Source organism: Panthera leo, chromosome A2 (assembly GCF_018350215.1).
Source record: "Panthera leo isolate Ple1 chromosome A2, P.leo_Ple1_pat1.1, whole genome shotgun sequence".
NCBI lineage: Eukaryota > Metazoa > Chordata > Mammalia > Carnivora > Felidae > Panthera > Panthera leo.
Window position 1 is genome coordinate 10,227,285 of NC_056680.1, and position 281,874 is coordinate 10,509,158.

Sequence of the window (281,874 nt, forward strand, 5' to 3'; positions counted from 1 at the left end):
GATGCGCTTATCGATCTAGCTGATAATAGAATATTAATAATTTAATTATTTGATCAGTACTGACTTTCAAATAACATTAAATAATAAACTAATTTATTCTTAAAACGCATAATAACTTAGCGTGTGATTACTCTTGTGCTATGAGATTATGTTCTCTTATTTTTTATCCTCGTAGGCCTATGAGGTTGGGGACTATTATTATTATTCCCATTTTTACAGATGAAGAAATAGTCTCAGAGATGTCAAATGACTTACCCAAGGCCCCCCCCCCCCCCCCCCCCCTCCCGGGTAAATGCAGAACAGAGAGAGAAACTCAGGACTCGGGTCTTAGTTGCCAGCCCCTAGGCCATGCTGGTCCCCAAATGAAAACTAGCAGGTAGAGATGTCTTTTTTTTTTTTTTCTTTCTCCTCAGTTTAAAAAATTGTGGCAAAATACACATAACATAAGATTTATCATGTAACCATTTGTAAGTGGCATTAAGTATATTTACATTACTGTGCACCCATCACCACCATCCATCTCCAGAACTCTTTTCTTTTGAATTTAAAAAACTGAAACTCTGTCCGCATTGAACACTAACTCCCTGTTCCCCATTCTGTCCAGCCCCTAGCAACCGCCATTCTACTTTTTGTCTCTATGAATTTGACTACGTTAGGTACCTCACATGTAAGTGGAAGGAGAGATTTCTTGTTTTTTTTTTTTTTTAATTAAAAAAAAAAAAACCTTTTTTTAACGTTTATTTATTATTGAGAGGCAGAGACACAGCATGAGAGGGGCAGAGACAGGGGGAGATACAGAATCTGAAGCAGGCTCCAGGATCCAGCGGTCAGCACAGAGCCCAACACGGGGCTCGAAATCACGAACCGAGAGATCATGATCTGAGCCGAAGTCAGACACTGAACTAACTGAGCCACCCAGGCGCCCCGAGATTTCTTGTTTTTATTCTCGGGTTGCATACATACCGTTACCTGTGTCTGCCCCCCTTTATTGTTATTATTATTTTGCTAATTATTTTTTTAATTTGAAACCTAGAAGTCCTCGCTCATTTTTGACACAGTACCAGGAATGAGGAGGTAGGACTCAACGATCTCTCTTGCCCCATTCAACTTTATGATTATAGAGTAAAGTTCTAATACGGTTTTCCCTCTCAAACCCTCTTACACTCCCGGAGAAAAAGCCACAGTTTGAAAGATGCGGGAAGGAAGATCCATACGGCATTTTGCAAAAATGGAGTTTTAGTTTCCTTAGTTAGCAGTCAGATAAAGTAGGCCTCTGAGGACCCTTGGGGTGAGCACATTTGTTCCGGAAACGGTGCAGGCTGAGGCCTGTGGCTTGCACTGGAGAACGTGCTCTACCTTATGGAAATGAATCTTTTTCCTGCCAGAAGGAAGGGGGAGCTTCAAACCCACTGTTCAAAGTGACCTTGGAGGGAAAAAAATTATTTTGCTGTGTTCTCTATTCTCATTTTCTGCTACCATTTGCCAAGTACCCTCCAAGGTGATAGCTACACTTTCCGTGTGGGAGGGTCCCTTGTCTCCCAGCAGGCAGAATAGTTTTACTCCCAAGTGTCTGTTGCAGAACCGTAAAAATAGCACGGATACTCCTTCCACTCCCATTTAACAAACTTTGAGTAAAGGTTTCGGTTATCTTCATCAAAGAATATATTTCTATTTGAAACTAAGCCCATCCTTCACCCCCAAGTGAGCCCCTGTCCACTGAGGGGTTCACCTCCCTCAAAGACCTTTGTGGCTCCGAGAGAGACCTCGAGATAATGGAGTTTACAAACGATAGAAGTGATGTTCAGAAAAATGTGATCTGCGTGGAGTGTCACACAGGATGCTGATGGAGGCCGAGGTCTGATGTCATGGCGGTTGGGATTCCAGCTGGAGGGGAGATTTGTTGCTGTTTCAGTAACAGTTTACCATCACTGCCGGTGTCCCCTCTGTGATCTGGGAGGAAAAAGTATCCCTTCAGTGGACTAGTCGAGATGAAGCAGATAGAACGGGTCACCTTTGGGTCCTGGCTGAAGCTGGTTTCTTGGAAGGCAAAGGAGGCCTTGGGATTGTCTTGGGGTCAGATCAGGGTTGATAAGAGAGCTGCTTATCTTACGCTACAGGATTCTTTCCTTTTCTTTTCTTTTCTTTTCTTTTCTTTTCTTTTCTTTTCTTTTCTTTTCTTCTTTTTTTTTCTTTTCTTTCCTTTTTTCTTTTCCTTCCTTCCTTCCTTCCTTCCTTCCATTTTTTTTTTTTTATTGCTGTTTTTGCCATTGCAGATGAGAGCTCAAAGTAATGATCCCAGGCGTAACTGGAAAAACAGCTGTTGTGTCTTGTAAATGAGTCTGTTAATTTCCAGGAAGATCAGCGCCTCTCAGTCTTCTGAGCCCTTCCCTGCCCATCACTGCCCGTCACTGCCCATCACTGCCCGTTTCCTCTAGATGGGTACCTGGAGACAAGGAAGCCTCATCCTCTTGGGGTCCCCACTGCCCTTATGTAGGATCTTCCACCCCCCCCAAAAAGGGTAGCTCTATTGGTGCTAATTTTGCGAATAATCCTAGACCAACACAGTACCTTGCCTCAGGCAAGTTTTGCTTCCACTAACGCCACAGGAATAAGCATGTGAAAGTTCTGGAAGGTAGAGTTCTGGTCAAGTGACAGTTGTTTAGAGCCAGAAAACTGGGCTGGAAGGCAAAAATTAAGGAGAAAGTAGACCCACGGTTAATGGTGGTGTCTTAAGTGTGTGGGCTTTGGGCAGGGGTGGGGCTGAATCCTGGTTCTGCCACTCAGTAAATAACTGTGTCACTGACCAGAGCAGCTTGATTAACTACTTTGAGCCTTTCTGTGACTGCTCATTGGGGGCAAATGCAACCTGTGAAGGCAAAGGTCAGTAAGAAAGAACATTAGGAAGTTGATGGAAATATATCATTAGAGGGTGCTACAGGTAGCCCTGGTTCATTCATTTTAACTGTTGTGCACAGTTCCATTTTACGAAAAAAAAAATCTACTTTGTTTCCCAGTCCTTTCGTAAATCTCCAGATATCCTGTTGAGTGGAAAAAAGCAAGCTGCAAAAGATTCTATGTATTTCAAAAAGTACCAAATGAGAGAGATTAATCTGTACTGCTTATGGATATGTACATAATAAGTGGATATGTTGTGATTAGAGGTTAGAAGTATGTGGGAATCACACAGTTAGAGGAACTGTTGCTTGGGGAGAGGGAGTGGGGAGAAAAGGGGTGTGGAAGGCTTTCAGCTATGTCTGTTTTATTAAAAAAAAAAAAAGGAATCTGATGTAAATAATTCTTAAATCTGGGAGGTGGGATCTTGGGTGTCTGCTGGGTTTTTTTGTACTTTTTTCTTCTGAATTCTTGTGGCCTTTTGGAATAGGTGAGGGATATTTTGGGTTTCTCTGACTGTTGAGCCCGTTTTATGTGTGGGTCTCCGACTTTCGTACCTTAAATGTGGCACCTGTTTGCAGAAAGGTGTTGGTGTTCTGAAATGGGGACTGCTTGACCTCTTTACTCTCACACCCTTCTGCATGCTGCATCGAAAGAAAAGGCCTTCCAAAAATGTCTTTGGGACTGGCTTTTCATTTGCAGACAGGCTGGGATGCTGGTTGTGATCCCCTCTTCTTGGGCCGGATAATCAATCCTGCTGGATTAATAGCAGGGACAGGTCACATTTATTGTATCTGTCCGAAAACCTGAGAGGTGGGTCCTCTTTGCTCACATTTGTGGATAAGGAACACGAGGTTCAGGTGAAGGAACTTGCCCAACTTACCCAAGGTCATGTTGTGGCAGAGAGGGGATCCAGACTCAGGTCTGTCTGATTGCCCATCCGTAGAAGAGGAATGGGGGGGGGGGGGCACCAACAAGCACAGGTGATCGGGTGGGCACGAGTATTACTTCTACTTTGCACATAAGGAAACTGAGGCTCAGAGAAGCAAATTAAGTTGTGGAAGGTCACAGAGTCAGGAAGCCGTGTAGCTGGGCTTGAGCCCTGGGTTTGCACCTTTCCAGTTTCTGTCCCTGCTGATGCTTCCAAAGGCTGCTGGTGGCCAGGCTGTGCTGTGCCGTGCCATTGTTCTGAGGACAAAGCGTCCCTGGAGGGAGAGTGGGAAGAGGCTCTGTGGGTCGGTGTGGAGTGCTGGCCGAGGGTCTCTCTTGGCCCTAAAATCGGATGGGCTGTCCCTCGGAGTTCTAGAGGGGGAGCCGGATTGGGATTGGCAGCCGGGAAAGCCTTAAAAGGTTTAAAGACCTTCCTTGTGTTGGTGTGCCTTGGGCCAAGAGCCTTGGGTCCGGTTGAGTGGGAAGGGCGGGGCTTAAGTCTGGGAGGTGGGGCCGAGGCGGGGAGGGCGGGGCCTAGGCAGCGGAGGTGGGGCCGAGGCGGGGAGGGCGGGGCCTAGGCAGCGGAGGTGGGGCCGAGGCGGGGAGGGCGGGGCCTAGGCAGCGGAGGTGGGGCCGAGGCGGGGAGGGCGGGGCCTAGGCAGCGGAGGTGGGGCCGAGGCGGGGAGGGCGGGGCCTGGGCAGCGGAGGTGGGGCCGAGGCGGGGGGGGCGGGGCCTAGGCAGCGGAGGCGGGGCGGGGCGGGGCTGAGGTTGGGAGGTGAGTGGGAGGATCGGAGTGGTGGGCAGGTGGGCCTAGGTGAGCCTGGGTGCGACCAGGGAGCTCTCTCGGAGCCTCGCAGAGCCTCTTGAATAACCTGTTCCTGAGGAGAGGTAAGTGGCGAGTGGACAGACAGCCCTGAGTGGGGACTGTGCTAGGAAGGGACTCAGCCCTTGAGTTTGGTTGGCAGTCCGTGCGCTTTCACCGACAGATTTGGCCAGACCTTGGGCTGGGTGGCCTAGTTCAGCTTAGGTCTTAGCACCCTCTTGCTGATACTGCCGGTGGCAGCAGAGGATGTTTTAATACCTGGGGACAGCCAGGGAATCCTCCTCCTCAGAACGCCTCTGCCAGCTTGGTACTCACTCTGAGCGCTTTTAGCTGATAACTCATTTAATCCTGGTAACGAACCCATGGGGTAGGGACCGTTCTTCTCTCTGACAGATGGGGAAACTGGGGCACAGAGGAGTGAAGCGACGGGCCCTTAGTCCCTCAGGGAGTGGCAATGCCAGGATTCTGGTGGGCCACGGGGGGCTTCACTGTGGGTGGGCCCCGGGCGGTTGTGCGTTGAGGGGGGATGTCTTTGCAGGCCACCGGCTCTGCCCTTGGGACAGACAGTTCTCCCTGCTTGAGCTTCGGTTTTCTCTCCCATGAATCCAGGGTAAGGACACCTGTCTCGGAGGGCCGCTGGGGAGTGTGACGTGCCCAGCACACTTCCTGGCCCGCAGTCGGGGTACAGAGCGTTAGGTGGTTCAGGACAAATCATTGGACGGATCGGGAGAGCCGCATCGGTCAGCCTCGGAAATGCTTTCTGCACGTGGCCTCTCTTGAAAGCCTTACGACTTGCCAGTGAACCGGGCCACGGAGGCCTCCTTCACGGAAGCTGCTGGAGATGGGTTCATGCTAAATGGTATGCCCAGAAGATGGAGGAAGCAGCCGGTGGTCAGTCTTGATACACTGTCACACACGGTGGAGGTCACATTTGGGGACGACCTCTTTCCCTGGGCCAAGTGGAAGCACAGTCAGGACCCACTTTTCGGACTTACTGGGACAGAGAGCCGTCCCAGGAAGTGGGTGCTTCAGGTGGGTCTGCCCATCTGATGGCCGTCGAACCTGCTCCCTCGGAAGCTGGGCAGCTTCTGGCATGTTCCGCACCCTGCAGCGGCTGCAGGGGCTTCTCCCGTGTAAATGGGAGGATCTTAGCACCTGGGCCTCAGAACCGTCTCTCGGGCTCCTCATCGTCCTCTGTCCCCTGCCTTCCTCACCCTCTACACTTCTGTCTTTTGTCTCCTCAAACATCCGCAGCCCCATTCCAGCCCTGAGCATCTGCCTGTTTCCTCAGCCAGAAGGCTCTTCCTCTGTGTTTCCCCGGCCGCTACTTACTGAGAGCTCAGCTTCCATGTCCTGCAGAGAGAGGCCTTCCTGGACCATCTTACCTGGAGGATGACCCCCGCCCCACCCCCTGGCACCCTGCTCCCGTCCATCGGGCCCACCTTGGGCCGTGGTTGCATTTTCACTTGGGTTCTTCACGGTCAGACTGTGAGCTTGGTGACGGCAGGGAGGGACTCTGTGTCTTGTCCCTGCAGCTTCCCCGGCGCCTGGCCGGCGCCTCCTTACTGACTGACGAGATGCACGAATGCGTCTTCTCCTGGTGGTCAGGCTCCCGGGACGCAGAGGGGCGAGTGTGGGGCTGCTGCAGGGACCTGGCTGAGAACTGCATCTCCCGTGTTGGGCCGAGTCAGTCCTTACTGATTGTGACCCAGGGAAGCTGGCTTCTTACGGCCTGTTGTCCGCGAGCCCCGGGTCCAGCGCTGCTGCAGCCAGCCAGCCTGTTCCGCATCATCCTCTCCTCCCCATGCTTCGGCCTCACCACGAGCTGCCAGCTCTGCGCCTGGGCCTGTCCCCGGCCGCACGGGATGCTTGCGGGTTGTCCTGGTCTGAGCGGTCTCCTGTCGTGGGCCTCCACTTATCTGTTTCCTTCTGCCATTTATTCATTCGTTCATTCGCCCCAGTGCATTTCTCTGTGCCTGTCACTCTCCAGGAAGACGGACTAACCACAGCCTCTGCCCTCCAGGTCTTTTCACTGAGCCAAGGGGAAAACCAAGGGGAAGGTTTTCAGGGAAGGGGAGGGGACAGCATGTGCAGAGGCCGGGAGGCCTGACTTTGTGGATGGCCCATGTCGAGTGATGAGGCCGAGTGGCCAGAGACTTGTGGACTTTATCCTGAGGGTGATTAAGTCCCTTCTCTGTTGATTTTGCCTAAAAGGTCAACTTTAAGAGGGTGGTTTATTTTTTAAGTCCTGGGGGGAGGGGAGGAGTCCTCGCGTTCTGCTGTTTGTTGCATAAATGGGCAGAGTAGTTGTTCCTTATTGCTGACTGGCGGGTGTGGATGGTGTTTGGGGCTCCCCCCGCTGCCCCGACCGCCACCGCCCCGCCAGTCTCGTGGTTAGTTAGAGATGGGCCACGAGCCTTTCCCAGCTCTCTGAGGGATAAAGAGCCTCTCAGTAGGTCACGGTGACTGGCAGGCTGGCACGGCCCTGGCCCTGTCCCTGCTCGAACCAGGCTCTTATGTAAGCAGAGTCCCCAGGCCATTCAGTTGGCCCCATAGACTGCAGGGTTTGTGCCATTGTCCGGGTCCTTCTGAACTCTGTTTTTCCTTTTTAAAGGGACCAGGGAGCACTGGCCGGGGCCATGCCAATTTTGTGGTGGGGCCCGTGGGAACAGTGCCTGTCCTCAGGGGGAGGGTGGGCCGGCTGAGTTTGGGGGAGGGCGGTTTCGCACTGGCACTGGGGCATCCTGGAACATCAGGAGGCAGGTCACAGACCTGGAGCCTCCACTCTTGTGGGGGGAAGCTGTTCCCCAGGACCCCTCAAGAGTCTGACTCAGGAGAAGGGTGGGTCAGTGGGAGGAGGGAGGGTTAGGGAAACATACTCTTTGCGGGGAGTGAGGGGAGTATCAGAATTCTTGGGGAGATACGTGTAGTCCGAAACAGTATGTTGTGGACTATTATTTCCACCAGAGGATAAAGTCTAACAGACTCTCCTGGCTGGGGATGGGGATCCATCCACCATCCACCATCCACCCCAGGGCTGGGTTGAGTCACGCAACCCCTGTGCTAAATACCAGTGTTTCAGGAGAGATGGCTTTGCCCTTCCTATCTGGGAATCCCGTCATTCAGGGCTCAGCATGAATGTCACCTCCTCTTGAGAGGTTCCCCCCACCCTGATCCACTCAGGCCACACTTGCCACCCGTCGCCTCTCCGGTTTTAGTTCTCTGCACAGCACTTAGCACCTTCTGATAGTTTGTGTGTTTGAGCTCCTCGCTCGCTGTAAGCCCTGGCCCCTGGCGGAACAGGTGATCGTGTGCACGTCTGTTAGAGACACTGGCTTGCAGAGCAAGGCACCGGGCACGCTCAGGCAGTTAGCCGCATCGCTGATGCCCCCCACCCCCAGAGACACTGCAATCAGATGAGGAGGAAGGACCCTCACATGGTTGTGGGGTACACGGCTGCCCCTCGGGGCTGGCGGTCCTGACCCTGAGCTCCTGCCTTTCCGTCATGAAGCTGGTCACGGCTCATCTTTCGGCACTTTGGGGTTTGGCCCTCCCCCTCCCCCCCACTTTTTGACCCAAAAGTTACCTGAACCCTGAGTTTTCATGTGCGGATGAGGTGGGGATCCCGTGGGTAGTGCTAAGCCACGATCGCCAGACCCTAAGAATGTTCCCTGCCAGGGGAGCTGCATCTTCTGCCACATTCCGGCTCCCTGGGGTGTCATGGACGCCACATGGGAGTGAACTCATTGCCAGCCTCCCCGGCTGGGCCTGGGAACGTGCATCACGGGGAGAGAAGGCACGGGGAAGCACGTGCATATAAAACTCTTGGTTCCTTTTCCCTCGCTTCGTTTTGCTGTCCACCAGAGGGGCCTGCGGGGCTCAGGGTGCTGCTCACAGGTAATGCTGCAGGTGGGAAGACAGCCAAGGGCATCTTCCTGGACCCCTCTGTCAACGGCGAGAGCCACCTCTTAATTCACCTCTCCCTTTAAAGATGCAGGGAGGCCCGTTAAACCTTCCGGAAGCCCTGCCCTCCTCTGCTGAAATCCTCTTACCTTGTTCGTGTTCTCCTTCTATCCCAGAATGCAGTTTTCACCTTAAGTTGGGCTGTGTCTTATGATTGATATATATACATGTCATGTTTATATAGAAAGTTCTCCACTCCCCGACCCCCCCCATCCCCCCCGAAATTGGCAGCTTGGTCTCAATCAGTGGTGTCTCAGGATCCAGGAACTAGAGTGTCTTTTTTACCACTTGTCACCTCTGCCCTAGTCCAAGCCCCACTGAGGTCTCTGGCCTGGGTTGTTTCTGAGACTCACTGCTGTGTCTGCTTCCATGCTGCTCCCAGCAGTGGCAGCGGGAGGGCTCTTTCTCAAAACCAAAGCAGGTGGTGGCACTCCAGCGACTTCCCAAAGTGCTGGACTGGGCCTCCGTGCACTCCAGCCTCCTCAGCTGCTCAAGTCCATTCTGTTCCCGCTGGATGTTCCAGGGCACTGCCAAACTCACTGCTGCCTCAGGGCCTTTGCACTTCCCACAGGGAGCCTCAGGCCGGTCCTTCCTTCGGCTTCTTTCTGGCTATGGCTCAGATAATACTTCCTTAGAGTGGCCTTCCCTGACCACTTCCTCTGGTGCTCTGGGTCCCCTGCCAGGCTCTCTTCACAGCACCTGGTATGTCCCAACCTCATGTTACGTGATAGGTGCTTTGCCCACGTTCCCCTTGAGTGTGAACAGGACCGGTCGAGGAGCGTGGCCTCTCTCGGCTGTGCTCACCATTCTGTCCCAGCACTGGGAACACTGCCCAGCACACTACTGTCACACATAGGTCTCTCTATTCATCAAGCCCAGCCCCTGGCAAGGGCCCAGCGCGTCGAGGGGCTCGGTAAGCACTTCCCGAGAGAATGAACGGGAACTTCTCAGTCAGCAGAACAGGCTTGTGAAGGTTCCACGTCGCCCCCGGCCCCCCCACCTTGTGTGGTCTCTCAGTGAGCTGGAGCTCTCCGTGGGGCCGTTTAATGGGCATTTCAGACTTAATAATGTCCCGACCCGAGCTCCAGACTGCCCTCAAACTGCGTGTCCCCCCTCCGGTTAACGGCACTTCCAGCCTCCTCATCACCCAGCCCCGAGGCTCTGGCTCTGCTCGTTCTCTCACGTCTCCTGTCCAGGTCAGCGAACCCTGCAGCTCAGCCTTCGCTGTACAGCTGGAAGGCGGCCGCTTGTCATCAGCCCCCCACCATCACCGGGCCCAGGCCAGGGGTCGGCAGGCTTTATCCGTGAAGGGCCAGATGGGAAATACCGTGGGCTTTGTGGGCCATATAGCTCCTGTGACATCTTCTCAACTCGACAGTTGTAAAAAAAAAACAAAGCAGCCGTAGATGATACATTAACAATCAGTGAGCCATGGCCTTGTTCCTGTGATACGGCTTTGTGGATCCTGAGGTTTGAATTTCACGTCACGTCCTTGTGCTGCGCAATAGGCTTCTGATTTTTTTCCCAACCATTTAAAAGTAGAAGGACGATTTTAGTTCGTACAGAAACAGGCGGTGGACCAGAATTGGCCTCTGGGCCGTGGTTGGCCGACCCTTTGGTCTAAGACATCTTTTATCCTGGCAGAATTATTCCCGTAGCTCCTTACTCGGCTCCCTGCTTCCACCCTTACTCCCCTGTAGTCCAGATGGACCCTTTAGGAGCTTGTCAGGTCGTGTCCCTGCTCTGCCCAGAATCCTCCAGGGCTCTCACCTCACTTGGAATAGAAGCCAGGGGCGCCTGGGTGGCTCTGTCAGTTGAGCGTCCGACTTCAGCTCAGGTCACCATGTCACGGTCAGTGTTTGAGCCCCGCGTCGGGCTCTGTGCCGACAGCTCGGAGCCTGGAGCCTGCTTCGGATTCTGTGTCTCCCTCTCTCCCTGCCCCTCCCCTGCTCACACTCTGTCTTTCTCTCGCTCAAAAATAAACGTCAAAAAAAAAGGGGGGGGGGCGAATAGAAGCCAAAGTCTTCATCTGGAGGGTGAGACCCTGCACAACCTGTTACCTCCCCCCAGCCCCCTTCTTGCTCACTCTCTCCAGCCACACAGTCCTCTGCACTGTTGCTTGAACACACCAAGAATGCTGAACCTCAGGGCCTTTGCACAGGCCATTTCTCTGCCTGGATGCTTTCCCCAGATTTCTCAACAGCTCTTTCCTCCACTGCATTCAGGGCTCGTCCCAAGGTCTCCTCAGGAGGCCTTTCTTGACCAGTTTGTATAAAACTGCACACCCCCTCTTCACCTTCTACTCCCCGTCCCCTTTCCCTGCTCTGCTTTTCCTATGGCACATGACATCTTCTAATGTTATGTGCAACTTTATTTGATGGTCTTTGTCCTCCCCCTGCTAAAATGTCAGCTGCACATGGGCAAAGATTTCTGTCTCTCTTTCCACAGCTGAATTCCCAGAGCCTTTAACAGTGCCTGACATGTAGCAGTTAGTAGATGTTCAATCAGTATTTATGTGGTGAACGAATGAGCCTCAGTTTCCTCATCTGTAAAAGGGGATTAATAGTAAAAGGTAATTTGTGTTGAGAATGTGCCTCTGTGTCTGGCACCTTGTGAGCATGTGGGAGGTGTTAGCTGTTGCTGTGTATGAAGCTGGCCATGGGGGTCCCAGAGCGGGCGATTCCGGAAGTGTCTGGGGTGAACTAACCTGCCTGCCGCACCGGGCCAGATGTGCTGGACGCAGGTGGGGGGTCATCCTGGATGGGCTCCTCCTGCTGCTCCCATCAGCCTGTGTTTGCAGGGCTCAGTGTCTCCTGCCTCTTCCAGCTTCTTGGCCTGATGGCACCTTCCTGCTCAGAGATGCAGAGACCAGACACGGTCACTACCCTTGATCTGGCCAGGGGGTGCCGGGGTGCAGATCTGGGCCGTCCCCCAAGGGTCTGGGGCCGGGGACAGCCCTGGAGGAAGAGCATGCAGTTCTAAGGAGCAAATATAGATGGGGTCTCGCCACTGGAGCTCGTACCCGGGTGCTGTTGGGCTGGTGACTTGTGTTCCTCAGCCTCAGCCTCCTTGTCTGTAAAATGGGGTAACGGTGCCAATCCAGTAGGATCAGTGTGAGCTGGTGGTGGCTGGGTACTCAGGACTCACACCCTGCAGGGGGCAGGGCGAGGAAGGGGTGGGTTGCACCTGCAGGGAATGGTTGAGGCCCCACTGGGAGGGGTTTTGGGCTTCCAGAGGCAGCCTGGGTCGAGGTGGCTGTTCCCATCTGTCACCTGGGAGCTTTCGAAGCTGTGGGCGCCGGCTCCCCCTTCAGAGACCCCGGTCCCCCGCCTAGGCTGCCCAGTCCAGGGCTCTTCGGCGGAGTCACATGAGCAGGCAGGGTTCGGGACCACGGGTGGGACTTCTGCCACGTGTGCCACGAGAACCCTGTCTGTTAGGTCTTCTTTCAAACGTTCCCATCGACCGGAGGGAGACGCCGAGGCTCAGGCTGGGAGGCTGGGCTGACTCTGGCCTCTGCTGTGGCACTGCCGTGGGGACTCCCTCCACCCCTCCCCCTGGGGCCTGACAGGAAACCATGCAGGAAGCGTGAAGACAGCCGCTGAGCCTGCCTGGACACCTCTGTGTGGTGTCAGGAGGTGACGGGTCTTTCTCCCTTGGGACCCTGAGTGTGCTGGGGCCACGGGAGCCTGAGGCCTGCGAGGAGCGGGCTCAGTCCCTGGGCTCCCTGGTAGTGACCTGTTCTGCGGAGTCTGGACCTTCCAAGACGAGTGTGCTGGAGTTGGAGCATCGGGAGGGAAGGGGGTGCCTTGCAGATGATCAGATCCCGGGGCCCCTCCCACCTTTCTTCCCCCGTTGGCATCTAACCCCGCTCTTCGGAGCGGTGGTGGTGGTGTGGCGGGGGCTGTGGGCCCAGGCGGGTGCGTTGGCGCTGGCCGCGGCACTTCCTGGCTGTGTGCCCTGGGCGAGGGCCCCCTCGTTTCTGAGCTGCATAACTGGGGTCACAGTCCTTAGCTTACGGGCCCTGGTGAGGCTAGGTTAGTTAGGCAGGCGAAGGTCTCAGCACGGCCCTTGGCACGAGGTAAGCATCCGACAGATGTTTCTTGGGGAGGCGCTTCCCAGTGGCACAGGCCCCAGGGGCAGCCCTGCTCTGGGTGGGACAGCGCCCCCTGGAGTCCCGGAAGGTGCAGCCTGTGCCCGCCCAGGGAGGTGCGGGGGCTGCCAGTGGGCAGCTGGTCAACGGGCCCGAGACCCAGAGTCCCCGCTGTGTTGGTTCGGTGTCCCCTTCAGGTTGTGCTCTGTGTGGTTGCTGCCACCAACCCGGGGTCACCTGAGCACCTAAAGAATGTTCTCCAGGACCCGCTGGGGTGTATGGGGCTCTCCAGCGTCTCCTGGCCCCCATCCCAGAGCCCAGGGACATTGGCATTCAGACCCTGACTCTTGTTGTCTGGCCAGCGGGGGCAGGAGGTGGGAACTGGCCGGTTGAGGGCCTGGGAGTGGGTGGTCAGCGTCTCCCCGCCCTTGCCAGCTTTGGTGACGTTCTGCCCCTGTGGTGGCACGTCGGGGAGGCTGGTGCAAGTGCGCTGGGCACCTCAGAGAAATGGGGTCACGAGCTGAGGCCACTGGGGAAGGAGGTATTTCTGGCGGAGCAGGTGCGGCCTGTGCTGGCCTCCTGGCAGCCGAGCCCAAGGTCTTTTCAGCCACCCTGGTGCGAGCAGTGTGACTTCGATGTTTCTGGAAAGTGGAAGGGAAAGGGAGCTGCAAGTGCTGAGTCGCCGAGTCCAGGCGAACGTGCCCGAGCCTCTGCGTCTGTGAAGCGGGTGAGCCGGCCGGGTGCTGTGCCGCTCGCGGCCGGGCCTCCCTCCTCTGGGTGCGGCAGCTCTTAATGCCCCGAGCGGGGGCCCGTGGGGGCCGCGAGGGCCTGGGCCAGCCGGCGGAAGGACCTGTCAAGGTCTTTGCATCTTTGGAGTCCCAGGTTGCCCTGAGCAGGGCTTGCACCCACAGCGGGCCTCTCGTGCCCCAGGCCCAGGAGAAGACGTCACCACCAGGGCGCACACGTCCCTCACAAGGTGGCCTAGTTGCAGGGCCCTTTCCTGGCCGGCAGACCCACGTGGGGTCTCAGAGAGCCGGCCGGAGGCTGGGCGTGCTGCTTGTGCCGTCTCTGCGCGGGGCCTCCGCAGAGCCTGCGCCGGCTGGGGGTGCGGCCCCAGAGGCCTGTGTGGGCGGGGCGGGGGGTGGGGGTGCTGGCCTTTCTCAGCACACACGAGCGCGCGCGTCTGGGCTCAGGTGTTTGCTGTGTGACCCGGGAGCGTCCCTCACCCTTTGGAACACGGCTTCCTTATCTGAGAAGTGGAGCCAAGAGCTCCTGCCCTCTCGGCTGCCGGGCAGGTGAAAGGGGAGGACGAGGAGAGGGGCCCGGGAAGCCGCCGCAGCTCCAGGCCTGCTGTTTTCCACGCGTGCCCATTGGGCGGGTCCGCCTGAGGATGCACAGAGGTTCCAGGGGCATCATCGGGAGCTGGTGAGGGTGACCTGGAATCCGGGCCGACCCTCAGGCCTGTGCCTACCCCTTGTCCCAAGGGGCCCTGGGATGTGGACTCCGCCGCGAGGCCACGGAGTCTTGTTGGCGGATGGGAGGGGCCTGGAGAGCACTGGGCCCGGCGGTGTTTATAAGGTTGGGGGGACACTGAGGCTCGAGAGGGGCCCGGGCCCCCGGCTTGCAGGCCTTGTGGGCGCTGGTGGCCGGGCCCCTGTGTGCCGCGCCCGCCTGGGTGCCGCTCCTGCAGGTGCAGCAGATGCAAGCGTGGCTCTTCACACCTGGGCTCAGGTGGCGCCTACTCCTCCTGCCGCCTTTTTTCTGGCGCTCCTTCCTCCTGGGGCTCAGGTCGGACCCCCCCGGGCCCCCCAGACCATCATCAGCAGATCCCGTGGTCCTGCCCTTCGTCTGTCCAGAATGCCACCACTTTCCACTCCTCCGTGGCCACCTCCCTGCTCTGTCCCCATCGTTGCCCTGGTCTCCCAGTTCCCAGGGGAACCTGCCCACTTCCCTCGGGGTAAGAGCCAGAGCCCTCACCTGTGCCGTCTGCCCGCTCTGTGCTGGCCACCTGGGCCTTCTCCTCAGAGCCGCTGAGCGCATCCAGCCACAGGGCCCTTGTACTCGGCCTTCCCTCTGCCTCGTGTGCACGCTTGTTGCCTGGCGTCTCACTGGCCTTTGCCCGGATGCCCCCCCCGCTCAGGGAGGCTTTCCCTGACCACTGTCCCGAAAATGGCCTTCCTCCCCACCCCGGACTCCCCTGCCCAGTTCTGTTTTTCTCCACGACGCTTGGTGACAGACGGGTCGCTGTTGTCCCCCGCCTCGCCCCCGCCCCCCTCCCCCACAGCACGCACAGGGTGGGGTGCAGTCCTGTGAAGGCTGGGATGGGTCTTGTTCACTGCAGTGCCTGAGATGGGGGAGGAGGGGAGGCGGGAGCGGGCGAGGGGCCGAAAGAGGGAACGTGGGGCAGTGGCTCCCGAGGCCTCTTGGCTGGTAAGTGGTGGAGCCCGAGCCAGTACTGGCTCTTGGTCCTGCACTGGCGTTTTCTGCCTGACAGGGGTCTTCGTCCTCCCGCAGTTGGGAGTGGAGTCCACGGCCACAAGGGGGCAGTGGAGCGCAGGGCAGCCGCCGCAGCCTGGCAGCGAACCGTAGTAGGGACTTCGCCGCAGCCCCGCCCCTCCCGCCCACACGTGTCTTGCTATTGTTAGGGTTCGGGCGCATTGTCACCGGCTGGATGGAGCGTCACCACATCACCTCCCTGACCTTGGTGTCTTCACGGCCAGGATTTGGGGAGAAAGGGCCTGGCTGTACTGCCAGTACTGTTTTGCCAGTGTTGGTCTGATGATAGTTAACTCCATGCAGGATCTCTTGTAGGCTGGGTGTGTTTATCTCCTGTTTTTGGGTGTCATTATCTCTGTAAATCTTACGGTAATTCTGCGAGATGGCAGGTGGGGGCAGCCCACATTATAGATGAGAAAATGGAGGCTCAGAGAGGTTGAGTAACTTGTCCAGGGCCACACAGCCAGGAAGTAGGTGAGTCTTCTTGACCTTAGAGCCTAGGTAATGTGCACACAGCCGAGGAGGCCCTTGAGCCCTCCTTGTGTGGGGACCACGGGGCCTGTGGTAGTGCCTCTGAGGGCCCAGGCTCCATAGAGCCGGTCAGCATGGAGCCCCTCTTCTGTGTTGGGCTTTTGCTGGTGCAGGAAGTCAACGAGCTTTCCCTGGAGTTGGGAGCTGGCTTGGTCACTGGCCCTTTCCCCCAGTGAGTGGTGCTCCCGAGCCTGGGAGGAGGGTCTGGCTGCCAGGATGCTGGGCCCCACAGGGTCACAGGAGCCTGGCGGGCATGTGTGGGGGCCTCACAGAGGCTTCCCTGGCACTAGGTCCCTGGCCCAGGGTACGGAGAACTCCAGGCAGCAGCTTCCACCCTGCCGCCACCCTGGGGTTGGGCGAGGTGGGCAGGGCCCCCTGGGGTGTGGTGAAGGGAAAGGCCTGGGCTCAGAGGCCGGTGGTGGGGCCTTAGGCAAGCCCAGCTGCCTCATGCAGGTGCTTACGGAGCACAGCTCCTTGTTGGGGAGGTCTGTGTGCTGGGAAATGGTCAACAACGGGGCAGTCCTTGTCCTTGGGAGCTGGTATCTGGGAGTTGCTATTTTAAGTCAGGAAGGACCTCACCGAGCATTTGTCTGAAGGCCCGTGGAGGTGAAGGGAGGAGCCCTGAGGGGTCTGGGGGAGAGTGGTCTAGGCAGCGGGAACAGCATGTGCAAAGGCCCTGAGCCTCTCCTACAGATGCGTAACTGCTCCGCTTTCCCACTGCTCTGGTGTTTCTCATCTACTAGGTGGGGTTCACCCCTGGAGCCTTGCTCTGGGCACCGACACTAGCTCAGAACGGTGCTCAGAAAACAGCACCCGTTTCCACTGTGACTACCTTGATCAGCAGCTTCTTTGTTTTCATGAAGACCATGAAGGCCGTGGGCCCTGCTGCTCAGCAGTGGCTCTGGGTGTTCCCCTCCAAGCTGGGGAAGGCTGCAGCCTGACCCCCGCCCCTCTTTCAGGGTGGGCTGTGGCCCCATCCTTGGTCCTGCCCCCTCCCCCAACCCTCATGCCCTGACCTCGTGGTGCCACGAGTTGCTGTTGGCCGGATCCTGGAATCTCAGGCGCCTGGGTGAGAATTCCTCCCGGGCTAGTGGAACTGTCATCGCAGAGCCGTGCTCCCGTGTCCCAGGCCAGGGTGTCCGCCCCGTCCTTGTCCTCTGTATCCATTGTGCCGGAGCCTGCTGTGCCACACCCCCTAGCTATGGTCAGCGGCTGGGACCTCCGGCCAGTGACCCCCCTCCCAGCCTTTCACCTGCCTCCAGCTCCCTTAGGAGGGCTGACCTCTCCCTTCCCCAGGCCTGTCTTCTCCCCAGGGATGGGGCCTGGGCCTGCTGCCTACCCTTCTGTGCTCAGGAACCCTGCCTAAGGGCTGTGCTTGGCAGCTGCCTACACCGTCTGACCTGGCGTAGGCCTACCCTGGGTCCCCACCCTAGGCTGGCATCAGGCCTGGGCAGGCAACACAGAGACACACAGAGAGAGAGAGAGAGAGAGAGAGAGAGAGAGAGAGAGGGAGGGAGAAGGAGAGGGCATGGGAGGTATGCTCAGCACAGAGCAGGGGCTGGGGTAGCAGCGGGGTGGGGAGGGGTGCAGTGGGTGGGTAAGCTGAGGGACTGAAGAATGGGAAGCATATGACCATGTCCCCTCTGTTTAGGCCCTCAGTGTTGGGAGGTGGATGGGGGTGGGGTACCCTTGCTGCTCCCTGCCCTGGGGCCTTTTCTTTTGATGGGTAATTGGGGCCTGCTTCTTAGCGCATCCCGCCCCCCCTTAAAAATAATTTATTGAAGTGCAGTTCGCATAAAATGAACCATTAAAAATGAATAGTGCAGCGGCATTTGGTAGAGTCACAGTGTTGTCTGTCCACTGCAGCCACCACCTCGTTTTAGTTTTAGAATGTTGCCGTCACCCCTAAAAGATACCAGGTTCCCATCAGGCAACATTCCCCATCCCCCCTCCGCAGCCCCCTGGCAACCCAGTCTTTCTGGCTCTTTGGGTTTGCTGATTCTGAACACTTTACATAATACGGTGAGTCTTTGTGTCTGGCCTCTTTTACTTAGCATAACTTTCTTTCTTTCTTTTTTTCTGCCACCTAGCATAAACTTTTATTTCACTTTTCAGTTTGCAGTAATTATAAAATCGTACGGAGAGGTCCTGGGTCCTACATTCTCCTCACTCCTCAGGGCCTCTGAGACCTCTCTCAGCATGAAAGCTGCTGGGTCCTGGGATGAGGGGGTGAGAAGTGGGAAATGACCGACCCAGCCCCAGATCCAGCCGCAGCAGCCCTGAGCTGAGGCAGCCCCCACCCCAGTGGGCTGGGCCCCAGGGTGCTGCCCGGAGGGCCAGGCTTACCTCTGTGAGGGCGCGGGCTCCCGTCCTCCAGCTTGGGACTGACCCTGGCGCGGCCGCTGGGAGTGTGCCCCTTGCCCGGCCACCCCTCCTGCCACCCGGCTTCCTCTCCGGCAGCCAGTCGGGGCCCCCGACTCTCCCCGGACCCTGGTCTGGTGCCCAGGCTGGGGGAGAGGGGTAGGATTTCAGCCCTCCCCCAGCAGCTGGCCGGCAGGGAGAGGGGCTGCTTATATTTTAAGCTATTGAGTGGCTCAGCAGGAACTTGGAGGCCTCCTCTCCCAGTGGGCCTGGTGCTGCCCTCCTGCCCCACACGGGCTCTGAAGGCATGTGGGCACCGCCCTGCTGGGACCCAGGAACTATTAATATACCTGCAGCCACAGGGCAGGCCCTATGCCTGCCCACGGCCCTGCTATTCTAGCCCTTTCTGGCACGTTCCAAGTGTGCCCCTTCCCTCTCCCACAAGTCCCCTGGGTGGGACCAGACACCCTGGGCGGTATGACCAGCTTCTTTTCTGGCCCCATCTGTTTGGCCCGTGGCTCAGAGGGGCTCGGTAGGCTGTCCCCCAAGGCCACAAGGCTGGCAGTCCCCAGCAGGCTCACTCCAGTGCAGCACCAACAGGCAGCATGGGCCAGGGCTTCTGGGTGTTGGGCCCTCTCGTGTCCCTGATGTGGGGCGGGCGTAGCATACGTGGGCAAACAGGCCTGCAGGCCGCCAGGATCTGCACCCAGGCCTGTGCCCTTCCCCACCGGGCCTCCTCACGCCCAGCCTCGTGGCCCCAGGTTTTGGGGCACTTCCTGTCAGGCCCCATGCTGTGCTCCACTCACATTGTCTCATGACCCCTTATAACCCCTTGAGGCCCACGCCTTCCTACCTGCCTCCTGGACGAGGCTCAGAGAGAAGTGAGGGGCTGGTCACGGGCGACCTCGTGGCATGGCCAGACTCAGTCCCCACATCTGCCGTGTTGTTGGGGGATGTGTGAGGGGATCCCTTTCCCTCTAGGGGGTGCTGGTTGCGGTGGACCATCTGCCGGGCTGTGGGTGGCCGGCCTTGCCCTCAGAGAGCCCTGGCTGGGGCCCTGCCCTGGGGTTTCTTGACCGGCTCCTTTCTCCACACTGCCTCTGACCGAGGTCCGCCAGGGGCGGGAAGGATTCTCAGCGCCTGCTTTGCTAGCGGCTGACCTGAGGTCAGACCTAGGCCTTCTTGCCACGACCCACGTCAGTAGCATCTGTGCCAAGCCCCCTGTGGGAGCACCTGGGCCTTTGGGGATCCACTGGCCACTGCTGGGCCTCCCTGCAGCTTCAGCGGTTCACATGCTCACGGCCCCTCCCGGCGGCGCCTTCTCTGACCTGCTTGGGATGGGTGGGCCAGACCCCCATCCCCACCCCCCGGGGGGGCTCTCTCCCTCCCAACTCTGCCCACTGCTCTGCCACTGTCTGGGGGCGGCTCTGGGAGAAGGGTGGGGTTGGGGGGTGGCCAGGCTTTGGGCTTTGTGGGCTCAGGGCCTAGGCAAGGGCACTGTGTTGGGCTGACGTGGTGGGAAGACTGCCCCAGAGGTGGCCTTGGACAGGCCCGGGTGGACCTAGTGAGAAATGAGTGGAGAAGGGAGGTCAGGGAGGCTGGGGCCGGGGCCGGGGCCTCATCCATCCAGGCTGGGGATGCTGGCTGGAAACTTCTCCGTTTCCTGACCCTTTCCACACTTAGAGAGAGGCTCTCTGCACCAATAACTTAGGAATCTGTCACCTCCCTGGGAACACAAATGCACAAGGAAAATAATCCGCAGTGTCTCTTACAGCTCAGAAGGGGAAGTGGATGATCTGTCTCTGGGATTCTCAAAATAGCTGGGATTTCTCTAAGCCCCGTGAGCCCTGCGGGCCTGAGCCGGCCGAGGCTTGGGCCGCCCTCGGCCTCTCTCGCCCTCCTCCCGAGGCCGGCCCCGCCCTGCACCGGGCCAGGCGGGAGGTGCCTCCCTGCCTGCCTCCCAGGGTCTCCCTGCCCCCAGTGCTGTCCAGGCGCTGTGTCCACTCAAAAGCCTCAGTTTTGGGGGACCCAGCCCCCAGGGGTCGCCCCCAGGAGGTCTGTGGCATGGCTCCTGGGGGGCTCGGTCTGGGGCAGTTTTATATTTAGCTGGGCCGTGGCTGTGGGGCACTCGGGTTACATCTGCACAGAAGGTGGCGGTGCCAGGGCAGGCGCGGGCTCCTCTCCAGCACCGCGGCAGAATTTGATCGCGCCCGCCCGGCCCAGAGCCGCTCCGCCTGGGGAGGTCCGAGGTGGGGGCTGACGGCCGGCAGCCGGGGCCGCTGGCCACAGCGGGCAGAGCAGGGCAGCATGGACCTGAACATGGGCATGGTGGCCCGGGAGGCCGGCCCGGGCCCAGGCCCCGGCCTCGGCCTCGGCCTCAACGGCCTCCCCCGAATCGCCCCCGCCAAGACCAAAAAACCTAAAAAGGCCGTCCTCTTTTTCGAGGTGGAGATTCTGGACGCGAAGACGCGAGAGAAGCTGTGCTTCCTGGACAAGGTACGACCGTGGCGTCGGCGGCCCTGGGCCAAGGACACGGAGTCTGGGCCCGTTACTTCCTGGGGCTCCTGGTTCTGAGGAGGCGGACTCCTTGTGTCCCCCCAACCTGTGTCCTGACACCCCACCTACTCCTCGGGCGGATGAGGGGTACTGTCCCCAGGCCTGCCCCTGCCGGCGTGGGGTGGGGTGGGGTGGGCAGCGCTGGCCCTTGGGTGTGGCCAGGATCCGGCCCCCTGGTGGGAGGAGGTGAGGCAACCTCTGTGGACCCTGCAGGGCTTTGGGGCCTGGGAAGAAGGTGGGGGTTCTGAGAGCTGCCCCCTGCAGATGCCAGGCAGGGGGGAAGGGGCTCCCGCCCCAGTGAGTTCTGGCCCTGACCGAGGGCCGTCACTCTGCCGGCAGCTGTGTGGGGGTGAGCACAGGCAGGGAAGCAGGCCCAGCTTCCCAGGCTCATACCGTCTCCACTCTGGGGGGGCCATTGCTGTGCCGTTCAGCCATGTAGGTAGGGGGGCCTGAACTCCGGCCTTCCCCCTCCCATAGCAGGGGCCCAGGCCCCCTCTCCGACCCCCCTCACCAGGAGGGGGCCCTGACCAGGCTCCCCTACCCCCGACTTCTTTGCGGCCTATGCTTCCCCCAGGTGGAGCCCCATGCCACCATTGCCGAGATCAAGAACCTCTTCACCAAGACCCGTAAGTCCAGGGCCCAGCTGTGCCACCCCTGTGACCTCTGGGCAGGGGCCTCTGGGTGGGACCCTGTCCTGTACACCTGTCCTCCCAGGTCCTGCAGAGATGCCCCCAGTGTGGCCCAGGCTTCTCTTGGCTTGCCTGGGGCAGATGTCCCTGCGTGGCCTTCAGCAGGAATGTCGTTGCCGGGCCTTCGGAAGGATAACATCCCTCTCCTGCCTGGGTTGTTCCCGGCTGGGTCCTAGCACGGGCCTCAGAGGCCTTGTTCTGGGGCTGGAGGAGGCGTGGGGTCCCTGGGCTCCACCATGCTGTGCGCTGTGATGCCCTGCTCTCCCCGCAGATCCACAGTGGTACCCTGCTCGCCAGTCCCTCCGCCTGGACCCCAGTGAGTACAGCTGTCTGCTCGGCCGCCCTAGGCTCCTGGGTGGCAGTGGGCAAAGTCCTGGGCAGCTCTGAGCCCCGGCCTGGTCTCTCTGCAGAGGGCAAGTCCCTGAAGGATGAGGACGTCCTGCAGAAGCTGCCTGTGGGCACCACGGCCACACTCTACTTCCGGGACCTGGGGGCCCAGATCAGCTGGGTGACGGTGAGCCGCAGCCCTGTCCGTGGCCTCCTTTCCCAGCAGCCACACTGGGGTGACTCACCTGCTCCCCGTACCCCCAGGTCTTCCTGACTGAGTACGCAGGGCCCCTTTTCATCTACCTGCTCTTCTACTTCCGGGTGCCCTTCATCTACGGCCACAAGTATGACTTCACGTCCAGCCGGCACACGGTGGTGCAGTGAGTGGGGCCAGGGGGAGGGGCGGTGGGGGGGGGGGGGGAGGCCTGCTGGACCTGCCCCAGCTGAGCCTGCCCCCGCCCCTCCCCCCCCCCCCCCCCCAGCCTTGCCTGCATCTGCCACTCATTCCACTACATCAAGCGTCTGCTGGAGACGCTCTTCGTGCACCGCTTCTCCCACGGCACCATGCCCCTGCGCAACATCTTCAAGGTGAGCGCCCCGGGGTGTGTCCAGCCAGACCCTGGCCGCCTCCCGGCCCCACCCACCTGGACCCCTGTGCCCAGACCCCGCCTGTCCCTGGCCCCACCCACTGCCGGCCCGACTCACCGCAGCCCCGCTCCCTTTCAGAACTGCACCTACTACTGGGGCTTCGCCGCATGGATGGCCTATTACATTAACCACCCTCTCTACACACCCCCCAGTAAGTGGCCTTGGACCCTGCCCCTCCCCACCCCCCTGGGTTCTCCCCTCACAGGCCACCCCTCTGCTTCCTCTTCAGCCTATGGAGTTCAGCAGGTGAAACTGGCCCTCGCCATCTTCGTGGTAAGCAGGCTGGGGAGGAGGGGTCTGGGGTGGGGAGTCTGGGGGCTCCCCGCTGACCCTGCTGCTCTGACAGATCTGCCAGCTTGGCAACTTTTCCATCCACATGGCCCTGCGGGACCTGCGGCCAGCTGGTGAGGGGCCTGCCCCAGGTGAGGGGGTGGGGGTCGGGCCGGGTGGGCCGGGTGAGGGGGTCTCACTTGCCCCTCCTGTCCTGCCCTGCAGGGTCCAAGACCAGGAAGATCCCATACCCCACCAAGAACCCCTTCACCTGGCTCTTCCTGCTGGTGTCCTGCCCCAACTATACGTACGAGGTGCGGCTCTGCCCCGCTCTCCTCCCCTCTCCCTCCTGGGGCTGGGGTCCCTGGCTCACCAGCTGCCTTGGCAGTTTGTAGCATCTGGAGACGGAAAAGCTGGCCTTTCTGGGAGTTGGGAGGTGTGCAAGGCCAGGCTCGCAGCCACAAGGAAACGGGGGGCGCCTTCATCAGGTCATCCTGTCTACTCGAGGCCTCTCTGGCATCGGCATTTGGATAGTAAGGGTTGGGGGGAGGTGGGCGAGGCCTCCGTGGAGCGGCCGGCACTGCCCTGTCCTGCCCACCCTGACCCCTGACCCCTCTCCCCACAGGTGGGATCCTGGATTGGCTTTGCCATCATGACACAGTGTCTCCCAGGTGAACCCGCTGCTCCTCCCTCCATGCCCCCCCCCCCCCCCCCCCGGGCTCTGCGGCCCCCCTGACGCCCCTGCTCTGCCCCACAGTGGCCCTCTTCTCCCTGGTGGGCTTCACTCAGATGACCATCTGGGCCAAGGGCAAGCACCGCAGCTACCTGAAGGAGTTCCGGGACTACCCGCCTCTGCGCATGCCCATCATCCCCTTCCTGCTCTGAGCCGCCGCGGGCTCCCAGGCTCCACCAAGCCAGGCTCTTCCTCTGTCCCAGCAGCATTCCGGGGGAGGAGGGGGGGCCACCACTGTCCGGCGCTTGGAATAAAACCTGCCTGCCCCTGCCAGACTTGGGCTCAGGCTCCGCGTGTTTCTTTCGGGGGAGGGGGGTGAGGGTGGGGTTGGGGAGCCAGCACATCACAGGAGGAGGCAGGGTTCCGGCTGAGGGGCCCGGAGGCTTTTATTTATCGACTGGTCCACAGGGTGGGGGCGGGTCCGCTACAGGGCTACCTCGGGGGCCACCTCGCCGGGCCCCTGGCCTTGGGCCAGGTCTGCCGCCCGCTGCTCCCGCCGCTTCTTCCGCTGGAGCAGCCTCCGTTCCCGCTCAAACTCCTTCATGCGCATCACATAGCTGCGAGCAGAGCACGTGAACGGGTGTCAGGGCCCCTGGCCAGGTCCTCCCAAGCCCCGGGAAGTGGAAGGGCCCGGAATGGGTGTCCCACGGCTTTCTGGGAGGCCTCTGAGTAGGAAAGACCTACCGGCGTGTGGCTGCTTTAAGTCTGGGGTCTGCCGAGCAGGTGCTGGCTGGTTGACAGCGAGCCCCGGGGTGGAAGCTGGGCCTCCCACCAGGAAGCCTGGCCTGGCCATTCCTCCAGGTGGCCTCGAGACCACCCGTCCACCCAGCAGGCCCCTTGAGAGTCCTCCTTCCACCAAGGTGAGGCCGGGCCAGGCTGGGGCGTGGGCCGGGCTGGGGTGCGGGGTTGAGGCCAGGCCGGGGGCCGGGGCCAGGGCTGGGGCGCGGGGCGGGGGCCGGGGCTCACTCGAGGTGCTCGCAGTGGTCCCAGTCGTGCTGCTCGCGCTTGCAGGCCAGGAAGTTGGGGAAGCTGTCACGCTTGCACTTGAGCAGCCGGATGAGGTAGTGGGCGCAGTAGTCTCGCTGCTGGAGCACCAGCTGCGCGTCATTCATCTGCTGCTGTGTGGCCACCATCTCTGCAAGGAGCGGGCGGGCTCGTCGGGGTCTCACTGCTAGACACCCGTCCCCACCATCACACCTGATTCCAGGCAGACCCAGCGGGCAACGTGCAGCTGGTGGCCACGGATCAGGGTCCGTCTCTTCCCGTCACCCCGGGGCACCTGGACATCTGTGCTGGATCCTCACCTCCCTTCCCTGGGTCTCCTTCCCCCTCCCCCCCCCCCCCCCCAACCCTGGGCTCACTCTCTGGACAGGCCCACCCTGCAGGGCCCACGCTCAGAAACACTTTCTCCCAGCGTGTCCCTCTGCGGGGCGCACCCCAGCGTGGGGCGTGTTGCCTGGCGGACCCGGACCCCAGCTTTGCCCTCCGGGCCGGCCTCCGCTTCCTCCGCTAAGAAATGCAGTAATGGTCCCCCGCCCCAGAGTCCACAGTGAGTGCTGCCTGAGCGAACACATGGGAAGTGCCCAGGCTCGTGACTCAGAGCTGAACACTAGCTCCAGGGTCCCGGTGGGTGAATCCTCTTTCGGGGGGCCCAGTGGGGCTGTTAGGAACTGGCCACATACCCCAGCCTGTGCCCACCGTGCCTGGTGACCTGCGTTCCTTTCTCGGCCTCCGAGATGGCTCAGGGCAGCACGGGCGCCCAGGACCCAGCCTGCCGGCACCCTCAGGGGCCACTTCCCCTCCCCTCGACATCTTTCTCGGTCCGGCTCCTTCCCATCAGCACCAAAAGGCGTCCCCGGCAATCTTGCGCTCTTCCCCTGGCTGGCTTCCCTCCCTCTGCCTGTCTCTCCGGCCCAGGCCCTCACCTCCTGCCCCTGCACCCCACTCCCTTCCAGCTTCCACACCCGACCCCAGCACTGCTCACACGTGGCTCTCACCAGGGCCTCCCAAGATGCCAGGACCCCGTGCGCGTGTGCTTCCTTCTCGAACCTCATCCCCACAGCTCCCTGGGGACCACCCCCTCTTCACGTCCCCTCCAGCTCCGCAGCTGCCCAAACATTAAATGTTGGCTTCCAGTGGTTCTTGCTAGGAGCCCTCTGCGCATTCCAGTCGGCGGCTTCGATCGCTACTCCCCGGGGATGAGCCCCAACCTGGTCCCCCCACTCCCTTCATCTGAGCCCCAGGCAGGGGTATCCACCTGCTGGCTTCCACGGCAACACGGTGCACCCGGGGCTCTGGCATCATCCCTCAGCAGCCAGGATTTACAGAGCGCCTACCATGTGCCGGGTGTTGGGGGTACAGTAGAAACCATGCCAGACAGGGACGCGTGCCCTTGAAGGCAGACACAGACCACACAGATAGAACTACAGCATTGCAGAATGTCTGGCAATGGTCTGGAGTAGGGAGAACAGTAAAGCAAGGGAGGGAGGGCCGGGTTGGGGGCTGTGTCACAGCTTTATGTGGAGGGGTCCCTCAGGACTGGCATCCGAAGGCGGGGGAGTCACACACACACCTGGGGGAAGAGCACTGCCAGCCGTGGAACATCAGGTGCAAAGGCCCTGAGGTTCAGGATGCCCCAGGGATCAGCCTGAGCATGCCGTCGGAGCTGGAGGCAGGGGCCCGCTTGGTGGGGGCGGGGAGGGTGTCACAAACTCTGTTTCGGACCTGCTGAGTGGGAGATGCCACACAGGTAGTGCGCCTGTGAGCCCGGAGTTCAGGGTCCAGGCCCGGCCGGAGATGAAAACTTGGGAGCATCACAAGGGGTGTGAAACGGGGGGTCTAGCAGACACCCCCAGGGATGGGCGGGAGTGAGTGGAGACAGAAGGCCCAAGCAGCGAGGCACCTCAACAGTCACAAGACAGGGACGTGGGCAAGAATCCTGAGGGAGCGTCAGCGAGGTGGGTGGGCGTGTGGGGGGGGGCCCGGGTGACGAGGGGTTTCCAGGAAGCGGTAGTGATCAACTTGGAGGCGACCGCGGCGGGTTGGTGAGAAGTGACAACTGACAATGGGGTCCAGTGGTACGCGCGGCGTGGGGGTGGGAGGGAAGCGGGACAGCAGCCCCTTCAGTGAGGTGGCGGGGAGACCGCTGGAGGGGATTTTGAAACGGCAGGAGCAACAGCGTGTTTGCACATTGACAGGAAAACCAATGCCGTGAGAGGGGAGAATGGCTGGGGCAGCCCTCCAATAGGTGAGGGGGCACAAAAGGGTTCCTCTGGAGCGGGGGGGGGGGGGGGGGGGGGGGGGGGGTGTGTGCTTAGCTAGAGCAGGGCAGATCGTGCAGACTAACAGGAGAGAAGGCCAAGGCCCAGGGACGCAGGGAGGCCAGGTGAGCTCTTCTGGTTGCTTCTGGCTCCTTGACGGGTGGATGTAAAGTCACCAGCCGACGGAAGTGGGAGGGAGGTGGGAGAAGGTGCCAGAGTCACAGAGAAGGTGGGGGACAGTGGTCTAGGAAGGCACAAGGGCGACCCGAGTGCCAGGGAATATGGTGGGAAAACCAGGAACATGAAGGGTCCGCCGAGGGGAGCAAAGGGGAGACCAGTCAGCGAGGTTGGGGGTTTCTCTCCCGTGATACTCAGCTGCACCTCCCGCCAGGAGGGAGAGCCGAGTTTCAGCAGGTCAGTGGAGCACAGGCCCGTGGGATTATGGGCAACGCGAGGGGCGATGGGCAGTGGACCAGGAGGTGGGGGGACTGATGGACTGCAGGTGCAGGCGGGGCTGCAGGACTCTCAGGATTTGGGGCACCGGAGGCGTCCGCCTCCTGGTTCTCTCGAACCCAGACCTCTCTGCACACCACCGGCTTCGGTCGCCCTGCCTGTGGCCCGCCCAGCGGCCAGCACAACCTTTTGACAAAGCAAATCTGGTCAGAAGCACTGACCCTCCCCTCTCCTTGTATGTCATCTGGCCGATTCCTACGTATCCCTCTCAGATCTCGCCTCCAGCCACCGACTCCTGGGAGCCTGCCTTGATATCCCCCAGGGGCGGCGCCCGAGATAATGCCTGGCTCCGCTGTCTCTCCCACGGGGCTGGGGCTCTCTTTAGTCACTGCCTGATGTGTGCGCGGTGCCCGACCCGAGACCTGGCCAGGTTGGCCCTCGATGTGCTTGGCATTACTCATTAAAAAAAAAGAAGCAGCAACGAGCGGTACAGCATGTGCGGCATGAGCCCCCTTTCGCTTTGTGTACACCCCCAAACAGCAGCGATATCTGGCTAGAGGTACGGTGGACACGCCCCTTCCGTGATAAGCCCTCCCCTGGCTCCCCAGTGATTCCGGGACTGAGCTCAGCTCCGACCGCCTCATTAGGCCCCCGACTGTCACTCTCGCCCTCGGGTTTTTCGCTCACACCGTGACTTCTGCCTGGGATGCCTCCACACTCAGGCAGGCTCACGCGTGTCCTCCGGACTCTTCCGGGCCGAGACCAGGGCTGAGCCCAGACACAGCACGAGAAGCCCGAACCCAACCCCGGGGACCCGGGGATTCGGGGGTTCGCGCCCCGAGCCCGCCGGCCGCGCCTGCGCACTGGGCCTCACCGCGCTCCTTGCGCCCCGGGAAGCCGTAGTCGGGGGGGAAGGTGGGCATCCGCTGGGGGTCGGGTTCCCCCGACGGATCGGTCACATAGCGCCGGGCGAGATGCGCCCCCATGGCTGCAGTAGCCGCAGGTTCCCGCAGCCGCCGGGGTCACCTCGCTCCTACCCGGAAGCACTGCCCCTTCGCCAGCCACGGCTTCCGGGTTGTGCAGGCCGCAGCCGGGATCAGGGAGATGAACGACTCCGGAGGACTTCCGTTTTCTCTGGCTCCACCTGGCGGTCAGGCGGAGACAGCACAGGCGCAGCGCGTCCTTTCTAGGGATCACGTGGATTCCAGAAGGGGGGCTTCCAGCTTCTGGAAACCAGCGGGGCAGGCGATGAGGGACAGTGGGGCCAGGGGCCAGGGGCCTTTCCCTCCCCTCCCCGGGCGCCTCTGGTCTCCCGGGGCTAGAGCATAAATGAAAGTTATTTTTCATAGCGTACAGTATTTCCCCCAAAACACTTTTTTCCTCTAGAACTTTTGACTTTGTCTTAAAAACAAAACGAAACAAAAACAAAACCCTGCACGGTACTGGTAATATAATTAGCAAACATCAAAAGTTTAAATACAGTTACTCACAATCAGTATTTTAATTGATTAAATTGAATTCAAATAATCAAATAAAGTTATTTATAAATAAAAGTATTTAAAGCTGACATTTTAAATAAATCCCATTGGATGCTTTTGTAAAAATAAAATAAGATGCAATTGTAGATGCATTTCTACATGCATAAAATAAGATGCCTTTCTACCCTGGTCATGATCCCAGGGCCGTGGGATAGAGCCTGGAGCCTGCCCAAGATTCTCTTTTTCCCTCCCTCCTTCTCCCCCCACACTTTCTCTCTCTCTCTCTCTCAAATAATAATAATAAAAAAAATCTAGGGGCGTCTGGGTGACTCAGCTGGTTAAGCGTCTCACTCTTGATTTCGGGTCAGGTCATGATCTCACAGTTTGTGGGCTGGAGCCCCACCTCGGCCTCTGTGCTGTGCCCAAGGGCCTGCCTGGGATTCTCTCTCTCCTTCCCTCTCTCTCTGCCCCTCCCTTGCTTGTTTGCTTTCTCTCTCAGAATACGTAAATATTTTATTTAAATAAATATTTTAAATATTTCTCTCTCAGAATAAATAAATACTTTAACTAAGTAATAGCTTTATAAAGAAAAAAGATGCAATTCTACTAGTCCTCGAATGGCCACTCTAAGGAATGGGTATTACACTTCACGCTTGTTACATTAGGGCTTGCGTGTATGAAAATTTAAGAGTACAGAACACAGTTTAATGCCGCCGGATACACTTCTTGGCCTCAGCGTTCAACTGTACCAAATGCTGTGCATATTTGTTACTGTCCGGAAACCCGCACAGGCTCACAAAGAGGAGTCGTTCAATGGGCGCTTGGCAGTGTCTCGTGCACCTGGCAGAAAGGAAGTTAGATCATGTCATTACGGGCACCAGTGACAGTCACAACAAAGTTTATTACAATGAGAGGCAAAGGCCGACCGATCGGGACCAACACTCTTGATAAGAGTGCGCCCCGAACAGCCGGGGTACAGAGTTTTTATAACCCATCACATCGTTTAATCATCACCTGGGAACAGAACAAAGAAACAGTTTCCAGATGAGTTAGAAACAGTTGTCTAATGAGGTGTTTACTTTAGACTTTCTGCCTCTAAGTTGCAACCGGGTGGATCTCCTTGACCCTGCCTCTGATGCTCTTTTCTTTGAACTTTTGTTTCCTTAATTGGTGAAGCCTAATTTACAAGGGTATGAGGCAGTAGTTTACTAGAGCAAAGCAAGGCTGTTATCTCTTAACCTTCAGTGTCAACACAAAGCTGTTATTTTTCAAGCTAAGCATTAGCCCTACACTACAATTTAACCCTTACAATTCCTCCGCTGCAACCCTCTCCTGGTCCCTCATTTCATACGGAGTAAAAGCTGGACCCAGCCCCAAAGGGTCGGACTCAGGAGGTATGGGGTGGGTTGCCAGAATCTGCATTTCTAACAAGTTTCCGGGTGTTGGCGATGTTGCTGGTCTGAAAACCACCCTTGGGGGAATTGCTGAGCTGACTTCCACGTGCTGACACGGAGAAGTGGCCGCAATACGTTATTAGGTGGAGAAAACAGGCTCTCGAGGATGGACCCACGGTGTCTGAGACTTCCTTTCCAGGGCTACTTGGTACCTGACCCGGGAGCATGACATAGAGTTGTGATTCTTGAGCTCTTTCGGACTCCAGGGGGCAGCATTCACATTGCAGTCTTTCTGAACGGCGCTCCTGGAATTGTGCAGTGCACCATCTGCACAGCTGTACCAGGCAGCCCAACCTTGTTCTGGATGTCTCTCCTCCCCCTCCCTTTCTCTGGGCTTCAGCTGCCTACCCAGAGGTGACGGGCTGCGTAAGCGTCTATGCGGTCAGCAGATGAATAACCGGAGAGCGTGGTTTGGAGGAGTCAGTTAGGTGGTCGCGCGAAAAGCGCTCACTGCCTGGTATACAGTAGGCGCCCAGTACTTGCTTGCCACTATTACTCGTGTCCGGGCTGCACCCTGACGGGAAGGCAGGAGGCGGGGAAAAGGAAGCCGCGTTGCAAATGGAGCGGCGCGGCCAGGAGGGGGCGCTCTCGCGCCCTACCGCCCTCCTCCATAGCAGACCCTGCGGGAGAAGAGGTACCTTGCTGAGCTTTGCTCCCTCCGCAGGGAGGGTGAAAGAGTTCCTCCTTGGAGCCGATGGCCCAGCGGGTGAGACAAGGTCACGACTCAGCCAGTGAGAAGCCAGCACACTTGCAACTCCAGATTTGTTCCAGCGGACTTTTTGTATATAAGAGGCCCTCCGACCCCCTCTTGCCTTTATAGAAGAGCGGGCCTCCCCTTGGTTCTCTGGACTCGCCTGTGGTTTGGCCGCACCTTGCTCACCCCGGGGTGCGATTCTCTGCTTTTCCCAAACACACTCATTTTGCTGGTCAAATAATTGGCTGTTTTATTATTATTATTTTTTTTTTTCCGGGTTACCAAAGGGCAACCAGAGAGAAAGCTCCTGGAGCAGTCATTTCACTGGAGGCTGAAGGGTGGGGGGAAGGGGCCCATTTTTGTCCCGAGGGCCGTGGACTCGAATATCTCAGTGTGGCCTGTGCATACTCAGAGTTGGGACCTGGGGGAGATGGTGTCAGGGGGACGGTGGTATGACGCAGCCTGTGGCGGGGTGAGGAAGGGGCCGGGCCTTGGCCAACGGTGCCACGCAATCTTCCTGTTTTTCTCTTCTAACCATTTGACAAAGAGACTTTCCGGTGTCCCCTGCCCCCCCCCCCCCCCCATTACGCTGGTTCACTGCTCACAGCCCCCCACCCCTCCTTCCTGCTTCCCTTGCCACCCTCTCCTGCCTCCTGTGGCCTGCCCCAGGCAGGTGCTGTGTTAACATTTCGTGAGCAGAACAGTCTCAGAGGCCCAAGTGGGGCGGAGAAGGAAATTGTATGCCTTGCCACGGTCTGCTGGATGGGAGATAGGAAGCTTTGGGTAATTCGGTTCAGGGGGAGGAGGAAAAACAAGGTCAGTGAGGCCTAGAAAGCCCCTGGGGCAGGCCTTAATCTGCCCACGGGGCAGAAAAGATGGCATCTGTAATCTGGCCCTGGAGCCGCCCTGGGATTGCGGCTGCCTGCGGGGAGGTTGGCTGGTTGGCGTTGGAGGGATGAGTGAGGGGCTTGGCCTCTTGGGTGGCCTTCATCAGGGCTGGGCAGGTAGGCCAGTCACTCATTCATTCAACAAACACCCATTGGACACCTACTGTGTGCCGTGTAGCAGAGCTGAGCTGTTAATGGGGGGCAGACAGGCAAAGGACAAGAGAAAGAACTGAGGGATATGGAATGTCAGATGGTGATAACGATCACGGAGAATTATAAAGAATGGAGGGTTTGGAGAAGGGCCGGTTGTTAAAGAGACGCTCACGGAGAAGGGGGACATTTCCTGTTTTTTTGAACACACCTCAGGGCCTTTGCACAGCCTGGATTCCTCTTCCACCAGATAGCCAGCCATTATCCGTGGCCTTCCTCCACGTCCTCCAGTCTATTCCAGTTGTCAGGCTTTTCCCCGATCACCTTTTTATTTTATTTATTTTATTTTATTTATTTTTAACATTTTTTTTGAAGTTTACTTCTGACAGAGCGAGCGAGCATGAGCAAGGGAGGAGCAGAGAGAGGGAGACACAGAATCCGAAGCAGGCTCCAGGTTCTGAGCTGTCAGCACAGAGCCCGACGTGGGGCTCGAACCCACGAGCTGTGAGATCGTGACCTGAGCTGAAGTCGGACGCTCAGGCACCCCACCTTTTTCTTCTTTTTAAAAATTGAGATATAAATGACACATGACATCGTATTAGTGTCAGATGCGCAACAAAATGCTTCTACGTATGTGTATATGGCAAAGTGATTGCCACAATAAGTCTAGTTCGCATCCACTCAGAGTTACAATTTTTTTCTTGTGATGAGAACTTTATGTATTTATTTGAGAGCGAGCGAGCGAGCGAGAGAATTCCAAGCAGACTCCACACTCCGTGCAGAGCCCAACATGGGGCTCAGTCTCGTGAACCCCGAGGCCATGCCCTGAGCCAGTATCAAGAGTTGGATGCTTAACCGATGAGTCACCCAGGCGCCCCGAGAAAGACGGCTCTTTATGAGTGTTCCCTATTTGGCTTCTTGTGAACAGTGTTAGTGAATGGATGGGTAGGCAACCCTGTAAAGAATGTAGAGAATTGCCTAGAAAGATGTTTCCAAGAGTGTTACTTGGGGGAAAAAAAAAACGACCCAAAAAAAAAAAAAAAAAAAAAAGGACTCAGCAACTTTTTTTTTTTTTTCAACGTTTTTTATTTATTTTTGGGACAGAGAGAGACAGAGCATGAACGGGGGAGGGGCAGAGAGAGAGGGAGACATGGAATCGGAAACAGGCTCCAGGCTCCGAGCCATCAGCCCAGAGCCCGACGCGGGGCTCGAACTCACGGATCGCGAGATCGTGACCTGGCTGAAGTCGGACGCTTAACCGACTCTGCCACCCAGGCGCCCCCAGCAACTTTCAAATATACCCCATCCCCTGCTTCAACATAAGCATCCGTGCCCTGTGTCGCCCCCTTAGCCCTGCTTTCGCTGCACCCCCTGCAGTTTGATATGGCATCCTTTCACTTTTCGTCAGTTAAAAATATTTTTAATTTTCAACTTCCTCTTTGACCTGTGGGCGTGATTTAATTTCCAAACACTTGCGGGTTTTCCAGATACCGTTCTGCGAGTTCTAGTTTAATTTGCGTCCGGTCTGAGAACGTGCTCTGTGAGATTTCCATTCCGTGATCTTCCTTTGTGTTGTGTTGTTGTTGAACAAGGTATCCCAGTACCCTGGAATGTAGCGTAACACATAGGGAGTTGTGGGATGAAATGAACAACTGAATCCCCGATCCCCATTGGGCCTATCAGAAGACCTTTGCTCAGAGATGTTGTTCTACTCCCCTGGGGTCACGCAGCAAGACTGGGGCAGAGCTGGGGTCAGCCTGGGCCCGTGGCCTTATGTATGCCCAGTTGATGGGACTGGATTCCTCTACTAGGTCCTGAGCACCCACTGTGTGGCCGGCCCTGAAGGATGGCCTTGGCCGTGTGGCCATTACCAGCTCCCAGCGAGACCATCTGGCCTTCGCCGCCCTGATCTTGCCCCAGATCTGCTCACCTCAAGGGGGGCCCTGGGTGGGGCAGAGATGCTGTCAGTCCTCTTGGCTGGTGCAACCCCACCTTCGTCCCCTCCCTTCCCTCTGACCTCACACATCCTTCTGGAGCCTTGTGGTCCAGGGTGTGCTCAGCAGACAGGCTCCTTTTCTCAGATGAGTCTCTATTTCCCCATCTGTAGAATGGGAACGGCTGTACCTACGCCTCAGGCAGGTTGGGGAAGTTTTGCACGTTACTTCTTGCAGTGTAATGGGGAAAGCCCAGCCCTTGGGGTGAGCTTTCCCTGGAGAGGGAGGCTGGTCTGCTGCAGCACCGCCCCCCCCCCCCCCCCCCCCCCCCCCGCCCCAACTTCAGCCAGGGCTGGGCACACGCCTTCCCCATGTGCTGGCGAAGATTTTCCGCTTGTGGAGACTGTGGGTTGCTTATATTGATCTGGGAGGCAAGCAATTCTATTTTAAGTTGATGTTGTTCTGAATGTCTGTTACAGCAACCCAACCTAATATCCTACCCTGTGCACATGCCGGGTGTGATTTCCTTGTTGCTTAAGCCTTAAGCCAGTTTGCGTTTCAATGCCTTTTACTTTTAGCAGAAAGCCCTTATGAGGGGGGGAATTGGGGTCTTGCCCCTTGCGGTACGGCGTGGTTTCCTATGGTTACCATGGCAAATCCCCCCAAATTTAGTGGCTTCGCACAACAGGAACGGGCTCTTTTACAGTTCTCGAGGTCTGAAGTTCAAATTGTTCGATGGGGGCTGAACCCAGGTGTCAGCAGAGGATCCCGTGGGAGAATCTGTTTGTTTGGTTTTTTAAAATATTTTTATTTCATTTATTTTTTTAAATGTTTATTTATTTTTGAGAGAGACAGGGGAGGGGCAGAGAGAGAGGGAGACGCAGAATCCGAAGCAGGCTCCAGGCTCCGAGCTGTCAGCCCAGAGCGTGACGCAGGGCTCGAACTCACGGACCGTGAGATCATGACCTGAGCCGAAGTCAGATGCTTAAGCGACTGGGCCACCCAGGCGCCCCCCCCTTTTTTTTTTTTTTTTTGCCTTTTCAAGCTTCTAGACCTGCATTCCTTGGCTCATGGCCCCTTCCTGCGTCTTCAAAGCCACCAGCATGATGTAAAGCTTCAGAGGAAGGAGAGAGACACTTGAGGCACAGACACACAGGGAGAGGCCGGGTGACCACGGAGGCAGACACTGGGGGGACGCGGCCGCAGCCAGGGAGCACCAGGAGCCCCAGATGCTGGAAGAGGCAAGAGAGGATCCCCTCCTAGAGCTTCTGGAAAGAGCATGGCTGTACCAAAACCTTGAGTTCAGACTTCTTTCCCGCCAACGCCGAGATAAAATAGATGTTTCGTGTATATTCAGGGTGTGCAAACTGATGATCTGATGTACGTGTACATTGTGAAATAGTTACCATAACATATCCATCACCTTCCAGACCCATTCTACGAAGCCAGCGTTACCTTGGTTCCCAAACCAGACAAAGACCCCACTCAAAAGGAGAATTACGGGCCAATATCCCCGATGAATCCGGATGCAAAAGTTCTCGACAAGATACTAGCAAACTGAATTCAACAGTACATTAACAGAATTTTTCAGCCTGATCAAGTGGGAGTCATTCCTGGGCTTCAGGGCTGCTTCGAGATCTGTGAATCAATCAGTGTGATACACCACATTGATAAAAGAGAGGACAAGAACCAGATGATCCTCTCACTAGATGCAGAAAAAGCATCTGACAAACCACGGCATCCTTTCTTGAGAAAAATCCCCGGGAAAGTAGGGATAGAGGGGTGTCACCACTCTCACCACTGGTGTTCAACACAGCGTTGGAAGTCCCAGCCTCAGCAATCAGACAACACAAAGAAATAAAAGGCATCCAGATTGCCGAGGAAGGAGTCGAACTTTCACTCTTCGCAGATAACACGATACTCTAGGTGGAAAACCTGACAGGCTCCACCAAAAACTGCTAGAGCTGTTACCTTACAGTTACTAGTTCCCTTTCTTTCTTCCTTTCTTTCTTTCTTCTTTCTTTCTTTCTTTCCTCCTTCCTTTATTTTTTTCTCTTTCTTTCTTTCTCTTTCCTTTTTTTCTTTCCTCCTTCCTTCCTTTATTTTTTTCTTTTTCTTTCTTCCTTCCTTCCTTCCTTTCTCTTTCTTTCTTTCTTTCTTTCCTTCTTTCTTTCTTTCCTCCTTCCTTCCTTTCTTTTTTTCTTTTCCTTCCTTCCTTCCTTCCTTTCTCTTTCTTTCTTTCTTTCTTTCTTTCTTTCCTTCTTTCTTTCCTCCTTCCTTCCTTTCTTTTTTTCTTTTCCTTCCTTCCTTCCTTCCTTCCTTCCTTCCTTCCTTTCTTTTTCTTTCTTTCTTCCTTCCTTTCTTTTTTCTCTTTCTTTCTTTCTTTCTTTTTCTTTCTTTCTTTCTCTTTCTTTCCTTATTTCCTCCTTTCTTCTTTCTTCTTTCCTCCTTTCTTTCTTTCTTTCTTTCTTTCCTCCTTCCTTCCTTTATTTTTTTCTTTTTCTTTCTTTCTTTCTTCCTTCCTTCCTTTCTTTTTTTCTCTTTCTTTCTTTCTTTCCTCCTTCCTTTATTTTTTTCTCTTTCTTTCTTTCTTTCCTCCTTCCTTTATTTTTTTCTCTTTCTTTCTTTCTTTCTTTCTCTTTCCTTTTTTTCTTTCCTCCTTCCTTCCTTCCTTTTTTTCTTTTTCTTCCTTCCTTCCTTCCTTTCTCTTTCTTTCTTTCTTTCCTTCTTTCTTTCTTTCCTCCTTCCTTCCTTTCTTTTTTTCTTTTTTTCTTTTCCTTCCTTCCTTCCTTCCTTCCTTCCTTCCTTCCTTTTTCTTTCTTCCTTCCTTTCTTTGTTCTCTTTCTTTCTTTCTTTCTTTTTCTTTCTTTCTTTTTCTTTCTTTCTTCTTTCTTTCTTTCTTTCTTTCTCTTTCTTTCCTTATTTCCTCCTTTCTTCTTTCTTCTTTCCTCCATTCTTTCTTTCTTTCTTTCCTCCTTCCTTCCTTTATTTTTTCTTTTTCTTTCTTTCTTTCTTCCTTCCTTCCTTTCTTTTTTTCTCTTTCTTTCTTTCTTCCTTTTTTCTTTCTTTCTTTCTTTCTTCCTTCCTTCCTTCCTTCCTTTCTTTTTTTCTCTTTCTTCCTTCCTTTCTTTCTTTTTCTTTCTTTCTTTCCTCCTTCCTTCCTTCCTTTCTTTCTTTTTTACTCTTTCTTTCTTTCTTTCTTTCTTTCTTTCTTTCTTTTTCCTTCCTTCCTTCCTTCCTTCCTTCCTTCCTTCCTTCCTAGAAGATCCAAGATCTACCCTTATAGCAAATTTCAACTACACGGTACAACATCATCAATTATAGTCACATCATTGTACACTGATTCCCCAGAACTCATTTATCTTACATAACTGAAACTCTGTTCCCCTTAAGCAACACCTACCCAATTTTTGCCTCCTCCAGCCCCTGGCAACCACCTGTCTGCTTCTATGAGTTCCACTCTATGGAGGGCAAGGGCAGAAGGCAGGCAGACCAGAAGGAGGCTGTTACTGTAATCCAAGCAGACGGCTTAGACTGGGAGGTCAGACCGGCTCAGAAGCTGGTCATATTGTGAAGGTACAGCCACCCAGGATTACTAACAGATTTGCCAGATTTCCAATATCTAGGGTATCTAAAAAACCAGCCCAAACTTAGTGGCTAAGAGTCACTTCAGTGACAGTCACAGATTCTAGGGGACAGGGCATGGTAGGGACAGCTGGTTTCTGTTCCACAGTGTCCGGGGCCTCAGATAGGAAGATTCAATGGGCTGGAGGTTGAATCTACTCTACAGTGACTCTACTGTCCTGGGGGCTGGAAACATCAGGAGGTGTCTTCACTTGCATGTCTGGCACCTGGACTGGGACAGCCTGAAGTCTGGCCTCAGCTGGGACTGTTGAGCGAACACCTCCATACGGCTTGGGTTTCCTCGCAACATGGCCGCAGGGAGCACGTGTTCTGACACAGCCAGGTGGAGGCTGCATGGCAGCTGTCAGCCACACCACATTCTGTGGTCAGAAGAGAGTCACTGCCACTGTCCCAGATTCAAGGGGAGTGTTGGACTCCTTGGCGGAGTGGCGAGGTCACGTTGCATGAGCACATGTAGGACAGACAGATACTGTTGCAGCCATCTTTTGAAAATTCAACTTGCCAGAGCCATGAAATGAGAGAAGAGAGGAGTCATGGGTGATTCTCAGGCCGTTGGCCCCAAAGGCTGATTGCAGGCCTTTGGAGAAACACAAGGCAGGCTGCCCACTTGGGCAGAATGCTCCAAATGGCTCCAGCCTGGTTACCCCACTGTCTTCACTTGGCTCTCAGGGAACTCCCACATCTGTGCTGAACCAAAAGATGTGGCCACCCTTCCTGCAGCCCCTTCCCACAGGTCCCTGGTTTGGGATCGGAGTCAAAACCTCATCCCTTGCTTTACCAATGAGGTGGACAGACTTCTCTCTTCAACTCTCACTTTTTAAATAACTTCCAGTCCATGTCAAGCTCAGGGTGAAAAACCTTCCTTTGCAAGTTCTGTGCATGTGATGGTGGTGACCAGCCTTCAGGATGGCCCCCGATGATCCTCACGTCTTGGTGTTCACGCTCTCATGGCGTCTCCTCCCGCGACGACTCGGAACCGGTCGGGGTGAAAAAAGATAGCAGCGGTCACAGCTTGTGACTTGTGCGGCCAAAGCATCCAAGGTGGCATGGCTTCCACCCTGGCCTGTGCCACATTGGGAGGACGCTCCATTGGCCCTTTGGAGAGAGCGCCCCATCTTGGAAGCAGATCTCCCAGCTTCAGCACAGAGACCTTGGCCCCAGGGAGCCTCTTGACGGGATATGCGAGATCCCGGGGAAGAACCAGTCACCCAGCCAAGCTGCTCTTGAACTCAGCGCCACGGAAACTGCGAGCTAATAAATGCTTGTTGTCGTTTACGAAGCTTTGGGGTAATTTGTGATGCAGCCAGAGATAACTGAGCCAGGAACGTGGAACATGGAACGTTCGCTGTGGAACGTGGGAGTACTTAGCACCTATCACTTTAGCATTTTGTCGCAAATGTCACTTCCAGGAGGCCTTCCCTCTTTATCTCTCTACACTAGCCTCTATCCTATCCCTCACTCTATTTTATTGTATTTTATTGTCATTAAAAAAAAAAAGTTTATTTAAGTGATCTCTGCTCCCGACGTGGGGCTCGAACTCATGACCCTGAGATCAAAAGCTTCATGCTCTTCTGACTGAGCCAGCCAGGTGCCCCTGTTTTATGTCACTTTTTAAATGTTTGTACATTTTTGAGAAAGAGAGCATGAGCGGGGGGCGGGGGCAGAGAGAGAGGGAGACACAGAATCTGAAGCAGGCTGCAGGCTCTGAGCTGTCAGCACAGAGCCCAACGTGGGGCTCAAACTCACGAGCCGTGACCTGAGCTGAAGTCGGATGTTTAACCAACTGAGCCACCCGGGCGCCCCAGGAGAGAGAGTCCTAAGTAGGCTCCACGCTCAGCACAGAGCCCGATGCGGGGCTCGAACCCACGAGCTGTGAGATCATGACCTGAGCCGAAGCCGGACGCTCGACCGACGGAGCCACCCAGGCACCCCTACGTGATTTTATTTTAATAATACTTGGTGACTATTGGAAATAAAATAAAAAACCGAACCACTTATTTCTATATTGATTTACTAGCTCAGTGTCTGTTGTGTCTTGATGGCAAGTTCCACGAAGGAAGGAGCTTATCCGTTTTTTCCACCCAGGGCTTGGTGCTCAGATGCAGGCGTTGCCACTTCTGTGCGTGAATCCAAACTGGGGCGAAGGATGTGTGCGTCTGTGTGTGTGTGTGTGTGCGCGCGCACGTGTGTGTGTGGGGGTTTGGGTGGTTCCCCCGAAGGTGGATTTGCATGTACTTGAATTTTAATGAAAAAGGGAACTGAGAGAAACCTCAGGCACCTGAGCAGGAGGCGTCAGGGGCAGATGCCATCCGGTCCTCTCTTCTCAGGCTCTCGTGTTAGCTGTGGCCATGCACATGTATACCAACTCTGGATGCCAGGACCTGCCAGGTATGGCCCTGGCCGGGCTGGAGCTGGGGGCCAGCCAGGGATGGTCGGGACCCAGATTACGGCATCCCCACCCCGCGGCTAGAAACCGGGGCCCGAGGGACAGAGGAGGGGATGGGCTGGGCTCTCACTCGCCTCTCGTCTGGAAGGGACCAGAGAGGAGGAGGAGGATGGCGATGATTACGAGAACATGGCACCCCCCTACAAGGATCTCCCTCCCAAGCCAGGTAAGAGGACTCCTCAGAGGCCGGGTGCAGAAAATGTGTGGCCTGTGGCCCGAGGGAAGCAGCGGCCAGGGGGCATTAGCTGGGCGTTGTAGACGCACGGTCAGCCTCCTGTGTGCCCAGCCAGACGCGGCGATGACAGGTGTCTCTGTGCCTGTGCCCGGCCCCGGAAGGCCTCCCTGTCCACTGGGAGGGGCGGTTCTGGGCACAGCCCCCGGTGAGCAGGTCCACGAAGGGATGGCCCGAGAGAATGGGGGAAATCTCCAGGGGGAATTGAGGGCTCCGCTTGTAGTGGTGGGGAGACTGGGGTCGGGGGGGGGGTATTGGGATGGGGCTTAACGGATGAGCTGGAGTTTGTTAGGCAGAGGAGCCTGGTAGAGAACTGGTGGGTGCATAGGTCCTGAGACACGAAAGCTGGTGCTTCATAAGCAGTGAGTGGACCCTCGACTCCCAGCCTCCTCACATCCACACTCTAGGAACCAGATTTGCCTTTAGGCTCCGTGCCTGGCCCGGGTCTCGAGAAGAGTCTGCTAAGTGGGTATAAAAGGGAAGGCTTCGAGGCTCCCCTGAGGGTCGACTGCTCTGTGCTGGTGTCCTGGGACCGTGGCCGGTCCCTGTAGGGCAGGGCGCTGCACCCACCGCTTCTTAGTCCAGTGAGAGGCCGACCCGGGAGGTGCCCGGGGTTCCGAATGAGGCAGGGGGGGCCCTGGGCTCTGCGGCCTGTCGGCTCCCAGCTCCCACTTGGTGTCGACACAGTCCTCAAGCCCACCTCCAACATGGTCCCCACCCATTCGATCTTCAGTGCTACCCCTTCCCCGAAGTCGGCCCCTTCCCCATGTCCGATTTCCAGCTTTATTTCCAAAGCCACAGCCGTCCCCCTTTCTTCCACAGAACCACGACCTAAACGGCGTTTCCTCCCCATCCCCTGGTGCAGGGATAGTCCCACCCTTCGTCCGGACCACATCCCGCACCGCAACCCTGCTCCCGTGTCCGTCACCGTCCCCCCACCCCATCCTCAACCCAGCCACACCCGTGACTCCATCCTTAGCCCAGACTCAGCCGTGTCTTTAACTTACGGCGAACAACTGCCCCAGTTTTTCCCAGGGCTGAGTGATTTCCTGGAACGTGGGGCTTTGAGGTTGAAAACCGGGCAAGTCCCGGGCGATCCAGGACGGCTGGTCGCTCTAGCTCAACCCCGGTTCCATTCTCATGCTCAACCCTGTCCCTCACCCTCCACTTGAGCCTGGGCCCTGGCTCCATCACTGCCTCTGATCTTTTTCCGGGCCTCACACCGGCTCTAACTCTGAACTTCTCTTCTACAGACTCGATGGCCCCACCGAGGCCTCCGAGGGCAGGTGAGTTGGGGCTGGGGGTACAGGAAACTCAGTGCTGCCTTTGTGCTGCCCTGGGCCTAACCATTCCTTTCCCTCCCTCCCCTCCCACCCCCCCAGGAAAGAAAACAGAGAACCCCCCACTGCCTTGCAAGTCCCCAAAGATCAAAGGTGAGAATCTGGGGCTGGGACCTTTCAGTTTACCTGGCTGAAGTCCTTGTCTGCGTAACCACTGTCTTTCTGGCCCCTTCCAGGTCTGGACCTCACCCCAGTCATCTGCACATCTCCTCCACTGGGTGAGCGGTGGGGAGAGCCTTTCAGAAGCCTGCGAGGGGACACCGGGAAGCCCTCCAGTTCCCTAGGGAACAAATCGGATGATATGGGGGAGGTGTTGATCTTGGGATGTAGAGTCTTGCAGCAACTTGCGAATAAACGCTTCTCTCCCTTTCTCCCAGGTGTCAATCCAGAATGCCCTCCGTTCCAGCCGTCCCTAGCCGGTAAGTCCACATGCCCCCCAGGTGTGCCCCTCTCTTCCTTCTCATGGTAGCAAGTATCCTTGAGTCAGACCTATAGGTCCAGAGGGAGACCCTGGGGCAGAGAAGTGTCTCCTTTCAGAAGGTCCTCCTCCCTGAGTCTAAACCAGACTCGAGGGACCCAGGGTCTCTGCTTGATTCTCCTCAGGCCCCACCTCCTACTTGCATAAAGCATGGGAAACATTCTCTGCCCCTGATGCAAAGGTCCATAAGCTTCCTAGAAGGGGGAAGCAGCTTGGGCAGGGGCTGCTGGAGAGTATAGGGCAATGCATCGCAAACGTTAGGAGCTGCGCTGGGTCCAACTCATGCACGACCTCGCCAAGCCCTCCGTTTACTTATTTGCAAACCGAGAATAATAGTGACATCTACGTGATAAGGGTGAGGATCCAGTAATAAGGGTGTGACAGGATGCTTTGGCACACGGCACGTTCTCTCCCGTGTTCTGGGTTATGTTGTAGTCGTGTTAGGTTGCGGCGATGGGGTTGGATTTGAAAATGGAGATGGGATGGGGGTGGGGCTTCATTTGGAGATGGGGAGGGGGCTCCGTTTGGGGAAGCGATGGCCCTGAGGCACAGCATGTGCTCTTCTGGGCCCCTTCAGGGTTCTCTTCCCCTGACCCTCTCTCGCCGACGCCCTCTGGTGATCCAGTCATGACCACGGATCTCTGTCTCCCCGCTCTTGGAGAGAGGCTCGAGTGTCTCTTCCTCACTCTATGAAGCATCAGCACTGGTCTCTGTGTCCCCACTCTCTTCCCCCAGCCACCCCGGGGTCCCAGCTCAGTCAGAAGTCCAGATGTCCTGGGTGCTACCAGGAGGAGAGACTGGTGGTGTTCCTGTGCCTGCTGGTGGTGGTGTCACTGCTCCTGGGCTGCACTGGTCTGGCTGTGACCCTTATCAAGTGTGAGTAGGAAGGGGATGGGGCCTGGGGAGACGCTGAGCATGGGGCGTGGGGGGGCCTGGGCTCAAGATGGACTCTTCCTCATAGACCAGGAGGTGGTGGGAGAGCTGAGAATGTTGACCTTTCAGCAGACGGCATGGCAAGCAAGTGGTGAGTGCTTTGTTCCCTTCATGTTATGCATATCGAACGCCCAACGTGACCCCTCAAATGCGACCCCAAGGCCACTTCCGATCCTGCCTTTGCCGGGAATTGTGTAGGTATCGGGGGACGGGTGGGGTAGGGAGCACATCAGGCACCGTTCCTGTCCTTGCACAGCGTGTGCGTGAGCGTGTGTTTACGTGCATGTGTGCGTCTAGATCGCCACTGTCCAATATGGCGGCCATGAGCCACTGTGGCTATGGGACAAGTAGGCTATTGGACACTGTGGCTATGGGACACTTGCAGTGTGGTCATTCTGAACGGAGATGGGCTGTGAGTGTAAAACACACACCAATGTCAAAGACTTGCTCCAAAAAAAAAAAAAAAAACAACAATGTAAAATATCTCAACAATATCAAGAATAATAATCTTTAATACTGGTTACCCATTAAACTATTTTGACTATATTGGCCTAAGTAAAAAAAAAATAACACTCAAATTATTTTTGCTCGCTTTCTTCTGACTTTTAAAAAATGGGGCCATTAGGGACGCCTGGGTGGCTCAGTCGGTTAAGTGCCTGACCTCGGCTCAGGTCATGCTCTCGCGGTTCGTGGGTGCAAGCCCTGCGTCCCCCTGAAGCCTGCTTCGGATTCTGTGTCTCCCTCTCTCTCTGCCTCTCCTCAGCTAGTGCTCTGTCTCTTTCTCTCTCAAAAATGAATAAACATTAAAAAATTTTTTTTTAAATGGGGCCATTCGAAAATTCAAAATTATGTATGTGGTTTATATTCTACTTCTGTTGGACAGCACAGGTAGTAAGAAGCGTTTACCAAATTATCACCCAAATGAGTATAAAATCCCAAATTTCAGCGAATTGCCCAAAGGATGCTGATTCTATGAAAAAAAATATAATAAGGGATCTTTGACCTTATCTTTGGGAAGGTCATATAGGGCTTTCCTAGGGAAAGAGTGCTGTAGCTGAGTGAGGGAAGGGAAAGAATTAACCACGTGAGGGGCAGAGGGCTTCAGGTGTGTGCAAAGGCCCTGTGGCAGGAGGCAATGTCGTAAGTACAAGGGAGGAGTATGGGGCAGTTGGATGGGTGAGAGGTGATGGTGGCTTGGACGAGGGTGGAGAGAGGTGGGTGGAGTAGAAAAGCTTTAGTGGGTAGAGAGACGGAAGGGTGTCCGGCTAGAAGTGGGCAAGTCTGGTGTGGGAGCAGTGGGAATACTTAGTTGTAGAAGAATCTCCTGGGCTAGCACAGCCTTCGCCATGTTTGCCGAAGCCCGACAACTGTCGCATGTTGCATTCAAGCCACGCTTCTGCTCGAAACCCACTGGTGGTGTCTCACTGCCCAAAGTCTAAGGCGAAACTCCAGGCTTAACACTCGAGGACCTGGACATTGGCCCTCACCCTACTTTGAGCTCTGGCTCCTGTGAGGTTCACCTTGACCTCTACCGCTGCGGCCTGCCCCAACATGTCTGCTTCTGTAAAGGTGGCCCCGGCCTGCTGAGCCTCCCTCCCTCTCTCTCGCGGATGCTGAGTCACTATCTTCCTGCAAAACCCACCTCCTCCAGGAAGTCCACCATCCCCACTCTTCCCCAAGCCCCAGAGCTCAGTCCCTCCTCTGAGCCACTCTGGGACTCTCTCTGGGCACTGAGCACGTCAGTCTCGAGTTCTAGCACCACCCGCTAGAAAGAGGGTGCAGTGAGGAGCGTGGGTCTCGCCTCTTTCTGGTGTTTGCAGTCAGCGGTGGGTGGATGGGTAGATGGGGGTTTGCGTTACTAACCTTCCAGCCCATCCTTGCTGACAGTGACTGGCACGGCAGGGCTGGCTGGCCTGAAGAAGGATATTGACCACATAAGAACTAACACCAACCAGTCCCTGGTAGAACTTCGGGGCTTATTAGGTGAGTGGGACTTGGGGAACTGCCCTGAGATGCGGGACGTGACCGTGCTGGCACGTTGCACAAATCCCCAGGGGGGTGATACTCAGTGCAGTTAACTCGAACGGTGTCCCCTGGAGATGAGCAGTGCGCAACCCGCACAACTGTGTATGGCACACCGTGTACATGACCCCGGCTCTGGGGCCATGCTGAGAGCATACTATTCTGTCCCTAGACTGTACCAGGATCACCTGCCCTGAGGACTGGCTCCCCTTTGAGGGCAAGTGTTACTACTTCTCCCCAAGGACCAAGTCATGGGATGAAGCCCGGAAGTTCTGCCAGGAGAATTACTCTCACTTGGTCATCATCAATACCATCAACGAACAGGTGAGCTATCCCCTCCAAGCCCTCAAGAGCCAGCAGGTTTCACATATCCTTCCTGGATGGAGAGAAATTGGAAGTGCTTTTGAGCCACGAAGACTTTTTCTTTTTTAAAATGTTTATTTATTTATTTTGAGAGAGAGAGAGAGAGAGAGAGCAGGGGAGGGGCAGAGAGAATCTCAAGCAATGTCAGAACAGAGCCTGACGTGGGGCTTGATCCCACGAACCATGAGACCATGACCTGAGCCAAATTCAAGAGTTAGATGCTTAGTTGACTGAGTCGCCTAGATGCTCTTAGCCACTAAAACTTTTTTTTTTAATTGTTTATTACTTTTGAGAGAGAGAGAGAGAGAGAGAGAGAACAAGCAGGGAAGGGGCAGAGAGAGAGGGAGACACAGAACCGGAAGCAAGCTCCAGGCTCTGAGCTGTCAGCACAGAGCCCCACGCGGGGCTCGAACCCTCGGACCTCGAGATCGTGACCTGAGCTGTAGTCGGCTGCCCAACCGACTGAGCCACCCAGGCGCCCCCGCCGCTAAGCCTTTTAATAACAAGGTTAAGAGGACAGGCTCTCGTTGGGTTCAAATCCCAAGTCTAGGCATTCTCTCTAACCCGGAGATATCGTCACGGCTATTATATTCCTTCCGTTCTCCAGGCTGTGTTCCAAACACCTTGCGTCTTACATTAACGTCCTCACAACAACCTTGTGAATTAGCGTGCGAGTCAGGAGGGGTCACGTGATGCCAAGTAACCGTCCCCGTAGCTCGATGAGGGACGCGTGGGTCCTGCTGCGCTTTGAGGTGGTAGGAAAGCAGTTTCACCGGCGAAGGAAAACTGGCGTTTCGTAAGCACCTGCGATGATTTGGTGCTACGACGGTGAGAGGGCCAAGCCATTTGCACACGGTAGACATTGCTTGTACTTCGCAGATGGGGAAACCGAGGCACCGGACGTTTAAGAGACTTGCCCGTGGCCATGGACAGCTAGCAAGTGTCAGAGCTGGGATTTGAGCCCGGGGGTCTGCATGGTCTTTTCCCATCCTTTACCTGTGTCATTATTTTCAAGCAGATTTCTTGTAGACAACATACAGTTGGGTCTTTTTTTTTTAACTGTTCTTTATTTTTGAGAGAGAGTGTGCGAGCGAGGGAGGGGCAGAGAGAGAGAGAGAGAGAGAGAGAGGGACAGAGGATCTGAAGCAGGCTCTGGGCTGACAGCAGTGAGCCCAATGCGGGGCTCGAACTCACAAATTGTGAGATCATGTCCTGAGCTGAAGGTGGACGCTCCACCGACTGAGCCGCCCGGCCGCCCCGGATCTTCTTTTTTAAATTCAGTCTGACAATTTCTGGCTCTTAATGGGTGTTTTTAGACCATTTACATTTGATGTAATTAAGCTGATGGCTGAATGGAGTTTGTACTTGCAGAAGTTTGTGGCCAAGGCTCATGGCTCTCCACGGATCTACTGGCTGGGGCTGAGTGACAGGGACTATGAAGGGGACTGGAAGTGGCTGGATGGGTCACCTGTCACTCTGAGGCAAGTATTGAGGGCCCTTGGGGTCTCTGCCCGCCATGGTCTTTGTGCAGTCCAAGCCAGAAGATTCTTTAGAACCCCAGACCAGGCTGGATAAAGGAGGCCCAAGGGTGCTTTTTTGCTCACAGGGAATCTGGTCCCTGTACCTCTAAAATTTTTCTCCATTGCGGGGAGCCTGGGTGGCTCAGGTCATGATCTCACGCTCCGTGAGTTCGAGCCCCGTGTCGGGCTCTGTGCTGACGGCTCAGAGCCTGGAGCCTGCTTCTGATTCTGTGTCTCCCTCTCTCTCTGCCCCTCCCCCGTTCATGCTCTGTCTCTCTCTGTCTCAAAAATAAATAAACGTTAAAAAAAAAATTAAAAAAAAAAAGTTCATCAAACTTTTGTAATTTTGTTGGTTTAATTGTAGATGAAATGGAATCCCAATTTAGTATTAATTTGCATTCTCTTATAATGACTGGAGTTGGATATGTTATTTTTTTATTATTTGTATGTTTTTTAAAGTTTATTTTGAGAGAGAGCGCAAGCAGGGGAGCAGGGGCGGGGCAGAGAGAGGGAGAGAGAGAGAATCCCAAGTAGGCTCGTGCTGCCAGTACAGAGCTCGATGTGGGGCTCGGACCCACAAGCCATGAGATCATGACCTGAGCTAAAATCGAGTTGGACGCTTCACCGACTGGGCCCCCCAGGTGCTCCTGGGTATCTTCTCATATGTTTAATAGACACAGGTATTAACTTTTCTGTGAAGTGTTTATTATATCATTGGTATATTTTTACACTGGGATTTTAGTTTTTTTCTTCTTTCTTTCTTTCCTTCTTCCTTTCTTTCTCTTTCTTTCTTTCTTTCTTTCTTTCTTTCTTTCTTCCTTTAAATGTTTATTTATTTTTGAGAGAGCATGAGCAGGGGAGGGACAGAGAGAGAGGGAGACATAGAATTTAAAGCAGGCTCCCGGCTCCAAGTTGTCAGCAGAGAGCCCACAGAGTCCGATGCAGGGCTCGAACCCACGAACTGTGAGATCATGACCTGAGCCAAAGTCAGAAGCCTAACCGACTGAGCCACCCAGGCACCCTTCTTCTTTATTTCTAAGAGCTCTTTATATATTAGAAATATTAGTGTCCTGACAGGGGTTCTCATTTTTTGTTAAAGATTCCTGGAGGAGGGCACCGCTCTATAAATAGCAAAGACATGGCATAGTGGGGTGCTGTGAGGGCCCAGCTGAGACCCCCTCATGGGGCTGGTGCAGCCCTCCCCCGGCAGAGGGAACTGACTGCTGAAGGCTCACGGATGTGCTTTCCCTAGAGAGTTGCCCTCAGCTGAATGGAGGCCAGCTCCCTTAGGAGGTTACTTCAGCCCACAGCCAACGAGTGGCTAAGAGAAGCCGGGACCCTTTGTCACAAGTCGAGAGAACTCTGTGGTGCTGTTCACACTCCAGAGCTCCTTCTTGGATCAGGCTGAGGCAAGACCAGGCTGAACCCACATCCGGGCTCAAGGTCTCCCCCGCACCATCCTGCTTCTCGCACTCCTCTCCTGAGGGCATCCCTTAGTAAATCCCATGCACCCGAATTGCCAAATCAGGCTCTGACTTAATGGAAGAGACTTGAGATACTCCAATACCTGGGAGGTTGGAAGGATTCCAAGAAGCGTTCTTTGTAAGAGGCAGAAACTGACCAGATGTAGGAAACGGACTCAGGAGCAGGAGACCGTCCTGGTGAACCGGGAGGCGGGGCTGAATTAAGACAGACAAGGTGGGGGTGAAGGGGACAAAGTGGCGGCTTCAGGTAATTCTAGAAAGCTGAAGAAATGGCTAGGATGCAAGAAAGAGCCTTGAACCGTGAGGGCCCTTCCTCCCCCCTCCCCCTGACTCCCTGATATTCTTTCTTTAATTAATAGACTTTCTTTTTTGCCAAACAATTGAGCAGAAGGTACACAGTTTCCTCTGTCGTTACCATCTTGCATTTTGGGGGTGGCACGTTTGTTACAGACGATGAACCAATATGGATACATTCTGATGAGCTGAAGTCCTCGGTTCACATTAGGCTTCGCTCCAAGTGTTGTGCATTCTGTGGGTTTTGACGCGTGTATGTTGTCACGTATCCACCGTCGCAGTATCGCATAGAGTGCCCTGAAAAAAATCCCCTGTGCCCCACCTGTCCATCCCTCCCCAATGCCTGCTTTTCCTCTCTGCAGCTTTTGGGACCCAGAGGAGCCCAACAACATCAACGATGAGGACTGTGCCAGCATGAACAAGGGTGGCACCTGGAATGACCTCTCTTGTGACAAAACGACCTACTGGATTTGTGAGCGGAAATGTTCCTGTTGAACCCCACGGCTGAGGGTGGGGGGGGGGAGTCCCTACTCGAGTGCCCCTTGGCTCTTGGGGATGAGAACCTCCCGCCCTTCCACGGAAGACTCTGCCAGTCTGTGAACCAACATGGATGGACCTACGATGGAACCGGCAGCTTGGATGGAGCCAGTCCCATCCTTGGGTGCAAGCGAGAGCATTTCTAGGGCGACTAGAGGGCTTGTGCGATCGGATGATGTCCTAGTCTATTCAGGCCGCTGTACCAGAATACTGGAAACTGGATGGCTTACAGGCAATAAGAGATTTACTTGTTGAATTTCTGGAAGCCGGGAGGTCCAAGGTGAAAGTGCAGTGCTTGGTGAGGGCCCACTTTCTGATTTGCAGAGGGCCATCTTGCTGTGTTCTCTTATGCTGCAAGGGGGGAGAACTCTCTGGGGTTCCCGTTATAAGGAACAAAGAGTTCCACCCTTATGACCTGATCGCCTCCATCGCCTTGAACCATCACATTGAGGGTTAGGGTTTAAGATACGAATTGGGCGGGGGACACACAATTCAGTCTGTAGCAGGTGGCGAGCTGGCGGGAGACCAGGTCTTAGACATTGTCTCCCAGCTCTGGGGGCTGGAGGAAACTCACCAAGTCCTTGCTCCCGGCTCCGCGGAAGCAATCCTGGCCGCGGGGGGCTCCGGGTCTGATAATGACTGAGCTGGAGCGGAAAACTCCCTGGCTCTTCTGAACCCTGGGGTGCTGGCCCAGGGCTCCCTTACTGCCTACCTGATGTGGAACAGCTTCTGGGAAAGCAGGTGGGGAAAAATTGTTCTTGACAAAGCAACTTTCTCAATGTCCCAGGTGAGGTTTGCCTGACCTAGGGGGGCAGAATCAGGCCTCTGCCAAGACTTGGCCTGTGAAGCTTCCAGAAAGGCAGACCACCTGAGAGGCAAGCCCGCCCCCTCCCCCAATGTGTGGTCAGATTCCCAGGACAGTGGCGGTGGCTACCTATGCCTGCACCTGCCTTTAGGCTGTTGGTGGTTTGTAAAGATCTTCGATGAATGATTCACTTTTACTTGCCGTGGACCTTCCTGGACTATTAGCTCTTGCCGTGTGAGAGCTTCTCAAAATGTCAGTTCGATGTGTGGCCCTTGCCCAAGGTGACGGTCCGCTGTGGAGGAGGGCGTGTTCCACAATAAAGCACCGTAGACTGGCTTAAATGCGAGAAGTTTACTGTCTCCTCGTTCTGGAGGCTGAAGTCTAAGACTGGCGGGTCGAAGTCTTTGGTTTCTGGGGAGGTGTCTCTCCTTGAGTTGTATCTGGCCCTCGGCTCCCCGTGTCTCCACATGGACTTGTCCTTGTGCGTATCTGTGTCCGAATCTCTTCTTCTTATAGAGACACAGGTCATATTGGATCAGGGCCCCTTGCAATGACTTCGTTTTCATGAATCACCTCTTCAAATACAGTCACATGCCGATGTCCTGGGGGTTGGCACTTGAACACGTGAATTCTGGGGGAGAGCAGGACAGCCTGCAATACCCTCTAATGGACCGGTGCTCTGCCCAGTGATCCTGACCATCAGAAACACCCTCGAGGGGAGGCTGGTACTACCCACAGCTGAACACAACGCAGCAGGGCAGACCCTTTGGACAATCCCCCAATCGTATCCAAAGGGACGTGGGCATTCTCCAAACTGATCAATTGCTTGATCAACAACTACCCTTGGTGAGTAGCTGAATCCTCGTGTTGACTGAGAGCAGGGGATCGAGGCAAGGAGGCTCTGGGCAGAGGGGCAGTGGGGGCGGTTAGCGTTCACTTCCCTTCCAGCCCCCCTCTCTCCTTGTCTCCTCCCCCGTCTACACCTGTCCCTAACTCACCAGGACTGAAACCAGCCTCCCCGACAGCCCATAGACTATAGCGTGGGTGGGTATCCAACCCCAGGGGGCCGTTGGTCCAAGGGACTGTTTATCTGGGGTCAGGGGAAGTTCCTGCATCTCAGAAGAGGAAATGTGAGCCTCCTGCAATGTGTTGAAAAATGGAGAAGCAGGGGCTGTGGTCACATCTTTGGGTCATGCTGGGGTGTTCCACAGTGGGGCTAGCTCAAACCTATCTCCCTCCCACATCTCTCATGATTGTCTAGTTTTAGGTTGACAGATAAGTGTGAAGGAGGTCCCCTTTACCACTTTGGGCGTAAGGGAGCAAAGGCTGGGCATTTTTGGTGCATAAAAATAACAAAAGTCACCGTTTATCAAGCATGTACTGTGTGCTAGACAGACACACGACTCTGTGAAGTTGGAACAACTACCAGCCCCATTTTATAGCTGGGGAAACTGAGGCTTGTCCATTGTCATCCAGTGGCGCAGCTCATATTGGGACTCAGTCTGCGCCTCCAATGGTTGATCTCTTTCTGCAGCACCTGCCACCTTTCAAGGGACTGTCTGTAAACTCGAATTATCCCTGAGACCCCAACCTTGTAGCTCTTGTCTCAGCTGGCAGTCATGGGAAGGGAACAGTGTGGTGTGATGGAACCACACCACTGTTGATAATAACCTGTGCGGTTCTCCTGGGGCTATGATGAAAATGCGGATGAGAGGAAGGGTAGGAAGAAAATTAATCTATTCTGAAGAGAAAACTAATAGGATTTGCTGCTGGAGTGAATGTGGGGTGTGAAAGAGAAGAGTAAAGAATTACTCCAAAATTTTCAACTAAAGGAACAGGAAAGATGGAGTTATTATTACCTAGAGCTGAGGAAGAAAATAATGCTTGTGGACACATTTATTTTTGTTTTAATTAAAAAAACTTTAAGTTTATTTACGGAGACTCGATAACACATCTTTGAACACAGCTTGGACTGGCTGCCTTTCTTTCTCTGACTCCCGTCTTCACATTCCTGCTGGTGTTTCCTGGGATCACCTCCAAAATAAAGTACTTATGCTCGAATCCTTGTCTCAGAGTTTGCTCTTGGGGGAATCCAAATCGAGACACTCTGGGACAGGAGAAGACAAGCCTGTGGTGTTGGTTCTGGCTTGCCTGGGCTGGAGGGGTTTCTGGGATGTGGGATGCTCAGTGCTAAAGCAGGGAAAGTACTGGGCAAACTGGGATGAGTTGACCACTCTTATAGGACGATCGTGCCAGAGAAGCCAAGAAGACAGAGCTTAAGAAGCAAAGGGGACAATGCATATGTAGATCAAACCATCATGGAAAATTTGCGTAGATCAAACCATCATGGACACTTTACGTAGGTCAAACCATCATGGACAATTTACGTAGGTCAAACATCATGGACACTTTACGTAGATCAAACCATCATCGACACTTTACGTAGATCAAACCATCATGGACAATTTTTATGTGTTAATTATACCTCAATAAAGCTGGACGAAATTGAGATACTTGATTATGAAAAAGAAAAAGAAAAGAAGACCCGTGCAATTAAGGGTGACCCGAAGGTCAAGTTAGAAAAGACTGGGAAGTCTCCATCCTTAGCAAAGAGGAAGCATTTGGGACATTGAGCCGTTCCTGGGTGTGTTGGAGGCAGAAATCAGACTGCAGTGGTTGAGCAGTGAGGGGGCGGCAGGAAGTGGGGATAACAGAGCGTAAACAACTTTTCTAGAATGTTGGGTGGAGAGAGAGAAAGGGAGAGAGAGAGAAGTTAATGCAGCAGAGAGGATTTTTTTTTTAATTACATCGAATGGACCTGAATGCCTCCCCCCTACTCTTCCAAAACCCCCTATCATTCCCATGTCAGATCTCCTGGGCATCTCAGGCTAATTCTTCTCCTTCGCAATTTTCATCAATTGACATTTTGATCTGTGCTTTGAGATATTTCTTCCATGTGTTCTTCTAAGCCCCTAATTTGGCTCTTGACAGTGACCGTACTCTTCTCTTGTTGATCCAGAAAAGTCTCTTGTTTATCCCATTTTTATTAAAATTTTTTTTTAACGTTTATTTATTTTTGAGACAGAGAGAGACAGAGCATGAATGGGGGAGGGTCAGAGAGAGGGAGACACAGAATCTGAAACAGGCTTCAGGCTCTGAGCTGTCAGCACAGAGCCCGACGCGGGGCTCGAACTCACAGACCGCGAGATCACGACCTGAGCCGAAGTCGGCCGCTTAACCGATTGAGCCACCCAGGCACCCCTATCCCATTTTTATTTAGTTCCAAAGAGCATTTTGGTTCTGTACTCGAATCTCCATACATTCTTATTTGATTGTGTTCAGTTCTTATTGGAATTATTCTCGTGTTAAGTTGTTTGTCTACACCAGCAGGTCTGTTGGGTGGGCGTCAGTTACACCGGACCATCCTCTTTGCAGCTGCCGGGACCTCTCAGTGTTGTCATTTCTTCTTGGGGCTCAGCCCTGGGGGGTTGAGAACTCTAAGCAGGGGCCGTTTCCCAAGCGATGGGAGGAGGCTGATTCTTCGCCCCAAGAGGTGCATGTGCAGGCAGGTAAGCAGAGACACCTCCTTGCTCCCCGGTCTCTGCTTCCTCCTAGATTCAGGAGCAGGGCTCCTCTTGGAGTTCTTGGGGGCCAGAGGGATCTCACACACACACACACACACACACACACACACACACACACACGGGAGTGATGCGGGCCTATCCCAGGAGGTCCATGGACCCCTGTGGGCCAGACTCTTCCTGGGATGGACGGTGTCTGATCTTCAGCCTGGAGTGTTCTTCAGCTTATCTTGGGACTCTCCACCTGGTGCATGGGGGAGACATGTCACCCCCAGATTTCCCTTTGGGGATTCCCCTAGAGACAACACCCTCATCTCTACCCAGATGCCACTGGCCCCAGCAGACTCTGGGTTTAAAGAAGCAGATATATTAGTGTAGGGGACGGAGAGGAGTTGAGAAATGTACAAGTGGCCATTTGCCTAGAATCCACCATTTCTCTTCCTTTAACACAAGGGCCAGCAAATTATAGCTTGGTGGGGGGGGGGGGGCTGTCAAATCCTGAGTGCAGCCTGTTTTTGTATGGTCAGTGAGTTAGAAATGGTTTTTATATTTCTAATAAACACACACACACACATCCTGAAAAGTCTAAAATATTTGCTATTTGGCCATTGGCAGAAAAAGTTTGCTGACATCTTTTTAGTTTCTCTCTTTATTAAAGCTTATTTATTTATTTTGAGAAAGAGAGAGTGGGGGGGGGGTGCAGAGAGAAAGAGGGAGAGAGAGAGAATCCCAAGCAGATTCCACACCGTCAGCACAGAGACCGATGTGGGGCGCAAACTCCTCAACTGCGCAATCATGACCTGAGCTGAAACCAACAGTTGGATGCTTTAACCGACTGAACCACCCAGCGGCCCCTTCAGTATATTTAGATACCGCTGGGGGAAGAACCAGGAGACAGGAGGTCGGAGAGGTGGGAGACTCAAGACAGAGAGAGGAGATATCAGTGGAGAAAAGTCCCCAGAGAGGCCGGAGGGGATAAGCAAAGCACAGAGGGAGGGGTTAGCCTTGAACCAGAGGAGGGATCCCTTTGCTGTTGTGGAAGAATGGAAGAGGGGACGAAGGGCACCAGTGAGGGAAGGAAGCAAGGGTAGGCATGGATGTGGATGTATTTGTAAAGGACGTCAGGAAGTCGGGGTAGTTTCTGTCAGCTGGTGTTTGTTATCTCTGAAGGAGTCGACAAGGTCTCCTGCCTCATGTAAGGGGAAAGGTGATGGGGACAGAGGAAGGAAGTGAAAAGCTACAACTTTTCTTGGGGGGGACGCTGACTACGGACAGGAAGAACAAATTTCGGGTAGCATGGAGAGTCTGGTGTATATCAGAAAGCACGTATTTGTAATGACTCCAAACCGAGTGATTCTGGGATCTCACTGCCCTGATGGAGAAGTCGTTTGTTCACAAGGAAGGATGCTTTGGACTCCAAATAACATTATCCGACCCAAAGTGGCTTAGCAATAGGGTCGTATAGCAGCCCAAACCAGGACGTCATGGGAAGGCTGCCCTTGAATTTGTCTTTGTTTCTATCAAGGAGAAGAGGTATTTTCCAGTAGGTGTTTCTTATATCTCATTGCCCAGAACTGGTCCAGATGCACCCATCCTAAACCAGTCTCTAGCAGATGGGAACACAATCGCTACGGCTAGTTTAGGCTGGGGTTTCTTGACCTCAGCGCTACTGACATTTAGGGACTGATAACCCTTGGTTGTGTGGGTGTGGGGGCTGTCTTGTTCATTATGGGACGTTTAGCAGCATCCCTGCCCTTTGCCACATACACGCCAGTAGCATTCCCCTGCCTTTCCCCAGTCGTGACAACAAAAAATGGCCTCCAGACTTTGCCAACTGTCCTATGGGGGTGGGGAATCACCTCTGGTTGAGAATAACTGGGCTCAGACCAGTCTCGGCTGGCCCCCTGCGTCCAGGCACACTGCTGTCCCACACCTGCAAATAACCAAGGTTGTGTTGATAAGGAGCATATGATACGGTGAGGGCTGCTGAGTTAGCAATCTGTAGTGACTGCCATTGTTGGACTGGTCCTGGATCAAGGTGTTCCCAGGAATCAGAATGGAATCAGAATGAGGGAGTAAGGTGTCACGATTAGGGGAGAAAATCTTTCGACATGGTTGACCATGAGCTTTAGCCTGGATAAGAAAGGAGGTACAGCTGACAGTTTGGGAGAAGCTGAGGGTCTGAAGGACTGGATGAGTTTCAAGAGCAAGGTTAGGACGAATGCGTGTAAGAATTTGAGGAAAGGCCTTTAAAGGGGCCTGCCTTGTTTACAAAATGTCCAGGGACTATTTGCAATGGCCATGATTGGGGTCCCCAGCGACAAGCACTGGCTGAGCCCATGACAGCGAAGAGAAACCCAATGCAACGCCCATTTACTGGGGGCCCGTTGTGCAGAACAAACACTTCAGGAAGTAAAGGCTGAACATTTCCTCTCCAAGGAGGTCAAAGGTAATGGTCCCCCTGGTCTCCAGCTCTGTTCTTCACGATGCCAACCAAATCCGTGGCTGTGACTTTCCATGTGGGGTCGAATGTTCTAGTTCGAATATTTTCTCTTCAGTTGCTCTGGGAAAACACCCCCCCCCTCCCCCGACAAGCAAAAGACGTTTAGATTAAAGGTAGAAGTAAGGATGAAACAGAACAAAGCAACCCCCACCCCCACCCCCACCAATAAAACAGAAAGAAAGTGCAGAAGTGGGTTAAAGGCAGTGTTACTTAAGTGGTAGGTCCTTTGCCTCCTCAATATACCATTTGTCGAATGGCCAAACACCAAAACAGTATTTGATGGTAAGCTGGTAATTTATTCAATGGCCAGAGAACAGAGACGGGGAGCTTGTGTTCTTTTTTACAAATTTATTTTTAAAATTAATCTTTTTTTAAAAAAATTTTTGCGAGGGGAGAGGCAGAGAGAGAGAGAGAGAGAGAGAGAGAGGTGGGGGGGGGAACCTCAAGCAGACTCCACGCTCAGGACAGAGCCTGAAATGGGGCTCAATCCCATGACGTCATGACCTGAGCCGAAATCAAGATTCGGGCGCTCAACTGACTGGGCCACCCAGGCACCCCAGGGAGCTCATGTTCTAAAGGCACCTTCTCCCTGGTTAGGTCTCATGGTCAGGGTTTTATGGGGTTAGGCTAATTAAGGGGCTGATAAGCAAAGCTGACGTGGGGGTTTTTCAGGCAAGGGGGAGGGGGCTTCTAGGAATCAAAGTGCCACCTCTTTTCTTCCCCCACGTGGACACAGTTGGATCTGTCATGGTGCCGGTAGGTGTGTGTGTTTTTTAAAAAATTCTTTTAACATTTAATTCATTTTTGAGAGAGACAGAGCATGAGCAGGGAAGTACAGAGAGAGAGGGAGACACAGAGTCGGAAGCAGGCTCCAGGCTCTGGGCTGTCAGCACAGAGCCCAACGGGAGACTCGAACCCACAAACTGTGAGATCACGACCTGAGCTGAAGTCGGATGCCCAACCAACTGAGCCACCCAGACGCCCCTAGGTGTGCTTTTTTTTTTTTAAAAATCACAGTTGGATGGAAATGATATTGAGGTCATCTGGATGGTTAGCCTGGTGTCTGAACTGGATCAAACTGGTCAAAAACTGGGTTATTGTGGCTTTTTCAGAGCCTGTTAGCAAGTCCTTGGCGACAAGAGCTCCATCCAGCAGGAAAGAATGACATGATCGCCTAGCATTTTGGAATCTTAGGACAGGTGTGGCCTTCTTCAGCTTAAATGGGAGGACTTCTTGGGGCGCCTGGGTGGCTCAGTCGGTTGAGCATCTGACTTTGGCTCAGGTCATGATCTCACAGTCCATGAGTTCGATCCCCGCGTCGGGCTCTGTGCTGACAGCTTGGAGCCTGGAGCCTGCTTCGGATTCTGTGTCTCCCTCTCTCTCTGCTCCTCCCCTGCTTATGCTCTCTCTCTCTCTTTCTCTCAAAAATAAACAAACATTAAAAAAAATTTAAGAAGTGGGAGAATTTAAAAATCCCAAATGAAGAAATCGTTTTTTTTTTTTTTAGTTAAAAAAATGTTTATTTACTTATTTTGAGGGGGGGGGAGAGGCTGAGAGAGAGAGAGAGAGACAGAGACAGAGAATCTCAAGCAGGCTCTGCCCTGTCAGCACAGAGCCCAACAGGGGGCTCGATCTCATGAATCTGGGATCACGACCTGAGCTGAAATCAAGAGTCAGATGCTTTGACATGAGCTGAAGTCGGACACTCAACCGACTGACCACCCAGGCGCCCGACGTCTTGTTCCTTTTGTATGTCTCCTGCCCACTGCAGCACCTTGACACGTTGCAGAACTCAACAAATATCACGTTTACCACCTACAAGTTACAACCTGGTTTAAAAGCTGCACGAGAAAAGCGATGCCTCCTGTAGCAGCCCGTGAGGACAGGGGTTCCTGGCCTTGTTCTATGAGTCATTGTATGCAGGAAGTCCAAAGCTATCATTTCCCTCCTGTTATTTACGGTTCATTCACAGAACTCTCTGTCTAGTCAGATGTGACTTTTTCCACAAACAATATTGCCTGGTTGCAGAACTGACCTTCCAACGTTAGCAAGTTTCTAGAGAGCACAGCTTGGAATTTAACCCAAGGGCAAATTTGTCCATGGAGAAAGAGGAAGGATTTAAAAAAGTTTTTTTAGAGAGAGAGTGCATGAGCAGGGGAAAGGGGCAGAGAGAGAGAGAGAGAGAGAGAGAGAGAGAGAACCTTAAGCAGGCTCCACACTTAGCACAGGGCTCAAACCCACAACCCAGGGATCATGACCAGAGCCGAAATCAAGAGTCAGACACTCAACTGACTGAGCCACTCAGGTGCCCTGGATTTTTGTTTCTTAGCTTTTTAATCATACTCTGTGCCTAGAAAAGTAAAAGCTTCAGAGATTCTTTTAATTAAAGTGAATGTATTTCCTACAGGGAGCTTATATATATATATATATATATATATTCCCCTTTCAAAGATACACTGATCTTACTCAATTTCCACAATGTTACAGAACAATAGTAAAAAAAAAAATTCCTTATTTATTGTGGGAAACCAGTTACTGGAGTGCTGGAAGCTTTGAAAATCATTCTGGATTATCAAGGAAGTCTTGTAATGGTCACAGCCAGCAGTCAGTCCCTTTGACAATTTTACTCTCATTGGGAATGATTTAAACCTGATACTCACAGTTTCGTTTTGTTTTGTTTTGTTTTCTGATCACTTGACTTGCCCTAGGATTTTTTTTTTTTTTTTTGGTCTTGTTTTCCTTTTAGCCCTTTTGGAGAGATTTTGAATGAATTCGCCTCCAGTTAGGGATAGATGCTTCTTTACTGACTCAATATTTCCGGTGCTGAGAGTATCACATATTAGCTCAAATAATGTGGAAAACTATGTGTCTCAATTCTGTTTATTCTAAAAACAACACACTCGAAGGCTCCTTGGCTAGCAGATGTGGTGGGTGTATGGGAGCATACAAATGAGACTGGGAAAAATTTTTTGGATTATGAGTTTTGGAGCCCTTCTTGCCTATCTAGGGGCATGCCTTCTTGGAGAAGTATGTTCTCTCATTTCTCCAAAGAGGCAAATAAGGGACAGCTACAGAGAGGTCCAAGGTAGTGCTGGAAACTCATTCCTTGGTGCATCGAGTCTGAGTTAAGTCAATGGAGGAACAGTTGAATACCAGCTATCAAGTTCCACGGAGGTCCTCTTTCTAACAAGACCATTTCCTCTCCCTGGAAGGTCCCATTATTCCATATGCTCCTCTCCTATAATTATGTAGAGCAGCTGGGGTGGGGTGCCTCTCCTGGAGCCCTTTCTGCCAACACCACTGGGCTTACGTCCACCTCTCCAAGGGATAGCGGGATTTCAGAGGATGATGACCACTGCTCTATGTCTGTGATTCTAAGCCTCCCCCCAAGGATTCTACGTTAGATGGCAGTTATGCTGGTGACACGTTTGACCCTTACTCATTTGTATGACGAGAATATATACACAAGCCAGCTTAAGCACTGTCAGTGATCAGGGAAGGGTCAACTGAGGAACGATACGGTAAGAATGAGAAATGCAAACCAGGTCATCAGGAAAAGAGCTCTCCGTCATACCCCCCAGGGAAGGGACCTCATACGAAGACGCGGAGAGGGGGCTTTGGGTGTCAAGGGAGGAAACATTAGAATAAATCACAAATCCTCTTACCTCACTGGGTCTTGAGTTTGCACCAAACCTGGTGGAAAGTGTGTAAGTCTCAGACTCAGGTTTAGATTTCATGATCTCTCGGAACCATTTTCGGACCTGGAATATCAAAGACAAGACTGGAATGGTTTCTGTTAACATTGGTGGGTGAAGAGAGAAACCAGTGAGTCAGGAATAGAACAAGTTTTAAAAAACTTCAACAACACGTGGCATATGTGGACAATGAAATATTATTCACTGAGCCTTAAAAAGGAATGGTATTCTGGTACAGGCTGCAACGTGGATGGACCTTGAAGGCATTACGCTCGGTGAAATAAGCCTGGAACAAAGGACAAATATCGTCTGGTTCCACATACCTGAGATCCTTATAATAGTCTAAGTAATTGAGCCACAAAGTAGAATAGGGGTTACCAGGGACTTAGTGGTGGAGAATGGGTAAAAGAATGGATATGTGGACAGACAATGTGGCAAAACAAATATAGCACAAAGATAATTGAAGTGATTGGTATATATGTGTCCATTGCATAATTGTTTTAACCTTTTTGTGTGTTTGAAAATGTTCATAATAACATGTTGGAAAGATTAACTTATTATTTAATGCCGTCATAGAACTATTAAAACGTATTAGTATGGAAACTATCCCATCACATGGAAATGTGATTAAGAATTCATGTGTTTAAGTGGTGTGGTGGATTGCATTAGTGATTTCAATTATTCACTCCTCTGTCACAGTATTACACCCTGTCTTAGCCTCCTGGTGGCTAGAGGGTTCTTTTCCCTTGACTTTGGGCTTGGACATATGACTTTCTTTGGCCAAGGCAATATCAGTGGAAGTGATTCAAGCAGGACCACAAGGCTTGAAATGGCCCCTTTCCAACAGGACTTGTCTTCTTGTGATTTTGCCATTGTCATCAGAAGAACAGATCCTAGGGAGCTTCTCGGTTTCCGCTAAGCCTCAGGAGGAGTCTCAAGGAGAAGACCTGAACGTGATCTACATTCTAGAACCAAGCCAAGCTGAGCCCAGACAAGATCGGCTGAACCTCAATCAGACTTGAGAATGAGAAAAGCAAATGTTTGTGTTTCGGCTCCGGAGATTTTTGAGGTCGTTTGTTACACAGCAATAGCTGACTATTACAAATGGGAAAACTGAAGAAAAACATATTTCCTTGATGTAGCAACTATTTACTTTCTGAAAGCTGTTAATAAATTCATGTATCTTATAATCAAGAATATCTTGAAGTAGAGAGAACATAGTGTTTACATATGGCTCACAGCTTATATGAAAATTCAGAGAACATAGATTGAAACGATTCAAGGGTTCATTACACTATGTCCTAACTTTATGACAATAAAAAAAGGGGTTGGTGTTTACCTGCTGGCTGAGGAGGCAGTACACCAGGAAGATGAACACTCCCTGCAAGCTGTTGATGATGGTGAAGAGGTAAGCCATGACGCGGGCAGCTGGCCCCACCTGCAGGACGCCCAGACACCACGTGCAGCCCAGGATGAGGAGCTGAGCCGTCGCTTTGAATGTCAGCATCCTGGGTAGGAGGAGAGAGGAGGCTCGTGATGCACCGGGAGCAACAGCCCCCTCCCCACCCCACCTGTTTTCAAGTCCACTCCACGGATGCTTCCTACTGAGTAGCGATCAACTTGGATCTTTATCGTCAATGATTCCACAAAAAGAAATGGTGTTTGGGTCAGGGACGGCAGTTTGACTAGGACTAGGGATGGTAGTGACACTCCAGAATGTGAGTTTCAAAAAGGTCACGATGTTTCAGGAAGACCCCTAATTTTGTTCAGCTGACATTGTCGAGAACATTCTGTGCCCCTGGCCCTAGGCTGGGGCTTGGGCATTCAGAACAACCAAGACAAGACTTCTGTTTCCACAGCCCTTAGAGTCTGGTGGCAAGACAAAAACAAATGATGACTTGTAACATTTGCAAAGTGAGGTACTTCTGCCCAGATCCCATCCAGGGCTGTTCCTGTCCCCACCTTCTCCATGACCTGACCCAGAATGTGCTTTGCCCAGAATAGAGGCCACTGATTCTGTGCAAAGTTGAGGAAAGGAAAGGACATTCCCAAACTCCTAGGTGATGTGACATGTGGTTGATGAACCTGCGTTCACGTGGGGCAAGAGAAGGGGAAGGCAGGGGGCCTAAAACGCATGAAGGCATGACCATGAAAGGGTGCGCTGGTTTCTGGGAACTGTTATGTGATGTTTTGAGTGTGTTGTCAGGATAGAAATGTTCTCAGGACCTGCTATGTAAGGCATGGAAGCAATCCCTGTGTATCAGGGCAAAGTCCATTCTCTCTGGACATCAGATCCTTGGAGCTCTGAGGATAATGCTCTGGATGGGGGACATTCCTCTGACTCCTCCTCACCTGGTGTTCTGGAGGGTGGACACGTCTCTGTTGAGGGAGGAGAGCTTGTTTTTCACAATCCAGAAGGTCATCAGAAAGAAGGCCAGATTAATCTGCAGAAAGCCCACAGGTGTATTAAATTCACTCCACATCTGGTAAGCATCCTCCTAGCTCATCCAACACCTAACCCGGCAGGTAAGAAGCTTTTGCCTTTTGTAGAAGTCCTAGAAGACTAGACCAACCACCCTGTAACTCAGGCATGTGTTTGTCCTGTAACTTTGGCGAGCACTTCGATGCAGTTCGCATGGAAACTCCAAATTTTAGCACTGAAAGTCCCAGGTCTCAGGAAACATGTTAGTCCTGTTGTTGCAATGGAAATTCCTGCATCCTGGGGTGGGGGGTCTCTCATCAGTCCTGGGCCAACTGGAATGATTGCTCCCGCTGCCTGTAACCCTCCTGGTACACCTGGTCTTTGAATGACCGTCACTTTGGCAGGCAGGATGCTCTGATGTCATGTGTTACTCACGGAGAAGATGGTGCAGACGGGGCCCAGGAAGGTCCATACAAATCCTTTGTCTGTGTGGAGCCAGCATCTAAGAGAGAGATGAGAAGTGAGTCAAGAGAACATTGGCCTTTGTGGATAAAGAATCACTAGAATGTATAATATATAATGATTAAATACTTCATAATGAACATTTAAAATAATTAAATCTTAAGGACTTAAAAACAGTTCAAGGAACACAAAATTCCATCAGAGAGATGTCTTCGGAGTGGGCACTGACCTTTCCTCTGCCTATCATGTTCGGGGGAAATTAAATCGCTATTGGTTCTATGATGGCCACAGTTGTGCTGGAGAAGATAGGGGCAGTGGGAATTTGCACTTACCTGGTGGGTGTTCCATAAAGGGAAGGTCTGGAGGCAGCAGAAATGGCCACGATTAGAGCCGGGACTCCATAGCCCACAGGGAACATGAGTCTCTTCATGAACCTGCTCACACTGGTGTAGTTGACCACCGTCAGGTTGCGTGCCGTGAGGAAGAGGTGTAGACCGTCCAAGAGCATCCAAGTGAAGGAGGCCAGGTAGAGATAGTGTAAGGCCCCCGCGATGATGGCGCACAGCAGCTGGGGGAGGAGGAAGGAGTCACCAGGAGGGACTGTCAGGGAGGAGGGTGGCCCCAGGACCCCTCCCATCCTTGCCAGCGGGGAGAACTCGTATATATATATATATAGGGTCGAGTTGTTGAGAGAGGATTGTCTTCTGCTTCATCAGTCAACGTGAAATAGGCTATTTACCCCTCCAGCCTCCCTGTCACCCAACGATATTGTGTTAAGGTATCAGTGCAGCAGGGCTCCACGAACTGAGCATCCCGTGGCTCAGGGCAGGGGGTCCTCTGTGACAGTGTCAGTACCTTGATCTTGGTCTGGTCGATGGCCGTGAGGAAGAGCAGGTGGGCCAGGAAGAGGCAGATGGAGAGCTGCAGGTGGAGCGAGGTGCTGGTGTTCTGGATGGCTTTGCACAGGAGGAAGGTGAGGGCTGCCAGGAGGAGGCACAGCAGAGAGAGGCCCAGCCCCACGTAGGTGATGACAACCAGCACAGGATCCTCCTCCTGGGACCCACCGAGGAGGACATCACAGTCAGCCTCCAGGATTAATTTCCCCCCCTTTGGAATGCGGCATCCCAAACATAGGCATGAAGCCAGTTGATAAGAGTTTAAGAAGCGTCTGTCAGACTAAGTCGTCTTCTTCCCGGCTTTACTGAGGTATATGTAACATACAAAATATTGCACACGTTGAATGCACACATTTTGATGAGTTTGGGCATAGGCACAGACCTATGATGCCATCACCACAGTCAAGGTAATAAACTATCCATCACCTCCACGATCCTGTGTCCCCCTTGCTTTTTTCTTTCTGTGGTAAGAAACAACACGAGATCGACGCTCTTGACAAGTTTTTAAGTGCACAATACTGTGTTAACCATAGGCTCTATGTTGTACAGCAGATTTCACGTGGAAATGAAAGAATGTGCTAGGCTAAGTCTTGCACTCAAGAGATAAAGGAAGCCCTGTGTCGCAGAGGCCCCTCACGCTCTCTGCTACCTGTCCTTTGGCCGTTTTCTGTGAAATCCAGTGACCCTGCCGTAGACTATTTCTCCTGCCACAGGAGCATGCCTGGACATGCCAGAGGGGTCACAAGTACCAGGATGTTAATACCCCTAGAAGCTTCCCTCAAACAATACAAGTATGGCATTGGTGTAAATATCCCAGCTCCCTCACCTTTATGTGGGAAGGCTCTGAAATGCATGTTCTAGGATATCTCCCAGGAGTACCCAATGGGATTGAGTCCCAGTTGTCTACGTTGGTAACTTTCTCTCTCCCCCTCCCTCTCCCCGCCTCTCTCTTTTAGAGGGAAGGGAAGGGACACAGGGAGAGGGAGAGAGAGAATCCTAAGTAGGCTGTCTTCCTGGTGGGGAGTGCGATGTGGGACTCGATCTCATGACCCTGAGATCATGACCTGAGCAGAAATCAAACTGACTGAGCCACCCAGGTGCCCCAGTAACTTCCTCTTTGACACACCGCTTACTGGCTGCCTTCTCTTCTCTGTCTCACCTCCCTACTGTCCTACTGATGTGTCTTGGGGTCGCCTCCCAGAGAAACTACTTGCCCTCAAATTTTTTGTCTCAGGATCTGCTTACAGGAGATCCCAAACTAAGGCATCTGTCTAATTCAGCTCTTGGGGCTCATCTCCTTAAAGACAGGAGCCACAAGTCTGATGAGCCACGCAGACTCAAGCGAGACTCACCGGTGGGAAATGACAGTTGCCGTCTCTTATAATCACATGGGGATTTTCACTTATTTCAATGTCACTTTATAGAATTTCTTAATCCTTTGTGTTTTTTTTAACCTTAAAAATTGTGAAATATAATGCACATATAGAAAAGAGCACACACACACATGTATCACATGATCCATAATTACTAAATGGTTGGTAAGATCATTAGTCTGTAGACATTATCCCAGAAGCTCTTTCCAATTGCAAACCACCTTCTCCCCCAGAGGTAACCGTGATCCTTTTAGGATAAGCAATTCTTGATTATCTTCATAGTTTTACCACCTAAGTATGCAACCCCTGAGAACATGGTTTAGTCGTGTCTGTTTTTAGATTTTTTAAAGTTTATTTATTTTGAGAGAGAGAGAGTGCAGGCAGGGGAGGAGCAGAGAGAGAGGGAGAGAGACTCCCAAGCACTGCCAGCACAGAGCCCGATGTGGGGCTCGAACCCACCAACCTTGAGATCGTGACCTGAGCCGAAGTCGGACGCTCAACCGACTGAGCCACCCAGGCACCCCTCCCATTTTTTTTAAAGAGTATTTATCATCCCCCCAGAGGGGCTGACACAGGGCTGGCTGGAGGAATTAAATGTACATGTTGTACCTGGTTGGTTAGGGCCACGAGGACAGCAAAACTGGACAGGTGGGTGGAGTTGCATATGGTGTGACTTTTGTTCGCTTGTATCAGGAAACAGCCGTCGCTGGACCACTGGCCGCCCTCGTTCATGCTTTTCCAGTAGACGCAGATGGCCTTTTCACTGCTGGGCTTCATCTGAAAGTAGAAGGGCTCGTCACGTTCTTCCTTGGGACGGACAACTCTCAGCGTGTGGGTCTACACTGGGGTGGCAAGTGAACAGACACGTGGCCTCTTAGAAGTGACTCAGGCGATTTTTATTCTAACTGAAGAGGACGCCTGCCAGGACGCCTGTTCCCACAGTCGCAGTGCTGTTGGGGTTCCATGTAACATGAAACAAAATCAAGGCTCTCTGGGGGGCCAGAATTTTACAGGACGTCATTGGTTTCAGGACTTTATCTGCCACCAGGAAGTCAAACAAACAAACAAACAAAAGTAAATAAAAGAGGGGCGCCTGGATGGCTCCGTTGGTTAAGCGTTTGACTCTTGATCCCGGCTCAGGTCTTGATCTCACGGTTGGTGAGTTTGAGCCCACGTCGGGCTCTGTGTTGACATCAGAGCCGGCTTGGGATTCTCTCTGTCCCTCTCTCTCTCTCTCTCAAAATAAATACATAAACTTTAAAATAAAATAAAATCAAGTATCTATGGCTCATAGAGTTTTCTCCTAAACACTCCCGAAGGCAAATTTCCATGATGTCTTCATACCAGTTCTGTCCCTGACCCCTTATATTTTTTTTTTTTTTTTTTTTTCAACGTTTTTTATTTATTTTTGGGACAGAGAGAGACAGAGCATGAACGGGGGAGGGGCAGAGAGAGAGGGAGACACAGAATCGGAAACAGGCTCCAGGCTCCGAGCCATCAGCCCAGAGCCTGACGCGGGGCTCGAACCCACGGACCGCGAGATCGTGACCTGGCTGAAGTCGGACGCTTAACCGACTGCGCCACCCAGGCGCCCCTCCCTGACCCCTTATAAAACAACTGCTCATGCAATGAGACGGGAAAGTTTAGGAAAGAAATGTCGCCAGGAGAGAGAGAACAGAATCAGCCTTCCACCTCTTCTTTTTCTCCCAGGGGTTTCCAGAGCATCACTTCATGGGGCCAAGGAGACGAGGAAAATGTTCTCCTGTTGGGAGGCTGTATCTCCTTTGATAATTCGCTAGACCATCTCTAGATGCCATATATCAAAAATTCCATACTTAGATTTTAGGCCTCGGGTAGGCAAAACCGACATGTCCCCACTTTCTCCCCCTGAATTCTTATTTTCTTTAAAATTAAAAAATAAGTTTATATATCTTTGCCAGCTTTCTTGAGATATAATTGACATATAAATTACATAAGTGTAAGGTATTCAACATAATTATTTGATCTATGCATACGCTGCACAACAAAGTTAATTAACATCCATCACGACCTGAGCCGAAGTCGGACGCTTAACTGACTGTGCCACCCAGGTGCCCCATAAGAGACTCTTAAATACAAAGAATCAACTGAGGGTGGCTGGAGGGGTTGTGGGTGGGGGGTGGGCTAAATGGGTAAGGGGCATTAGGGAAGACACTTGTTGGGATGAGCACTGGGTGTTATACATGGGGGGTGAATCACTAGAATCTACTAAAATCATTACAGCACTCTATGCTAACTAACCTGCATGTAAATTCAAAAATAAAATAAAATTCCAAGTCCTATGCTTAACCAACCGAGCCACCCAGGCACCCCCAAATTATTATTATTATTTTTTCAGATTAAAAAAACAGTAGGGGTGCCTGGGTGGCTCAGCCGGTTAAGTGTCTGACTTCGGCTCAGGTCATGATCTCACGGTTCATGGGTTCGAGCCCCGCATCGGGCTCTGTGCTGAACGCTTGCTCAGAGCCTGGAGCCTGTTTCGGATTCTGTGTCTCCTTCTCTCTCTGCCCCTCCTCCATTCTCACTCTGTCTCTCAAAAATAAATAAATGTAAAAAAAAAAGTAATCTCTACCCTGAACGTGGGGTTCAGACCCACAACCCCGAGATCAAGAGGCGTAGGCTACACCGACTGAGCCAGCCAGCAGCCCCCGAAAAATTATTAATGAGCTGCTTTGCATGGTGGTTTTCTTAGGACGGGTTCAAACTCTGGGAAGACTGAGTCTAAATCCAGAAATACTACATCTTCTGAATCTCAATTCAGACCCACCACGTTTCAAGAGGCTCCTGGCTACGGTATTCGACAGCACAGTCCAGAAGCCCAGACTGGGGACGGAGTGCACATTGTTTGGTCCACCTCCAAGACCCCCTAAGCACGCTCAAAGAGCAGCTCTGACCCACCTTCACGTGCTGAAAAGTCAGAATCACAGACTTGGGGAGAGATGTATTCCTTTCGGGTCCAATAGCGGCACTCACTACCTGAGAGTTCAGGTAAACTCGGTCTTTGCCATTTGCCTCTTCAAAGAACGTTGCGTTTATGATGTTTCCAAGAGAAGAGTATGAAATAAAGGCAATTGCGGTGGGACCTGAGGAATCGGAGAAATGAGAGTCTGAAAAAAAATGCCACCGTTCCTTCCCCACGCCTATGATACATGCACACACACACACATGTGCATATACACAGGTATACGTGTGCACACATAGTCACATACCTGAGCGTGAGTGCAATAGAGATTCTCACTGTCTCTCCCTTTTCCACCTCTGACACAGACTTCATGTTTTTGGCCCTGAACTCTTTTTCTGGACTGAATAGGGGAAAACTTGGGGGAAGAACTGGATGGACCGAGAGAGGTTAAGCTGATTTGTGTAAGAGAGGACACTGCTGGCCTTAGGAGAAAATGATATCAAAGTTGGGGGGAGGGCCAAGAAGAGGCTGATGGGATTTTGAGGGAGGAGGAGAGGAGAGAGGTGGGTCAGCCTCGAAGAGGAGGAAACTCAGCAAGTTGGGTAGGTCTTATGTGGTGTCATTCCACTTCCTCTGCTGCCTTCTGGAGACTTCCAGAAAGACTGGCTTATTTCTCAAGACCTGGAGCATTTGCTTTGCATTCCTTTTGGATGAAGAATAATGTTGAGACTGGACTTAAGGAAACCCGTTAATAGTTGGGTTACACGTATGTCTATCTCTTTGTATGTATGAATGTAATCATCTCCTTCTGTATATTATATATGTAAACCAGATCTAGAAATAGTGTATATAGAAATCATAATATGGGGATCCTGGGAGGCTCAGTCAGTTGAGTGTCTGACATCGGCTCAGGTCATGATCTTGTGGTTCGTGGGCTCGAGCCCCACGTCGGGCTCTGTGCTGACAGCTCAGAGCCTGGAGCCTCCTTCGGATTCTGTGTCTCCCTCTCTCTCTGCTCCTCCCCTGCTTGTCTCTGTCTTTGTCTCTCTCTCAAAAATAAATAAATATTGAAAAGAAAAGAGATCATAATATACCTATACCTCTACCTATTCACATATTCAGTTTTCTTTGATGGAATGCCTACTATGTTCCAGACACTATTCTGGAGATACAGTGGGGGACAGGATAAACCACTTCTTAGGGATCTTACTTTCTGGTCCAGGAGAGAAGCAAACAAACATAAACAAACCAATAAAAGCCTATGTCACAGGATGATCAGTCCTACGGAGAAAATTAAGTGAGGTGAGGGGACAGGCAGATTTGGCGGATGCTATTTCAGACAGTTTTCAGACAGCAGAGTGATGGCAGGGAGGGCCAGGTGGGCATCGACAGAAGAGAACGTGCCCCGCTGGTTCAGGGAACAGGGAGGAGGTCAGTGTGGCTGAAGAGGGGTGTGTAGGGTGGAGAGCGTGTGGGGGGGAAGGGGGAGGGCGGGGTGATGGGGGCAGATCCTGCAGGGCCTTATAAGCCTTGAGGAGGGCTTTTGCTTTTATTTTAAGACAGTGGTTGGGGCGGCTGGGTGGAGAAGGAAGTGGCTGACTCTTGATTTCAGCTCAGGTCATGATCTCAGGGTTCATGGGATCGAGCCCTGTGTGGGGCTCTGCACTGGCAGTGTGGAGCCTGCTTGGGATTTTATCTCTGCCCTTCCCCCCCACCCCCAAAAGAAAAAAAAGATCTTTTATTTTAAGCTAGTGGAAAGGCACTAAAGGATGTTAAGCAAAAGAATGCCATAATTTAACATACTTTAATAGGCTAAAAATAAAAATGCACATGATACATTTATACCATGTATTTATAACTATGATACAGTGGAAGGACATGCATATGGCATATATCAATAGGATGGGCCAAATTGTGTCCCCCCTACCCCCCAAATTCATTAAGTTCAAGTCCTTCAGAATGTGACTGTTTGAAGACAGGGCCTTTATAAAGATGGGGCCAGAGGAGGGAGGACCTGACTTTGGTGCCGTGATAGAAATAGGCAATCCTGGGAGGCATCACGGAGGGGGTGAGAGCTGAGCCGCATTGAAGAGTAAAGAAGAACTCTGGACACGCAAAGAGAGACCAGAGACGTGCACTCACAGGGAAAAGACCGTGTGAAGACAGAGAAGGTGGCCATCTGCCAAGGAGAGAGGCCTCAGAAGAAACCCACCCTGCCTGCGCCTTGATCTCAGACTTGTAGCCTCCAGAACTGTGAGAAAATAAGTTTCTCTTGTTTATATAAAAGGAGAAAACAAATGCATTTGTAGTTAGCTTGAATATAATGGATTACGGGCTATAGTATGGGTTATACAGAGTTACAGGATGCTATGACCATATTCCCATGTCCATAAGTTTTCTTTTTTCTTTGTAGCCGCAGAGAAGTCCATGCCGCAGAGGCCATCTATGTGGATGAGTGAGGATTGTAGGGACCGGAAACAGGTTAACAGGTTTCTGGATAAAAGTCCCTTACTAGCTCTGCAGTAAAATAAATTCCTGTTCGAATAAATTCTTCACACGCTTCTCTACTGAGGCTTCTCTGGTCTTGCCTGAGGGAACAGAAGCGATTCATTTCTGTTTCTCTGAGTTCATGACAGTTTTCCATTTGTCAGAGTGAAACAGCGGTAGGTGGACGGAAAAGACGGGCAGGTGATCTGTCCACCTGCTCTTAGGCTTAGAAACAGCTTAGTTTTGAGCAGAGGTATTCTGGTTACGAGCAAAATCACAAGCAGAAAAGAGAAGGGTGGCTGTACTTTTCCAAGGTCAGCCTCTGTGGCCTGGGTTTGTTCTCTGAGATGTTTTACAGGGGACGTGGTGTCATGTGACTGTCTGTCTCGAATTACCTGGGACAGTCCCAGCTCACCTCCGGTGGGTGTCTTCGGGGCGAGTTGGTAACACCTCCCTTCGATCTTAAAGTTGTTGCTCTTTGAAGGTCATTTATAAGGTCGCTCTAGATGAGCATTTCTCAGTTGGCGGGGGCAGGGGGGGGAGTGGCAATTCTGCCCCCTCTTGGGACATTGGGCAATGTCTGGAGGCATTTTTGGTTGTCGCACTGGGTGACGGCTACTGACGTCTAGTGAATCAAGGTGGGGGAGAGGCTGCTGCTCAACATCCCTACTGGATGCAGGATGGCTGCCATGACAAAGAATAGACACAGCCTGAGGGACAGACAAATGTCCCTCTCTGAGCTTGTCACACATCTGTCAATGGGTTCTTTTCTCTCATTGGGAATGTTGAGGCATCGCCCTAAATGTGGATTTAATTCAGCGAACATTTGTCCCTGTCCTCCAGGTGATGTGCCCCTCGTGGTGACTATAGAAAGAAATCATTCATGATTTTGGTCCTTATGGGGATTCCAGCACAGTGGGGGAGACAAAGACGTGTCAATCAAGACACAGCACAACACGTTAGATGCCAGGATGGGGTAGGTTCGAGATGCTGGGGGAACGTAGAGGAGGGAGGGTCAGGTTTTGGTGCCGTGATGGAAGTGCGCAGTCCTGGGAGGCCTCATGGAGGAGGTGCGGGCTAGGCTGTGTTGAAGAGTAACAGTTCACCCAGTGGAGTGGTGGTTGGCATTCCTGGCAGAGGAACAGATAATGCAAATGTCCAGAGATGAGACTATGGGGCATCACTGGGGGAGGGTGAATAGTCCCATACTGGGCACCTCTAGGCCAGGGGCTCCTTGAGGCACATGCAATCACATTACGATGTCTGTAATTTACTTAAACAGTTCAGCATAGGCAGCTGTTGTGGGCTGAGCTGTGTCGTCTCTGAATTCCTATGTGAAATCCTGACCCCCCACGACCCCAGGATGCGATTAAAGAGCAAGCGGGGCCACAGATGTGTTTTTGTCTGGCTTGCACTGGGCAGTCGTGCACACTCTCCACAAATCGTGAGTTTCCGAAGAACCTGGGGACAATGCCGGTGTGAATCACATGGCTGGAGGTTGGCTTCTATCCTCCGCCTGGCCCGTTCTCGAACGGGGCAGATTCACGCGCTTATCTTTTTGGGGGAGGAGAGGAAGTAACAGGAACTAATTGCCTCACTTCCTCAGCTCAGCATGTGGTTAGTTGTCCACGTTTCGTTGTCTTTCCTTTGGGACTTTTGCTGACATTACAGACCAGCTGTACCCACATTTACAGGATGGGATTTTAAGACCTCATTTATCACGTTACACCAGTTATAACGCCATGGCAGCTATCGTAAGACCAAATTTGAAAACCGAAGGTATTCGCGGCACCTGGGTGGCTCAGTTGGTTAAGCATCTCACTTGGGCTCAGGTCACGATCTCGCGGTTTGTGAGTTCGAGCCCTGTGTCGGGTTCTGTGCTGACGGCTCAGAGCCCGGAGCCTGCTTCGGATTCTGGGTCTCTCTCTCTCTCTCTGCCTCTCCCCTGCTCATGCTGTCTCTCTCTCTGTCTCAAAAATAAATAAACATTAAAAAAAAATTGAAGGTATTCATGCAACCCACCTGATTTTTGGTTTCTCTTGAAACACCAGAAAGTCTGGCAGCACTGGGACAGTTAATAGTTTAACATTCCATTCCTTTGTACACAGGATTAGCAGGTGCTGTAGGTGCCTTGACTATTCCCGGGGCCCTCTTGGGTTTGACAGAGAGAGAGCGAGCGCACACGAGCAGGGGAGAGGGCAGAGAGAGGGAAGGAGAGATTCCCAAGCAGGCTCCATACTCAGCAGAGGGCCTGATACAGGGCTTGATCCCATGACCCAGGGATCGTGACCTGAGCCGAATCAAGAGTCAGATGCTTAACTGACTGAGCCCCCCGGCGCCCCGGGTTTCTTATCTGCTGATAGATTCTATTGCGAACAATTGTAACTCTCTGCCTGGGGGCATTCCCTGTAGGGAGTGTGTTTGATTTGTACACAGGGCAGAATGGGAGAGCTCGGTAGGGCGGGTCACAGTTACCACCTGCAGCAAATCTGCTCACTGACATACTGACACCTGTAGTGGCCGTCCCCTCTTCTCTGTCTCATTTCCTCTCTCCCCTACTGGGATGGTTAATTTTGTGTCAATGTGGCTAGGCCATGCTACCCAGCTGTTGGGTCAAATGTGAGTCCGGGTGTTGCCGTAAAGGTATTTTTCAGATGAGGGTAACATTTCCATCAGGAGACTTTGAATAAAGTAGATTACCCTCCATCACCCAATCAGTTGCAGGCCTTAAGGAAAAAGACTGACTTCTCCCAAACAAGAGGGTATTCTGTCTCTCGGCTGTCTTTGGTCTGCAGCTACGACATTAACTCTTCCCTGGGTCTCCGGCCTGCTGGCTAGAGTTTAGACTTGCTACTTTCCATAATCACATGAGCTAATTTCTTAAGATCTCTGTTTCTCTTTCTGCCCACACACATATCCTATCGATTCTGTTTCTCTGGAGAACGGTGACTAATCCGCCTACCGATGCCTCCTGGAATCACATCCCAAATACACTCCTTATGCTTCTCTCAGGGACTGCATTTGGGTGAACCCCGTTGGAGACCTGGACAGAAAAGCCTCCAAATTGCAAAGAAGTGTCTTCCACACTGAAGAATAGAAAGCCTCCACTTTGGGGAGTTGTTTTTTGTTTTTTTTTTTTTTAAGGAAAAGACTCAAATGACACAGTCTTCGGGTAACAAACCAATTAGGAAAGATCTTATTGGCGACTCTCTCAATGACTCACATAATGATGCTGATCTGTGTGTCTTAGAGGTTCTGAATGCAGCCACTACATGTACCTTTCACGTTTTCCTGCACGATGTCATCGCAACGGATGTCCACTGAATTCATGTAGGTGTTCAAGCTGAAGACCTTTCCTTCTTCAGAGCAATTGTCTGTAACAACTAGAGTTTCAATAGCTGGTGAGAAAAACAACAGGCAAGTTTATCATTATTACAAGCTTTAAAAATGTGAATAGCAACATGAACAGGTCACATTTACTGAATGTCTAGAATGTTCCAGGCACTGTACATTGTCATATAACCCCATGAGGGACCATTATCCGAATGAGGAAACTGAAGTTAAGAAGTTAACTCCTTAACTCCTGAAAAACAAGTTCTTTTTTTTTTTTATGTTTATTTCTGAGAGAGAGAGAGAGAGAGAGAGAAAGAGAGAGAGAGAGAGAGAACATGAGTGGGGGAAGGGGAAGGGCAGAAAAAGAGGGAGACACAGAATTCGAAGCAGGCTCCTAGCACAGAGACTGGGGGCTTGAACTCACAAACTGTGAGATCATGACCTGAGCTGAAGTCGGACGCTTAACTGAGCCACCGAGGCCCCCCCTGAAATACAAGTCTGTAACTAACGTTCTCTAGCGATCATCTTTGAAGCAACAATTCTGTTCCTAGGAATTTTATTCTCAGAAAACGACATGGACGGGAGGGAAGATTTAGTTATGAGAAAGTTCATAGCAGCATAGGTGATAGTGTGGAAAACAGGAAGTGATCTAAATGTTCAACAAAGAGAAACTGAGTCAATAATTGATGGCTTATCTCTATAATGGGGAACCATGCTTCCGATGAAAATGAGGTCACAGGAGAATTGCCATCAAGAAAAAAGCTCATGGAAATATTTAACTTAAACATTAGCAGATGGTTAAGGCTGGCTGTGGGTTAGAAATCGTTGAAGCTGGGTGATGGATACAGTTGGGTTCTTCCTGTATCTCCCCATTCATGGTATTATCCCCATTCACAGATGAGGGAAATGAAACCCATTGAGGTCAGGGCACCAGTTTCCCATCAGTTAGGACCTGGCCAGGTCAGGAAAGGTGAGAGCTACTTGTAATCTGAAAAATGGTTTAATTTTGAATGAAATGAGTGAGTGAATGAATGAACAAACAAATTAATAAATGAATCCTGATTCCAGTTTCCCAAGAAGGTGAGGCATTGGATTTTATTTTCTATTAAAAATTATTATTATTATTTTTATAGAGCATAAACTATCTCATCATGCAAATTGGTAAAACAGAATGTTTAGGTAGGCATACACAAATCCTTTGATATCCCTGAGCTGAATAAAAACACAGCAAACAGCATTTCTGGAGGCCAATGTGGTGATATGCATCAAACTCTATAAAATGTTTCTTTTCTCCTTGACCTAATGATTCTTCATCTATGAATTTATCCCAAGAAAATATCAAACAAATGTACACAGATAAATTTTCAATGGTCTTTTTCACGGGGTTCTTTGGCAACAACCCACAATTCCCAGAATAGGGAAATAAATATAGTACAAATAAATTATATACAGTGCAATTTGATAAACCGTTGAAGATAATAATGTAGGTAATGATGACGTATACCATTTACACGGAAATATGTTAGTGATGTAATGCGTGAAAACTGCATGCACAAAATCACACACACAGGAAATATGTTTCTTCATCAGATGTGTACCTATGTGGCTATAGGATGGGAAGACCGGGCTGTGGGCAGATTTGGCTGGCCTAAATTTAGTTTGTTTGTGTGTGTTTTTTTTTTCTATTTTTTTAAAAATCTAATACTGGGTTTTGCTATGGTATTTTATAAAATAGTGAAATGATTGCTAAAGTCAAGCTATTTAACAATATCATCTCCTCACCTGGTTATAGCATACATATATATGACAAGGGTGATAAAAGTGTTTTTATATGCAGTGAGATGTTCCTTCTGGGATGCTTGACATACTGTCACTGTGACATGTGCCAGTAACTATTGGGCAAAAAAGCGCTACTTTTTGGGGTGCCTGGCTGGCTCCGTTGGTGGATGAAGCATGTGTCTCGTGATCTCAGAGTCGTGAGTCAGAGTCCCACACTGGGTATGGAGAATACTTAAAAATAAAATCTTAGGGGCGCCTGGGTGGCTCAGTAGGTTAAGCGTCTGACTTGGTTCCAGCTCAGGTCATGATCTCACAGGTTCGCGAGTTCGAGCTTCCGTTGGGCTCCACACTGTTAGTGGGGAGCCTGCTTGGGATCCTTTCTCTCCCCCTTTATCTCTTCCCCGCCCCTGCTCATGCCTGTGCGTGCTCTCTCAAAATAAAGAAACACACTTAAAAAAACAACAACCAAACTACTTTTAAGCCAAAATCCTAGACTCAGGATTGGAAACCATTGACCATCTTTTCTTTTCTTTTCTTTTTTCTTTTCCTTTCCTTTCCTTTCTTTTTTTCTTTTCCCTTCCCTTCCTTTCCTTTCTTTTCTTTTCCTTTCCTTTCCTTTCTTTTTTCTCTCTTTTCTCTTTTCTTTCTCCCTTCCCTTCCCTTCCCTTCCCTTTCCTTTCCTTTCTTTTCCCCTTCCCTTTCCCCTTCCCTTCCCTTCCCTTTCCTTTCTTTTCTTTTCTTTCTTCCCTTCCTTTTCTTTTCTTTTCTCTCTTTTCTCTTTTCTTTCTTCCCTTCCCTTCTCTTTCCTTTCCTTTCCTTTCCTTTCCTTTCCTTTCCTTTCCCCTTTCCCCTTCCCTTCCCTTCCCTTTCTTTTCTTTTCTTTCTTCCCTTCCTTTTCTTTTCTCTCTTTTCTTTCTTCCCTTCCCTTTCCTTTCCTTTCTTTTTTCTTTTCCCTTCCCTTCCTTTCCTTTCTTTTCTTTTCCTTTCCTTTCTTTTTTCTCTCTTTTCTCTTTTCCTTCCTCCCTTCCCTTCCCTTCCTTTTCCTTTCCTTTCCTTTCTTTTCCCCTTCCCTTTCCCCTTCCCTTCCCTTCCCTCTCTTTTCTTTTCTTTCTTCCCTTCCTTTTCTTTTCTCTTTTCTCTTTTCTTTCTTCCCTTTCCTTTCCTTTCCTTTCCCCTTCCCTTTCCCCTTCCCTTCCCTTTCTTTTCTTTTCTTTCTTCCCTTCCTTTTCTTTTCTTTTCTCTCTTTTCTCTTTTCTTCCCTTCCCTTCCCTTCCCTTCCCTTCCCTTCCCTTTCTTTTCCCCTTCCCTTTCCCCTTCCCTTCCCTTCCCTTTCCTTTCTTTTCTTTCTTCCCTTCTTTTTCTTTTCTTTTCTTTTCTTTTCTTTTCTTTTCTTTTCTTTTCTTTTCTTTTCTCTGTTTTCTCTTTTCTTTCCTCCCTTCCCTTCCCTTTCCCTTCGTTTCCTAACAGCTCTATGGAGGTGTGATTAATGTGCAACAAATTGCATATAAAACAGTGTACAATTTGATGAGTTTCATAGAGTGTGTATACGGTATGCACCTGTGATACTAACACCACAATCAAGGTACTGAACGTGTCTCTCATTCCCAACAGTCTCCTTAAATTGTCTCATGCTCTTTTACTCCTCTCTCCCCCTTCTCCTGTCACTATAGATTAGACTGTACTTTCTAGAATTCTATATAAATGGACTCAGGCAGCGTGTTTATTTACTTTTCTAACTGTGTAACCCAGACTCCAGCTTGTAATAGCCCCCGTGTGTATCAGGCCAGCTCCTCTTCTTACCCACAGTACTGTTGTGAATTTTCTGGATTTTTTGCTCTGGGGATTTCAAGGCAGTTTCTAGAGCGCTCGATTCTACAGTCTGGAGAAGAGTTGTGGCCCGAGATGCGACTTCTCTCTTCTCTCCCATTGCCCATGGAGTGTCATTAGTGAGAAGTGACTCGAATTTCTCAACAACACGTTGCAGCTTTGGAGACACAAAGAATAAGAAAAAAAAAATCCAATCTGATAGATCCCACACCCTGAGGGAAAGTAGAAAGCACGAGAAAGCAGGTTCTGGAGCCAGAGGACCCGGCTTGAATCTTGTCTCTGCCACTGACCAGCTGCATAAACTTGGAAAAATAACTCGATTGCTCTGTGCCTTGGTCTCCTCTTATAAGGATGGGGACAGTAAAAGGACGCCCTAGAGTTTTGGGGAAGATTAAATGAATAAGAGATGCCATCTTCGAAGAACAGTGTCTGTGTCCAGATGCGGATAGTTATTATGAACGTCTTTTACCATCAGGGGAGTGGTAAGCTTGCGAGGAATAAAACAGTGGTGCTCCAGTAGGGCGATTTTGGCCTCCCAGCGACATTTGGTGATGTCTAGAGACATCTGGATTGTCACCACCGAGGGATGCTCAGTGGGTGGGGGCCAGAGAAGCCGCTGAACACCCTAGAAGGCACAGGACAGCCCTCCCCCACACCGTGGTAAAGAATGACTCAGGCCCAGATGTCAGTGGTGCCAAAGCTGAGGAAAAGTGAAGTTGTTATAGCTCAAAAGTCGTCCTAGGGGCACTTGAGTTCCCAGTTGGTTAAACTTCCCACTTCTGCTCAGGTCGTGATCTCAAGGTTTGTGGGTTCAAGCCCCCGCATCAGGCTCTGCACTGGCAGTGAGGAGCCTGCTTGGGATTCTCTCTCTCGGCTCCTTCCCCCCACCCTCTCAAAATAAATAAATAAATAAGCTTTAAAAAAAAAAAGCCCTATGGGAATATGTCTTCTAGCAGTTTCTTTCCTTGTGCAAAAACGAACAAACAAGGGGCGCCTGGGTGGCTCAGTCGGTTAAGCGTCCGACTTCGGCTCAGGGCATGATCTCACGGTCCGTGAGTTTGAGCCCCGCGTCAGGCTCTGTGCTGACGGCTCAGAGCCTGGAGCCTGTTTCAGCTTCTGTGTCTCCCTCTCTCTGACCCTCCCCTGTTCATGCTCTGTCTCTGTCTCAAAAATAAATAAAATGTTAAAAAAAAATTAAAAAAAAATGAACAAACAAAACAAAACAAAAACCAAAAAACAAAAAGAGAGGAAAAGAAAAGACATTCATTCTAACTGGCCTTTTTAAATCAAGAAATTCATCTACGAAGTGAAGCAAAGACATGAGACAGAGGGTGAAAAGAATGAAGGGCTGCGGTGGAATTTTATAAATATAGGTGTAACAAAATCGTAATATAGGCGGACTTGAAAGGCTATTTTTATGCGAATCCCCACATCCTTGTACTTAAAGCGTGGTCCTTGGACCAGCGGCATCAGCATCACCTGGCAGCCTGTTTGGAATGCAGACTCTTGGGGCATGAGTCCAAATCTGCATTTCACCCAGTTTCCCAGGGGATTTGTGGGTACCGACGCACCTCAGAGATTGCAGGTTTGGTTCCAGACCCTGGTAGTAAAGTGAATAGCACGGTAAAGCTATTCAAATGAACTTTTTGGTTTCCCAGTACCTATAAAAGTTTTGCTTACACTATACTGTAGTCTATGAAGTGTGCAATAGCAGCATGTCTAAAAAATGTACAAGCCTCACGTCACCCAGTGCTCACCGCAAGTGCACTCCTTAATCTCCATCACCTATTTAACCCATGACCACCGGCTGATGTGTGCAATTGTCGAATCACTATCGTGTCCACCTAAAACTAATATAACACTGTATGTTAACTAACTGGCATTAAAATAAAAACTTTAAGGGCGCCCGGGTGGCTCAGTCGGTTAAGCATCTGACTTCAGCTCAGGTCATGATCTCGCGGTCCGTGGGTTCGAGCCCCGCGTTGGGCTCTGTGCTGACAGCTCAGAGCCTGGAGCCTGCTTCAGGTTCTGTGTCTCCTTCTCTCTCTGTCCCTCCCCTGCTCACACTCTGACTCTCTCTCTCTCTCAAAAATAAATAAACATTAAAAAAAAAAGCCAACCAATCAATCAACATAAAAAGTGTGCAAACCTTGGGGCGCCTGAGTGGCTCAGTCAGTTGAGCGTCCGACTTCAGCTCAGGTCATGATCTCACGGTCTGTGAGTTCGAGCCCTGCGTCGGGCTCTGTGCTGATGGCTCAGAGCCTGGAGCCTGCTTCTGATTCTGTGTCTCCCTCTCTCTCTGCCCCTTCCCTGCTCATGCTCTGTCTTTCTCTGTCTCCAAAATAAATAAAAACATTAAGAAAAAAAAATTAAAAAAAAAAGTGTGCAAACCTTAAGTAAAAAATACTTTATTGCTAAAAAATGCTAATCGTCCCCTGAGCTTTCAGCAGCTCATGATCACTGATCACAGATCAACATAACAGATGTAATAACAATGAAAAAGTTTGACATACTGTGAAAATGATCAAAATGTGACACAAAGACACGAAGTGAGCAAATGCTGTCGGAAAAATGACGCCAACAGGCTTGTTCCGTAGCTGGGGGGGGGGGACTCCCCAAACTTTCAATTTGTTAAAAACACGATACCTGCGAAGTGCAGTAAAATGAATCCCAACAACACGAGGTAGGCTTGCGTGTTCAGTTACTAGGCAGTAAAACCCATCAGGACAGGGACTTTGTCTTCTTCACGAAACAGCATCTAGAACAGTCCCTGGCGGATGTAGGTGCTCAGAGTTCATGGGCGGCGTGGATGCTCTTAGGAGGAAAATGCAACTGCACCGAAGAGTTATAAGCAGAGTGATATACAAAAAAGGGCTGCAGGAACATTCAGAACCAGGGTTTGAGTAAATCTTTTTAAGGTTTGGGTCCTTTGGTCTGAGCTTTGTGGAAATCCTGAGCTGAGTTTGCTAGTTTACAAGCAGCCTCCATAGAAAACATACCTCTGTCCACTAAATGACAGCTGAGATGTTCGTGGTTGAAACTCATTCGTACAGGGTAGGCACCAGAGCATCTGCCCTTCAGAATTGCTATTGTAGTGTCTGATCCAGCGAGAGGACTTTGCACCTTTTTCTGGCAGCGCATTTTGTTAACTGGGATGTACTTTGGACAACACGAAATGCGAAATGCACCCTCTTAAAGTATACGGTGCGGGGCAACTTAGAATATGCACGAGGTGGTGCAACCACCACCTCTGTGTAGTTCCAAAACATTTCCAGCATCCCAAAATAAAACCCATGAAGCGATCACTCCCCATGCCCCCTCCCCCCAGCCTCTGGACACTGCTAATCTGCTTTAGTGGATTTGCCTGTCCCGGACGTTTCATAGAAATGGAACCTTACACTACGTGACCTTTTGTGTCTGGCTTCCTTCACCCAGCATGATGGTTTCAAGGTCTACCCATGTTGTAACGTGAATCAGAGCTTTACTCCTTTTTATGACTCAATAAGTTTCTACCTTGGGGATCTACTTTTTAAAAATCCATTCATCTATTGATGGACACTTGGGCTGTTTCTTCCTTTTGACTACTGTGAATAGTGTGGCTATGAACATAGGCGTGCAAGTGTCTGAGTCTCTGCCTTCAGTTCCCTTGGGTATATTCCTAGGAGTGGAATTGCTGGGTCATATGGTAATTCTATGTTTACCTTTTTTTAAAGTTTTATTTTAGAGAGAAAGAGAGAGAGAGAGAGCAAGCAGGGGAGAGAGGGAGAGGGAGACAGAGAATCTCAATCAGGGTGGAGCCCCCCACATGGGGTTCAGTCCCACAACCCCGCGATCATGACCTGAGCTGAAATCAAGAGTTGGATATTCAACTGATTGAGCCATCTAGGTGCCCCGCTATGTTTCACTGTTTGAGGAAATGGGCAATGAAACTTCATAACGAAATGTTCCTGTTACATGATAATTACACGATTATTTGTTCACTACTTCAGTGAACACTTGTTGCACTCCCAGTGCGGGCTTGGGCTGATTCCTGCCCTCAAGAAGCTCACTGTGTAGGTGGTGACAACACATGACTGTGACGGTTGTGGGCCCACCAGAGAGAACAATGGAGAACCTGGACGGAAGAAGGTATACTATGGACCAGGCACCCTGCTAAGTACTCCACATGTATTATTTCATTTAACCTTTCCATCCTTCCAAGGAGGTAGAGGCCATTATTACCCCATCTTACAGATGACTAAATCAGTCTTGGAGAGTGTGATGGTTAATTTTATGTGTCAACTTGGCTGGGTCAGAGAGTACCCAGCTATATTTGGCCAAGCATGACCCTTGGTGTGTCTGTGAGAGTGTTTCTGGATGAAATGAACATTTGGATGGGTAGATGGACTGATTGCCCTCCCCAACGTGAGTGGGCCTCGTCCAATTGGTTGAGGGCCTGAATAGAACAAGATGTCTGAGCAAGAGGGAACTTTCTTCTGCCTGACTGCCTGCTTGACTGCCTTGAGCTGGGACAGAGGTTTTGTTTCCTTCATGGTTGCCTGAAACGTCAGCTCTTCTGGGTCTCAGGCCTCTGGGTTTGAAGTGGAACAACACCATTGGATGTCCTGAATCTCTGGCTTGTTTACTGCGTATCTTGGGACATGTGGGGCTCCATAATCGCATGAGCCAGTTCCTTATAACATATCTCTTTCTTCTGGGTCCCCTGTTGGTTCTGTTTCTCTGGAGATCCCTGGCTAATACAGAAAGGTTGTGTCATTTTGCCCATGTCACTTGCCACTGAAGTGCTGAGATTTGAACCTCTGGCTGTACTTCTGACCTCCGCATCCCTCCAGCAGAAGAACCTGGGGAAGGGGGTATTAACTCATATGGGAGGGCTTACGGAGGTCATCCAGGGGGATGTGATGCTTGAATTGAGTCTTGAGCAGAGAAGAGAGGAAGGAAGCCAGCCAGGTGAGGTACTGGGACCAGAGTTTCAGGTAGAGACAGCGGCATGTACCTGGAGGCCTGGAGCTTGGAGGTCAAGGTGTGAGCAGTCCCTCTGGAGTAGAGCAGGGTGAGGGTGGGGAGTGGGGAGAGGAAGGGACCAGCCCATTCTGCTAGACTATAGATTCTCAGAGACATGGGTCCTTCCTTTGTTAACATTCAGAGTCCATTTACAGATGCTAAGTGATTGCTACCTAAAAGGCACTTTCTTGGTCTGTCTCTTGTAATTGCCTACAGTATCCATTCCCCTCCCCCTTCCTTTTATTTAAAAAAAAAAATTAAGTTTATTTATTTATATTGAGATTGAAAGAGAGAGAGAGAGAGAGAGAATGAGCAGGGGAGAGGCAGAGAGAGAGAGAGAGAGAATCCCAAGCAGACTCCGCACTGTCATCACAGAGCCCTATGTGGACTGGAACTCACGAGGCGTGAGATCGTGACCTGAGCTGAAACCAAGAGCCGGATACTTAACTGACTGAGCCACCCCGGCGCCCCTCCCCCTTCTTTTTCATCATTGAATGGGTTCCTCAGATTTTATATGGACCATGTTCTCCGTCTGAAGGACACGTTGTCCCAGCCTCCCTTGCAGCTAGTTTTTGGCCGGGCTACCTTCCGCTTCTGGATTGTTGCTTTCAGACAGCTCTCCAAGGAAACGATCACAACTTCATTAGCATATTATAGAGTGAGTAGATGTATCCCTTTTCCCAACTCTTCCCTCTTCATCCTGTGCTCCAGACAAATTGCCCTGGACTCTATCTCCCCACCACCCACCAATACAAATGCAGCTTTGGAGCAACCTGTTTTAGGTCATATCATTGAGGACAAGGTGCTGGGGGATGGAGGAGCAGCAGTATGGGAAGAACGTGGGTACCCTGAAAGGCCTCACCGGCCTGGACTTAGTTAAGTCAGAAAGTAATAAAGCCCGGGGCGCCCGGGGGGCTCAGTCAGTCAAGCGTCCGACTTCGGCTCAGGTCATGATTTCGCGGTGCGTGGGTTCGAGCCCTGCATCGGGCTCTGTGCTGAGAGCTCAGAGCCCAGAGCCTGTTTCAGATTCTGTGTCTCCCTCTCTCTCTGCCCCTCCCCCACTCACCTCTGTGTCTCTCTCTCAAAAATAAATAAAAATGTTTAAATAAAGAAAGTAATAAAGCCCCATCTTTTTATTTTTTATTTTTATTTTTTAACGTTTATTTATTTTTGAGACAGAGAGAGACAGAGCATGAACGGGGGAGGAGCAGAGAGAGAGGGAGACACAGAATCGGAAGCAGGCTCCAGGCTCTGGGCCATCAGCCCAGAGCCTGACGAGGGGCTCGAACTCACGGACCGTGAGATCGTGACCTGAGCCGAAGTCGGACACTCAACCGACTGGGCCACCCAGGCGCCCCAAGCCCCATCTTTTTAAAGCTATTGGCTATTTGGGTCTGTGTACAGTTTCATTTAGTCCACCTTTCTCGGCCTGGGATAGATCCTATCTTTCGGGGGCAGCATACACACACAGACACACACACATCCATATGGACATACACACTCTATCTAACTCTGCCATGAGATACATAGGAATGTACGTATAGTGATAAACATGGCAACCCGTATGCATATTTCAGTTATACATAATATAAATTACATATAATATCGTACTATTATATCATAATTATTTTCTATTATAATTAAAAACTATATTAAAATATATTATATACCTTAACATGTAATATGAAATATATATGACACATATATGTATGATATACAATGTCTAGCACACATATAGTATACGGTATCCACACCCACATGCTAATTTTGGGCTTTGTGGATACTTGTTATCTGGGTTCCAGGACTCAACTTCTACTCACCTCTTCCGTGTCTCTGGTCGTCTTTGAGGAAGTGGTTTCTGCAAAAGATATAAAGGGAAGTTACTGCTGGAACTGAGAGTGAAAGGGCAGAGAGATGGACAGGCAGGGTGAATAACTTCGCACTTAGAAGGTCTAAACCCATGCTGTTTATTTTTTTTTATTTAAAAACATTTTTTTTTGTTTATTTATTTTTCAGAGAGACAGAGCGCCAGTAGAGGAGGGGCAGAGAGGGAGGGAGACACAGAATCCGAAGCAGGCTCCAGGCTCTGAGCCATCAGCACAGAACCCGATGCAGGGCTCAAACTCACAAACTGTGAGATCATGACCTCAGCCGAAGTCGGACGCTTAACCGACTGAGCCACCCAGGCGGCCCTTCTTTATTTTTAAAAAATTTTTATTATTACCTGTTAAATTCCAGTATTGTTAACATATAGCATTACATTAGTTTCAGGTGTGCAGTATACCAACTTAACAATTCTGTACATTACTCAGTGCTCATTAGGATAAGCGTACTTTTCATCCCCATCACTTATTTTACTCATCCCCCCACCCACCTCCCCTCTGGCAACCCCTGGTTTGTTCTCTATAGTTAAGAGTCTGGTTTTTGTTCTTTTTTTTTTCTTTTGAACTCATTTTTTTTATGTTCACGGACAAGGTTGTGCTCTTTTGAGAGATCAGAGTCAAGTTCCTTATCCTGGTGGAAAGCAGTGTTTTTTGATGGGGGTAGGGTGGGGTGGGTGTGATTTTGCCCCCAGGGGATGTTGGCGATGGCTGGAGACATTTTGGCCGTCACAACTTGCGATGGGGAACGCTACTGGCACCTAGCGGTGGAGGCTTGGGGGTGCTGCTTCACAGGCTACGATGCACACGGTGGCTCCCAACCACAGAGAATGATTGGACCCCAAATACCAATATTGCTGGGGTAGAGATACTCTGGCATTGAGGAAGCAGGAAAACGTAAACTCTAGATTCTTTAATTCAGTCTTGGCTGGACAAAAATAACCGTAATGGCCGAGGGGACAGGAAATTACATACTTCTGGTTTTAAAATTCAGGCTGGCTGCGAATGACAACTGAGACAAGAGTATCAGTTTTTGGTTATCAGCCCTTAATGAGACCTTGGTGCGTAGCTTCTTGGACTTTGTGAGGACCCCCATCTCTATTTGAGGAAAATGAGGAAAGGCCAACACATGCTGACATCCCAGTTAACCATTAGACTGAGGTTAAGTCTGCCTAGTAGGATCAGAGAGTTTATATATATATTATATATATATATATAAAATTTTATTATAAAATTTTATTATATAAAAATATATTATATATTTATTATATAATTATATTATATATTATATAATTATATTTACATACAATTATATGTTATATTATATATATATATATATATATATATATATATATATATATATATTATATTAGAACCAGATGAAATGTGAAACACATTAGCAAACCTTTGTAGGCAGTGTCCTGAGTGCTCTGTACGGTAGTATTTCACTTAAACCTTACTTAATCCTTGCAACACCCTGTGAAATCTATACCCTGTGAGGTGTATCTACTGATTCCTATGAATTAGTGAATTTCTTTTTTTCTCGATGAGCCTGCCTACAGGTTTATCACATGTTTATCTTTTCAAAGAACCCTCTCTTAGTTTCACTGATTTTTTCTATTGTTTTTTTGAAGTCTTTATTTAATTTATTTCTGCTCTGATTGTTTTTTTTTGGTAGAATATAATTTTATTTATTTTTTTAAATTAAATTTATTTGTTTAAATTCAAATTAGTCAACATATAGTGTAATATTGGTTTCAGGAGTAGAATTTAGCGATTCATCACTTACGTACAACACCCAGTGCTCATCCCAACAAGTGCCCTCCTTAACGGCCTCACCCGTTTCACCCACCCCCCACCTCCCCTCCAGCAACCCTCAGTTTGTTGTCTGTATCTAAGGGTCTCTTATGGTTTGCCTCCCTCTCTGTTTTTATCTTATTTTTCCTCCCCTTCTCCTGTGTTCATCTGCTGTGTTTCTTAAATTCTACACATGAGTGAAAGCATATATTTGTCTTTCTCTGATTGACTTATTTCGCTTAGCATAATACACTCTAGTTCCATCTACGGTTGTCACAAATGGCAAGGTTTCATTCTTTTTCATCGCTAAATAGTATTCCATTGTATATATACACCACATCTTCTTTATCCACTCATCAGTTGATAAACATTTGGGCGCTTTCCACAATTTGGCTATTGCTGATAGTGCTGCTACAAACATTGGGGTGCAGGTGCCTCTTTGAATCCGCATTTTTGTATCCTTTGGATAAATACCTGTTAGTACATCTGCTCTGATCTTTATTATTTTCGTCCTTCTACTAACTTTGAGCTCTTTTCTTTTTTTCCCTAATTCCTTTAGGTATAAGGTTTAGTGTTTGAGATCTTTTCTCTTTTTTTTTTTTTTTTTTTGTCTCTTGGGGTAGACCTGTATTACTATAAACTTCCTTCTTAGAACTGCTTTTGCTGTGTCCCTAAGATTTTGGGTCAGGGGCGCCTGGCTGGCTCGGTGGGTGGAGCATGTGACTCTTGATCTTGATCTTGATCTTGATCTTGAAATCTGGAAGATTTCAATCTTCTTAAATGCACTGAGAACTTGCGTTGTGACCTCTAACATAGAACTATCTGGAGACTGCTCTGTGTGCACTTGGAAAGAATGTGTATTCTGATGTTTTGGGAAGAAATGTTCTGAATATATCTGTTAAGTCCACCGGGTCTCACGTGTCATTCAAAGCCACTGTTCCATTACTGATTTTTGGTCTGGATGATCTATCCAACGATGTAAGTGGGGGTGTTAAAGCCCCCTACTATCGAGTATTACTGCCAATTTTCCCCTTTATGTCTGTTAACATTTGCTTCATATATTTAGGTGCTTCTATGTTGGGTGCATACGTATTTGCCATTGTTATATCCTCTTATTGGATTGATCCCTTCATCATTATATAATGGCAGTCCTTATTTTAAAGTTTATCTAGTCTAAGTATCACTACCTCAGCTTTTGGTTTGCTGGTTTATTTACGTTTGCTTGAATATCTTTGTCCATCCCTTCATGTTCAATCTGCACGTGTCTTCATATTTTATTTTATTTTATTCCATTCTATTTTATTTTATTTTATTTTGGGGAGGGAAGAGAGAAGGGGACAGAAGATCTGAAGTGGGCTGCATGCTGACAAGTTGATAGCAGCCAGCCTGATGTGGGGCTTGAACTCACGAACCACAAGATCATGACTTGAGCCGAAGTCAGTCACTCAACCGACTGAGCCACCCAGATGCCCCCGATCTGCATGTGTCTTTAGGTCTGAAGTGAGTCTCTTACAGGGAGCAGATAGATGCGTCTTGGTTTTTAAATCCATTCAGTCACCCTATGTCTTTTGATTGGAGCATTTACGTTTAAAGGAATTATTGATAGATATGCCCTATTGATTTTCAAAGCCAGACATTCTGGGGGCTTGCCTTCCTGGCGCAGGTCCCCAGATGGGTGTTGCATGATGTGGAGCCTGAACGCCCTGCTGCTCAGGGAGAACCTTTGTACTTGTGACATCCCTCCAGCCTGTGGGTCACCGCAATGGGGGTTTTGGTTCCTGACCTGACCGTGTTTTGCTGCTGTTACCCTCCTTGATGTGGCTTTATTTCCGTGTCTTTACCTGTGGAAGAGCTGTTCGGCTAGTCTTCGGGTCGCTCTCAGAGAGAGTTGCTCTAATGTAGTTGCAGCTTTGGTGTCTTCATGGGGGGAGGTAAGTTCAGGATGTTCCTACCCTACCATCTACCCCTCGCTTCTTCTAGCTATCATCTCCCATATTTCTTGTGCAAAGGTTTCCCTGTCTATGTGGTTTCCGTGAGAGTGCTCATGCTTATACAAGATGGTGCCTCTTCTGGACAGAGATCCAAAGGTGGGCATATGACTCAAACTGGACTAATTGGTACATTTCCAAACAATCTGCAGTTAGATCCAAAAGAGAGTCAACTGATTGATCTTTGGGTGCTTGGATCATTAACCACGGTAAGATTTGGACTTGGCGGCCATATTTCCTGTCCTGCGGACTAAGAAGGCAGAGAAAGCCAGTTTGTGGTGAAAAAGAAGAAAGGGGCAGACCCAAAGAGTATCAGAGACTGAGGTGCCCTGATCGTGTGCACTAGAGTCCCTGTTTCAGTTCATTCCTGAAGCCCAGCTGTATTTTTGTCCTCGAGTTGCAAGACACATCCAATAATTGTGTATCCAATATCATATCCAATTGTGTAATCCAATATCATAAATTCATCTTTTCTGCTTAAGTTAGCCTGAGTGAGTTCCTCTTTGCAATTCAAAGAATCCTGTCTTAGCACCTCATTACCCCCATTTCCAAAGGCCACTTGTCTTATTAACCCCATTATTTCTCTATACTTCCTTCTTTCCTTTTTTTCCTCCTCTTTCCATCATTGATTTACCTCCAGAAAATGGAAACATGTCCTAGCCTCACCACACACACACACACACACACACACACACTTTCTGGCATTAGATTCAATGAAAAACAAAGAAGGGAGACAGGAAGACAAGACGTTTCTTACTTTGACAAGTGTTCTCATTGGAATTCTCGAATTGTGTGTCCCCAGAGAGGAGTTTGTACCCAGGATTACAGTGGCAGTGGAAACTTCCTTCGACATTCTGGCATGCAGCGTTAAGTCCACAATATACGCTAATGGGTGGTTTACATTCATCAATGTCTGGAACACAAAAGAGGAATTTAGACATTCATTTGACAAAGATTTATGGAGCATCTAATACGTGCCAGAGGCTATACCCGTCCCACCAGGGTCTGTCCTGGCTTTCCAGGACAACTCAGTCAAGGTAATGGGTTGTCTTTGTTCTTCCCTTTCCTCGTTGACTTTGGTTGGGTTCTCTGAGAAGCAGGCATTGAGAGAAGAATTCATGGGCAAGTACTTCATGTGGGAGGTGATCTCAGAAAACACTGGAAGGGAGGTGGTGAAATGAGACAGGGAAAGGAAGGCAGAAAATAAAGAGCTAAGTTTCCATTGTGGGCGATAGGGACTCAATTCCCCTGGGAACCTCTGGGAGGTGGTGTAGAGCGCACACTTCAGAGGCACTTTCCAAGGGGTGGGGGGCTGGGATATTTATCGGCGAAATCTTTTTCTCTTTTAAGTTTTAATTTAAATTGTAGTTAGTTAACATATAGCGTAATATTGGTTTCAGGAGTAGAGTTTGGTGATTTGTCACTTCCACACATCACCCAGTGCTCATCGCAACACGTTACTCGGTGCACATCCCTCCTTAATGCCCATCACCCATCTAGCTTACCCCCTCCCACCTCCCTCCATCAACCTTCGGTTTATTCTCTATAGCTAAGAATCTCTTATGGTTTGCCTCCCTCTCTCTCTCTTTTCCCCTTCCCCTATGCTCATCTGTTTTGCTTCTTAAATTCCACATATGAACAAAATCATGGTATCTATCTCCCCCTGACTTATTTTGTTTAGCACAATACATGCCAGTTTCATCCACATCATTGCAAGTGGCAAGATTTCCTTCTTTTTTATGGCAGAGTAACAGTCCACTGTATAGATATACCACATCTTCTTTATTCCCTCATCAAGTGATGGACGCTTGGGCTCTTTCCATGCTCTGGCTACGGTTGGTAATGCTTTTGTCTGCCCAATCTTACCATTTATTGGGAAAGCAGTGCTTGCAGGGATAGCTTACTCTCTGATACTCCCATCTGTCCTGAGCATGAGCTGAGTGGTCTCCGGTAGCCAGAGAGAGCCTTAGACTTGGCAAAAGAGTGGCCAAGGCTGAGGGCATCTAAAGTGGAATACTGACCATGACTGCTGTTATGAATGTTTGTAGGTCTCCTCAATTCAATATGTTGAAACCCTAACTCCCGGTGTGGCTGTGTTTGGAAATGGGGTCTCTAAGGATGGAACAGGCTAAATGCGATCATGAGAATGGGGCCCCGATCTGATAGGATTAGTGTCTGTAGAAGAAGAGACAAGAGGGCTTCCTTCCCTGCCCGACCACTGTGTGTGTGCAGTGAGGAAAGGCCATGTGAAGAGACAGCAAGGAGACAGACACCTTCAAGCCAGGAAGAGAGGTTTTCCCCAGAAAAGAGAACTGCCAGAACCTTGACCGTGGGCTTCCCAGCCTCCAGGATGGCGAGAAAATAAACTTCTGTTGTTTAAGCTGCCCGGTCCGTGGTGTTTTGTTACAGCAACCCGGGCAGAGTAATACACCTGCTAGATTAACCGACTGAGGGAGAATGTCTTGATTAAGTCAACATGTCTCCAGTCCTGAGGGTCCCCGTAGCCCCTTTCCAAATGTCACGCGGGTGGTGAGGACGTCCCCATCCGATCTGGCAAACACGAAATGGGGAATTTTCAGACTGTGACATAGCGTCGCAGATGAGCTTTGCTGCCTGCTCCATAGCCATTCTCTTTTGAGGAAGCCAGACGTGACAGTCTCGTTCCCATCTCGCAGGCACTCTGTCCCCCAGCCTCCCCGTGTCAGCTTTCAGGTCGCACCCCTAAGCCAATGGAAAGTAAGGATGTTCTCCCTGGGGAGCCGGCGAGGAACCTCAGTGAGCGTGAGACAGAAGTGGCCACAGAGGAATGAGCCTCCGGTGGTGCTGCGTTCCCTCTGCAGCCCCGCAAGCTTGAAGACAGTTCTGTGATCCGTGGGAGGGTCGCTGATGGATCACGCGGATAAGAGGACGGAACACTCCCCACCTGGGCAGGATAGAACCTTCTGGCGAAAGTGAACAGCGGAGAGAGCGCCCGGCGCGAAGCAAGCACAGGACAAAGTGCCCCAAATAAAGGACAGATGGCAAGCGTGCAACCAGGAAGAAGAGAAACCTCAGCCTGTGGGCAAAGGCAGGGCAGGGGAAGCAGGGGCGAGCAGGGAACACTGAGAAAATGTGAACTTCACGGGGATGTGGCCGGGGAGCTAAGGAGGGGGGTGAGACAACAGCGTTCTCTGGATCTCACTTCTTTCCTGGGGGAGGGGAAGCAAGGGTGAAATGAAGCAGCTTTTTTTTTTTTTTTAAATTTCTGTATCGTTAACACACAGTGTTGTATTAGTTTCAGGTGTATAGTGCGTGACCCTACGCTTGTTGCGTGCCCATCACGGTGGGTTCGTGCCCACCGTGGGCCTACTCGGTGCCCATCACGGTGAGTTCGCTCTTCATTCCTTTACCTGAAACGAAGCGTCTTGCTGGGGAAAACAGTGCATCTCGGCGGGGGGAGTAACTGCTGAGTTTGGAAGATGATGGCACAGACACTCGTGTGTGATTATGAAATTAAGAGAAGAGGAGGTCGCCGTGAAGGGGATGGAAAAGTCTATCAGAACCTCCAAATAAATGAAAGAAGATGCTGATTTCGTGAATTTCTTTTCTTTTCTTTCTTTCTTTCTTTTCCTCTTTTTCTTTATTTCTTCCCTTTCTCCCTTCCCTCTCTCTTTTTCTTTCTTTCCTCCCTCCCTTCCTTCCTCCCTTCCCTCTTTTTCTCTTTCCTCCCTTTCTTTCTTTCCTCCCTTCCCTCTTTCTTTTTCTTTCTCTCTTTCCTCCCTCCCTTCATTCCTCCCTTCCCTCTCTCTTTCTTTCTTTCCTCCCTCCCTTCCTCTCTCTTTCTCTTTCCTCCCTCCCTTCCTTTCTCCATTCCCTTTTTCTTTCTTTTTCTCTTTCCTCCCTCCCTTTCTTTCCTTTCTTTCTTCCTTTCTCTTTCCTCCCTCCCTTCCTTCCCTCTTTTTCTTTCTTTTCTTTTCTTTCTTTCTTTCCTTTTTCTCTCTTTCGTCCCTCCCTTCCTCCCTTCCCTTTTCTTTCTTTCTTTCTTTCCTTCTTTCTTTCCTTCCTTCCTTCCTTCCTTCCTTTCTTTTTTTCTCTTTCCTCCCTCCCTCCCTTCCCTCTTTCTCTTTCTCTCTTTCCTCTCTCCCTTCCTTCCTCCCTTCTCTCTTTCTTTTTCTTTCCTCCCTCCCTTCCTTCCTCCCTTTCCTCTTTCTTTCTCTCTTTCCTCCCTCCTTTCCTTCTTCCCTTTTCTTTCTTTTTCTTTCTTTTTCTCTTTCCTCCCTCCCTTTTTGTCTTTTCTTTGTTTGTTTCTTTCTTCCCTTTCCTCCCTCCCTTCCTCCCCTCTTTGTTTCTTTCCCTCTCTTTCTCTTCTTTCCCTTTCTTTCTTTTCTTTCTTTCTTTCTTTCTTTCTTTCTTTCTTTCTTTCCTTTTTCTCTCTTTCATCCCTCCCTTCCTCCCTTCCTCTTTTTCTTTCTTTCTTTCTTTTTCTTTCTTTCTTTTCTTTCTCCTTCCTCCTTTCTTTTCTCCCTCCTTTCCCCCCTTCTTAAAGACGTTACTTTTAAGTTTATTTAATTTTTGAGAGAGAGAGAGAGAGAGAGAGAGAGAGAGGAAAGAAAACACCCACGCCTGTGGGGGGATGGGCAGAGAGAGAGGGAGACAGAGGATCCCAAGCAGGTTCTGTGCTGACAGCAGAGAGCCCAATGCGGGGCTCAAACTCAGGAACCATGAAATCATGACCTGAGCCCAAGTCAGACACTTAACTGACTGAGCCATCGAGGTGCCCCGGAAGCATTTCTTTCTTGATGAGTCTTGAGCCAATAGATTTTTCCGCGTGGCAGTCTCCACCCACAGCAGTCCCCATGCTACCTCCCTTCCACTCCCGCCACCGGGTGGTTTGAAAATTACCCCTTTACCATTGCATGTCTCAAGGGGGAATGTGAAGAATTTCTTCCCAGAGTCGGAAGCGTATCCAGAGTCGCAGGTACAGTAAGTGCCGTGGACACAGAAAGCGTGTTGGGGGCACTGTGGACAGGTAGCTGCTGCAGGGAAAAGAGGGGGCAGGTCAGATGTCACCGGGGTTGAGAGATGTCTGTTACCATTAGGCTTTGCCTCTCTGACTGGGGCCTCTCCAGGATGAGGAAGGCTACACCCTTTTCCTCCTTTGAGATCTTAAGTACATTACAAAACGAGAGCTACGAGACCCAAGTTACAGAACAAAGTGAGGATTCGTTTGCATGACAGAGGTCTGGAGCTGGCGTTAATTTTCACACAAAAATTTCATTGCAATATAATGGTGCTATTCTCAAGATCGGCACAGGATTTTTATTTTTACTTATTTAGTTATTTAAGTTTTTATTTACTTATCTTGAGAGAGAGGGAGGGAGGGGCAGAGAGAGAGAGAGAGAGAGAGAGAGAGAGAATCCCAAGCAGGTTCCGCACTGTCAGTGCAGAGCCCTCTGCAGGGCTCGGTCTCACCGACGGTGAGATCATGATGTGAGCCGAAATCAGGAGTTGCACGCTTAACCCACTGAGCCACCCAGGCACCCCCATTGCAGAATCTTTAAAAGGGGGGAATGGATTGCTTAAGACCCTGGGGTCGATCCTGGCTCCACAACTTATCAGCCGTGTGTCTTTGCATCTCTCTGTGCCTTGTACCCTCATCTGTAAAATGGATTATTGTGAAGAGTAAGTGAATTAATACATGTAAAGTGTGTTGGGCAGTGCCTGGCACACAAGACGTATCAGCTAAGATTATAAAAACTTGAAAGTGTAGGGACCCACAGGAGGTATATTTGGATACGGGTTCATATTATCTTTGCAAGTCTATGTATGACTCCAAATAGACAGAGATACGCTAATGATCTTAAGGTGGGCCCTCTTGGGAATGATTGGAGCCGAGGAAGTATCTCGAACACTCCCTATGCGGTGTTCACAGGGAGAGGGGACTGGGAACCTGGTGGGGGCCACAATGCAGTCTGGCTACTCAGAATGCATCCCCCAGCAGTTGGTTAGAAATGCAGAAGCTCAGGCCCCACCCTTACACCTGCTGAATCAGAATCTAGTGAGATCTCTAGGCGATTAAAGTTAGCCTTAAGTCATCTTGTTTATTTTTTTTGTTTTTGTTTTGGTGCCTCGCTTATTATCAGAATAAAATGATTACCGTCCTGCTCTGTCTCTCCCCTCTGGAGTGCTCACTTCACTTCCTTTGTGTGTTTTAGCCTCTGTTCTATTTCGACACTGGGCACATTGTGGTGACTGAAAACAAATGAACAAAGGACACTAAAGTAAAAAGATACATTAAGGGGTGCCTGGCCGACTCCGTTGGAAGAGCGTGTGGGGTCATGAGTTCGAGCTTAATCCTAATCTTAATCTTAATCCTGGGGTCGTGAGTTCCAGCTCCACATTGGGTGTAGAGATTACATAAATAAATAAAACCTGGGGTGCCTGGGTGGCTCTGTCGGTTAAAGGGTCTGACTTCGGCTCAGGTCATGATCTCACGGTCCGTGGGTTCGAGCCCCGCGTCGGAGCAAGCATCCCCAAGTTCTACTCCCAGAACAAGCCTCTTTGCTCTAGCCCATTGGAGGATGTGAGTGGTCCCAGATGTACCCTTGGTCTCCACCTTTCCTGGTTCTCGGACTGTGGAGAAGTCAGGCGTTGAGCACTTACCTTTGGTCATCCGAGCCATGACTTCTGACAAACTCAGCAGGAAACAGAGTCCTGGAACAGGGAAGCAGAAGGGAGACATGTGACATGGCCGTGGAAAGATTCCAGGAAATTCCCCAAGGGCTGTGTACCCGCTATCCACTGCTACGTAAAAACTGTCACAAAATGTAGTGGCTTAAAACAGCAAGGTCCATTTATCATCTCTCATGATTTCTGTGCTTTGGGAAGGGCTCAGCTGGGTGATTCTGGCTTGGGGTTTCTTACACGGTTGCAGTTAGGCAGTGGCTGGGGCTGGAGCAGCTGGGAACGGACTGTGCATTGTCACGCCTTTATGTAGCCTTAGACTTGGGGAGTTTGGCCTTCCTCCCAACATGGCAACCTTGGACAGGCAGCTTCCATGGCAGTTCAGAACTCTAAGAAGGAGTTTCCCTGCCAACGGGCTATGTGTCCTGTTAAGATCCAGCCCTGGAAGCCATGAAACTCCACTCCTATCACATTCTCCTGGTTACAAGCAAGTCGCCAATCCACTCAGATTTACGTGGATAAGAATCAGTCTTCCTCTTGAGGGAAGATGGGCAAGGTTCTAGAAACGCTTCTTAGAAGGGAAGTATTGTTTTTGCCTTCTTGGGAAATGTGGGCTGCCTCTACTGTGGCTGATCAAGTGCTCCTTCCTCTTCCCCAAACCTTCCCAGCGTCTGGTGGTATCATCAGCATGTTCCTGCTCGGGTAAAGACCTGAAGACAATGGATAGATGGGTGGCCTTCTCTTTCCCTTTCCTGAGAAATCCGACACCACTCTGATAGCTAGTTCTCCCCTCGCCTTCTTTTCATTCTTATTACATACCAATATCTAGAATTATTTTCCATTTGCAAGGATAGTACTAACAGCTGGTATGGTGCAGGAATCGGCCAATCAGAATGGACTCTGGGCCCCCTTCTCTACTCCAGCAGACGTTAATGTAGATGCCCAATTATGGGGAGGTGGGTTGGGTCCCAGGGCAGGATTTGGGCGGGCAGGAGTGTCGTGGGAGCTGGTCCTGGGCAATGATTGGTGTGGGCACAAATGGTGTGGGAATCTTTCAATATGAACAACCAACCAATGGCTCCTATAGTGCCCACTTGTTGAAGTTTAGCTCTGGTGACTAGTCACTTTATTTGCAACTTTGGTTACCCCTTGAGAAAGTGGCTTCTGCAGATGAATGGATACAGAAAATGTGATATATATAATGGAATATTAGTTGGCCTTAAAAAATAAGAAAGTCCTGTCACTTGTGGCAACATGGATAAACTACAGGGCATTATTCTGAGTGAAATAAGTCAAACACAGAAGGGCAAATACTGTATGATTTCACTTAACGTGAAATATCTAAAGGAGTCACACTCATGGTAGCAGAGAACAGATTGGTGGTTAGCAGGGGCTAGGGGGAGAAGGAAATGGGAAATTGCTTTTCAATGGATATAAAGTTTTTGTTATATAAGGTTAGTTCTGGAGACCTGCTGTAAAACCTAGTACCTGTAGTGACCAATAGAGTGTTGTGCAGTCCAAGATGCATTAAAAGAATGGATCTCATTTTATGTGTTCTTACCAAACACACACACACACACACACACACACACACACAAACAGGGAAATTTTTGTAGGTGAAATGTTTGGTATCTTCATTGTGGTGATGGTATTATGGGTGTAAGGTGTATACATACGTACAAACTTATCAAGATGTATATACTAAATGTGTGCAACTTTTTGGTCTATCGATTATACCTCAATAAAGCTAAAATTAAAAAAGAAAGTGGGTCCTGGCAACGAAAGGGTCTCTGTTAACCAAGTTGGGCGACGGGTGTAGGTCAGGGTGGGCCAGTTAGGTAGAGCTGGGGTGAACTTCAATTCCTGTACATAGAGGACTGAGATCAGGGGATTGAGAGAGTCTGAGGCCGACAGTCTGGAGAAGATGGGGGTGTGTGGCTTCCCTGGGGAGGTCCAGAACATGTATCAGCTGGTGGCTGTGAAACAACACTTACAGGGAATTTTTGGAGTAAAAGGCAGCATGCCCTGGGATGCAACCACTCCCTCCATCCTGCCTGTAAACACGCCAGTGAAACCCCCTTGGAGAGAGATACCATGTCTTGGAGGGAGGATTTCTTTGGTGAGGGTGGGACAAAATTCTAAGGCCAGCCTCTACAACATCTAAGGGGAATTGAGTTCTCATTACATGCCAGGCATTGTTCTAAGCACCCTAGGCACATGCCCTTAATCTACCTTTGCAATGACTTCAGGAAGTGAGTGCTGGTGGCATGATCCCAGTTGTGCAGATGAAGAAACAGAGACACAGAGGGGCGCCTGGGTGGCTCAGTTGGCTAAGCATCTGACTTCGGCTCAGGTCATGATCTCGTGGTTTGTGGGTTCGAGCTCCGCATCAGGCTCTGTGCTGACAGCTCAGAGCCTGGAGCCTGCTTCCGATTCTGTGTCTCCCTCTCTCCCTGCCCCTCCCCTGCTCACACTCTCTCTATGTCTCTCAAAAATGAATATATACAAAAAAAAAAAAAAAAAAGAGAGAGAGGCACAGAGAGGCTAAGTAACTCGCTCCACTTCCCAGAGCTAGGCAGGGGCAGAGCTGAGATTCAACTCAGGCTCTGGGCTCCTGCTGATAACCTATCAACCCACATGACCTCTCTTTCAGAAATCCCACACGTGCTGCATGCATGGAGGTGCCATTGACAGCGACAGGTTTACAGTGACAACGACTGGAGGAAAGGGTACCTTTTCTTCCAGTAGATGCTGCTCCCCAGATATGACAGTCCAGTAGAAGGGGTGATATGTTACTTGGTCATTTGGGGGGCAATCTAGACCGACTGCAGGATTTGGGAGACAAAGCCCTATGGGCTAGCGGCAACCCTTTACGAATGGGAGGGAGGGCAATGCTACCTCTTTTTGGGTTTCCCTTTATGAGTTTCTGGTGGTTGTGAAATTACCACGAATTTAGTGGCTTAAAAACAGAAATGTATTCTCATATGGTTCCGTAGGCCAGACGTCCAAAGTTAGCCTCACTGGGCTAATATTAAGGTTATCAGTGGGGCTGCTTCCTTTTGGAAGTTCTAGGGGAGAATCCATGCCCTTCCACTTCCGGCTGTCAGAGGTGACCCACATTCCGCGGCTGACGGTCTACCCTCAAAACGAGCAGTCGAGTATCTTCCTTCCCTTCTGGTCTCCTGCCACCCTCTTAAAAGGACGCCCATGGTTAGAAGAGGCTCGCTTGTATAATCCAGGATAATCTCCCCATCTCAAGATCCTTAGCATAATCCGTATCTGTAAAGTCCCTTTGAGCATGTGACGTTGCTTGGGACATGACACCTCAAAACATGCCGCTGTGGCATGTTGCTTATTTTATAGAGTGGAAGGCACTTGAGAAACAGCACTTGCAGGAAGGGCTTTCTGACCTACCTTTTCCTGCTTAGAATCAGGCCGTAACATTTCCCCCATGAGAGAGGTGCCCTCCCTGTGCCAGGAAGCGAGGGATGTCCTTACCACCAGACTGGGAATGCACGCTGAAATGGATCTGTATAAACCCACTCATTGGAACGGCCCTTGGCTTCCCCCAGTTATCCCTCCAACAGACTTCCTAGTCACTTTCGCACCATTCACCATCCCTAGCCCCAACCCCTCCGTCTTGTCCCTTGACAAAGTCGTCATTTCTTTGTCGAAAAGGCACAAAAGCTTTGTGCTCTGGTGTCACTTTCCTGGATCTTTGTTCTCTTGCGAAGTCTCCCGTGTACATGTTGCAGGGTAATGAAACTTGTCTGCTTCTCTCCTGTTAATGTCTTATGTCAGCTTAATTCTTATTCTCGGCCAGAGACCCTAAGAGGGTAGAGGTGAAGTTTTTCCTCCCCTACGCTCATATGGTAACATATTCACAGGCTGCAGGGGATTAGGACGTTGACATCTTTGGGGGGCTGTCGTTCGTCCTTCCGTGCTGCCTGCATTAAAGAGGGTGCTAGTTGTGATCAGTTACTTACACAACCGCATTCATGGACCATTTTGAATAGTTTTGTTTGTCCAATGAATATATTCTCAGCTGGGCTGTGGACTGCTTAGCGGCAGTGTCCTGGCATATTTCCTAATACATTTAAATTTCCCTTCCCCCAACTTTGGTATAATAATTACTTTGCAGAAGTGGCCTAACACTACACCTGCCCAAATGATGAATGTAACTCACAGAGCCAAGTAGTAAAACATATAGGTTGAAAAGCGTTTCCTAGTTCCTGAGGCTCAGGCAGCCGGGGCACCACCACATTTTCTTTTCTTTTCTTTTTTTTCTAAATCTTTTTAACATTTATTTATTATTGAGAGACAGAGAGACACAGAGCATGAGCAGGGGAGGGGCAGACAGGGAGGGAGACACAGAATCCGAAGCAGGCTCCAGGCTCTGAGCTGTCAGCACAGAGTTCAACCCAGGGTTCGAACCCACGAACTGCGAGGCCATGACCTGAGCCAAAGTCGGATGCTCAACTGACTGAGCCACCAAGGTGCCCCGAGAGCTTATATTGTTTTGATAGACTTTATGATCTACCACCTGCCTCTGCAACTAAACAGCTGTGAGACTTGAACCAAGTCCCATAACCTCTCTGTGATGGTATTTTGTATCATTCACGTGAAGAATTTGGTACAATAATGCAGGTAAAACCATTTTAGCTTGATGTGAGGCTAGAGTAAATGTAAGCTTTGGTTGATATTATGGCTATTGGTATGATTGATATGATGGCTATTGGTATTGCTATTTGATCTGGAGCTGGAAGGCTGGACGGGACTTCAGAGTTGGGAAACCGTCTACACAGAGGTGGCGACTGAAGCCACAGGATCAAGAGATTCCGGGAGCGGGAGCAGAAAGACGAGTCCTTGAGCAGAATCCTGTGGGAGGAGCATAATGGCAAAGAACTGGAGCCAGGCGGCTTGGGTTGGAGTCCTGACTGCCATTTACAAGCTGTGTGACCTTGGGCAGGTAACACAATCTCTCTGTGCTCGTTATTCTCATCCCTAAGATGAGGAAAATACCGGTACCCACCTCATCGGCCCATTGTGAGGACTGAATGGGTTAATACATACAAGGTGCATAGTGAGTGCTCGAAAATGTTGCTTGTTATTCATATTCTTGGCACAGGACAAAGAAAATGGAGGGGGGGCAGAGAGAAGGGCAAGAGAGGTAGAGAAAAAGTCGGATCAGTGCCAGGTCACATAATTATCAAGGAGGAGAGGGTGTCAAACAGAAAACCTGTGAAGATGAATATGAACAAGTCCTTGGATTGGACCATCAGGAACATTTTAGGGATATTTGACAATGCAGTCTGAACAGGGTGGTGAGGAAAGAAACCATAAGCCAAGGGGAAGAAGAGAATTTTTTTTTTTAATGTTTATTTATTTTTGAGAGAGACAGAGACAGAATGCGAGCGGGTTGGGGCAGAGAGAGAGGGAGACACAGAATCTGAAGCAGGCTCCGGGCTCCGAGCTGTCAGCACAGAGCCTGACGCGGGGCTTGAATTCATGAGCTGTGAGATCATGACCTGAGCCAAAGTTGGACGCTCAACCAACCGAGCCACCCAGGCGCCCCAGAAGAGAATGTTTAAAGCAGAGCAGAAGAAAGAGAAGGAAAAGACAGCTGATTGTTGAACCGACTAGCTCGGTTCAATCCCAAGGTCACAGTCAATCCCAAGGTCACACATACCTGGAAGGAGAGATGGCCCTTGCATTCCTGCATGTAGGTAACCTTTGCCAGCCAGCTCTTGAAGCTCCTCACTGTGCTTTTAAGCTGACCACCTCTCTGACTGCAAGGAAGTATTAGGAGACTTGATACACATACCTTAGGTTAGCTGACTAAGGAAATTTCTATAAAAGGGAACTTGTTTTTATCTTTCACCACCAGACCCATGGTTCTGCTTTTTTGTTTATTTTCTGTACGTTTTCTGCACTCATTTTCATATGCTCCTTTGGTGGTAGGTTTTCATAGCTATTGTTGATTGCCCTTGGGGTGACAGAACCAACTGACCCTAGGAGAGGAATGCCTTTTAGTTACAGAGCATTATCTGAGGAGTGGGAAGTGACTTTGGCGTCAAAACCAAGCTTAAATAACGCTGTGGTTTTGAGTTGGGTAAGCCAGAATTTAGGGTATCTCTGTTGGTATCTCAAGTTACGGAAGCAGTCATTTTCACAAATGTTGGTATTTTTACCTCCTTAGCAGATGGCACTCCACAGATCTGGCTGGAGTCTCAAAAATCCAGTCCAGGGTGATAACTTATTTGGTTATCTGGAACAATCCAAACCAATTGCAGGATTTGGGAGAAAACCTTAAGTCCTTCCCTCCTCCGGCAAATATTTATCGAGACAAATATCACTAAGTGACAGGATCTGTGCTACTTTCTAGGGATACAGCAGTGAACAAAATTAACACAATCTTTTCTGTTAAGAACTACAGAGGAAGGGAACTTGGAGGAAAAGCAGGTTTTTGGGGGGAGAGACAGGGTTAAGTTTTGGATAAGTTGATTTTGAGGTACTGTGATTTCAACATTCATTATACATACAGTCAATCTGGTTCACGCACAAAAGAGAGGGCTCTCCTCCCTGCTATCTATCAGACTGCTGTCTTTACTACTGTTGACTTCGTGACAGTTTGTTCATTTTCTTATGCTGATTCCTACCCCTGACACTCGATTCGGGTTGGAAAGGTTCTCTTTGCTTCCTCCTGGTCCATCTCAGCCTAGCTGTGATGTTTAATAAAGCTCTACTGAGGTCAAGAGTAATGTGATCCTATTAAATCTAAGTCAGATCCTGCTCCTCCTCTCCTGAGAGCCTTCGGGAGTCCCAGTTCACTTAGAATAAAAGCCAGGGTCCTCACCATGGCCCATAAGTCCCTGCACGATCTGTCTCAGTCATCTCCTCGCCCTCGTCTCCTCCCAATCTCCCCCACCCTGCACTCTGCTTTCTCTGCCTCAGCCACCCTGGCTCCTTGCCTTTCCTTGGACATGCCAGGCACACTCCTGCCTCTGGGCTTTTGTACTTCTTGTTTTCTAAACGCTTTCTGCCTAATGCTGTTCTACCTAAATGCTTTCGCCCAGATTCCTGCATGCGACCACTTGGCTCGCTGGCTCGCTTCAAGTCATTGCTTATGTGTCCCCTCTTTAGTGAGGTCTCCCCTGATCTCCCTGTCTAAATCTTTCTCTGTCTCTTCTTCCCTTCTTCTGTCTCTGTCTCTCTCTCTCACACACACCCTCCATCCACTTTCCCCACTTGTTTCTATCCAGTGCGCTCACCACCTTCTTTTTTTAAAATTATTTATTTATTTTGAGAGTGAGAGACATAGAGACAGAGCATGAGAAGGGGAGGGGCAGACAGAAGAGACACAGAAGCAGGCTCCAGACTCTGAGGGGTCACCACAGAGCCTGATGCAGGGCTCGAACTCATGAACTGTGAGATCATGACCTGAACTGAAGTTGGCTGCTTAACTGACTGAGCCACCCGGGCACCCCATCACCACCTCCTACTATACAAAACAATTTATTTCCTTTATTCTGTTTACTATCTCTCTGCCCTACTAGAATGCCAGCTCTATAGGGCAAGTAATTTTGTTTGGTTTATTCATCGCTGTATTTCCTGCACCTCACACATGGGTCTGGGGCATAATAGGTGCTCAATCAATACTGATTTAATGACACAGGGATCTGGCTGGAGGGCAGTTATCAGTTGCTCTCAGAAGTGGCTGCCCTTGGTGACTTCAAGTTCCTGACTATCCTGACTAGCCCTTGAGAGGTCTCTTGGTGGTGGCGGGGCTGGTAGCTTGGCTCTCAACAATGGGGAAGTCCAGGTGTCTACAGATCTCAGAGTCCAGGTTTGACCTCCACCCTAACCCCAGATTGCACCGCTCTATTCTAGACACAGGGGATAAAACAGTGAACAAAACAAAAATCCCCATTCTCATAAAGTCTTTTTTCTTTGCACATGCTGTTCCCTCTACTTGGAATTCATTCCTCTCTAATGCTAGGTGCACTTCCTCAAGACCCAGAAGCATTTCCTCCCCCCAAAACTTTCACAATTATCCCAAAGCTAGCCCATACTAACTGATAGAAAATTCCTCATAGTGTGGCTACCTCGGGCCAGTTGCCTGTAAGAACCCGAGGTAGGAATTGGGATCAACATGATGTGTTGGGGGACAGTAGGGGCTGGGGTGCCCATGAGTTGTTGGAGGAGAACTCTCTCGGGAGAAGGATATTAAGGAAGCATGATAGGCAGGGGAAGGAGCTAAATGAGGTGGTCTCAGTAGGAGTCTTAGCCTCGGTTTCATTCCCTGGGGGAGCTCTGGAGCGTGCACCATGGCTTTGATCCATCGGGAGGCAAGGCCTTTTATCCCCTGGGTCCATCAGTCACTGGCTGTGGGCTGCCCCTTGGGGTGGCGTGGGGGACAGAACCTGACAGGCACAGTGATGGATGGGACCCGGGCAGAGTGCCAGAAGCAACCACCCACAGCACCCAAACCTTTCTCTGTGTATACCCATTGTCTCAAATGTTGCTACTCTGCCGTAGCCTGCTTTCCTTATTCTCTCTCCTGAGCGCAGTCCCCAGTAAATCACAAGCCTAGGGAGCCTGACCTAGTAGAATCCCTCCCTTATTTGGTTGTCACTAAAAGAAAGTAGGAAAAAATAATTCAAGGTTCCTAACTCTTTATGATTTTACCTGAAACAAGATTTAGAAATAATATTATGCCAAGGCACAAATAAGATCCCTCAGCAATCTAATTTTATTGACGACGACGACGGTTAAATCCTATTTGGACCTAGATACAGAGTACTTAGTCCTTACACCATACTGCCACCTTCTGGGAAAACCAAGGAATAAGAAATTCAAAGTAGCTTCAAACGTTTGGTTTGTTAAGCAGGACTGAGGATGAAGATTGAAACCTTTAGAGTGTAAGGAGCCGAGGCCAATCCTACAGAGTATTAACCAGTCCTTTTTATGTTATCTTAAATATACTATTATATTCTTATTGCATTTGGAAATTGAGGTCCACAGATATTATTGAATTAATAAGCTAAATTTAGTAATAGGCATAGGAAATGGGGGTTAGGAACCTGGTCTTCATATTTATTCATCTATCCACCCTTCCATCCATCCATCCATCCTTCATTCATCATCCATCCATCCATCTATCCATCTTCCTTCTTTCCTTCCTTCTGTCCATCCATCATCCATCTTCCTTCCCTCCTCCTGTCCATCCATCCACCCATCATCCATCATCCATCCATCCACCTATCCATCTTCTCTTTCCTTCCTTCCTCCTGTCCATCCATCCATCATCCATTCATCATCCATACATCCATCCACCTATCCAACTTCCTTCCTCCCTTCTTTCTTTCCTTCCTTCCCTCCTTCTGTCCATCCATCCATCATCATCCATCCATCCTTTCTTCCATCCATCCACCCATCCATCTTCCTTCCTCCCTTCTTTCATTCCTTCCTTCCTTTTCTCCATCCATCCACCCATCCATCTTCCTTCTTTCCGTCCTCCTGTCCATCCATCCATCATCCATTCATCATCCATACATCCATCCACCTATCCAACTTCCTTCCTCCCTTTCTTTCCTTCCTTCCCTCCTTCTGTCCATCCATCCATCCATCCATCCATCATCTATCATCCATCCATCCTTTCTTCCATCCATCCACCCATCCATCTTCCTTCCTTCCTTCTCTCCTTCTGTCCGTCCATCCATCCATCCATCCATCCATCCATCTATCCCTCCATCCATCCCACAAATGTTTAGGATATGCCTTCTCTGTGTTTGGTGATTTCATGTCAGATTGATAAATTTTACTCAATCTTAACTTTCTCACATTTAAAATCCTGCCAATCCATTTACTCTTCAGGAGAAAAAATACATCCATGGCATTAATAAAATTTGATTTTCTTCCCTTGGTTTTTAAAAAAGGTTTATTTATTTATTTGAAGAGAGACAGAGATAGCATGAGTGGGGGAAGGGCAGAGGGAGAGACATGGGAGGGGTGGAAAGAGAGGAAGAGAGAGAATCCCAAGCAGGCTCCATGCTGCCAGCGCAGAGCCTGACTCAGGGCTTGAACTCACCACACCATGAGATCATGACCTGAGCCGGAACCAAGAGCAGGACACTCAACCAACTGAGCCACCCAGGCACCCCATTATTCCCTTTAATTGCTAAAAAAACATTCTTTTTTTTTTAAAAAAAGTTTATTTAGTATTTATTTTGAGAGAGACAGAGACAGCATGAGTGGGGGAGAGGCAGAGAGTGAGGGAGACAGAGAATCCCAAGCAGGTTCCGCCCCGTCAGCTTGGAGCCCGATTCGGGGCTTGAACTCACGAAACCATGAGATCATGACTGAAATCAAGAGTTGGACGCCCAACTGACTGAGCCACCCAGAGCCACCCAGGAGCCCTCCAAATACATTCTTATGTAAGTAGTTCTAGGGAATAAAAACAGAGTTGGTGCGGGGCAAGTTTGGGAATAGGTAAATGCCACGGGAGACAAATAAGGATGTTGCTGTGTAATTAACTCCTAATGCCGATGTATTTTGAGTAGTTGTTGTAAGATACACTGTGAAATTACTTCTCCATCATTCAGTACTGTTTTACCACTGCACTTTTAATGACTTCACCATACACGGAATTACTCAGTCCTTTACAGATGCATGGGTAGGCTGATTCTAGTTACCTCGTAACCCAAAACGCTGCAATGAACAGCCTTATGTTTTTAACACAGATCCTGGGTCAATGTTTCTTTTTTCTTTAACTTTTAAAAAATTTATTGAAGTGCTCTTTATACCCAATGCGGGGCTTGAACTCACAACCCCAAGATCGAGAGTCGCGTGCTCTTCTGACAGAGCTGGCTGGGCGCCCGGATCCTGCGTGAATATTTCTATGGGAAAACTCACTGGAACTGGGTCAAAGGGTAAACACGCCGGAAATTCTGATTATTTTGTCCCAGTGGTGCTTTAAAAAGATTTGTGATTTACATTCCCTCCTGCTTTGATGGACTCTTCTTCACCTCTTTGGTGAGGGAGGGATTCCTGCCTGACAGTTGTGGGCATGACCTCCGACGCCAGACAGAGGAGAGTCACCGTAGTTTATGAGTCACGTATACTCATAGTTCAGGGGAGGAGGAAGCCACACGCCACACAGGGCCCCAGAGGGCTGCACTCAGGAACACTGTGCACGGCTCCTAGGCAGGCTTTGTAGTAACAAGAGGGAGAGGGGTCTCCTGGTGCTGCTCCCCTCCCCTGACGGGAGGATGTGATGGGCTCGTCTGAATCATTCTGCAGGCTGGCAGGGCGCTGAAGCCTGCTACTCAGGACCCAACAGCAACTGCGCCTGGTCCCCAAGATAAGGAGGATGGTTTCCACAGGGGATCTTTTCTGTGGGAGCAGACTGGGGAGGCAAACTTATGGTTGGGTCAATCCAGGCTATCCCAGTTTCCCCAGACACCAGGGCAGCACGTGATACCGTACCTTGGGGCACCTGGGTGGCTCCTGGGTCGAACATCCGAATTCGGCTCAGGTCGTGATCTCACAGGTCACGGATTCTAGCCCCGCGTTGGGCTCTCTGCTGTCAGCACAGAGCCTGCTTTGGATCCTCTGTCCCCCCTTCTCTCTCTGCCCCTCCCCCGCGCATCCTCTTCCAAAATAAGTAAATAAAAACCTTGAGAAAAAAAATACTAGACTTTACTTTTAGGCCTTATACCAAACGTCCCAAATGCGTTCGTCTACCCTCACCTGTGGCTTTGGGTTTCACGGCCTCAGTTGCCCATGGTCCAGATGTGGTTACCAGCCTAGCGCTACGTCACTACGCCTACGCCATTCAACTCACTTCATCTTTGCCCACGGGGAGGGCCTCACAGAGGCATTTTGTCATCTCACGTCATCACAAGGAGAAAAGGGGTGCGTGCGGGGCAATCAGACATTTCGAGAGAGAGACTCTGATTCCGGGATACTGTTACAACTGCTCTACTGTATTGTTGGTTGTTGTTGTGCAAGTAGACGGGTCACGCCGCATCTGGGGGCACGGGACCTTCGCACGCCTGGTCTCCTTCCCTCTGCCACGTCGGCGTTCCCTGCCACTGATGTGACTGTGAGGTTGGAGCTGAGGTTTGGGCAAGCGGCCCCCAGACCGGAGGACCAAGGACATATTCTTGCCCTGTTGGAGAGATGCGGGGGACGGTATACCTCGCCACAACCGTTAGCTTGCCAAGCAGCCTGCTCAACGGTCATGGCGTCTTTTGGGCACAAGACACGTCGGCCCAGACTGGTGCCGCTGACGGGTGGCTGAATGACGACCTCACGAACACTGAATGCTTCATACGCTTTGTATATATATGCAACAAATCAGAGCATCTCTCTCTCAACCTTCCCTTCTTTCTATGTTCAACACACACACACACACACGATCTACTTCCTTTTACATAACACGTCTTCTGAATTTTACCTACGTCTTGAACTTGTTTACTAGAAACCTATCTATACTTAACACATCTGATGAGTTTCATGTCGTCCATTTGTATTCTTGTTTTCTACGGCAGAGATTGTCTCAATCTCTGGGACATTCCCGATTTTGACAATGTTAGCGTTAGGGAGATACCATAGTGTCCTAACATAATTCTGGGAACAAAGAGACCTCTTTAAAAAAAATTTTCATATGTATTTTTTATTTTGAGAGAGAGAAAGAGAGAGAGAGAGAGAGAATATGAATGGGGTAGAGGGATAGAGGGAGGGGAGAGAGAGAGAGAAAGAGAATGAATGGGGTAGACAGAGGTAGGGAGGGAGAGAATCCAAAACAGTCTCCATGCTCAGTGTGGAGCCCAACATGGGGCTCGATCCCACAGCCCTGGGATCATGACCTGAGCCAAAATCCAGAGTCTGACCCTCAACCCACTGGGCCACCCAGGTGCCCCTCATCAGTTCTTTTTTTTAATTCTTCAGACATGAGCACATGCTCTGCACAATGTGTTGAGTTAGTTTTACTGGAATGGACCAACCTCATCTCTCTCCACGTCTCCCCTCCAATTCTCCACTGGAACGCCCCTGCAGGAAGGCGCTTTGTAACCCTAGCACTTAGCATGTAGCAATCAACCGAAGCTGTCTCAGTATTTATTGAAAGGAAGAATACCCCTATGTGCCTGATATATAAAGAACATCAGGGAACTGGTTACAGTGGTTATTTCTGGAAAATTTTAGAGAGGGATTGAGACCCCCATTTGAACTTTCCCTGTGTGTGTATCATCTATACTATATAACACATCAGTAAAAAAACAAAAAGAAGAGTCCGATCTTTTATTGTCTTGAACATTTTTTCACATGTTATTTTCAGTGAGAAAGGTAAGCTGGAGGAGAAACAAAATATATAATCCTCATCTTAGAAGAAATTAGACTGAGAAAGAAATCCTACCTAGGGGTATGTTTTTGTAGGGGTGTGCGTTGACCCAAAGGATCAGAGCAGAGGTGGGAGAAGTTAAACAGAGCGTCCCAACTAGCCGGCGAGATCCCTCCCGTTTCCCCGCCCACCAAGCCCGGGACCCGCCCAATCCCCGCCCATCAGCCGAAGCCACGCCCCCAGCCCTGTCCGTCCGGCAAAGGCCCCACCTCTGCGTCCCCTCTCCAGGTCCAGTCCGACCCCATCCCACAGCTTAACCTTCACCCCGCGGGGAAGGAAACGAGGACTTCTCCTCCGAGGCTGGATGAAAAAGGAGTCAACACGTCTCTCACTGCCTGAAGCACCTCCGGCCCCGAGAGCCGCAGCGCCGGCCACTTCCGCTCCTGGCGTCCGGAAGCGGAAGTGCGCGGCCGCGGCCGACTGCGGCGGGTGTGCTGGGCCGCGCGGCGCGCCGCGGTGGGAGTGTCTCCGGCCGGTCTGCAGGTGCGGCCCGGCCCCTCGGGGAGGCGGGGAGGGCCCTGCGGGCGCGGGGAGGGGCCGAAGGGCCCAGGACAGCAGCCCCGGCCGCAGTGCCTGCCCCCAGCGGTCGCCCCGGGGGCCCGGATGGGGTCCCGCACAGCTCGGCCTCGCAGCCGTCGTCCCCGACCCCCCGGCTCGGGCCCCTTGCCCCGTGTCCCCGCGGGCGGGACTGTCGCCCCATCCATCGAAAGGGAAATCGCGGAGTACCGTCCAGGTCCCGCAGCTCAGGAAGGTGGTGCCACCAGGCGGCCCAGCCTTCTTCACCCGCCCTCCGGGATCTGTAGGGCCCTGCGGGATCTCCCCGGAGGCCAGGGAGCTGTTTATTAGTAATTCACGTTTCATTTCCTATGACGTTTCACGTCGTCTAGCTCTGCGACTGGAAAGTTAGGTCGGAGTCTGCACGTGCAGATTGGTGAGCGACTTGTCAAGCGAATGGAAAAGATGGATGATCCCTCTCTCAAGGGATGAATTAGATGACGGATTTTTGGTTTTGGTGATTGACGATTTGCAGTTCCTTAGCTAGGGCTTGTTAGCTTTCCTTTCCTTTTTCCTTTCCTTTTCCTTTCCCTTTCCCTTCCCTTCCCCTTCCTCCCTTCCTCTCCCTCCCTTCCTTCCTTCGTAACTTCCTTCCTCCCTTCCTTTGAAAAGAGCTTTTAATTTGCCCGTGAGCATTCACTGCGAGGTGAGGGTATCTTAAGAAAAGCTATTTCCCAGTTATGTCGCAAGTCTTATTACCATCAAGGAAAAGTAAGATTACTCACTTCTTTTCACGGCACCTCCACCCCGAGTTACCCCAAGCCTATGAATGAATAACCACAAGGCTCAAAGACGCGGGATTCTTGGAAAGAGATGAGGTAGCTTTGTTAGTACTGAGGATTGAAATTAAGTTGGCCATAAATGGGGTGTCTTTTTGAAATTTTAGGGTTAAAACTAACGTTCGAGACGTGAGGAAAAAAATTAATTCTGGAAGAAAATTGGGACATCGGATTTCAATTTTACAGGAGAGGTGTTTGTTTTCAAAAAGAGCACAGGTCCTGCCTTGCCTTTCTGGAAAGACTTAACATTGTTTCTCAAAGACATCTGAAAACTAGTGTTGGTGTATGTTATGTGAACAGGCATCTGAAGTCATTTTTGTGTTGGATTTTGTGGTGTTCTGTCGTTGTTCTGTGTGTCCGTGCAGGTGCGTGCCTTCTTAGGCTAGCCATGCCGCATTGTTCTTGGGGAGTGTGGATTGTTTGGCACCTTGCCATTGGGGTGCCCTCTGTGAACCGGGAGAAACAAAGTGACTGAAGTAGATACACAAGTTTCTACTGTAATTATCTGCTTTATTCTCCTTTAAATTAATCATGAGCTGGGTGCTGTGGAAACGTGGAATGGGAGAAATTGGGGAGGAGGTCAGGAAAAATATCTTACAAGGCACAAATGTTTGAATCCCCCCCCCCCCCGGCCCCCATGAGCTAGCTGCGTGTAGCTAGACAAGGGGTCGGCTGTGGGGTAGGAGTGGGGAGGAGATTTGAGAGAACATTCCAGATACGCAGTTCCTCAGGCAGGACTCGGCCTGGTGTGTTCCAGGAGCTGAGAAAAGACAGGGACAGCCGAAGTAGAGGAAACAAAGTGTGGGATGGTGGAGCCCGGTCAGAGAGGAGAGCAGGCCCTGAAGGCCATGGTCAAATCTGACCCAGTGCTGGTTTCCATAAAAAACGTTTTATTGGAACACATTTGTTGATGTGTGGTCTATGGCTGCTCTTGTGCTATGACCATAGTCCAGTAGCTGCTTTAGAGGCCATTTGGCCCACAGCTGCCTAGATATTTACTGCCTGGACTTTTTATTTAAAAAAAAAAAATTTTTTTTTTAACGTTTATTTATTTTTGAGACAGAGAGAGACAGAGCATGAACGGGGGAGGGTCAGAGAGAGGGAGACACAGAATCCGAAACAGGCTCCAGGCTCTGAGCGGTCAGCGCAGAGCCCGACGCGGGGCTCGAACCCACAGAACCGTGAGATCGTGACCTGAGCTGAAGTCGGCCGCTCAACCGACTGAGCCACCCAGGCGCCCCACTGCCTGGACTTTTTAAGAAAACGCTTGCCAGCCCCTAATACATAAATTACTTAGTATGCATCAAGTGCTGTGGTGGTGGCAGGGGTTGGAGTCCCGAAAAAAAGTGGACCCAGGTTCGTACTTTGGGAATGTATGTGGTAGCTGGAGAGGGAGAGGCAGAGTCACCTAAACAAGTAAATTAAAAATCACAACTTGATCACAGCCGTGGAAGAAAAGTAGAGTCTGTTGGAGGTGTTTTGAGGGAATGTAACGAGAGGGGAAATAATCCTTTTTTAAAAAATGTTTACTTATTTATCTTGAGAGAGACAGAGAATGAGCACAAGCAGGGGAGGAGCAGAGAGAGAGAGAGAGAGAGAGAGGGAGAGGGAGAGGGAGAGGGAGAGGGAGAGAATCCCAAGCAGGCTCCACACTGTCAGTGAAGAGCACTGGACGTGGGGCTCGATCTCGCCCTGAGATCATGACCTGAGCCGAAGTCAAGGGTTGGATGTTTAACCGACTGAGCCACCGAGGTGCCCCTAATCCTTTTATTAATTTTTTTTTAATGTTTATTCATTTTTGAAAGAGAGAGACAGAGCACAAGCAGGGGTGGGGTGGAGAGAGAGGGGGAGACAGAATCTGAAGCAGGCTCCAGGCTCAGAGCTGTCAACACAGAGCCCGATGCGGGGCTCAAACTCACGAACTGCGAGATCACAACCCGAGCCGAAGTCAGACACTCAACCGACTGAGCCACCCAGGCGCCCCTTTAATCCTTTTATTAGATGAGAGGAACCACCAGAAATGATCAGGGGCTGTGGTCTGGAAGGTGGGTCTGGGCCCAGTATGTTGCTTATTGGGGAAGATTCCGTGTAAGGGTTTTGCTGGGCCTCCCTGCTGGAGACCCACGGAAGTGGGAGCACCTGGGCCAAACCCCTGTTCACTGCCCTCCTTCCACCGTGACCCCTTTCTCTTACCCTGGTTTCTTTTATTGCAGGGAGGACACTTAATGAGACCTTAAATCCTGGCACTGGTGTCATGGTGAGGGGGCTGGGAGAGTTGGAATTGTTGAGGGGGGGATAATTCTGTCCTCTGGGCCCTGTCCCCTCTCTCCCCACCCCAAAATGAGGAAGAAACGGGAGGGGTAGTGTGGAGCACCTTCTGCCTTGCCCCCGGGGACCTGGTGGCCTCTTTTGGTGCCTGGCCTCTGGAGGGATCTGGCTCGGGAGGAGGGTCCCCACAGTGACCCCGGGGGCTCTGAGCTGAACTCCAGAGTCGGACTGCAGAATGAGGTTCATTTAAATTTTTAAAAAATGTTTATTCATTTTTTTTTTGAGAGACAGAGCATGAGCAGGGGAGGGGCAGAGAGAGAGGGAGACACGGAATCCAAAGCAGGCTCCAGGCTCTGAGCCGTCAGCACGGAGCCCGATGCGGGGCTCGAACTCACGAACCGCGAGATCACGACCTGAGCCGAAGCCAGATGCCTAACCGACTGAGCCACCCAGGCGCCCCTGAATGAGGCTCATTTAGAGTCGGTAGCAGCAGAGCTCCACCGGGGCCATCCCTTGTGAGGCCTCCCCAAACCACGCGTGTCTGTATACATTTAAATTAATTGAAACTCAGTAAATCAAAGGTCAGTTTCTCAGGGGCCTGAGTCACATTTCTCAAGTGCTCAGTAGCTACGCATGCTGGGGGCTGCTCTTTTGGAAAGCACAGACAGAGAACATTCCCACCATCGCAGAGAGCTCGACCAGACCATGCTGAGCTAGAGGATTCTGAAATTAAAAGGCCGTTAGGTTTCTCAGGTGCAATGGAAGTCCTGTTTTAGCAACTCGTAAAAGGATTACAAAGTGCTTATGTGAGTCTTGGGAGGGGCTCTAGGGATTTCACGAAAATTATGTGATGGGCCCCAAACTTTTGATGCCTTAAATAAGAAATGTAGGAAGAACTCTCCCTAGAGCCCAGAGATCGTCTCTGCAGCCACTGGCGGCTGAAGTGGCGAAGAGAGCCAAAGCCCGCACTCTGGCATTTCTCCAAACGTTAGAAGCGAGGAAATGTCTGCTAGGGTGGCCATGTGATCCCTGTCCCGGTCACAGCAACGACTCACCGTTGTGGGTACGGCACAAAATGAGCCGTGGAGATGGCCAAACAGATGGGGCATGGCGGCGTGCCAGTGAAACTTGAAAAGACAGGAGGCGGGTCGGGTTTGTGGAGCCCTGCTGTGGAGACAGTGTCCCGAACGTTCTCCCTTCCCCGGTGATAACCAGTTGTCCTGCAGGTGGGTTTTGCTGAGCCAGGATACGTGTGTTGTTGTAGGAGTCAGTCACCTTTGAGGATGTGGCGGTGGGGCTCCTCCGGGAGTGGGCATTACTGGACGGTGCGCGGACGAACCTGTGCCGATACGTGATACTGGACAAGTGCAGGACTCTGGCCCCCAAGGGTAAGGCTGGCATCGGGCTGGTCCTTTTTCTTCTTCTTCTTCTTCTTGTCAAGTTTATTTTTTATTTATTTTGAGAGAGAGAGAGAGCAAGCAGGGGAAGGGCAGAGAGAGCGGGAGAAAGAATCCTAAGCAGGCTCTGAGCTGTCAGCACAGAGCCCGATGCAGGGCTCGAGCCCACAAACGGCGATACCATGACCCAAGCCAAAGGCAAGAGTCAGATGCTCAGCCGACTGAGCCATCCAGGTGTCCCGTGGCTGGTCCTTATACGCAGGTGCCTAATGCTTCTTACGGGTCGGCTACGCGACCAAGGAAGGTTTGTGGGTTTCTGCAGGATAACAGCCTCATCCATGGCAATGCATCCATTCTCCCCATAGTCAGAACCGCGTGGGTCTCACTGAGCTTGGACTTGGGCTTCAGGGCTTCATCCCCATGGCGCAGAGAGGAGGGTATTTGCGGTTTGGGCCCTTGTGAAAGAACTTCTCTGAGTTCATTGGAAATGGGGCGTGATCACTTTGCTACCCGTGGTGGTCGCTCACCGCCAGGAGCTGAAGCCCACTGCCAACCCTCGCTCCCTCTCTGAGCACGGGTATCTTTGTCCAGGAGTGGGGACTCCACCACGTAAACCCAGTCTGGGCTCCCAGCTGGGGTCAGGGGCAGAGCTGAGGGCCCCGTGGGTGTGGGTGAGTGTGTGTGCGGTGCCCGCTGGGTTGGGGGGGCGGCGTGCTGGGAAGTGTCAGCCTGAGAGCGTTTCAGAGACCCAAGGGGAACGAGGCTCTTTGGGGTGACGTTTCTCTAGTGAGCTCCTTCAGTGTTCCTTCTCTTCTGCTGGCTTTCCTCTCCTACCTGTCTTTGGTCTCAGAAAAAGATCTGTTTGAATCTCTCTCTTTTAGTTTTTTAAGTGGAAATACTCACAAACCATAAAATTCACCCTTTTAAAGTGTATGCAGTTCAGTGGTTTTTAGTATATTCACAACGTGCAGCCATCACCAGTATCCGCCCCCCCCTCCCCTCCCTGCCACCTCCATCTGCTTTCTGTCTCTGGATTTGCCTGTTCTGGACGTTTTGTACAAATAGGATCACGTAAATGTGGCCTTTGGTCTCTGTCTTCTTTCCCTAGTGTGATGTTTTCCATGTTCGTCCACATGTAGCATGTGTCACAGCCTTGTTCCTTTTTACTGCTGAGTCCTGTTCCGTTGTACGGGTAGACCATGTTTTGTTTGTCCAGTCATCTGCTGATGGGCATTTGGTTTGTTTTCACTTTTTTGGCTCTTGTGAGTAGTGTTGTGAACATTCACGTACCAGATTTTATGTTTCCAGCTCTGTTTGGTTGATACTTAGGAGTGGAGTGGCCGGGTCATTGACTTAACTTTTTTTTTTTTTTAATCTTTTTAAAATGTTTACTTATTTTTGAGAGAGGGAGAGAAAGAGCACAAGCTGGGGAAGGACAGAGAGAGGGAGACACAGGATCCGAAGCAGGCTCCAGGCTCCGAGCCGTCAGCACAGAGCCCGACGCGGGGCTCGAACTCACAGACCGTGAGATCGTGACCTGAGCGGAAGTTGGACGCCTAACCGACTGAGCCACCCAAGCGCCCCGTATACTTAACTTTTTGAGGAACACCTAACTGCTCCCTCGGACAGGTGCACGCACCATTTTACATTCCCACCAGTGGTGGTGGACAGTTCTGACTTCTCCACGTTATACCCACACTTACTGTCCAATCCCTCTTTTTTTTTTTGTTATTGTTTATTTATTTTGAGAGAGAGGGAGAGAGCATGAGCAGGGGAGGGGCAGAGAGAGGGAGAGAATCCCAAGCAGGCTCCACACTGCCCGTGCAGAGCCAGATGCGGGGCTCGATCCCACGACTGTGAGATCACGATCTGAGCCCAAATCAAGAGGCGGACGCTTAACCGACTGAACCACCCAGGCGCCCCTCCGGTTCCTCTTTAAATTGAACATTTCTGGTGTGTTCTTTGTCTAATTGCTTGCTACTTATTTCTGTGATAATGCTGTCTTACTGGCGACATCTGTCTCCGTCTCCATGGGAAACAGCCTCTCATCCCGGCCCCCCGCCCTGGTCGCTGCCAAGTTCGTCACACGCCCATAGTCCTCAAGAGCCTCCCTTTGCTCACTGATGGCTTCTTCCCTTTCAGTATTGTCCCCAGTTGAGAGTCAATACTTCAAAAACAGTATTTTAAAATTTTTTTTTTTTCAACGTTTTTTATTTATTTTTGGGACAGAGAGAGACAGAGCATGAACGGGGGAGGGGCAGAGAGAGAGGGAGACACAGAATCGGAAACAGGCTCCAGGCTCTGAGCCATCAGCCCAGAGCCTGACGCGGGGCTCGAACTCACGGACCGCGAGATTGTGACCTGGCTGAAGTCGGACGCTTAACCGACTGCGCCATCCAGGCGCCCCAAAAACAGTATTTTAAAACAGCGAATAAATAAATAAGTACACAAGTGTATATTTTGGTCAGTTTCATACCCCTATTTGTTTCTGAAAGAACCTAACTTTTTTTCCCCCCCAATTCATTTTAGACTGGGACTCTCGACTCAAATCCCAAGCGTCTCCTCCCGTGCAGGATATTTTGGAGGGAAATTCATCCCCGGGTTTGCACATGGTAAGATTCCCGGGGGCTCGTCCTTGTTCCCCCTCTCGGGAGAAGGTGAGGAGTATGTGGATTGCAGGGCCAGGGGGCCGTGGGGGGGCACTTCCTCAAGGACATTCCCGCGTGGTGTGAAACGGGTGCCCATGGCTCGTGAATTTGGACAAGCCCTGCCTGACCCTCGAGACCCTTTCTTCCTGGAAGGTTCCCCTGAGTCAACACGTCCGTTAGCGGGAGTCAGACATCGGTCGTGTGCAGTGCGCTTTGCTCCTCAACAGTCACGGGAAACTCCTGCCTGCTGGAGAAGCCCCAAGGAAGTCGGGAACGGGAGAGAGCCCGCACTGCCCTGGAGCCTGCAGCCCGCCTGAGCGAGGCGCACGTCTGAGCACGCTGCAAATGTGCCTCGGCGGGGAGGGGAGCAGCCCTGGGCGCTTCAAGGGTGTCAGCAAGGTTGCCCTCATCGCTCACCCGCTGCCAGGAGCAGACTCTGCCCGGAGAGCGGATTCGGCCACAGCCTGAGCGCCTTCAGGAGGAACTCTAACCTGGACCTGACTGAGACAGCCCGGGGGGACAGCCACCCTGACTTATGTAAAGGATGTGAGAGCGCTCTCGTGGATCGCTCCCCACTTAGGGGACACGTCGAGATCCCACGCTGGAAATCAGCCCTTGTCAAAGCGTGGAAAAGCCTTCAGAGCCGGCTGGCGCGCCCCAGTGCACCAGGGAACACACATCGGGCCCCCTGACCCCCCCACTTTGGCCCTGACTTCCTGCCTCCCCGAACTACAGGAATTTCCAAGGTTTGAGTCCCCAGACTTTTGGGGATTTCAAAGGTTAGGGTTCAGGTTTGGATAGAGGGACATGCAGAGCCCAGTCCCCCCCACCCCCACCCCCACCCCCACCCAAGCCTGGGCCCGTTTGTGCCAGAGTCAGTGAGATCTCTGGACTCCCTCAGTCTGAGCCCCTCCACCTCTGTCATGGCTGGTGTCAGTCTCACAGCGTCAGAGACGCTGGCTCAGTGGAGGGGGTGGCGTGGCCTGGGTGGTAGAGACCTGTTTCATTCCTTTGCTCTGAGCGTGCAGAGCCTCGACCCTGCACAGCCTGGTGTGGGCTGCAGGGCAGTGGAAACCCTCAGCCCTGCACGGCTCGCATCAGACCCCAGAGCAGCTGAGACCACCCCCCCTTCCCTGCCCAGGTCCTCCTCACCGTTGGTTCACGTTTTTGTTTAGGTGGAGAATGTCCTCCAGTAGCTGCTTGGGAAAGGGCGTGTTGCTTTTGAGGCCCTGAAAATATGTGAAAATATCTTACTGGAGCTGCCAGCTTGCAGGGGCCTCATCTGGCAGGATCGTTGTGGTAACCCCATGCAGAACATTCTGTGCATCGTTGCAGAGCCCTGGACTAATGCTTGTGCAGTGAAGGAATGAACACGGGTACCCCAGGCTTTCACTGCCCCCCCGCCCCGCCGAGCAGATGGACCCTGTGAGGGAGGGAGCGAGGATGGCCCACATCTGTCCTCTCCAGTTTCTGTGGGCTCTTTCCTCTTAGTACGGGGTTCCAGCACCTTCCGCAGAGCTCCACCTTCAGCTCAGAAGCGAGCACCGAGTGTGGGAGAGGAGGGGCTTCCGCTGCATCGAGCCCCAGGAAGCAGGCGGTCGCAGAACGTTCTGAGCGGGGAGAGGAGGGCCACTCGGACACGCACGTGCAGAAGTTGAGTGGTTCGTCATGAAGACACGTAGCCCGTAAGTGGTACGGCCACGTTTGGAGCTGGGAGTCCAATCCAGGCCTGCTGCAGAGGTGCAGAGGTAGCCACCGGGACCTGCTGCCCGGGGTCACACATCCTGCCACGCGGCTGAAGGCGCTGACTGTTGGGCTCGTCCTTCCGGGCTTCAGTGGGCCTTGTCCCGACGACTGAGGCCCCCATGGCGGCCCTGAGGCCTCCCCGTCATGGCTAGATAGGCCAGGGGAGGGCACAAGAGAGCTGGGGACTGCTCGCAGAAGAGTCCCGAGAGGAGGCTGCGGAAGGGGTGTCTCCGGGCTCAGTCCTTCTACCGTCCCAGCCGCCCTCCCCCGTGCCGTGTCTCCTCCATGCTGTTTCAGGGCACGGGGATGTTAGCTTGTGCGAGCGCTGGAGAAGGGCAGCGTTCAGAGGACGGGCTCTGGATGGCAGGGCAGATGTAACCCAACTGTGGCCCGTAGGTAGGCCCCGCGATTGATGGATGTCAAATAGACAAACACAGGCTAAGAAAACACCGAACAACGTTCCTATTCAGAGCTAAGGGCTCCCAGCCTTCCTTGAGTGAAGCACGTTGCAGTGTCTCTGGGGGCCCGTGGCCTGACCTGCAGTCGGGCCCCCCACCCCAGAACCAGAAAGGGTCGGGTCCACCTCGGCGTCTGTGGCATGATTGTTCCTTGAGACCCTTGGTGGCTGGTGCTCACCGTGGAATAGGGGGAGTCACCGGATCTGAAGCTGCCAGACCTGCACGCCTGACTTCTCACAGCCCTAACCCTAACTGCCACCAAACTGAGGGTCCCTCGGGCCCAGAACACACTCAGTGCCGCCTCTGTCCTGCTCCGTCCCCTCCTTGCCTTCTCCTAGGGGCTGGGGCCAGTCCTGAGGATGCACATCAGGCCCACAATTGGAGACAGAGAGACACCTTCGATTCCAGAGGACCAGCTATCTCTCTGGCTGTCACCTTGGTCTTCTGGATATGTAGTAAGCCTGGGAGGAGGTTTGCTGCGAGGGCCCAGCCCCAGCCAGAAAGGCCTGGGCCTTGAGACTTCTGCAGATGGGGTCGCAGGGGGAGAGGGAGGAATCTAGGACCAACTCTTGGAAACTGGGGACAGGCTGGGGGCCCAGGCTCAGCTCCCCGGTAGGAATTACCGAATGGGTCCTGGCGTTCCTGTGTCCCCAGGGTGGTGGTGGCCCAGAGCAGGCCTCCAGGAGGAGCAAGCACCCAGGGCCTTGGCCCTGCCTCCCCTGGCCCAGCCTTTCTTCCTCCACTCCTTCCACTTTCACTCCCACCCTGTCCATGACCGTGAAGCCTATAGGAATGAGTGATCGTGTGATCCCAGGGCTGGGTGGAGAGCCCAGGCTGGTGACCGAGCTCTTGGCCCAGGGTCCTGTGTTTCCAGCCTAAGGTGGAGAGAGGATCAGAGAAGGACACTTTAAGGCGTGCTTTGATTCTTCCCCCCGGGGAGAAGGGCTGCCCCCACCTGCCCAGGCCCCTCGCCTGTCCTGAGACACGTGCCACATTTTCTTTCCATCCACCACTAAGTCCTGGGAGTCCCCTCCCCGCCAAACGTAACTTATCTCTAACTGCTCCTGCTGTCCCCACTGCCACCACCCTGCCCAGAGCCACTGTTAGTTCTCGGGGGCCCCTGGAACTGCTCCCTACAGGCCCCTGTTCCCACTGGGCCCCACCTTGGGCACAGAGTCTAGAGACATCCCTTAGACATACAAGTCAGATGAGACACCTTTCCTGGGGAAGCAGCCACCAGTGGAGGAGAGTTCAGATCCTTTCTCTCACAACAGGGCTGCCTTCCGAGAATAACTTACTAACTATTCCTCGCGTGTCCAGGCCCACCTCCACATCACCCCCCCCCCGCCCCCACCCCAGCCCGCTGGTCATCTACGCCCTTCTTTGCTCCAGCGTTTCCCCTGCTGCTGGAGGCAACTCCCCCAAGGCGGCCCCCCCTCCATCCCATTTTGAAGTTGCAATTCTACCACAGGGTTGAGTGTTGTACCCATGAATTGGATTGGTCTGGACAGGCTAAATTGGGCATTGTCCCAATTTTACCATCGTGTGGCTCCGAGCAGGGTCAGTCTTGCAAATTCAGTCAGGGCGAGTGGCTGTGAGCAGATTCCATCGACCGTGTGACCCTAATCTGTCCCTGTCACTGTGTCTAGGGGCGGAAGGCGGCCGCGCAGATTCAGAGGGTGGCTGTGCCGGTGCCTGCGCTGAGTCTCCCTGAGCTGAGGATGGCTGGGGCTTCTGGTGAGTGAGCACTGGCTGGAAATGGCAGCCCGAGGGCCTCCCATGTGCTGTGCTGTGTCTGGGAACTTGGATCTCCCGCCTTCATTTCCTGGGACAGCAGGCATTTCCTTGCCCCTTAGGGAGGATCCATAAAATCATGTCACCATTCTTTACGTATTCAAGGGGAAAGGCACTTTCTCAGGATCGTGAGCTGGGATTCTTTCTGTGTGTTGTTGTTTTTTTTTTTTTTGGTCTTTGGTCTTTTTGTTCAGAAAGAGTAGACTCCATTCACCTGTGGCTAAGTCCAGACCTCTTTCTGGGCAAGGTTGAATTCTTCACTCCACAATTATGTTGGTGCTGAATTGACAGTCAAATTTACTCTAAATTGAATATGTTTTAACTGAGCTTATAAAAAAATGAGGTTGAAACAGGCCGCATGTCCTGAGGAGTGGGGGGGAGGGGGGGTGGAATTAATTCCGGAGGACAAATGATATCTTAGCTTTAATTTCAAGGGATTTGCTTCCTTCCATCGTGCCTTCTTTAAAAAAAATTTTTTTTATACATTTATTTAATTTTGAGAGAGAGAGACAGAGCACTAGTCGGGGAGGGATAGAGAGAGAGGGAGACACAGAATCTGAAGCAGGCTCCAAGCTCCGAGCTGTCAGCACAGAGCCCGATGTGGGGCTTGAACTCACAAACTGTGAGATTGTGACCTGAGCTGAAGTCGGACGCTTAACCGACTGAGCCACCCAGGCGCCCCTGCCTTGAAGTACTCTTAAGATACTTAGAGTACCTCATGCCTTTGAAGTACTCTTAAAATTTTTTTTTAATGTTTATTTTTGAGAGAGAGACAGAGACAGAGACAAGAGTGCGAGCAGGGGGCGGGCAGAGAGAGAGGGAGACCCAGAATCCGAAGCAGGCTCCAGGCTCCGAGCTGTCGGCACAGAGCCCGACGCGGGGCTTGAACTCACAAGCTGTGAGATCATGATCAGAGCCGAAGTCAGACGCTTAACTGACTGAGCCACCCAGGCGCCCCCTTGAAGTACTCTTAAAGTGCTTAGATCACCCTGTACTTGAAGGACTCTTGAAACACTTGGAATACTCCATGCTCTTGAAGGACTCTTGAAGTGCTCTAGTTGGCCACCCTGTGGTGAGATGGGCCCTGCGAGAGAATCTCAAACAAGACATTGACCCCTCCCCTGTGGAGCTCACAGTCTGCCTGGGCAGTCAGATGTTTCAGTGAAGACCAGAATATGATGGAAGCATGTAACGCAAGGACTTTATCCCGAAGGCGGAGAGGAGTTTCGGGAAATTTGAAGTCAGACCATGGGTTCTCACCTGCGGCACTGGCGACACGGGACCAGATCATTCTCCTTGGGGGGCGGGGGGCGCTTTCTGTGTGTTGCGGGGCCTCCACCCGCTAGATGCCAGTAGCATGTCCTGCGTTAGCCAGCCAGGGCCGCCATAACACAAAGGGCCACAGACTGAGCAGCTCAAAGAAGAGACATTTGTTTTTCTCACGGCTCTGGGGGCCAGAAGTCCGAGATCTAAGGGCTGTGATCTGTTCTGGGCATCTCTCCTTGGCTTGTAGATGGTTGTCTTGAGTTTTCTCTTTGTATGTGTCTGTGTTCAAGTTTTGTTCTTACAAGGACACCAGTCAGTGTGGATTAGGGCCCACCCAACTGGCCTCATTTTAGTTTGATTAGACCTCATGTCCGGATACGGTTATATTCTGAGGTGCTGGGTAGCTGAAGTTTTGGAGGGGCACAAGGCCATAACAGGTCCTAGTCGTGACAGCCGAAAATGTCTCCAGAAGCTGTGACTGGTCCCTGCCTCTGCCCCCCAAGATCATACGCTGAGGTCCTAACCTCCCATCTGACAGCGTTGGAGACTGGGCCTTTAAGGAGGTGGCTAAGATTAGTTGAGGTCATAAGGGTTAAGCTCCAATCCCATAGAACTGGTGTCCTTATAGGAAGAGGGAGAGACACCACATTCTCTGCTGTGTGAGGACACAGTGAGAAGGCAGTTGTGTATAAGCCAGAAAGACAGCTCTCACCAGAACCCGACCATGCTGGCACCCAGCCTCCAGAACTGGGAGGAAGTATTTTTTTTAAAAATTTTTTAAATGTTTTTATTTATTTTTGAGAGAGAGAGAGAGAGAGAGAGAGAGACAGAGCACGAGCGGGGGAGGGGCAGAGAGAGAGAGGGAGACACAGAATCCCAAGCAGGCTCCAGGCTCTGAGCTGTCAGCACAGAGCCCGACGCGGGCTCAAACCCGTGAACTACAAGATCATGACCTGAGCTGAAGTCGGGCATTCAACCGACTGAGCCGCCCAGGCGCCCCAGTAATTTTTTTTAAAGTTTATTTATTTTGAGAGAGTGCATGGGAGGGGCAGGAGAGAGAGAAAGAGACAGAGAGAGGGAATCCCAAGCACTGTCATTGTAGAGTCCAATGCAGGGCTCAAACTCACGAACTTCAAGACCATGACCTAAGCCAAAATCAAGAGTCAGACATGTAAATGACTGAGCCACCGAGGTGCCCCGGAAATAAATTTCTACTGTTTCAGCCCCCCTGTCTGTGGTATCTTGTTATGTAGCAGATCTGACCAAGATACCAGACTGCCATGTGTCCCCTGGGCGACGAGTATTGGCTTAGACTGTGATGCACGATTACTGTATCATTTAGGTTGGCAAGATGTTGGGCTGTTTGGAGAAGGTTTGGGGGGGGAGGATTTCAGGCCTAGAAATGGCATCTGGAAAATTCCTTGGGGGGCAGAGAGGCCGGGGTGCCCAGGGGCCCACGGAAGGCTGTGCAAAGGGAGCAGAGGGAAGGGGAGCGTGGAGTGAGCTGACTAGAGAGGGTTGGGCTCTGGAACATTCAGGCCTGGAAGCATGAATCCTGGCCTGTGTCCTTAGGCTGCTGGGAGCCAGGGATGTGTTTGGGTGAGCAGTGCTGTGCATCTGTGGTTTTAGCAGAACCCTTCAGCACCTGGGGGTTGGCAGGGCCTCAGGGAGGGGGGGGGGGTGCATGGAGGCAGTGAGGAACAGAGTGGTCGTGGCCTAGGCCCCAGGTGAGTGCGGAGTGGGTGTGGCGGGGTCCCTGAGACCTTACCGGGTCGTGGCCATTCGCTAGGAAACCCAGGCCCCGGCCTGCAGTCGTGCTCAAGGTGGTGATTTATCACAGCGAAGGGACACAGAGCTGAGTCCTGTGGCGCATGAGGTGAAGTCTGGAGGAGTCCAGGCCCGAGCTTCCGGAATCCTCTCCCAGTGGAGTCACACAGGACGTGCTTAATACCCCCTGCAGCCAGCCGTGACAACACACGTGAGGTGATGTCTACCAGGGGAGCTCAGTAGAGGCTCAGAGCGCAGGTTTTCACTCGGGGCTGGTCACACAGGCACCCTTGACTCTGCCTTGAAGTACTCTTAAGCCAGGCGTGCACCTGACTCTGGTCAGCATGTCCCAGCCTCCCGGAAGGAAAACAGGCGTTCGGCACAAACCCCAGTGTTCGTAGAAGGAATTTAAGCAGGGTGAGCCCCTCTTACCAGTTAAGGTGCTGGGAACCCTCTCAAGATCCGTGTTCCCAAGGGCCGCCAGTCAGGCCTTGTGGGGTTAACTCTGGTCTACATGGTAGGGAATCGCGGAGTGATTTAAGGCCTGTGCGGGAGGTTGAGTTGAGATAATTTGCTGAGTCCCGTATACTTTCACTTACCAGACAATCTGGAGCATTCCTGTACCAAGTGGGGCGGGGGGCGGTGAAAGGAGAGGGGCCCAGGCTTGTTTTCGCGATGCTTCCAATCTCACGAAGGTGGCGGAAAATACACACCTAAGGCAGCAGATAACCACGTGGTACAAATAGGTGAGGGCTGTGAGGAAAGGGGGACGGTCCTTCTAGAGAAAGGAAGGACACTGGGGAGGGGGAGGTGCTCTGAGGGAGTGACCTTTCAGTGGACTCAGAAAGGAAAGGCCTGATGTGACATTAGCCACAGTGAGGACAGGGGTAGGAGGAAGGGGAGTGCCGGGGGGTGCTCCCTGTAGAGATGGCGGCACAATTTTCTTTTTTTGGGTGACTTGTTGGGGTCTGGAGAGCGTCAGGGAGGGGTGAGAGGCGTGGATATCACTTCCTGAGATCAGGGGCACTGGAAAGAGAACAGGCTTTGAGAATCAGGCGATGAGCACATATTTTGGGGAGGGAGGGCACGAGACAACAGAAATTCACGTCTCACGGTTCTGGACGCCAGAAGTCTGAGATCAGGGTGCTGGTGGGGCTGTGCTGCCTGCGAGGCCTGGAGGGAGGCTGCTTCCTGGCATCCAGTGGTGGCTGGCAGTCCCTTGGCCTGAAGTTACATGGCTCCGGTCTCGGCCTGCATCGTCACGTGGCCTTCTCCCCTCGTGTGTCCCTGCTTCTGTCTTTCCTCCTCTTAGGACACCAGTCATCTTGGGTTTGGGGCCCCCCCGACTCCACTGTGACTTCGTCTTAGCTAATCACACCTGCCAAGACCCTCTTCCCAAGTAAGGTCACGTTTTTTTTTATTTATTTATTTATTTATTTATTTATTTATTTTTTATTTATTTATTTTTTATTTTATTTATTTTTTTATTTTTTAATATATGAAATTTACTGTCAAATTGGTTTCCATACAACACCCAGTGCTCATCCCAAAAGGTGCCCTCCTCAATACCCATCACCCACCCTGCCCTCCCTCCCACCCCCCATCAACCCTCAGTTTGTTCTCAGTTTTTAACAGTCTCTTATGCTTTGGCTCTCTCCCACTCTAACCTCTTTTTTTTTTTTTTTTTTTCCTTCCCCTCCCCCATGGGTTTCTGTTATGTTTCTCAGGATCCACATAAGAGTGAAACCATATGGTATCTGTCTTTCTCTGTATGGCTTATTTCACTTAGCATCACACTCTCCAGTTCCATCCATGTTGCTACAAAAGGCCATATTTCATTTTTTCTCATTGCCACGTAGTACTCCATTGTGTATATAAACCACAATTTCTTTATCCATTCATCAGTTGATGGACATTTAGGCTCTTTCCATAATTTGGCTATTGTTGAGAGTGCCGCTATAAACATTGGGGTACAGGTGCCCCTATGCATCAGTACTCCTGTATCCCTTGGATAAATTCCTAGCAGTGCTATTGCTGGGTCATAGGGTAGGTCTATTTTTAATTTTCTGAGGAACCTCCACACTGCTTTCCAGAGCGGCTGCACCAATTTGCATTCCCACCAACAGTGCAAGAGGGTTCCTGTTTCTCCACATCCTCTCCAGCATCTATAGTCTAGTAAGGTCACGTTTTGACAGGAGGTTACGACAACATAGCTCTGGGTGGGGGGTGGGGGCGCAATTCAACCCATGACGGTCTGCCCTCTGTACCCCCCCAACCAAATTCATGTCCTCCCCAGATACCAAGTACACTCAGATGATCTTGACACCCACTTCAGCATCGACTCCCAAGTCCCAAATCTCATCAGCTCAGAAGAGTCCTTGTGTCTCGTATGAATCATCCAAATCAGGCATGGGTGAGATTCAGGGTGTGGTCCGTCCCAGGGGCAAAATTCTTCATCTGTGAACCTGTGAACCGAGGAAACAAGTCCTCTGCTCCCATAATGCAGTGGTGGGACAGGTACCGGGCGCTTGTTCCCTCTCCCAAAGGGAGAGAAAGAAGAGATCATGGGTCCCAAGCAAGCTCCAAACCCAGAAGGGCAAGTTCAAGGCTTGATGGCAATCCTCTGCTTGTGGTGGGGGAGAGGGGGGGGAAGAGGGGGACAGTAGTCCCACCCCCCAGCTCACTGAGTCCCCAGGACAGATGAGTGGGGACACGAGCTGATGGTGTGGAGGTGGGTCTGGAGTTGAGGGGGGAGAGTCAGCCCGGGGTCTGGGCCTGGTCAGGCCGTGAGGCTGCCTGCTGAGGCAGAGGCTAAGGGGAGTGAGGACAGGGGTCACAGTCGCGTGAGGGACGGAGGAGGGTCTTGTACGGAGGAGGCTGGGGGCGTGGTCACTGAAGCCCCCGGGGTGGTGGGCTTCGGTGTGGAAGGATGGAGGGCCGAACACACGACTGGATCCCCACCGCAGATGGGGGTTGCTGGTGGTCCGAGTGCGGTGCCCGTCCTTGTGATCATGAGTGAGCGGAAGGTGAGGAAAGGGACACAGAGGATTGGTTGCCCACGGCGGGGAAGCAAAAACATTATGCATTATGTAGAGGGAAAAGCAGAGTGTTGTGGCTTAAATTGCGGTGCCCCCCCCAAAAGATCCACTGAAGTCCTTACCGCCGGTACCCGTGACCGGGACTGGGACCTTACTTGGAAATAGGGTCTGTGCAGCTGCAGGTTAAGATGAGGTCGTGATGCGGGGGCCCAGAGTGACTGGTGTCCTTTTAAGGAGAAAACACCAGGTGCAGACGGGGACACTCAGGAGAGGACAGCCATGTGATGACAGGTGCATAGATCGGAGGGACGCAGCTGCAGGCCAAGGAGCACCCAGGATTCTGGACAGTCGCCGCCAGAAGCCAGGAGGAGGCGAGGGGGGATTCTGTCCAGAGTCTCAGAGGGAGTGAAGCCCTGCCGACACTTTGGTCTTGGACTTGTGGCCTCCGGAGCTGAGACAGAAGATGTATCTGGGGTTTTGAGCCTCTCAGTTGGCAGTGCTTGGTTACAGCAGCCCCAGGAAAGGCATACATGGGGTCAGAGATTAGACGTGGGTCAGGGTTCTTTGTTTTTGTTTTTTTTAATAATTAGATGCAATTAATTTTCTTTATTTGCATGATATGCTTTATTTTTCAGTTCAGGGTTAGTTCCCAGGGGGAAAGGTCCCGTGGCAGGGGGAGGTGAGCATGTAGGGAGACAAGGGATGGTGGGGGAGGTCACTCGCTCACCTGTCACGGGCCCCGGGCGGATGGAGGGGTGTGGTGGATTTGAAGGCAGGAAGGGGAGATCCTTCCTTCTCGCAGGCAGACCCCTGGGGTGGTGGCCGCTTCTCTGGCCCCTGCTTGTGCTAAGTCCTGGGCTGCCCCTGGCCCTGCAGAGTGGGGCAGAGGAAGGAGCTGAGCAGCTTGGGAGGGAATGCTGACCCAGGGCCGAATCAAGGGGCAGTGGGGGTGCCCCAGAAACCCCAGGGTCTGTCGACTTGGGACTGTATAACTCCAGAGATTTGGAACGGAAGCAACATGTGCATATATGTGCGTGTTTGCACGTGTGTCCGTGTGTCTGTCTGTTTCTGTGCGTGTGTACTCGTCCGTGTGTGTCTGTGCGTCCCTGTCTCCGTGCATGCGTGTGTAAATGCATGCACGTGTGTGTCCTCGTGTGTGTGCACGTGTGCCTAAGCACGCAAGTGTGTGTGTGTGTGTGTGTGTGTGTGTCGTACGTGCGTGTGCATACGTGTGTGCACCTGTGGTCACTTCACCGTTTTGGGGCGGGCAGCCCGGGGGTCCTGTGGGTGTGCTCACTGGGCCTCCTGGCTGCCCTCTCCTGTAGCTCTGCTTGCCCAGGACCCCGCCTGGCTCCGGAAGGAGAACACAGAGGGGGAGTCTGTGGCTCCTGGGATGCTGCTCAGCTGTCCGCAGGTGAGTAGGAAACCCCTGTTGCTCAGGCCCTGATTCTCCTCCCTTGGCCTGGAGCTTCTCGCCCCCACAGGGCTGATGTCCAGGCTCCTAGGCCCTGGGCCTCTTAAAGTGGCAGAATGGGGGCGGGGAGGGATGTGGGGGCAGCCCAGGTGGCGATCCCGCCCCTTCGTTCAGACCTTCCCTAGCCGAGGAGTGCCTGGTTCTACTGGGCACCAGGAGGGAAAACAGCAAGGTTGTGAGCTGTCCTTGTTCGCTAGTCCTCACGGTTTCCCGGGACAGATGGCGGTCATTTACCGCGTGTTTCTCTCTTGTCTGCCACGTGCTCGGGCCTGTGGGACCCTGGAGCCGGAGGGGAATAAAACTGCCGTGGCTTCCCAGCTGGTAGCTAAGTCCTTCGATGCCACACCTCTGGATGCTGTCCCTCGGGGACAGATGTGCAGGTGGAGGAGAGTTGTAGTTCTGGGGCCTGAGCCAAGGGCAGCCTTCGAGAGACCTCAGGGCCCCGTGTGACAATCCTCTGCGTGGTCTTCCTTCCCCAGGCCGGCCCCTCACCAGCCTCTTGGGTACTGGTGGGGGTGCCCCCTGGCTGAGCCGGGACGGGTGTGTGTTTCAGGAACCAGTCACCTTCGAGGATGTGGCTGTGTTGTTCACTCCGGAAGAATGGATGTTTCTAGACTCTGCCCAGAGAAGCCTGTACAGAGATGTGATGCTGGAGAACTATAGGAACCTGGCCTCTGTGGGTAAGGCCAGCCCCGTGGCTTCACCCACATATCCATGCAGCCCCTACGGGTTCCCGGAATTGTGCCGGTTTGGGAAATCGAGAGGTGAAAAAAGAGAAATCCTGCCCTCACGGTGCTTACGGTCTAGCAGCTTCCCTGTGGCAATGGAGGTCTCTCTGCTGCTTTCTGTTTCTCCACGGTTAAAAGTGTCTGGGCTTTTCTAGTGCCTCTCTGAGTCAGGCCCTGGGTTTTGGGGACTGGAGAATCCCATTATCCTTTGGGACCCAGTGAGGGAGCTTGTACTTTGGCCCCTTAGTGGAAGGGCCCGACTGTGCCCATCGGAATTTAGGGGTGCTCGTTTTGTTCTTCCCATCTCCGGTGCCCCCTAAAGACGTCAGGATACGGGCCCCGGTTTAATGGCAGGCGCAGCTCACGCCCTGCGTATTTCCCCACGAGCAGGAGATCAGCTCGGCAAATTCAGTTCGTTTTCCCATTTGGAGCAAGGAGAAGAGTGGTGGCCGACGGAGAGAAGAGTCTTTCCGGGAAGCTGTCCAGGTGACGCTTTCAGTGACCTTGACGAAGCCGCTCTACTGGGTGCCACCGCCTTTCCTTTTTATCCCGAATACTTTACTCTGGTTTCACAGGATGATTTGTCCCACCTCCTCGTCACCTTGGTCACCTCCATGTGTCTGTTTTATCCTGTGTGTGTTTTCCGTGGACGTAACGTGTGCATGTGCCCCCCGTGTGTTCTTGCTAACACTTTCTCTCAATTTCGGCCTCAACCTTCACAGGCTCCTTTCTCAGTAACTTATCTACCATTTCTAATCCTTGTTGCTGTGGTTACATAGCTCCTTACAGAGCCAGATGCCTTAACATTTCCTGGACACTCTGATATATCCCTCCCCTTCCCAGTTTCTTCCCGTAGTTAGAATCAGTATTAAAAAAAAAACAAAACCCCACATGCCCTGCTTATTCTTTTGGTTGCCCCGTTTGTACAGTTTTCTCTGTGCACTTACTTTTTCCTTCCTTGTCCATTTCAGAACCTTCGCTTCCACCCCAAGGTTCAATTCCTAACCAAGATATTTTTGCAGAGATTTCCGTTGACATGGAAAGGGTAAGGCACCCAAGGAGCATTCTCGGTTCTGTTGTAGCACGAGTCTGGGGTTGCTGCAGGTTAGAAAAGCAGGGCTGCCTGGCTGCTCATTTGGAGGAGCCTCCGACTCTTGACCTCGGGGCGGTGAGTTTGAGCCCCATGTTGGGTGTAGAGATTTCTTAAATAAATCAATCTTTTTAAAAAAAAAATTTTTTTTAAAAATGTTTATTTATTATTGAGAGACAGAGCACGAGCAGGGAAGGGACAGAGAGAGAGGGAGACACAGAATCTGAAGCAGGCTCCAGGCTCTGAGCTGTCAGCACAGAGCCTGATGCGGGGCTCGAACTCCCAAACTGGGAGATCATGACCGGAGCCGAAGTCGGATGCTTAACTGACTGAACCCCCTGGGCACCCCAAATACATCAATCTTAAGAAAGAAAGAAAGAAAGAAAGAAAGAAAAGAAAGAAAGAAAGAAACAGCACGAGGCCAGAGAGAGAGAGACAGAGAGATTGATTCAAGGTGAGTGGTGCTCACCCAGGAGAACACGGTGTCCTGGGAGAGAGTCTGTGAAAGTCATGAATTGGGGAAAACTCTACGTGTAGATTAAGGCACGTGTCTTCGCAGAGTTCCCACAGGCAACCGCTTGCACCAGTGAACAGGTGCCAAGTGTTTAAGGCTCCGTGTGGCTTTAACTCGGCAAAACTCTGCATCTGAGAGGCCTCCTGAAAGTAAAGACAGTGACAGTGCTTTGTGGGCAGCATCCCCTTGAAGGGACTCGGGGCGGAAATGGTCCAGACTCACTAAGACAGTAGATACTGAAAGGCATCTACGCCTCGGCTGTCGATACCTTTCCCCTACGCCCAGTTGCCCCCCGGGGGAGAATGTCTGTGAACGTAATAAAGCCTCAGGTCTTCGTATTTTCCTCCATTGACAGGGGCGGCCTCAGACGGGAGAAAACCTCTACGAACGTAGTGCACTCGGAAAACCCTCGCCCGGCGTCCGACCGCTTTTCCAGTACCAGAGCATTCGTGCTGGAGGCGACCCCTGCGAATGCCCAGAGAGCAGAGGATCCTTCTTCCGGCCCGCTCGGCTCCTGGCGCCTGAGGAGATCCGCCGTGGGGACAGAACCTTCGCGTGTCGCCAGTGTGGGAAGTCCTTCAGATACAGCTCCGACCTGATCAGGCACGAGAAGACCCACACCGCGGAGAAGTGCTTTGAGTGTCAGGAGTGTCGGCAGACCTTCAAGTACTCCTCGAATCTGCGGCGTCACCTGAGGACTCACACCGGAGAGAAGCCCTTCGAATGTGCCCAGTGTGGGAAGACCTTCACCAGGAACTTCAACCTGATCTTGCACCAGAGAAACCACACGGGCGAGAAGCCCTACGCGTGCAAGGACTGTGGGAAGGCCTTCAACCAGCCATCCTCCCTGCGGAGCCACGTGAGGACTCACACCGGCGAGAAGCCCTTTGGGTGCAGTCAGTGTGGGAAAGCCTTCAGGGAGCACTCGTCGCTGAAGACGCACCTGCGAACGCACACCCGGGAGAAGCCGTACGAATGCAGCCAGTGCGGGAAGCCCTTCCGGACGAGCACGCACCTGAACGTGCACAAGAGGATACACACCGGGGAGAAGCTGTACGAGTGCGTTACGTGCGGCCAGGTGCTGAGTCGCCTGTCGACCCTCAAGAGTCACATGCGAACCCACACCGGAGAGAAGCCCTACACGTGCCCGGAGTGCGGGCGCGCCTTCGGCGAACCTTCGTCCCTCCGGAAACACGCGAGGACCCACACGGGCAAGAAGCCCTACGCGTGCCAGGAGTGCGGGCGCGCCTTTGGTCAATCTTCACACCTCATCGTGCACGTGAGGACCCACACCGCAGGGAGGCCCTACGCGTGCAGTCAGTGTGAGAAGGCCTTCAGGCACAGCTCTTCGCTCGCCGTGCATAAAAGGGTTCATGCCGGGAGAGAAAGCGCTCAGAGCGCTGGCCTGCCTCTATCAGTGTCCCAGCCGTATGTCGGGCCCCTTGCTGATTAATGTTCGACTTTTATTTTTTTTAATTTAATTTTTAAATTATCAGAGAGAGAGAGAGAATGCACGTGTGTGGGGGACGAGCAGAGAGAGAGAATCTTTTTTTTTTTTTTTTTTAGTATTTATTTATTTTTGAGAGAGAGAGAGAGAGGGAGGGATTGCGAGCGGAGGAGGGGCAGAGAGAGAGGGAGACCCAGAATCCGAAGCAGGCTCCAGGCTCCGAGCCGTCAGCACAGAGCCCGACACGGGGCTCGAACCCACGAGACGTGAGATCACCACCTGAGCCGAAATCGGTCGCTTAACCGACTGAGCCACCCAGGCGCTCTGGGAGAGAGAGAATCTCACGCGGGTGTGGAGCCCGATGCGGGACTCGATCCCACAACCCTGGGATCATGACCTGAGCCGAAACCAAGAGTCGGACGCTCATCCGACTGAGCCACCCAGGCACCCTCCAAGTTTTCTAAAAGTACAAACGTTCCAGGCTGTCATCCTCTCTCGTGGCACTCGTTTGGCCACATTCCATGTTTTGATGTGTAATATTTTCATTTTGGTTGAAATCTAAGTATTGTCTTAGTTTCTGTTATCACTTATTCTTTGGCCCGTGAGTGATCTGTAATTAGATTTTAAAACCATGGAATGTGGATATATTTTTCCAGAGGTATAATTACTCCTAGCGAAATGCATAAACCTTAATTGTACAGCTGGAGGAGTCTGACAGGTTCGTACATATGTTCATGTCACCAACCCGCCATTCAAGGTATACAACATTTCTATCATTCCAGAAAGTTCCTGCATGTGTATGGGTGTTTTTTTTTGTTTTTTTAGTTGCCTTTTTGTTGTTGGTTTTTAATTTAATTACATTGTGAGCAGAAAATGTGGTCTTTATGTTATCGAATATTGGGTATCTGTTTTGTTTTTAACGTGGCATATCCTGCTAGTTGCCTATCAAAATTGCCCCTTGTTCCTTAAAAAACCACTTAGGTTTTTCTTGTTCGGGTTGGTACGATGCGCTCTTGAAAAACCCCGTACCTCCCAGCCTCCTCCTTGCAGCTAGGGGACGCCACGGCCCCCCCCCAGTCCCGGCCATTCTAAGTATGAGAAGTCATTGGGTGTGATTCCGGGGAAGGATGTTGCAAAGGAACATTTAGCCAGGTCCCTCCACTTCTTGCCCTTTGTACAAACAGACATGATGCCCAGTGCTCGAGAAGCCATCCCACGGCCATGAGGGTAAAGGCTGCAGCTGAAGAGAGTGTAGCCAGACCTCACGACCATCCTGGCTCCCCAGCTGGTATCTTTGTGTGGCTGCCCCGGACTGTTTGTTTCTGGATATCTTGTTACATGGAAAAGGTGCGCTTCTTACTGGCACAGGACGTTGCCGTTTTGGGGAGGGGGCCGGGGAGGGTAGGGGTGGGTTTATTACGGCCAAGTGCTGTATCCTGCTGGTGCACTTCGTGTGTGGTCGGTTGTCATAAATGCTTCCTGTGTCGTTGAAGCCAATGTATTGTATTCTGCATATAGAATACAATCCACTAGATCATATTATTTGTGTTTCAAAATCTTCTCCACATTTATAGGTATTGGTATAGGTCTCTATCTTAGTCTGTTCGGGCCGCATAACAAAAATACCATAGACTGGATGGCTTATAAACAGCAGAACTTTCTTCTCAGAGTTCTGGAGGCTGGAGTCTGAGATCAGGATGCTGGCAGGTTTGATGTCTGGTGAGGCCTGCTTCATGGTTCGTAGATGGCTGTCTTCTTGCCTGTGTCCTCACATGGCAGAAAGAGAGCAAGGGAGCTCGTGGGGGTGTCCTTTATAAAGGCACCAGTCCCATTCCTGAGGGCTGCACCCTTTTGATCTCATCACCTCCCTCCTTATACCATTGCAGGGTGGGAATCAGGCTTCAGAATGTGAATGAAGGGTGGGGCACAGACATGAATCATTCAGTCCGTATCCACATCCGTATCCGTCTTTGATCTGTTTACCAGAAGAGCTATGTTAAACTCTCCCACCATGGTTGCTGAATAAATCTTGTAATGCTGTCAGTTTTGAAATTTATATATTTTGAAGCAGTCAAATTAAATGAGAAGGTTTTTATATTTTATGTGTCGGCAAATTGTTCCTGTTATTCTTACAGTGACCATCCTTCTCCCTAGTGATGAATATTCAACTCTTCATTTTCATATTAGCAAGTCATTATTTGGAGCTTACTGGTAATAGATAGTAGATACTACCCTAAACTTTGAATCTTATTTAAAAAAAATTTTTTTTTTTTAATGCTTATTTATTTTTGAGAGAGACAGAGACAGAATGCGAGTGGGTTAGGGGCAGAGAGAGGGGGAGACACAGAATCAGAAACGGGCTCCAGGCTCTGAGCTGTCAGCTCAGAGCCCAGTGAGGGGCTCGAACTCACGAGCTGTGAGATCATGACCTGAGCCGAAGTCGGACGCTCAACCGACTGAGCCCCCCAGGCGCCCCTGAATCTTATTTTAAGTTAACGTGTCACAAGGACACTTTGAGGTAGATGCTATTATCATCCCCAATTTACAGGGCCAGTGGAGGTGAGTTAACCGAGAGGAGACACGTGGTAAGCAGTGGAGTCCGGCTCCAAAATCCATGGGCTGTCCACAGTACTTTACCCCAGCGGACTTTTAAAAGATTTTTTGCCTGTTCTTACAGGGATATGTTTTTGTATTTTAAAATTCTTTTTTTCCAAGTTTTTAAACATTTATTTTTAAGGTAATCTCTACACCCAACATGGGGCTTGGACTCACGACCCTGAGATAAAGAGCCACACGCTCTTCTGACTGAGCCAGCCAGGTGCCCCTTGTGGTTTAAAATCCTGAGGTATAACTTAGGTAAAAGTTCATAAATCTCGGCGCACACCTTGATGAAATCTATGTATGTCTATACCACCATAACAGCATGTGAACTATTTTATCTCCCCAGGAGGTACCCTTGGGCCCTACTCCAGTCCTAGTCAATAAGCCCCATCCAGAGGTAACAAGTATTTTGACTTACCACCATAGATTTGTTTTTCTGTTCATAGAAACAGAACCACACAGAGGTGCCTGGGTGGCTCAGTCAGTTGAGTGGCTGACTTTGGCTCAGGTCGTGATCTCACAGCTCGAGGGCTTGTGAGTTCGAGCCCTGTGTCGAGCTCTGTGCTAACAGCTTAGAGCCTGGAGCCTGCTTCCAATTCTGTGTCTCCCTCTCTCTCTGCTCCTCCCCTGCTCGCTCGCGTTCTGTCTCTCTCTTTCTCTCAAAAATAAATAAACATTAAAAAAAAAAAAAACTAAAAAAAAAAAAAAAGATAGAACCACACACTATTGCCCCCTTGTGGCTGGTGTTTCCCTTAATAGAGCGCCTGCGAAATTTATGTTTAACCATTGCTGTGTAGTATTCTGTTGTCTGAATATCCCACAGCCCCGACATTCCATTCTGTTTATGGACATTTGGGTCCTTTCCAGGTTTTGCTGTCGGGAATAAAGCTTCTGTGGATGTTCTTGTGCAAGTCTTACGGTGAACCAGTGTTCTAACTTCTCTTGGGTGCAAGCCTGGAGTGGAATCGCTGGGTCATCACGTAGGCAGACCTTGAGCTTTGGCGGATGCCGCCAAGAGGTTTCCAAAGTCGCCGAAACAGTTTATGCCTCCGTCATCAGGAAAGTTTCGTTCGCTTCACGTCCTGATAATGCATGCTCCTGTCAGTTTGATTTTAGCTACGTCAGTGGATGTGTAAGTGGTTTCTTGTGTTTTACTTTGCACTGGGTGTGCGCGTGCGTGTGCGTAGATAACGATGTAGTAGATGGTGGCCACGATAATTCCTCCTATGTCTCAGCGTGCATTTCTTTTCAGGGTGGGTTTTGTTGTTCCCTCGCATCAAGAGGTGGAGTTTATTTCTCTAGCCCTTGAAGATGCGCTTGATCGCACGACTTTCTTTGGCCGATGGAACGTTATCAAACATGGCAGGAGCAGACGCTTGAAAAACACACGCCGGGGTTTGCCCACTTGTCATTATGGTTCGAGTCGTAAGAGCAAAGTGTGAAGACACCTGGGCCAACCTCTCCCCTAGGACGCGAGCGTCCTTGCTGACAGCTGGCACCACCCACAGGCAGGCGAGTGAGGCCATCTTGGACCATCCAGCCCCAGGCAAGCCATCAGGTGACCTCAGTTGCACGAGTGACCCTAGGTGAGACCATCAGAAGAACTAACTGCCCAGCTGAGTTCAGCTCAGATTGCTGACTCACAGAATTAGGACAGAATTATGAGCACATAAGGTAACGGACACAGGAGTGAGCGATGGGGACAGGGCGCTGCTGTAGCAAACATTTAAAATGTGGCATTGACTTTGCAACCTGGCAGTAAGGCAGCAGCTGTAAAGGGGTGAAGAAATTTCAGCCGGAAACGTGAGGAAACTGCCAGACGTTAGGAAAAGGCTATGTGGTTATGTGGTATGAGAACCACTGGCAAAAGTGTTGTTGTGGTAACTTGGGGAAGATAGGCCGTGAACTTGTGGGTCTGGTTGAGGAGTGTGGTGGGGGGAGCTTCCCCCCATCTCTGGCCCTCCCCCCAGCCTTCCTCATGACCTCCTGAGGCCACGTTGGACGCCTAACCGACTGAGCCACCCAGGCGCCCTATCGAGGTTTATATTTTTATAACGGTATTACACGAGCGGCCGTGAAACTGGAGGCAGACTGTACGACCAGGGGAGCTAAGCAGGGTAGGATTAAGTCACCTCCCAGGATTAGGAGGATTATTTTATTTTATTTTATTTTATTTTATTTTATTTTATTTTATTTTTTTTTATTTTTTCAATATATGAAGTTTATTGTCCAATTGGTTTCCATACAACACTCAGTGCTTATCCCAAACGGTGCCCTCCTCAATACCCATCACCCACCCTCCCCTAGGAGGATAATTTTAATGAGAGTTCTGAATCCCCTGAAAGTTGAAAACCATCCTCCGGATAACTCCCTCCGGGGTTTTAACCGTTCCAGGTCTGGATGGGGACAGGAGCAATCCTTGTCATTTGATTTGTGATCTCTTGCATGATTTTTTTTTTTTTCTCATTATCTATTTGTAGGCAGCAGTTCCTAAGGTTAAATCTTCCACAAACACCTCTCTCAGAAGCAAGCAGGTAATCTAAGGCCATGTGATTTTGATAATGGCGTTGTGCATTTTGGTTTGTTGCTTAGCTAGTAAGTTAAGAGCTCTGGCAGCTTCACTGGTTATAACTTTTATAACTGCTTGTAGTCTGATTATGCGGTTTAGCATGTAGATGGGAGCACGATGGCCCCAGGACCCGTCCTCTGTCCAGGTGGCAGGGCCATCATATTGGATTTATGCTCGGGGGGCCATTCATCATCTTTTTAGTTGCCAATTTGTAAGGCACACCGCTTTCTTTGAGTCTCCCTGTCCCCATACACTTGAACTCCCAAATGTTTCCTTCTGGCAAGTGGGAGCAGGAAGAAAGATGGACGAAGAGTTCCCACCGTGTATGACCCTGACCAGACTGAGGGAAGTACTATATATATAGGCTTTCCTTCCACATATCCAGGCTAGTCCACCTGGGACCCGCCATTTGATGGCTGTATGGACCTTGTCCCAGGCCTCTTGGAGATGAGAGAAGTTAGACAAGGGGTGGGGATCTGGCTCAAGGTGATCTGGGGTCCCCCACCATTGGGTTTTCCGGACAGTTGAGTTATAAAATCTTTGGCTTACGCATGTAAAGTTTTATTTATTTATTTTTTTAATTTTGTTTTTTAACGTTTATTCATTTAAAAAAAAAATTTTTTTTTAACATTTATTTATTTTTGAAACAGAGAGAGAGCATGAACAGGGGAGGGTCAGAGAAAGAGGGAGACACAGAATCCGAAACAGGCTCCAGGCTCTGAGCTGTCAGCACAGAGCCCGACGCGGGGCTCGAACCCACAGACGGCGAGATCATGACCTGAGCCGAAGTCAGACGCCCAACCGACTGAGCCACCCAGGCGCCCCAACATTTATTCATTTTTGAGAGACAGAGAGAAACAGAGCATGAGCGGGGAAGGGGCAGAGAGAGAGGGAGACACAGAATCTGAAGCAGGCTCTAGGCTTTGAGCTGTCAGCACAGAGCCCGACGCGGGGCTCGAACTCACAAACCGCGAGATCATGACCTGAGCCGAAGTCAGATGCTCAACTGACTGAGCCACCCAGGCACCCCTTGCATGTTAAGTTTTCAACAGAGACGACAATGAACTTTTTCCCCACCAGGCAAGACAGTTTTTCTCAATAACTGAACTTTTGACAAACCAAACCCTGGTAATAGGACTGGGGTATTTTTTTTTACTATAAGGTTTGTGGGGATCCAATTTTCTAGTCTCTATGGCCATTGTTTCCCCGTGTTGGTAGCAACGAAGTATCCGATCCACAAAGGGAAGGTGAGTGTTCACAGAAACCTCTCACACCACGTTTCCAGACGGCCGGGGTGGCCTTGGCCAATCCTATGGCAAAGAGCAGAGCAAGAATCATGATAATAGTGAGAAACGAGGCATGACAGTGCATCACAACAAGGAAACATACAGAAAATAACGACGGTCTTTTGTTTCTCCAGACTGCCGATTCCTCAAGCTTCTGCCGTGTGTAGATCAGCTTCTGGAGTGACTAAAGCAGGGCTGCAGTCTCCTGGAGCCTCTGGAGTTGCAGAATCTTCCGTATGGTCAGTTTGCACAGCATTGATGGGTCAGGAATGCACTCCCAGTTTTGAGATGCCGGCTTCACTCTGCTGTAGCGAATCCAGGGACCCACGTTGGCCACCTTTCCAGCGGTAGGGGTGGACAAAATGACAGTGAACGGGCCCCTCCCGAGGGGTTTTAGCGGTTGGACATTTCACTCCTTTATCCTTATTGCATCTCCTGGTTTAAAGGGATGAGCGTCTGTGGTCAGATTCAGATAATCGCTCCCTGACCCAGGGGTGTAAGGTGGTTAGGGTAGAGCCAAGGGCTCGCATCTGTTGTCTCAGGGTTAGATGGTCTATCTCATTTAGATCCCTCCCCCTATGCCCTTGATAATGGGGGAGGGGCGCCCATAAAGGATTTCATAAGGGGAGAACCCCATCGGCTTCTTCAGCCTCCCACCTGCAGCTGCCGTCTGCCTCCCTGAAGGTCCCTTCTCTCTCCCTGCCTAATGTCAACCCTTTCCCTATTTATTTCTCTGCTGGAACAGGGCCTGGAACCGCTGTTAGGGAACAGGGGCAACGACTGTTCTGGCTTCTTCAGGCTGATAAGGGATGGTGTGGGGGTACAGCAGTTGGAGTCTACCCAAGGGGTCGGTCGAGTGGCCCATAGTATGGTTCTGCAGGAAGGCTGGCAGGCATTAGCAGACACAGAGAAAAACACAAAGGAAAAATTATACTGACCAACAAGATGGCAACTTAAGATCATGTCTATGGTTTCCAAACCTGTCAAACAACCTTTGTAAACAACACATGTCAGGGAATCTCTCATGATCCAGGTGATGGAGAAGCAGGAGCGGTAAGTAATCAACGGTGGCTCTATTTCCAAGAGTTTGGCCTTAACTGAATCACGAAAAATTTTTAAAGCATCTATTGCTTGTGAAGTGTTATCTAGAGTTTTGCTGAGTATAAGCAGACAGTCTCCTTTATTTTGAGGTGTAAAACTTTTCCATGAGCCAGGATTGCTACCAGAGAAAGAGTCAAGGCAGCCATTGACCATTATTAATTTGAAAAATTTTTAGGTAAGCCGAACCTGGTATTATTATTATTATTTTTTTTTTTTCATCTTTTATTCGAACCTGGTATTATTTGATAAAGCAGAACTTTCATTACTTTCTGTGCCTTTTTTGTCTTGCAGGAGAAGGCCTTTACTCAATTAGTAAAAGTATCACCCCATACCAACAGATGCTAGAATTCCTTCGACCTTAGTATACGAGTGAACCTAATTGTCAGTCTTTTCTGGACAGCCTCCAGTTTTTGATTGCCTGGGAGAGCAAGTTTGTGGCTGAAAGGATTGTTTCTAAGACATACTTCACAGGCTGATCCTGCTGGCAGAACTGTCCTTGACAAATTTTTTTTCCAGTAAACATCCTTTGGGCCATTTGAGAAGTTTTGTCCCTCCCCAAATGAAAGGACTGATGCTGTGTTTTAATGCTCTCTTACCTCTGAGAGCTTGGTAAGAGTCATTGCCCTGCTCTGTTTGTAACCATTCCAAGGGCTGGAGACAATGTCTAGGTGTCAGAGCCCAGTTTATTAACTTTTTGGGGGAGAGTAGGTCAGCTTGAGTCTCCTTTAATAATTGATATAGCAGCAAACTATTTTCCTGAACCCTGGTATCTACAGCCTACAATATCCAGTAATTTTCCAAAACTCATACAATTGTTTACCTGCCCTGGAGTTGGTAGCACCATAATCTCTAATTTAGTTATAATGTCCCTTTCTAGGAAGGGAGTAAGGCTCTCTGGCATTATCAGGAAAGAACGAGAAAAAATTAGGTTTCCCCATAGACATCCCAGGGGCCGAGGGAAACATTTAGTTAGAAGTTTTCCAGAGATGGCCCTAATTGTCCTGCTGCATTTGGATAGTTGGCCTGGAGTGGAAAGGAGGACAGAGAAGGTCGCTCTGGTGTCGAGAAGGAAATCAACCAGTTTTGCTTCCCTTCTGTATTTAGGGTTACTCAAGGTTCTGGGTTTCTGATAGACAGTTGGGTTAGGGGGGGCCACTGTGAAGAGCCCCAGGCCCCGGTTAATCCCTTCCAGGGACATTGTTATCTGAGCCCTCACAGATAGAGGTCCCCGTAGGGCATTCAGATCTCCAGTGATTGGCTCCACATAAGGGGCATGGCTTATGGGGTTTTCATTTTGGTTGTCCCCTCTGAAGACATTCTCATTTTAGTGCTCTCAGTGGCCATATAAATGGCACTTGGTGCCAGGACCTCGGGAAGCCCGATCTCACATAGTACCTAAGGCCACAACTAAGGCCTCAGATTTTTTTAAGCCTCCTTTTCTGTTTTTTTATTTTTTTATTTTTTTATTCTTCTTTTGATCTTGCTTGTAATATACCCAATTGGCAGCTCATAAGAGCTCCTCCAGGGTCCCTTCAAGGCCAACAGCCAATTTTTGTGTTTTCTCTGAATATGTAGGGCTGAGTGAGTGACAAATTTGTCCTTTAAATCATCTCAGCCTTAGGGTGTCAGGGGAGATAGCCATATATTTAATGAGAGCCTCCCTCAACCTCTCCAGGAAGGCCACTGGGTTCCCATTTTGTGTTTGTAAAATAGTGGTTAATTTAGCATAATTTAAAGGCCAAATCTAGATTTCCTTAGGTTTTTTTTTTTTTTTTTTTATAAAGCATCTGTCTCACTAAGAGTCTGGTTTAACAAAAGCATTGTGTCTTTCCAGGTCAAGTCAAGAACATACGTAATATTCTGAAAAGGCTTTATATACTTATTCAATCAGAAAATGTACCTAGATCTCCTTTTATCTGTCTTAAACCTTGTAATGTAAAGGTTTTTTTCTTCTGGCATTCTAGCTTCTTGTAAGGGAAACATGCCTGTTACATTATGGGGAGGGCCTGGATAAGGTGGGTAGCAGGGAGCAGAATTGCATTATTATTATTATATGTAGATTAAAGACCTGTGGAGGAGGAAGAGGAGGGGGAGGAGGAGGAGGAGGGGGAGGAAGAGGAGGAGGGGGAGGAGGAGGAGGAGGAGGAGGAGGAGGAGGAGGAGGAGGAGGAGGAGGAGGAGGGAGTCTTCCCTTCCTCCTTCTCTAGGTCTGTTTTTGTTACAGGTGAGGGGCCCTTAACTGTGTCCCCTCCTGATTGCTGGGCTCTAGAAAGGGTTGCCATTAAATGACAATCCACCTTACGTTGCTTACATATATCTCGATTTTTTCCTTAAGGCCCAGGAACAATGAACATAGGGGAATTCTCCCCATTTCCCTTCACATTTGCAAAACATGTCCAATTGTAGGATAGTATTGTCATTGATATTTCTCTCTGGCGTTGACTGAGGCCAGGTTCCCTCTTCCAATTTGTATTGGGGCCAAACCTTTGTGCAAAAGAAAATGAACCATAATGCATTCCAAAGGGGTAATGGCCTCGGTTGGGGAATTAGCCATCTATAGGAAAAAGGAGGAAAGTTGTCCCTTGTCTCAATTTCCTATAGCTGGCCAGGAGAAACCTCATCTCCTGGCCCCGCGTTTTGGCTGGCCCTGTACCTGGCAGCCCAAAGCCCTGTTAGTCTTGCAAGGTGCTGGGAGTCGTCATTCTTACCCAGGCTTGACTCTACCTCCAAGAGCTGGCCTGGTCTTTCCTGTTCTTTCTCACCCTTTCGTTTCCTGCCTGTAGGACCTTTGGGTGTGGACTGTGACCAAGCAAGACTTTCCTGGTTGTCGTAGGACGCACTAATTTCATTTTGGCCCAATAGTAACTTACATATTGATCACTGGCTGTTGAGGGCGGGGGTTAAAGGGCCAAAGTCAAGGTCTATTCCCCTGCCCTTTCTCAACAAAGCCCACATAAATAGGTTTCAGCTGTGTGGACATCCATTTTTGGCATACCATGGGCTAAGTTTGGTAAAACGGCTCCCGTGTATCTTAGTAGAAGCCCTTTATATATCACCCATCCCTCATATGGCAGAGGCATCCAGTCCTCTGCTGAACAGGAACAGCACAAATGTGGAGCATTTGGAGGCTGGCACCAAGGGTATTGCTATCATTTTCTCGGCCTTTGGGTCAAAAGAGGAGGAAGTTTAATCTTAACCCTGAGTACTTTCAAAATCCATTATTCGAACCTTAGTCAGTCCTGACCACACATAAAATTTCTTTTTAAAGACTTTCCTTCGCGAACCTTCTACAACTTTTCTTTGCATTTAGGTTTTGTTCCAAGCCATTTTTCTCCAAATAACCAGTCTCATTTAGGACAAAATTACTTTTTTTTTTTTTATTACCTTCAACAAAAATGTATTTCCATTTCTTGTATCTTTCTTTCGTATCTCCTGCTTATCTATATACAGAGTTGCTTTTGTTATTTTTATTAGTTTTAATTACAGCTGGCAGAAGTTTAACTCTTAGAAACTTTAGCCTCCAGTGAAAACTAAGTGGTAACCAATTGTGAACTGTTACATTCGAATTTTTTCCAGATGGCAAACTTATGAATCAATTAAGCACAAAGCATGTTTTTCAACAGATCCAAATATCCTTGGTTTTTCTCTGACACGTCAAAAAGCACAGACCTACATCTAGTCATCAGTGCTTTAGCCTCTTACCTTGTTAGATATCCAATGAATTTAATCCCGATTTATTATGCAAGCAAAATCTTTCACGTTTTAGTTTACCAAAGACTTTCAAAGCTGTCTTAACAATTACCCATGAAAACTATGAGACAGACAAAGTTAACCATTACTTTAAATCACCCTTTTGTTAACAAATTGGAACAGAGATAGCATGAGTTTATTTGACCTTCAGCAAATCTAGGTAGAATAAAAGTGGGTTGTTTTTGTTTTTGTTTTTGTTTTTTTTAATGCTGATAAACATTGTCTCTCTCAAACCAACAAATTCGCTTAAACACTGAATACATTTTACTTGCGTCCTCGTAAGACAATTTGTTCCCCATGGTGAATTTTTACCTAGGACATTGGTGGGGAAATCTGACTTCGGTGGTCTTTGCTCCTTGACATGGGGGCGGGGGGAGTAGAGGCTGATTGTGCCTGAGGCATTGAGGAGCCAGTTATGCGGGCTGCCCCCCTCCCCACCCTGGGGGTGCAGAAAAGGACGGGGGGGGGGGGGGGGGGGGGGGGGGGGGGGGGGAAGGGAAGGCAGAAGAGGAGAGGTGCCAGCAGAAGGCAGAGAAAGAGAATTCCCAGTTTTAAATCTTGTCGGCTCAGACGGAGGGGCAGACTCCAGATTTCTTTTGTTTTGTTTTGTTCTCCACCAGTGGAATTAGGCAGTTCATGTCAGTCCAGAGAGGACAGGGAATTTCCCCCAAACAAAAGGGAGACTAACCAGACTCCAACCTGCCGCCCAGCGCCTTAGAGTTGCAGCTTCGTTCCCTGTCCCTTGTGGAACTTCTAGGGCAACTCTGGGAGGTGATCGGGCTCCCCTTCTGCTTCTTAGGGGCAGGTGGTGTGCCCAAACGAACCCAGGTTCTTACCAGTCTGTCGGGCCGTGCTCCCTGAGTTGGCTCCTGGGCCCCATGGGTTCCGTTGGTGCACCGAGGGCTAGTCTCCTGCGGATCAAGTGGTCTGCTGGTACCAGGCAAGGCCCCTCTCCCGGCGCCCTGAGGCTCGAGGTTCGTATCCCCGGTGGAAAAGAGGGTGGAAATGCACTGTCTCCTGGAGGACCCCCCCCCCCCCCCCACCCCAGGTAATGTAGTGGGAATCTCGCACAGAGAGTCGTGACACTGAGGCTTTTCTTTCCAGGAAGCGACTTCATTCCTGCCGGCACTGCTCTGTTGCATTCGTACCCAAAGAACTAAGCCCCGAACGCCATGTGGCATAGTTTTAAATGTATTTTTTACTTCCTTGTCTCCCATATATGGTAACATACATAAACATGTAGTCTGATTAGGTAGTCTCAGTTTACAAGGTCATGAGGAATGTTGTCACGCAGGTGCATAGCCAGGTACCTTGAAGTTTCGTTTTTTCTTTTCTCTCCCTTTTTTTTTTTTTCCTCTCCTTAGGGAGAGGATCCTACCACAGTGCTGCTGCTGTTGCCTTTGAGGGCGCAGCCCTGAACCCTGGAGGTGCACCTGCACAGCTAGCCCCATCAGTGATGGAGTGCATGCCAGCCCCCGGGGGACTGGGTTCCTTCACTGACAAGGGGGGGCCGGGGAGACGGGGCTTATTCTGTGAATGAGCCTCAGAAACGGACTTCCTCTGGACATAAGAGAAACTGTTTCCTCCTCCTCAACTGCCTAGAATCTGCCTCCTCCAACAGCAGCCAACCCTCCCCTCCTCTACTCTCTGGTCCCCAGCTGGCAGCAGGCGTCGTCCATTCCCTGGGGCTTCTGACCACCGTCTCCGCCCCCACGGTGTCGTGGCCGGAGGTGCCCTTCGTCCTCCAGATCTTTCAGTGGCTCCCCTTGTTGCCGTTATCCTGACTCCTAGTTCCATCAGGGGAGGCCTTCGGCAATCCCACGATGGGTTGTTAAGGTCCAGAGGCCTGAAGACAGTGGAGGGGCACATCCAAGACTGTGGGGCATCTGGAGCTCTCAGATCTGAGAGCAGCACAGAAGCCCTTTGTGAAGGGCATACAGGCTGAAAGAAAAGTGAAGGGGAGCAAGGCAGGGCTGGCATCGTGGCCAAGAGACGCAGAGAGAGAAGTGTTCTGGCTTTGGAACTAGAAGGCACCAGGGATCTCTCTCCCTCCCCTCCCCTCTCTATCTCCACACACAAAGAAAGGTCCTATGTGGACACAGGGGGCAGGTGGCCGTTTACAAGCCAAGAGAGAGCTCTCACTAGAAACCAACCCTCCCGGCACCTTCAGCTTGGAATCCAGCCTCCAGAACTGAGAAAATAGATTTCTGTGGTTTAAACCGCCCAGCTGATACTATGTTATTACGGCAGGGCTAGCAGACTAATAATATGCATGGCCAGGTAGAAAACAAAGGAAATGCAACATTTGGGGACGTTTTTCTCATCTTTTAAAACCTATCAGGAATATTTTCCTTCATCAATACATAGGAGTCTAAGGCTGCGTTGAGTGTTGCCGAAGAATAAAAACACCTTAGTTCTAGACCAGCCAGGGATTAGGGATGTTGGGGTCATATGAGGGTGATGGGATATTTATGTATCTTTATTGTAGTGATAGTTACAGGAACCTGTCTACGTAACACGGTGTCACAGAACTATACATGCACATTGTACTGATGCAATTTCTTGGTTTAGATATTTGATGATTGTTAAACACATAAAAATACTTAAATACATAAAAATGTATCTTTGGCAGGAAACCGGGTGAAGGACCTCTCTATATTAATTTTGAAACTTCCCGTCAATCTCCATTTGTTTCAGAATAAGAACTTAAAAATAAAGAAGTACACAAGTAGATAATAAATAGATTACAAAGTCTGTTCACTCTCAACCACAGTCCTCAGAGGGGCCAAAAAAGCCAGGAGAATGATTCTTCATAATTGGGAGGTCTTCCTAGATCAAAAAGATATAAAAACCGTCAAAGAGGCTTTCAGCACAAATACTGGAAATGCTAAGCAAATACTTAAAAATGGAAGTGTGAGTTTCAGAGATGGTCATCACAGGGAAATATGAGGGGCGGGGTGTGGGAAACAGCAGACTGCTGTTTCATCTAAGTTCATCCAATGATGAGCTTTCTATCTGAAGTCAGACTTAAAACAGGAAGTCTTTTTAGCGTACACACACACACACACACACACACACACACACACACACACACACCAAGACTGGGCAGCATCCTCCGTGGTTGGGCTTGCTGATATCTTCACCATGAGAAACGAGCATCTAAGTTTGCTGCCGGGTAGGTAGAATTATAACAGTGGGGATAGGCCACGAAAGCTATCAGAGAACTCTATCCAGGCCGAGAATTTTCTCTGTTCCTTGCTTTATTCCTGGGTTTTGCTCTGTTTCTGATTTTTGCACTATCTTTGTAGGGGAGAGCGGGCAAGAAATTTTAAGAATGGTACTAGCTCAATTATATTAATGTCTCAAAGAAGAAATTTGGTGAAACTTATTTCTAGGCCAGACTGGGGGACTTATCAGAGCTTTCTCATTTTACAGCCTGTATTACACCAGGTTCTCTAGATAGGGGTGCCTGGGTGGCTCAGTCGGTTGAGTGTCCGACTTTGGCTCAGGTCATGACCTCACAGTATGTGAGTTCGAGCCCCGCGTTGGGCTCTGGGCTGACAGCTCAGAGCCTGGAGCCTGCTTCGGATTCTGTGTCTCCCTCTCTCTCTGCCCCTCCCCCGTTCATGCTCTGTCTCTCTCTGTCTCAAAAATATATAAACGTTAAAAAATAATTAAAAAATAAAAGAAATTAGTTTATGAGATTTTTGAGGTTGGAAAGTCCAAAATCTGTAGGGCAGGTGGGAAACCTAGGGATGTTTCCAGAGATGTTGATGTTATATCTCAACTCCAAAGTCAGTCTGGAAAAAGAATTCGCTCTTCCTGGTGGGGGGTGGTCAGCCTTTTTTTCTCGTAAGGTCTTCAACCGATGAGGCCCACCAAGATTATGAAGAGTAATCTGCTTTATTTTTATTTTATTTTATTTTTAAATATAATTTATTGTCAAGTTAGCTAACATACAGGGTATACAGTGTGCTCTTGGCTTCAGGAGTAGATTCCTATGATTCATCGCTTACATACAACACCCAGTGCTCATCCCAAGTGCCCTCCTCGATGCCCATCACCCATTTTCCTTCCCTCCCACCCCCCATCAACCCTCAGTTTGTTCTCTGTATTTAAGAGTCTCTTATGTTTGCCTCCCTCTCTGTTTGTAACTATTTTTCCCCTTCCCTTCTCCCTCTTAAGTTTCTCAAGATCCACATGAGTGAAAACATATGATATCTGTCTTTCTCTGACTGATTTCATTCAGCATAATACCCTCCAGTTCCATCCACATTGCTGCAAATGGCCAGATTTCACTCTTTCTCATTGCCAAATAGGATTCCATCGTAGATATAAACCACAACTTCTTTATCCATTCACCAGTTGGTGGACATTTAGGCTCTTGCCATAGTTTGGCTATTGTTGAAAGTGCTGCTATAAACATTGGGTACATGTGCTCCTATGAATCAGCACTCCTGTGTCCTTTGGGTAAATTCTAGTAGTGCTATTGCTGGGTTGTAGGGTGATTCTATTTTTAATTTTTTGAGGAACCTCCAGAATGGCTGCACCAGTTTGCATTCCCACCAACAGTGCAAGAGGGTTCCCGTTTCTCCACATCCTCACCAACACCTGTTGTTGCCTGAGTTGTTAATTTTAGCCACTGCAACCCATGTGAGGTGGTATCTCAGTGTGGTTTTGATTTGTATTTCCCTGATGAGGGGTGACGTTGAGCATTTTTTTGTGTGTCAATTGGCCATCTGGATGTCTTCTTTGGAAGAGTGTCTTTTTATGTCTTCTGCCTATTTCTTCACTGGGTTATTTGCTTTTAGGGTGTTGAACTTGGTAAGTTCTTTATAGATTTTGGATACTAACCCTTTATCCAATATGTCATTTGCAAATATCTTCTCCCATTTTGTTGGTTGCCTTTTAGTTTTGCTGATTGTTTCTTCATTGTGGTGAAGCTTTTTTTTTTTTTTTTTTTTTTTTTTTTTTTTTTTTTATCTTGATGAGGTCCCAATAGTTCATTTTTCTTTTATTTCCCTTTCCTTCTGAGACGTGTTGAGTAAGAAGTTGCTGTGGCTGAGGTCCAAGAGGTTGTTGCCTGTTTTCTCCTCTAGGGTTTTGATGGTTTTCAGTCTCACATTTAGGTCTTTCATCCATTTTGAGTTTATTTTTGTGTCTGGTGTGAGAAAGTGGTCCAGGTTCGTTTTTCAGCATGTCGCTGTCCGGTTTTCCCAGCACCACTTGCTGAAAAGACTGTCTTTTTTCCATTGGATACTCTTTCCTGTGTCGTCAAAGATTAGTTGGCCATACATTTGTGGGTTCAGTTCTGGGTTCTCTATTCAATTCCATTGGTCTATGTGTCTGTTTTTGTGCCAGGACCATACTGTCTTGATGATTACAGCTTTGTAGTACAGGCTAAAGTCCTGGATTGTGATGCCTCCAGCTTTGGTTTTCTTTTTTCAACATTACTTTGGCTCTTTGGGGTCTTTTGTGGTCCCATACAAATTTTAGGATTGTTTGTTCTAGCTCTGAGAAGAATGCTGGTGCAATTTTGATTGGGATTGCATTGAATGTGTAGATTGTTTTGGGTAATATTGACATTTTAACAATATTTGTTCTTCCAACCCATGAGCATGGAATGTTTTTCCATTTCTTTGTGTCTTCAATTTCTTTCATAAGTATCCAGCATACAGATCTTTTACCTTTTTGGCTAGGTTTATTCCTAGGTATTTTATGGTTCTTGGTGCAATTGTAAATGGGATTGATTCCTTGATTTCCCTTTCTGTTGCTTCATTATTGGTGTATAGGAATGCAACCGATTTCCATACATTGATTTTACGTCCCTCGACTTTGTGGAATTCCTGTATCAGCTCTAGCAGGTTTTTTTTGGTGGAATCTTTCGAGTTTTCCATGTAGAGTATCATGTCATCTGCGAAAAGTGAGAGTTTGACTTCTTCTTTGCCAAGAGAGTAATCTGCTTTAATCAGAGTCTACTGATTTCACTGTTAATCTCATTAAAAACAAAACAAGGGGCGCCTGGGTGGCGCAGTCGGTTAAGCGTCCGACTTCAGCCAGGTCACGATCTCGCAGTCCGTGAGTTCGAGCCCCGCATCAGGCTCTGGGCTGATGGCTCGGAGCCTGGAGCCTGTTTCCGATTCTGTGTCTCCCTCTCTCTCTGCCCCTCCCCCGTTCATGCTCTGTCTCTCTCTGTCCCAAAAATAAAATAAAAAACGTTGAAAAGAAAAAAAAAAAAAGAAAAAAAACAAAACAAAACAAAACACCATCATAGCAGCATCATGCCTCCCGTGAATGGAAGGACAGACTCTAACAGGTGACCCAGTGATTGCCTATAGGGTAGATTCCTTCGCACCTGCAGCCGTTTTCATTCCACAAAGCCTGTCCAGTGACCCATCGCTCCTGGTACTGCACCTGGAGAGGCCTCTTAACCAGGAGATGGTGGCTCTACCTGACGGTGCCCTTAGTTGTCACTCCTCACCTGTCATCAGCTCCCCCCCTCTCTTGACTCCAGGGCTCCCTGCCCTGCTGATACTGCTGTGAGCTAGGGCTCAGACTTGGGGCTGTCTGACGCCCAAACCCACGTTCTTCTCGTGTGCCCCAAAACATGTATGTCAAAGAGGGGACAGTGACCCTGGGAGAGAAATCCTCAGGGTAGATTTCTGCCATTGCCAGAGAACTAAGAACTTGGCCAATGTGAGGACTTTGTGCTTCAAGATTCACTCCCTCCACCGGGAAAGGTTGGAATTTCTACCTTGTGTCCCTGACGTCACCTGTGTATATTCTGTCCCCTTACCTATAGCACTGAGGCTCCACAAGGTCTATGTCTGTTAGTGATGGACTCCTTGGGGAGTCCAGGGAGACGGAAGGAAAGGGACTGGTCCTCAAAACTTCGTAAGTTACAAGAGCCTTGGGAGAGCCATGGACTGTAGCATCAGAACCACCTCCCGGGAACAATGACCATGTGGACAAGGGTTGAAACTGCATCTCTGTTTTTTCTGCCCCAGGTCTCTTGACACAGCTGCTGTTGCCATTGGGAGCAGCTGCCCAGAAGACTAGTGGTGAGTCTGCCCAGCCAGCCCCATGGGTAACATACACGGGGGAGTGCATGCTGGGGTCTGGGTCCCCTCACCGACAAGCGGGCAAAGGGGGCATATTCTTCAAGTGAGGCTCTGGTCTTCTGGAGATAAGAGAAACCGTTTCTACCTCCACAAATGTCCAGAGTTTTCTGTGTTTTCTTCTTCCAAGCCTCTCTTCCTCTGCTCCTCACCCCCAGCTGGCGGCTGGCTCCCTCCATTCCTTGAAGCTTCTGACTGTGGTCTCTGTCCTCTCACCCTTTGCACCCACAGACTGTGCACGGTGGTGCCCTCTGAACTCCAGATGTGTCAACGCCACGGCCTGTCGCTGCTCTCCGGGGTTCACATCTTTATCCGGGGACATCTTCACCAACCGCTTGGAGAACTGTGATGGTACAGGGGCCTTGGGGGGTGGTGGTGGTGGGCGCATGGAGATGTTGGGGGAAGTGGTAGGGGGAAGATGTTCTCCTCTCTATGCCTCAGTTTGCTTGTCTGTAAATTGGGGATCATCGTTGTACCCACCCCACACGGATGGAGTGAGATTTAAAATCTGCCCGTGTGAAGAACCGATAAAGACAAGTATGGAGCGGACGGTCCAACACAAGCTCTTATCATGGCTACTGCCGTTATTACTATGATCGTGCTCGTTGCACAAGGAAAGGGGAGAAAGAATGGAAGCAACGGGAGGAAAGAAACACAGGACTTGAAAGCCCAGGCTCTCCTCCTGGCGTGAGCTCACCGGGAACTCCCGACCCCTCAAGGTCATGGTTTCCCGCCTCACTGTTCACAGCAGACCCATGAGGAAGCAGAGCTACTTGGTTTTTCAAATGATCAAATTTGGGGGGTGCTTGGTTAGCTTAGTCGGTTAAGCACCTGACTCTTGATCTCAGCTCCAGTCATGATCTCAGTTTTTGAGGTTGAGCCCCTCGTCAGGCACTGCACAGACAGCACAGAGTCCGTTTGGAATTCTCTCTTTCTCCCTCTTTCTCTGCCCCTCCCTCCCTCATGTGCCTGCCCGCTCTCTCTCTCTCAAAAATATGTAAACTTTAAATGATCAAATTTGGGCTTAGGGAGATTGAGAAACTTGTCCCAAAGTCCCACAATTAGTAATATTATGTGAATGTTACGATAAAAATGAAGAGAAAGGAAATTATCCCCATTTTACACCGAGAGATACTCTTCATGTACCGAAATAGACTTAGATGCGTATTTTTTAAAAACGAAGGAAAATATTCCTAGCATGTTTGAAAAGGTAAAAGAAAAAAAAAAAAAAACTCTAATATTTCCCAGCAGTCCGTGTAGTACCCTTATGGGCGATTCTCTTGGTTTTCGTTGTTTGACATTTTCTTTGTCTTCCAAACGTCCGTGTGTCATTTAATATTTGGGGGAAAGTGAATTTCATCACGGAAAAAAAAAGGTGGTATGACTCCTGCCCAGCCGCCCTCTCCCGATGCCCTGAGAGGCGCCCCTCGCGGACCCCCTGCACGTCTGTGCGCGCGTCTCACGGAGACTCCGGCCCGGGGGAGCGCGGCCAGGGGCCTGCGGCTGGTGCGGCTGGACCCCCGCTCCCTTCTGGGAGCACGTTTGCCCGTTGAGAGTTTCTCCTCGTCGTGTCTTCCCCTCCCGCGCGCCTCATTACCACCCGCTGGACCCCACCCCATCCCACGACCCCGGAGATGGGTATCCAGCCATCGCCCCCATCTGAGAAGACAGGAGGGCGGTCCCATGGCCCAGACGGGGCGTGCCTCTTCCCGCCTGCTGTCCCGTCCTGGGGCTGACGCCCACAGCCTGGGCCCGGGGCCTCGGAAGGAAGTCCTCGAGTTCGGGTAGGAGACTCTGCTCTGGGGGAGACCAGCTGCCAGACCCCCACTCAGCACGAGGTCATGAGCCCTTGCAGGCTCTGAAAGTCTCTGGTCCCCCGATGGGAGCGTCCGGGAACCAACATTCTGCCCCTGCCCTTTGATTCACCTGATCAAGTTGTTGAGGTTGTCGATAGCTGGCGGTGTCCAGCCTTGCTCTGTGGGTCCCCGAGCTACTCCGAGGGGCCAGGGTCGTGGCCATCTTTCCCCTCTCGTTTAGAGAACAGGAAGAGCTAGGAGGCCAGGAACCCACCTTGCAATAACTCAGCTGTGAGCAACTTCTTGGTGCTTCCTCATTTCGTATCTGCGATAGGCTCTGATAAGGGTCACTTCCTCCAGGGTTGGGGGTAGTAAGACTCTTCCAGAGACACCCTGGGGCATCTTGAAAACTCCTGACACCAGAGATGGGGGAGTGGGGGATGGGCCCTGTGAGGTGTACTTGGGCCACTGTGAGTAATGGGAGGTGAAAGCTGTCAACGGCAGGGGCCTTTAGCCTCAGGTGTGAGTGGCGAGTGTCACCCAGCCACGACTCCCCCCACTGTCAGCATTGAGAGTGGCCTCCAGTGCCACTGTCCCTCTGACCGGAGCCCACCCCCAGCCTCCCGATGGTGCAAACGGTCTCAGAGGGGAGGGTCTGGAGCCCAAGTCAGGGCCTCCATCTGGCCCACGAGGCCCGCAGAGGGGGATGCAGACCTCCTTCTAGCCCCCGTCACGACACAGCAGAGTGTATGGATCTAGGTGCCGACAGGCCCGGCCGGAGAGCAGAGGTGAGCAGATCAGTCTGCAGGCTTTCTGGAGCGGCTGGCTCCAGCTCGGTCCGACGAACTGTGAGCTGAGTTCTCTCTGGGCCCCCACGGCAGAGGAGGGCTGGCGGCCAGGGCCTCTGCCCTGTGGGAACTCACTCTTTTGGCTGGTGACCCTTTGTCCTCTTGTGTTCCAGACATCGATGAGTGTAGGCCACCCGTGGCAGTGTCCTGTGGAAAATTTGCAGACTGCCAGAACACAGAGGGGAGCTTCTACTGCGAATGCAGCCCCGGATACCAGCTTGCTTCTGGGGTGAAAGCGTTCAGGAATGAGAGTGAGAACACGTGTCAAGGCAAGAACCACCCCGCACCTTCCGTCTCCCCGTCTACGAGGTTTGGGGTCACTAGTCTCACTTTCTCCACAGAACGTCCTACCTGGTCTCCTATGCCTTTCCAAACTCCAGGGCTCAAGGTACATCACACGCTCACAGCATGTGTGTTCCATCACAATATCCTCCTTCTTCACCGTCATCAAAGGCTGCCGGGAAGAGTCCTTCCCCCCCTGGAGCCCACATGCGCTTGGCCACACTGGGAGCCCTCCCAGACCCCCGGGTCATGAGAAACATGGGGGAGGGAGGCTTGAGGAGGGAGGAGCCCATCTTCCCCGGCTGGCCCTGGCCCTGGCCAGCAGCCCTGCCTGGAGAAGACACCTCCTGGCTTCCTGGCTTGGGTTTTTGTCCGCTCAGCCTCCATCTGTTTTCCCGTGCAAGGCTCTGCCTGATTCTCCCCAAGAATTTCAACGTATGGACAAACATCTGGGCCACCATGCTTTGCCCAGAGGATGCCTCAGAAGGCCCACCACAGAGCAGGGAGGTATCAGGGCCTTCCGGGCCTCGGGTTCCCTTGCGGAGCCCCTGGCCTCTGTGAGCATCCCCTGGTCTCGCCCCTTCTTCACCTGCCTCTTGGGAGCAGGGGGAGGGTGTCGCTTCCAGTTCCTGGAAAGGGAGCCTGGGCCAGAGCTGGGGAGGGAGTAGCTGAGAGTCCTTGGAAAGAAAGTCCGGTCCCCATGACTCAGTTTCCCCCCTGGTTTCACAGCCTGTAAACCGGGGACCATGGTCCCTGCCTCGCCCATCTTGCAGGGAGGCCATCATAAGGTGCACTGAGATTGAGGTTGAAGGTCACCAGGGGGCAGCACGTGCAATAACAGCAGGGTCCCTGATGCCGGGCAGTGAGAGGTGGGTGCCGCCAGTGGAGGGGACCCTGACCCTCTGGCTTTGTCCTCAGATGTGAATGAATGTACCTCGGGGCAAAACCCGTGCCACAACACCACCCACTGCCTCAACAACATTGGGAGCTATGAGTGCCGCTGCCGGCCTGGCTGGAAGCCCATTCCTGGGTCCCCCGATGGCCCAAACAACACCGTCTGTGAAGGTCCAGAGCTCAGATGCCACATCTTAGAGACCCACACTCAGAACAGCTGATTGCACGCGTATTCAGTGGCACCCACACCACCCAAGCAGAATGAATGCTGGCGGTGCCCTGCTGTGCCAAGCGTTAATTCTCTTGAGGCTCGATGGGAAAAGATCTGGGGGGGGGGGGCGGGGATCCTGGGGAAGGAGCCGGGGTACTGAGGAGCAGGCTCCTTGGAGACCCCAGGCGACAGCTAATTACCAACTGGGACAAAGGTGTTTCAATAGTTCACAACCTGCACATCTGTACAGGGCTCACGTGCTATGTGTCAGGCCTCCCCACACTTCCCATAACTCCTGCATCACCAGGATGTGGGGTCGGCAGGGGACGTCACCTCCAGCCAAGGTGGGAGTTACTAATATGGGGAAAGGGGGCGGGACACAGAAGGAGAAGGGCCTGAGTCCCACCTTTGTGTCCCCAGATGTGGACGAGTGCAGCTCCTGGCCGCCTGTGTGCCACAACTCCACCGTCTGCATCAACACCGTGGGCTCATACAGGTGCCGCTGCCGCCGTGGCTGGGAGCTCAAACCCGGATTCCAGAATAAGCAAACGGACACCACTTGTCAAGGTACCTGGTCTGACCTGACCCCAGCCGCCATCCCAACACACACACAGACACTCTCACACCTAATAAATGGCTGTTTTATCGCCTGCAGAGATGTCCTTCCCTGCCTGGACCGAACCCCCTGGAATCAAGAGCCAGGTGGGTGGCCCCAGCAGGGACCAGGAGGCAGGAATCCCCCTGTGCCGCCCGCCTAATTCCCCCAATTTCCCCAAGCTCCCCCCACCCCCCACCCCAACACACATACGCGAGGCTCTCTGACCCGCCCCTTCTCCTCTCTTCCCAGGGACTCTCCCACTTCTTTAAAACAGTCCAAGTTCTGCGCAGAGACTTCAAGCCGGCCTTGGCTCAGGACACCATCGAGGTAAGAGCACAACTCAGGAGAAGAAAGAGAACCTGGGCATCCCATAGAGGCCTGGGAGGAGGCCGCCCCATCACCATGACAGCTTCTCTGAGACCCCACGGAGGGTGGGAGAGCAGACACGCCAGTATTCACACTGCTGGGCACCCACCTGCACCCACAAATGACTTTTCTTCTTGCTGTTTCTGGACATTGGGCTTTATGTCATTCTTGGCATTTGTGAACAGGGTTGACCATGAGCGCTGGATTCCAGGGGCAAAGACCCAGGGAATCAGCCCCAGTACCACATTTATGTACCAATCAGTTTGTAGGGGCTGTTCTCCGGGGCTGAGTGGGCAGGGTCTTCGTGGCTCACTGGCTCCATTCACTCATCCCCCCCACCCCCAGGAACTCATACGGGGGGTGGATGAGTTGTTGCAGACCCCGGAAGACTTGGAGGCACTGCCCCGCTCAGAGCAGCACCGTGTGGCCACGAACCTGCTCGCTGGCCTGGAGGACGTCCTGAGAAACATAAGCCAGGCCCTGCCCAGTGGGACATTGACCTTCAGTGCATTTGCAGGCACAGGCAAGTACTGGGATCCGCCCCCGGCTCCCGCCCTGCCCTGCCCCACCTCGTTTATCCCCCAACCTCACTGGAGCCAGTGACCATGCTTGTATCTCAGTGTTACCCTCCCTAAACCAATTAAAAGGTTGAAAAGAAACGAATAAAACTGTAAATCGTATACATTTTCATTGTAATATACATTATCAGCAGAGGAAATCATTCTAATGAAGAATTTAAGATACAAAATGGAAACATCTTCAAAAGAAGACAATTTATTAAATTTTTCAGAATGTAAATTTTGTATTATTTGATATTTAGGTTCATCACCATTTTATTACTTAATTTTAGTTTTTAAGGTTTATTTACTTTTGGGAGCGAGAGAGACAGAGCTGGAGCGGGGGAGGGGCAGAGAGAGAGGGAGACACAGAATCTGAAGCAGGCTCCAGGCTCTGAGCTGTCAGCACAGAGCCTGACATGGGGCTCGAACTCACTGACCACCTTTTGTGTAGCCATTCATTCCCTGTTGGACATTTGGGTTGACACCTTTTGACTATTTTGAATAGCGTTACTATGAATATTTCTGGATGAGTTTTTGCTTGAATAACTGTTTTCGGCTCAATGTATATAGACGTAGGGGTGGAATTTCTCAGCAATATGGTAACTCTGTGTTCCATTTTTTTGAGGAATGACCAAACTAGTCTTCCAAAATGGCGGTGCCATTTTACATCCCCATTGGTAACACACAATGGTTCCAATATCCATATTCTCAGCCACACTTGGTGCTTACATTTTGTTTTCTAATAGCAACTTCAGTGTATGTCAGGGAATATCTCATTGTGGGTTTGATTTGCATTTCCCAAATGACTAATGATATTTAATACCTTTTCACATGATTGTTGAATATTTGTATATAATATATATATATATGAACTTATATACTTTTTTTTTGGAGACATCTATGCGAGTCCTTTGCCTATTTTTAAATCAGGTTGTTTGGCTTTTGGTTGTTGAGTTGGGAGAGTTCTTTATGTGCTCTAATGGTAGACTCTATGAGACATGTGATTTGCTAATTTTTTCTCCCATTCCACAGATTGTCTTTTTACTTTTTTTTTTTACCTTTTTTTTTTAACATTTATTTATTTTTGAGAGAGAGACAGAGCATGAACAGGGGAGGGGCAGAGAGAGAGGGAGACACAGAATCTGAAACAGGCTCCAGGCTCTGAGCTGTCAGCACAGAGCCCGACGCGAGGCTCGAACTCACGACTGCGAGATCGTGACCTGAGCCGAAGTCGGACGCTTAACCGACTGAGCCACCCAGGAGCCCCAATTGTCTTTTTACTTTAATGAACAGATGCTTCTGTTGGATGAAATCCATTTTCTCTACTTTCTCTTTTTTTGCGTGTGTACTGGTGTCTTATCTGAGACTCCATTGCCAAATCCAAGGTTGTGAAGATTTACACCTGTGTTTCCTTCTGACGGTTCTAGTTTTAGCTCACAAATGTAGGTCTTTGTCCCATTTTGAGCTAATTTTTGTGTGTTGTGTGAGGTAGGGTCCCTTCTAACTGCGAGTGGAGATCCAGATGTGCAAGCACCATTTGCTGAAGAGACTTTACTTTTTCCATTGACTAGTCTTGGCATCCCTTGTTGAAGCAAATCAGTTGACCACAGATGTATGGGTTTATTTCTGGACTTTCAATTTTATTTTATAGGTCTGTATATCTATCTTTGTGCTAGTACCCTACTGTTCTGATTACTATAGATTAGTAGTAAGTTTTGAAATCAGGAGGTGTAAGTACTCCAATTTTTTTTTTCATTTTCAAGATTATTTTGGGTATTAGGGCTCCTTACAATGTCCTATAAATGTTAGGATGCACTGTTCCATTTCTGAAAAAAAAAAAGGTGGAATTTTGGTATGGGTTGCATTGAATCTATAGCTCTCTTGGGAAATATTGCCATCTTAACAATATTATGCCTTTTATTTTTTTATTATTTTAAAAGATATTTATTTATTTTGAGAGAGAGAGAATGAGAGAAAGAAAGAGATGATGAGACAGAGAGAGACAGAGAGAGAGGGAGAGAGAGAAAGGGAGAGAAAGAGAGAGAATCACAAGCAGGCTCCACAACTCAGCACAGAGCCCAATGTGGATTTCAACCTCACAAACTGTGAGATCACCATCTGAGCTAATATCAAGATGTTCAACTGACTGAGCCACTAAGGTGCCCCAATATTAAGCCTTTTAATCCACTAACATAGAATGTTTTCCTAGTTATTCAGGGTCTTTCATTTACTTCAAAAAATATTTTTGTACTTTTCTCTGATAAAAGTCTTGAACCTCCTTGGGTAAATTTATTCCTAATATTTTGTTGAAGATTCTTTTACATCCATGTTCATAAGAAATATTGGTCTATTGTTTTCTTTAATGGCTTTATCTGTTTGTTTGTTTTTAAATCAGAGTGATGTTGGCTTCATAACATTATTTAAGTAGTATTCCTTCCTCTTCCATTTTTGGATGAGTTCATAAAGGATTTTTGTTAATTCTTACTTAAATGGTTGGCAGAATTCACCGGTAACGCCATCTGGTCGAGGCTTTTCATTTTGGGGAATTTTTGATTAGTGATTTGTTCTTTTTGCCTGTTATAGGTCTGTTTGGACTTTAGTTATTTTTCAGTTACTTTTGTAGTTTGTGTGTCTCTAGGAATTTGTTAATTTCATCGAGGTTATCCAATTTGTTCGTGTGTAGTTGCTCATAGAATTTTCTTACAATCCTTTATAAATTCAGTGTGTGTGTGTGTGTGTATGTATGTATGTATGTAAACACATATAAATGATAGTATTATTGTAACCACTACAGCCACAAATACTATCCTAACTCCCTTAATAACTCTGACATCTCATAGACCTGTCCCTGAAGGTGCAAGAACAAGGAGACAGAAATGTCACCTTGAGTCTGAACCAGGCAAAGATGCTGCTGAGCTTGGATGAGGTGCATGGATCTAGTGACTCAGGTAACGGCCGAGATGGGAGGTCACAAGACGCCCAAGGACGTGACAAACGGGGACCTGAAGCTTACGGGGTGGTAGGGGGCAGAGTGGGGCCACAAAGGGTCCATCTGAGGAAGAAGGGGCCCTGGTGGGCACCCCGAGATATCCACATTGGCCTTGTCCTGCAGGTCCTTCTGTGGTGGGCCTCGTCTCCACTCCAGGGTTGGGCAAGTTACTGGCCAAGGCGCCCCTGGTCCTGGACCCTAAGCAGCAGGCACTTCTGCGTGAACACAAGGAATGGCTGGGAGAGGTCTCCCCTGTCCTGCTCTCAGATGTCGTCTCTGCCTTTGTGAGCAACAAGGACACCCAGAACCTCAGCTCCCCCGTCAACTTCATCTTCTCCCACCACGTGAGTCCTGGTGGAATGGGGCTGTGGCCGGGCAAGGAACTGGTCTGGGTCCGGGGCTCAGCCTCACTGTCGAGAACACCCTTTGTGTCCTGGGGGCCTCCTCCGTGGGCGCCTCCTTCCCCCAGGAAAGCCCTTTGCAAACCAGCTTTGGATAAGAGTCTCCAGCTCCCACCGACGCTCTCTTCCTACAGTCGGTGACGCCCGGGCCAACGCAGAAGGCGTTCTGTGTCTTCTGGGAGCACAGTCAGGATGGAGGCGGTCATTGGTCCACCACGGGCTGCGAGATGCTGGACACCAGAGACACCAGCACCACCTGCCAGTGCTCCCACCTCAGCAGCTTTGCCGTCCTCATGGCCCACAGCCACGTGCAGGTGAGATCCCTGAGAGAGGCTGCTTTCCACGTCTATCGCTCTCGAACATGTTTCCCCACATGTAGGAGCTTAAAGAAACATAAATTTATGTCTCGTGGTTTCTGTGGGACGAGAATCGGGCGTAGCGTAGCTGAGTTGCCTGCTCTGGGTCTTACAAGGTTGAGACCATTGAGTCAGCCAAAGCTGCATTCTTGTCGGAGGCCTGGGGTCCTCCTGTGAGCTCCCTGGTTGCTGGCAGAATTCCGTTCCTTGCAGTTGTAGGACTGGGGTTCCACTTTCTTTCCAGCTGCGAGCAGGGGACCCTGCTCAGCTCCTAGGGGCTACCTGCATTCCTTCTCTCTAGGCCCCACACAGTGTATCAGCATTTCTGTCCAGAGGCCAGCAGGAGAAGCTCCCTCACCTCAAACGCCCTCAAACTTTGAATCCTTTTCTCTAGGAAGAGCCTAGAGCTTTGAGAGCTCACTGATTAGACCAGGCCTACCCAGGGTGATGAAATTCCTCTTAAAGTCAACTGATATAGGACCTGTGACTGTGATGTCCTTTTTGCTGGGTCCCAGAAGGAGGATCCCGTGCTGGTTGTCATCACCTATGTGGGGCTGGGCCTCTCTCTGCTGTGCCTCCTCCTGGCAGCCCTCACCTTCCTCCTGTGCAAAGCCATCCAGAACACCAGCACCTCGCTCCACCTGCAGCTCTCCATCTGCCTCTTCCTGGCCCACCTGCTCTTCCTCACGGCCATCAACCAGACCAAGATCAAGGTACTGACACTGTCACAGAGGACCCCCTGCCCTGAGCCACGGGATGCTCAGTTCGTGGAGCCCTGCTGCACTGATACCTTAACACAATATCGTTGGGTGACAGGGAGGCTGGAGGGGTAAATCGCCTATTTCATGTTGACTGATGAAACAGAAGACAATCCTCTCTCAACAACTCGACCCTATATATATATGAGTTCTCCCCGCTGGAAGGTATGGGAGGGGTCCTGGGGCCACCCTCCTCCCTGACAGTCCCTCCTGGTGACTCCTTCCTCCTCCCCCAGCTGCTGTGCGCCATCATCGCGGGGGCCTTACACTATCTCTACCTGGCCTCCTTCACCTGGATGCTGTTGGAGGGTCTACACCTCTTCCTCACGGCACGCAACCTGATGGTGGTTAACTACTCCAGTGTGAGCAGGTTCATGAAGAGACTCATGTTCCCTGTGGGCTATGGAGTCCCGGCTCTAATCGTGGCCATTTCTGCTGCCTCCAGACCTTCCCTTTATGGAACACTCACCAGGTAAGTGCAAATTCCCACTACCCCTATATTCTCCAGCAGGATCATGGCCACCACCAGAACGAGAGGAGTATTTTTTATTATGCCCAAGCAGAACACAGAGAAGACATGCTAAGTAATCATCCTTAGGACATCTTTCTGGTGGGAAGTTATAAGTTAAGCAGAATGTCTTTAAATTTCTATCCTTTGAATAGCAAGACTGAAATCAAGAGACGCGCTTAGGGCATCATTAAAAAAATAGAATCTACTTCTCTCTCCAAATCCTTTAAGATGTTCCAGTTTTTTAAAAATTTGGAGTTATAGAGCTGATTTATGTAATCAAGTAATAGATTTTTATATCACGGTTAAGATATACAAGGTACTTACTTTATGCCATGAATTTTTCTAGCCATTTTTGTATGCATTAACTCGGTGAATACTCACACTAAAACTATGAAGTAGGCAGAGCCATTTGCCCCGTATTACAGGTGAGTAAACCGAGCCACACGTAATCTCATTAAATGCCCCAAGGGGAATGGCTAATCAGTGGCAGAACTAGGATTCAAATCCAGCGAGTCGAGCTTTAGAGTTTGTACTCTGACATTTCCACCGTTAATGCTTGGTTTCAGGTTTTTACATTTTTCTGGAAGTATATTTCACATACCCTAAAATTGACTCTTGGAAAGTGTACAGATTAGTGTTTTTTAGAATGATCATAGAGTTATGTATGCGTCACCAGGACATGCGGACATGACTGGAACACCTTCAACCCCCTAGAAGAAACCTCACACACAATAACATTCCCTCCTCAGTCCTGTTACCCTCTTCTACCCCAGCCCCCTGGGCCACCACTAATCTACCTTCTGTCTCTAGGGATCTGCCTTTTCTGGAAATTTGACTTAAGTGAAATCATACCTGTGGTCTCTTGCGACTGGATTCTTTCACTTCGTAGGATGCTTTCAAGGCTCATCCATGTTGTAGCAAGTATCATGACTTCATTCCTTGTGGTTCCTTGCTGCTGCTGGTGGTGTTTTGTAAATAATATTCCATTATACAGATATACTGCATTTTTTCAATCTATCATTTGAGAGGCTCTTGGATTGTTTCCATTTTTTTTTTTTAAAAGGAGGCTTCATGCCCAGAGCAGGGCTTGAACTCACGACCCTGAAATCAAGACCTGAGCTGAGGTCAAGAGTCGGACGCTTAGCCAACTGAGCCACTCAGGCGCCCCAGGTTGTTTCCATTTTTGCCATTATGAGTGATGCTGCTATAAATATACATGTGTAAGTTTTGGTGTCAACATATGTTTTCTTTTGTTTTGGATATATATCCATTAGTGGAACTGCAGGATCACCTTGCAGATCTATGTTTAGCACTTTGACAAACTGTCATCTGTTTCTCCAAGTGTCTGCCCCAGTTTCTGTTCACACAAGCCACATGTGAGGGTTCTAACTGCTCTGCATTGTCATTGGCCCTGGGTCTGGAGTTCTCACTCGTCCAGCAAGAGAGTGGATGCAGGATTAAAATGTGAGAGAGGCTAATGTCCGGGAGGAGACAAGAGCCCCAGGCAAGGGTCCTTGCTCTGTTTTTATTAGGATCAGAAGGCTTACAGGCATGATGGACGTGCACAAAGAAATGAAACTGTGAACATTACCTCATGGGCGTGAGGAAAAGGGGGTTTTGAAGATATGCGGTGGTAGGGGTTCGGTCAATACAACACAAAGTCCTGGAGCCAAGCAGGTGGTTGTTTACAGCAGACATGAAACGCCACATCTGTTTACCTAAACTTGCCTAGGGCACAAGAAAGAAAGAACATGCTACCTCAGGGTCAACGAGGCATGTTTCTTTTGCTAATTAGCTCCATTCTGGGCAACTTCGCCTTACTGAGGTCTATAGCCCTGTTTACCTGTTTACCTATTTGGGTCCTTCCTTTCTTGGAAAGCAGCTTTCTGCTATTGTACTAAGTTGGGAGGCATTTCCACCCTGAATACCTAATCTTGTTTACCTAATCTTGGATGCATTCATCCTCTGGCTTTCTATTTCCTTATGCCTTGTTAACCCATCGGTGCAAGCTCAGGGATTCTTAAGCTTATTCCCCACACTCTGCCTCATCAACACTTATTTTCTGCATTTTTAATATTAGCCTTCTGCATGAGTTTTAAGTGTTCTTTCATTGTGGTTCAGACTTGCAATTCCCCAATAACTAGTGATGCTGAGTGGCTTTTCACGTGTTTATTGACCATTTGCATATCTTCTTTGGAGGAACACCTTTTCAAACCTTTTGTCCATTTAAAAAAAACATTTTTTTAAAGCTTATTTTTATTTTTGAGACAGAGAAAGACAGAGCATGAATGGGGGAGGGTCAGAGAGAGGGAGACACAGAATCTGAAGCAGGCTCCAGGCTCTGAGCTGTCAACACAGAGCCCGACGCGGGGCTCGAACTCACGGACTGTGAGATCATGACCTGAGCCGAAGTCGGATGCTTAACCGACAGAGCCACCCAGGTGCCCCACCTTTTGTCCATTTTTAAATTCGGTTATTTGTCATCTTGCTGAGTTTTTGAGTTCTTAGTATATTCCGGATGGTAGTGCCTCATCAATTTGTGATTTGCAGATATTTTCTACCTCTCCATGTCTTTTCACTTTCTTGCAAAGTGAAAAGTTTAAAGCAGAGAAGTTTTTTAATTTTGATGAAGTCCACTTAGTTTTTCTTTTGTTGTGCTTAGGATTTTTGTGCTTTTTGTGCTTAGGATTTTGTATCTAAAAAACCATTGTGCAACCTAATATCCCTACCTTCCTTTCCTCCTCCTTTTTATTATTGCTGTCATAAAAATTATATCTTTGTACCTTACAAGCCCATTGACACAGTTTTAAAAGTATTGCTTTGCGTGGTTATCTTTTAACACAGGAGAAGAAAAGGATTACAAACAAAAATATACTTCAGTGTCTTTCGTAATACCCACATAGTTACTTTTATTGGTGCTCTTTATTTCTTTGTTTGGATTGAAGTTACTCTCTAGTCTCCTTTCATATCAGCCTGACTTATTTAGGGTTTCTTGTGACCAATTAGCAAACAAGAATGATCTTATTTTTATCTTGAAATGCCTTCATTTCTTCATTTCTCAAGGAGAATTTAGCTGGATACAGAAGTCTTGGTTGACCATCATTTTTTTTTTTTTTTTGATACCTTGAAGATGATATTCCACTGCCTTCTCCATGATCTCAGGCAAGAAGTCACTTGTTAATCTTATTGAGGGTCCCTTGTACATGAAAAATCAACTTTCTCCTGCCACTTTAAAGATTTTGTCTTTGCCTTTTTTCAATAGGTCTATGATGCGTTTCAGTGCGGATCTCTTTGAATTTATTCCACTTGTAGTTCCTTGAGCTTCACCTTTGGGAAGTTTTTAGCCATTCATTCTTTAAGTATTTTTCTGCCCTTTTTGCTTTGTCTTCTGGGATTCCAACTGTGTATGTGTTGGAGCACTTGTCCTATGCCATAAATCTCTTGAGGTTCTGTTCATTTTTCTTCATCCTATTTTCTTTCTGTTCCTCAGACTGCGTAGTTTCTGTTGATGTATATTCAAATTTATTTATTTTTTTTCTTTTACCAGCTCAAATCTGTTGTTGAGCCCTTCTGGTGAATTTCTCACTTCAGTTTTTGTATTTCTCAACTCTAGAGTTTCTATTTGGTTCCATACAGAATATCTATTGCTTTATTCATATCCCTTATTTGGTGAAACATTGTTGTCCTACTTTTCTTTCATTTTTCAGAAATGGTTTTGTGTTTTTAATATATTTGTAATAACTGATGTAAAGACTTTATCTACAAGATTCGAAGTCTGTGCCTTCTCAGAGATGCTTTCTTTTGACTGATTTTTTTCCTCTGTGTATGTTGCACATTTTCCTGTTTCTTTGGGTATATTATACTTTTTTGTGAAAACTCAATATTTTAGATAATATATTGTAATCCTGCTGTTTCAGTTTCCTCCACCCTTCAAGATATGTTGTTATTTCTGGTTTGTTGGTGTCTTTGTTTGTTTGTTTAGTGACTTTCCTGGATTAATTCTGTAGATTGGCCATTCCTTGCAGTGTGTGTTCCCTGAGTTCTCTGCTAGCTTTTTTAAAGTTCTTATTTTTGTTTTTAATCATGGGTTCCTAGGGTGTTGGTCGCACCTGGGTCAGTTTATTTAGTGGCCACCAACTGTTTGTTCCGGAAGATTTCCTTAAATGCTTTGCCTATATACTTTGCATTCTTCTAAAAAGGTATCTGTGTGAGAAGACCGCACCTTCAAACTTCAGGAAGTTTACATAACAGTCTTAGCTTTCACTTTCTGATTGCACAAAGCCTCAAGGTCAGACAGAGGTCAGAGACTAGTGCTTTCTTTTCTCCCCATGCCTTTTTTGAGTGGAGCCATACCCTTATGCATCCTCAGATTTGCAGGAATATTTCAGAGATTTTCAAAAATTTTCATCGTCCTTGAGTGGTCCAGTATTTCCTTTTAAATTCCCGGACAAGTTCTTTTTTTTTTTTTTTTTTTTTTTAAATGTTTATTTATTTTTGAGACAGAGAGAGACAGAGCATGAACTGGGGAGGGTCAGAGAGAGAGGGAGACACAGAATCCGAAACAGGCTCCAGGCTCCAAGCGGTCAGCACAGAGCCTGACGCGGGGCTCGAACTCACGGACCGCGAGATCATGACCTGAGCTGAAGTCGACCGCTTAACCGACTGAGCCACCCAGGCGCCCCCCGGACAAGTTCTTTTGATCCCACCTGAAATCACAGACTTAGGCAGCTGGGAATGGGGCCATAATTTGTTATTGTATTGATAATGCCCCAGAGTCAGCTCTCCTCTCCCCCATGATTTCTCAGTCGAATCAAATAGGCACCAAATTTAGAGAATAAAGAGTTAGGAAACTACAGAGTTAGAAAAAAACTTGGTTGTGTTCTGGGGGTGATGATGATGTGTTTTACGGAGCTTCCAAAATAGTCAGATCTCTCTGCTGTCTTCAACGTTGTCAACTTCTGGCTGCTGCACCACTAAGCTGGGGAGAGACAGAACTGAGATAGCTCTGAGTTAAAACATCCCAGACTCCTTTCTCCCCACAATCTTATTGAGGTTCAGTAGTGTCTCTTGGTTAGACTATTTTTCAACTTGTTCTGTGGTGCTGGGTAATTGCCACAGTTCCGAAGTGGTTGGTTTTAGTTGTTTTGCTTGTATCTTTGCTGTTTTAGAAGGAGAGCAAGTTCATCAAGGTCCTTACTCCTCCACTCAGGAGGTCAGTTCCCAGAACATGCACTATTAACCACAACGTGCTGCTAAAACGTATGCTCACCTGATTCACCTGAGCTGTCTCCAGGTGTCTTTCTTGGACACTGTAGTTCTTTCTTGCTTACATTCTTTTTCGTCTATACTTCAGTTGTCCTGAAATGGCCTAGCAAACTGTCCATTGCTCTTTTCATTTAAAAAATTTTTTTTCATGCTTTTTAAAGTTTATTTTTGAGACAGAGAGGGACAGAGCACGAGTGGGGAAGGGACAGAGAAAGAGGGAGACGTGGAATCCGAAGCAGGCTCCGGGCTCTGAGCTGTCAGCACAGAGCCCAATGTGGGGCTCGAACTCATGGACCATGAGATCAAGACCTGAGCCGGAGTTGGTTGCTTACCCAACTGAGCCACCCAGGTGCACCTGTCCACTGTTCTGAAATGCCCTGCTCACTCTCTACTTTACCCTAATGTAGGATCAAAAGTGAATTCTGTCACTATCAGTAAAATCTTCAGCAATAGGCCTAAGCTCTCTATGCATTAATTACCAATGTGTGGTCATAAGAGAATATCTGTTTTGTGCTGGGGTTAAAATTAAATCAAATAACTCACCAACAAAAGACAAATAGCTCAAGTTAAAAATGGACAAAATAGGGGCCCTTGGCTGGCTCCGTTGGAAAAGCATGCGACTCTTGATCTTGAGGTCATGAATTCAAGCCCCCATGGGGGGCTATAGAGATTATTTGAATAAACAAATGAACTCAAAAGTGGACAAAATATTTTAATAGACATTTCTCCAAAGATAGGTAAATGGCCAATAAGTACACGAAAAGATGCTCACTAGCCTTAGTCATCAGGAAAATGCAAGTCAGAAACTGTAAATGAGATATTACTTTATACCTATTAGTTGAAATGGTTAAAAAAAAGACAATAAACACTACTTGCAAGGATGTGGAAAATTCGGAACACTCCTACATTGCTGGTTGGAATGTAAATGGTGCGGTCACTTTGGAACACAGTTTGACAGTTTCTCACAGGGTTAAATATAGAGCTACCACGACCAACCAACACCACTCCTGGGTACATACCCCAAACAAATGAAAACATAGGTTCACACACGGGGCGTCTCAGTGGCTCATTTGGTTAAGCAGGTCAGGTCGTCATCTCCCGCTTTGTGAGGTTGAGCCTTGTGTTGGGCTCTGTGCTGACAGCAGAGGGCCTGCTTGGGATTCTTTCTCTCTCTCTCTCTCTCTCAAAAGAAATAAACTTAAAAAAATCAACCTTGTACGAGACGCCTGGGTGGCTCAGTCGGTTAAGCCTCCGACTTCAGCTCAGGTCATGATCTCACAGCTCGTGAGTTCAAGCCCCGCGTCGGGCTCTGTGCTGACGGCTCAGAGCCCGGAGCCTGCTTCCGATTCTGTGTCTCCCTCTCTCTCTCTGCCCCTCCCCTGCTCGTGCTCTGTCTCTCTCTGTCTCTCAAAAGCAAATAAATGTAAAAAACTCCACCAAACCCTTGTACACGAATGCTCATAACAGCAGTATTCAAAATCGGAGACAACTGAAAACAACCGAATGCCCCTCAACTGACGAATGGATAGGCCACGTATGATCTGACCACACACAGAATATCATTTAGCCGTGAGAAAAAGAATGAGACATATTGTTTTCAGCCATAAATATGTGCTGTGATGTGAACGGACTTTGAAAACATGGCGCTGAATGAAAGAATTCAGTCACGAAAGGCCACATATCGCATGATACTATTTATGTAAAGTGTTCACAGTAGGCAAATCCATTAGGTGAGAAGGCAGATTAACAGTGCCCTGGGGCTCCGGTGGGAGTGGAGTACGAACACAGTGACTGCTTCTGTGCATGAAATGTCTTTTTTTTAAACGATTTTGGCTGAAGTCCTCACGCTTTATTTTTTACTTATTTTAAAAAAAAATGTGTATTTATTTTTGACAGAGAGAGAGAGAGAGCAAAAGCAGGGCGGAGGGCGGAGAGAGAGGGGGACAGAGGATCTGAAGCCGGGGCTCAGCCTCACAAGCCTGGAGGTCACGACCTGAGCCGAAGTCAGACGCTCAGCCCATTGAGCCACCCAGGCGCCCCGGGAACGAAATTTCTCTTAAGGAGTCGCAAATGTCCTCGAGTCAGATTTTGGTGCTGGTCGCACAACTCTGCGAGTATTCTAAGGATCACTGAACTGTGTGGTTTAAATGGGTGAATTTTATGGTATGTAAAAGATATCTCCATAAAGCCATGAAAAACAAAATTAAAATAAGTTGATGGGTTTTGCAGTTTGATGAAAAAAAATTAGATTGAACAGTGCAGGAAAGGCCCCTAAAACCATGTTAGGGATGGCTCACACGACTCTCCCGAACTGTTAACATGTTTGTGGGCCTCTCCCTTGCTCCAACACTGTTTATCTCAGTAACATCATTCACCATTAATATCTCAGCTAAGGGGTGCCTCGATGGCTCGGTTGAGTGTCTGACTCCTGGTTTCGTCTTAGGTCATGACCCTGGGGTGGTGGGATTGAGCCCCAAATCGGGCTCTGTGCTGAGCGCAGAACCTGCTTAAGATTCTCTCTCTCTCTCTCTCTCTCTCTCTCTCTCTCTCTCTCTCTCCTTCCACACCTCTCTCTTGCTTGCGCTCTATCTAAAACAAAACAAAACAAAACAAAACAAAACAACAGAAAAAAAAAAAAAACAACTCAACTAAACATATAATTTCCTTAGGGAATCTTCCTTCACCATCCAAATCCCTCAGATTCCAAACTAAGCATGACATCCAATGATACATTCTTATAGCTGCACATTTTTATTGTTACAGTGTGTTTAATTATGTGTCTCCTACTCCACGTGAGATTTGTGGGTCTTAAGACTGTTTACTTTCTTTGCCAATGACAGAGCCTGTCACGGAAGAGTCAGTATTTGTTGATGAATGAATGAATGAATGAACGAATTTATATAATTGTTCTACATTCCTCAGGATGAATGCATTTTTTACTTTCTCTCTCTTGCTCAGCTGCTGGCTCCATCCAGCAAAGATGTTTATATGGAGCTTCCTGGGACCAGTCTGTGTCATTATCTCTGTGAGTGATGATGTCAGAGCATCCTTAATGCTCAGCTGAGGGTCATTAGAAGAGCAGAATTATAAGGGGGGGGGGCGGTGACAGGGGCAGGAATGTCCCTGGATTGTCATTTTTTTTGGGGGGGTTTGGTTTTCTAAGACTGCTCCTAAAACTATGAGCTCTAACACGGTTACTTAATATGAAAACGACTTAAATGTGGGATTGATGTGGGGCAGGCTGGGAGACAGATAACCGACTGAAATTGTACTCAATAAACCTTCTGTGGTTTCCCGAAGGTCAATTTAGTGTTGTTTTTCATGACCCTCTGGATTTTGCAAAGCAAGCTGTCTTCCCTCAACAGCGACGTATCCACCCTCCAGAACACAAGGTAAGGTGGAGGAGAGAGTGACAACCCCACAGGCATAGGTGGTCCAAAGGGCAAAGCCGTGTGCCTCGGTGGTCCTTAGTGTTTCTTCTGAGGGGACCCAGAGTAAAGAGGTGTAGTTGACCTTCTCAGTCAGAAGAGCTGGCACTCTGGCCGAAATGTTCTGTCCATTTCTAGCCCCAGCTTGTTGCTTCCCTCAGCAACAGGAAGAATTGACCTTGGTCACTAAACATTCTTTGGACTTTTGCCAGGGAATCCTAGGACGAAGGTGCAGGGAACATTTATGTTCCCACGAAGCACTTAGAAAAACCTGTGGCTGTTTCCACAGCCCAGCCTCCACTTGCTGCCCCGCTCAGTGCAGGCTCCTTCTCATCCCTATTCCCGTCCTTTCTCCGGAGAAAATCCTAGCCAGTGTCGAATCTTCTGGGAGGCGAGGGCAATCCTTTGTTCCAGCGACCTTTGTGCAGATTTAATGCTATTTCTTCCACGTTCCTACCGTTATCCTTTCCAAATGAAAAGAGAAATCTTGCCTTTTTTTTTTCTTTTAATTTTTTTTTTAACGTTTTATTTATTTTAAAAATTTTTTTTTTTCAACGTTTTTTATTTTTTTTTTATTTTTGGGACAGAGAGAGACAGCATGAACGGGGGAGGAGCAGAGAGAGAGGGAGACACAGAATCGGAAACAGGCTCCAGGCTCCGAGCCATCAGCCCAGAGCCTGACGCGGGGCTCGAACTCACGGACCGCGAGATCGTGACCTGGCTGAAGTCGGACGCTTAACCGACTGCGCCACCCAGGCGCCCCCGTTTTATTTATTTTTGAGACAGGGAGAGACAGAGCATGAACAGGGGAGGGTCAGAGAGAGGGAGACACAGAATCGGAAACAGGCTCCAGGCTCCGAGCTGTCAGCACAGAGCCTGACGCGGGGCTCGAACTCACGGACCGCGAGATCATGACCTGAGCCGAAGTCGGCCGCTTAACCGACTGAGTCACCCAGGCGCCCCTGTTGTTTTTTTTCAAGTTTATTTATTTATTTTGAGAGAGAGAGAGAGAGAAAGAATCCCAAGCAGGCTCCACACTCACAGTGTGGGGCTCGAACTCACAAACCACGAGATCACGACCTGAGCTTAAGTCAGCCACTCAATGGGGTCACCCAGGTGCCCTTTGCCTTTGTTATTTTTAATGCTCAGGTCCCAGCACAGAGCCTCCTCGGTGGTGTTGGTTGAATGAATTTCAGGATCTCCAGGGAGCACCGTAAAACTTTTGAAACTTACATTGTGAGGTATCCCTATCCTCCTCAATGCAAATCAAGACACTCTCCTGGTCCCAAGTGGTATTTTGGCTGTGGGGAATCACTGACAGTAAAGATCAGAGCCGATCACAAGTCAGTCTGAGAACTCGTCACCGACAGAGGGTGACGCAGCCTCCGTGGGGCGGGGAGGAGAATGGCTTGCGTTGCTCCCGGTGCATCACGAGCCTCGTCTCTCCTCCTACCCAGGATGCTGACATTCAAAACGACGGCTCAGCTCCTCATCCTGGGCTGCACGTGGTGTCTGGGCGTCCTGCAGGTGGGGCCAGCTGCCCGCGTCATGGCTTACCTCTTCACCATCATCAACAGCCTGCAGGGAGCGTTCATCTTCCTGGTGTACTGCCTCCTCAGCCAGCAGGTACCACGGTCCGGCCCCCGTCCGGGACTCTTCCTGTCCCCGCCCCGCCCAGTGAGCTGACCCAGAGCGTGCTTCGCCCCTGCAGGTCCGGGAGCAGTACGGGAAATGGTTTAGAAGGGTCAGGAAAGCCAAAGCCGAGCCTGAGAATTACACACTGTCCAGCAGGGCCGTGTCTGATGCCTCCACCCCCAACACGGTAGGATCGCCTTCTGCTCCCACAGCCCTTCCCTAACTGATCCGCTTGAGTGCTGTGTCCTTGTCCAAGTACAGCGCTTGTCACACTGAACAACTTTACACGCAGCGGATAGATGACGCTCTAGGGTGGTTCCCCCTTGGTTTGCGTTTGACTCATGGACTATTACCCACGGTCTCGTTGGAAAGGTTTGTTTAAGACTATATGTTGTTCTCAGTCCTCAGGGAACCGTGTTCCTCTTAACTCTTACACACCAACACTCTTATTACACACCTGCCGTGTGGCAGGCATGGCTACCCAAGCAAACAAGAATCAATGATCTGAAGGGGTGATGCGCGTTCTCGTCAGAGCTACATTATCCTTATCCTTTTTCTCTACACCCACCCGTATCGCACAGTCACTGAGCAGAAAAGGCAAAGGCCCAGAAAGGCAACCATGGGGAAGGTTGGTGTGCGTATTTATGAATTAAACAGAAAGAAGTGTTGGCTGGCATTTTGGACTTTCTCACCAGACCGCCTGGTATTTTCCGCACCCTCTACCCACTGCGGAGCCAGGAAGGAACAACAGCAATGGCGTAGGATAACTCGTGGCGATGGCTACCAAGAGCCAACACCTACTGGTTTAGACTTAACCAAGTTCTTTTAAAAAAGTTTTTAAGTGCTTATTTACTTTTGAGAGAGAGACAGAGACAGAGCGTGAGCAGGGCAGGGACAGAGAGGGAGACGCAGGATCCGAAGCAGGCTCCAGGCTCCGAGCTGTCAGCACAGAGCCCGACGCGGGGCTCGAACTCGCGAACCGTGAGATCATGACCTCAGCCGAAGTCGGACGCCCAACCCCTTAACCAAGTTCTTTTCCTACGTTTTCTCACCTCTTCCACTTTCTGTGAAATCCCTTGGGTCTTCCTTCCCATCTAAAGGAGCCCCCTATGCTGCCAGGAAGTCCTTCTGTGTTTCTCTCTTTACCTTGTTCACCCAACCTCCACTACCACTGGTTCTGCCCCTGAATCTTCTGTCTCTTCCCTCTTTTGCAGGAAATGTTCTCACCACCTGTTTCACAGGGAAAATCAGAGCCCTCACGATGACACCTTGTGAACTCCATGCCGTTGGCTATTCCAACCAAACATCCTCGTGCATCCTTTTCACATCCCCGTATCATGGATGCGGTCTCTCTCCTGCTCAGTAGAGACTGCTTCCACTTGCTCTTTGGATCCCATCGTCATGCCTTATCAGTTATCTTTAAGTTACTGTTCACACGTTCTCCCTCTCTCCTTCCCCTTCCCTCTGTTACCATCTGGGAATATTCCTCCCATAGTCAAGCAAACATGTTTGGTTCTCTTCTATCTTAAAAAACAGGTACCACTGGGGTGCCTGGGTGGCACAGTCGGTTGAGCGTCCGACTTCAGCTCAGGCCATGATCTCACAGTTTGTGGGTTCGAGCCCCGTGTCGGGTTCTGTGCTGACAGCTCGGAGCCCGGAGCCTGCCTCGGATTCTGTGTCTCCCTCGCTCTCTGTCCCTCCCCCGCTCGTGCCCTGCCTCTCTCTGTCTCTCAAAAATAAATAAAAATATTAAAAAAAATTAAAAGCATGTACTACTTACCTTTTTTTAGCCACAGATTAAGAGCTGACTTTTCTCTCTGTCTCCATTTCCTTGCCTTAAACTCACTCCCTCAACCTAGCAAATATGGTTTCTTTTCCCCGTCATGCCCTGAAACAAACATCTTTTAGACCCACAATGATCTCCATGGCCCTACGTTTTCTCAGAAACTTGTGACACTGATTCTCAGTCCTTTCTCATGAAACACTCCATCCTTATCCCCTCTAGATTCTACTCACATGCCCTTCTCTCTCTATGAGAGAGAGACAGAGCGTGAGCAGAGGAGGGACAGAGAGACAGGGAGACACAGAATTGGAAACAGGCTCCAGGCTCTGAAACATCAGCACAGAGCCTGATGCGGGGCTCGAACTTGTGAACCGTGAGATCATGACCTGAGCTGAAGTCATTCGCCTAACCAACTGAGCCACCCAGGCGCCCCTTCACTGTGCCTCTTTGGAACAAAGGCTTTGCATATATTTCCTCTCCTTGAAACACTCTTTTGTTTTCCTTGACACAAAACTATGGAAGCCCTGAGATCTTAGCTCATGTGTCTATTCCTCTGAGAAGCCTTCTCTTCTCACTCAGATTAGGTCAGATTTTCTTGTTTTCCACTCTCATAGCCCCTAGGCTTTTCCTGCCGAGCATTTGTCAGAGTCATTTTACTCTTGGTGTTTGCTCTTTGATTAGTGTCTGTCCTCCCTCTAGATTTCAGCCCCAGCAGGCACCGTGTTGGTTTTCTCCCTAATGTATCCCCAACATTTCACACAGCGTCAGGCATACAGAAATGCTCCGCACATAATTGCTGTGTGGCTGATTAAATTAAATTAAATGAACACACCACAGCTGCAGAAGGGGCAGGAACTTGCTTGTTCGTCAATCTCTTCCCAACTTTCCAAGTGCTCAATAATTATCCAATGAGCAAACAAATGAATGAATAAATGAATGAATGAACTGCCTGACCAGGAGGGGAGTAAAATATTAGAACAAACTACTGATTAGTTTATGACGCCTCTTTCTTTCGGGAATTTCAAGACAATTCTCTGCCCTGTTTTTTTTTTTTTTTTTTTAACGTTTATTGATTTTTGAGACAGAGAGAGAGCATGAACAGGGGAGGGTCAGAGAGAGAGAGAGGGAGACACAGAATCCGAAACAGGCTCCAGGCTCTGAGCTGTCAGCACAGAGCCTGATGTGGGGCTCGAACCCACGAACCGCGAGATTATGACCTGAGCTGAAGTCAGATGCTTAACCAACTGAGCCACCCAGGCGCCCCTCTGCCCTGTTGTTTTATTATTGACCATCATGTCTCCTTATTGACACCCAAGTATTTCCTTATGACCCAAGAGCATCGTGTAGATCTTAGTTCTCCAACTGAAACAGGTCTGGAATGAAATACCAGCTCTATCAAGGGCTTGCTATGTGAACTTGGTCAAATCGGTAAACATCTAAAATCTTTCACTGCCTCCTTCCTCTCTTCCATACACATGAGACAGTTTTCTTGGGTTCACTCAACTGGAACGAATTACTTGCTTCCACTTGCAGGCTTTCAGGTGCCTCATGCTTTGGTGGAAGGGGGCTGAACATCCCCCCCCCCCCCCCAACACACACACACACACTGTGAACGCTTTTTCAGCCAAGGATGTGGAGTGTAACTAGGCAGGACCAATGCAGCCTCCCTCAGTGCAGATGTCATCTGTACAAGGGAAGGGTCCCAAAGATCTGAGATGCTCCATTCTGGCCGTATCACAGCCCTGTCCCACTCGGGGCTTGAGCTTACTCAGGAAGAATGTGACACTCAGCCCACACCTTTCTGTTTAGGGCATGCTAACAGTACTTAACCCTTCATGTTCTTGAATTAGCTCAGCGTCAGCAAGGCCATGTTCCCATCCCTGGGAGCTAGCTCCTAGGATCCCCTGACTAGGACCTGAGCTTCCCTTGCTCCAGAGCCCCAGAAGATGGATATTTCCACTCCTATACTTTGATTGTATTAGTTTCTTACCGCTGTCGTAAACAAGCTATCACAGACGTACTGCTAAAAACCACACAAAAATTTATCTTACAGATTTAGAAGTTCAAAGTTTTAAATGGGTCTTAGGGGACTAAAATCAAGGTGTCAGCCGAGCTGAATTCCTTCTGGAGACTATGGGGGAGTTTTGTTTTCTCATCTTTTCCAGCATCTAGAGGCTGCTGGTATTCTTTAGCTAATGGCCCATTGTTCCATTCACTTTTCTGTCTTTCTTTTTCTTTCTTTCTTTCTTTCTTTCTTTCTTTCTTTCTTTCTTTCTTTCTTCTTTCTCTTACTTTCTTTTTGAAAGAGAGAGAGAGAGAGAGAGAGAGAGAGAGAGAGAGAGAGAGAAACAGAGCACAAGCAGGGGAGGGGCAGAGAGAGAGGGAGGCACAGAATCTGAAGCAGGCTCCAGGCTCTGAGCTGTCAGCACCAGGGCCCGACGTGGGGCTCGAACTCATGAACTGTGACATCATGACCTGAGCCGAAGTCGGATGCTTAACAGACTGAGCCACCCAGGCACCCCACCTATTGTATGTAGGTGAGGTTTGCCTATGGTAGAACCTCCAAAAATCTGCCTTATATTATAGTTTTTGAGTAAATATCTACCCCCTACCCTGAGATGATATGCCCAGAAAAGGAAAGAAACATACTTTCTGTGAGAAAACTAGCATCAGATAGCCAATGAAGGTGTCTAAAATGTAAGTAATCTGATCAGCTGTTTCTACTATCTGTGGGCAAAGAACCAAGCAAATCCATTGCTTAATGTGACTTTATCTTCGGCTGTCTCCTAAAACTTGGTGCCTCTGGTGTTTGAAGATACAAGAGGGCCTCATCCTGACATCTCTTCTGTGGCTTCCTGAAGCCTCGTTCAAGAAAAACAAAATATTTGCTCTTGTGTTCAGTTCTGAATAATTTCATGAAGCACAATTTTTATCAACTTATTGTATAGAGATTAGCATGGGAGCCTGCCCAACTCAAACACCAGAAATTACAGTGATCTTCCTGTAGACCCGGGAAGAAGTAACTTATATTGGGAATGGAAAGGATAAGGGGGAACAAGACGAAATCCATGTTTTTTACTTTACATCTTAGGTGATTGACGACACACAGTATTCCAGACTTGCATTAATTTCCCTCCCCACTCTCCTTTATTTCTCCATGTGTAAAGCAACATTTTACAAACTCAGAAGCAGAGAGACCAGGACATATATCTTGAAACAGATCATTTTTTTTTTCTGTAGCGCATTTCATTGTTCTTGTCTTCTATACCTTGGGGGTTAGGAAATGCAGGGAGATGGGACTTTTGAGGAAGACCAGTGTTTCTCAAAGTACATTGTGATATGGCCTTTATGATGTTCCTCTGACATAACCATCTGGCAAGAAAATTTGATGATTGAAACTCACAAAAAAATTGAAGGCTTCTTAAATTTCTTATTTGTTTTTTCAATGGAAACTTTAAAATTATCTTTCTGTGGTCTTAGACATAATTTGTAAAATATTATTTTTTTCTAGGTTAATTAAAACAACCTTTTGAATTATATATTCTTAAATCCGTGGAAAACTGGAACTGTTATTCTCTGAGCCCCTGCCAGAGGACAAGTAAGACTTTGTTGTGTGTGTTTCAAGAAATTCATCGTGTCGGCAATGTGAAAGACGTCAACCATGCTTGACATTCAGTTCCTGCAAAATCTGGAATTTTTATGTGCCTTTAAGTGTGCTTAGAAAACTTCCAACATAGAAAGGGCCAGCTGTGGCTCAATTTCTTGGTCACTCTGGGTTAAGCCCTTCACCGAAGCCTCTCCTTCCTACAAAGATGCGTCCGGATGTTGACAATCTATGAGCCAGAAAACTCACCTCAACGGATTTTCCTACGTACAACATTCATGGGGGGGGGGGGGGGGGGCGGCTAGGGAATTTACATATGAATTGGGTAGGAGGGCACAAACATTCAGTCCACAACAATCTGTAAGATGGAAAACCAGAAGAAAGGGGTACTGTGGTCTAGGGGATCCTGTGCCTGTGGGGACATGGTAGGCATGGGACAAACCCTCGTTGGGGAGGGCAGGTGGGAGAGAGCTCGAGGGTTATCTGATAGCAGCATCCCTAGATGGTTACGGTTTGGGAGGCAGATCTCAGCATTTGTCCCTTTATCTTCACTTTTAAAGCCTATCAAATCTTGTCTCCTTATTTATAATGGGAATAACAATGTTAATTTCCTGATGGGTCATTTTTGAATGTTAAGTGAGAAAATAAAGACTAAGTTCTGGTAGGAAACCCAAAGACAAGAGTTAACCAGGGCAAGTGGGCATGGCTGTTTTCTAGCTCATTTCCCCAGAATTCTGTCCTCAAGTTAGACACTGCCATGAGGCAAGTCTCTGAAGTGAGATTCCACTTCTCACACTAGAGCTCCAGTACAAGACCCATCCATCAAAGGTGGCAGCGAGGGACGAAGAGACAAGGTTGAAGAGGTCTTTCCCTTCAGCTCTCTGCTTTGGGGGGCGGCTGTGAGCAGCTTACATCACCACTTGCCCCCATTCCTTGATCTGATGGCTATTGTGTGGACGAGGAAGCAGGGACTCAATCAGGATTTAACACCTTGGTAGAGAACGTAGAATCTGGACACCAGAAGTATGTTACAAGAAGTTTTCAGAAGCTGAAAGTTAAGGAGCCCATGTGTCATGGAACCAGGAAGTTTAAAAGTCAGGGACCACAAAACCACAAACAGCAGAACATGCAGACTTAGAGTTGTCAAGTCCCAGGGACGACTTTGATATCCAGAGGTTGGGCACTTGGGTCCTAGCCATGTAAGGTTGCAAGAGAGAGCATCTGGGATATGGAAGTTCCCAGGGATTCAGAGGGGGGCTTTACAAAATGTTTATTTATTTATTTTTGAGAGAGAGAGAGAGAGAGAGAGAAAGAAAGAGAGAGAGAGAGAACAAGCAGGGAAGGGGCAAAGAGAGAGGCATCCTCCAGGCTCTGAGCTGTAGCACAGAGCCTGATGTGGGGCTTGAACCCATGAACCACGAGATCATGACCTGAGCTGATGTAGGCTGCTTAACCGACTGAGCCACCCAGGTGCCCCAGAAAGGTGGGCTTAAGAAGTGAAATAGAAGCCAGGGCCTTGGGGGAAGGAGTAGTAAAATAGAATGCATGGAGGGGACCGACCACTGGGGAATGCTAGGGGCTGAGCTAGATCAGTCATCCTTCCTTTGGGGCATTCTGGGCTAGGAGTTCCAAAGACTGATAGGTAGGGATAGGGGCCTGGGAAGAACTAAGTGAGATATTTTGTGAGTGAAGATGGGAAGATCAGGGATGGTGAGGGGGCTTGATAGGAATTGGGTTGTTTTGAGAGAAGCTGGTGTTAGGGGAACTGGGGAGACACTAGGTGGTGTGTAGGGGCTGGGGGGAAGTGGGAGCAACAGGGATTTGGAGAGAGACTGCATCAGGGGGGAGTATGGCCATAGACAGGGGGTAGGGGACGGATGGGAGAGACTAGGAGGGACAGGGGATAGATAGAGGGAGACATGGAGGAATGGTGGCTGGAGGGTGCAGGAAGGTGCAGGAGTGGGGCCCCTTAGAGGGCTTGCGGGGATTCAGGACGGTGGGCTGAATAGGTCTGAGGTGGTATAACAACTGGGGGAACAGGAAGGGAGGGGGTGGGAAAATGGGGGAGGTTTGTGGACCAGAGGAAAAATGAGGTGAGCTGGTGGGACTGGAGCACCCAGGACACTCTGGGGATTATTGATCTGGCGATCTGGGATGGACAGAAGTCCAGTGGTTCTCAGGTGGCTGGAACCATTGAGTACAAGCAGGGTGGATGGAGGGGAGAACAAGGGGAAACAAGAATGTGTGGTTGTAAAAGAAGGCAGTGAAGTACAGGAGCCCTGGAAGCATGGGAAGGAGTGAGAACTTGGGGAGAAATTATAATAAATTTAATATGGGGCCAAGTATTTGGTAGAGACAGAGGAAGGCTAGAGGTGTTTGCATCCCTGGTAGGGCTCAGGGTGCCAGGTGAGGGGCTGAAAGGCTGCTTTTGAAATAGGGATATAGGAAAAGTGTGAGAAGAATGGGAAGGGTTGGGCAGATATATGAGACCAGGGAAGGAAATAGGTGATGGGTGTTTGAATGGAATCAGAATGTTCTTGGTGTTCTTTGCCATTGGGCGCAGGGTGACTCTGGACTTGGTGGAGGTTACTGGACTAGGGAGATTGGAATGGGAGAGAAAATGGGATGATGAAGGGGTGGGCAATGGTTTGTAGAAGGTGGGGGCAGGGTTTGCAGACTGAGGGGAGACTAGGTGGATAGAGGTAGGGGAATATAGTGATGCCGGCAGACCAAGATGGGAAGGGAGGTGGAGAAATGGACTAGAAGTAGTGAGGAAAGGGGAGAGCCTGGGGGAGCCTGGTGAAGAGACCTGTCTGAGGAGTTTCTTCAAGAGAAGAAAAAGGAGCAGCTGTGCCCACACCTCTCTTCTCTGCCCCTTCATCCATGGGCAGGTGTGCCATACAATGTCCTCGAGCAATTATAGCTCAGACTTTGAGTCCGGCGTTCTCGTCCAGCAAGAGAGCAGATGCAGAAATGAAAACGAGAGAGGCTAATGTCTGGGAGGAGACAAGGGCCCCGAATAGGGGTTGTGTCTCCATAGGTATTGAGCTCTCAAGATTCTACATACGCGCGAACATGCAGAAGAAAACAATCAGATAGTAGCCATTAACTTGTGTGCGTAAGAAGCAAAGGGTTTGGGGGGGCAGGTGGCATTTGGAGTTGTGATCAAAGCACAATGATACACTGGCGCCAGATGGAAAGTGTTTTCCTGTAGGCGATATAAAGTTAGAGAATTCTTAAACTTATTTCCCACACAACTATTGTTAAGGTTATGAGTACAGCACTGACTTCCTATTCAGAGAGAAAATTACATGGTTTTCTGATTTCCAAAGGAATGCGAGAAAAATGCAGAACATTTGGCAAGTTTTGAAAAGCATGATGGAAAACTAAATGTTAGGGACCCCACGCTGAGAAAAAGTTCATGGTTGACCTGATGGGCACTTTTCTCTCTGTGTCCATCTCTCATTCTTTGACCTTCTGTCATCCACACTCAGGTGGGTGATCCATTCCTTTGGGGCACACTTGACTGTTTTGTTTTGTTTTGTTTTCACCTCCCCCATGTGGGTCTAAAGCCAAAGACCATGACTTGGGGCTGGTCCAGGGGGCTCCCACTCATGACAACCACCATTCGGAACTAACCACTGGGAACGGGGAACCCTTTAGACCAGTGTCCCCCCACTTCAGACACTCCTCTGACACCACCGTGATTTTTGCTGTATGTGGTGTCCACTGTCACGTTTATCTTTGCCTTGACTCTAGTTTTTCAGCATCCTAACTAATCATAAGTTTTTCTCCCATTATGCCTTCAAATAAGCCAAACTTATAAAGACTTGGAAAAAACATTCATTGTTTTTTCAATCAACAATTGATCAGTCAACATCTCAAGAGTTATATTTTGGAAAGAAGTTTCAGGGTGCTCGTTTTATTCATAGCATTTGCCTTAATTTGCGCGGAGGTCCGTTCATTTGTGCACTTGCCTGTTAGATATCCAGCGCTAAGCACATAGCGTATTGCCAGACACACAAGAGAAAACATGTTATTAGTTAAGTGACCAAATAGATTATTTCATACATCTTTTTTTATACCCATTCTAGGGATGAAGAAATTAAGACTTATGGACACGAACTAATTGGTCCATGGTCACACGGTTAGCAAGCAGCTGAGCTAGGACATGTTCCCAGTTGGAGATAAACTTAAAAAATCAATGTTCGGGGCGCCTGGGTGGCTCAGTCGGTTAAGCGTCCGACTTCGGCTCAGGTCACCATCTCACGGTCCGTGGGTTCGAGCCCCGCGTCGGGCTCTGGGCTGATGGCTCAGAGCCTGGAGCCTGCTTCCGATTCTGTGTTTCCCTCTCTCTCTGCCCCTCCCCTGTTCATGCTGTGTCTCTGTCTGAAAAATAAATTAAAAAAAAAAAAATCAATGTTCGCACATGGGACTATCTTGACACAGTGCCTGAAAGGGGTCGGTAAGAGGTGGACTTGGAAAGTCTCTTTGAAGTGGTATTTGGAAGGAATCTGCATTTTGGGAAGAGAATGAGAGGAGAAGGAATTATGCCATGTGCCTTGTAAAGCAATTGGAAGCTTTCAGACAAGCAAGTGACTTCTCTCCCTTCCAAAAATGTTTATGCGTTTGGAATATTGTTGTATTTGTGAAGAGAGAGATTTGAGTAAAATAGAGTCTGGAAAATATGAAAATATTTTTCTATTCCCCAAATCCAGAGATGAAGCCATTTTGTAGGGGTGAGAATCGTGAAAGTCAGGTGTGAATCTCATAATCTGCTTACCTGGGTTTTTCTTTTCTTTTATCTTTTTGTAATAAATTAAGATTTTAATGGTTCTACTTTTCTTTTTTTTCTGATGTAAACAAGGATTTATTTCATACTGAAACATTAAGAAACGTCTATTAATTACGTAGGAATTGGTAGTTCAGTTTACTCTAGCAATATTCATCTTCAAAATTCTTTGGGGGAATTAATATTCTATTTCTTGTGATTAATGCAGGGTCATTCTCTTCTTGAATACACAATATGTTATATTATTTACATTACTGTACCTCATAACTTATTACCACTTTTAGACACGTTAGCAATGGAGTTTAGAAACATCTATGAAGACTCGTTTTCTGGATCTCTTCAGCTGTTTCAATTTTAACAGAATTGTTTGGTAATGTCTGGGGCTGCAAATAGAAACTTTATGAATAATTATGTCTGAGACTGTGGTGATAGCTTACAAAGTACTATTTACATACCAACTTTTCTTCTCCATCACCTAATAGTCTAAATTCCTCTGTCCGCAGACCAAACCCATCCATATCTTATATCTATATGGATATAACCATAGCCTTCCACAATTGAAGCTTTCTCTCTAGTATAATACATGTGCTACTTTTCACTCCCATCAGCCTCCAGTTTTTTTCCTTCCATTTTATATTATGTAAGATGGATTGCTTTTCCTCAACTCCTCTTTTTTTCTCAGGTCAAAGTCCCATGGATCTTTTAAGATAAGACTTAGTTTCTAGATTCATCTCTCCTCTGTGGCATTTTGTAAGACTTCCCCAAAGAGTAAATTTCTCACTTAAACACCAGTTTTCAGAAGGGTTAATGTACATATTTTTTATTCACAAAGAAATTGTCAATACCCTTACAGAAGTAAAAGAAAGTAGCAAAAATATGTCCGAAAGACCATAAAAACTCCTGTAATCCTACCTACCTAGAAATAATTTCCTTTCTTATGCATCCTCACATATGTACATAATGGTTCTGCTTTTCATTGCACAAGAAATCTATATTTTTTCTTGTTGTAATTCCTTTAAATGCTGTAGGAATCTACACATTGAAAGTTTCCCCTTACATCCCATTTACACCCCCTTACATCACAGACACATGCCCACAATCATTCTTTCTATAGGTATCTACTGTATATAGTTTTGTTAAAAATTTTTTCCCTTCCAACTAAAACTTTTATTTTATTTTATTGATATAATTTATTGTCAAATTGGCTAACACAGAGTGTGTAAAGTGTGCTAATTTTTCTTAAATTTTATTTATTTTTGAGAGAGAGACAGAGGGAGTGAGCAGGGGAGGGGCAGAGAGAGAAGGAGAGAGAGAATGTCAAGCAGGTTCTGTGCTGTCAGCATGGAGCCTGATGTGGAGCTCAACTCACAAGCCATGAGGTCATGACCTGAGCTGAAACTAAGAGTCAGATGCTTAACCGACTGAGCCACCCGGGTGCCCCTACTGTGTATAGTTTTATATTCATCTTTCTTATCATTATTTCTATGCATGTACATATATATTTATATATCTCCATGCATGTTATAGAAATGGGTTCATATTACGTGTACCATCGTGGAATTCATTTTTCACATATAGCTTTTACACAGTTGTAGAGTATTCCCTAGTATGGCTGTATCATGTTTAACTACTTCTTGTGAGTGAACATTTGGGTTACCTCCTAGCAGTGAAATACTTTCTACTTTGTGAGCTATGTGGGCTCAGTCACAACGACACAAACCTTCTGTAAAGGCTCAGACAGGAAATATTTCGGCTTTGTGAGCCATATGGTCTCTGTTACGATGACCCAACTCCATGGTTGTCCCCGCCAAACTCAGGCACAGACAAAACATCAACAAACGGGCACGACTGTGCCAATAAAACTTCATTTACAAACACAAGCAGCCAGCCCACGAGCTGTAGTTTGCCAAACCAGATTATGAGCAGACGTAAGTCTTGGGGTCAAAGTCAGAATTCAGGGACCTGCATGTCTGAGAGGACAGAGGAGAAATTGAATGGGATAAGGACAGAATGCTCATATGTAAGTGGCCCTCCTTGCAGCCCTGTCTACATCAGCACAACCCTACCCCTGAAGCAGGGCCGGCTGGATATGATGGCACACCTGATCCAGTGAGTCCCTGTGTTCCAACTGCTACTGCCATTCATTCATTCATTCATGTAATTTTTAAGTAGGCTTCACACCCAGTGTGGAGCCCAACGCAAGACTTGAACTCACGACCCAGAGACCAAGACCTGAGCTGAGATCCAAGAGTCGGGTGCTTAACCGACTGAGCCACCCAGGCATCCCTGCTTCGGCCCCTTAACATTACACTGTCCTCTGCCTGCAGGTGTTCCTTTTTTTTTTTTTTTTTAAATGTTTATTTATTTTTGAGAGAGAGACACAGTGTGAGTTGGGGAAGGGCAGAGAGAGAGAGGGAGACACAGAATCCAAGGCAGGCTCCAGGCTCTGAGTTCTCAGCACAGAGCCTGATGCGGGGCTTGAACTCAAGAGCTGTGAGATCATGACCTGAGCGGAAGTCAGACGCTTAACCCCCGGAGCCTCCTAGGCGCCCCAGCCTGCAGTTGTTTCTGATACGAAATCAAGGGAAATTTATGTTGCTGTTTCCCTTTTATGTAAGGTGTCATTTCTCTTTGGCTGCATTTAGGATTGTCTTTTTATCTTTGGTTTTTAGCAGTTTGATTACGATATGCCTAGGTGTGCTTTTCTTTGTATTTGTTCTACTTAGAATTTGCAGAACTACTTGAATCAAGAAATTACGTCTTTCAACAAATTTGGGGAGTTTTTGGCCATTATTTAAATATCTTCCTGCTCCAGGAGTGCCTGGGTGGCTCAGTGAGTTAAGCATCTGACTTTTGATTTCGGCTCAGGTTGTGATCTCAGTTTGTGAGACTGAGCCCCGCATCGGGCTCTGCACTGGCAGCATGGGACCTACTTGGAATTCTCTTTCCCTCTCTCTCTCTCTGCCTCTCCCTTGCTTGCATCTGTCCTCTCTCAAAATGAATCAATAAACATAAAAAATATTTTCCGGCTCCATTTCTCTCCTATCCTTCTTGAATTCCAGATACTGAGAGTCCTCAGAAAATTCTAAAAAACAAAGCAGGTTTCACACCCAGTGCAGAGCCCGATTTGGGGCTTGATCTTACCACCATGAGGTCATGACCTGAGCTGAAATTAAGAGTTGGACGCTTAACCGACTGAGCCGCCCAGGTGCCCTGAAATTGCTCTGCTTATTTTCTTAAAAGATGTTTTTTTGAAGTTTATTTATTTTGAGATGGAGCTTTCATGCACATGTGCCTGTGTGAGCAGGGGAGGGGCAGAGAGAGGGAGAGAGAATCCCAAGCAGGCTCAGCATGTCAGTGCAGAGCCCAATGAGGGGCTCAAACTCACCAACCGTGAGATCATGACCTGAGCGAAAATCAAGAGTCAGACGCTTAACTGGCTGAACCACCCCAGTGCCCTTGCTCTATGTTTTTAAAGACCAAATTTTTTAGGGGCGCCTGGGTGGCTCAGTCGGTTAAGCAACTTTGGCTTAGGTCACGATCTCGCAGTCTGTGAGTTCAAGCCCCGCGTCGAGCTCTGCGATGACAGCTCAGAGCCTGGAGCCTGTTTCAGATTCTGTGTCTCCCTGTCTCTGACCCTCCCCCGTTCATGCTCTGTGTCTCTCTGTCTCAAAAATAAACATTAAAAAAAAGAGACTAATTTTTAAAAGAGCAATTATAGGTACATGGCAACATTAACAGGAAAGAGCAGTGATTTCCCCATATAGCCCTAGTCCAAACACGCATACCCCACGTGTACCCCAGCAGGGACATCGACATCACTCACCAGAAGGTACATTTGTTACAATTGATGTATCTACACTGACACATCATCATCGTGCAAAGTCCATAGTTCAAGTTAGGGTTCACTCTTGGTGTTGTGCATTCTGTTGCTGGCACATTTTTCTTTGTTTAAAATTTTTTTTTTTCAACGTTTTTTATTTATTTTTGGGACAGAGAGAGACAGAGCATGAACGGGGGAGGGGCACAGAGAGAGGGAGACACAGAATCGGAAACAGGCTCCAGGCTCCGAGCCATCAGCCCAGAGCCTGACGCGGGGCTCGAACTCAGGGACTGCGAGATCGTGACCTGGCTGAAGTTGGACGCTTAACCGACTGCGCCACCCAGGCACCCCATCTGGCACATTTTTCAATATTTCATTCTTGCAAATGTAATCCAAACAACCTTCTTGTAAATATTGTCCTATGAATATGGTAGTGTTTTTCTGAGAAACACTGGAAAGATGTGGGATTGCTGGGGCCTAGGGGTATGTTCAATTTTCATAGCTATTAACACATTGCTGAATGAAGTGTTTATATCAGTTTATGCTAATGCCATATGGGAATGTCTCTTTCACTCTGGTCTAACCGATATTGAATACTGTCCAACTTTGAGGATTTTTTTTCAATCTAATGCTTGACAGTATTAGCTCCTTGTTGTATTAACTTCAATATCCTTGATTACTATGCGTTTTTTTCCTCTTTAAGTATTTTATTGACAAAATGCAGACTCATATCGTGCATTTCTTCTTTTACTTTGCTATTTGTTCAGATAGTGCACACAGTTAGGTTAGAATTTTTTTTCTTTTTTTTTTTTTCAGGTAAAAGTAATTTAACTTTATTTTTTATTTTTTTAAAATTTACATCCAAATTAGTTAGTATATAGTGAAGCAATGATTTCAGGAGTAGATTCCTTAGTGCCCCTGACCCATTTAGCCCATCCCTCCTCCCACCACCCCTCCAGCAGCCTTCTGTTTGTTCTCCATATTTATGAGTCTCTTCTGTTTTTCCCCCTCCCTGTTTTTATATCCTTTTTGTTTCCCTTCCCTTATGTTCATCTGTTTTGTCTCTTAAATTCCTCATATGAGTGAAGTCATATGATTTTTGTCTTTTTCTGACTGACTAATTTCATTCAGCATAATACCCTCCAGTTCCATCCATGTAGTTGCTAATGGCAAGATTTCATTCTTTTTGATTGCCGAGTAAGACTCCATTGTGTATATATACCACATTTTCTTTATCCATTCATCCATCAATGGACATTTGGGCTCTTTCCATACTTTGGCTATTGCTGATAGTACTCCTATAAACATGGGGGTGCATATGTCCCTTCAAAACAGCACACCTGTATCCCTAGAAGATAAATGCCTAGTAGTGAAATTCCTGGGTCATAGGGTAGTTCTATTTTTAGTTTTTTGAGAAACCTCCATACTGTTTTCCAGAGTGGCTGCACCAGTTTGCATTCCCACCAACAGTGCAAAAGAGATCCTCTTTCTCTGCATCCTCGCCAACATCTGTTGTTGCCTGAGTTGTTAATGTTAGCCATTCGGACAGGTGTGAGGTGGTATCTCATTGTGGTTTTGATTTGTATTTCCTTGACGAATGATGTTGAGCCTTTTTTCATGTGTCGGTTGGCCATCTGGATGTCTTCTTTGGAGAAGTGTCTATTCATGTCTTTTGCCCATTTCTTCACTGGATTATTTGTTTTTTGGGTGTTGAGTTTAATAAGTTCTTTGTAGATTTTGGATACTAACCCTTTATCTGATATGTCATTTGCAAATATCTTCTCCCATTCTGTTGGTTGCCTTTTAGTTTTGCTGATTGTTTCCTTCGCTGTGCAGAAGGTTTTCATTTTGATGAGGTCCTAGTAGCTCATTTTTGCTTTTGTTTCCCTTGCCTCTGGAGACATGTTGAGTAAGAAGTTGCTGAGGGCAAGATCAAAGACATTTTTGCCTGCTTTCTCCTCGAGGATTTTGATGGTTTCCTGTCTTACATTGAGGTCTTTCATCCACTTTGAATTTATTTTTGTGTATGGTGTAAGAAAGTGGTCCAGGTTCATTCTTCTGCATGTCGCTGTCCAGTTTTCCCAGCACCACTTGCTGGAGAGACTGTCTTTGTTCCATTGGATATTCTTTCCTGCTTTGTCAAAGATTAGTTGGCCATACATTTGTGGATCCATTTCTGGGGTCTCTATTCTGTTCCATTGATCTGAGTGTCTGTTCTTGTGCCAGTACCATACTGTCTTGATGATTACAGCTTTGTAGTATAGCTTGAAGTCTGGGATTGTGATGCCTCCTGCTTTGGTTTTCTTTTTCAAGACTGCTTTGGCTATTCAGGGTCTTTTCTGGTTCCATACAAATTTTAGGATTATTTGTTCTAGCTCTGTGAAGAATGCTGGCGTTACTTTGATAAGGATTGCATTGAATATGTACATTGCTTTGGGTAGTATCAACATTTTAACAATATTTGTTCTTCCTATCCAGGAGCATAGAATCTTTTCCCATTTTTTTGGTGTCTTCTTCAATTTCTTTCATAAGCTTTCTATACATTTCAGTGTACAGATTTTTCACCTCTTTGGTTAGATTTATTCCTAGGTATTTTATGGTTTTTTGTGCAGCTGTAAATGGGATCAATTCCTTGATTTCTCTTTCTGTTGCTTCATTGTTGGTGTATAGGAATGCAACCAATTTCTGTGCATTGATTTTATATCCTGCAACTTTGCTGAATTCATGAATCAGTTCTAGCAGTTTTTGGTGGAATCTTTTGGGTTTTTCATATAGAGTATCATGTCATCTGCGAAGAGTGAAATCTTGACTTCCTCCTGGCCGATTTGGATGACTTTTATTTATTTGTGTTGTCTGATTGCAGAGGCTAAGACTTCCCATACTATGTTGAATAGCAGTGGCGAGAGTGGACATCCCTGTCTTGTTCCTGACCTTAGGGGGAAAGCTCTCAGTTTTTCCCCATTGAGGATGATATTAGTGTTGGGCTGTTCATATGTGGCTTTTATGATCTAGAGGTATGCTCCTTCTATCCCTACTTTCTTGAGGGTTTTTATCAAGAAAGGATGCTGTATTTTGTCAAATGCTTTCTCTGCATCTATTGAGAGGATCATATGGTTCTTGTCCTTTCTTTTATTGATGTGATGAATCATGTTAATTGTTTTGTAGATATTGAACCAGCCCTGCATCCCAGGTACAAACCCCACTTGGTCGTGGTGAATAATTTTTTTAAATGTATTGTTGGATCCAGCTGGCTAATATCTTGTTGAGGATTTTGCATGTATGTTCATCAGGGAAATTTGTGTATAGTTCTCCTTTTTAGTGGGGTCTCTGTCTGCTTTTGGAATCAAGGTAATGCTGGCTTCATAGAAAGAGTTCGGAAGTTTTCCTTCCATTTCTATTTTTTGGAACAGTTTCAAGAAAATAGGTGTTAACTCTTCCTTAAATGTTTGGTAGAATTCCCCTGGAAAGCTATCTGGCCCTGGCTCTTGTTTTTTGGCAGATTTTTTATTACTAAGTCTATTTCCCTACTGGTTATGGGTCTGTTTAAATTTTCTATTTCTTCCTGTTTCATTTTTGGTAGTGTATATGTTTCTAGGAATTTGTCCATTTCTCCCAGATTGCCCATTTTATTGGCATTGCTCATAATATTCTCTTATTATTGTTTTTATTTTTGGTGTGTTCGTTGTGATCTCTCCTCTTTCATTCTTGATTTTACTTTTTTGGGTTCTTTCTTTTTTCTTCTTGATCAAACTGGCTAGGGGTTTATCAGTTTTGTTAATTATTTCACAGAACCAGCTTCTGGTTTCATTGATCTGTTCTACTGTTTTTTTGGTTTTGATAGCATTAATTTCTGTTGTAATCTTTATTATTTCCTGTCTTCTGCTGGCTTTGGGTTTTATTTGCTGTTCTTTTTCCAGCTCTTTAAGGCGTAAGGTTAGGTTGCGTATCTGAGGTCTTTCTTCCTTCTTTAGGAAGGCCTGGATTGCTATATACTTTCCTCTTATGACTGCCTTTGCCGCGTCCCAGAGGTTTTGAGCTGTGATGCTATCATTTTCATTGACTTCCATATACTTTTTAATTTCTTCTTTAACTGCTTGGTTAGCCCATTCATTCTTTAGTAGGATGTTCTTCAGTCTCCAAGTATTTGTTTACTCTCCAAATTTTTTCTTGTGGTTGATTTCGAGTTTCATAGCATTGTGGTCTGAGAATATGCACGGTATGATCTTGATCTTTTTGTACTTACTCAGGGCTGATTTGTGTCTCAGTATATGGTCTATTCTGGAGAACGTTCCATGTGCATTGGAGAAGAATGTATATTCTGCTGCTTTAGGATGAAATGTTCTGAATATATCTGTGAAGTCCATCTGGTCCAATGTGTCATTCAAAGCCATTGTTTCCTTGTTGATATTTTGGTTAGATGATCTGTCCATTGTTGTGAGTGGGGTGTTGAAGTCTCCTACTACTGTGGTATTACTATCGATGAGTTTCTTTATATTTGTGATTAATTGATTTATATATTTGGGTACTTTCACATTTGGTGCATAAATGTTTACAATTGTTAGGTCTTCTTGGTGGATAGACCCCTTGATTATGATATAATGCCCTTCTGCATCTCTTGATACAGTCTTTATTTTAAAGTCTAGATTGTCTGATATAAGTATGACTACTCCGGCTTTCTTTTGTTGACCATTAACATGATAGATGGTTCTCCATCCCCTTATTTTCAATCTGAAGGTGTCTTTAGGTCTAAAGTGGGTCTCTTGTAAACAGCATATAGATGGATCTTGTTTTCTTATCCATTCTGTTATCCTATGTCTTTTGATTGGAACATTGAGTCCACTGATGTTTAGAGTGAGTACTGAAAGATATGAATTTATTACCATTATGATGCTTGTAGAGTTGGAGTTTCTGGTGGTGTTCTCTGGTCCTTTCTAATCTTTTGTTGCTTTTGGTATGTATATATATATATATATACATATATACACACATATATATGTATATGTATATGTATATATATACACACATATGTATGTATGTATGTATATATATATATATATATATACATATGTATACATATACACACGTGTGTGTGTGTGTGTATATATATATATATATATATATATTTGTTTTTTTTTTTTTTTTTTTTCATCTTTTCTCCCCTCAGAGAGTCCCCCTTAAAATTTCTTGCAGGGCTGGTTTAGTGGTCACAAACTCCTTTAACTTTTGTTTGTCTGGGAAACTTTTTATCTCTCCTTCTATTTTGAATGACCTTGCTGGATAAAGAATTCTTGGCTGCATATTTTTCTGATTCAGCACACTGAATATATCCTGCCACTCCTTTCTGGCCTGCCAAGGTTCTGTGGATAGTTCTGCTGCAAACCTGACCTGTCTTTTCTTGTAGGTTGGGACTTATTTTCCCTTGCTGCTTTCATGATTCTCTCCTTGTCTGAGTATTTTGTGAATTTGAGTATGATATGCCTTGTTGATGGTCGGTTTTTGTTGAATCTAATGGGAGTCCTCTGTGCTTCCTGGATTTTGATGTCTGTGTCTTTCCAGGTTAGGAAAGTTTTCTGCTAAGATTTGCTCACATAACCCTTCTACCCCTATTTCTCTCTCTTCCTCCTCTGGGACCCTATGATTCTGATGTTGTTCCTTTTGAATGAGTCACTGATTTCTGTAAGTCTTAAACCATGCTCTTTTGCCTTAATATCCCTCTTTTTTTCTGCTTCGTTATTCTCTATAAGTTTGTCCTCTATATTGCTGATTCTCTGTTCTGCCTCGTCCATCCTTGCTGTCGCTGCATCCATCCATGATTGCAGCTCAGTTATAGCATTTTTAATTTCATTCTGGCTATTTTTTACTTCCTTTATCTCTGCAGAAAGGGATTCTAATCTATTTTCGACTCCAGCTAGTATTCTTATTATCATGATTCTAAATTCTGGTTCAGACATCTTGCTTGTGTCTGTGTTGGTTAAATCCCTGGCTGTCTTCTTTGTGCTCTTTCTTTTGGGGTGAATTCCTTTGTTTTGTCATTTTGAAGGGAGAAAAGGAATTAATGAGGTAGAAGAATTGAAATTAAAAAAATTAAAATTAAAAAAATAATTAAAATTAAAAATTAAAAACACACCTACACAAAAATATAATAGATGATGCTAGATCCTACGTGTGTTTTGGTCTGGGTGTAGAAAGTGGTTTGATAGATTAGAGAAACAAACAAACAAAAAAAAGGGGGGAGAGAGAAAAAAAAGAAATCATTTGAGAATTTGAAAAAATGAATACACTAAAGTAGATAAAATACACAAATGTAGAGAATATAGTAGGAAAAAATTATAGAAAAATATTTTTAATAAAAATTAAAAAGAAATATGAATTTTTCACTTTCTGTATTTAAAAAAAAAGAAAAGAAATGAAAGAGAAAAAAGATAAAAAAAGAAAAAAGAAGAAAAAAAAAGAAATCGTTTGAAAATTTGAAAAAGTGAATACTCTGTAGTATACTAAAATAAAATGATGGGAGTGAGATAGAATTTGAAAAAATTTACACAAAAGCAAAAAATATAGTAATAAAAATTAAATGAAAATATTTTTAAGAGAAACTGAAAATAAAAATGAAGTTTTTCTCTTTCTGCATTCAAGAAAAAGAATAGAAATGAAAAAGAGAAAAAAAGAAGAAAGAAAAAAAGGCAATTGTTTGAAAATTTGAAAAGGCGAGTACACTGAAGTAGACTAAAATAAAATGATGGGAGTAAAGTAGAAGTTGAAAAAATTTACACCAAAGTAAAAAATATAGTAATAAAAATTAAAGACAGATATTTTTAAGAAAAATTGAAAATAAAAATAGTTGTTTCTCTTTCTGTATTCAAGAAAAAGAAAAGAATTGTAAAAGAGAAAAAGGAAAAAAAAAAAGAGAGAGAGAAAAAATTGAATAGATGAACCTAACAGATTGAAGTAGGACTGAAATTGCTTCGTTTTCCCCTAGAATCAGTCCATGTAGCTCTTTATAGTCCAGAAATGAAGCCGGCGGTGAGGTTTGTGTTCTTGAAGAGCGAAGTTGGCCCAGTTGGGCAGGGCTCGTTGTAATGGCTCCGCTCACCACTAGATGGCGCTGCTAGCCTCCTGGGGTGGATTGTTGCAGGGCTTGTCGGTGCGCAGGCGCATGCGCAGGAGCGGTGAAAAATGGCGCCACCCAGCCACCCAGGCTGTTCTCCCGGATCGGCAATCGCGCACCGGTTCTCCGTTTTCAGCTCTCGTCCACTCCCCGCTTTTCCACTCTCCGTGACCAGGCCCCAGGCAGTACCTCTCTCCCAAGTTTTGTCTCAGATGCGGCTGTTTTCCCCGGCCCCTTACTTCCTAAGGACTGCGGCTTTGATCCGCTCCGCCCCTCTTGGGGAGGGTCTCACTGAGCAGTGCCCGAATGAGCAATGGCCGAATGGCGGCTGCACCCAGGAACGCTTGCCGGACCCTGCTGGTGCCGGTGCCCCGAGACTACAGCCAGGTGTCAGCCCGCCCCCCAAAAAGATCGCGAGACAGTGTAGCCTCAGCGTTTCAGGGACCGTGGAAAATCACAATACACATCTGGCACCAGGCTTCACCCTCAACGACCTCGTCCCAGCACCAGCGAATGTGGCCGCCTTCCGGGGTCTGCTGGGACCAGGTGGCGTCAACAGTCTCTACCGAATGTCCTTCCGGCAGTGGAACCGCTTTTCCCCGTGTGGCCCGAGGACCTCCCGGACCCCACTCTGTTCCTGGGGATTCACCCTTCCCACCAGAGCACCGCCAGGTAGGGAGCTGCGGAGTTGCAGCCTTTGCGCTCCCCTTGTTTACAGTCTGAATGGAATTTAAACCCTCTCCTTTCTCCTTTCTCCCTTTGTAGTTTCGTCCCTGTGGCTGTTTCCAATTTTCCACTTTCTCTCCAGCTGCTTTTGAGGAGCGGTGCTTTTCCCGTATGCTCCCTCCGTCCCCAGTCTCCGTCCTCTCTCCGCCTGCAAAAGGGGTTCTCTACCTTCGGGGCTTCTTGCTCCCCAAGTTCAGCTCTCCGTGCCGTGTACCTGCTGAATTCGGTGGTTCAGGTTGTGCAGATTGTTGTGTTAATCTTCCAATCGGTTTTCTAGGTGTGTAGGATGGTTTAGTGTGGGTCTGGCTGTACTTCATGGACGTGAGACACACAAAAAGCTTCCAGGCTGTTCCACCATCTTGGCTCCTCCCCGATTAACTATGCGTTTGTTAGCAATTTGCTTTCCTTTTTCTGTTAATTACCTATCAATTTCTTTTTCTAATATTTCATTAACCTTTTTATTATTGAATTTTACAAGTTCTTTGCACATATTTTTGCCACTCCTTCAGAGTTTCTACACTCTCATGACTGCCCATACTTGGCCCTGAGCAACTCATTCAGAAATGTAGGTTCTTTTTTAAGCATTTCTATGGCACGCGGATCTCTTCCTTTTGTGCTTCCCATAGGTCTGCCTATGTGTGGATAATCCTGTCTTTCCTTAGACTTTAGGCCACTTTGTTGTCCTTACCTACCTTCTGTTATAGGTAAGAGAGTTTGAGAAACCGAATGATTTTGTAGTTTATGTGGATTTTTCCTATTGTTATGTTGAAAACAATACTCGTTTCCGTTTTTTATTTTGTAGGCAGAAGTGGAGATCCCCCCTATTTTCTCATAATATTTTAATGATTTTGTTTTATTTAAAATTTTTGATTTCAAACCCATCACCATAAGCTGTGCATAGTTTTAGAAAAGATCCATTCACAGAATTAGTTTTGTGTGGAGGAAAAGACATTTTTATTGGACGTCTAGAAATCTATGATGGTATATAATTTTTAATGAATTAATAACTAGTATATGTATTTACTTTTCTGACACCTTTTTATTATTTTTTCTGACAGCTTTGACCATTTTTAAATTTAGAATTTGGAAGAATGATACAATGAATGAACGCTCACATACTCCTCATCTAGAGTCAACAATTGTTAACATAGTGCCACACTGAAAGATCTTTCTCAATTCATTTCCACACATGGATACATTTTGTTAAAACATGTGATAGTCAGTGGCAGACATTATGACACTTCATTCTTCAACAAATATTTCGGAACTCAAGGAATATTCTCTGCATAACCACAATACTATTATTATGCCCAAGAAAATGAACAATATCATAATAACTTTTAATGTCTGATACATATTCAAATTATCCTCATTGTCTCCAAAATGTCATCTAGAGCTGTATATCTGAACCAGAGTCTCCCTAAGATTGATGCCGAATTTGTGATGTCACTTTTGTCTCTTTTAATTTACAGCAGCTTCTAGCCACTTTTAAAAATGATACTGATTTCTCAACTCTGACATTGTAGCCTGAAAGCAGCCATAGACAATACGTCAATGTTCCAATAAAACTTTATTAACAAAAACAGGCAGTTCCCTGGATTTGGCCTGCATGCTATAGTTTGGTTACCCTCTCTCTAAAGGCTGGGTTAGATTTCAATTTTTTATGTACTAAAAATGGGATGTTGTAACTTCAACAATGGGATGTATGTATCTCCTGATATTCCTAATGTCAGTTTGCCCACCATCGATGATATTAAGTATGGGCATTAATTCAGATGGTGGCTGTCAGATCTCCACGTTGCAAATGTGCACTTTGGCCCTTGTAATTAATCGGTGATCCAAGAGGTGATTCTTTGGTGCTCTGGTCCCAGCCTGTTCTCCAACACCCTTTCACTCAATGCTTTTAGTGACTATTTATGGGATATTGAAAGAATCATGCTCTTCTAATTCTATCGTATTTTCTGCATCTATTAACTGAGCCTCTAAGTATCACTATGGACTCACGAATATGTTTATCTAAAATATTATACTCATGTACAGTCATTTATGTTCAAATTGTTACAAAATTGGTCAGTGGGAGCCTCCAGGGAATGTCTTGGAGGGGGAACCACTCTGGGTTTAGATCTTGCCTAGATGCATGGTAAGGATGAAATATTATGTTACGTATAAATGTGCTGTAGCAATATACACCTTTCCCCACAGCTCAGCTTATAAAATGTAAAGATGCAGAGACTTGAGTCTCATAGTTCTGATTTTACTCCATCGGATGAAACTTTTTTTTCCCCACATTTAAACTCTGTGAACTCGGGAACTGGATCTCCTTGATCCAGCGCACATTTTTGGAAGGAATTAATCAGTAGGGCTTCAGGAATGGAGAGTGAGTAAGTTGAGGCATGTATGTATGAACGGAGACCAACTGGTCTACTTTGCCTGTAACCAAAATGTTTCCTGGGGAGAAATACTGTCAGCTCTAAAATCAGGAAAGTCTTGGGCAACTGGCATTAGTTGTTTTACTCTACAGGCAGGTATTTGAATATTACTTTCCTCTCCTGTGTTATTTTAGGGAAGTCCTTTGAGGCTGGTTTTCCTTGTTATGTATCATCAACCTGAGGAAGAATCTTTTTGGAAAAAGAGGTTTCTACTGGGGTATTGGGTTAGAGCTCCTGATTATACTGGGAAGGAGATGATGAGAATGCTTGTATGTACCAGAAAACCCAAATTTGCCAGCAGCTGAATGACAAACGTTTCCCGCATACTTTTCTCCCACAGTGGTGCCAAGGAGAGTTATTTTTAATACTCTTTGCCCCAAAGAGGACAGTTCAGTGTTTTCTTCACTTTCTAAGAGACAAGTTCACCAGGGTTAGCTGTTCATTATAATTCTCCTAAAAAAGAAGGTGTAAAAACGATTCTGTGTTAGAAAGTGCAAGGTTTGTGTATAGAAAACTATAAAATATTGTCAAAAGAAGTCTAAGAAGATAAAAGTTTTGTGGACCCGAACGTACAAATGCTTGGGACAATTCACATTGCCAGAATCTCTCCCCTTGCCCTCTGTGATTCTCTAATGAGGTTTTACAGTATCTGTATCTTTGGAAATACTAGGAATGATTGCAGACTTTTATGGGAGGTTTCAATGCAACTTAATCCTTATTTCACTTTTATGACTATATACATACCAGGTGTTTATTGTTCATTATATACAGGGACAGCATGGAATGATTTGGGATACAGGATATGCAGTGACCCTGTACAGCTGGGGCATCTCTGCTCCAGATTATTACTTCCCAATTACTTAGCTGACCACAGCATCTTTCTCTGCTTCTGAGTGTTTTCTATCTTGTTGATTTTAAGTATAGTTAAAAAGTGGTTGCACCATATCATGCAAAGAGGACAGTCATGTGCAAGAGGGCACAGAAGCTCAGCGAGTGAAAGTATAGTGAAGAGCTCGTTTCAAGACAGGGAAGTGCCTTCAAGGTAGTCCAGGCATGAGCCTTCCTAGGGCATCCCCTGCTATCTGCCCAGGTTGTCCAGTGAGGCAGGCAGGAGACGCCCAAGTGGATCGGCCAGGGAAGTGCTCTGGGAACACTGCATAATCTTACCGCACTGTGCTTGGAGGCATCAGACACGGTCCCGCTTGAGAGCGTGTAATTCTCAGGCTCGGCTTTGGCTTTCCTGACCCCTCTGAACCATTTCCCGTACTGCTCCCGGACCTGCAGGGGCGAAGCACGCTCTGGGTCAGCTCACTGGGCGGGGCGGGGACAGGAAGAGTCCCGGATGGGGGCCGGACCGTGGTACCTGCTGGCTGAGGAGGCAGTACACCAGGAAGATGAACGCTCCCTGCAGGCTGTTGATGATGGTGAAGAGGTAAGCCATGACGCGGGCAGCTGGCCCCACCTGCAGGACGCCCAGACACCACGTGCAGCCCAGGATGAGGAGCTGAGCCATCGCTTTGAATGTCAGCATCCTGGGTAGGAGGAGAGAGGAGGCTCGTGGTGCACCGGGAGCAACAGCCCCCTCCCCTCCCCACCTGTTTTCAAGTCCACTCCACGGATGCTTCCTACTGAGTAGCGATCAACTTGGATCTTTATCGTCAATGATTCCATAAAAAGAAATGGTGTTTGGGTCAGGGATGGCAGTTTGACTAGGACTAGGGATGGTAGTGACACTCCAGAATGTGAGTTTCAAAAAGGTCACGATGTTTCAGGAAGACCCCTCATTTTGTTCAGCTGACATTGTCGAGAACATTCTGTGCCCCTGGCCCTAGGCTGGGGCTTGGGCATTCAGAACAACCAAGACAAGACTTCTGTTTCCACAGCCCTTAGAGTCTGGTGGCAAGACAAAAACAAATGATGACTTGTAACATTTGCAAAGTGAGGTACTTCTGCCCAGATCCCATCCAGGGCTGTTCCTGTCCCCACCTTCTCCATGACCTGACCCAGAATGTGCTTTGCCCAGAATAGAGGCCACTGATTCTGTGCAAAGTTGAGGAAAGGAAAGGGCATCCCCAAACTCCTAGGTGATGTGACATGTGGTTGATGAACCTGCGTTCACGTGGGGCAAGAGAAGGGGAAGGCAGGGGGCCTAAAACGCATGAAGGCATGACCATGAAAGGGTGCGCTGGGTTCTGGGAACTGTTATGTGATGTTTTGAGTGTGTTGTCAGGATAGAAATGTTCTCAGGACCTGCTATGTAAGGCATGGAAGCAATCCCTGTGTATCCGGGCAAAGTCCATTCTCTCTGGACATCAGATCCTTGGAGCTCTGAGGATAATGCTCTGGATGGGGGACATTCCTCTGACTCCTCCTCACCTGGTGTTCTGGAGGGTGGACACGTCTCTGTTGAGGGAGGAGAGCTTGTTTTTCACAATCCAGAAGGTCATCAGAAAGAAGGCCAGATTAATCTGCAGAAAGCCCACAGGTGTATTAAATTCACTCCACATCTGGTAAGCATCCTCCTAGCTCATCCAACACCTAACCCGGCAGGTAAGAAGCTTTTGCCTTTTGTAGAAGTCCTAGAAGACTAGACCAACCACCCTGTAACTCAGGCATGTGTTTGTCCTGTAACTTTGGCGAGCACTTCGATGCAGTTCGCATGGAAACTCCAAATTTTAGCACTGAAAGTCCCAGGTCTCAGGAAACATGTTAGTCCTGTTGTTGCAATGGAAATTCCTGCATCCCGGGGTGGGGGGTCTCTCATCAGTCCTGGGCCAACTGGAATGATTGCTCCCACTGCCTGTAACCCTCCTGGTACACCTGGTCTTTGAATGACCGTCACTTTGGCAGGCAGGATGCTCTGATGTCATGTGTTACTCACGGAGAAGATGGTGCAGACGGGGCCCAGGAAGGTCCATACAAATCCTTTGTCTGTGTGGAGCCAGCATCTAAGAGAGAGATGAGAAGTGAGTCAAGAGAACATTGGCCTTTGTGGATAAAGAATCACTAGAATGTATAATATATAATGATTAAATACTTCATAATGAACATTTAAAATAATTAAATCTTAAGGACTTAAAAACAGTTCAATGAACACAAAATTCCATCAGAGAGATGTCTTCGGAGTGGGCACTGACCTTTCCTCTGCCTATCATGTTCGGGGGAAATTAAATCGCTATTGGTTCTATGATGGCCACAGTTGTGCTGGAGAAGATAGGGGCAGTGGGAATTTGCACTTACCTGGTGGGTGTTCCATAAAGGGAAGGTCTGGAGGCAGCAGAAATGGCCACGATTAGAGCCGGGACTCCATAGCCCACAGGGAGCATGAGTCTCTTCATGAACCTGCTCATACTGGAGTAGTTGACCACCGTCAGGTTGCGTGCCGTGAGGAAGAGGTGTAGACCCTCCAACAGCATCCAGGTGAAGGAGGCCAGGTAGAGATAGTGTAAGGCCCCCGCGATGATGGCGCACAGCAGCTGGGGGAGGAGGAAGGAGTCACCAGGAGGGACTGTCAGGGAGGAGGGTGGCCCCAGGACCCCTCCCATACCTTCCAGCGGGGAGAACTCATATATATATAGGGTCGAGTTGTTGAGAGAGGATTGTCTTCTGTTTCATCAGTCAACATGAAATAGGCGATTTACCCCTCCAGCCTCCCTGTCACCCAACGATATTGTGTTAAGGTATCAGTGCAGCAGGGCTCCACGAACTGAGCATCCCGTGGCTCAGGGCAGGGGGTCCTCTGTGACAGTGTCAGTACCTTGATCTTGGTCTGGTCGATGGCCGTGAGGAAGAGCAGGTGGGCCAGGAAGAGGCAGATGGAGAGCTGCAGGTGGAGCGAGGTGCTGGTGTTCTGGATGGCTTTGCACAGGAGGAAGGTGAGGGCTGCCAGGAGGAGGCACAGCAGAGAGAGGCCCAGCCCCACGTAGGTGATGACAACCAGCACGGGATCCTCCTTCTGCGACCCAGCAAAAAGGACATCACAGTCACAGGTCCTATATCAGTTGACTTTAAGAGGAATTTCATCACCCTGGGTAGGCCTGGTCTAATCAGTGAGCTCTCAAAGCTCTAGGCTCTTCCTAGAGAAAAGGATTCAAAGTTTGAGGGCGTTTGAGGTGAGGGAGCTTCTCCTGCTGGCCTCTGGACAGAAATGCTGATACACTGTGTGGGGCCTAGAGAGAAGGAATGCAGGTAGCCCCTAGGAGCTGAGCAGGGTCCCCTGCTCGCAGCTGGAAAGAAAGTGGAACCCCAGTCCTACAACTGCAAGGAACGGAATTCTGCCAGCAACCAGGGAGCTCACAGGAGGACCCCAGGCCTCCGACAAGAATGCAGCTTTGGCTGACTCAATGGTCTCAACCTTGTAAGACCCAGAGCAGGCAACTCAGCTACGCTACGCCCGATTCTCGTCCCACAGAAACCATGAGACATAAATTTATGTTTCTTTAAGCTCCTACATGTGGGGAAACATGTTCGAGAGCGATAGACGTGGAAAGCAGCCTCTCTCAGGGATCTCACCTGCACGTGGCTGTGGGCCATGAGGACGGCAAAGCTGCTGAGGTGGGAGCACTGGCAGGTGGTGCTGGTGTCTCTGGTGTCCAGCATCTCGCAGCCCGTGGTGGACCAATGACCGCCTCCATCCTGACTGTGCTCCCAGAAGACACAGAACGCCTTCTGCGTTGGCCCGGGCGTCACTGACTGTAGGAAGAGAGCGTCGGTGGGAGCTGGAGACTCTTATCCAAAGCTGGTTTGCAAAGGGCTTTCCTGGGGGAAGGAGGCGCCCACGGAGGAGGCCCCCAGGACACAAAGGGTGATCTCGACAGTGAGGCTGAGCCCCGGACCCAGACCAGTTCCTTGCCCGGCCACAGCCCCATTCCACCAGGACTCACGTGGTGGGCGAAGATGAAGGTGACGGGGGAGCTGAGGTTCTGGGTGTCCTTGTTGCTCACAAAGGCAGAGACGACATCTGAGAGCAGGACAGGGGAGACCTCTCCCAGCCATTCCTTGCGTTCACGCAGAAGTGCCTGCTGCTTAGGGTCCAGGACCAGGGGCGCCTTGGCCAGTAACTTGCCCAACCCTGGAGTGGAGACGAGGCCCACCACAGAAGGACCTGCAGGACAAGGCCAATGTGGATACCTCGGGGTGCCCACCAGGGCCCCTTCTTCCTCAGATGGACCCTTTGTGGCCCCACTCTGCCCCCTACCACCCCGTAAGCTTCAGGTCCCCGTTTGTCACGTCCTTGGGCGTCTTGTGACCTCCCATCTCGGCCGTTACCTGAGTCACTAGATCCATGCACCTCATCCAAGCTCAGCAGCATCTTTGCCTGGTTCAGACTCAAGGTGACATTTCTGTCTCCTTGTTCTTGCACCTTCAGGGACAGGTCTATGAGATGTCAGAGTTATTAAGGGAGTTAGGATAGTATTTGTGGCTGTAGTGGTTACAATAATACTATCCTTTATATGTGTGTTTACATACATCTGGCTATCCACACACGAAAGAAGAACAGGAACTCTACTTCATACAACACACAAAAATTAACTCAAAGTGGCATGCCAAATTTAAGGCATGCCTTGGTGGCTCAGTTGGTTGAGCATCTGACTTTTGATTTCAGCTCAGGTAATGACCCCAAGGGTGTGGGATCAAAGCCTGTGTTGGGCTCCATGCTAAGCTTGGAGCCCGTTTGGATTCTCTCTCTCTCTCTCTCTCTCTCTCTCTCTCTCTCTGTCTCTCAGTCTGCCCCTCCCCATCTCTCTCTTTCTCTCTCAAACAGACAAAGAAACAAACAAACAATCCTAAACTTAAGGGCTAAAAGTACAACAGTTGGAAGAAAACACAGATGTAAATCTTCACAGCCTTGGATTTGACAATGGATTCTTAGATATAGCACCAAATGCACATGCAACTAAAGAAAAAAAGAGAAAATGAATTTCAAAACAGAAGCACCTGTTCATTAAAGCAAAAAAAATATTCACTCTTATATGGATCCTGAGAAACTTAACAGAAACCCATGGGGGAGGGGAAGGAAAAAAAAAAAAAGGAGGTTAGAGTGGGAGAGAGCCAAAGCATAAGAGACTGTTAAAAACTGAGAACAAACTGAGGGTTGATGGGGGGTGGGAGGGAGGGGAGGGTGGGTGATGGGTATTGAGGAGGTCACCTTTTGGGATGAGCACTGGGTGTCGTATGGAAACCAATTTGACAATAAACTTCATATATTGAAAAAAATAAAAAAATAAAAAGTAAAAAAAAATAATCTATGGAATGGGAGAAAAAAATTAGCAAGTCACATGTCTCACAGAGTGTACTATTAAAACATATAAAGAATTCTTCCAGGTCAACAACCAAAAGCCAAACAATGAAATAAAGGGCAAAGGGACTTGCATAGACATTTCTCCAAAAAAGATACACACATGTTCAATAATTACACAAAAAGATGTGAGCCATCACTAGTCATCAGGGAAACGTAAATCAAAACCACAATGAGATATCACCAGACACATACTGAAAAGACTCTAATAAAAATAAAACAGGGGCGCCAGGGTGGCTTAGTTGGTTGAGTGTCCAACTTCGACTCAAGTCATGATCTCATGGTTCGTGGGTTCGAGCCCCACATCAGGTTCCGTGCTGACAGCTTAGAGCCTGCTTGGGATCCTCTCTCTCTACCTCTCTGTGCCCCTCCCTGGCTTGTGCTCTCTCTTTCAAAATAAATAAATAAATACACTTAAAAAAACAACAACAACAACAAAGTGAAAGTGCCAAGTGTTGCTGAGGGGGTAGAAATTGGGGTCCATTGCCGGTGAGAATACGAGATGGAAAAATAGCCTCTTTGGAAAATAGTTTGGTGGTTCTCAAAAAGTTGACCATAGAATCGCTGTATAACTCAGAAATTCCAGTCCTAAGTAAGTACCCCAAAGAACCGAGAACAGTTATTCAAACAAAAATGTGTGAACCGATATTCTCAGTAGCACCATGTGAAGAGTCAGAGGGTGGCAACACCCTAAATGTGCATCAGTGGATGAACGGGGACACAAGAAGTGCTGTATCCATCTACAATTAAATGTGACTCAGCCGCAAAAGGGAATGAAACACTGAGAGATGCTACAACGTGGATGAACCTTGAAAACATCCTGCTAGGTGAAAGAAACCACATAGTGTATGACTCTCTAGGTATGAGAAGTCCAGAATAGGCCCATCCATAGAGACAGAAAACAGACTAGTGGTGGCCAGGGGCTGGGGGAGCGGAGGAATAGGGAGTGACTTCTGGGGGAGGGGTGATGTACAGTATTTACTTCGAGGGCGATGAAAACCGTTTAGAAATAGAGGCAATGATCACAACTCCGTGAATGTACTAAATGCCACTGAATTGTATACTTTGTTTAAAATGGTGGATTTTGGGGCGCCTGGGTGGCTCAGTCGGTTAAGTGTCTGACTTCGGCTCAGGTCATGATTTCACGGTCCGTGAGTTCGAGCCCCGCGTTGGGCTCTGTGCTGACAGCTCAGAGCCTGGAGACTGTTTCAGATTCTGTGTCTCCCTCTCCCTCTGACCCTCCCCGTTCATGCTCTGTCTCTCTCTCTCAAAAATAAATAAACGTTAAAAAAAAAATTAAAAAAAAAATAAAATGGTGGATTTTATGTTACGTGAATTCTACCTCAAATGAAACAAATAAAATACTTAACCGTGAGAGAACATTAACTGCATATGATTCCAAATTAAGTAAATTGTTTTCTTGGGAAGCCATTTCTATTGTATTTTATGTTCTTCATTACCATTAACTCAACTGCTCATAATTTAGTTTCTATTAAGATGTATATTATTTATGGCTTTATTCATTTCTTTTTTTAATTGAAGTATAACGAACATAGAACATGATATTAGTTTCAGGTGTACATGGTGATGATTTGTTATTTGTATGTGTTGCAAAATGATCACCACAGTGAGTGTAGTAAACACTTGTCCCCACATAGAGTTACATTTTTTTTCCTGTGATAAGAACTTTCAAGGTTTAGTCTTGTAGCAACTTGGAAACATGTAATATAGTGTTATCCTCGTGCTGTACATTACATCCCATGACTTAGTTATTTTATATCTTTTGACCCCCTTCACCCATTCAGCCCACTGCCCCACCCCCACACACCTCACCCCTACCTCTGACACTCACTAATCTGTGTCTATAAGCTTGTGGCCCCCCCCCCTTTTTTTTTTTTTTTTAGAATTCCACATATAAGTGAGACCACATGGTATTTGGCCATCTCTGACTTAGCATAATATATTCATTTCTTTTTAACCACTTTTAATTGGTTTAGGGAGTGTAACACTGAGATACAAGCGTGGTCACTGGCTCCAGTGAGGCTGGGGGATAAACGAGGTGGGGAAGGGCAGGGCAGGAGCCCGGGGCAGACCCCAGTACTTGCCTGTGCCTGCAGATGCACTGAAGGTCAATGTCCCATTGGGCAGGGCCTGGCTTATGTTTCTCAGGACGTCCTCCAGGCCAGCGAGCAGGTTCGTGGCCACACGGTGCTGCTCTGAGCGGGGCAGTGCCTCCAGGTCTTCCGGGGTCTGCAACAACTCATCCACCCCCTCTATGAGGCCCTGGGGGAAAGCAGACCCAGAAGTCGTGAGCCGTGGGCCAGACTGCATGAAGAGGCTGTCCATTGAGCCTCAGAATAAAGATCCTGGAGAATAAAGTCTATTTACCTGGATGCTGTCCTGGGCAAAGGCCGGTATGAACTTTCTGGCCAGATCTTCGACTTTTTCAAAGAAGCGGGAGAGTCTCTGGGAAGAGGGCAAATGAGGAGGTCAGAGAGCCTCACGTGCGAGTGGGGAAGCTTGGGGAAAATGGTGGCCAGGGAGGGCGGGCAGCCCGTGCTTCAAGGAAGGATTTCCTGTCTCCTGGTCCCTGCTGGGGCCAACTCACCCGGCTCTTGATTCCACGGGGTGGGGTCCAGCTGGGGAAAAAGTTGCCTGCAAGAGACAAGAGTGCTTCATGAGGTGTGACAGCATCTATCTTTGTACGTGTTCGGGGGTAGGGGTCTGGGGTCAGGTCAGGCCAGGTACTTTCCCAGGCGGTCATTTGGTTATTCAGGGAGCCTGGTTTGGGCATAGAAGCATCGGGAAGGCCCTACTGTCTCCTCCCTGGTGAGTGAGTGCCTTTTCTTATTCACACAGAGGTGTGCTATGGGTGAATGTGGTGGCCTAGATGCTCTGCTGGCCAGATATGGATGGAATTGGCCTGGGTCCTCCCTGTCTCCCAGCCCTGGCTGGGTGCCCTCGGCTTCCCCGGGCAGCTTTCAGCCAGGGTGAGACATCGTGGGCATCTGTGTCCCAGCCTGAGCATTTGGACAAAGGCCAGTGTGGGTCTTCTAGGGAACCAAGTGCAGGGAAAATGGTGCATTACCCAACAAGGATCCTGTTGGATCTGGCTCCCATTGACGGCCTTTGTTTTAATTCCCTCAGGGCAGCTGCTCACCTGCTGGTCCCCAATGATGCCGTCTGTTGCTATCTTGTCTCGACGGGAGCCCCTTCTGATCATGTAATTTTCTATGTGTGTATGGGGGTGGATCTGTGTAATTCTGCTTAGACTCCACACAGCATTCTTCTGGCTTCTGGTCATCTGGTTTGCTCTCAGGAATGTGAACTGAAATTACTGGGGAGAGTCAGGGTAAGCCTTGTGCAGGGAAGGAGACAAGGGACTGAGCACCTGAGAAGGAGGGGGTATCAGGATGCCAAAACTGTTGGCCAGGGAGACCACTGGCTCAGAAAAGCTCAGCTCTCGAATCTTCCCACTCCAGTGTTTCGGGGTGGGGTCCCTGAGTCCAATGTGGCCCAAGAGGTCTGAGAGTTTTCCTGGTATGGCAGAGCCCAGGTGGGCTTTGGTGGGGAAAGGTCTCATCCTGGCAGTCACTGATGATGGTAAAGAGGAGGGATCTTGCGCTGGAAGCAATATGCCGTGAGCTCCTTAAATATCTTGAGTGCCATCCTTCTCTCTTGTTTTACAAAAACAAGATGCCGGGGCGGGGGGGGGGGGGGGCGGGTGGGCAAGGGATACTCTGAACTTTCAGAAGTGACCCTCTGCAGAAGGTTCTGAGCCTTGGGGTTCAAAGAGGAGTGCGTGACCGGGTAGGTGCCGAGGACAGCTCTCTGATGCTTAGAGAAAGTGGAGCAAATGCCTTCCCACCGCATGGTTGGGGAGATGGAAGGCGTGGGGTGGTTCTTACCTTGACATGTGTTCTCACTTTCATTCCTGAATGTTTTTGCCCCAGAAGCAAGCTCGTATCCTGGGCTGCACGTGCAGTGGTAGCTCCCCTCTGTGTTAAGGCAGTGTGCAAATTTTCCACAGGACACTCCGGGGGGTGGTCCACACTCGTTGATGTCTGAAAGCCAACAGGACAAAAGGTTACCTCCCAAAGGTGTGGGTTCCCATGGGCAGAGGCCCTGGCCTCCAGCCAGACTCTACCAACGGAACGGGAGAGAACTCAGCTTGCAGGTGGCATTTCAGGGGCTGGTCTGAGTGGGAGTCAGGTTGCTCCAGAAAGCTGCTGAAGGCTCCGCTCATCTCTGCTCTCTGGCTGGGCCTGAGGGGCACCTAGATTCAGATGCTTCTGTTCCATGATGGGGGCTGGAAGGAGGTCTGCCTCCCCTTCTGCAGACCTCATGGGGTGGACAGAGGCACTGAGTCTGTCTGCGTGATTGGGAACCTGGGGGTGGGCTGCAGTCAGGGCGACAGTGCTATTGAAGGCCACTCTCCATAATGAGTCAGTGAAGGGAGTCACGGCTGGAGTCTGTTCAGGGTCACACTTATTCGCACATGAAGATAAAGCCAGGTGGTCAGGCCTCTGCTCATTGACAGCTTTCACTTCCATTATTCACAGTGGCCCAAGGACACCCACAGTCCTCATCATCCACTCCCCCAAGCTCCTAATGTCAGGCATTTCTTTTTAATGTTTATTTTATTTGAGAGAGAGAGAGAGAGAGAGAGACACGCAGAGAGAGAAGGGGACAGAGGGTCCGAAGTGGGCCCTGTACTGACAGCAGAGAGCCTGAGTTAGGGCTCAAACTCATGAACCATGAGATCATGACCTGAGCTGGAGTTGGATGCTCAACTGACTGAGCCACGCAGGTGCCCCAGTCAGACATTTTAAAGATGCCCCAAGATGCCTCGGTGGGAGTCTCAATATCTCCACTCCTGAGGGAAGTCCCCTCTTGTCAGAGACACTGGGGACGTGACATGGAGAAGCTGCACAAAGTGTCTCACAGCCGAGTCACTGGGGATGTTTTCGGGCATCCTACATCTCCCTGTTCTTTAAACATGACAGGAAAGCTGTCCATCAGCCAGGTTCTCTTTGAGTAGCTCGGGGACCCACAGAGCAAGGCTGGACACCATCAGCTATCGACGACCTCAACAACTTGATCAGGTGAATCAAAGGGCAGGGGCAGAACGTTGGGTCCCAGACACTCCCATGGGGGGACCAGAGACTTTCAGAGCCTGCAAGGGCTCATGACCTCGTGCTGAGTGGGGGTCTGGCAGCTGGTCTCCCCCAGAGCAGAGTCTCCTACCCGAACTCGAGGACTTCCTTCTAAGGCCCCGGGCCCAGGCTGTGGGCGTCAGCCCCAGGACGGGACAGCAGGCGGGAAGAGGCACGGCCCCGTCTGGGCCATGGGACCGCCCTCCTGTCTTCTCAGATGGGGGCGATGGCTGGACACCTGTCTCTAGGGTTGTGGGATGGGGTGGACTCAAGTGGGGGACGGTTGAGAATGAGATCCAAGGTGTGGAAGGCATGAGGCCTCCTCAACCAGACAGATGTGCTTCCAGAAAGGAGCCGGGGTCCAGTTACATTAGCGGTAGGATCTCCTCGTCATGCTCACCCAGCCATGAATCTTCATGAGACCCGTATGCAAATGCACAAAGGCCGGGCAATGGTCACAACAGCACCTTTTTTTTCTCTGATAAAATATTTTCCTCAAGCACTAAATGACACATGGGTACTTAGAAAACAAAGAAAATGTAAAAAATGAGAACAAAGAAAATCAACTAAGTCTACTATATGAGCTACTGGAAGATTTTTTTTTTAATTTTTTTTTTAACGTTTATTTATTTTTGAGACAGAGAGAGACAGAGCATGAACGGGGGAGGGTCAGAGAGAGAGGGAGACACAGAATCTGAAACAGGCTCCAGGCTCTGAGCTGTCAGCACAGAGCCCGACGCGGGGCTCAAACTCACGGACGGTGAGATCATGACCTGAGCCGAAGTCGGATGCTCAACTGACTGAGCCACCCAGGCGCCCCTAAAAAATTTTTTTTTATTAAATTTTTTTTTTTAACGTTTATTTATTTTTGAGACAGAGAGAGACAGAGCATGAACAGGGGAGGGGCAGAGAGAGGGAGACACAGAATCTGAAACAGGCTCCAGGCTCTGAGCTGTCAGCACAGAGCCCGACGCGGGGCTGGAACTCACGGATGGCGAGATCATGACCTGAGCCGAAGTCGGAGGCTTAACCCACTGAGCCACCCAGGCGCCCCATGAACTACTGGAAGATTTAAGATAGTTTTCCCCTCAGCTTTTCAAACATATTAGGAATATTTTCCTTTATTATCAATAAATTTGCATCTAAGATGATTTTGAGTAGATGAAGAATATTTCTTGGTGTGAGAGCTGCTCATGTCCTCCTTTCCCCATTATTTTTTTATTGTGGTAGAATGCCCTTAACATAAAATTTACCATGTTAACCATATTTAAGTAATATAATTTTCTTTTATGATTTTGCATTGTTGAAGAATAAAAACTCTTCAGTTTTGTTATTTTTTATCTTTTTTTAAAACACTTTAGTTTTAGATCTTCATCTAGGTTCTACCTCCTTATTAATGGTGACTCTGGCTAATTCAATCTCTTTGAGCCCAATTATTATCATTTAAAAAAACGAAGCCATAAAATTTATAGAAAAAACATGGGGAATAAGCTCTTGAAATTGGTCTTGGCACAGATTTTTTTGGATTTGACTCCAAAAAACAAAGATAAGTTAGTGGGAACATATCAAACTAAAAAACTTCTGCACAGCAAAAGAAACCATCAAAAAATGAAAAAGCAACCTACAGTTTAGTAGAAAATATTTGCAAATCATAAAGCTGAGAAGTGGCTAACATCCAAAATACAGAACTCATTCAACACAATAGAAAAAAGAAAAATAAACAATCCAACTTAAAAAATGGGCTGCAGATCTGAAAAGACATTTTCCAAAGAAGACATCCAAATGGCCAACAGGTACATGAAAAGGTACCCAACATCACTCATCGTCAGAGAGGTGCAAAGCCAAACTGTGATGAGATACCATCTCACACCTGTTGGAATGGCTATTATAAAAAAGATAAGAAATAACAAGTGTTGGTGAGGATGTGGGAAAAAGGGAACCTTGCGCACCGTGGGTGGGAATGCAAACTGGTGCAGCCACTGTGGGAAATTCGAAACATTAAAAATGGAAGTACCACATCATCCGGCAGTTCTACTTCTGGGTATTTATTTGAAGGAAACAAAAACACTAACTTGAAAGTCGACATCCTCGTGTTCGTTGCAGCTTTATTTGTAACAGGCAAGGTAGGGAAACAACCTTAGTTTTTATCGATGCCTGAGTGGATAATGAAAAAGTGTTGTATGTGTATGGGGGAGTATCACTTAACCATACAAGGGAAGACAGTCCTGCCATTTGCAACACCATGGATGGACCTTGAGGGCATTACACTAAGTGAGTTAAGTTGCACAGAGAAAGACAAATACCGTACGATTTCAATGTATGTGGAATCTAAAAACAAACCCACAAACAAGACAGAAGTCATACAGGCAACAGATGCGTGGGTGCCAGAGGTGGGGAGGGATTGGTAGGGGTGCAAGGAGGCAGGGAGGAAAACTGGTGCTAGATTTGCTTCCTCATGGGTCTGCTGTGAACAGTGAGGCGGGAAACCATGACCTTGAGGGGTCGGGAGTTCCCGGTGAGCTCACGCCAGGAGGAGAGCCTGGGCTTTCAAGTCCTGTGTTTCTTTCCTCCCGTTGCTTCCATTCTTTCTCCCCTTTCCTTGTGCAATGAGCACGATCATAGTATTAACGGCAGTAGCCATGATAAGAGCTTGTGTTGGACCGTCCGCTCCATACTCGTCTTTATCGGTTCTCCACACGGGCAGATTTTAAATCTCACTCCATCCGTGTGGGGTGGATACAACGATGATCCCCAATTTACAGACAAGCAAACTGAGGCATAGAGAGGAGAACATCTTCCCCCTACCACTTCCCCCAACATCTCCATGCGCCCACCACCACCACCCCCCAGGCCCCTGTACCATCACAATTCTCCAAGCGGTTGGTGAAGATGTCCCCGGATAAAGAAGTGAACCCTGGAGAGCAGCGACAGGCTGTGGCGTTGACACATGAGGACTTTGGAGGGCACCACTGAGCACAGTCTGTGGGGGCAGAAGCTGTGGGGACCAAGACCACAGTCAGAAGTCTCAAGAAATGGAGGGAGCCAGCTGCCCGCTGGAGGTCCAGGAGTAGAGCGGGGGAGGAAAGAGAAGGATGGCTGCCATTGGAAGAGCTCAGAAAACTCTGCACATTTAGGGAGGAAGAAACAGCTTCTTTTATACCCAGAAGACCATCTGTGAGCCTCATTTGTGCAATAAGCTCCCTTCCCGTACCTCCTTATCGGTGAGAGAACCCAGACCCCAGCATGCACTCCCCAGCTTATGTCACCAATGGGGCTGGCTGGGCAGACTTACCACTCAGTTTCTGTACAGGCCCCAGTGTCAACAGCAGCAGCACCAAGAGCCCTGGGGCAGAAAAACAGAGAGATGACAGAGGAGAGTCAAGGTCCCATTTCAACCCCTGTCTGCCTGGTCATTGCCCCCTGGAGGGAGGCTCTTGTACCTTACACAGAACCAAAACACGGCCTGTCTGTCCCTCTCCCTGGACTTCCCCAGGAGTCAGTCAAGGACAACCACAGCCTTCGCGGAGCCTCGGGTGCTCTAGGTGAGGGGACAGAGTACACACAGGCAGCTGACGTCAGGGATACAACATAGAAACCCCAACCTCTCCCAGTGGAGGGGAGTAAACCTTGAAGTAGAAAATCTTCAAATCCAGTGCCTTCCCCATAGGCAGGTTCTTTGTTCTCTGGCGATGGCAGAAATCTGCTTGGAGAAGGCCCTGCTCTCTCCTCTCTGGTGAGTGGGTGCCTTTTCTATTTCACATGGGGCACCCTATGGGAGGATGGTGTGGCCGGATGCTCTGTTCCCCACGTGTGGATGGCAGTGGCCCAAACCCTCTCTGTCTGTCAGCTTTGGTGCCCTCAGCTTTCCTGGGTGGCTCCCAGATGGAGCAGGGACATCACGGCCACCTGAGTCCCAGCTTGAGGACTTGGACAAGTCCAGGGTGGGCCTTCCTGGGAGCTGAGTGCAGGGGAAATGCTGCGTTCCTGACCAGGACCTGTCATGGCATCCAGCGATGGCCTTTGTCCTGACTTCCCCAGGGTGGATCTCACTGCCTGCATAACCTTTAGAATCCTGGTGACCCTCGCAGGACATCATGCTCCCATCCACGCTCACTCTGAGACTCTAGCTCTATGGACAGGGACAAGTCCCACACTTGAGCCAGGACCTTCCAGCCAGGCTTGAGGGAAAGGGTCAGGAGAATGAAGGTCCTGCTGGAGAGGCGGGGTCACCAGGATGGTGAGGACCAGGCTGAAGTGGACGGTGGGGCTGACATCCGGCCAGGCAGCTTTGGGGCTGTGAAGTTGCCTTTTCTGATCCCCAAGAAGGAATTCTCCAGACTAAAAGAAAGTGGTGAGATATCTGAGCAGGGCCAGTGGTGGGTGATGGCTGGGTGGCTGGAGAGGGGGCAGGCGCCCATGGGTGAGGGATGGCAGATGATTCTGTCTTCTCTGCCCTTGGCCTCCCACCAGGGGGGCAGACCTGTGTGCCCTACCAAGTGGGACTCAGCCTCCACCTTCTGTCTGAGTGTCTGGGTCAACGTGGGGCTTCGGGTTGACCTCTTTGGAAGAAGGTCACGCCTCTGGCAATGATCCCCTCTGTTTTCATCCAGCCCAGACGGCAGCCTCTTTCATTCGCCTGAATCTTAGAGCGTGTGTGGAGTGGCCCATTTCGCTCTTCCCACCTTCTCCCAACATCCTCCACATCCCAGTCACCTGAGTTGCCCACTGGCCTGTGAACTAAAATTACAGACAAGGTTCAGGGCAGAGCCCGGGATGGGCAATTAGAGCCTGGAGGCCAAGAGGCCGGTTAGAGTGCTAGGAGGCGTCTTTTCCAGGCCGGGTTGTGAGTCAGGGAAGGTAGGCCCACCCTGGGATCGCCCCCCTCCCACATTTATGGGCAGGGCTCCTGGGTCCATCATGATGCTGGGGGGCTGACAGGGGTCCTGGTGTGGCTGAGCCCGTGTAGATCTCGGGGGAGCAGGGGGAAAGTCTCATCTTGGCTGCCACTGATGAAGAAGAAGAGGGTGGATACTGCTCCGGAACATAACACGCCGTGAGCTTGTGAAGTATGTTGGATGCCATCCCTCTGGTTTTCTGAAAGTGAAATGCTGGGCGGCAAGGGAGATGCTCCAGAATTGAGTTAAGTGGCACTCTGCAGAGGGATCTGAGTCTGGGGCTTTGGGGAGGCTGGGACACAGGTATAGGTGCCCAGAACGGCTCTCTGGGGCCTGGACAGAGTGGGGTCAGTGACCTCAAACCTCGAGGATGAGGAGACAGAAGGTGCAAAGCCCTTCTTACCTTGACACATGTTTTCACTCTCATTCCTGAATGTCATCTCGGGAATCAGCTCCTGCCCTGGGCCGCACACGCAGTATCTCCCATCCACGCCCTGGCAGTCAACGTATGGTACACAGGGCGTCCTCCAGGGTCGCTCACACACGTCGATGTCTGGAACACAACAACGTAAGCTTATTCCTTCCACTTTCAAAGGAGTAAGTTCCCACAGGCAGAGAGCCCGGTCACCAGCCTGACCCGACAATGAAGGCTGGACAGACACAGCTCCCGGGTAGCACTCCCCAGGCTGGACTGAGCAGGGCCGGCTGCTCCAGAAAGCCTGCTGACAGCCGTCTCTGCTCTCTGGCTGGGCCTGAGGGCCACCTAGATTCAGATGCTACTGTTCCAGGATGGGGGCTGGAAGGAGGTCTGCATCCCCTTCTGTAGACCTTGTGGGATAAACAGAGGCACTGAGTCAGGGTCCAGACCCTTCCCTGTGGTGTTATTTGTACCGCTGGAGACCTGGGGTGGGCTCTCAGGGTGCCAGTAGCATGGAAGGCCACCCTCGATGCTGAGAGGTGGAGCCGGTCATGGCCTGGGGGCTGTCTAGGGTGACACATGACACTCAGCCTTCACACCTGAGGATAGAAGCAGACGGCCAGGTCCCTGAGCGTTGATGGTTTCTACCCACTTTACTCACAGTGGCCTAAGTACACCTCATAATTCTCATCAGGCACTCCCCCAAATCCCAATGTCAGGCCTTTTCTAGATGCCCCAGGATGTCTCTGGGGGAATTCTCTTTAATCAGAGTCCGTCATAGATGTGAAATGGAGAAGCACCAAGAAGTTGCTCACAGCTGAGTTATTGCAAGGTGGGTTCCTGGCCTCCTAGCTCTTCCTGTTCTCTAAACGTGAGAGGAAAGATGGCCACGACCCTGGCCCCTCGGAGTAGCTCGGGGACCCACAGAGCAAGGCTGGACACCGTCAGCTATCCACGACCTCAACAACTTGATCAGGTGAATCAAAGGGCAGGGGCAGAACGTTGGTTCCCGGACGCTCCCATCGGGGGACCAGAGACTTTCAGAGCCTGCAAGGGCTCATGACCTCGTGCTGAGTGGGGGTCTGGCAGCTGGTCTCCCCCAGAGCAGAGTCTCCTACCCGAACTCGAGGACTTCCTTCCGAGGCCCCGGGCCCAGGCTGTGGGCGTCAGCCCCAGGACGGGACAGCAGGCGGGAAGAGGCACGGCCCCGTCTGGGCCATGGGACCGCCCTCCTGTCTTCTCAGATGGGGGCGATGGCTGGACACCCGTCTCCGGGGTCGTGGGATGGGGTGGGGTCCAGCGGGTGGTAATGAGGCGCGCGGGAGGGGAAGACACGACGAGGAGAAACTCTCAACCGGCAAACGTGCTCCCAGAAGGGAGCGGGGGTCCAGCCGCACCAGCCGCAGGCCCCCTGGCCGCGCTCCCCCGGGCCGGAGTCTCCGTGAGACGCGCGCACAGACGTGCAAGGGGTCCGCGAGGGGCGCCTCTCAGGGCATCGGGAGAGGGCGGCTGGGCAGGAGTCATACCACCTTTTTTTTCCGTGATGAAATTCACTTTCCCCCAAATATTAAATGACACACGGACGTTTGGAAGACAAAGAAAATGTCAAACAACGAAAACCAAGAGAATCGCCCATAAGTTCACTACACATGTTGGGAATATTTTCTATTATTATAAATATATATGCATCTAAGACTTTTGAGTACATGAAAAGTATTTCTTGGAGTAAAAACTGTATAATTTCCCTCTTTCCCCTATTTTCTTATTGTGGTAAAAGGCACACAAAAGTTTTTTTTTTTTTTTTTTTTTTTTTCGGTCTTAACCATTTTTAAGTATTATAATTTCCTTTCATGATCTTATTTTGTTGAATAAAAACCTCTCAGTGTCATTAAACATTTTTTTTAAAGCAAACGTTAGTTCTAACTTCCTTTATTCAAATTGTATTTATTTTCACCTTAAAGTAAAATCAATTTGCATGTTTCTTTTCTTTAAAAAAGGTTTTTAAAAATGTTTACTTATTTTTGATAGAGAGGGAGGAGGGAGAGGGAGAGAGGGAGGGGCAGAGAGAGGAGAGGGAGACACAGAATCTGAAGCAGGCTCCAGGCTTCGAGCTGTCAGCACAGAGCCCAACATGGGGCTTGAACCCACAAATTGCCAGATTGTGACCTGAGTCGAAATTGGACGCTTAACTGACTGAGCCACCCAGATGCCCCTGAATTTTTGTGTTTCTGATTTAATAAAAATAGTTGATGTTTTTTATGAGATTGAAATTTCTTTATCTTTCTTTTCTTTTCTTTCTTTCTTTCTTTCTTTCTTTCTTTCTTTTTTTTCTTTCTTTTTCTCTCTTTCTAGGTTAAAATTATGTTGTATTTGTTTAATTTTTTTGAAAATATATTCATATACAACAGGATTTTATTTATTTATTAAAAAAATTTAAGTTATTTATTTTAAGAGAGAGAGAGCAGGGGAGGGGCAGAGAGAGAGGGAGAGAGAATCCCGAGCAGGCTCTGCACTGTCAGCTCGGAACCCAGTGCAGAGCTCCAACCCACTAAGGGCAGGATCAAGACCTGAGCCAAAACCAAGAGTTGGATGCTTAACTGATGGAGCCACTCAGGATCCCCTACAACAGGATTTTTTAAAAGGATACACTTCTAATTTTGTATCATTTCTTAAACAGATATGTAGTGTAATTTAATTCTTGGATTTTGAAAGCTTGTTTTTGCATACTGAAAAAATTGTTTCGTGGGGAAAGAACTGATTTAACTGGTACTAAACAATCCTATCTTATTTGTGCATAGTACTCCTTAACTTATAAAACACTTTTTTTTTTGGTTTATCGCAGCATTATTGACAATAGCCCAGATATGGAAGCAACCTGGGTGTCCATCAGCAGATGAATGGATAAGGGGCATGTGGTATATACACGATAGGATATTATGCAGCCATAAAAAGGATGACTTTGTGCCATTTTCGACAATATGGATGGACCTATAGGGTATTATGCTAAGTGAAACAAGACTGAGAAAGGTAAATACCATGTGATACCACTCAGAAGTAGAATCTAAAAAAAAAAAAAAACCAAACCCAAATGAATGAAACAAACAAAAAGCAGAATCAGATCTACAAATACAGAGAACAAAAGATGGTTGCCAGAGACAAGTGGGGCTGGCAGTTGGGTGAAGGGGGAGAGAGAGATCTAGATGCTCAAGTATTGAGTGAGTAAGTCAGGGGAATAAAAGGCATAGCGTAAGGAACACAGTCAATGCTATTGTAATAGCAGCGTATTGCTTCATGGGGACAGATAGCAGCTACACTTAGGGTAAACATAGCACAATGTATAAATTTGTCAAATCATTATGTTGTACATCTGCAACTAATGTAACACTATGTATCAACTATACTCAAAATAAGAAAAGACTATAGAAATGTCTCCTCCCTCCTCCCTTCCTCCCTCCCTTCCTTCCTTCCTTCCTTCCTTCCTTCCTTCCTTCCTTCCTTCCTTCCTTCCTTTTTGAGAGAGAGTGAGAATGAGAGTATGTGAATGGGGGAGAGGGGCAGTGGAAGACAAAGAATCTTAAAGAGGCTTCAAGCCCAATGTGGCTGATGAGGGGCTCCATCCCACGACTGTGAGACCATGACCTGAGCTGCAATCAAGAATTGGATGCTTAGGAATGACATATCAGACAAAGGGCTAGTATCCAAAATCTATAAAGAGCTCACCAAACTCCACACCCGAAAGACAAATAATCCAGTGAAGAAATGGGCAGAAAACATGAATAGACACTTCTCTAAAGAAGACATCCGCATGGCCAACAGGCACGTGAAAAGATGCTCAATGTCACTCCTCATCAGGGAAATACAAATCAAAACCACACTCAGATATCACCTCATGCCAGTCAGAGTGGCCAAAATGAACAAATCAGGAGACTATAGATGCTGGAGAGGATGTGGAGAAACAGGAACCCTCTTGCACTGTTGGTGGGAATGCAAATTGGTGTAGCCACTCTGGAAAACAGTGTGGAGGTTCCTCAAAAAATTAAAAATAGACCTACCCTATGACCCAGCAGTAGCACTGCTAGGAATATCCCTTGGAATTTACCCAAGGGATACGGGAGTGCTGATGCATAGGGGCACTTGTACCCCAATGTTTGTAGCAGCACTTTCAACAATAGCCAAATTATGGAAAGAGCCTAAATGTCCATCAACTGATGAGTGGATAAAGAAATTGTGGTTTATATACACAATGGAATACTACGTGGCAATGAGAAAAAATGAAATATGGCCTTTTGTAGCAACATGGATGGAACTGGAGAGTGTGATGCTAAGTGAAATAAGCCATACAGAGAAAGACAGATACCATATGGTTTCACTCTTATGTGGATCCTGAGAAACGTAACAGAAACCCATGGGGGAGGGGAAGAAAAAAAAAAGAGGTTAGAGTGGAAGAGAGCCAAAGCATAAGAGACTCTTAAAAACTGAGAACAAACTGAGGGTTGAGGGAGGGTGGGAGGGGGGGGGGGGTGATGGGCATTGAGGAAGGCACCTGTTGGGATGAGCACTGGGTGTTGTATGGCAACCAATTTGACAATAAATTTCAAAAAAAAAAAAAAAAAAAAAGAATTGGATGCTTAGGGGCGCCTGGGTGGCTCAGTCGGTTAAGCCTCCGACTTCAGCTCAGGTCATGATCTCATGGTTCGTGAGTTCAAGCCCCGCGTTGGGCTCTGTGCTGACAGCTCAGAGCCTGGAGTCTGCTTCGGATTCTGTGTCTCCCTCTCTCTCTCTGACCCTCCCCCATTCATGCTCTGTCTCTCTCTGTCTCAAAAATAAATAAACATTAAAAAAATAATAAAAAAAAGAATTGGATGCTTAACTGACTGAGCCACTCAGGCACTCCTGTATTCTTTATTTTTTATTTTTATTTTATTTTATTTTATTTTATTTTATTTTATTTTATTTTATTTTATTTTATTTTATTTTTTTGCGTTCAACGTTTTTTTAATTGCTTATGTTCAATACAAACCACAGTGTCTAAATTCACAATACAAGTTTCATTAGTCTTGGGTATTTTTATATTATTTGTAAGGACTATCAATTTTATTAACACACTGTTCTTAGCATACAGGTGCAAATTATTTTCTAGCTATTGTTAATACTAAGGTAGGGTATTCTGTGGAAGTGCTAAGTTATCATTCAGTGAGTTATTTGCTGTTGTTCCTTTTCTGCCATTTCTTGTTGGCGAATCGTATCCTGGGCTGCTTGCTGCATTTTCTCCAATTTTTCCAGAGTCAGAGATTTTAAGGGTAAAAGTTTGGGTTTACACAGCACCATTGTGGTTATATCTTCCACAGACAGCTGCCCTTGTTTTGGAAGAACTTCCCGGAACATTGACTTCACTTCCACCATATCTGAATTGTTGGATACAGCTAAGTTTTTTCCTGGGATGACTGGTCACCTTTGGTCCTTTTTCGGGCCTACTTACAGACTCCTCTCTCTTCTTTCTTTTTTAAAATATATTTTCATTGAAGTATAATTAACATACAGTGTTACATTAATTTCAGGTGCACAACATAATGATCTAACAATTCTAAACATTACTCAGGGCTCACCATGATAAGTGTAGCTACTGTCTGTCACCATACACGATTATTACATATTATTGTCTATATTCCCTATGCTGTACTTTTCATCTCTGTGACCTAGTTATTTGATAGCTGGAGCTTGGTACCTTCTAATCCCCTTAATCTATTTTGCCCATCCCCCTGTTACCACCCTTCTGGCAACCACCAGTTTGCTCTCTGTATTGAGGAGTCCGGTGTTGGGGGTGCCTGGGTGACTCCGTTGGTTAAGTGTCCGACTTCAGCTCAGGTCATGATCTCATGGTTCATGAGTTCAAACCCGTGTGGGACTCTGTGCTCACAAGCATGGAGCCTGCTTGGGATTCTCTTCCTCTCCCTCTCTATGCCCCTCCCCCACTCACACACATGCTGTCTCTCTCTCTCTCTCCTTCTCTCTCTGTCAAAAATAAATAAACACTAAAAAAAGAGTCTGGTTTTGTTTGTTTTATATTTTAGATTCCACATATATATGAAATCTTTCGGGATTTGTCTTTCTCAGTCTGACGCATTTCACTTGGCATCATGCCTTCTAGGGCCATCTGTGTTGCAGATGGCAAGATCTCATTCTTTTTTATGGGTGGGTAATATCATTGCTGACAGATACACATCTTCTTTACCCATTCATCTATGGATGGACCCTTGGGTTGCTTCCTTATCTTGGCTATTGTAAATAATGTTGTAGTAAATGTAGGAGAGGCATATCTCTTTTTGATGAGTGTTTTGATTTTCTTTAGGTAAATGCTCAGTAGTGGAATTGCTGGGTCATATGGCATTTCTATTTTTAATTTTTTTTTTTGGGGGAACCTCTATAATGTCTTCCACAGTGACTGCACCAGTTTGCATTCCCACCAACAATGCCCAAGGGTTCCTTTTTCTCCACATCCTCATTAACACTTAAAAACTCCTTAGTTTTAGACCTGGGTGTGCTTTTACCAGTTTATTAGTTGTATGACTTTGAATAAGTCACTTGATCTCTTTGAGCCCAAATTTGATAATTTGAAAAATGATGTTATCCTGAAATCATAAAATTCGTAGAAGAAAACATAGGGGGTAAGCTTTTTGACATTGGTGTGGGCAACAATTATTTGGACTTGACATCAAAAGCAAAGGCAACAAAAGCAAAAACAGACAAGTGGGACCACATCAAACTGTACAGCAAGGGAAACCGTCAACCAAATGAAAAAGACAATCTACAATTTGGGAGAAAGTAAATGCAAATCTTATACAGTATCCGATAAGGATTAGCATCCAAACTATATAAAGAATTCATACACCTTCAATAGCAAAGAGAAACAAGCAAACAACAAAAACCCCAAAGAGCATTATTAGTCAATTCAAAGATGGGTAGAGCCTCTGAATATACATTTTTCCAAAGAAGACATCCAGGTGGTCAAGAGGTGCATGAAAATGTACTCAACACCACTAATCATCGGGGGAACGCAAATCAAAACCACACTGAGATATCACCTCACATCTGTCAGCGTGGCCACTATAAAAAAAGAAATAGCAAGTGTTGGTGCGGAGGTGGGAAAAGAGAACCCTGCACACTGTGGGAGGGAACATAAATTGGTGCGGCCACTATGGGAAAGAGTATGGAGATTTCTCACAAAAATAAAAATAGAACTACTGTATGATCCAGTAATCCCACTTCTGGGTACTGACCTGAAGAAAATGAAATCACTTTCTGAAAGAGATATCTGCACCCCCATGTTCCGTCCCACGTTATTTACAACAGGACATGGAAACAACCTAAACGTCCACCGATGGATGAATGGATAATGACGAAATGGTATGCGGATACAGCGGAATATTACTTGGCCATAAGAGAGAAGAGACCCTGTCATTTGTGACGGCAGGGATGGGCCTTAAGGGCATTATGCTAAGTGAAATAGACAGAAAGAGAAAAATATTGTATGATCTCACTTTTTGCTGGAATAAAAAAAAAAAACCCTGAACTCAGAGATACAGAGAACAGATCAGTGATTGCCAAGGTGGGGGGGGGGGTGGGGTGGGCAAAATGGGTGAAGGTGTGAAAAAGCCCCCACCTTCAACTCCGCTTGCCTCGTAGGTCGGCTGTGAACACTGAGGAAGGAGACCATGACCGTGAGGGGCCGAGAGTTCCCGGTGAGCTCACTCCAGAAAGACAGCCTGAGCTTCCACTATTTCTCCCCTTTCTTTCTTCTTTGAAAATAATAATGGCAACAGCAACAGTGATAATAACTGACATTTGTTGACAATTTGCTCCGTACTCGTCTTTAGCTGTTCTTTACGCAGGTGAATTTTAAATCTCACTCTAACCATGTGGGGTAGGTACAACGATGATCCCCAATTTACAGACAAGCACCCTGAGGCATAGAGAGGGGAAATAATTTCTTGCGTGTCAGGTGTAGTCAGGGTGAATTAGACTTTGAAGCCGGGTAGCCCAGCTCTGCTGTGTGAGCTCTCAACACTCTACCCATCGATCACGAAAACCTGATGGTCCACTTCCCTCATACTCCCCCTGCCCTGTCACCTCTCTTTTCCTGGATGAAGGGCTGGGTGCTATTCTTAGGGCCGAGGGCTCGGGACATCTCACCACCTCCCCCCATATCTCCAAGCCCCTCTGCCACCCAAGTCCCTGTACCATCACAACTCTGCAAGGGGCTGGTGAAGCTCTCCCCAGACGAGTACCCGAATCACGGAGGCATCGACCGGTGGAGAGTTCGGAGGGCACCAGTGAGCACAGGTGTGGGGGCCCTAGCAACGAGGACAACAGTCGGAAGGCTCAAGGAATGGTTGAAGCCAGCAGCTGCCAGCTAAGAGTCCCTGAGTCGAGCAGGGGAGGGTTGTGGAGGGATGGCTGCCTTTGGAAGAGGAAAAGACAGACGGCTGGACATTAAGGGAGGAAGAAACAGCTTCTCTTATCCCCAGAAGGCCATCTTGGAGCCTCGCTTGGAGAATAAACCTCCTTTCCCCTTTGTCGGTGACAGGATCCAGACCCCAGCATGTGCATACTTAGCTTATGTCACTAAATCTGGGCGGACTCACCTCTAGTGTTCTGGGAAGCAGCTCTGAATATTAACAGCAGCAGCAGCAGCAGCAGCAGCAAGAGTCCTGAAGCAGAAAAAAACCAGTGAGAAGACAAAAAGAGGAGTGTGGAGCTCTGGTGTTAGTTCCTGGTGGCATGGTCATTGCCTCCTGGGGAGGTGGGTCTGGTCCTGCGGCCCACAGCTTTCCAGCAGCAGCCACAGGGCTCTCGGACCTTTCATGGAACTGAGGACTCAGTTTTTGCCCTTCACATCCCTTGACTCCCAGAGGAGTCAGTCACTAACAGACACATCCTCACGGAGCCTCAGTGCTATAGGTGAGGGGACAGAATATACACAGGTGATGTCAGGGACACAAGGTAGAAATTCCAACCTTTCCCAGTGGAGGGAGTGAATCTTGAAGCACAAAATCCTCACAGTGGCCAGGTTCTTAGTTCTCTGGCAATGGCAGAAATCTACCCTGAGGATTTCTCTCCCAGGGTCACTGTCCCCTCTTTGACATACATGTTTTGGGGCACACGAGAAGAACGTGGGTTTGGGCGTCAGACAGCCCCAAGTCTGAGCCCTAGCTCACAGCAGTATCAGCAGGGCAGGGAGCCCTGGAGTCAAGAGAGTGGGGGAGCTGATGACAGGTGAGGAGTGACAACTAAGGGCATTGTCAGGTAGAGCCACCGTCTCCTGGTTAAGTGGCCTATCCAGGTGCAGCACCCATGACTTCTGTGGTTCTTGCATGCGAGCTCCTGGCCCTCCTGTGGCGCACTGAGGGCACAGCCTTTCCCTTTATCCCCCAGTCTCGTCCTGAGCGATGGGTCACTGGACAGGCTCTGTGGTATACACACCACTGCAGACTCGAAGGAATCTATTCTACAGGCAATCACTGGGCCACCTGTTAGAGTCTCTCCTTCCATTTGTGGGAGGCAATGAACCCTATGAAAATCTTTTCATATCTGTGTGCCTTTATAGGATTTTCCTAGAATGTGCCCAGCATTAAAATCCTGTTCCACAAATCAGATGATAAGAAATGCGGCTATTTTCAAAATTTTTAAAGTTTACTCATTTTTGAGAGAGAGAGAGATAGAGAGAGACAGAGTGTGAGCAGGGGAGGGGTAGAGAGAAAGAGAGGGAGACACAGAATCCGAAGCAGGCTCTAGGCTCTGAGCTGTCAGCACAGAGCCTGACACGGGGCTTGTACCCATGAACCACAAGATCATGTCCTGAGCTGAAGTCGGACGCTCAACTGAGCCACCCAGACACCTCGAGATGTGGCTATTTTCATGACAACCAGGAAACAAAATTACAAGCAATAAAGACAATACGTAAGGAACGCTTAACTTACTATGTAACAGGTATCATACTAAACATTGAGGGAAAGAAAGACTAATCAGAATTAAGTTGATTTTGCTATTATGCACTGTTATTGTCCTTTAAACCATGCTGTGACCCACACAAAGCCTATGGGCTAAAGGATATTTTTCTTAGCTCATTAGAGTTTTTAGAGAATTTGCTATATAGTCTTGTAAAAAAAATAGTATAGGTAACATGATGGTTAATTTCATGTAACAAATTTGGGTGGGCCACAGCACCCAGATATATGGTCAAACATTAGTCTAGATATCTCTGGGCAGGTGTTTTTTTTCAGATGAGAGAAACAGTTAAATCAGTAGACTCTGAGTAAAACAGATTATCTTCCATAATCTGGGTGGGCCTCATCCAATCAGTTGAAGTCCTTAGGAAAAACAAAAGAAGTCTGACCTCTTTTGAGGAAGAGGGAATTCTGCCTCCAGACTGACTTTGGACTTGAGATAGAACATCAAATCTCCCCTGGGTTTCCAGCCTGCTGGCCTGCCCTGCAGAATTTCAGCTTCCCAACCTCCACAATCTCATGAACCAACTCCTTAAAATGAATGAATCTCTCCCTCTTTCTCTCTCTCTCTCTTTCTCACTCTGTCTCTCTCTTTCACACACACACACACACACACACACACACACACACACACACACACACATTGTATTGGCTCTGTTTTTCTGGAGAAACTGGACTGATATAGGTAGTAAAAGGAGAAATCTTTGTTGGATTGGCCCTGGGAATAAGTTTCACTGATTATCTCCTTTGAGACTTAATACAAGTGAGTTTATATCCTTCTCAACATCTCCCCTTCGTCTTTGGTAGAGAAAGTGGGAAAAAAACCAGAGTCTCAGGAACACAGAATATTCTCTAACTGGTTAGAGAGTTCCCAGATAGCTTTAGTTATCTGTCACTATTGTTACAATTCTACCTACCTGGCAGCAGTCGATATCTGTTCCTCATGGTGCGGACCTCTGCTCTTGGTCTGTGCGTGTTACAAAGGCTTCCTATTTTAAGTCTGACTTGGCCCACAGGAGCTGACTTAGGAAACTGCTTGTCTGGATCCTTTCTTTCCCCCTAGTCTGTCCTGTGATTAACTTCCCAGAAACTCCACTTCTATTTTTTAAATATTTGCATAGCATTACTGGTATTTGTACTGAAAGCTTCCATGAAAGTGGTTTTTAAATGTTTGTGATACAGGAAGATGTGGTCCTGTGTAATCCATGTCTGGTCTAGAACTAAGGTGTTTTTATTCTTCAGCAATACTCAACGCAGCCTTAGACTCATATGTACTGGCGAAGGAAAATACTCCTGATAGGTTTCAAAAGATGAGAAAAACGTCCCCAAATGTTCCACTCGTCTGTGTGGTGGAACTATAGTGAGATTCTTTGTTTGCATTGTTTAAATCTCCTTTGTTTTCTACCTGGCCACGTGTATGATTAGTCTGCTCGCCCTGCAGTAATAACAGAGTATCAACTGGGTGGCTCAAACCACAGAAATTTATCTTCTCAGTTCTGGAGGCTGGATTCCAAGATGAAGGTGCCGGGAGGGTTGGCTCCTGGTGAGAGCTCTCTCTTGGCTTGTGGATGGCCACCTACTCCTTGTGTCTGCATGTGAGCTTTCCTTGTATGTGGAGAGGGAGAGGGAGAGGGTGAGAGAGAGAGAGACAGAGACAGAGACAGAGAAAAAGAGAGAGGGAGAGGGAGAAGGAGAGGGAGAGAGAGATCACGGGTGTTTCTTGCTTTTCTTACAAGGACACTTTTAGAGCCCCACCCTTATAACCACATTTAACCTTAATTACTCCTAAAAAGTCCTGTCCGTAAATACAGTCTCACGTGTGTGTGTGTGTGGGGGTGTGGGGGGGGGGGTGGGTGGGTGGCGGTGTTTAGGGCTTCAACCTGTGAATTTTGGGGGGATATGATTCAATCCACAAAACTGTGTGTTATTTAATATCTAGGAAAAAATAAATTTTCATGAAGAAAAGATATCCTGGTTTCTCCCTAACTTCTGAAGGATTTTTTTTTTTTTTTTTTTATGGATATAAGATTCTGGACTGACTCTAATCTTTTCTCTCGATACCTGAAAGATGTTGTACTACGTTCCATTGGCACCCATGATTTCTGATAAGAAATGAGCAGATATCTGAAATGTTTGTTCCCTTAGGGATGAAGTATCATTATCTCTCATTGCTTTCAAGGATTTTTTTCTTTGCCTTTAGGTATCAAAAATTTGATTGTGATGTATCTTGTCCCTAATTTGTTTGAGTTGATACTGTTTGGAGTTTCCTCAGCTTCTTCTTTTTTTAAGTTTATTTCTTTATTTTGAGAGACAGAGCAAAAACAGGGGAGGGGCAGAGAGAGGGAGAGACAGAATGGCAAGCAGGCTCCGCACCTCAGCACAGAGGCCCGATGCGGGGCTCGAACTCACAAACTGTGAGATCATGACCTGAGCAGAGATTGAGAGTCGGACGCCTAACTGATTGAGCCACCAGACACCCCATGGAGTTTCCTCAGCTTCTTGAATTTATATGTTCTTGTCTTTTCGAAATTTGAGAAATTTTAGCCATTTTTTTCCCCTCTGAATAATTTTTCAGTTCTGTATTCTCTATCTCCCTCTGGAATTTAGTGACAGATATCTTAAACTTTTTTTTTTTTTTTTTTTTTTTTTAGTCCCATAGGTCCCTGAGACCCTGCTAATTGTTTTGTAGTTTATTTTGTCTGTTTTGTTCAGATTGGGTAAATCATATTGTTTTGTCTTCAGTTCACTGATTTTTTTCCCCCCTTTCTTCTGTCTCTATCCTGCTAGTAAGCCCATCCAGTAGAGTTTTTATTTCAGGTTTTGTATTTTTCAGGCCTCAAGTTTCTGTTATCCTTATATCATGTTTCTTTTTTTCCCCCGTTTGATGGATAGTGCTGTCATTTCATTTTTTAAAAATTTAAATTCAAGTTAGTGAACATGCAGTGTAGTTTTGGCTTCAGGAGTAGAACCCAGGGATTCATCTCTTACGTATGGACACCCAGTGCTCACCCCAACAAGTGCCTTCCTTAATGCCCATCACCTCCCACCCAACACCTCTCCAGAAACCCTTAGTTTGTGCTCTGTAGTATTCCATTGTACACACACACACACACACACACACATATGTCCACATCGATGGCCATTTGGGCTCCTTCCATACCTTGGCTATTGTCGATAGTGCTGCTATAAACATGGGGGTGCATGTGCCCCTTTGAAATAGCACACCCGTATCCCTTGGATAAATACCTAGTAGTGTAATTGCTGAGCCATAGGGTAGTTCTATTTTTAACTTTTTGAGGAACCTCCACACTGTTTTCCAGAGTGGCTGCACCAGCTTGCATTCCCACCAACAATGCAAAAGAGATCCTCTTTCTCTGCATCCTCGCCAACATCTGGTGTTTCCTGAGATGTTAATTTTAGCCATTCGGACAGATGTGGGGTATATATCATCTGTTTCTTCATCAAAGTTCTCTGTTTCTGCTAAGACTTTCTAGTTTTTCATTTGTTGCAGAAAAGTTTGTAATTGCTCATTAGAGCATTTTTTATGACGGTTGCTTTAAAATATTTGTCAGATAATTCTAACCTCTGTGTCATCTCGAGTTGAGGTGTTCCTGGTTCTTGGGAGGACAGTGATTTTTAAAATGGTATCCTTGATATTTGTGGTATGTTTTGAAACTGGATTTTATTAAAATCTTCTGTTTGGGCAGACTTCTCTGATATCATGCGAGGAGTCAAGGGAAGATTTGCTGGCAAGTGAGGGTGGAAATCCAAGTTGCCAGAGCAGAGCCTGACGTGGGGCTCGAACCCAAGAGCAGTGAGATCGTGACCTGAGCTGAAGTTGGATGCTTAACCACCTGAGCCACCCGGCCACCCCAACTGTGTTTTGTTTTAACATAAAGTTTTTCCTACCATGTACTTTGCTCTCAATGTATTCTTCAGTCAGTGATGTTTTGGGAGAGTTTTTGGATGTCACTGAATAAAGATCCACGCCTTTCTTTTTGGCCACTGTTCCAAATATACAGATTACAAAATACATTATATTTTGCCTTTCTCCTTTTTTAATGCACATGTAGATGGCCTCTCCTTTCCCATTGCTACAATAATGCTGCCGTGAGTGTCTCAAAAATCCCTGAAGGAGAACTTTTATAAATTTCTTTAGCAGAGCTATTGGGTGGTTTACACACTGGGTTGCCAGAGCATATCTATTTTACATTGTAATAAATTTTACAAGTCTTCTATTCAATGAGACTGTATCAAATTACCCAGGTGCTATAGGAGAGGATCAACTTTCCACATGCAATCAAACCTACCCCTGTCATATCTTTTTTTTTTTAATTTTTCATTTTTAACATGAAAAATTTGCTGATTGGTGGCTTACATGACCTCTCTGCTCATTTAGAAGGAAATTAACAGAAGAAAGTCACAGGAACTTAAAATCATGTCCATTATACACTTGTGGATAGGGGAAAAGTCAAAGACATCAAGAATATAAGCCAGTCTCTCTGAAGGATACACAGTTTCTTTCATTGATAGAAGGACATGGCCAGTCTGGGCGATCTGTAAAGGACACTTCAATTTTACAATTCTGTTTCTACTTAACCATTAGGAGGCTTAGGGTTTACAGATGTTCTGGAATCTTTAAAAAATTTTTATTTAAATTTTAATTGGCCAACATACAGTGCAGTGGTTTCAGGAGTAGAGTTCAGTGATTCATCACTTACATATAACACTCAGTACTCATCACAACAAGTGCCCTCCTTAGTACCTGTCAACCATTTAGCTTACTCCTCACTCACCCCCATCCATCAGCCCTCAGTTTGTGCTTTATCATTAAGAATCTTTTGTGGTTTGTTTCCCTCTCTTCTCCCCCTCCATATATTCATCTATTTTGTTTCTTTTAAAAAGTTTTTAAAAAATGTTTATTTGAGAGACAGACAGAGCGTGAGCAGGGGAGGGGCAGAGAGACAGGGAGGCACAGAATCTGAAGCAGGGTCCGGGCTCTGGGCTGTCAGCACAGAGCCCGACGTGGGGCTCGAACTCACAAGCTGTGAGATCATGACCTGAGTCAAAGTTGGCTGCCCAACCGACTGAGCCACACAGGCGCCCCTGTTTTATTTCTTAAATTCCACATATAAATGAAATCATATGGTGTTTATCTTTCTCTATTTGACTTATCTTGCTTAGCATAACACATTCTAGCTCCATCCATGTCATTGCAAATGACAAGATTTCAGTTTTTCTGATGGCCGAGTAATATTCCATTGTGTGTGTGTGTGTGTGTGTGTGTGTGTGTGTGTGTGTGTATGCCACATCTTTATTTGTTCATTGGTAGGAATCCTGAAAATATACATTATCAAATGTTTTCATCCCCCTGCTTTGTTGGGTAAACAGTTTATCTTAATGTCATATGAATTTGTATCTTCATTAACAGTGTTTTTACAGTTTTAACATCTTTGTATTTTCATGGTGCTTTCTGTGAATTATATACTCCTATCTTTTGCACACTCTATTTTAGTTATTGTATTTTTCTTATTGACTTTAAGGCATTAAGAATATATTGTGTGTATGTTTGTATGTACTCCATCTAGATATCTTTTGTAAAATAATGCAAACGTTTTTATTATGTAAAATGAGTTCAGACTCTGAATATGGTGACTTATCAACATAACCTTTTTCCCCCCTGAAAACCTTGTCACCTGCTTTATTTCTGGAGAAGGGTAAAGGAAGAAGAGAAAATATTCACTTGAATTTGAGGGGCAGTTAAATTGGAAGCAAAACTACCAACAATTTTAGACTTTTAAGGTTTTTCTTGTCAATAAAGGGAATACTGAAGCTTCCTAGTTTGAAAACTCAAGATATAAATATTTTCTCAAAGCAAGATCATCCATTTTCACAGGGATACAAGAATAAAGAACAACAAACCCAATAGCATTGGATGGGGTTTTAACACAGAAAATAAGGCCAAGTTTCTCCTTTCAAATGCAGATTGTTTAGAACAAACTGAGGGTTGATGGAACAAGGTGTGTGGGAGATGAGCTAGATGGGTGATAGGTATTAAGGAGGTCACTTGTGATGAGCCCTGGGTGTTGTAAGTGATGAATCACTGAATTCTACTCCTGAACAACATTGCACTAACATTCACTAAAATTTAAATAAATTTAAAAAAGAAAAAAAGCAAATGCGTGTATATATATATATATATATATATATTTTTTTTTTTTTTTTTTTTTTTTTTTTTTTTTTTTCTTTTAAGTAGGCTTTAAGTCCAGCACAGAGCCCAGTGCAGGGTTTGATATGCCCACAGTCATGAGATCAAGACCTGAACTGAAATCAAGAGTTGGACACTTAAGCGACTGAGCTGCCCACGTGCCCCTCAAATGCAGATTTTATTTTATTTTATTTTTATTTTTTTTAATTTATTTTTTATTTATTTATTTTTTTTATTTTTTAATATATGAAATTTACTGTCAAATTGGTTTCCATACAACACCCAGTGCTCATCCCAAAAGGTGCCCTCCTCAATACCCATCACCCACCCTGCCCTCCCTCCCACCCCCCATTCAACCCTCAGTTTGTTCTCAGTTTTTAACAGTCTCTTATGCTTTGGCTCTCTCCCACTCTAACCTCTTTTTTTTTTTTTTTTTCCTTCCCCTCCCCCATGGGTTTCTGTTATGTTTCTCAGGATCCACATAAGAGTGAAAACGTATGGTATCTGTCTTTCTCTGTAGGGCTTATTTCACTTAGCATCACACTCTCCAGTTCCATCCATGTTGCTACAAAAGGCCATATTTCATTTTTTCTCATTGCCACGTAGTATTCCATTGTGTATATAAACCACAATTTCTTTATCCATTCATCAGTTGGTGGACATTTAGGCTCTTTCCATAATTTGGCTATTGTTGAGAGTGCCGCTATAAACATTGGGGTACAGGTGCCCCTATGCATCAGTACTCCTGTATCCCTTGGATAAATTCCTAGCAGTGCTATTGCTGGGTCATAGGGTAGGTCTATTTTTAATTTTCTGAGGAACCTCCACACTGCTTTCCAGAGCGGCTGCACCAATTTGCATTCCCACCAACAGTGCAAGAGGGTTCCCGTTTCTCCACATCCTCTCCAGCATCTATAGTCTCCTGATTTCTTCATTTTGGCCACTCTGACTGGCGTGAGGTGGTATCTGAGTGTGGTTTTGATTTGTATTTCCCTGATAAGGAGCGACGTTGAGCATCTTTTCATGTGCCTGTTGGCCATCCGGATGTCTTCTTTAGAGAAGTGTCTATTCATGTTTTCTGCCCATTTCTTCACTGGGTTATTTGTTTTTCGGGTGTGGAGTTTGATGAGCTCTTTATAGATTTTGGATACTAGCCCTTTGTCTGATGTGTCATTTGCAAATATCTTTTCCCATTCCGTTGGTTGCCTTTTAGTTTTGTTGGTTGTTTCCTTTGCTGTGCAGAAGCTTTTTATCTTCATAAGGTCCCAGTAATTCACTTTTGCTTTTAATTCCCTTGCCTTTGGGGATGTGCCGAGTAAGAGATTGCTACGGCTGAGGTCAGAGAGGTCTTTTCCTGCTTTCTCCTCTAAGGTTTTGATGGTTTCCTGTCTCACATTCAGGTCCTTTATCCATTTTGAGTTTATTTTTGTGAATGGTGTGAGAAAGTGGTCTAGTTTCAACCTTCTGCATGTTGCTGTCCATTTCTCCCAGCACCATTTGTTAAAGAGACTGTCTTTTTTCCATTGGATGTTCTTTCCTGCTTTGTCAAAGATGAGTTGGCCATACGTTTGTGGGTCTAGTTCTGGGGTTTCTATTCTATTCCATTGGTCTATGTGTCTGTTTTTATGCCAATACCATGCTGTCTTGATGATGACAGCTTTGTAGTAGAGGCTAAAGTCTGGGATTGTGATGCCTCCTGCTTTGGTCTTCTTCTTCAAAATGACTTTGGCTATTCGGGGCCTTTTGTGGTTCCATATGAATTTTAGGATTGCTTGTTCTAGTTTCGAGAAGAATGCTGGTGCAATTTTGATTGGGATTGCATTGAATGTGTAGATAGCTTTGGGTAGTATTGACATTTTGACAATATTTATTCTTCCAATCCATGAGCAGGGAATGTCTTTCCATTTCTTTATATCTTCTTCAATTACCTGCATAAGCTTTCTATAGTTTTCAGCATACAGATCTTTTACATCTTTGGTTAGATTTATTCCTAGGTATTTTATGCTTCTTGGGGCAATTGTGAATGGGATCAGTTTCTTCATTTGTCTTTCTGTTGCTTCATTGTTAGTGTATAAGAATGCAACTGATTTCTGCACATTGATTTTGTATCCTGCAACTTTGCTGAATTCATGTATCAGTTCTAGCAGACTTTTGGTGGAGTCTATCGGATTTTCCATGTATAATATCATGTCATCTGCAAAAAGCGAAAGCTTGACTTCATCTTTGCCAATTTTGATGCCTTTGATTTCCTTTTGTTGTCTGATTGCTGATGCTAGAACTTCCAGCACTATATTAAACAACAGCGGTGACAGTGGGCTTCCCTGTCGTGTTCCTGATCTCAGGGAAAAAGCTCTCAGTTTTTCCCCGTTGAGGATGATGTTAGCTGTGGGCTTTTCATAAATGGCCTTTATGATCTTTAAGTATGTTCCTTCTATCCCGACTTTCTCCAGGGTTTTTATTAAGAAAGGGTGCTGGATTTTGTCAAAGGCCTTTTCTGCATCGATTGACAGGATCATATGGTTTTTCTCTTTTTTTTTGTTAATGTGATGTATCACGTTGATCGATTTGCGAATGTTGAACCAGCCCTGCATCCCAGGAATGAATCCCACTTGATCATGGTGAATAATTCTTTTTATATGCTGTTGAATTCGATTTGCTAGTATCTTATTGAGAATTTTTGCATCCATATTCATCAGGGATATTGGCCTGTAGTTCTCTTTTTTTACTGGGTCTCTGTCTGGTTTAGGAATCAAAGTAATACTGGCTTCATAGAATGAGTCTGGAAGTTTTCCTTCCCTTTCTATTTCTTGGAATAGCTTGAGAAGGATAGGTATTATCTCTGCTTTAAACGTCTGGTAGAACTCCCCTGGGAAGCCATCTGGTCCTGGACTCTTATTTGTTGGGAGATTTTTGATAACCGATTCAATTTCTTCACTGGTTATGGGTCTGTTCAAGCTTTCTATTTCCTCCTGATTGAGTTTTGGAAGAGTGTGGGTGTTTAGGAACTTGTCCATTTCTTCCAGGTTGTCCAATTTGCTGGCATATAATTTTTCATAGTATTCCCTGATAATTGTTTGTATCTCTGAGGGATTGGTTGTAATCATTCCATTTTCATTCATGATTTTATCTATTTGGGTCATCTCCCTTTTCTTTTTGAGAAGCCTGGCTAGAGGTTTGTCAATTTTGTTTATTTTTTCAAAAAACCAACTCTTGGTTTCGTTGATCTGCTCTACAGTTTTTTTAGATTCTATATTGTTTATTTCTGCTCTGATCTTTATTATTTCTCTTCTTCTGCTGGGTTTAGGCTGCCTTTGTTGTTCTGCTTCTATTTCCTTTAGGTGTGCTGTTAGATTTTGTATTTGGGATTTTTCTTGTTTCTTGAGATAGGCCTGGATTGCAATGTATTTTCCTCTCAGGACTGCCTTCGCTGCATCCCAAAGCGTTTGGATTGTTGTATTTTCATTTTCGTTTGTTTCCATATATATTTTAATTTCTTCTCTAATTGCCTGGTTGACCCACTCATTCGTTAGTAGGGTGTTCTTTAACCTCCATGCTTTTGGAGGTTTTCCAGACTTTTTCCTGTGGTTGATTTCAAGCTTCATAGCATTGTGGTCTGAAAGTGTGCATGGTATAATTTCAATTCTTGTAAACTTATGAAGGGCTGTTTTGTGACCCAGTATATGATCTATCTTGGAGAATGTTCCATGTGCACTCGAGAAGAAAGTATATTCTGTTGCTTTGGGATGCAGAGTTCTAAATATATCTGTCAAGTCCATCTGATCCAATGTATCATTCAGGGCCCTTGTTTCTTTATTGACTGTGTGTCTAGATGATCTATCCATTTCTGTAAGTGGGGTGTTAAAGTCCCCTGCAATGACCACATTCTTATCAATAAGGTTGCTTATGTTTATGAGTAATTGTTTTATATATCTGGGGGCTTGGGTATTTGGCGCATAGACATTTATAATAGTTAGCTCTTCCTGGTGGATAGACCCTGTGATTATTATATAATGCCCTTCTTCATCTCTTGTTACAGCCTTTAATTTAAAGTCTAGTTTGTCTGATATAAGTATGGCTACTCCAGCTTTCTTTTGGCTTCCAGGAGCATGATAAATAGTTCTTCATCCCCTCACTCTCAATCTAAAGGTGTCCTCAGATCTAAAATGAGTCTCTTGTAGACAGCAAATAGATGGGTCTTGTTTTTTTATCCATTCTGATACCCTATGTCTTTTAGTTGGCGCATTTAATCCATTTACATTCAGTGTTATTATAGAAAGATATGGGTTTAGAGTCATTGTGATGTCTGTATGTTTTATGCTTGTAGTGATGTCTCTGGTACTTTGTCTCACAGGATCCCCCTTAGGATCTCTTGTAGGGCTGGTTTCGTGGTGACAAATTCCTTCAGTTTTTGTTTGTTTGGGAAGACCTTTATCTCTCCTTCTATTCTAAATGACAGACTTGCTGGATAAAGGATTCTCGGCTGCATATTTTTTCTGTTTAGCACACTGTAGATATCGTGCCAAGCCTTTCTGACCTGCCAAGTTTCAAAGGAGAGATCAGTCACGAGTCTTATAGGTCTCCCTTTATATGTGAGGGCACGTTTATCCCTTGCTGCTTTCAGAATTTTCTCTTTATCCTTGTATTTTGCCAGTTTCACTATGATATGTCATGCAGAAGATCGATTCAAGTTACGTCTGAAGGGAGTTCTCTGTGCCTCTTGGATTTCAATGCCTTTTTCCTTCCCCAGTTCAGGGAAGTTCTCAGCTATAATTTGTTCAAGTACCCCTTCAGCACCTTTCCCTCTCTCTTCCTCCTCTGGGATACCAATTATGCGTATATTATTTTTTTTTAGTGTATCACTTAGTTCTCTAATTTTCCCCTCATACTCCTGGATTTTTTTATCTCTCTTTCTTTCAGCTTCCTCTTTCTCCATAACTTTATCTTCTAGTTCACCTATTCTCTCCTCTGCCTCTTCAAGCCGAGCCATCGTGGTTTCCATTTTGTTTTGCATTTCGTTTAAAGCGTTTTTCAGCTCCTCGTGACTGTTCCTTAGTCCCTCGATCTTTGTGGCAAGAGATTCTCTGCTGTCCTGTATACTGTTTTCAAGCCCAGCGATTAATTTTATGACTATTATTCTAAATTCACTTTCTGTTATATTATTTAAATCCTTTTTGATCAGTTCATTAGCTGTTGTTATTTCCTGGAGATTCTTCTGAGGGGAATTCTTCCGTTTGGTCATTTTGGAGAGTCCCTGGCGTGGTGAGGACCTGCAGGGCACTTCCCCTGTGCTGTGGTGTATAACTGGAGTTAGTGGGCGGGGCCGCAGTCCGACCCGATGTCTGCCCCCAGCCCACTGCTGGGGCCACAGTCAGACCGGTGTGTGCCTTCTCTTCCCCTCTCCTAGGGGCGGGATTCACTGTGGGGTGGCGTGTCCCATCTGGGCTACTCGCACACTGCCAGGCTTGTGTTGCTGGGGATCTGGCGTATTAGCTGGGGTGGGTAGGCAAGGTGCACGGGGGCTGGAGGGGCAGGCTTAGCTCGCTTCTCCTTAGGTGATCCACTTCAGGAGGAGCCCCTCTTCCGTGGGCCTCTAGTCTGCGCTTGACTCCGGAGACTCCCTTCTGCTAATCCTCTGGCGGTTTTCTGGGTTCTTTAGGCAGGTGTAGGTGGAATCTAAGTGATCGGCAGGACGCGCTGTGAGCCCCGCGTCCTCCTACGCCGCCATCTTCCGGAACCCCCTCAAATGCAGATTTTAATTAACATATGCTTATCAATCACAGTTGTATTCCTTCTTTTTTTAAAAATTATTTTTTTTAAGTGATCTCTACATCTAAAGTGGGGCTTGGCCTCACCACCCCAAGATCAAGAGTCATGTACTTCACAGACTGAGCTAGTCAGGTGTCCCTGGAAGTAGTCTCTGTTAATTCAACCCTTCTCTCATCCTTAACAGGAACCCCAGGAACCTGAAGAGCATGTGTGTTATTAACCAGATACAATCCGGCAGCTCCTTCCAAACTGGAATCTGACTACTAATAGACTGGCATAGCTCAGGACTGCTCCCAGAAATGGGAATCTGTAGCTAAGTTGGCAGATGGGACAGATACTGAGGGTGCCACCAGGCAAACAGTTGACCACTGTGTAATGGGTCCAGGAAGATGTGCACTCTGTTTGCCGTATGGTTTCGGGCCACCATGGACGGGGGTACCCTGGAACACCAGCATCACTTGATGATTCTGTGTGTCCACATTCACACTAATAACAAACAGTGTAAATGCCAATCCTATTACAATTGCAATAAAGAAGAAATTGAGAGTGGTGTCACCATAAACTTATAATTTCGTTTTGGTCCAGGTTTTCAATTATTTACTGTACGAGTTTTGCTTTAATCTTGCCTGGGATGTTGTCCTTCATTTTCCAATATTTTAATAATCTTGGTAGATTTTGATGTGCCTGGAATTTGTTCATTCCTAAGTGGATAGCCTGTCGTCCTGACACCATTTATTGACAGAATTTGTGACTTCCCTGACTTCACATTCAGTGTTTCAAACGTTGAATTGAAATGCTATTTCTATGGAACGTCACATTGTTGTAGATGATGTATTCTTTACGTTTTTTTTCATTGACTCATTTTCTATTCCTAGAACAATACCACATGTTAAAAACTGCCATGGTTTTGTTTTTATAGATGTTATGACACAAATCCCTGTGTTTTCTTTCAAATAACTTTAAATCTGGGCTTGAATAAGGAGAGACTTTACTTAGAAGGACTATTGTTGTAGGGAGAAGATTCTCAGAAATCCATGAGTATCTCAAAATCATATGGAAAAATATTTTTATTTTATAGGGTAAAGGAAGAAGCAGGTAGAGATAAGCAGAGTCTTTGGAGGGGAAGCTGGACAAATAAGAGGAAATTATCAGTGTGTTGTGGCAAAAAGAGGGTCTTGCTGTGGTCAGCCAATTCCCAGGAGAGGCTGATGGCAAGGGTATGTTCCACTTTTTGGGTACTTGCTCAGGCTTGAGGGTAAGCAGAATTCAGGGGCCTGTAGGAAAGAGAGAAGCCTGATTAAAGTTCAGTCAAGAAAAAGCAAAGAGCAAGAAATGGCCCATTGTGAGCACCTAATTGCTTATTCTTCTTTGTAAGTGGCCTATCTTTTCTGTCACATTTTTTCTTCTAAATACACTTTATAGCCAGTTTACTAAAGTCCATGAAAATGTCTTGGGATTTTGACTGCTGTTGCATTGACTGTGTAGATGAACTTGGAGGTAGTAACTTTTTTACAGTATTAAGACTTTTCCATCACTACTAACACAACTCTCTCTCTTTGTGTAGGTTATGATTTCTTCCAGTTACACCTTACAGTTTTCTCCTTGAGAACTTCATGCATTTCTTATGGGATTGTTCTTAGGTGCTGTTGAGGTTTTATTTTATTTTTTTAATTTTAAGTTTATTTATTCATTTTGAGAGAGACAGAGAGAGCAAGGTGGGGAGGGGCAGAGACAGAAGGAGAGAGAGAGATTGAGAGAGAGAGAGAGAAAGAGAGAGAGAGAGAGAGAGAGAGAGAGAATCCCAAGCAGGCTCTGCACTGTCAGCACAGAGCCCGATGTGGGGTTTGAACTCATGAAATGCGAGACCATGACCTGAGCCAAAATCAAGAGTCAGACGCTTAACCGACTAAGCCACCCGGGAGCTCCTGTTGAGGTTTTGTTTTTAAATTTTATTTATTTATTTATTTATTTATTTATTTATTTATTTAGATGTTTGTTTATTTTGAGAGAGAGACAGACAGAGAGACAGAGAGACAGAGAGAGTGCGAGCAGGGGGAGGGGCAGAGAGAGGGAGACACAGAATCTGAAATAGGTTCCAGGCTCCGAGCTGTCAGCACAGAGCCTATCACGGGGCTTGAACCCATGAACCATGAGATCATGACCTGAGCTGAAGTTGGACGCTCAACCGACTGAGCCACTCAGGCGCCCATTATTTTTAAATTTAAACAGCTCTTTGTATTTTTATTTTATTTTTTTATTAAAATTTTTTCTTAATGTTTATTTTTGAGAGAGAGAGAGAGAGAGAGAGAGAGAGAGAGAGAGAGAGAGAGAGACAGCATGAGCAGGGGAGGGGCAGAGAGAGAGGGAGACAGAATCTGAAGCAGGCTCCAGGCGCCGAGCTCTCCACCCTGAGCGGGGTTCAAATTCACAAACTGCGAGATCATGAGCTGAGCCGAAGTCGGACCCTTAACTGACTGAGCCGCCAAGCGCCCCTCAGCTCTTTGTATTTTAAAATTTATTTTTCCTTTGGTAGAAAAACCATTGCATTTTGAATGTTGCCCTTGCTTTCAGCATGTTAGTGAACTCAGTATTTTCCAGTGAATTTTCTGAAGCTTTCTTGGCAGACAATTATACACTCTTTCTTTCCGCTCCGTTGGGTTGAACTTGGAGATAGCATAAAGAATTGTGAGCCGGTTCAGCTATTGAGTTTCAAAGTAGTTTGAAACGGGGGCACCTGGCTGGCTCGGTAGAACATGCAACTCTTGATCTCAGGGTCATGAGTTCAAACCCCACATTGGGTGTGAAGCCTCTTAAAAAAAAGGTAAAGCATATCATTTTGGAATCAGTAGTTAACATGGGGACCGTGTGATTGATCCATAAGTCCTGCTTCCTAAGCAAAGGAGAAAGTCCAACGATTCCTCAATCAGAATCTGCAGTTTAACAAAAGATACCAGACGTTCTGTAGACAAAAGGAATTTCAAGCATTGTGGGCAAAACACTAGTTAAGAATTAGGGTTGGGATATGTCATGCCTTATGCTTTGCTTTTTAGCAACTGTATTCTTGCCTTTACCTGGAGTGGGCACCTCATTTAAAACATTAAAAAATTTACTTTTGATAACAAGTAAGAACATGAATACTGTTTTGTTGTAAAAATACGACACCACAAAGCACAAGAGAGATCTGACTGATCCTCACCTGACCTAACCTCCCTTAAATAGGTTTTCTCTACTATTACTGAATTATAATTTGTTCTGCCAAACATAGAATCTATGACTTAATTATGAGAGTTAAACAAGACTCTACCCATGTAAACATTCAAATGTTAGTACACTTAAGCTTTTAAAGTTATATAGCATTGTACTACAGACACCCAACAACTTGACTCACTTTTTATCGTATGTGGAGATTTTTCTGTGTCAACATAGGTACCAGTGATTTGGTCTTTGTGTCTGTGGACTGGCATTCCTTAAAACTGAAATAATTTTTCATCTTGCCATGTATTTTATTTTGTTTTATTTTATTTTATTTTCAGAGAGGGAGGGAGGGAGAGAGAGCAGGGGAGAGGGGCAGAGGGAGAGAGAATATCTTTAGTAGGCTCTGCACTGACCCTGGGATCATGACCTGAGCCCAAATCAAGAGTTGGAGGCTCAACCAACTGAGCCACCCGGTGCCCCAGCATCTTGCCTCTTCTTATTGATGGTTTATTTGAGTGGTTTGTGTTTTCCCGTCTTCCAATGCCACAGTGAACACGCTGAGGCCATCTTTTCCCTTGAGGTCCCTACTTCAGAGACTTTAAGAACAGAGAAGACTGTGGTCCACTGGATGAAGAGGACCTTAGCTGGACTCAGCTCTTTGTGGCCGATTCCTGGAAGTTGGAATCCGCAGAATCTGGAAACAGGAAGTTTGTGCCTAGAGGAGCCTGGACACCAGAAACTCTTGTCTCCTCAATCCGAGACTTTGAATCTGCAGTAAATGGACTTGAAGTCAGTGTTGGGGGGCCAGCAATCCAGAAACATGATCAGGAACTCAAGGCTTGGGCACTGGGGATTCTGTGAAGCCGGGAAGTAGGCGTTCCGAATGTGGGGGATGCGAGGAGTTGGAAGAATGGAGAGCCTGAAAAGGAATTGGGGACAGTCAGACAATGGGAGAGACTGTGGTGGGCCAAAGGGATCGCCCATAGCGGCAGTCTCTGGTGCAGGGGTCCTGATGGGGGAATGTGAACCCGATGGAGGGGTTGGCGGGGGGGGGGGGTAGGAGTTGGGGTGGAGTGGGAGGGGTGGGCTTCTGGAGGAGCCGGATGGGGAAAATCTGGAGCAGTGCCAGAAAGAGTCAGGGAGGATAGTGAGAGGGTTTTGAAATGAGGAAGCTAAGATGTATGCTATAAAACAGTTGTCTAAAGTGAAAAAACCAGCAAATAGCTGAGCCAGCATTTAAACTCAGGTCGGTACAAACTGAATTTCCTAGCTGTAAACACCCTAAGAGTGTGGGAGAAGGTCAATCTGGGATTTCTGCTTGGGACTTTGTTTTGTAGGGTTTTTTTGTTTTTGTTTTTGTTTTGAGAGAGAGAGAGCATGACAGCACGAGTGGGGGAGGGGCAAAGAGAGAATCCCAAGCAAGCTCCAGCGAAGAAAGAGCCCATCTCAGGGTTCGATCCCACGACCCTGGGTTCGTGTCCTGAGCTGAAATCAAGAGTCAAACACTCAACTGACCACCCGGAGGGAGAGAGAGAATCCCAAGCAGACATCACTTTCAGTGTGGAGCCTTCGGTGGGGTTTGATCCCGCGACTGTGAGATCGTAACCTGAGCTGAAATCAAGAGTTGGGTGCTCAACAAACTGAGCCACCCAGGAACCCCTAGATGTGAGCACTTTAAAGTGAGAATGAGAGAGTTATATACATCATGTGAATGTCTTTCTTTATGCTTTATGGCAACTTTGAATTTTCTTTTTCTTTTTCAAATCACAAGTATGTGGATATTCTCTTTTTTAAAATAATGTTATCAACGTATATATACAGCAACGTAGGGAAAACCTCCCCTACCTCCCATGGCTGCCTCCTCCAATCCCTAGGCACATGTGGATGTGCGTTTCCCCTCCTTTACAAAGCCACTCATGATCTACACTTTGAAATGCACCCAATAACTTTGCTAAATGCTAATATATATACATTTATGTATAAATGTCTTAAAATCGTGTGCCAAACTATGAGAACAGCAGTGTTCTTAGGACCCAGCCCGGTAGAGTGGTTGAAATACAAAGGAGATGGAGCAAGCTCATGCAGAAAGATAGCGATATTCCAGGGAGTGTGGACACGCGGAAGCCAGAGACCGAGAGGAGTATTGTGACATAGAGGAAGCCATCACAGCATCCAGCACACCAAGGGTTCCAAATGCTGCTAAGACCACTAAGAGGACCAAAAGATATTCGTAAGTAGAGACCGTTGGTGGCCTAAGACAGAGGTCTTTTGGTGGAATGATGGAGGCAAAATCCAGGTTCGAACGTCGACAGGAAGAAGAAGAAGGAAGCATAAATAAAACATTAGTACTTCTTGGGGCGGCTTGGTGGCTCAGCTGGTTGAGCATCCGACTCTTGATTTCTGAATCAGGTCATGATCCCACGGTCATGGGATTGAGCCCTGAGTCGGGCTCCACACTGAGCGTGGAGTCTGCTTAAGATTCTCTCCCTCTGCCCCTCTCCCCCACTCACACACACACACACACACACACACACACTCTCTCTCTCTCTCTCTCTCTCTCTCTCTCTCTCTATATATATATATATATATATATATATATATATATAAAATAAAAAAAAATTAAAATAGATCAGAGTAAGTGAGACATGTAATGTGTTACAATGCAGCTGTTGAGAACACGAGAACCAATATACCAGAGATAAAATGTGTGAACCATAATGTTAAGTCACTGGGAAGTCGAGAGGGTCAGGAACCAAAGTACAGGTGGAGGGATTAGCCTTAAAAACTAGGAGGCATATTTTGTCTATGTGCGGTCACAAGAGGGAATGAGAACACAGTGAACTAGATGCCAAATGGCTGGTGTTTTTGAGAGTGCAAAAGTAACCTTGTTTCTTCCTGCTGACTTGTGTTTTCTCTGTGAAGAAGTCAGCACGCACATCTGCTGGGAGGAGGAAAGAGTTTGAAGGATGAGATTTTGATGAGTAGACCATTTGGGAAGGAACAGTTTTAGAGGGAGGACAGGCAAGTTGGAGAGAGATGTGTAGACGACTTGCCAGGCAGGGTGAGGATGGGGGGTGGGGAATGAAGTTGGGAGAAAGTAGAGGAGGCTGAAGACCTTGCATAATTTATATAAAGCCCGTGAGTCTCTCTGGAATGACCTGGGAGAAAAGATGTGCATGGCTCTGTGCACTTTGAGCATTAACGATCTGCTCCACACCATTCATTTCTGATTAGTTAGCTGACCAAGCTTCCTTCTCTGCTTATAAGTATCTACATTTGTATCTTCTCACCAAGCACGATTAGAAACCCTATGCAACATTTTGCACAAAGTGGGTGCTCCACAAATGTGGGGAAAGAGGACAGTCGTGTGCAAGGGTCGCTGTGAACACAGAAGCTCAGCGAGTGAAAGTATAGGAAGAGCTCGTTTCAAGACAGGGAAGTGCCTTCAAGGGAGTCCAGGCATGAGCCTTCCTAGGGCATCCCCTGCTATCTGCCCAGGTTGTCCAGTGAGGCAGGCAGGAGACGCCCAAGTGGATCGGCTAGGGAAGTGCTCTGGGAACACTGCATAATCTTACCGCACTGTGCTTGGAGGCATCAGACACGGTCCCGCTTGAGAGCGTGTAATTCTCAGGCTCGGCTTTGGCTTTCCTGACCCCTCTGAACCATTTCCCGTACTGCTCCCGGACCTGCAGGGGCGAAGCACGCTCTGGGTCAGCTCACTGGGCGGGGCGGGGACAGGAAGAGTCCTGGATGGGGGCCGGACCGTGGTACCTGCTGGCTGAGGAGGCAGTACACCAGGAAGATGAACGTTCCCTGCAGGCTGTTGATGATGGTGAAGAGGTAAGCCATGACGCGGGCAGCTGGCCCCACCTGCAGGACGCCCAGACACCACGTGCAGCCCAGGATGAGGAGCTGAGCCATCGCTTTAAATGTCAGCATCCTGGGTAGGAGGAGAGAGGAGGCTCGTGACGCACCAGGAGCAACAGCCCCCTCCCCACCCCACCTGTTTTCAAGTCCACTCCACGGATGCTTCCTACTGAGTAGCGATCAACTTGGATCTTTATCGTCAATGATTCCATAAAAAGAAATGGTGTTTGGGTCAGGGACGGCAGTTTGACTAGGACTAGGGATGGTAGTGACACTCCAGAATGTGAGTTTCAAAAAGGTCACGATGTTTCAGGAAGACCCCTCATTTTGTTCAGCTGACATTGTCGAGAACATTCTGTGCCCCTGGCCCTAGGCTGGGGCTTGGGCATTCAGAACAACCAAGACAAGACTTCTGTTTCCACAGCCCTTAGAGCCTGGTGGCAAGACAGAAACAAATGATCACTTATAACATTTGCAAAGTGAGGTACTTCTGCCCAGATCCCATCCAGGGCTGTTCCTGTCCCCACCTTCTCCATGACCTGACCCAGAATGTGCTTTGCCCAGAATAGAGGCCACTGATTCTGTGCAAAGTTGAGGAAAGGAAAGGACATTCCCAAACTCTTAGATGAAGTGACATGTGGTTGATGAACCTGCGTTCACGTGGGGCAAGAGAAGGGGAAGGCAGGGGGCCTAAAACGCATGAAGGCATGACCATGAAAGGGTGCGCTGGGTTCTGGGAACTGTTATGTGATGTTTTGAGTGTGTTGTAAGGATAGAAATGTTCTCAGGACCTGCTATGTAAGGCATGGAAGCAATCCCTGTGTATCAGGGCAAAGTCCATTCTCTTTGGACATCAGATCCTTGGAGCTCTGAGGATAATGCTCTGGATGGGGGACATTCCTCTGACTCCTCCTCACCTGGTGTTCTGGAGGGTGGACACGTCTCTGTTGAGGGAGGAGAGCTTGTTTTTCACTATCCAGAAGGTCATCAGAAAGAAGGCCAGATTAATCTGCAGAAAGCCCACAGGTGTATTAAATTCACTCCACATCTGGTAAGCATCCTCCTAGCTCATCCAACACCTAACCCGGCAGGTAAGAAGCTTTTGCCTTTTGTAGAAGTCCTAGAAGACTAGACCAACCACCCTGTAACTCAGGCATGTGTTTGTCCTGTAACTTTGGCGAGCACTTCGATGCAGTTCGCATGGAAACTCCAAATTTTAGCACTGAAAGTCCCAGGTCTCAGGAAACATGTTAGTCCTGTTGTTGCAATGGAAATTCCTGCATCCTGGGGTGGGGGGTCTCTCATCAGTCCTGGGCCAACTGGAATGATTGCTCCCGCTGCCTGTAACCCTCCTGGTACACCTGGTCTTTGAATGACCGTCACTTTGGCAGGCAGGATGCTCTGATGTCATGTGTTACTCACGGAGAAGATGGTGCAGACGGGGCCCAGGAAGGTCCATACAAATCCTTTGTCTGTGTGGAGCCAGCATCTAAGAGAGAGATGAGAAGTGAGTCAAGAGAACATTGGCCTTTGTGGATAAAGAATCACTAGAATGTATAATATATAATGATTAAATACTTCATAATGAACATTTAAAATAATTAAATCTTAAGGACTTAAAAACAGTTCAATGAACACAAAATTCCATCAGAGAGATGTCTTCGGAGTGGGCACTGACCTTTCCTCTGCCTATCATGTTCGGGGGAAATTAAATCGCTATTGGTTCTATGATGGCCACAGTTGTGCTGGAGAAGATAGGGGCAGTGGGAATTTGCACTTACCTGGTGGGTGTTCCATAAAGGGAAGGTCTGGAGGCAGCAGAAATGGCCACGATTAGAGCCGGGACTCCATAGCCCACAGGGAACATGAGTCTCTTCATGAACCTGCTCACACTGGTGTAGTTGACCACCGTCAGGTTGCGTGCCGTGAGGAAGAGGTGTAGACCGTCCAAGAGCATCCAAGTGAAGGAGGCCAGGTAGAGATAGTGTAAGGCCCCCGCGATGATGGCGCACAGCAGCTGGGGGAGGAGGAAGGAGTCACCAGGAGGGACTGTCAGGGAGGAGGGTGGCCCCAGGACCCCTCCCATCCTTGCCAGCGGGGAGAACTCGTATATATATATATATAGGGTCGAGTTGTTGAGAGAGGATTGTCTTCTGCTTCATCAGTCAACGTGAAATAGGCTATTTACCCCTCCAGCCTCCCTGTCACCCAACGATATTGTGTTAAGGTATCAGTGCAGCAGGGCTCCACGAACTGAGCATCCCGTGGCTCAGGGCAGGGGGTCCTCTGTGACAGTGTCAGTACCTTGATCTTGGTCTGGTCGATGGCCGTGAGGAAGAGCAGGTGGGCCAGGAAGAGGCAGATCGAGAGCTGCAGGTGGAGCGAGGTGCTGGTGTTCTGGATGGCTTTGCACAGGAGGAAGGTGAGGGCTGCCAGGAGGAGGCACAGCAGAGAGAGGCCCAGCCCCACGTAGGTGATCACAGCCAGCATGGGATCCTCCTGCTCAGACCCGTGAATGAGATCACAGTCACCTCTCTAAAAGCATAGACTAGAATGGTAAAACTTAAACACACTGATAGTAATGTTGCAAAATGGAACTTTTGGAACTCTCATACACTCCTGTGTGAGAATGTAAAAGGTAACAACTACTTTGGAATGGAGTTTGGGAGTTTTTTATAAAGTTGAACATACATTAATGTTAAACACACACTTACCATAGGACTCAGCAACTCCATTTCTGGGTATTTACCAAGAGAAATGAAAAGGAATGTCCATAAGACCAATGTTTATGCATTTTCATAACAGCTCTATTCATAATAGCCCAAACTGGAAGAAATGCAAATGCCCAATAATTGGAGAACAGTTTGTGGTATAAAACAATCTGTGGTAGAGTAATATGTTGGGATGCTATATAGCAATAAAAAGGAATGAATTATGTTTACACTCAGTAATATGAGAGAGTCTCATAGAATGTTGAGCCGAAGAGCCAGGAACAAAAGAGAACAATTCCATTCTACTGAATGGCTCTAGGACAGTCAAAATAAACTGTAGCAACAAAATGAGTTCTGTGGTTTCCTGGGGTTCGGGATGGGAGCACTGAAAGACTCCTGAGGGGCTTTCTGAGGTTACGGAAAAGTCCTACCAGCTCAGTGACCTTTAGAGCATGGGTTTTTTACAACTGTTAAAACTTACAAAGTGTATGCTTATAATCGGATTTCTATTGCAAATATATTGTATTCCAATAACATCAGTTAAAAAAATGAGTTACTTGAGTGTGTGATTCTAGAAATAAAGCTTGTATAAACGCAGCTGTACCTATGTGATAGGATAACCCTCCTTCAAGACATCAAGCCTTTGAACCTACTAGGGTTGTATTTCGATGCTGAAATTTGTGTATCACTATGTTTATTAGTTTTACAGGTTGCTCTCCTGGAAATGATGCTTCAGTCCTACCCATCCCAGTGACCCGAGAGCACCTTCCTGAGTATTTGTACCAGGTCAGCTAGAAAATAATCATATTCTTGGGCTGGGAAAAATAACACAGACCACAAAAACACAGACAATTATCTGTTTCCCCCACTCCCCTCCCATCTCTCCCCATTGCTAAGGATTCATTACAAATTGTAGTACTTATCACGTTTTAAAGGTAATCCTTGTTTGAAAGAAAAAGTCAATTGTTCTGGTATTGAAAATGGTGGCCCAAAGTTGCATGTGCACATGTGCTCACATGTACATGCACACACACACACACACACACACACACACACACACACACCTGTTCTTGGAAATAATTCAAATGCCACAAATGTAATAAAACCAAAACCACCATTTCCACTTTCTCTAAAACTAGGGAATAATTGGAAGAGAAGCTAAAATCAGAGAAGATTGACTAGAAGTATACATTGGAGGAAACCAGAATAATCTGTGTCATGATTACAATAGTGGGAATGATGTAGGCAGGAGTTTCCATCCACCAGTTGGTTTAAAGAAGTTTGGCTCTGGTTGTGGAGGAAAACAGGTTTTGTACATGGAAACCCTACTGCTGACATTTAATTTTGCTTAGATAAATTTTTATTTTTTTTTAATGTTTATTTATTTCTGAGACAGAGAGAGACAGAGCATGAGTGGGGGAGGGGCAGAGAGAGAGGGAGACACAGAATCCGAAGCAGACTCCAGGCCCTGAGCTGTCAGCACAGAGCCCGATGCGGGGCTGGCACTCACGAACCGTGAGATCACGACCTGAGTCGAAGTTGGACGCTTAACCAACTGAGCCACCCAGGCACCCCTAGATAAATTTTTAAAAGTTACATAAAAATCACAAAACCCTGAACATGTTTTTACATAAATATCTTGGAAATAATTCCTCCAGGAAACTCCATCTGCCTTAATCATAAGTGATTGAAAGGATCTATACAACATATCACAAAAAAATAAAAAGGAACAAACACCAGATCTATACAAAATATCACAAAAAAATTAAATGGAACAAACACAAAATCTATACAAAATATCACAAAAAATGAGAAAGAGAGTAAAAAATTTAAGTAAGGAATACTCACCAAATAATTGTTAACACGGGGCAGCTAAAAGTTGTGACATTATTTACTCTGAATCAAAGCATGTAAGGGAGCTCTTGCCTTTATAAGCAAGAAATGAAAGGAGAGATACAAGGCCTCAGAGAAGAGAGATCTTGTGGAGTTGTGCATTAGAAAAACACAATAAAGAAGTGGAAGAAAAAAAACCCCTGCAGTAATGAAGACAAAATTTGAAGAGCTCATATTAAGAATGGACCCTACTGAAGTACAGTTTAAGAGATAGAACAGGAATGAAAAAAATGGGCAAAATTAAATTAATATAAAGAAAGAGGCAAAAGGAAATCAGAAGAACAAGAAATACGAGAGCGAGGTAAATGAGAGCCACAACATGCAGAGTTGGTCTTCAATGAAGAAAACCAAATCAATGAAGAGAACAAATGTTGGAACGTATATTTCAAGGCGTATTTTCAAAAATGAAAGAAGAGTCAAATCTAAACACTTAAAAGAAACACTTTGAATGGTTGGGTGGGGTGATTAGCCAAGAATGACAGTATCGTTACCCAACTTTAAAATGTAAAGGAATCCATTGGGTGGCTACTGATACGTGGTGATATTATATGTGTGTATTAAATGTATGTATCTCAAAGTTAGAACTATTACTCTGACATAGCAATGCTATTGCAACTTTGCAGAAACTGAAGCTTGCAAAAAATGTTTGTCGTTGGAGATTTGCTAAAGTATGGAACATCCACAGAATGGAAAGCTGTGTAATTTAAAGATGAATGGTCAAGTTCTTTGTGTACTGATACAGAATCTCATAAGTATTTGAAATGGAAAAAATGCCTAAGAATGAATATGTAGGCAATGCCTGGAGTGAAAATAAAATTACACATTATATGCATTTGCTTGTTTATACATAAAATATCTCTAAAAGTACTCAGAAGAAACTGAGATTTCTTCTAAGAAGAACCCTGATCACTGGGGGCCATGGGCGGGAAAGAGACTTTTCAATGTTACTCCTTCAACCATGCGAATATTTTTCATCTCTTCAGAAATGTAACCATGAACACTTGTACACCACATTTTATTCTTTGCTGAAATGGTGGGAGGAAACACGCTGTTTTGAGGGTGCTGTTTGAATTGGTCTGGATTCCCATGAGGCCTGGCCATGTAGTTAAAAGAGTTCTCATTTTGATCTGCCTGCTGTCACCTGGGAGGATCTCAATTCCTGGTGCCACCACCTACCCCGCCTCCCCCACCCCAGAAGGAGTAACCCTGTCACCCGGCCAGGAAAGGACGATGCTTTGGTCCTCGATGCTGATCTCCCTGGGTCCCTTCTGACCTCTCCCATCACATCCTTTCCTTTCTGGTTGCCTGTAGTCTCTAGCATTCTTGTCTCCATGGCCTCTCTCAGGGATCTCACCTGCACGTGGCCGTGGGCCATGAGGACGGCAAAGCTGCTGAGGTGGGAGCACTGGCAGGTGGTGCTGGCATCTCCGGTGGCCGCCATCCTGCAGCCCGTGGTGGACCAATGACCACATCCATCCTGACTGTGCTCCCAGAAGACACAGAACACCTTCTGCGTTGGCCCGGGCGTCACCGACTGTAGGAAGAGAGCGTCGGTGGGAGCTGGAGACTCTTATCCAAAGATGGTTTGCAAAGGGCTTTCCTGGGGGAAGGAGGCGCCCACGGAGGAGGCCCCCAGGACACAAAGGGTGATCTCGACAGTGAGGCTGAGCCCCGGACCCAGACCAGTTCCTCGCCCAGCCACAGCCCCATTCCACCAGGACTCACGTGGTGGGAGAAGATGAAGGTGACAGGGGAGCTGAGGTTCTGGGTGTCCTTGTTGCTCACAAAGGCAGAGACGACATCTGAGAGCAGGACAGGGAAGCCTCCTGCCAGGAAGTCCCTGTGTTCACGCAGAACTGTCTGCTGCTTAGAGTCCAGGACCAGGGGCGCCTCAGCCAGTAACTTGCTCATCCCTGGAGTGGAGACGAGGCCCACCACAGAAGGACCTGCAGGACAAGGCCAAGATTGACATGTCAGGGTCGCTGCCAGGGCCCCTTTCTCCTCAAATGGACTCTCCCCTGTAGCCCCGCCCACCCTACACTTTCCTTTAATCTTTAATTCTGTGTCACATCCTGGCTGTCTGGTCCCATCGCAAGGTCTCAGGGGCCTTCCCTTCCCCACTGCAGTCATTACCCAAGTCATTGGAATCCTGTGCCACATCCCACTTCAGCTGCATCTTTGCCTGGCTCTGGCCCAAGGTGACATCCCCGATTCCTTGGTCCTGCACCGTCAGAGACAGTCCTGTAGTGGTGGCAATGGCACGAGGGATGGGAGAAGTCAGGCTACTGCTTGCAGTATTGGAATTAGATCTTTTTGGTATGCTGATAAACCACATGAATTTTAAGTATGAAATAAGAGTGATGTGGCTGGTTTAATACCGTTATTTGAGCATTTACAAAATGTTTATTCATTGAGAGAGAGAGAGAGAGAGAGCGCGCAGGGGAGGGGCAGAGGAGGAGGGCAGAGAATCCCAAGTAGGCTCCATGCTGTTAGCACAGAGCCCAACGTGGGGCTTGATCTCACAAGCCGAAAGATCACGACCTGAGCTGAAATCAGAGTCGGACTCTTAACAAGCCACCCAGGCATCCTTTGACTATTTTTAAAAGCTGAAAACCAGAATGTTTCCAAAGATTGCACTTTTTAAGAAAATTTTCTACTGAATTTGCATCATCTCAAGGAAGGGAAGAAACTGCTAACAGACAAGGCAAGGCTTTTGTTGCAATGACAATTCTAACTCTGTGGGTAGTAAGCTTAGGAATTCCCTGAGCTGGCACCCATGGGTTAACAAGGCAGGGTGAAGTTGCCCAGTGTAGAGCTGACTAGCAAAAGAAAGGTGCCTTGTTCACGGTTTCATTGTCTCTTCCTGCACGTCTATCACGCTTGTAAGCCTTCTGATCCTAATAAAAATGGAGCAAGGACCCTTACTCGGCACTCTTGTCTCCTCCCCGGACACTAGTCTCTCTCACATTTTAATCCTGCATCCGCTTTCTTGCTGGACAAGAGAGAACTCCAGACCCGGAGTCTACGACATAACTAAATCACAGATGCTCCAAATTTGAATATAAACAACACTGCTGTTAAATCTGATGTAGGTATTTGCCACTCGAAGTCTGACAAGGTCTGGTGTCCAGACTATATAAAGAGTTCTTACAACTCAATAATAAGACAACCCAATTAAAAAACCCAAAGATGAGCTCGAACCCCACTTGGAGCTCTAAGCTGACAGTGCAGAGCTTGGGTGGGATTCTGTCTCTCTCCCTCTCTTTCTGCCCCTTGCTCACTCATACCCTCTCTCTCTAAAAAAAAGGTTTTAAAAAATAAATAAAATAAAAAACCCAAAGAATGCAAAAATACTAATTCAAAGGGATACATGCACCCTAACGTTTATAGCAGCATTGTCTACAGTAGCTGAAGTATGGAAAGAGTCCAAACATCTACCAACTGATGAATGGATAAAGAATAGGTGTCTCACACACACACACACACACACACACACACACACACACACACGAACATTAGTCAGCATAAAAAAAGAATGAAATCTTGCCATTTGCAACGAGGTAGATGGAGCTAGAGTGTACTATGCTAAGCAAAATAAGTCAGTCAGAGAAAGACAAATACCATACGGTTTCACTCATAGATGGAACTTAAGAAACAAAACAGATGTTCATAGGGGAAAAAAAGAGGCAAACCAAGAAACAGACCCTTCACTATAAAGAACAAACTGGTGGTTACCAGAGGGGAGGTGGGGGGGGATGGGTGAAATAGGTGTTGAGGGTTAAGGAAGGCACTTGTGATGAGCACCCGATATTGTATGGAAGTGTTGAATAACTAAATGGTACACCTGAAACTAATATTACACTGTATGTTAAATAACTGGAATTTAAATAAAAGCTTTAAAAAATGGGCAAAAGACTTGAATAGGCATTTCTCTAGAGAAGATATATAAAATGCCAGTAAGTACATGAAAATATCCTTAACACCATTAGTTATTAGGTAAGTGAAAATGAAAACCAGAATGAAATACCATTTCGCACCTGCTAGGATGGCTATAATATCACCTGCCCTCCCAAACAGCAAGTGTTTGCAACGATGTGGAGAAATTAGAATGCTTATCCATTGCTGGAGGGAAAGTAAATGGTCCAGCCACTTTGGAAAGCAGCCTGGAAATTTCTCAAAATATCAAACGTAGAGTTACTAGGTGACCCAGCAATGCCACCGTCAGATATCTACCCCAAAGAAAGGAAAACATACGTTCGCACGATTTGTCTGTGAGTGTTAATTCATAAGAGCCTCAAAGCAGAAACAACCTAAATGTCCATCAACTGATAGAAAGATAAATAAAATGTACATAACCTTATGAAGGCATACCATTTGTCAATCAAAAGGAATGAAATACTGATATAAGCTACAACATGGCTGAACTTCAAGATGTACGCTGAGTGAAAGAATCCAATAACATAAGGTCATGGATTGTATGATTCCATTTATATTAAATGTCCAGAATAGGCAATCCATAGACACAGAAAGCAGGTTGGTGGCTGCCAGGGGCTGGGGGTTGCGGGGAATGCGGAGTGACCGCTCATGCATATGGGGTTTCTTTTTGGTGTGATGAAAATTTCTAAGATTATTTCATGGTAATGAATATGCCAAAACCATTGAATTATACACTTCAAATGGGTGAATTTATGTTGGGTAAATTACATCTCAGTAACACTGTTGAAAAACACCTGATTGAGGTAAGTCTTCCTGGTAATTGCCATCTACATATGGTGAAATTAGTCTGGAAATGCTTTCTTTGAGTCCCAGATAAAACCATGAATAAAATGATTGCAATTCTTTCCAAATGCATGCAAAAGGAGTCCACAAAGATGGAAAGATATTAAACAATGACCAGGCTATTTGAGAATGCAGGAATCAGAATCAAATATTTGTGGCCAGCTTTTAATTCTCTTTGCCATCTCCTGGGTAGTATGGATGCTGAAAAATCTGGGAAAAACTGCATAGAAATAAGCATGCGTTTCAACAATGAAACCATTGGTACAATGTTATTTAAGGTTATACTTAAAATTAGATCAGATAATATTATGTGATTTTCAACTTTTCAAGATTAATTGCATTTTCTTCATTTCCAGGTAGTGTTGAGTTTATTTTTGGATACCTTATTTTTATGAATCTCATTGTTGCAATTTTCTGTGGTAATTATATAAATGATGTAATGATAGACTTACTGATATTTGTATATGCTTCTTTTTACTTATCCTTTAAAAAAATCTGAAACTTTTGTGCTTAAAACAAATAAAAGACTGAGTTCCACAGGAGTTTATTTTATGATAGGAGAATATTTTCTGAATTATTTTAAATAAAATCCTGAGATGTGAGTGTGGCCACTTGGCTCCAGTGGGACAGTCTCTAGGAAGAGGGGAGAGTGAGAAGGTGAACAGAAGGAGCAGGAGCCTGAAGCATACTCAGATACTTACCTGTGCCTGCAGGAGCATGCGCGGTCAGTGGCCCTTTGGGCAGCAACTTGCTCAACACTCTCAGGACATCCTCCAGGCCAACGAGCAGGTGAGTGGCCACACAGTGCTGCTCTGAGGGGGCCAAGGTCTCCAGGTCCCCTGGGGTCTCCAGCAGCTCATCTACTTCCTGCATGAGGTCCTGGGGGATGGGACAAAGAGCCAGTGGGCAATGGATCAAATGGGTTGCATGAAGACCTGGCCATTCAGCCCAAGAGAACGGACCCTAGACATTGGGTATTTGGAGGGTAACAATGGCACTGAATTGGATTCCTTGGATGGTCCTTGTTGCTTAGATCTCAGCCACTTAGAGGTCAACCTGGGTCAGAAAGGCCAAGGATGACATAAGCCCAAAGCCCAGAACCAGCCAATAGGGAAATAAATTAGTGCACCTGGGTGTCTTTAAAAGTGCTTCTAGATAGCCTTCTCTCCACCATGGGTGAGGGACCAGTTGCAGTGTCAACTACATAGGAGCTTGTCTACATCCCTACCAAAGTGACCCAGGTCTCTATGGGATTCCCACACCTGGCCTCTTTCCTGGTTCTGACTTTACCTGGATGGTGTTCTTGGCCAAAGCTGGCTTGAAGTCTTGGGATAACTGCTGGACCTTGTCAAAGAAGCGGGAGAGACTCTGGGGAAAGGGGACATGGAGGCAGGTCAGAGAGCCTGAAGTGGGAGTTTGGGGAGAGGGTGGACACAAGATGGTTGCTGAAGATCTTTCTGCTTCTAGTCTTCTGCTGAGGCTCCACTCACCTGGCTGTTGACTCCAGAAGGTGATGTCCATGAGGGGAAGGGGACTTCTGCAGGGAAAAGAGGCAGAAGCACCACTAATGTGTGTGTGTGTGTGTGTGTGTGTGTGCGCGCGCGCCTGCATATACATGTGGAATGCATGTATGTGCATGGTTTCTGTTTTGTGAAGGCATGTGTTCACACGGAGGTTCATGTGCAAGAGTGTGTGCACACACACATGCACATGCATCCGTGTGCATCTGTGTGTATGCATGTGTGTGTGTTGGACTATATACCTTCACAGATGGTGAAGTTCAGACCATGTAGAGGCCTGGATCTGGCCACCCAGTCATGGTGACAGTAGCATCTGTAGCTGCCCTTCACATTGATGCAGTGGGTGGTGTTGTGGCATTGGTGTTTTCCGGAGCTGCATTCGTCCACATCTAGAGACACAAAAGAGAAGGATCAGTCCCCTATCCAGGCCTTGCTCAGGCCTCTCCTATACTCAGTAAGTCCAGCCTTCCTACCTTCCATCATCTTTTTCAAGGTCAGGCATCGAAGATTCCATCATAACTTCAATGGACGGATACCATCTGGTGATAGCACTCTCTACTCAGCCACCACCTCGGACAGAGCAGGGGTTGGCAAACCATGGCCCACAGCCAAATCCGGCTGTTGCCTATTTCTGTAAAGGATTTTTTTAAGTGGCTAAGATAAAAAATCAAAGGAAGAGCTGTCTTTTTTGACCCATGAAAATTATATGAAATTAAAATTTTAATGTCCATACATAAAATTTTATGGGAATGTAGCCACTCCTATTCATTTATGTGTTGTCTGTCTGCTTTCACACTATAATGGCAGAGTTGAGTAGTTGTGATAGGGACCTTGTGGCCCAAAAAACTCAAGATATTTATGATGTGGCCCTTCGCATAAGGAGTTGGCTGGCCTCTACATTCAAGCAAGGTTGCCAAGATGAGAACTTTGTGTGTATATGTGTGATATTCAGATCAGAGCTGCTTGTGGATGGTGAGTGTAGTAGATAGAATAATGGCCCCTTCAATGACATCCAAGTCCTTATTCCTGGAGCCTATGATTATGTTATCTTTCATCCAAAAGAAAATTTTGAACTTGGTGATTAAGTCTCTTGTTGGGGGATTATCCTGATGATATGGGTGCAGTTAATATAATCACAAAGATTCTTATAAAAGGGAGGGAGAAGGTCAGAGAGGAGAGGAGATGATACATATGATGTTGACTTTGAAGAGGGGAAAAAGGAGCCTTGAACCAAGGAATGAAGGCATTTTCCAGAAGCCAGAAAAGGCAAGGAAACAGATTCTCCCCTAGAGCTTCTAGAAGGAACCACTTAAAACTTCTAACCTTCAACACAGTAAGAGAATATATTATACTGTTTTAAACTACTAAGTTTGTTATATTAGTAATAAGAAATTCATACAGTGATTCACCCAGGAGCCTGGGGATCGCTTCCAGCCAAGTCATGTTGGTATCTGCCCTTCGCGTTGCTGCAGGAGTCTGATGGGTAATCGGGAGGTATGCATAGTCAGCTCAAAAAGCCCCTAACCCCACTGGCTAATGCCACCCCTCACTTTTCTGTGGCGCCAGCTCTACCCTTCAGGGCTCTGGGCGTACACACACTTCAGCATTGCCTGTAGCCTGTTGGGTGGGTGGTAGACCTATTCTAAATGCCATACCCAGAAGGAACTTGCTTTGGCCCCAGAATATCTCAGGCATCCCTGCTATCTCCCCACCCAAGGGAAGTTCCTTCTCAGAGCAGTTTGTGGTTGAAAAATGAGGAAGGCATGTGATTGTGGTCACAGCATTGAGTAAATGTGACTGTCCTCAAATCCACTTGGCTGTAAACTTATCTTTCCGTCTTTTCTAATTAGGAGAGAAATTTGATCCTCTTTTGTTAACTTAGAAAACAGGAGAGTGGAGCTAGGACAGTACTTGATACAGCTTTTTCTGTTTGTACCCTAGACAGTGGGGTAGGAGATGCTTCTCTCAATTTAAGGTCAGAGATTTTTCTTTTTTAAAAAAAAATTTTTTTAACGTTTATTTTTGAGACAGAGAGAGACAGAGCATGAACGGGGGAAGGGCAGAGAGAGAGGGAGACACAGAATTGGAAGCAGGCTCCAGGCTCTGAGCCATCAGCCCAGAGCCCGATGCGGGGCTCGAACTCAGGGAACGTGAGATCGTGACCTGAGCCGAAGTCGGACGCTTAACCGACTGAGCCACCCAGGCGCCCCAAGATTTTTCTACTTTAGGGATGGTGAGTAGCTTACAAACAGCATCATGCTCCCAGTAAGGTTGAGGTTTAAAAGTGATCCCATTTCATGTAAAAAATTTTTAATTATATATTTTTTTTTGAGAAAGAATGAGAAACAGAGAGAGATCACCTATGAGAATGAGTGAGTGGGGGAGGAGCAGAGAAAGACAGAATTTTAAGCAGGTTCCATGCCCAGCACAGAGCCTGATGCGGGGCTTGATCTCACTATTGTGAGATTGTGACCTGAGCCTAAATCAAGATCTGGACACTTAACTTTACCCAGGCGACCTGAAAGTTGAACCATTTCAGAGCAAATACATTGCTGTCACATTTTAATATGAAATGATTTGAATCATTGAATATTAAATTCAACGTTGAATTTAGTTTACTTTTCTCTTTGTGGATACTAAACATCCCTTGTCTCTTAGTCATTTCTGATACTTTCAAACATGGGTCAAACAACTGTGTAAATACAAAATGGCTAGTATGAAAATTAATGGATTGAAAAGTCCTCAGTTAATATAAATCCATGAAGCTTTTCTTAAAAGTGTATTTTACACAGTTTTATAAGATAAACAACTTAATATTCAGGTTTAAAAAAAAAGTTAAAAAAAACACTTAATCTCTTCAAGGGTAGATAAGGAAACCAAGACCAGAGATTGTAAAAACTTAGCCAAAATCAAGGCCAAGCGACAAGACCAAGGTGTGACCACAGCTCATACCTTGTGTGATGATGAACTCTTTCCAGTTTTTCACTTACGTGTTATTTCCAGAACGCCTTCTATGTGCTAGGCACTGGGGTACAGTGGTGAGAAACACATTGTTTTCCCAAGACGTGGATGCTTTGCCAAGAGTGACTGATATTGTATTTGTATGTTGATCTGTCTGCTTACTGGAGTAAAAACTCCAGGAGACACAGCCTGTGCTTTATTTAGTGTTGGAGTAACAGTGCCTGGCATAGAGCTCAGAGCAATGGTAGGCAATCAAATCACACCGATGATAAAATTATTGTCTAAATACTACCACAAAGTAGTATTTACTTTTTGGACTACTGCTTGAAAAGTTTTAAGATGAAAATATATGTATGGAAACATGCTTGAAATTAAGAAAAAGGAAGATAGGGGACAAACAAAGCCATTGGCATACTATAAGTACCATCCCGTGGCATATTTTTCTATTTAAAACAACTTGGGAAGAATTCTAGTTTATCAAGAGATATCTCATTTAGCTCTATTTTTAATCATTCCAATTGGAAACAACCCAAATGGGTGAATGGATAAACCAATTCTATACAATAGAATATTACTTAGCAATAAAAAGGAATGAACTAGTCATCATAATTAACATTGGAACTCTGAAGAAATATCTATATCTGAGCTCCATGCCAGGAGTGGTTCAGAGCATCTCAGGTAGGGAGGGATCCCAGGCATCTCTATTTAAAAAAAAAAAATTTTTTAATGTTTATTTTTGACACACAGAGAGACAGAGCATGAGTGGGGGAGGGGAAGAGAGAGAGAGGGTGACACAGAATCCGAAGCAGGCTCCAGGCTCTGAGCTGTCAGCACCGAGCCCAACGCGGGGCTTGAACTCACAGACTGCGATATCATGACCTGAGCCCAAGTCGGATGCTCAACCGACTGAGCCACCCAGGCGCCCTGGAATCTCTATTTTTTAAAATACAGGGTGATTCTAACAGAAAGCCAGAAATGAAAGTTACTATATGCATCCCTCTAAAACAATGATCTGTGGAGGTGCCTGGGTGTCTCAGTCGGTTAAGCGTCCAACTTCAGCTCAGGTAATAATCTCGTAGTTCATGAGTTTGAGCCCCACATCGGGCTCTGGGCTGACAGCTCAGAGTCTGGAGCCTGCTTCAGATTCTGTGTCTCCCTCTGTCTCTGCCCTACCCCCACTTGCGCTCCGTCTTTCAAAAATGAATAAATGTTAAAAAAATTAAAAAGTAATAAAACAACGATCTGTGGACTAACCTGTGACATGTGAATCTAGAAGTAACTTTACGCAGTTGTATTATTAGCCAAACTCAAGACCTGGATAAATAGATCCAGATAAAAGAAAACAGTCATTGTAAATGCAAAATAACTGTAGCCAATTTTCTTTCTGGAAAATAGACGTATCAAAAGCGGGGGGAAAAGGAATGAGCTATCAATACACAAAACAATATGGATAAACCTCCAAAAACATTACACTGAGTAGATGAAATCTGACTTACAAGGCTACATATTGTATTACTGCATTTATATGACATTTTCAAAAGACAGTGCTGCAGGTGGAAAAAATATCTGTATATGAGGGGTTGCCAGGGCAGGTGGCGTAGTGCCTATAAAGAAACAGGACGAAGGAATGTTTTGGAATAATGTAATTAATTGTTTTGGTTCCTGAATGTAGTGGTGGTAACCCAGATCTGTACTTACATTAAAATTCATAGAACTGTCCATCAAAAAGAAAAACAAGTTGATAAAAAAGGGCTCCGAAGCTTATTATTGTATGGCTATCCTGTAATATGTGAAACTCTTCTCCATTAATGGAAGTCATCCATTTCCAAGCCTTAACTATTGTATACAATGTTGCAATAAAGAATTTTCTAGATATACCTTCACAGGGCATTGTAAGTCTGGACAAGTACAAGAAATGGGAGGAAGGAGCCCATGAGAGACCCAAGAGTGTTCTCTTCTGGACTCTCAGACCTATGGAATAATTGACAGGATGAGGTTGGTCGTGGGCATGGGGGAAATGTGTGACACAGAAGCCACTTACCTTGACAAGTGTTCTCTTTCTCGCTTTGGAATTTGGTGCCTCCTGAAAGGAGCTCATGCCCAGGGGCACACTCACAGTAGTAACTCCCCTCCACGTTGTGACAATGTGCAAGGCTTCCACAAGACATGTATAAAGGTGGGCCACACTCGTTGATATCTGGAACACAAGTGAGAACTTCTAACAATGTCCAAAATTCTGGTAGGATAGGTAGCAACCAGATTGAGATGATTTGACCCCTTGCATTTTCTTTCTGAACCAAATAACGTGTTTATGGGAGAAAACTGGGAAATCAGAAAACTCCAATGACATTTAAATATCCCACCACTGAGACTGCAACAGTTTTTTAAAAATGGAGAACAGTATAATAAATCCACATGTACCTGTCACCCACCATTACTGATTATGAAAAGAACACTATTACATTTTCATCAATTTCCTGTGGACTCAGAACACAGCTTTTGGAATATACAAATTCTTCCGGGGTCTTAGAATATTTTATGCCTACTTTTCCACATCAAAACAAGAAATAATTTTAATGCCTATAGATGTTCTATAGTAGGGATATTTCATATTTTATCCAACTCTTGACCAACTGGACAGATATCAGAATGCAACAGTTTTAACCATGGGCCCAGCTCCTTCCTCTTCCTTTGGACAAATGGTTTCACCTCTCAAGGCTCAGTTTCCTCATTTATAAAATGGTGCCAACATTGACTTTCTCAAGGGGCTGACCTGAACTTCTTCAGGGACGGCGTTTCTTTGAGAGATTTGTGGAATTCAAATTAACCCTATCTGAATTCCAGCTCTATGACCATCTGTGTGAGTGTGAACAAAACACCTCTCAAAGTCTCAGCTTCCTTATCTACAAATCGGAAGAGATAACAGTATCCATTCATCTGGTTATTATGTAGTTCAAATTAATTTTAATTTCGGAAATAGTGCTTTACAAATGGCAAATGGCCATCTGGCTTGAGGTTGCATGTGGATATTTTTGGATGGAGGAACTGAGATTATGGCTTATAGGGAGTTCCCGGCAAGTTAGCTCTAGGGTTGGTGGAACATTCAGAATCTCTGTTGGCTGCATGGTCCTTCCTGACCTCCCCCTTCAACAGGCTGCCTCTGTCTTTGACCAATTAACAGCCAACAACAACCACAACAGCAAATGTATTGGCTTCTTCTCAAGCGCGATGCACTGTTCTAAGTGTTTGACATGTGTTAATTTATCATTTACGTATTTTTTTCTTGAGGTGACGTTCACATACCAAAACCAACTGTTTTAAAGTGAACAATTCACTGGCATGTATTGCATTCACAATGTTGTGCAACCACTCCCTCTCTCTAGTTCCAGAACATTTTTATGACACCAAAAGAAAACGCCTTTAGGTAAAGGGGATTAATAGTACAGTTCTCATGATGAGCACTGAATAATGATATATAGACTTGTTGAATCACTAACTTGTACACCTGAAACTAATATCACACTGTCTGTTAACTATGATGGGATTAAAATAAAAAAATTAAAAGTAAAGAACTCCCTTTCCCATTTAAGTGGTCACTTCCCATTCTTCCCGCCCCCAGCACCTGACAACCACCAATTTGCTTTCTGTCTCTATGGATTCCATTTATATGTTGATTTAAAACACGTAACTAAATGGGTTGATATTATCATTGTCCCTGATTTACAGAGAAGGAAATTGAGGCCCTGGGACATAAAACAATTTGCTTGGTCTTGCACAGCTGATCAGTAAAAAATCTGGAACTCAGATAGTCCAGCTCCAAATCCTCAGCTCTTAACACTATACTCCTTGACCATGACGCCTGATTGCCTGTCTCTTGGCTTCTCTCTCCTGCCCTGGACAATGAAATCAAGTGCTGCTTCAAGGGCTGAGGAGTCTGTGATGACTCCTCTAAGGACTCCCTCTGTGATGACCCCCTCTACGATCTCTCAGTCTCTTTACCTGTACAGACCTCCGAGGAGGTGCTAAAGATGACCTTTCCAGAGAGTGAAGTGAATCCAGGATCACAGCGGCAGGAGCTGGCATTGGTACAGTGGGCATTCCGTGGGCACCGAGCACAGGGAGCTGTGGGGGAATGGACATACGGGTTTGCAGGCTCTCAGAAGATGCCGACTCCCAGTGGGGCATAAGGAGATGGAGGGAGGAGAAGAAAGCAATGCTTGTTTTCATACAAGGAATTGTCCTTGGTAATGGACTGGAAGTCTGGGGGAGAAGCAGGGTCAACTTATCAAAGCCTAAGAAGAGCACTCCCGAGAAAAAGCCCTTGCTAGTGCAACGTCCTTTCCCTCAGCTTCAGGTAATGGGTAGAGTCTGTTTGAGCACACTCACCTCCATTCTTGTGGGCAATAGCTCCCAATGGTATTAGCAGGACACAGAGCCCTAGAACACAGAAAGAAGGTAAATATGGCTGAGGAATGAAATCCAAACCTCCCACACAAATAGGTGCTACAACCTGGTTAAGGTGACTCTCCCCTATTGCCCCATGGCTTCTAAAGCATCCCAGTGTTTCCTTCTGGACAGGTTCCTAGACTTTCCCACAGGACCTAGGGGGTGCATGTTTTCCCTTTTATCTTCCAGAAGGCTCCTGAGGAATTGATAGCAGTAAATTTTTAGTATAGGAATCAAAATCTACACAAATGGAAAGTAATAGGCACACATATTAGAACATCAATTCCCATCAATTTTACGAGATACATCTTATGAGGAAAATTTCAGATCTGCCTGTCTTCATTCAGATACTAATATCTGTTCTTTATAGTCAGGATGTTTCTTCTTTTGAAGTGGTTTGAATCCATTTTCACTTCCAGGCTGGCCTGAGACTGCACCACTGTTCTTGGAGTTGATTGCAACTAAATTTGAATGAGTTCTGCCACTCTTTGGCTCTGTGGCTTTGTGCAGCTTGGTCTAGATTAAAAAATTCTTTTTTCAGTTTAATAGAAAACTCTAAGTAGAAGAATAGTCAACTCAACCCGTGAGGATCAATCATCCTGCTCCAATCATCATCAACTTATGGTTACTTTTATTTCGTCCACACCTCTACTCAGCCCCTACCCCCACTGGATAACTTGGAGGCAAATTTCAGGCACCATATTATTTCACAGGATTTATTCTAAAAACAAAACCACTTGCAGGTAATAATAACAAAAATATGTAGATCATAAATTGAGAAATACCCAAATAAGTCCCACATTTTCCCCTAGCTGCAAATTCAAACCACTTCCTTCTTTGAAAGATTAATAGAATTAAAAAGTGTCCTTTTTTGGGGTTATTATCTTCCAAGAGAATAATGCAAGAGCAAGCTATGAATCAAGCAAAAGACAAAGAAGTTTTTCCAAAGGTATAGAGAACACTAAAATGGTCTTAAGATTCTCACAATTCTACCTACCTGGATGAAATGCAAAGTATCTTCCCTTCATGGTACAGAAACATGAAGCCTGAGCAGTGGGGGAATTCAATCTTGAGCTGTGGGCCAAAAATATTTCCTGTTGAAGCAAAAGTATGCCCTAGAAGAACTGACTAGCTAGAAACAGCTAGCCTGAATGCTTTCTTCCCTTTCCCCCACCAATTTAAACTTATCAGATCTCCCTCTTCTCCTTTTTATTTTTTGCCTAGCATTAGTACTCTTTGGATGGCCAGCCACCTTGCTGATTCTTCTTCATTTCTAATGATGAAAGAGCGAGTGATGGTGAATCTAATTAAAGGGTCTTTCCAAAAGAGTAAATCTGTGGGTCCCCGGCCAATGATGCAGTTCAGCATTGTTGAATAAGACTACTGCCTAGCTAACATTCACCGACTGCCTTCTACATCCTGGGATTTGAGCCATATACGTTACTCTTTTTCATTCTTGCTTTTCCCCATTGTCTTCAGTCCAGTGATGCTGTTTAAACAAGAAAGTGTTGAGGTGGGAAGGCTGCAGAATTGATAGCTGCTAGTTTTATATAAGGCACATATACCCCTTAAAATTTTTGTAAGATGGAAATAGTTATTCTTACCAGGGTGTTGGGAGGATTCAATGAGAACAAACAGGTAAAGCACATGACACATTATATAGTCTACTGGAAATACCTAACAAACAACGTTCTTCCTATCCTCCTTTGTGAAAGGCAGCTAATAATGCAAATATTAGTTATATCCATTATTTCACCAACAGGATGTTATCTTTATTAATTTTTTTAATTTTATTTTTTATTTTTTAAAATTTACATCCAAATTAGCATATAGCGAAACAATGATTTCAGTAGATTCCGTAATGTCCCTTCCCCGTTTAGCCCCTCCCCCTTCCCACAACCCCTCCCGTCACCCCCCGTTTGTTCTCCATATTTATGAGACTCTTCTGTTTTGTTCCCCTTTCTGTTTTTATATTCTTTTTGTTTCCCTTCCCTTATGTTCATCTGTTTTGTCTCTTAAAGTCCTCATAGGAGTGAAGTCATAGGATTTTTGTCTTTCTCTGACCGACTCATTTCACTTAGCATAATGCCCTCCAGTTCCATCCACGTAGTTGCAAATGGCAAGATTTCGTTCTTTTTCACTGCCAAGTGATCCTCCATTGTATATATATACCACATCTTCTTTATCCATTCATCCATCGAGGGACATTTGGGCTCCTTCCATACTTTGGCTATTGTTGATAGTGCTCCTATAAACACGGGGGTGCATGTGTCCCTTCGAAACAGCACACCCGTATCCCATGGATAAATGCCTAGTAGTGCGATTGCTGGGCCATAGGGTAGTTCTATTTTTAGTTTTTTGAAGAACCTCCCTACTGTTTTCCAGAGTGGCTGCACCAACTTGCGTTGCCACCAACAATGCAAAAGAGATCCTCTTTCTCCGCATCCTCGCCAACATCTGTTGTTGTCGGAGCTGTTAATGTTAGCCATTCTGACAGGTGTGAGGTGGTATCTCATTGCGGTTTTGATTTGTATTTCCCTGATGGTGAGTGATGTTGAGCATTTTTTCATGTGTCGGTTGGCCATCTGGATGTCTTCCTTGGAGAAGTGTCTATTCATGTCTTTTGCCCATTTCTTCACTGGATTATTTGTTTTTTGGGTGTTGAATTTGATAAGTTCTTTATAGATTTTGGATACTAACCCTTTATCTGATATGTCATTTGCAAATATCTTCTCCCATTCTGTCGGTTGCCTTTTAGTTTTGCTGATTGTTTCCTTCACTGTGCAGAAGTTTTTCATTTTGATGAGGTCCCAGTAGTTCATTTTTGCTTTTGTTTCCCTTGCCTCTGGAGACCCGTTGAGTAAGAAGTTGCTGTGGCTGAGGTCAAAGAGGTTTTTGCCTGCTTTCTCCTCTAGGATTTTGATGGCTTCCTGTCTTACGTTTAGGTCTTTCATCTATTTTGAGTTTATTTTTGTGTATAGTGTAGGAAAGTGGTCCAGGTTCATTTTTCTGCATGTTGCTGTCCAGTTTTCCCATCACCATTCGCTGAAGAGACTGTCTTTATCCCATCGGATATTGTTTCCTGCTTTGTCAAAGATTAGTTTGCCATACATTTGTGGGTCCATTTCTGGGTTCTCTATTCTATTCCATTGATCTGAGCGTCTGTTTTTGTGTCAGTACCATACTGTCTTGATGATTGCAGCTTTGTAATACAGCTTGAAGTCCGGGATTGTGATTTCTCCTGCTTTGGTTTTCTTTTTCAAGATTGCTTTGGCTATTCTGGATCTTTTCTGGGTCCATACAAATTTTAGGGATATTTGTTCTAGCTCTGTGAAGAATGCTGGTGGTATTTTGATAGGGATTGCATTGAATATGTAGATTGCTTTGGGTAGTATCGACATTTTAACAATATTTGTTCTTTCTATCCAGGAGCATGGAATCTTTTTCCATTTTTTTTTGTGTCTTCTTCAGTTTCTTTCATAAGCTTTCTGCAGTTTTCAGTGTATAGGCTTTTCACCTCTTTGTTTAGATTTATTCCTAGGTATTTTATGGGTTTTGGTGCAATTGTAAATGGGATTGATTCCTGATTTCTTTCTGTGGCTTCATTGTTGGTGTATAGGAATGCAATTGATCTCTGTGCATTGATTTTATATCCTGCAACTTTGCTGAATTCCTGTAACAGCTCTAGTAGTTTTTTTTGTGTGTGTGGAATCTTTTGAGTTTTCCATATAGAGTATCATGTCACCTTCAAAGAGTGAAAGTTTGACCTCCTCCTGGCTGATTTGGATGCCTTTTATTTCTTTGTGTTGTTTGAGTGCCGAGGCTAAGGCTAAGACTTCCAATACTATGTTGAATAACAGTGGCGAGAGTGGACATCCCTGTCTTGTTCCTGACCTTAGGGGGAAAGCTCTCAGTTTTTCCCCATTGAGGATGATATTAACATTGTGTCGTTCATATATGGCTTTTATGATCTCGACGTGTGCTCCTTCTATCCCTACTTTCTTGAGGGTTTTACTAAGAAAGGATGCTGTATTTTGTCAAATGCTTTCTCTGCATCTATTGAGAGGATCATGTGGTTCTTGTCCTTTCTTTTATTGATGTGATGAATCACATTGATTGTTTTGCAGATATTGAACCAGCCTGCATCCCAGGTGTAAATCCCACTGGGTTGTGGTGTATAATTTTTTTAATGTATTGTTGGATCTGGTTGGCTAATATCTTGTTGAGGATTTTTGCATCCATGTTCATCAGGGAAATTGGTGTATAGTTCTCCTTTTTAGTGGGGTCTCTGTCTGGATTGGGAATCAAGGTAATGCTGACTTCATAGAAAGAGTTTGGAAGTTTTCCTTCCATTTATGTTGTTTGGAACAGCTTCAGGAGAATAGGTGTTAACTCTTCCTTAAATGTTTGGTAGAATTCCCCTGGAAAGCCATCTGGCCCTGGACTCTTGTTTTTTGGCAGATTTTTGATTACTAAGTCGATTTCCTTACTGGTAATGGGTCTGTTCAAATTTTCTATTTCTTCCTATTTCAATTTTGGTAGTGTATGTTTCTAGGAATTTGTCCATTTCTTCCATACTGCCCATTTTATTGGCATATAATTGCTTATAATATTCTCTTATTATTGTTTTTAGTTTTGGTGTGTTGGCTGTGATCTCTCCTCTTTCATTCTTGATTTTATTTATTTGGGTCCTTTCCTTTTTCTTTTTGATCAGACTGGCGAGTGGTTTATCAATTTTGTTAATTCTTTCAAAGAACCAGCTTCTGGTTTCATTGATCTGTTCTACTTTTTTTTTTCTTTTGGTTTCGATAGCATTGATTTCTGCTCTAATCTTTATTATTTCCTGTCTTCTGCTGGTTTTGGGTTTTATCTGCTGTTATTTTTCCAGATCTTTAAGGTGTAAGGTTAGGTTGTGTATCTGAGACCTTTCTTCCTTCTTTAGGAAGGTCTGTATTGCTATATACTTTCCTCTTATGGCTGCCTTTGCTGCGTCCCAGAGGTTTTGGGCTGTGATGTTACCATTTGCATTGGCTTCCATGTACTTTTTAATTTCCTCTTTAACTTCTTGGTTAGCCCATTCACTCTTTAGTAGGATGCTCTTTAGTCTCCAAGTATTTGTTGCCTTTCCAAATTTTTTCTTGTGGTTGATTTTGAGTTTCATAGCCTTGTGGTCTGAAAATATGCACAGTATGATCTTGATCTTTTTGTACTTGTTGAAGACTGATTTGTGTCCCAATATATGGTCTATTCTGGAGAACGTTCCATGTGCACTGGAGAAGAATGTATATTCCACTGCTTTAGGGTGATATGTTATGAATATATCTGTTAAGTCCATCTGGTCCAGTGTGTCATTCAAAGCCATTGTTTCCTTGTTGATTTTTTTGATTAGATGATCCGTCCATTTCTGTGAGTGGAGTGTTGAAGTCTCCTACTATTATGGTATTATTATCAATTAGTTTCTGTATGCTTGTGTATAATTGATTTATATATTTGGGTGCTATCACATTTGGAGCATAAATGTTTACAGTTGTTAGGTCTTCTTGGTGGATAGACCCCTTAACTATGATATAATGCTCTTCTTTGTCTCTTGTTACAGTCTTTATTTTAAAGTCTAAATTGTCTGATATAAGTATGGCTACTCCAGCTTTCTTTTTTCGACTGTTAGCATGATAGATGGTTCTCCATCCCCTTACTTTCAATCTGAAGGTGTTTTTTGGGTCTAAAGTGGGTGTCTTGTAAACAGCACATAGATGGATCCTGTTTTCTTATCCATTCTGTTACCCTATATGTTTTGATTAGAGCATTTAGTCCATTGATGTTTAGAGTGAGTACTGAAAGATATGAGTTTATTGCCATTATGTTTCTTGTAGAGTTGGAGTTTCTGGTGTTCTCTGGTCCTTTTTAGTCTTTGCTGCTTTTGGTATGTATGTATGTATGTATGTATGTATGTATGTATGTATGTATTTTCTCCCCTCAGAGAGTCCCCCTGAAAATTTCTTGCAGGCTTGGTTTAGTGGTCAAGGACTCCTTTAGTTTTGTTTGGGAAACTTTTAATCTCTCCTTCTATTTTGAATAACAGTGTTCCTGGATAAAGAATTCTTGGCTGCATATTTTTCCAATTCAGCACATTGAATGTATCCTGCCACTCCTTTCTGGCCTGCCAAGTTTCTGTGGATAGTTCTGCTGCAAACCTGATCTGTCTTCCCTTGTAGGTTAGGGACTTTTTTTCCCTTGCTGCTTTCATGGTTCTCGTCTTGCCTGAGTATTTTGTGAATTTGACTATGATATGCCTTGTTGATGGTTGGTTTTTGTTGAATCTATTGGGAATGCTCTGTGTTTCCTGGATTTTGGTGTCTGTGTTTCCCCTGGTTAGGAGTGTTTTCCACTATGATTTGCTCACATAACCCTTCTACTCCTATTTCTCTCTCTTCCTCCTCTGGGACCCCGATGATTCTGATGTTGTTCCTTTTTAACGAGTCACTGATTTCTCTAATTCTTAAATCATGCTCTTTTGCCCTAGTCTCCCCTTTTTTTTCTTTCTTATTCTCCATAAGTTTGCTCTCTATATTGTTGATTCCCTGCTCTGCCTCATCCATCCTTTTGCCACCACGGCCACCATTCGACATTGCAGCTCTGTTAGAGAATTTTGTATTTCATCCTGATTAGCTTTTACTTCTTTTATCTCCATAGAAAGGGACAAATAGAGATATCTATTTTTGATCCCAGCTAGTATACTTATTATTGTGATTTTAAATTCTGGTTAAGACACCTTGCTTGTATCTGTGTTGGTTATGTCCCTGGCTGTCGTTTCTTCCTGCTTTTTCTTTCGGGATGAATTCCTTCATTTCATCATTTTGAAGGAAGAAAAGGAATTAATGAGCTAAAAAAATTAAAATTAAAAGATTAAAAACAACACACACACAAATATCAAATAAATGATGCTAGATCCTAGGTCTTTTTTGGTCTGGGTGTTCAAAGGTGCTTGATAGATTAGAGAAAAAAGGGGAAAAAAAGGAAAATGTTGGAAAATTTGAAAAAATGAATACAATGAAATAGAATAAAATGAAATGACGGAAGCAAAATTGAATTTGAAAATTTGACAAAAAAGTAAAAAACACAGTGGAAAAAATTAAAGAAAAAGTTTTTAATAAAAATTGAAAGTAAAAATATTTTTTTTCTCTTTCTTCATTCAAGAAAAAGAAAAGAAATGAAAAATAAAATAAAATAAAATTGAATAGATGGGTCAGCAAACAGACTGAAATACGATTGAAGTTACATCGGTTACATTACGTCGTTACGTTCTCCTGGAAGTGGAACTATAAAGCGCTTTACAGTCTGTAAACCAAGCAGGAGGAGAGATTTGTGTTGTTCCTGAACAGCGAGGTTGGCCCAGTTGGGCGGGGCTTAGTGTAACGGCTCCGTTCTCCACTAGATGGCGCTGCTTAGCTTACAGGGGTGGGTTGTTCTGATGCATGTAGGTGCGTATGCGCATGCGCGGGAAGGGTGAAAATGGCGTCATCCAGCTATCCAATCTCCAGCATGAGAACTGTGTTCTCCCCGATCAGCAATCGCCCACCCGTCCTTTGTCTCCAGCTTCGTCCACTCCCGGCCTTTACACTGTCTGTGCGGCACCTGCCTCCTGATTTTTATCTCAGATGTGGCTGTTTTTCCCGATCCCTTATTTCTGAGGGACTGCGGCTTCGACCCGCTCAGACCTTCTGTGCGAGGGGCTCACCGAGCACTAGCCGGGTGCCGGCCGCACCCAGGAACATTCGCAGGACCGTGCTGCTGCTGACGCCCAGAGACCGCGGCCGGGTGCCAGCCTGTCCCAGAGAAAGTTCACGCGATCGCGTAGCAGCAGCGTTTCAGGGATTATGGCAAATCACAACACACATCCGGCACCAGGCTTCACCCCCAGCGACCTTGTTCCAGCACCAGCGAATGTGGCTGTCTCCGGGGTCTGCTGGCGCTTTGCCTGTGCGGGGGCTACACAACCTGTACCAGATGTTCTCCCAGCAGGGGAACCGCCTCTGCCATGTGGCCTGAAGACCCCCGACTCCACTCTGCCCTGGGGATTCGCCCTTCCCACCAGGTATGAGCTGCGGAGTTTCAGACTCTGTGCTCCCCCTGTTTACAGAGTCTCAATAGAATTTTACCCCTCTCCTTTCTCCTTTCTCCCTTTTGGGTTCAGTCCCTGTGGCTGTTTCCACTTTTCCACTGTCTCTCCAGCTGCTTTGGGTGGGGGGCGCTTTTCCCATACTCTCCCCCCTCTGTCTCTGTCCTCTCTGCACAAGCAAAAACAGCCCCCTGCCCTCTGCGGCTTCTCTCTCCCCCAGTTCACCTCTCCGCGCCGTGTACCTGCTGAATTCTGTGGTTCAGGTTGTGCAGATTGTGGTGTTAACCCTCAAATCAGTTTTCTAGGCGTGCAGCAAGGTTTAGTGTTGGTCTGGGTGTATTTCATGGACGCGAGACACACAAGAAACTTCCATGCTGGTCTACCATCTTGGCTCCTCCTGAATTATGGTTTCCAAAAAATTTGTCCATTATCTCTATCTAATTGTTTTTTCACAAAAGTCACTACTACTTTAATTTCTAAAGGTACAGATTAATGTTGCCTTTTTAAAACCTTTTATAATTGAATGCAAGCAACACGTTTCTTCTTTCACTCTGTTATGTTTGTGAGATTCAGCCGTGTATTAACCTGTAACTGTAGTTTATTCTTTTTTATTGCTGGGTAGTATTCCATTGTATAAAAACACTATAATTTATTTATTCATTTTACTGTTCATGATCACTTGTGTCATTTCCATTTTTTATTTTTTTGTTAGTATAAGTGAAGCTTCCATGAACATTTTTGTACACTTTGGATGCACTTATGAATATAATTTTGGGATGTTCATAAGAGTGAAATGTTGGGTCACAGAGTAGATATAATTTTGGTAGACATTGCTAAGCACTTTTCTAAAGTGGTCCTACCAGTTTATATTTCCACAATCACTGTGAGAGTTCCAGGGTCCACATTTTCTGTAATGCTTGCTACTTTCCTTCCTTCCTTCCTTCCTTCCTTCCTTCCTTCCTTCCTTCCTTCCTTCCTTATTTATTTTTTATTTTGATGGAGAGCACAAGCAGGGGAGAGGGGCAGAGGGAGGGAGAGGGAGAGAGAGAGAATGAATCCTAAGCAGACTCTTTGTTCAGCATGGAGCCTGACACAGAGCTTAATCCCTTGACCTTGGGATCACGACCTCAGCTGAAACCGAGTCTGAGGCTCAACTGACCGAGCCACCCAGGCACCCTTATTTTTCTTGTTTTAAATTTTCGCTATTCCAGCAGGCATGTAGTGGGTGTGTAGTGTAGTGTTTTCTCATTTTTACAAGTTCTAAAGAACAAAAATTGTTTTGGACTAATGTTAGATTTCTAGAAAAGTTGCACAGGCAGTATAGGGAATTCCCACATACCCTTCACTCAGCGCTTTCTGTGTTAAGCATCTCACGTAACTATTACACATTCATCAAGAATAGAAAGTTAACATTGATTAAAATCATAAGAAGTATGTTACTATTAAATGCACTACAGACTCTATCTGGATTTCACCATTTTTTTCCCCATTAGTGGCCTATTTCTCTTTCAAGATTAAATACAGGAGACTTCTTTGCATTTGTTTTTTTTTGTGTGTGTGTGTGTGTTTTATTTGCACTCTTCTGATGACTAAAGATGTTGCATAGCTTTTCATGCACATACTGATCATTTGCATATCCTCCTTGGTGAACCTCAAGCCTTTTCCCTGTTCTCCTTTTTGTTGTGTTTCTTTTCTGTTTGTGGAAGTCTTTGTATATCCTGGAGTCCTTTGTAGGAGATTGGTATTGTGAACTATCTCATTCTCATTCTCTCGATGCTGTTTTTTGATGAAAAGAAGAAATTCTCCATCTTATTGAAGTCCAATTGAGTAACATTTCCTTTTGCGGTTGTATCTTTTTAGAGCAGCTTTATTGTGGTGTAATTGACATATAGTACACAACATTTATTTTTATTAAAGATTTTTAATTTTTATTAATTTTTTTTTGAGAGAGAAAGAGAGAGCACGAATCGGGGAGAGATAGAGAAAGAGGAAGGCACAGAATCTGAAGCAGGCTCCACCCTCTGAGCTGATTGTGGGGCTCAAACCCACAAACTGCAAAATCATGACCTGAGCTGGAGTCGGATGTTCAACCGACTGAGCCACCCAAGTGCCCCTAACCTTCACACGTTTAAGTACAATTTGATAAATTTTTCTTACCTTCTTAACCTTTTTGAAGTGTACAGTTCATTAGTGTTATATATATTTACAGTGTTGTGTAATGAATCTCCAGAACTTTTTCATCTTGCAAAATTGAACCTCTCTACCCATTAAACAACAATTCCCCGTTACTCCCTCTTCCAGCCCCTGGAAATCACCATTCTACTTTCTCTTTCTATGACTTTGACAATTTTAGATACCACACGTAAGGGTGATCATGCAATCTTTGTCTTTTTATAACTGGCTTATTTCACTTAAGATAGTATCCTCAAGATTCATCCGTGCTATAGCATCTCACAGAATTTTCCTTCCTTTTTAAGGCTGATAATATTACATTGTATTTGTGTACCTCATTTTGTTTAAGCATCAATGGACACTTGAATTGCTTCCAACTCTAAGCTACTGTGAATCACATTACTATGAACACGGGCACGCAGAAATCTCTTCAAAAATCCTGCATTCAATTCTTTTGGATATATATCCAGAATTAGGATTTTCAGATCATATGATAATTCCATTTTTAATATTTTGAGAAATTGCCAGGAATTACTGTTTTCTATATGGCTGCTTTTATGTTTCCAGAAACAAGGTTTCTCTACATCCTCACGAAGGATGTATAAGGTGATATCACTTTGCAGTTAAAAACATTTTTTTAATGTTTATTCATTTTTGAGAGATGGGGGGAGATGCAGAGAGAGGGGGAGACACAGAATCCGAAGCAGGCTCCAGGCTCTGAGCTGTCAGCACAGAGCCTAATGTGGGGCTCGAGCCCATGAGCCATGGGATCATGACCTGAGCCAAAGTCGGATGCTTAACTGACTGAGTCTCCCAGGCGTCCCTCTCTGGTAGGATTTTGGTGGTCTCACATTTAGGCCTTTCATAATTTTCAATTTATTTTTGTGTACGGTGTAAGAAAGTCGTCCAGTTTCATTCTTCTGCATGTTGCTGTCCAGTTCTCTCAGCACCATTTGCTAAAGAGACTGTCTTTTTTCCATTGGATACTCCTTCTTGCTTTGTTGAAGATCCATTGGCCATATATTTGTGGGTCAAGTTGTAGGTTCTCTCTTCTATTCCATTGATCTGTGTGTCTGTTTTTGTACCAATACCATACTGTCTTGGTGATTACTGCTTTTTAATACAGGTGAAAGTCTGGGGTTGTGATGCCTCCAGCTTTGGTTTTCTTTTTCAACATTACTTTGACTATTGGGGTCTTTTGTGGTTCCATGCAAATTTTTAGGGTTGTGTGTTCTAGCTCTGTGAAGAATGCTGGTGTTATTTTGATAGGGATTGCATTGAATATGTAGATTGCTTTGGGTAGTATTGGCATTTTAACAATATTTGTTCTTCCTATCCAGGAGCATGGGATTTAGTTTTTCACCCAATTTCTTTTTCCAATGAGTTTTTCCATTTCTTAGTGTCTTATTAAATTTCTTTCATAAACTTTGTATAGTTTTCAGTGTACAGGTCTTTTACCTCTTTTGTTAGGTTTATTACTAGGTATTTATGGGTTTTGGTGCAATTGTAAATGGGATTAATTCCTTGATATTTCTTTCTGTTGCTTCATTATTGGTGTATAGAAATGCAACTAATTTCTGTACATTGGTTTTATATCCTGAGACTTTGGTGAATTCCTGTAACAGCTCTAGCAGTTTTTTTGGGTGGAGTCGTTCAGGTTTTTCATATAGAGTATTATGTCATCTGCGAAGAATGAAAGTTTGACTTCTTCTTTGCCAATTTGGATGCATTTTATTTCATTTTGTTGTCTGATTGCTTAGGCTAGGACTTCCAACACTATGTTGAACAACAGTGGTGAGAGTGGACATCCCTGTCATGTTCTTGACCTCAGGAGGAAAGTTCTCAGTTTTTCACTATTGAGGGTGATATTAGCTGTGGGCCTTTCATGTATGGCTTTTATGATTTTAAGGTATGTTCCCTACAACCCTACTTTCTTGAGGATTTTTATTAAGAAAGTATGCTATCTTTTGTCAAGTGCTTTCTCTGCATCTATTGACTGGATCATATGGCTCTTATCCTTTCTTCTATTAATGTGGTGTATCACACAGTTTGATTTGTGAAGACTTAACCAGCCCTGCAGCCCAGGAATGAATCCTACTCGATCATGGTGAAAAATTCTCTTAATGTGCTGTTGGCTTCAGTTTGTAGTATCTCGTTGAGAATTTTTGCTTCCAGGTTCATCGCTGGTCTGTAATTCTCCTTTTTAGTGGGGTCTCTGTCTGGTTTGGGAATCAAGTAATGTCGGCTTCAAAGACTGAGTTTGGAAGCTTTCCTTCTGTTTCTATTTTTTGCAACAGCTTGAGAAGAATAGGTATTAACTCTGCTTTAAATATCTGGTAGAATTCCCCAGGGAAGCCATCTGGCCCAGGACTCTTATTTGTTGGGAGCTTTTTGATAACCAATTCAATTTCTTTGCTGGTTATGGGCCTGTTAAAATTTTATATTTCTTCCCATTTGAGTTTTGGTACTGTGTGGATGTCTAGGAATTTCCCCATTTCTTCCAGATTGTCCAGTTTGTTGGCATATACTTTTTCATAGCGTTCTATTAAAATTGTATTTCTCTGGTGTTGGTTATGATCTCTCCTTTTTCATTCGTGATTTATCTCTTTGGGTCATTTCTCTTTTCTTTTTGAGAATTCTGGTGAGGAGTTTATCAATTTTGTGTATTCTTTCAAAAAACCAGGTCTTAGATTTATTTATCTCTTCTACTTTTTTTTTTTTTGGATTCTATATCATTTATTTCTGCTCTAATCTTTAGTGTTTCCCCTCTTCTGCTGGCTTTGGGATTTATTTGCTGATGCTTTATAGCTCCTTTAGGTGGAAGGTTTGGTTGTATATTTGGGACCTTTCTTGCTTCTTGAGATCGGCCTGAAATGCATTGTACTTTCCTCTTAGGACTGACTTTGCTGCATCACAAATGGTTTGGACTGTCATGTTTTCATTTTCATTTGCTTCCATGTATTTTTAAATTTCTTCTTTAATTTCCTGGTTAAGTCATTCATTCTTTAGGAGGGTGTTATTTAACCTCCACGTATTTGGGGACTTTCCAAATTTTTTCTTGTGGTCGATTTTCAAGTTTTATAGTGTGGTGATCTGAAAATATGCATGGCATGATCTCAATATTTTTGTTGAGGGCTGTTTTGTGACCAGTATGTGATCTGTTTTGGAGAATGTTCCACATGCACTCAAGAAGAAAGTATATTCTGCTGCTTTAGGATGAAAAGTTTTAAATATATCTGTTAAGTCCATCTGGTCCATATGTCATTCAGAGGCATTGTTTCCTTATTGATTTTCTGCCTAGATGATCTGTCCATTGTTGGAAGTGGAGTATTAAAGTCACCTACAATTACAGTATTATTATCAATAAATTTGCTTATGTTTGTAATTAACTGATTTATATATTAGGGTGCCTCCATGTTGGGGGAATAGATATTTACAATTGTTAGTTCTTCTTGAGGGACAGACTCCTTAATTATGATATAATGCCCTTATTCATTGCTTGTTACAGTCTTTATTTTAAAATCTAGTTTGTCTGATGTAAGTATGGCTACTCCACCTTTCCTTTGATGTCCGTTGGCATGATAGATTCTTCTTCATCCTCTCACTTTCAATCTGCAGGTGTCTTCATGTCTAAAATGAGTCTCCTTTAGGCAACATATAGATGGATTTTTTTTTTTAATCCATTCTGATACCCTATATCTTTTGATTGGGGCATTTAGTCCATTTACATTCAGAGTGATTATTGAAAGATATGGATTTAGAGTCATTGTGTTATCTGTACATTTCATGTTCATGGTGATGTCTCTGGTCCTTTGTAGTCTTTGCTGCTTTCCACTCACAGAGTCCCCTTTAGGATCTCTTGCAGGGCTGGTTTAGTGGTTATGAGCTCCTTCAGTTTTTGTTTGTCTGGGAAAGACTTTATCTCTCCTTCTAGTCTGAATGACAACCTTGCTAGATAAAGAATTCTTGGCTGCATGTTTTTCCTATTCAGCACATCGGCTATTTCCTGCCACTCCCTTCTGGCCTGCTAAGTTTCAGTGGACAGATCTGTTACTACCCTTATGTGTCTACTCTTGTAGGTTAAGGACCGTTTGTCCCTAATTCCTTTCAGAATTCTCTCTTTATCTTTGTATTTTGCCAGTTTCACTATGATATGTTGTGGTGTTGTCCTTTTTGTTGATTTTGAAGGGAATTCTCTGTGTCTCTTGGACTTGGATGCCTGCCTGTTTCCTCCCCCAGATTGGGGAAGTTCTCAACTATAATTTGTCCAAATAAACCTTCTGCCCTTTCTCTCATTCTTCTTCTTCTGGAACGCCTATGATACCAACATTGTTTCGTTTCATGGAATCACTTAGTTCTCTAATTCTCTTCTCATGATCTAGTAATTTCTTTTCCCCTTTTTTTCAGCTTAATCATTTCCATAATTTTACCCTCTATGTCGCCTATTCTCTTTCCTGCTTCTTCCATCCTTGCTGTCACTGTATCTAGTTTATTTTGCATCTCAACTACAGCATTTCTAAATTCATTGTGAGTAGTTCTTAGGTCTTTGATCTCTGTAGCAAGAGTTACTCAGGTGTCTTCTATGCTTTTTCAAGTCCAACTATTTGTCTTATGGCTGTTAGTATTCTAAATTCTTGTTCAGATATATTGTTTGTATCTGCTTTGAGCAATTCTCTGGTTGATTTCTTCTTGAATTTTCTTTTGGGGAGAATTCCTCCATTTTGTCATTTTGGCTAAATTTCTGTCTTTTGTGTATTTAAACATTTTTTTAATGTTTATTTATTTTTCCAAGATAGAGAGACAAAGAGCATGAGTGTGGAAGGGGCAGAGAGAGGGAGATACAGAATCTTAAGCAGGCTCCAGGCTCGGAGCTGTCATCACAGAGCCCGACATGGGGCTTGAACTCACAAACTGTGAGATCATGATCTGAGCTGAAGTCAGATGCTTAACCGACTGAGCCATCCAGGCACCCCATCTTTTGCGTGTTTGAAAAGCTTGTTATGTGTCCTGCACCTGAAAGTACTCCTATATTAAAAAGTGCCCAGGGCCTGGCACTTGAGGAAGTGTTTTTGGTGAATGTTGCATGAACTCTGTTGTTGCATTTTGGCTGCTCTATCTCACTGGTTAGTCCCCTGCAGAGCTCCCCCTTGCTTATAGTGGTGGAGTGTTTGGACCTTCAACCAGGTGTGCTTTGCAATCAAAGTTATTTATTGAAGTAACCCTTGAAAAAGAAAGGAAAGGGGGGTGGGGGAAGCCTCATCCCATAAAAAGAGAAAAATAAAAAGAGAGAAAATACCAAACAGAGAATCAAAAACTATAAGGCTAAATCCAGAGAAAGAGAAAGGAAAATAAAGAAGAAGAAAGAGAAAAGGTGGAAATGAATAGAATAAAAATGCCTGGTCCACACACACACACACACACACTGTGTGTATGTGTGTGTGTGTGTGTGTGTGTGTGTGTGTGTGTATAATGAGAATTGACTAGAAACAAATCAGAAACTATGAGCCTGATTCTAAAAGAAAAAAACAAAAGGGAAGAAAGAAAAATAATAACATAAAATAAAATAAAACAAAACAACAAAACAAAACAAAACAAAACACAGTTGTCTATTGGTGCCTGGGATTGGCGGCTGTGCTGGTCTGGAGGAGAGGCCGGCTGCCTTGGGTCGGTCAGTCAGTCTTGCTCCAGTAAGTAAGCAGTTGTGAGGCATGCAGGTATGGGGTTTGGTGTAAGTGAGTCCTGCCTCCACTGGAGGCTGTTGTGCTGCTCCCTGAAGCCCCACTGTGTTGGTGATGGGGGGGGGGGCGTGGAAAATGACAACACCCCCCCTGGACCAGGTGTCTCAAACCACACTGTTCAGGCGGTCTTCACATAATGTCGAGGGAAGTCAGCTTGCCCTGCTCCACAGTCTCCCATTCCTCCTAGGTGCTCGGGCTCGGATTCAAAACCCAATGTCTTAAAGGACCCTGCACTGTGATGACCCTGTTCTGAAGCTGATTAAAGGCCTTTGGATGGCACCAGGGTCTTTTGTCCTTGGGGAGGCAATAAACCTTCCCAAAATTCTCCAAGAAGGGGGCTGTTCTCTCCCAGTGTGCCCCTGAGATCACCACACTGTACTATGTGTTCAGGGCTGGCTCCCTCCTCCCTAGGAGTGTGCAAGGCCTCCAGCTCTGTTCCAGAGAAAGTCGCACACCTTTGTACCTCCAAGTTTCAGCTCCAGAGGCTTGATCCTGTCGAGCTATCTCCCTCCAACCGTGGAGATCCTTCTGCCACTCCTCAGATAAATATCCTGGGAGTTCCAAGTGATTTGATCTCAATACAACTGTGTTTTTTTTAAAAAAAATTTTTTTTTAGTGTTTATTTATTTTTGAGAGACAGAGAGAGACAGCATGAGCGGGAGAGGGCAGAGAGAGAGAGGGAGACCCAGAATATGAAGCAGGCTCCAGGCTCTGAGCTGTCAGCCCAGAGCCTGACGCGGGGCTCGAACTCACAGACCACGAGATCATGACCTGAGCTGAAGTCGGACGCTCAACCGACTGGGCCACCTAGGCGCCCCTCAATACAACTGTGTTTGAGGGACAAGAAAATCCTGGTCCCCCTACTTCTCTGTGATCTTAACCTGACCTCCTCAATTTCTTTTAATGTTAAGCAATATTCCATTGCCTGGGTGTGCCATAGTTTATTTATCCATTCACCTACTGAAGGGCATCTTGGTTACTTCTAAGTGTTGGCAATGATCAATAAAGATGTTATAAATATGTATGTACAGATTTTTTTTTGTGTGGACATGTTTTAAATTCATTTGGGTATTTACCAAGGAGCAGATTGCTGGCTCATATAGTAAGAGTGTGTTAAGTTTTGTACCATTTTGCCTTCCCGTCAACAATGAATCAGAGGTGTTATTTTTCTACATCTTCACCAGCACTTGGTGTTGTCAGTGTTTTAATTTCTGCCACTCCAATAGGTTTGTAGTGATGTCTCATTTTTTTTTTACATTTTATTAATTATTTATTTTTAAATTTACATCCAAGTTAGTTAGCATGTAATGCAACAATGATTTCATGAGTAGATTCATTAATGCCTCTTACTCATTTAGCTCATCCCCCTCCCACAACCCCTCCAGCAACCCTGTTTCTTCTCTATACTTGAGTCTCTTATGTGTTGTCCCTCTCTCTGTTTTTATATTATTTTTGCTTCCCTTTCCTTATATTCATCTGTTTTGTATCTTAAAGTCCTCATATGAGTGAAGTCGTATGATATTTGTTTTTCTCTGACTAATTTTGCTCTTTGTTCTAATACCCTCTAGTTCCATCCACGTAGTTGCAAATGGCAAGATTTCATTCTTTTTGATTGCCGAGTAATACTCCATTGTATATGTATACCACATCTTCTTTATCCTTTCATCCATTGATGGACATTTGGGCTCCTTCCATACTTTGGCTATTGTTGATAATGCTCCTATAAACATTGGGGTGCATGTGCCCCTTTGAAACAGCACACCTGTATCGCTTGGATAAATGCCTAGTAGTGCAATTGCTGGGTCATAGGGTAGTTCTATTTTTTGAGGAAGTTCTACTTTTTTGAGGAATCTCCATACTGTTTTCCAGAATGGCTGCACCGGTTTGCATTTCCACTAGCCGTGCATGAGAGATCCTCTGTCTCCACATCCTCGCCAACATCTGTTGTTGCCTGAGTTGTTAATGTTAGCCATTCTGACAGGTGGAAGGTGGTATCTCATTGTGGCTTTGATTTGTATTTCCCTGATGATGAGTGATGTGGAGCATTTTTTCATGTGTCAGTTGGCCATCTGGATGTCTTCTTTGGAGAAGTGTCTATTCATGTCTTTTGTCCATTTCTTCACTGGATTATTTGTTATTTGGGTGTTGAGTTTGATAAGTTCTTTATAGATTTTGGATACTAACCTTTCTCCCATTATCTACTCCCATTATCCCAAATATCTGTCCCCATTCTGTCAGTTGCCTTTTAGTTTTGTTGATTGTTTCCTTCACTGTGTAGAAGCTTTTTATTTTGATGAGGTCCCAATAGTTCATTTTTGCTTTTGTTCTTTCTTTTGGGGTGAATTCCTTCCTTTCGTCATTTTGGAGGAAGAAAAGGAATAAGGCAAACAAAATTCACATTAAAAAATTAAAAACAACACACAAACAAATCAAATAAAGGATGCTAGATCCTAGTTGTGTGTTGGTATGGTTGTTGAAAGGAGATTGATAGATTAGAGAAAAAAGGGAAAGATAAGAAAAGAAAAAAAAGGAAAATGTTTGAAAATTTGACAAAATGAATATAATGAAATAGAATAAAACGAAATGATGGAAGTAAAATAGAATTTGAAAAATTTACAAAAAAGTAAAAAATATAGTAGAAAAAGATGAAAGAAAAACAAGATTATAGTAGTAATCAGAAAAGATTCAACACATTGTGCACCCATCAAAACATCAACTCTTACAATGAATTTTTTTTTAAACCCAACTCCTTTTAAAAACTATAGAAACATAGGATGAACAATTTATGTAATATCTAGTGTGTGTGTGTGTGTGTGTGTGTGTGTGTGTGTGTGTGAAAGAGAGAGAGAGAGAGAGAGAGAAGAAGAGAGTGGTAAAGAGAGAGGGAGACACTTTCAGGAATTTCTCTTACCAGAGAGTCACTTGAAAAACTAAACACATGTCAGAAAACGACTTGGTGAACGTTCAGAGCAAAGAGGAAGTACTGACTTTATAGAAAACTATTATTCAAATACGAAAGCCTTGTGAACCTTCTTTACTGTGAACTAATAATATGGAGTGCTATCAGAGTATATCAGGAAGGAGAAATACCTTTGAATATACCTTTTAAGGTAATATTCAAATACCTTTGAAATACCTATTAAGCAGAGCCTTGAGGGCTGAGTGGGCTCGAACCAGAGAACTCCATGGACTGGCTTTGTCTCATGGTAGGCTCTCATCAAGGAGGCCCTCATCACACGTGTCCTTCTTCCTGTGCATCGGCAACTACTCCCTTCTCTTATCTCATTAGGCCTGTGGTTGATAATGCTCGCCACTGTTACCAATCTCAAAATTCTGTGTGATCTCTAGTACTTTATATACACCATGCTCAAGATTTCATAATTAGTTCCCCTATTAAATTCTCCTCAAATTATCCAAAATAAACACACCCATTTGTGGGGCACCTGGGTGGCTCAGTCAGTTAAGCTCTGACTCTTGATTTTGGCTCAGGTCATAATCTCATAATCTCTCTGAGCCCTGCCTGCATCAGGCTCTGTGCTGACGACACCGAGCCTGCTTGGGATTTTCTCTCTTTCCCTCTCTCTCTGCCCTTCCCCCTCTCAAAATAAATAAGTAAACAATGAATAAAAGGATTTTAGGGGTGCTTGGGTGGCTCAGTCGTTTAAGTGTCAGACTTCCGCTTAGGTCATGATATTACAGTTCATGGGTTTGAGCCTCGCATGGGGCTCTCTGCTCTCAGCACAGAACCCACGCCAGAATCTCAGTCTGTCTCTCTCCTTCCCTCCCTGGTGCTCTCTCTCTTAAAAATAGACATTTATTATTATATATATTTTTTAACATTTATTCATTTTTGAGACACAGAGACAGTGAGAGTGGGGGAGGGTCAGAGAGAGAGGGAGACACAGAATCCGAAGCAGGTTCCAGGCTCTGAGTTGTCAGCACAGAGCCTGATGTGGGGCTTGAACTCATGGACCATGAGATCCTGGCCTGAGCCGAATTTGGACGCTTAACCAACTGAGCCACTCAGGCGCCCCCAAAAATAAATAAACATTTAAAAAAAGCTTTTAAACACACCCATTTGTGGTTTATATATACAATGGAATACTACTTGGCAATGAGAAAGAATTAAATCTGGCCATTTGCAGCAACGTGGATGGAACCGGAGGGTATTATGCTAAGTGAAATAAGCGAGGCAGAGAAAGACAGATACCATATGTTTTCACTCATATGTGGATCTTGAGAAACTTAACAGAAGACATGGGGGAGGGGAAGGGGACAAAGAGTTACAGAGAGAGAGGGAGGCAAACCATAAGAGACTCTTAAGGACTGAGAACAAACTAAGGGTAGATGGGGGGGTGGTGAGGGAGTGGGGAAAGTGAGTGATGGGCAGGGAGGAGGGCACTTGTTGGGATGAGCATAGGGTATTGTATGGAAACCAGTTTGATGATAAATTATATTAAAAAAACCAACCAACAAAACAAAAAAGAATAAATTATGATGACATGTTAAAAAAATCCTTATTGATATGGGGGAAAGACAACGAGCATTTGGAAAAATGAAAATGGTGATTTTGAGTATGTACAACACAACTATCTGAAGAGGTTAAGTCTCTATCTACATAAATGGGAAGAGAGATTGGGGCAATGATATAAATGGGGATGTATCAGAATATAGGCAATTGGGAGGCAGCAGAGCCGGGGGTTCATGATGACTGTAACGGAGAGGATGATAGATGGCCACAAACTGGTCATACGCCATTACAGTCAGAAAAAAGTTGTCCAGCTCTCCAAAAGGCAAGAAAGAATATATTGGGATGATGCAGTCTGCATAAGTAATGACATTGTTCCGTGTCTGGATGTTGAGCAGCATCTTTTGGGACAATGGTGAAGGGGAAGCAAATGTCTGTTGAGGGCAAGTTGGCAAGGAAGAAGCACATCGGAGTGTAGAGGTGAGAGTCTGAGGTGATGGTCAAGATGATGAGCAGGTTCCCAAAGACAGTGACCAGGTACATTGATAGGAACAGTCCGAAGAGCAGAGGCTGCAGCTCTGCCTCTTCTGAAAATCCAAGGAGGATCAATTCTGAGACTCGTGTTTGGTTTCCTGGTTCCATGTAGCTGGTATGACTGCCAGGAAGGGGGGGAACAATTATTTAGCGAAACAGGCAGTTATCAACAACTTAAGACACCATAGTTTGTATGTGACACCTGATTAATTCATTAATTCCCATATTTTATCTATGGATCTGCTGTTTTTTTTTAACCTTTATTTATTGTTGAGAGAGACAGAGAGAGTGTGAGCAGGGGAGGAACAGAGAGAGAGGTAGACACGGATTCTGAAGCAGGCTCCAGGCTCTGAGCTGTCAGCACAGCCTGACGTGGGGCTCGAACCCATGAACTGTGAGATCATGACCTGAGCTGATCAGCTTACTCAACTGACTACTCAGTTGAGACACCCAAGCACCCCTTGATCTATTGTTATTTAGTCTGATTATCAAAAGGACCCCCCCATGTGCCCCATCTTTTCTTCTGTGCTTTGGCCAACAAATATTTTTAAGTATTTATTATGTACCAAGCATTATTAATGGCAGCGAAAAATCCATGCCTGAAGTGTCAGAAAAACAAATTTTTGCCTTCAAAGAAGTTATATGTAAGGGTGTTTGCTGGGGGTGGGAAAGAGAGTATCAGTAAGTCAGTAGTGGTAAACATTTTCAGGTGAAATGATACTAGCCAAGGAGATTAGAGAAAAGAACATAAAAATTGACAACACTTTAGCTAGGCTAAGAGAACAAGAGATGGCTCAAAATTAATAAAAGTATAATTGAAAGAGGAGACATTACAATTGATAGCACGTACACACAAAGGATCATAAGAGAATACTGTGAACAGTTATATGCCAACAAATTAGATAATTGAGAATATATGGATAAATTTCTAGAAACACATCTTACCAATAGTGAGTGATGAGTCAATAGGAAACCTGTAACAGACCACTAATAAGCAAAGAGAGTGAATCTGATAGTAAAAAAATCTCCCAACAGGGAAAAAGCCTAGGACAAGATGGCTTTACAAGTGAATTCTACACTAAATGGAACACTTTGAAAGAGTGGATTTTATGGTATATGGATGATGTCTTAATAATTTTAAAAGTACACGGAATATTTAATAAGATAGTGCTTAAGTTAACTCCTTGTACTCTATGTGGTCAATTTCTTCTTGAAACCTTACATATCATGTCTTTAATAAAATATTGTGTCAATGCAAACACTGCCCCCCCCCCCCCAAACAAACACAGGATAAGTTACTGATACAAATTAACTAGAGATGCATCAACACATAAACATCTTTCTCCCAAACCGTGGAATGTCAAAGTCTGTACCCAGCAGGGTTTCCCAAGTCAGGAAGACTGCTGAAGAATATTAAACTAAAGCCAATATGAGTAAGTTGGTAAAAGTATAAAACCGCAGACCTGTGTATAGTTTAGTCTTAAGAATCTCAAAGAATGCGTGCACCCTTGGTCAGGTGACCCAACTGTGAGGTCCCTGAGCTCTTGTAGACCTGCTGTCAGGCACTTTTCAGGTATCACTTAATTAAATCCTCTAGCAGCCTTGGACTACACGGGGTTGTCTCCATCGGAAGACGGTGAAACAGGTGTGGCACAATTTAAGGCCACACAGCTTGTAAGTAGCAGAGGCTGCACCCAACCTCAGGATGGACACTTGGGAAACCTGCCCTCTTTCTACTTCATCTCTGTTGAGGGCATGGCTGTCTCTTGATGCTTCGCAACATTGGTTTCAGCTCTGCCCCTTGGGTCCCACGGAATCCACCTCTTTCACAGCCCAACTCAGCTGACGTTGTGAGGCCAGAGGGAGACATATTTGGGCCCTTAAACCCCAAAATGCTGAAAAATTTTGGAGCGCCCCATCCTTGGAATCATTCTGGTTTGTTGATGTCTAATAAGATACCAATATAATCAGTCACCCCTCCACGCACTTGCCAGGACTTCTGCCCTTGGAAGACGAAAACATACATCGCCTTCCCCAGCTCTCTCTGGAACTCAGTAGCAACACATTGGCTTCCTAGGGCTGCCATAACAAATTACTGCAAACCGGGTAGCTTAAAGCAACAGAAATTTCTTCTGTCACAGTTATGGATGCCAGAAGTCTGAAATCAAGGTGTCATTAGCATTGGTTCTTTCTGGAGGTTCTGGGGATGGATTTGTTTCTTGCCTGTATCTTAGCTTTTGGTACCTATTGGCAACCTTGGCATTCCCTGATTTGTAGATCCATCACTCTGATATCTTCACATAAATACCCCTTTTCTCATCTCTGTGTGTCAAATCTCTTTCTTCCTTGCTCTCATAAAGACACTTACTGGATTTAGAGCCCACTCTAAATTCAGAGTGATCTCATTTCTATATCCTTAA

At 47.5% G+C, this 281,874-nt stretch overlaps 9 protein-coding genes and 1 long non-coding RNA gene across 19 annotated transcripts; 5 read left to right on the forward strand and 5 right to left on the reverse strand.

The window, feature by feature from the left end:
* Positions 1-19,863: 19,863 nt before the first annotated feature.
* Positions 19,864-23,585, forward strand: TECR (trans-2,3-enoyl-CoA reductase). The gene is made up of 13 exons (XM_042928700.1): positions 19,864-20,142; positions 20,533-20,583; positions 21,218-21,269; positions 21,604-21,648; positions 21,743-21,846; positions 21,924-22,039; positions 22,142-22,247; positions 22,386-22,458; positions 22,537-22,580; positions 22,654-22,711; positions 22,803-22,891; positions 23,203-23,248; positions 23,335-23,585. Exons 1-13 carry the CDS (start codon positions 19,879-19,881, stop codon positions 23,460-23,462), a joined length of 1,176 nt encoding a protein of 391 aa, XP_042784634.1. The 5' UTR covers positions 19,864-19,878; the 3' UTR covers positions 23,463-23,585.
* An 86-nt stretch (positions 23,586-23,671) lies between these two features.
* Positions 23,672-28,094, reverse strand: NDUFB7 (NADH:ubiquinone oxidoreductase subunit B7). The gene is made up of 3 exons (XM_042928710.1): positions 27,898-28,094; positions 24,277-24,445; positions 23,672-23,867 (listed from the first exon to the last, which is right to left on the reverse strand). The coding sequence occupies exons 1-3, from the start codon at positions 28,007-28,009 to the stop codon at positions 23,735-23,737; spliced, it is 414 nt and encodes a 137-aa protein (XP_042784644.1). The 5' UTR covers positions 28,010-28,094; the 3' UTR covers positions 23,672-23,734.
* Positions 28,095-39,554: 11,460 nt separating this feature from the next.
* On the forward strand, positions 39,555-52,426 carry CLEC17A (C-type lectin domain containing 17A). Of its 3 annotated transcripts, XM_042928707.1 has the most exons (12): positions 39,555-39,653; positions 39,800-39,877; positions 41,197-41,229; positions 41,326-41,376; positions 41,460-41,501; positions 41,661-41,702; positions 42,497-42,637; positions 42,723-42,785; positions 44,582-44,677; positions 44,889-45,040; positions 46,451-46,560; positions 48,740-52,426. In XM_042928707.1, exons 1-12 carry the CDS (start codon positions 39,614-39,616, stop codon positions 48,870-48,872), a joined length of 981 nt encoding a protein of 326 aa, XP_042784641.1. In that variant the 5' UTR covers positions 39,555-39,613; the 3' UTR covers positions 48,873-52,426. The 3 variants fall into 3 exon arrangements, with proteins under 3 accessions (XP_042784641.1, XP_042784642.1, XP_042784643.1); XM_042928708.1 differs by lacking the exon at positions 44,582-44,677; XM_042928709.1 differs by lacking the exon at positions 46,451-46,560 and having other exon boundaries at positions 48,740-48,868.
* Positions 52,427-52,937: 511 nt separating this feature from the next.
* On the reverse strand, positions 52,938-100,179 carry ADGRE3 (adhesion G protein-coupled receptor E3). 4 transcript variants are annotated; one of them, XM_042928688.1, is made up of 16 exons: positions 100,040-100,179; positions 94,330-94,380; positions 92,577-92,702; positions 88,445-88,600; positions 83,843-83,880; positions 76,992-77,175; positions 73,358-73,477; positions 67,589-67,773; positions 65,261-65,428; positions 63,238-63,435; positions 62,715-62,950; positions 62,356-62,422; positions 61,851-61,942; positions 60,838-61,006; positions 59,469-59,564; positions 52,938-53,199 (listed from the first exon to the last, which is right to left on the reverse strand). In XM_042928688.1, exons 1-16 carry the CDS (start codon positions 100,062-100,064, stop codon positions 53,194-53,196), a joined length of 1,917 nt encoding a protein of 638 aa, XP_042784622.1. In that variant the 5' UTR covers positions 100,065-100,179; the 3' UTR covers positions 52,938-53,193. The 4 variants fall into 4 exon arrangements, with proteins under 4 accessions (XP_042784622.1, XP_042784621.1, XP_042784619.1 ...); XM_042928687.1 differs by having other exon boundaries at positions 53,188-53,544; XM_042928685.1 differs by lacking the exon at positions 52,938-53,199 and adding an exon at positions 54,077-55,882 and having other exon boundaries at positions 92,577-92,699.
* Positions 100,180-108,177: 7,998 nt separating this feature from the next.
* Positions 108,178-130,797, forward strand: ZNF333 (zinc finger protein 333). 5 transcript variants are annotated; one of them, XM_042928691.1, is made up of 12 exons: positions 108,192-108,238; positions 115,284-115,366; positions 115,556-116,148; positions 116,578-117,087; positions 117,945-118,061; positions 119,256-119,343; positions 124,730-124,846; positions 126,797-126,885; positions 127,499-127,625; positions 128,064-128,159; positions 128,645-128,718; positions 129,633-130,797. In XM_042928691.1, exons 5-12 carry the CDS (start codon positions 117,966-117,968, stop codon positions 130,728-130,730), a joined length of 1,785 nt encoding a protein of 594 aa, XP_042784625.1. In that variant the 5' UTR covers positions 108,192-108,238; positions 115,284-115,366; positions 115,556-116,148; positions 116,578-117,087; positions 117,945-117,965; the 3' UTR covers positions 130,731-130,797. The 5 variants fall into 5 exon arrangements, with proteins under 5 accessions (XP_042784623.1, XP_042784626.1, XP_042784625.1 ...); XM_042928689.1 differs by lacking the exons at positions 115,556-116,148; positions 116,578-117,087; positions 117,945-118,061 and adding exons at positions 111,303-111,346; positions 112,622-112,745 and having other exon boundaries at positions 108,178-108,238; XM_042928690.1 differs by having other exon boundaries at positions 116,578-118,061.
* A 307-nt stretch (positions 130,798-131,104) lies between these two features.
* Positions 131,105-135,419, forward strand: LOC122214068. Its single transcript, XR_006199732.1, has 3 exons — positions 131,105-132,071; positions 134,193-134,457; positions 134,578-135,419. It is a non-coding gene; the product is annotated as an uncharacterized LOC122214068 (long non-coding RNA).
* A 9,720-nt stretch (positions 135,420-145,139) lies between these two features.
* On the forward strand, positions 145,140-171,651 carry LOC122213077 (adhesion G protein-coupled receptor E2-like). Its single transcript, XM_042927283.1, has 20 exons — positions 145,140-145,206; positions 149,039-149,092; positions 149,381-149,500; positions 151,907-152,321; positions 152,480-152,582; positions 152,945-153,140; positions 153,601-153,747; positions 153,836-153,882; positions 154,028-154,105; positions 154,490-154,667; positions 157,545-157,652; positions 157,817-158,037; positions 158,229-158,408; positions 158,966-159,163; positions 159,445-159,680; positions 167,943-168,009; positions 168,285-168,376; positions 169,870-170,038; positions 170,124-170,234; positions 171,262-171,651. Exons 1-20 carry the CDS (start codon positions 145,176-145,178, stop codon positions 171,310-171,312), a joined length of 2,802 nt encoding a protein of 933 aa, XP_042783217.1. The 5' UTR covers positions 145,140-145,175; the 3' UTR covers positions 171,313-171,651.
* Positions 171,652-196,604: 24,953 nt separating this feature from the next.
* Positions 196,605-211,136, reverse strand: LOC122214071 (adhesion G protein-coupled receptor E2-like). The gene is made up of 15 exons (XM_042928712.1): positions 211,062-211,136; positions 209,056-209,106; positions 208,624-208,758; positions 204,516-204,671; positions 203,768-203,944; positions 203,216-203,262; positions 202,996-203,073; positions 202,713-202,890; positions 199,578-199,685; positions 199,193-199,413; positions 198,822-199,001; positions 198,067-198,264; positions 197,550-197,785; positions 197,191-197,257; positions 196,605-196,777 (listed from the first exon to the last, which is right to left on the reverse strand). The coding sequence occupies exons 1-15, from the start codon at positions 211,096-211,098 to the stop codon at positions 196,682-196,684; spliced, it is 1,965 nt and encodes a 654-aa protein (XP_042784646.1). The 5' UTR covers positions 211,099-211,136; the 3' UTR covers positions 196,605-196,681.
* A 5,091-nt stretch (positions 211,137-216,227) lies between these two features.
* On the reverse strand, positions 216,228-216,551 carry LOC122214072 (BBSome-interacting protein 1-like). Its single transcript, XM_042928713.1, has one exon. The coding sequence runs from the start codon at positions 216,477-216,479 to the stop codon at positions 216,267-216,269; it is 213 nt and encodes a 70-aa protein (XP_042784647.1). The 5' UTR covers positions 216,480-216,551; the 3' UTR covers positions 216,228-216,266.
* Positions 216,552-236,688: 20,137 nt separating this feature from the next.
* LOC122214069 (adhesion G protein-coupled receptor E2-like) lies at positions 236,689-259,556 on the reverse strand. The gene is made up of 18 exons (XM_042928711.1): positions 259,424-259,556; positions 258,367-258,417; positions 257,980-258,102; positions 256,022-256,177; positions 251,262-251,408; positions 250,990-251,036; positions 250,790-250,867; positions 250,201-250,378; positions 246,854-246,961; positions 246,446-246,666; positions 246,075-246,254; positions 242,421-242,615; positions 241,898-242,133; positions 241,539-241,605; positions 241,034-241,125; positions 240,021-240,189; positions 239,825-239,935; positions 236,689-237,168 (listed from the first exon to the last, which is right to left on the reverse strand). Exons 1-18 carry the CDS (start codon positions 259,452-259,454, stop codon positions 237,082-237,084), a joined length of 2,277 nt encoding a protein of 758 aa, XP_042784645.1. The 5' UTR covers positions 259,455-259,556; the 3' UTR covers positions 236,689-237,081.
* Between the last annotated feature and the right edge of the window lie 22,318 nt (positions 259,557-281,874).

Bases quoted from the DNA above. Each gene is read 5' to 3' on its own strand.
- ZNF333 (XM_042928689.1), top strand. The intron at 126,886-127,498 runs GTGAGTAGGAAA...TGTGTGTTTCAG, and splicing joins TGCTGCTCAGCTGTCCGCAG to GAACCAGTCACCTTCGAGGA. The intron at 128,719-129,632 runs GTAAGGCACCCA...CTCCATTGACAG, and splicing joins TTTCCGTTGACATGGAAAGG to GGGCGGCCTCAGACGGGAGA.
- NDUFB7 (XM_042928710.1), bottom strand. From the start codon at position 28,009: ATGGGGGCGCATCTCGCCCGGCGCTATGTGACCGATCCGTCGGGGGAA. The intron at 24,446-27,897 runs GTGAGGCCCAGT...CGCTCCTTGCAG, and splicing joins CCCGGGGCGCAAGGAGCGCG to AGATGGTGGCCACACAGCAG. The intron at 23,868-24,276 runs GTGAGCCCCGGC...CTCTGCTCGCAG, and splicing joins GACCACTGCGAGCACCTCGA to CTATGTGATGCGCATGAAGG.
- LOC122214071 (XM_042928712.1), bottom strand. From the start codon at position 211,098: ATGACATTCAGGAATGAGAGTGAAAACATGTGTCAAG. The intron at 208,759-209,055 runs GTAAGTCTGCCC...TGGTCCCCACAG, and splicing joins GCCTGTACAGAAACTGAGTG to CTTCTGCCCCCACAGACTGT. The intron at 203,945-204,515 runs GTAAGAACCACC...GACTCTCCCCAG, and splicing joins AAGTGAGAACACATGTCAAG to TAATTTCAGTTCACATTCCT.
- LOC122214069 (XM_042928711.1), bottom strand. From the start codon at position 259,454: ATGAAGGGAAGATACTTTGCATTTCATCCAG. The intron at 240,190-241,033 runs GTGAGGAGGAGT...CCTCCTACCCAG, and splicing joins TCCACCCTCCAGAACACCAG to GATGCTGACATTTAAAGCGA. The intron at 237,169-239,824 runs GTAAGATTATGC...ATTCCTTTTCAG, and splicing joins ATGCCTCCAAGCACAGTGCG to GCTCTCCATTCTTCCAACTC.
- CLEC17A (XM_042928707.1), top strand. From the start codon at position 39,614: ATGCACATGTATACCAACTCTGGATGCCAGGACCTGCCAG. The intron at 39,878-41,196 runs GTAAGAGGACTC...TCTCTTCTACAG, and splicing joins GGATCTCCCTCCCAAGCCAG to ACTCGATGGCCCCACCGAGG. The intron at 45,041-46,450 runs GTGAGCTATCCC...TTGTACTTGCAG, and splicing joins TCAATACCATCAACGAACAG to AAGTTTGTGGCCAAGGCTCA.
- LOC122213077 (XM_042927283.1), top strand. From the start codon at position 145,176: ATGAGAAACGAGCATCTAAGTTTGCTGCCGG. The intron at 158,038-158,228 runs GTGAGTCCTGGT...CTCTTCCTACAG, and splicing joins ACTTCATCTTCTCCCACCAC to TCGGTGACGCCCGGGCCAAC. The intron at 159,164-159,444 runs GTACTGACACTG...CTCCTCCCCCAG, and splicing joins TCAACCAGACCAAGATCAAG to CTGCTGTGCGCCATCATCGC.
- LOC122214072 (XM_042928713.1), bottom strand. From the start codon at position 216,479: ATGGTGGAAGTGAAGTCAATGTTCCGGGAAGTTCTTCCAAAACAAGGG.
- ADGRE3 (XM_042928684.1), bottom strand. From the start codon at position 100,064: ATGCAAGGGCCATCTCTCCTTCCAG. The intron at 92,703-94,329 runs GTAAGTGCTCAA...TTTTCCCTGCAG, and splicing joins CATGGCTCGGATGACCAAAG to CAGCTACCTGTCCACAGTGC. The intron at 61,007-61,850 runs GTGAGGAGGAGT...CCTCCTACCCAG, and splicing joins TCCACCCTCCAGAACACCAG to GATGCTGACATTCAAAGCGA.
- TECR (XM_042928700.1), top strand. From the start codon at position 19,879: ATGATCTGTCTCTGGGATTCTCAAAATAGCTGGGATTTCTCTAAGCCC. The intron at 22,581-22,653 runs GTAAGCAGGCTG...CTGCTCTGACAG, and splicing joins TGGCCCTCGCCATCTTCGTG to ATCTGCCAGCTTGGCAACTT. The intron at 23,249-23,334 runs GTGAACCCGCTG...TCTGCCCCACAG, and splicing joins CATGACACAGTGTCTCCCAG to TGGCCCTCTTCTCCCTGGTG.